This window comes from Ceratotherium simum, chromosome 9 (genome assembly GCF_057802395.1).
Source record: "Ceratotherium simum simum isolate JZ-2026a chromosome 9, ASM5780239v1, whole genome shotgun sequence".
Taxonomy (NCBI): domain Eukaryota; kingdom Metazoa; phylum Chordata; class Mammalia; order Perissodactyla; family Rhinocerotidae; genus Ceratotherium; species Ceratotherium simum.
The window spans coordinates 3,387,392-3,675,749 of record NC_141908.1 but is presented as its reverse complement, the minus strand read 5'-3'; the positions used below and the strand labels follow the sequence as shown (position 1 = coordinate 3,675,749).

At 41.5% G+C, this 288,358-nt stretch overlaps 5 protein-coding genes and 1 long non-coding RNA gene across 10 annotated transcripts; 3 read left to right on the top strand and 3 right to left on the bottom strand.

Annotated features, from left to right (window-relative positions):
- Positions 1 to 11,898: 11,898 nt before the first annotated feature.
- CYP27C1 (cytochrome P450 family 27 subfamily C member 1) lies at positions 11,899 to 32,130 on the bottom strand. 2 transcript variants are annotated; one of them, XM_004423927.3, is made up of 9 exons: positions 31,873 to 32,130; positions 27,446 to 27,636; positions 26,059 to 26,258; positions 24,458 to 24,667; positions 23,018 to 23,181; positions 19,759 to 19,925; positions 18,502 to 18,580; positions 17,868 to 18,071; positions 11,899 to 14,170 (listed from the first exon to the last, which is right to left on the bottom strand). In XM_004423927.3, exons 1-9 carry the CDS (start codon positions 32,128 to 32,130, stop codon positions 14,054 to 14,056), a joined length of 1,590 nt encoding a protein of 529 aa, XP_004423984.2. In that variant the 3' UTR covers positions 11,899 to 14,053. The 2 variants fall into 2 exon arrangements, with proteins under 2 accessions (XP_004423984.2, XP_014637995.1); XM_014782509.2 differs by having other exon boundaries at positions 27,446 to 27,563; positions 31,873 to 31,926.
- A 34,653-nt stretch (positions 32,131 to 66,783) lies between these two features.
- Positions 66,784 to 97,646, bottom strand: ERCC3 (ERCC excision repair 3, TFIIH core complex helicase subunit). 2 transcript variants are annotated; one of them, XM_087435017.1, is made up of 16 exons: positions 97,545 to 97,646; positions 97,017 to 97,222; positions 95,771 to 96,007; positions 94,016 to 94,065; positions 93,454 to 93,589; positions 93,107 to 93,271; positions 92,437 to 92,641; positions 90,842 to 91,156; positions 86,702 to 86,886; positions 83,405 to 83,607; positions 77,744 to 77,840; positions 76,526 to 76,643; positions 71,109 to 71,227; positions 69,052 to 69,204; positions 67,071 to 67,211; positions 66,784 to 66,997 (listed from the first exon to the last, which is right to left on the bottom strand). In XM_087435017.1, the coding sequence occupies exons 1-15, from the start codon at positions 97,570 to 97,572 to the stop codon at positions 67,080 to 67,082; spliced, it is 2,349 nt and encodes a 782-aa protein (XP_087291143.1). In that variant the 5' UTR covers positions 97,573 to 97,646; the 3' UTR covers positions 66,784 to 66,997; positions 67,071 to 67,079. The 2 variants fall into 2 exon arrangements, with proteins under 2 accessions (XP_087291143.1, XP_004423985.1); XM_004423928.3 differs by having other exon boundaries at positions 66,784 to 67,211.
- Positions 97,647 to 97,703: 57 nt separating this feature from the next.
- Positions 97,704 to 104,415, top strand: LOC147916221 (uncharacterized). The gene is made up of 3 exons (XR_015553151.1): positions 97,704 to 98,067; positions 100,680 to 100,831; positions 104,124 to 104,415. It is a non-coding gene; the product is annotated as an uncharacterized LOC147916221 (long non-coding RNA).
- Positions 104,416 to 105,163: 748 nt separating this feature from the next.
- On the bottom strand, positions 105,164 to 212,755 carry MAP3K2 (mitogen-activated protein kinase kinase kinase 2). 3 transcript variants are annotated; one of them, XM_087435018.1, is made up of 17 exons: positions 212,511 to 212,755; positions 146,455 to 146,523; positions 142,671 to 142,789; positions 141,999 to 142,039; positions 140,113 to 140,212; positions 134,724 to 134,837; positions 134,252 to 134,339; positions 130,817 to 130,947; positions 129,841 to 129,920; positions 128,147 to 128,214; positions 127,902 to 127,994; positions 126,374 to 126,580; positions 124,673 to 124,821; positions 124,169 to 124,300; positions 120,412 to 120,541; positions 114,979 to 115,156; positions 105,164 to 114,218 (listed from the first exon to the last, which is right to left on the bottom strand). In XM_087435018.1, the coding sequence occupies exons 2-17, from the start codon at positions 146,456 to 146,458 to the stop codon at positions 113,993 to 113,995; spliced, it is 1,860 nt and encodes a 619-aa protein (XP_087291144.1). In that variant the 5' UTR covers positions 146,459 to 146,523; positions 212,511 to 212,755; the 3' UTR covers positions 105,164 to 113,992. The 3 variants fall into 3 exon arrangements, with proteins under 3 accessions (XP_087291144.1, XP_087291145.1, XP_087291146.1); XM_087435019.1 differs by lacking the exon at positions 212,511 to 212,755 and adding an exon at positions 211,756 to 212,462; XM_087435020.1 differs by lacking the exon at positions 212,511 to 212,755 and adding an exon at positions 212,105 to 212,462.
- LOC147916220 (uncharacterized) lies at positions 212,385 to 223,647 on the top strand. The gene is made up of 3 exons (XM_087434973.1): positions 212,385 to 213,579; positions 213,931 to 214,040; positions 216,483 to 223,647. The coding sequence occupies exon 1, from the start codon at positions 212,385 to 212,387 to the stop codon at positions 213,468 to 213,470; it is 1,086 nt and encodes a 361-aa protein (XP_087291099.1). The 3' UTR covers positions 213,471 to 213,579; positions 213,931 to 214,040; positions 216,483 to 223,647.
- Positions 223,648 to 239,061: 15,414 nt separating this feature from the next.
- PROC (protein C, inactivator of coagulation factors Va and VIIIa) lies at positions 239,062 to 250,756 on the top strand. Its single transcript, XM_087435016.1, has 9 exons — positions 239,062 to 239,295; positions 242,010 to 242,100; positions 243,395 to 243,561; positions 245,080 to 245,104; positions 245,226 to 245,363; positions 245,477 to 245,611; positions 247,617 to 247,756; positions 248,708 to 248,825; positions 250,012 to 250,756. Exons 1-9 carry the CDS (start codon positions 239,251 to 239,253, stop codon positions 250,587 to 250,589), a joined length of 1,437 nt encoding a protein of 478 aa, XP_087291142.1. The 5' UTR covers positions 239,062 to 239,250; the 3' UTR covers positions 250,590 to 250,756.
- Positions 250,757 to 288,358: the final 37,602 nt, after the last annotated feature.

Sequence of the window (288,358 nt, the reverse complement as noted above, 5' to 3'; positions counted from 1 at the left end):
TGCTAGCATGTGTGAGGCTGCCTGGAAGACTCGGAGGAGAGGCGCAAATGCCCACAGGCACGGGGACTCTGAGCAGGGAAGTGTGGGGATCAATGCAGCAGGACCCCATGTCCACCAGAGGCTGGGAGGTCTGCAGCAATCAGCTCCGTACATTCTTGCCAATGACTTGCATGAACATAGGAAATGTGGTTGCCAAAATTGTGACCCACACAATGCTGGCAGAGTCATTCAATATCTGAGTTAACAAAACCAGGATATAAAAATGATCCAATCAGCAGAACAACAAGCTAAAACCAACAAAGACAAATTTAGGCAGGGACGAAATGCAGGGGCAGAGGAGGGCTGGTGAAGCATGGTTCGTGTGGGAGGAAAGATGGGGCTAAATTTTTCTCAGGCTTCAAGAAGGTCAACAGTGATTGGGTGCCAAGAGGTTAACCACATCCCGGCTGGATCAATGGATTCATAATGCCCCTAACAAGGGAGGCATTGGCCAACCTGACCTCGGAGCTGGCCATATCACTGGCTTCCCCATGCCCTGGCCCATCTCTGAGGACCACGCTTGAAGAAGGACATGGAGACGTCAGATGGAACGCATCCAAAGGAAGAAGGAAGGGGCCGTGGTGGCAAGGGGTCTGAACGCCACAGCACATGGGTCAAGGCTGGGAGAACAAGGACGTTTACCTTGGAGAAAAGAAGACTTCATGGAGACACAAGAGACAGCATCTTCAAGTGTTTAGTGAGAGGCCGCCATGTGGAAAGGGAGGAGATCCATTCTAGGACACAGACCTGGCCTGGATTAGGAAGGACTTTCTGTCCAGGGTTGGTCCGCAGCAAAGGAGCCAGCTTTCCTGGCCCATCATGGGTCGTGAGAAGGACGCAGTCAAGCCACGTGCTTAGAGCTCAGGAGGGCCAGAAGGGGCGGAGGCAGGACCAGGCATCCTCTCTGGGTCTTCCAGCAGAAACATGGCATCATCCTATGAATCTTGGATGCTTAATCTAACCTATCTTAAAAGCCCATATTCTTAGGCAATCTTTCCATTCTAGCATAAATTGCTCTTAACTCATGTAATCAAAGCAATAAAGAAGTGAAGTCAAGGTGTGCTCCATGTGATTCTTAAAGAATTAGTATAAACAGTAGGGAGCCTAGAAAGATGTTGCCCATCTCTCTTTGATCTTTTGTAGAAAAAGTTACATGGTCAAATAAATCTGGACACATCCCACTTTTAGAGAATCACAAAGCATACTAATATGCTAACATACTAAGGCTCTGAGAAGCCCTGGAGTAAAGAAACCTGATTGTTCCCCAAATGTATCTGACCGTGGGTGTGATGTATGTGACCGTAATGTGATGCATTAATGGGGCTCCACTGACAGCCCACAGAACTGGTGTTCCACCCGCTCCACATTGGGAAGCCCTAGATACACAACAAAAACCAGGCTTTGTCGGCTGCATGTGCATAACCATGATTTCTTCATTAGAATTCTGCTACAGGCGGGTCAGAAGTCCACTTAATAACTTGTCACTACTTGAAGTCCCCGAGAATAGAGAATAAGCTATTTATTAACCACCTGCTGTGTACTGCGTTCCATACAGTGTCTCATTTAACCCTCCCAACCATCTGTGTCGGTGTTCCTACCCCGTCCCAGAGAGGAGCAGACAGAGGCTCCGGCAGGCCGCTAACTTGCCAGCGGGCAGTGGAGCCAGGATACAGGCACAGGGCCTCCTGAAGATGCTTTTCTCCAACGTCTTTCCTCTAGAGGAGGAAATATATTATATATACACACACACACATTTAATATAAAAATATATAATATATATAATTTTAAAGTATATAAAATATAGTTTTATAATAAATATGTAGCTATGCTGTCCTGTACAGCAGCCACTGGCCACAGGAGGCCATTGGGCACTAGCATTGGGACTCCTCCACATCGAGATGTGCTGTGAGCATAAAATATTCACCAAATTTCTCAAAATGTAAAATATCTCTTTAATAATTTTTATATTGATTAAATGCTGAAATTATAATATTTTGGATATATTGAGTTAAATAAAACATATTATTAAAATTAATTTGGCCTGTTTTATTTTACTTTTTTAGTGTGGCTGCTAGAAATTTAAAATTGCATACATGGTTCACATTCTTTCTATTGGACAGCACTGTTCTGAAGCTTTACACACGTCTCTCTACTCATGGCCTAGCGCATAGCGGGTGCTTCACAAGATTTGTTGTTTTGAGACAAAGATTGACTTCTGAGATACGCTCAATCCGGGCTCCTCACCCTCAGCTTCAGCACAGGCAGTCAGAAGCGGGAGGGAGACCCCCAGGCCAGGCTGTGTGCAGCTGGGACACAAGCCTGAGAACGCTGGTGAAGAAGTTTTAAAAAGAAAGAGAGACAAGACTGGCCTCCCCTGGGGGAAGAATATGATGTCAAGGGGCTTAAAGGGACCAAAATGAAAACCATCCCACCCGATCCCTTATCCAACATTCCTTCCCTAACCCCGCAGATGCACCAACCCAGGTACCGACTGCTCCTGGAGCCCCAGCTGGAGGCCTGAACACAGCTGGAGCTAATGATGGCGATGAGGTGGTCATGCTTCACACTCTCAGACCCCATTCCCCACCCCACCCCACCCTCCTGATTTTGGACCAGTGACACCAACCCATGACATTGGCTGGTGGGAAAGGATGAGTCTGGTCTGTCTGGTGCTTGCTCTCGGAAACAGGAGTGGGAGCCGTGTCAAGGGTGCATGGAGGGGTTTCGGGGGAGAGTGGGCACTCACTTGAGGTTACACAACAGAGAATTTAGGCCTTTGTCCCTAGTTTCTGGGAGGCAGCCTCTAAACCCTTGGAATCTCCTGAGTGTTATTCGTGGTAGATCCCTTAGCCCACACCTGATGGTTTATGCTAACAAGGTGACTCAAGGAGGCTGGTCACACCAAAAAGACCATCCATGTGGTTAGAGGGCTGGGGCGTTGAGTCATGTGATATCAGTCTGACCCTAGGGTAGGGGAGGGGGGCTGGAGATGGAGTCACGTGGGCAATGTTTCAATCAGTTGTGTCTATATAATGAGGCCCCAATAAAAACTCTGACACCAAAGCTCAGGTGAGCCTCCCTGATTGGCAATGCTCTGCAAATGGCCACAGATCTATGTGCCAGGAAGATAATGTGTCCCTGGGGACAAAACCCTAATGCATCTCTCCCTTTGACTGGTTCTGATTTGTATCCATGTGTCATAACAAACCATAAACAATCATAAGTACAGAACTTTCCCGAGTTCTGTGAGTTGTTCTGGCAAATCATCAAACCTGAGTGGGTAGTGAGAACCCCCAAATTTATAGCCATCTGGTCAGAAGTGAGGGTGGCCTGGAGGACCCCCAAACTTGTAGCTGGTGCCTGAAGTGAGGTCCGTCTGGAGGAGGACAGTGCCTTAACCTGTGAAGTTTGGCCCAATTCCAGGTAGTTGGCATCAGAAGCCACTGCGGTCGTGTGGTGATATTCGTCATGCAAATACTCCTGCCACGACTGATTTCCATGGTAGCTGAAAACGTAACCAGCTCCTGGGAGCCGGTGTGGTCCAAGCTGGCTCCAGCACGTGACCGGGGGGCCCAGAGCTGAGCGGCTCCACACAAGCAGGACAGAAGCCCTGAGGAGCATCAGGACATGAGAGGAGAGGTGTGGAAAGCCAAGGTAATGTGTGAGCAGGAGCTGCCATGGACAGAGGCTCTGAGGAAGAGAAAAGATCTGCAGGCAGAGAGAAGCGGGGAGTAGAGCAAACTCGGAGAGAGCTGTGATGACGCAAACATTTATGACCTCCTTCCCACGGGCCAGGCTCCAAGAGGCCGGCGCTGCCACCAGGTGGAGAGCCTGGGGCATGAGTATCCAGTCACCTCACAAGGTCCTGCAGCTAGTCAGCAGGGAGGCCAGGACCCCCGCCCAGGCAGCCTGACGCCCCAGTCCGCACACCACACTGTGCACTCCTCCACTGGGAGTGGTTCCCAGTGCCACGGGGACTTCACGTCAGTTACTTTGCCGTTTTCCTATCTGGACCATGACTTTGTAATGGCTCAGCCCCCAAGACCAACCTTAACGGTGCACATGGTTCCTGTCCTCCATCCTTTATGGCTTATAGTCACCACACTAAACTGGGACTTGGAACTCAGACCGTTTCCCCACCCAGTGTTTATTCAGCTGCAAATAGTACTGAGCAGTTCTTTTGTGCGGCTGCTTCATCAAGCAGTGTGGGGAAAGACACAGAGTCACCCTCTCCTGAGTCCTAGCGATGTGCCAGGTGCTTTGTGTACACTATCTTATTTAATCCTCATCAAGCAAAAGAGCAATTCCTATCCCTTGTAAAGACCTCATGGTCCTAGAGTGTCTGACTCGGTCCGGCACTGGACAGCACTGAGGTCTGGACAGACCCCAGCCCCCGTCTGTCTGCACCAAAGCTCAGAGGCGTCTCACGAGTCTTTGCTCATCTCAGGAGCTTCAGGGCAGGTGCAGATGAGAGAAGTGTTGGGGAAGACCCGCTGGCAGTGATGTTCAGGATGATAGCGAGGGGAGACACAGAACTCTGGGGCCGCGCAGGTGCCCGCCTGCTGCCCGAGATGGACTATGTCCACGGCACTCTCCACCGGCCTCCCTGAGGCAGGTTATCTGGGAGTCGTTTGCTCAGGGAACCTCCTGCTGCCCCTCCAGAATCATCTATTTATGGAAACTGCTTCCACACCCTGGAGGAGGGTGTTACTTATCTCTCTCTATCTCTACCAAAAGCCAAAACACTTTTGTTTTCTTTTTAAAAACTTAGTTTTAAAGGAAATATGTTCGGGCCATATCTTCTCTCACACGCAGGCAACGTCAAACACCCCGGGGGTCCCTGGGTTGTGTGGACATCACGCTCCAGGGGCAGCCCACTTGCCCTCGCCTCTGACCCCACTCAGGCTCCGGGGGAACCAGGAGGGCCCTGCATCCTGGGTTTCACTGAGGCTGTAATTGAAAATCCGTATGTGGTAATATTAACACAGCCAGCTGCCCCAGGTGAACATTTAAAAACCCACACTGGTACCGGGGAGTACTCAGGGCTTTACCACACTTGCAATCACAGACCTGCCCTGAAGGCCAACATTTACTCATGCAATGGCAGGTGCATGAGTCTCTCCAGAGGCTCCTGCCCCCGCTGTCCCCGCCCACCGAGGGCCAAAGCAGAACCAGCTCCTCAGCCGAGAGTCTAAGGATGAACCAAGCCAGCAGTTAGAGAGAAGGCTTTTATTATCCAAGAGCTAAATTAGAGCCTTTATATAAAATGAAGCATTTGGCAGTGACTAAAATCTTCTTCTCCTTCTACATGTCATCCCAAGAGATACACAGCATGGGTTTTTGGCCAGGGCCATCGTGTGTGACACCGACCTCGGGACCCATCACGATCGTACTCATTCAAAGCCTCACTGCCCACATCTGTGTCGTTCCAAAGACGTGCCATGCAGGAACCTGGCGACGCTCTTCTTGTTCCTTGTGCTCCCTTGAGAGGACACACGGGTGGACTGAGAAGGAGGACAACGGAAGAACCCAAACAAAAAAGGCCTGGGAGTAAAAGATAGAACGAATCTTTCTGAAGCGAAGGCAGGGCTTCTGTTTGCAGCAACATGGTAGACTTCAGTGGGAAAACCCCCCACCAGGAACCACTGAGAAATACTGGATGAAGTACAGTAAGTGTCCTTTTAAATGCATGGATGAGTCCACAGAAAAGTTAAAAGATGCGGGCCAAACATTTTGGAGAGTGTGTTAGTTTCCTATCATTGCCGTGACAAATGACCACCAACTTAGTCACTTAAGACAACTCAAAATGTATTATCTTACAATTCTGTGGGTCAGAAGTCCAACACTGCTCTCACTGGGCTGCATTCCCCAGGGGAGAACCCTTTTCTGTGGCTGTTTCAGCTTCCAGAGGCCACCTGCATTCCTTGGCTCACGGCCCCTTCTTCCAGCTTCACAGCCAGCAACGTTGCCTCTCTCCGACCCTCTTCTGCAGTCATACCTCGCTCTGACTCTCTCCTGCCTCCCTCTTCCACTTTTAAGGACCACTGTGATTCCATTGGGCCCACCCAGATAACCCAGGATAATCATCCAACCTTAAAGTCAGCCTTAATTCCCCTTTGCCATGGAATCGAGTGTATTCCCAGGTTCTGGAGATTAGGATGCAGACATCCCTGGGGTGAGGGACACTATTCTACCTACCACAGACAGAAATCTAAAAACCAAAAAAGTAAGTGGGGCTAACACTTTGTGGGGAGGTGAGCAGTTTCCAAAGGGCTTGCGTTTTGACACCACAAAAGCTAGAGACACGGCCTGAGCACAGAAGAGGGAGGTCAGAACTGGGCCCCCCACAAAGCCAGGAGCCTTAAAGTGCTACACTTTCAGAGAATAAACAAAATCCGTTCAGTGGCAAAAAAAAAAAAAAGGCTACAAAGGAGTTTGTCTCAGACTGTTTCAAAATGTTCCCATGAGAATACATAGCCACAGGCCTGCCCTCACGCGTTGCCCAGGACCCCCAATGCTGAGAAATAAGAAAATCGCAGCCCGAGCTGTTACCACCCCTGAGGAGTCTGGCAAAAGCAAATGTAAAGCTCCTGTGGAGGGACCCTCAATCTGCCCGCACACAACCACAGACGAAGCCCGACCCACAGGGGCGCATAATCCCAAACCACCACCAAGTGAAGAAACAGGCCACCAGAGTGACAGTCAAAGGAACCAGTGAGCCATCGAACTAGACTCTGAAGAACTCCAGATGACAGAACAAGCTGACATAGATTATAAATAATTATGTTTAAGATTATGAAAGAATAAAGGAAGCAATCAAAGCTTAATAAAGGAGCAAGATATTATTAAAACATGTTACCAGGCACGCTTAAGAATGAACCCAATAGTGTTTATTGGGTTATAGAACCCAATGGTTACTGAAGTGGAAAATTCAATGGACATGTTTATAGCAGATAAAACACAGCAGAAGAGAGAAACAGTGAACCAGAACATAAGTCTGAAGAAATTCCCAAGAATGCGACTGAGGAGAAATGGAGATGGAAATTTTGAAAGAAAAAATGAGACATGGAAGGCAGAATGAGAAGATCTAACTTATGTTTAATAGAAGGTCCTGAAGGAGTGTAGGGAGAGAATAGGAGAAAGAAAATTTTCAAAAAGATAATGGCTGAGAATTTTTCACAATTGATGAAGGACATGAATCTTCCAATTTGGGGATTATAATGAGCTGTAAGTAAGACAAATAAAAATAATGAAATTGAAGAACTGCAAGGCCAAGAGTGAAGACACCCAGAAAGAAAAGATAAATTGCCTACAAAGTAAGAATAGACTGACCTCAGACTTCTCGACAGCAATAACCAAAGCCTGAAGATAACAGAACAATATCTTCAAAGTGTTGAGAGAAAAGAACCACCAATATAGTTTTATACTCAACTAAAGTATTCAAGAATGAGGGTGACCTCTAGATCCAGCTACAAATATATGGGAAAACAGGGATAGAAGAAGATGTTAAATGATACCATAGGGATGAGATCAGCAACATTCAGATGCCATAAGAGGAATTCCGTAAGACAAACAGCTTGGTTTCTTCAACAAACAAATTGCAAAGAAATTTTAAAAAGAAAGAGAAGAGGAAGAAAGGAAAACCCTAAAAGATACTTAAGAGACAAATCAGTCAATCTCAATGAATGAACTTTATTTGAATTGATTCAAACTATTTTGAAAATTATATTCACGAGACAACTGGAAGTGTGAACACTGGATATTTAACAATAATAATGAATCATTGTTAAATTTTTAGGTGGTATTATAGTACTATGGTTATCTTTTTTAAATAATCCTTATGTTTTAGAGATAGACACTGAACTATTAACACATGTAATGATGTGATATATAGTGTTTGTTTCAAAATAATCTGGGAAGTGGAGATACACACAAAACCAGATTGCCTCTGAGCTGATAATCATCAAGGTTGGACACATGAGTGTTCATTGTTCTCTTCTTGTGGTTGTTTGAAATTTTTCACAATAAAAGTGTAATAATGATAGCTATAATAAAATAAATTGTTAGTTGAAAAGGCTTTCTCCAAGAGAATGGATAAATAAATTGTGCTGTATTAATGAAATTAATGTGCTGTATTATAATGAAATACCATGGACAGTTAAAAGGAAAGAAACAGAGCTACATGTAACAACATGAATAAACCACCCAAAACAATGTTGGGAGAAAAAAAGCAGGCTGCAGAGTAATACAGTGTGACACTATTTATATAAAACTTGAAAATGTGAAAAAAAAATGAGCATGAAATAAAGACATTTCCATGCAAAAACTGAGTTTACCACCAACAGATTTTTATTTCTAGAACTTCTAAATGAGGTACTTCAGGAAGAAAGAAATGAGATGCAAGAAATAAATGGACAGCAAAGACATAAGTAAATATGTGGGTAAACCTAAAGGAGTATTTACCATACAAAACCGTAGTGACAATGAGTAATATGGAGGATAGAAAAAGTGAAACTAAAATCCTGGACAACAAGAACATACAAGTGAGAGGCGGTGGTCAGAATTAGAGCTGGCCAAGTCCTTACGTTTCAAGAAGGAGGTGGAGACGCAGGCTCCAAGCAGACTTTGTTAAGTGTTCGCGTTCGTGTTTGGAGGTGATCATTAACAGAATGGGAACAGAATGCCTACCTTCCCAGCCAGCAGGGAGGGGAGAGGAAAGAAAACTCCAAGTCACAGAGGTCAGGAAAGGAGAATCAAGAAGAGGGAGAGAGGAGAAGAAAATAAATAGAAAGCACAAACCCAACAGTAAAAACACATCCAAATGTCTCAGTGATGAAAATAAACGCTGAGTTAAATGGCAGAGATCACTACATGGGACTGCTAAGAACAAGGCAGCTACATTCTGCTTACTAGAGACACATCTAAAACAGCAGACCACAGTAAGACTGAAAGTAAAAGAATAGAAATGCCAAGCAAATAAAATAAAGCTGGACTAACTAAATCCATGTCAGATCAGAGTGGGCTTTAAGGCAATGGTCCCAGGAGGGATGGAGAGTCAGCACTTCAGGATGAACAGAGCGGGTCACCGGGAGACAGACCAGAACTGCCCCTGGAGGCTCCTAATAAGAGGACCTCAAAATACAGTAAGCAAAAATGGATAAATCCACAACCAGAGTGGGAATTCTTAACACTCCATTCTCAATAACTGACAGGCAAACATTAGTAAGTATATAGACGTTTTCAACAACACAATACCAGGCCTGGAAAATAAGCTGTAGGCGGAGCCCTGCAGCCAACAAGCAGACATGCAACATTTTTTAAAATTAACACTGTAGGGGCCGGCCCTGTGGCTTGGTGGTTAAGTGCGCGCGCGCTGCGATGCTGGTGGCCCGGGTTCGGATCCCGGGTGCGCATTGAGGCACCACTTCTCCGTTCATCCTGAGGCTGAGTCCCGCATACAGCAACTAGAGGGATGTGCAGCTACGACATGCAACTATCCACTGGGGCTTTGGGGGGAAAAAAATAAAATAAATAAAATCTTTAAAAAAAAAAATAAATAAAAAATAAAATAAAATTAACACTGTATGCAGCCACAAAGCAAGTCTCAACAACATCCTACAGATCATAACACAATTAAATTAGCAATTTCAATAAAAAGGTCATAGAATTAGGAGACATGACAACAGGTGGGGCTCTAAGCAGCAGCCAGGAGCTGCCACCTTCCCCCTCCACTCCAGGCAGGGCTCAGGTCACCCACTCGAGCGACGGCTCAGACTCTTGTCTGAAAGACGGAGAGAGCCCCGTGCAGACCTCCACGTCCGCAGCTGCTGCCAGTGCGGGCCTGTGCTGTCCCCGGTGTCAGCTCGGACCAGTTCGGGCGGCTTCCTGGAGAACGACAAAGCTGGGCCCCAGCTCCGTGGGGAGGAGCTGCGACCGAGGCACCAGCACGTCCACACGGGACTCCGTCTCTCCTCAGCCGAGGCTCCGAAGGCTGCAAACACAGCCGCGGGTGGCAAGTACCCCACGTGCCCCCCTCACTCGACACAGCCTGAGGGCTACCCCTCACCCCAAGTGAGTGACGGGCTTTCAGAGCCACTCGGAGGGAGCCTGACCTCCGCGCCTGGAGTCTGCGGGGTACAGAGACCGGTGCCCGGCTCACGCGTGGAAGACCCCCCACGCCAGACCGGACACGCGGGAGGAAACTACACCCACCGCCCGTGGGGACAACAGGGAGTCAGGCGGGGTTAGAGTCTGCCCGAGAGGAGAGCTTGGAGGGGCCATGCTCCCCAGACGGAAGTGGCCCCTGGACGCCCACAGGCTGAGGGGGCAGTCATGAGAAGCCACCTGCAGGCGAGGCGCTGCCTGTCTCTTGGGAAGTACCATTGGAGGTTCTCCATTTAAGGGAACCTCAAAGGAGGGAGAGGCAGCTTTGCGTATCCGCCCAGGGTCTAATGCCAGACCTCATGGTCAGTCAGGAGCACCATTCCCACCACCCCACACCCTCCCGGCCAGGTCCAATCCCAGAGGAGCTGCACAGCCTCTTGGTGGGAGTGGGGCTGGGGAGGGAAGGGGGAGGACCAGGCAGAAGATAGAGAAGAAGCCAACCTGCCCCTCCCCTCCAGAGGATTCCAGCCTGGGCTGTCCAGAACTGGGCGGTGGGAGGGGTGGGGGGGAGGCTGACTTTTTTAATTCAGAGACATTTTATTTACACTGGACTGGGTATCTTCATTATTAAATGAGAATGTTATGGTGGCTAACAGTAATTGGAGATTTTTTCTTTTCTAGGAGTGACCTAAAATCGAAAATTGTGCAAGATTTCATCTGAAGGGGGGAAAGAGGGGCAATGTAGGCTAGAAATGACCACAGAACAGGTTCAAAGGGACAGCAGTGACAGAGGGTATGTTGTTCTGTCTCACCCTACGCACTGCCCAGCACGAGTTACTGGTGATGCTGTCCTGGTGGCAGCTCTGGTTTACCCACTCAGCATCGCTCTCTCCTTTGGTCAGGGCACCTGTCAATCACAGGCGTAGCCAGTTGAATGCCTCAAGGAACGTGAACCTTGAGCTGGAGAAGTGGTTGCTCCAGATCCTGCAGCCAAGGCTCGGCTCAGATAGTCCTTCCTGGTACTTGGCTGCCCAGCTTTTCCTTCATTTTAGTGAATGGCCCACGGGCACAGCCACCTTGGCCGAGAGGGGGATTATGGAGCAGCATCGTGCTGGGCACTTCCCCATGCTGGGTCCAGATTCTCACTGGTGTACCCTGTGCCTCGGCCATCTCTCAGACCTGGCCAGTTGCTGATGCTTTCTATTTAACCAGCCCATTTTTAGAAATGGAGTTTGAAAACCGGCAGGTAGGGAGCACACTCCACAGACCCCACCACTCTCTATTGTCTTCCACCCAGTGGTTTGCCCACATAAGTCCCCTCCTTGGTTACAGTGCCTGGCCTCACTCCTCCTTTCCTTACTGACATCTCTGGATTTGTCCTCAGCTATGAAGGCCGGCTGACCCCTGTCTGACAGGCCACCCAAATCCTAGCACAACGGTTGAACTACAGTTAGTTAAACCAATAATTTCTAACAACAATTATTGAAAGAGAAGGGATAGCTCCAGAAAGAATTTATGGTCAGTTTTGTCGGTTTGTGAATAGCAATGAAAAAGAAATGAACTATGAGATTATTAATCCATCAAGTCTTTGGTTTTTGAAGACATTTTATTATGGAAATGTTCACACAAAGTAGAGAGAACAGTGTCGTGTGTCCTCCACGTAGCGTCACTCAGCCTCAACAATCATCAACGTTGGGCGGCTCTTGGTTCGCCTCTTCCTCCCCTACACCCCACCCACCTCACACACGACCACCCTCCACAGCTGGGTTATTTTAACGTAAATCCAAGATGCCATAACATTCCATCCACAAACATTACATATTCATATCTTTCAGAGATATCTCCAAGAGATAAGATCTCTCTCTTTTTAACATAACTACCATTATCACACACACAAAATTAACAATTATTCCTTAATATTATCAAATACACAGTGTTCAAATTTCCCTAATTATCTTTTAAGTGTCTCTTTATAAGTGGCTTATTTGAATCTAGGTTCAAACCAAGTCCAGCACTGCATGTGGTTAATATGTCTCTTAAATCTCTTTCAATCTAGAATAGCTCCCCTTCCTCTTTTTCTTTTTTCTTGTCACTTACTTGTTGAAAAAACCGAGTTATTTGTCCTGTAGACTTTGCTATACTCTGGTGATTGCATCCATACCGAGTTTTAACACGTCCCTCTATACCCTGTATTTCCTATAAACTGGTAGTGGATCTAGAGACTTACCCAATTCAATTTAAAATTCTTTGGTAAGAAGGCTTCATAGTTGGTGCCATGTTCTTCCCATTGATCACATCAGGAGGCTCCTAATATCTGCTCCTCTGTTCTCGGAGACTGAACAGGGGGCTGGTCAAGTGCCCCCGACCTGCACTTGAGCTCGTCACCCCGTGCCCCACTCATTAGAGGGTTGCAGTGTAGAATAAGAGGTCATTTCAAGTTGCTTAGTTAGTCTCAATATATTTTAATTTCAGTCTCAGACAGTATAGTTATAAAAGTATCTAGTTATAAAAGTTAATGTACATACTGCTCCCTCAAAGTAATCCAACATTTTATGTTAATGACACAATTTCATATTTAACTGTACATATTTTTATAGCACTCACACTAGAGTTATTCTGTCATTACACAAACATTTCAACATTGTTATATACTTTAACAAAAATGGTATGTGAAATGGATATTACTTCTATGTTATTTAAGAATTACTTTGCAGAATGACCAAAGAGGAGAAAAAAGATTTACAGTATATGTTAGTAGGAAAGTGGTTTTGGGGTAAGGATTACGTAGAAAGAATTACGGGATTGGGAATAAGAGGTTTCAAGCACGGAGGTGCTGAGATAACATCATAAAATTGTGTTTTTTCTTATCAGCGACCAGCAAGTGGCCTGAAAGGCAACAGGACTTGGCCAGACGGAGCCCTCCTGAGCGCCCCCGGGCCGGGAGCCACGAGCAGCAGCTGTATCGCAGGGCCCATGCGGAAATGTAAAATAACACTATGAAGATAAAAACATTATTTCATCTACAGCATGTCCGTTTACATATTTATTTTTTCTTGAAATAAAAATGTTCTAAAGTTACACTGTTTTACCCGATGCTTATTTAATTCCTTTTTTTCAGCTGAGGCAATGAAATTCCTCAATAGTCCGATTTTCAGTTCTCATGCAATCTGCTTAGTATTTAGATTTGGTTAGAAAATCTGATTATTCTTGATTTCACCAGGAGTTTTATTTTCTATTGATTATGTCTTTCAAACTAAAACTAATATTCAACTTCTTTAGAAGCTATGACTAGAAAAGGAAGCACAAGTTTGGAGAGAAAAATAAGAATCTGGTCCTTTTAACTGGAGCCCCGCTGCAGAATCGACACCTGGTGCTCAGATGGCATCGTCTCTGCGCTTTCTTCCCGCGCTTTCTTCCCGTGCTTACAGCGTTCCAGAGGCTCCCTGAACGCTCCCTCTTCACGTGAGAATAAGAAGTTGAAACTGCCTCCTAGCACGGAGGCTGATGCAGTGTTCGAGAACATATAGTCAAGCACTGAATTTATAAGTAAACCAACACTTCCTTGCACAAATAAATGTACAGACTTTTGGTCACTATATACTATATAATACTATCTAGTATAGACTCTATCAGGTATAGCGCAAGGTAAGACAACATATGAGACACGAGAATTCAGTGTCACTGGGTTTTAAACTGTTGTTTCCCCAAAGAAAAGGCAACTCCGGTATGCAGAAGTAGAATAACAATCTTTTCACGTTACTTGGTGTAAAGATTTACAAGTCTTCCAGAACCTGTGAGGCCAGTTTAGAACCAAGACAGCCTCTGAACGGGATCATCTCCTCCGCGCCGCGATCGGTGACACATGAACACGCAGTGTGTCAGTCCGCTGGCTGGATTTAAAAATCCAGGCTCACTTTCTGTTAACGAAACGCACGTGGATGGGCTCCCCTGGAGTCAGAAGCCCGTGGGTTTTTGCAGAAACAGCTGTAGTCCAAGGAGGTGTTTTGATCTCAAAATGTTGAAGCAACTGAGAAGAGAAAGAGAGCGAAGGGATTTAAATCGGGACAGCAGAAGATTCCCAGGGCTCCTCAGTCCTCTTACCGCGGCCCCGGGCTGCAGGGAGCCGAGAAGAGAAGAGCCGGTGTTGGAGGACAGCGACTCCCTCGGGCAGGGGGATGCTGGGCATGTGAAAGCAGAGCACTAGGGCCTGGACAAGAGCCCAGCATGTCACTGAGCAACTGTGAAGCTGGTGTCACCAAGATATGCAGGCAGCGTATTCAAACGACTTACATTTTATTAGGCATTTCAAACTTCTAACCCTAATGCTTCCACTATAGGTCTAGATAAAGAAGGAATCAAAGGCCAAGGAGAAAAGAAGAACAAAGTGAAATTCCAGGTCTCCTGCTGGTTCAGGATCTGCAGCCCCTTCAGAAGCGATGCAGGCACATCAAGGGTACAGCTGTTGGAAGGAGGTGAATGTCCCCACGGACTTCATCTGTTAACGTCCTTAAACAGTCCTCATTTGTAGTTTTTATTCCATTTCTGATTTCCGAAGTTCAAAAGGAGAACCAGCCCTGCCTGCTGGAAAGTACCTCAACAATGGGTTTAATGAACACCATCAGCCTAAAGTGACAATTTCCCCACCAGCTGGCCATGGCCTGAGGTTCAAAGTCACCCTGGGCTTAAGGAACAAAGGGCAGCCTGCTCTGAAGACCTCTGTCAAAACCTGCATGGGTTCCTGGACGGGAGGGAGTGCTTTGCCCCCAAGCCAGGTGGCACACTGGCTGCTGATCCCTCCCCTGCCCCAACCACCTAACAGAGGGTCAGGTGTGGAGAACACCTGTTGTCACAGGTGATCCAGGCTGCCCAGCCCCTACCCCACCTGACTCTCTCACCAGCCTCATCTCCCAGGCAACGAAGGAGGACCCACTGATGGGTCCTCGGGTGAGCTGGGGCTCTAGGGGGGTCAGCAGGGGGCAGGGCTGCAATGGGGACATAGGCTGAGCTCATCACTTCGTCCTGTTAAAGCGACAAACTGAATGACTTGTATTTAGGCCGCTCCACCATGTCCTGGCATTGAGATGGCTTCATCTACACATCCAACCTCTGACCTTTTGTTCTGACCTCCTAGAACTACTGGCACATTCCCACGTGGCAGAAGGAGAACTCACACATCGGTTTTCCCACTTCAAGGCCAACGTGCCACACAGTCTTTTTTGCTGAGTGGGCAGCACATGCTCATTGAAAAACCAAAATTACACAGGAGACGTAAATACAAAAAACAAAGCCCCCTCTTCCACCTCAAGTCTACAGCTCCCAAGAAGCTGGAGTAACCTTCTAAACGCTCTCAGTGCCATATGAATATCTCATTCGTGATTTTAAGGAAACATGGTTAACGCTGCAGCAATTAAGCCGTCCTGATCCTCCTCAGGTCCCACAGGCAGGTTCGCTGCTCTGCTGGAGAAGACACCATTGATGTGGTTAAGGAAAGCTCCTCCATTACTGTCTGCTAAGAGGGTGTCTTCGTGAGTGGGTGTTGGATTTTATCAATTATTTGGGGGGTGGCCATATTTTCTCCTTTAATTTGTCATTGTGGTGAATTATATCGACAGACTTTCTTGAGGTGGGCCATCCTCGCATTCCTGAATACACCTGATTCAGTGAGGATGCATTTCTGTTTCATACATTGCTGGATCTGGTTTGCCAATTTTTCATTTAGGATATTTTTTACCTTTGTTAATAAATCAGGTTAGCCTGTAGTCTTCCTTTCTCATATTATCCCTGCTAGGTTTTAAATATCAAGGTTATGCAAGTCTCATAAAAATGGGACTTCCTTTTTCTATTCTCTGTTTGTATAAGATGATGACTACTCCTTCACTGAAGGTTTGATAAAACTTGCCAATAAAATTGTCTAGGTCTGGAACACTCCCGAGGTGGATCTTTTTACTGCTGACTCAATGTATTTCATATCTGAGGTCTATTCTCTTGGAGTCAGATGGGGTAATTTACATTTTTCTAGTCAACTGTACATTTTATGTCTTCAAATGTACTGGCAAAAAAGCTATTTGTAGTATTTTCTTGACAAAAAAATCTCCTACTGCATTTGTAGTTCTGTCTCCTTTCTCATTCCTAGTACTGTTTATTTCTGCCTTTTTTTTTTCTCAGCAATTACAAATAATGATGCTCCCTTTCTACACTTGCAGAGGAGAAATTAGGACTCTAAGTAAAAACTCAGGCAGGCACATTCGTGTGTTAACAGCAGCAAACAAATAAACCCCCCACCACCACGCAACACCCCGTTCCTGACGCTCTTCCGACTGCGCCCTCCCGCAGCAGCGCCCGGCTGGCCCTGTCGCTCCGGCTGTCCTCTCCGCCTCTTCGGGCAGTCGGAGCCAGGAAGCAGACGCCTGCACGGCTGTCCGAATGGCTCTCTGTGGGCCGTGGCCGCCGCCTGTGGCGGAGCCGCAGCCCCTGCAGAAGGCGCTCGGGGCACACGGAGCAGGCGCGGACAGCAGCGTCGCTGCGGCACGGCCCCCGCGCGGGGGGGGGGTTGTGCTTATTAGGTATCTGAGTTCAGACCTCGATTCCGCGCACGCCCGCCCGGCGGGGACTCGGCCCGCGGTGCGGGCGAGGACACAGGCGCAGCGCCGCCCGGAGGCCGGCCCGAGGCGTCGGCGCCGGAGAGCGTCAGCGCTGGGCCTGGAGCGGGGTGTCCGCACGCCACCCCGCGCAGTCCGGCCGGGCCACGAGCCGCCCTCCACCAGAGCCGGCCCGACCCCAGCGAGGTGCTCCCCACGCCTCCTTCCGCGCCCTCCTCCCCGGGCAGGAGCCCCTCCCCTTCCCCAGCCCTCAGGGCCTTCCCCCAGTGCCGGCCACCCGGAGCCGTCTCCGCCCCTGCCAGGCCGGCCAGGCTTCCCCGGTCCCTTGCGCCTCTCACGCCATCTTCCATCAGGTCCCACCCATCAGTGCTCGGCTCTAAGCTCTGCGGGCCTGCAGGAAAGCTCCTCCATGACGTGTGGGGGAAATGCAGGAAGGGGTCAAGACACCTTGCCCTGCACCTGCCACTCTGCGACTGTGCCGTGTCCCCAACTTTCTGAGCCTCGGTTTCCTCATCAGTAAAATGGGGAGATTGGGGCACCAGTAATCCCCATGTCCTTCCCACGCTTGGAGCCAACGACAGTAGCTCCCCAACCTTGGGCCGAGGCTTTCCATGGCGAACACGGTTAGTGGTAGTCTTCCCAAACTGCCGAAAGGCTAATGGGTAGTATTTTCTCTACTATAGGGTTTTCTTTTATAAAATTTCCTTCCGACATTATTTAGTTCCTGCTACAGCCTGAACTCAGATACCTAATAAGCACAAAAGTATCTATTTTACTGTGTAGAGATTAGCACATAGGTATTCTCTAACGAAAACCAAGCCTTCCTGGTGTTGTGCAAGCTAAACGAGCCTGAGAAGCAGCTCCCCGAGCGAACGGCCGATTCCCGTAAACAGGGCGTGCAGAGGGGCCGGCGCGGGGGGCACGGCTCTAACTTCTGCCCACGCCATTCGGGTGAGGACAGAGAAGGCGGGCGCCAGGGGCCCAAGACGCGACGGCGCGGTGGCGCTTCTCGGAAAGGATTCCCGGGAAGCTCTCGCCCTCACGTCTTCAGAGTCACGTTCCCTTGTCTGACCCGAGCCTGGCCCCAGGCGAGCCCAGGAAGAGAGGCCGCGGTCCTCGCGCTACCTGGATCACGGCGAGGTGGATCTCCAGTTCGGCGATTCTCCGCCCGATGCAGCTCCGAACCCCGTAGCCGAAGGGGATGGACCCGAAGTTGTCAACTCGGTCCGGGCCTCCTTTCCGCAGCCAGCGCTCTGGCCGGAACTCCTTGGCCCGAGGGAAGTTCGCATCCTCGTAGGATGTGGCGTAGTGGCAGAGGGCCAGCTGGGTCTGAGACCATTTTCAGCAGAAAAAGAACAAAGAAGGGGATCACGCGAAAGCAGGGCTGAGGCAAGAGCCCTAGCTGGACGCCCCTCCAGAGGAGCTTCTGACCACGAGGAGCCACGTGAGGGCCCAAGAGGCCATCAGCGCCCGACACTCCCGGGAGGGGAAGTGCTGCTTCCAGGGGGCCTCTGGGGAGGGGGGGGGGAGGGGGGTTGGCCTGTAAGCTACAGAAATATCTGGCCTTGTTTCTGCTCGAGCCATATCACACAGTTCACCTCCTTGCCCCAAAACCCCATCTTCATCGTTAAATATATGCCGAAGAAAAGGAAACCCATTGATAGTTGCTTAGGTACGAGGATTTCCTAAACACACAAGCAGATTTCCAATTCATCCACCACTGCACAGCCCAACTCCCCACCCATGTCCACAAACTCACGCCTTTGGGGATCAGATACCCGCCGACAACCAGGTCTTCCTGGGTGACGCGGCCATTCCCCGGCAGCACTGGAAACAGCCTGGAAAGGAGCCAACGGGAATGGAGAGGTGACTTTTAAAATATATTACTAAACATTTAAAAGTCTGGGTATATTGCCATCTTCATTTTCTAAAATGTAACACACAGTACGGTTTCAACTAAGAAATCTTGCAAGGACCCTCGTGACTCTTAGCTCTGCCGGGTGAGGACCCTGGGGAAGGTGAGAAAAGTCACCATCAGAAAAGCTCACGGACCGCAAAGCAAAGGCTTTGACACGCTGCGGTGTGCCAGGAGGAGTAATTCCACCTGTCTGAGATCTGTGTGCATGGGACCTTCTATCAAGAAAGAAGTTCATAGGACTCAGCGTTGGAGGAAGCACATTTTGAGAAATGCTTCAACTTTCAGGTTGTCGCAGAGCAGCGACCCTGAGAAAACTGTGAATACAACTAATTGACAAATAACAGTAAACACAACTAGCTTTTTTTTTTTTTTTTGAGATTAAACAGCATGCTGTCAATTGAGGATGCAATACAACTTGAAAATCATTATCAAGTCAAGTTTAAAAGAATTATTTTAGTGTATACTGTGTAAATGGCCTTTGCTCCCTGGCAGGGCATTCCCTCCACAGAGGAACGCTGTGTTCTGGATCCCGGAACCTCAGAGGAATTTCCCCACTCACGTAATCCCACTCCCACCCAAGCCACCCACAGCCACCCATATCCCTCAGGCTCCAGCTTTTCTGAGTGTCAGGAAAGCCCTGACCAGGAGTAAATGAGCCTCACTATTTGGTGTCTCCAACCCAACTAGGATGTCCACACAAGAACCACAGAATTGTGTAAGCAAGTCTGGTAATTAGCCAAACAGCTCAAAATATGTTCCTGACAAATCAGTCTTCTTCCGCTTTATCTTCAGAGGAGCATGTTGGGAAACACTTGATGAGCCAGTTGACTAAAGCAGGTACAAAGAGGATGGCTCCAAAGATCTTTATAAAGAAATGAATGTCTCAAACCATACAACAGAAGAGGCTTCCTGCTATTCTGACAAGGGCAGAGGGGAAATAAAGAGAGTTACGAACATCTCCTTCCTGAACATTTCAGCCTCTGAGGGCAGTGGAGCATTTGTTTAGGATCCAGTTTTTAAGTCAAGGAGCAATTGTTATGATAAAGAATCAGACTTAAAGGACACAGTTTTCGACATGAATTTTGGTGAGCCTTTTACCTCAAGGTTTCCTTAAGCAGAGCTCTGACCAACGGGACTTTGGGGACATCTGCAGCCGTTGGAACATGCCTTTCCCCCAAATTCTTGACTATCTCCCGGTACACAGTCTGCTGCACTTGCGGGTGCCTGGCAAGGAGATACACCGCCCAGGATAACGTGAACGACGTCTAAGGGAGCAACAGGCGGACACGGCACGTGGTGAGGGAAACAAGCAGGAAGCAGCGGACTACGTCAGGCGTGACGTCACATTCACACGTCTATCGGAGCATTTTATGTCTTACCAAAACAGATTATTTTCCTTAATTCATGCCAGAAAAAAACAAATATTTTCGGAAAGTAACATCAACTATGTGATTCAAGTGCTATTTCAGTGAAGAGCCACAGGGAAAATTATTTTGGAACTTTTTTTAACCATTTACAAGCAATCTGCCTCCTCTTCAGTGGAGACTGAGAGGATTCGAGGTTGCTGGTCAAGCCTGGAGGCTGTGCTTGGAACTTTCTGTGACCTTCTTTGCAAGGGTCATCCGGTTTTTGCTAGAAAGGGCCTGAGGCTGTCTGATCTTCTGGCATCCTGCAGGCCATCAGGGCTGGGCTGGGCCTGTGCTGGTTTCCCTCATCTAGAGGGGGTGGGGCTGGTGATGAAAAGATTATCCGTTACCCATCCTCCCTCACACGTATCAAGTACAGCAACACATCAGGAGTGACAGCTCATTTGTGCAAAGCGGCGTCATTTTTCTGCCACTTCTCAGACTGAAGAATTACATTTCTGGTTATTGAGAATAATTCTATTTTATTCTCCTAGGTTCCAAGATTTTTCACTAAAATCAATACTATTACCTATGTGACTATTTTCACTCTCTTATAAACAAGGAAATCCCAGAGAATAAATGCTCTTTCTTTCATCTAAAAACAAAATCTAACATAAGTAGGCCATATTGATATCGTTTCCCTTAATAGATCTTATATGTTTTTAGATGGCAAGCTCTCCTGTAATATGTAATATAATGTGTAAGCTCTTCCTTATAAATGATAAGGAAATAATTTAGATGCTTCCTATTAAGAGAACAGAAAATTTCTATTAAAATCACATTTTTGCAGAAAAACTCAATGTGGTATATCCATACAATGGGATACTACTCAGTAACAAAAAAGAATAAACTACTTTCATATGCAACAAATGGATGAATCTCAAAATCATTTTGCTGAGTGAAGAAAGCCAGATGCAAAATACATGTTGTATGTTTGCATTTATATAAATTTCTAGAAAAATGCAAACTGATGTACAGTGTCAGAAAGCAGATCAGTGGTTGCCTGAGGTGGGGGCATCAGGAGGGATGGGCTGAAATGGGGGTGAGGAAACTCCAGGGGTAGTAGAAATGTTCTGGCTCTTGATCGTGGTGGTGTTTTCATAAATGATTGCATCTGTCAACAATCTGTGTTGAATTGTAGGGTTTAAATGGATGCAGTTTATTGTGCATAAATTATACTGCAAGCAAGTTGATTTTTAAAAATTACACTTAAAAAGTGAATATGGAATTGTAAGACTTTGTCTCCTGATGTTCCTTGCATCGCTTCTCTCTGAGGAACAGGTCCTTTCCGCAGAACTCATGGCGATGCTCTCAGTTTCCACCAGGGGGCAGGAGGAAAGTGTGTCCAAATCAGCTTAGAGACAAGGCCATTCATTCAATCACTCCTTCTCTAGTCAACAAACCCACACCACCCATCACAGCCACATAGCTAATTAGAATCTTCACTGACTGCATCGATTTCATCCATTAGTCTGCATTTAATTTATATACTTTTTGTTTTATTGTTGTAGAAGATCCATAAGGAGTGTATATTAAGTTTTTGTGCTTTTACATGTTTAAGTGACATTGTCATAAAAATAATGTCAGCCCTAGGGTTTTTCCCCCTTTAAAAAGGAGCTCTGTGCCTTATTCAAATTCATGAAGCAGTGGCGTCAAGGAGAAGCTGTGAGGCGACAGGCTGAGCTGTTCAGCTCTGAAGGGCTGGGAACCGTAAGGCAGTGGGCAAGCCTTCCTTATTCCACTGCCCTGACCTCTTCCCCCGTTACTGAGAGCTGGGCCCTGCTTGTGCTGCTTCACACCTCCTCTTAGAAAATTTTACAATTTCTCTGTACTTATACCCACATGTATATCATTTTTCATCCATGAATAAATGTATCATATTGTACATGGGAGGGGACTTGGCTCCCATGGCCCCCGTACCCCCTGACCCCCAGCCAACGTTAACAGTCTAGTATGCACCCTCCATCCTCCCCTCCATGGTCATGCAATCACTTACACACAGGCACGTGCACGGGGACAGGTGGGGTGGGGCCACTGTTTATTTTACTAATGGGAACACAGTATACACATTTTTCCACATCTTCATTTCTCACTTAACTGTCAGGTATGGAATTCCCTTTAAGTCAATCAGCAGTGCTTCATTTCCTCCTGATATTGAGCCCTCCTTGGTCATAGTATATTATTCATCGGCTACAATAATTGAATCTATTCACTAGGATTTTTTTAACTTATTTATTTTTTGGTGAGAAAGATTGGCCTTGAGCTAACATTTGTGCCAGTCTTCCTCTACTTTACATGTGGGTTGCTGCCACAGCATGGCTCACGAGTGGTGTAGGTTTGCACCTGGGATCCGAACCCACGAACCCCGGGTCGCCGAAGCAGAGTGTGCAAACTTAACCACTATGCCACCAGGCCGGCCCCTGAATCTACTCACTAGGATATTATTTAAAGTTGATACACATACTCATAAGTCAAACTGTTTATTAAACTTTTCTTTCTTTAATGCTTTCTTTAGCAGATTTAGGTTTTAAAGTTATGCTTCCTTTATAAAATGAATTGGGGAGTTCTCCATGGCCAGGAATATTTTAAATGATAAATAATAAGGTTTTTAATGTCTGTGCCCTCTTCATTTCTGATATTATTAAACAATGGACGATGTTTGCAAATCAGGAATGATTTTTAAACTTTAAAACATATTGTTACTTTGTGTGTGTGATAATGGAATTGTGGTTACATTTTTTACAGAATTCTTGTGCACCTTAGTTTTACATTTTATACCTGTGGGAAAAAAAAGGGTAGAGTTTTTTCCCAGAGACTTTCAGCAGCAAAGCAGATGTTCAGCTAGTGCAAATGTGTATGTACTGTTAAAGTAACCATCAGGTTACTCGGAAAGGCCACTGGATTTAACTGTGCTTTGCTTACTGAGAAAAGAGAAAAACCAACCCACTCACTGTGTCGACGCCAGCCAGCAGCATCTCAGTCATATTGGCGTAGATCTCCTCCAGCGTCAGCTCCTGACTGAGGAAGAGGTATGTGAGCAGCCCCCCTCTCACTCTCTCCCCTCGGTCCACGCGGCACTGTATGTCTCTCAGCTTGTTGTCAACATGGATTTGGCCTGTTTGAAAACAGTATTTCTTTTGAAAGAAGTTTTCGTTAATAATCTCTTCAGTCTCGATTCCCTCTTCTGTGGCAGGTTCAGAAGCTAAACAAACCCAGACTGACTTATTGTCAACCTCAGAACTTCATCCAGACACTTGTTTGTATAAATGAATGAAAAGTTAAAGACAAGCTAAATATCTCTTCCTTTTAAAAAATAATCTATAAGATATTTGCAAATGTTTGCTTTACTAATCAAGTAGCCAAAAAAGGTCTGGAGTAACAAGACTACAGATTCCTTTTTCTCCCACTTCACTTCCAAAAGGTAGAAGGAACTGAGAGGAAAAGGCCATGCATTATTATCTGAGATGGTACCATAAAAAGATACAAGCATATTATTTTCATCAGAACCCATATATCAAATGAATGCTGACCTTCAAAAGATACCATGGGACACTTCTTTCAATGTTAGCATTGCTCTAAATATTTTGGAAATCTTTTTTTTCCTTTTTGGAAATTCTCTTATAGTAAAATTTTTAGCCACATAAGAAAACTAATCTTGCTTTGTAGGTTCACCTTTGGTTTGAACAAAATGGTTTCTCCTGGCTTGTTTTCACCAGGTAAGAAATAAATGAATTTGTCTCTTTCTAAAAAGCTGCAATTGAGAATGTTCAAATGAATGTGCACAGGCCTGAAATTCCCTCTGCATTTTAAGTAATGACAGAATTATTGGACTAAGGACACCATCTCCCAGAGACAACATTTATTTGCATATATCACTGGCAGCATGTTTGTTAAAATAAAAATAATTTAAAAATGAGAAATCTCAGGGCTGGCCCGGTGGTTTAGTGGTTAAGTTCAAGCACTCTGCTTCAGCGGCCTGGGGTGCAGAGGTTCAGATCCCGGGCACGGACCTATGCACCACTCGTCAGCTATGCTGTGGCAGCATCCCACATATAAAGTAGAGGAAGATTGGCACAGATGTTAGCTCAGGGCCAACCTTCCTCAGCAAAAAGAGGAGAATTGGCAACAGATGTTAGCTCAGGGTCAGTCTTCCTCACCAAAAAAATAAAAAAGAGAGAGAAATAGGTCATGTTACTTACAGTGACAACTCACATGCTTTTTGCTCATTCGAGAAGCCAATCTAAAAGTGCGTGAGTCCAAATAACAACATGTAACTACATCGGGTCATCTTCTCCCTAATACCCACTGTCCTCATGAGGTTAGATAGGCCACAAGTGGTAAAGGCAAGTCAAGCTGGTTCTACAAAAGGTGCCCCTCAAGTCTTCTCTTACTGAATTTGAAGAGTCCATCCCAGGACCTGCAGAATTCCCGCCAGGGTTTTGGGATGAGCGGGCGGAGCCACCTGGGGATGGCGCCTGCGTACATGGAGGTCTTGAACATGCTGAACATGAGCCCCAGGGCCTCAATGTAGTCCACTGTCAGCTGCGGAATGCTGTTCTCCAGGCAGCCCAAACGGCTCTCGTAAAGGATGGTGGCCACTCCTGCACGGGAAAGAGAGTTTAAAAACAGCCTTCTTCTAGATTACTGACAGTATCAATACTCAGTATCTGGCCATATAAGTAATTTTCTAAAGCAATCTAGGTGCCTTTTGTGAGTGGGGCCTGTGCTCTATCCCCCAAGGTTTCCTCCGTGACGCCCTGAGCTACAGGGCAGTGTGATTCAGGGCTGACAGATGGCAGGCCTCTCCAGCCTGGCCCTGCTCTGCCGATCACCCTCCGCTCAACAGTTTCTTTCAAGACCCACGAGGCAAAACCCCAATGTCCCAGCCCCTTGCCCAGCCTTGGGGAATTGAAACGTGACTCCTCTTGGCCACAGAGTGGGGACCCCAGGCCCAGAGAGCTACAGAAGCAGAGGAAACAGCCTCAATGGATCATGGAAGGGCAGGATTTTCCAGTGTGTTTACAACTCACTTCTCTGTTGATTTTGTTACTATTTTTAGAAAGCATTAATATTAGAACTTTAAAAAGTTAACTTAAAAAGTTAAATTTGAAGTAAGGGAAACTCATAAAAAAAAAAGAGAGAATGAGAAAGCTGATAGGTCCTCCGAAAAAAGCAAGGTACAGAACAAAACGTTTGGTATGCTACCATTTCTTTTTTTTTTTTTAAGTAAAAAGAATATTCCCGTGTATTTCCTTGTATGTACATAAAATATCTCTCGATGATACATAAGAAACTGGTGACCTAGCTGGGTCGGGAGAGAGGGAGACTTTTCCATGAATACTTTTTCGGTTTGATTTTTGAACCACAGGAATGGACAACCCATGCAAGGTGAATTTAAAAAGCCAGAATGATGGGGCCGGCCCGCTGGGGCAAGCGATTAAGAGCGTGTGCTCCGCTGCGGCGGCCCGGGGTTCGCCAGTTCGGATCCCGGGCATGCACTGACGCACTGCTTGGCAAGCCATGCTGTGGTGGCATCCCACATAAAGTGGAGGAAGATGACATGGATATTAGCTCAGAGCCAGTCTTCCTCAGCAAAAAGAGGAAGAGTGGCAGATCTTAGCTCAGGGCCAATCTCCTCACAAAAAAAAAAAGCTAAAATGACTTTGTAGTAGATGCCCTCTAAATTTCTGTCGCTTTTTTAAAATTGTGCTAAAACAAAATGTGTAGTAATTAGGAGCATGGTTCTTGAGTTAAAAAGACCTGGATTTAAAACTAAGTTTCTGTCACTAAAAATGGGGGCAGGTCTTCAGTTTCCCATTTGTAAAACAGCAGGGTATGCCTGGTCCAGTAGCACTGAGAGGATTGGATGTATGTGTGTATGCACAGGGTTAGCACAAGGCCTGGGAGACAGGAAATGCTCAAGGAACATGAACTGCTGTTTTCTGACAAAGACCCACGCTTCCATCATTCCCACTTCCTGACTTCACCTCACCTTCCATTGAATATTTGAAGAAAAGGTCATTGACACTGCTCACAGTTTCTCCATCTCCTGCCTGGCTCCTGAGGATGTAGATTCTTTTAATTAAATCAGCAATTACTTGATTGATTTCTCCCGAAAAAATGGCCACATCTTTCGGTTTCAGAATTCTTTGTCTCAGTATACTTCTCATCTTGAGCCACTGTTCACCCTCCCTAGAAGAATAAAGTCGGTTTCAAATCATCTTACTTATATTGACATTCTGGAAAGGAATTCCAGGAACGTCTGAAAAATTTCCCAGCCATCAAGAGTCAAGCAGATCTGCCAATCCAAATGGAATGAAGACAGGAAAGACACTTCAGGGAGAGAGGACTGACTTCGGCCTTGGAGTCTGTTAGAGCTTTAGCTGTTGCCCTTGAAGCAAACTTGAAGGGAAAAAATTGTCAATGGGAATCCTCTTTATTAAAAGTAATACGATTTCCTTTGAAAAACCCTGCAATAATATTATAATAAAGAGACACAAGACTGCTCCGATTAGCAAAAGAGGAAAAAGTTTACATGTATAAACTCCTGAGCTCCAAGGCCGTGGCTGGTGCCCAGATGCCTGTTGATGGCGCGGGGAGCTGTGCCTCACCATGCAGCCACTCCCCTCTAGGGCTGGACAAATGGGAGGAGCTGTTTGATTATTTCTCTCAAGACAGAAATTGAGGGAACTTGGTGACATCCAATTACAATTTTTATTTACCTTATTTGAGAAACTGACAGTTGTATTTCTCCCCAGTTCATGCTTAATAACATATATATCAAAGAGCCACAAATAGAGTTTCTAAACCAAAGGGATTTGGACCAGAGGATCTGCAGCTGCTCCGTGTTCTCCTCCCTGCCTGGGAGTGTGCTGATTAGCTCTTGGAAGGCACAAAGGTGTCAGTGAACCTTGTTTAGAAATAATAATCATAGTCTGTTACGAGACAGGAAAATCATCACATGGCAGTTGATGCTGGAGGTTCTCAGCCCCTCCTGGAGGCCTCCTAAAACAGCTGACCGCCCTCATCCCCTGTCCACAGATGGGCTCTCTGAACTTCAGCTCCCTTGGTTGTCACTGAATGGACACCTAAAGCCACAAAGCATTGCTTGAGAAACAGCTCCTCCCCATCACTCTGCTAGCGCCACTCCCACCTCATCTCTGCCATCAAAGCTCTTCCCAGAGAAGGAGGGAGAGAGCCCCAGACTGGCCCTCTGGCACTTGTGTTTAGGAGATCACATAAAGAGGCTATTTTGATACTATTCCACTGGGAGTTCTGTGCTTTAATAAAAGCTGGTTTTTAGGAGCCCAGCATTCAGGGAGGAGGTCTCCCTGAGCTCCCCACTCCCCTAGTGACACCGTCTGGCCCCACATACTCACGCCGAGATGAGCCCGGTGGATCTCCCTCGTAAGTCTCGGTACTCCTGCCAGGACCCCATGTTGGCTCTCTGGGGCACAGCCCCCTCCGCCCGGAGCACCTGAGCCACCATGTCTCGGTCTGCAATAGATACTACAAACTGAGGACCAAAGTGAGACTTGAAGATTTTTCCATATTCCTGTGTGTGCTTCTGCTGCAATACCATGGAGAAATCAAAAAAGGAAAAAATACATAGATATGATATACTTTTGACATAGACATTCCTGTGTGTTAAGGCAGAAAATTTGGGCAGAGAGAAGCTCTACATTATACAGAGCTGAATCAGAGTAGCAACATAGTTAAGTGGACTTCATCAAAATTTAAAACTTTTTTGCTTCAAAGAACACTATCAAGAAAGTGAAAGACAATCCCCAGAATGGACAAAATATTTGCAAAGCACATATCTGTAAAGGACTTATAGCTAAAATATATAAAGAACTACTACAACACAATAGTAAAAAAACAAATAACCCAATTAAAAACTGGGCAATTATTTGAATGGATATTTCTCCAAAGAAGATATACAAATGGCTAATAAGCACATGAAAAGAAGCTCAACATCATTAGTCATTAGGGAAATGCAAATCAAAACCACAATGAGTTACCACTTCACACCCACTAGGATGGTTATAATCAAAAGGACAGGTAATAACAAGTGTTGTCAAGGATATGGAGAAATCGAAACCCTGGGAACGTAAAATAGTACGGCCACTTTGAAAAACAGTCTGGCAGTTCCTCAAAAGGTTAAATAGAGAGTTACTATTTGACCCAGCAATTCTACTCCTAGATCTATATCCAAAAAAAATGAAAACATAAGCCTACACAAAAACTTATGCTGAATGTTCACAGTAGCATTATTCATAATAGCCAAAAGGTGGCAACAATCCTGATGTCTATCAACTGATGAATGGATAAGCAAAATGTGGTATATCCATACACTGGAACATTATTTGTCCATAAAAAGGAATGAGGTACTGATACATGCTACAACATGGATAAACCTTGAAAACATGGTGCTCAGTGAAAGAAGCCAGACACAAAAGACCACATATTATATGATTCCATTTATATGAAATGTCCAGAGTAGGCCAACCCATAGAGACAGAAAGTAAATTAGTGGTTGCTTAAGGCTGGGGGAATGGGAGAGTTGGGGAGTCATAGCTAAAGGATACAATATGGGGTTTCTTTTTGAAACTATGAAAATGTTCTAAAATTGTGGTGATGGTTGTACACTTTAAATGAGTTAATTGTATGGTATGTGAATTATATCTCAATAAAGCTGTTACCAAAAAAAGAAAAGAAATTGCAATAAATGTAAATGGGTTAAACTATCCAATTAAATAATAAAGGAAGGAAGGAAGGAAGAGAGGGAGGGAGGGAGAGAAGGAGAGGGAGAGAGGAGGAGAAAGGGGGAGAAGAAATAAAGAGAGAAGGGAAGGAAGGGAGGGAGGGGGGGAGGGAGGGAAGGAAGTACCCTTCAGCATGGCTCAGCATTACATAGCCAAGGCTGAGCCTGGGGAAAATGACTAAGTCTCTCTTTGGCATCTGCCAACATTTCTTATTACTCAACCTCAGAAATGGGTGAAGTCTCCCTGCCTGGAGATGAAGACACTCAGACTCAACTGGAATGTGTCAGGTGCCAAGGGATCACTTCTGCCTAACAAACAAGTGACCCCAAAAGAATGTTCCTCCAGGTCTCTGAAGGGGACCACTGATGAGAGGACTGTTAACAGGAACTACTGGAAGATGGGCCACTCCTCAAGCAAATCCAGCTACTGAATGGGCACAATCAGCACAAGGGAGCAAGTGACCAGGCAGTCTAGAGAACAAGAGAGATGATACAGAGCATTGACAGCACTTTTTGGCAGTAGACCATGGAACAATACAGTCAGTTGTAGTACTTAGAGCTTGTGGAGACCTTAAGAGCACAGACTCTGGAGTTTGAATCTTGGCTCACAGTTTACTAGCTGGGTGACCTTGGAAAGTTAGGTCCCACTGTGCCTCAGTTTCCTCACTTGCAAAATGGAGAAATAACAGAATGTCCCTCACATGTAGGACTTACAACTGTGCCTGGCACATGAAAAGAGTTCTACAAATGTTAATTATTATTATTTTTGATATTAATACAGCTTACAAAGCCCTTCCACAACCCTAATCTCATTTAACCTCACAATAGCCCATGAGATGATGAGGACTGTTGGTCTCCGGCATAGATGAGGAAACTGAGATCCAGAGAGAATAAGAGATTAGCGAAGACTCCACAGGTGGTTGTAGAGTGCTAGCATTTGAACACAGGACTCTTGGTACCAGTGATCCTCCTGCTCTGTCACACTGGAAACAGCCTCTGGTGACCCAGATTATGGTGTCTACTCTGCCACTAACTAGCTGTGTGACCTCACTTTGGGCTGTTTCCACCTGTGAAATGAAAGCTTGAACCGTACAGATGAATGCTAAGATGGCTTGTGCACTCACATCCTGGATTATAAATCGAGTGAAAGCAAGCTGGGCATGATGCTAACAGAATAACTCTCTTCCTCTTACCTTAGAAGGGCCTTATGAGCAACCTGGAGAGCTTGGCAAGAGGGTTGTACTAGAACCTTATCCAGTCTAGAGCAGCCTGTGTACACCTGGCAGACCAGGCTTAAGCGTGGGCAACCCAAGGCCATCAAGCACTCCCCAGGGGTCCTCAGAGGGGTTGCAGGAGGATGAGCGCTCTTGCAAATGCAACAAGGCATCTGGAAAGTGAAGGAAAAGGGGTACCCAGAGGAGGATGAAGCTGGGAGCATGGGGGGCCTGTCTGCTGCGTGTGAGAAAGCTCCAGGTGAGTCAGGCCACGCCTGTCCCTTGGCAGGTTTGCACCCCACTCTGCGGAGCCTTCGGCAGGGAGGGCTGGGTTTGGGGCGACAGCTGGAAGCAGGGCCAATGCAAGGAAACACCCATGTGAACAGAGACACTTCCTGGTTGTGCAGAGGTGGCTCCCGCTAGAGATACAGGTCTTAACAGCTTCTCAAAGAAACCTGTCTGCGGAACAAACTTTGGGCTTATGGTGTGAGGATAAAGTAGATGGAAGCAGACATGGAGAAATGTGAAAAACAAAAACAAAAGCTTGGGCTGTATTGAACTTGTCAGCAAAATATTTTTTACCATATTTGAAAACTAACATCCTGATAGCTTATATTCAGATTCCACATGGAGAAGAGAGAAAATCATGTTCGACCCCTACAAGCACGTCAGGGAAAAACTGGGTGGGGTTGGTGTAGGGCATGGAGAGGAGGGGCCAGTTGGAATTTCAGTGGAATTAAAATCGCTCCTCATGCTCCCCTGTTTTTTCTATTAATGAAGTTTCTACTTCAGCTGTAGTCAGGGCCTCTGCGCAGTCATGTATGTTTAATGGTTGAGCAACACTTGAATGAGGGAAACCCAGGTGGGCAGTTACAACAGGCTTCCTCTGAGGAGTGCTTTGAAGGATGGAGGGTAAGCTTTGAACAAAAGGAAGTAGGTGGTGGGGAAGGAAGGTGTTCTTGGAAGAAGTCAAAAGGCCCAGATCCCAGAAATAACAGTGAGTGCTGGGGTGGGAGCCCTGAGAAAGAAGATGGCAGGTGGAGGAAGCAGATGCCACAGCAAGTGCGAGGGCAGGGATGTGATCACTCTTAAAGGTAGAGAGGGTCACCTTGTAATGAAAGACGCAGTTTGACGTGGGCATAGGAAGTGCAGGACTCAGGGTCCAGACGAGGACTGTAACATGAGCCGCCCCGACTCTTCCAGGGGCTGTTGGAGCGCAGGGCTCTCCCTAAGGCACCCCGTGTCCTGGCTGGATGCCGAGGTCCGCTCAGTCTTTGTCGACCCCATCTCTTAGGGGTTGCTTAACCCAGAACCTCCGAACCTCTGTTGTTTTTTGGTTTTTTTTCATTTATAAAACACAAAAGGGACCAGAAACGAACGCAGCCTGCCCTCGGCCACGCAAAGGCACAGTGCCCTGCAGAGCCCGGCGCTCCTCGCCCCCGGCGCGGAGAGGCGCTCGTCTCGGGCGCTCCTCCCGGCGACACGCAGGCCTCCCTCGGGAACCGGGTCCCCACCGCCAGGGCCAAGCGGCTCGGGGAAGCGCCCTGCCCGGAACCCCTGCCCGGCGTCCTCTCCTCGGGCACCCCTGCCCTGTGCTCCTCCCCCCGGGCGCCCCCTTCCCAGCGTCCCCTCCCCAGCCGGACCTGGCGCCTCCTCCCGGGATCCCCTCCCCTGGCCCCCTCCTAGGACCCCTCCACTGCGCCCCCTCCCGGGGTCCCTTCTCCCGACCCCCTCCGCAGCCCCCCTCCCCGGCGCCCCCCGCCCGAGTTCTCTGCGCTAGGAAGGCAGCCCCTGGCCGCTCGCCCTCCAGGCCAGCGCGTGCCGCTACCTGGATCTCGTGGATGCGGCTGAAGCCGTCCTTGCAGAAGAACTCTACCAGGTTGGCGAGGGTCCGGGGCCCCGGCATGGCCGCGAGGCTCCGGGGCCCCTCTGCCCGGCCCCCGGCTGGCGGCGCCCCCGGCCGCCCGGCTCCTTTGTCCTCGGCCTGCGCCCCCGCCGGCAGCCGCGGGGCCCCGCCGCCCGGGAGCACGCCCCGCTCGGGCGCCGCGCTCAGACCGGCCTTCAGGATGCGCGCCAGCAGAGCCATGGCAATCGCTTGGGTTGGTTGGTTGATTGAATCGGGGGCTGCCCTTTGAGGTGGCTCTTTGCTCAGTTTTAACTTGTAGGAGCAGCGCTTGTTGGAACTCATACCGCCTGGGCATCAGTTTACACGGACCATTATTGAAGGCTGCCTCCCCTAAGGCTGGAAAAAAGGGTTGGTCTGTGATTAGGCTGCAAGAGAATGAGGCGATTATTATTGTTTCTTCACATTAGATTAATTCACCCCTTAAGCGTTCTTTGAAACCACAAAGTTTTAAGATCAATCCCACTTCCAACCATAGCTAAAGAAAGTGTACTGAGATTTTAAAAATTATTTCCTTCCTTAAAAATTACTATAGAGAGTACACCAAAGAAACCTAATCCACCTTTTTGTCCTGTAGAAACAGTTCTTCATGATTTCAAGTTATGCAATTATAACTCAACAGGCAAACTGAGAACAAAAATGTTAGACAACTTGGCACATAGTTCAAATACTGTAAAATGACCACATTATTATTTTACCACCAGTTTCCATAATGATAATTATGATGTTTCCATCTATGGCTTTTATGGTTCTCCTTAATTTTATCCCAGCGCACCATTGGAAGTAGTGAGGCAGTGTGGTGTGGCCTGAGCGACTTTGCTGTGAACATCTGGCCGCCTGCTGGTCTCTTACCAGGATTGGTCCTGTTATATAACACTGAGAGAAATGCGCACACCTCCCTGTGAAGGTGAGGAGAGGAGTTGGCCCACATAGTTCAGATCTCAGTGCCTAGCTGCAAAAAGGAAATGGGCCACAAAGGGAGGGACTTGGCATGAGAAGGGCAAGAGGTGTGTCCTCTGGTTTGGGGAAGGGAGTCCAGATTCTGAGTTAGGAGCTCAGCAGCTTACTCTGAAAAATGAGAACATTATTTAAAGATTCCGTACAGTTTGTACTGATGCATCTAAAGGTTAAAAAGAAAAATGTCTACAACACAAAGTATCATTATTAAGCAAAAGTATTTTGTTTTTGATTAGTAGATTACACTTTACAACTCTGTTAAACGTACGTTTCATTAAATAATTAAGTATGTAAGTGAAGCAAAGAAGATTATAGTTATTCAATTTCTAGAATTTGATTAATAAATACTCAGCAACTCTTATTTATAAGGCACTATAGCTGCAAGGGATGCAGAGTAAGACATTAAGCCTGCCTTTAAGGAGCTCATAACACATAAGAAGAATAAAAGAGGTACACAAATACAAGCCAGATTACCATGTGTCATAAAACAGGTTCAGAGTATGACCGGAATTTGTGGGAAGGATAGCTCACACCTAGTTATAGGGTAGGAAGGGGTGGTGCAGAAGAAAGACACCCTGAGGGAAGTAGCCTTATTAGGCAGGCTTTGGAGAAAGGGACCAATTTCAATAGGCAGAAGTGAGGTAGCAAGTCAGCTAGAAGGCAGAGAATGAGGAATGGCACAGGAACTGTTTCTAGAGACTTTTTAAAGAATATCCGAGGGTTACTGGTCCTCAGGAACAAAGAAATCATTAAAGGACCATATATTGTAAAAGGCAAGTCAGTCCAATCTAGACAAGGAACTGTTACAGATAGATTTATATATATAATGACTTAAAACACAGCTAGTTCTCTATTGTGCTAATGAAGACAAAGACTGTGGTAAAGAGAGGAAGGTAGAGGAGAGTCCAAGAAGACAGAGATGGAAGACAACGAAGAAGGAAGAGCTCATCAGTCCTAGGAACAGGTTTTCATGGAGCACCCTTGCTCCCTTGTGTCTTAGGATATCGTCTCTGGTGGCTTTTGAAGCTAGTTTCATAATTGTGGATACAAATAAAGTTATAAGTTCTTGACATGTGCCTCAAGATCTCATGAAATTAAGCCGAAGGCTATATTTTAGAGTCTCGGTACATTGGTCTAAAGTATCAATCTGAAATTCTGCAGTAGAACAGTGTACTGTTTTCTTATTACTGTTTTGTAGCTAATTATTATTAATGGAAACATGTGTGAACCCAGAAAAGAATAAATCATTCTGATTGGGAGAATTTCTTTTACTCTAACTCAAAACAAGTTATAAAAGTAACCGTTACTTCAGTCTCTGCCTAGGTTTTTTCTAATGAATATTGCTTTTAGGATAATAAAAAAAAGATTATTTAGAATAAATGATTCTCATAGTTGTGGGGAAGTTCAATGGGGAGGAAATAAAGAATGGAATGTTATAAGAATCTTAAACATAAGTAAAAAATAACTGAAAAATTTTTTTTCCAAAACAGGAAAATACCATCCATGTGTTTGTTCCTTTCTCCCCAGAGAACAAAAGAAACAGAAATGAGACTGTGATTTCAAGTAGACAGGACAGCACCATCTGTCCCCAGCTGAGCTGAAACCAGAAGATTTTGTACAGATGTTGTCCCTTAAGAAAGTCAGTTTGTTGGCAGTACCTAGGGAAACAATGAGCTGCCCTTACCCTCCAAAAAGAAGGGGGGTAAAGGTGCCCTCTAAAAGTTAGATGAGGGGGCTGTCCTGGTGGCGCAAGCAGTTAAGTGTGCGTGCTCTGCTGCGGCGGCCCAGGGTTCGCTGGTTCGGATCCCGGGCACGCACCGACACACCGCTTGTTAAGCCATGCTGTGGTGGCATCCCATATAAAGTAGAGGAAGATGGGCACGGATGTTAGCTCAGGGCCAGTCTTCTTCAGCAAAAAAAAAAAAAAAGAGGAGGATTGGCATTGGATGTTAGCTCAGGGCTGATCTTCCTCACAAAAAAATAAAATAAAATAAAATATTAGACAAACTCTACATACAATAATGAGCCATCTGTGGAAGTGAAACCAGGAGATAATCTTAACATCTCCCAAAACTCCAGTCAAGGTGACCTCAGATAAGTCTCTAGATGCAGAACTGCAACGTGGGGGCATTAGGAAGCAAAGCTCAGTGAAGTATATTCTTGGAATAGGACAGGGATGATCAAGCTGGATCTCAGAAAAGAGAGCTACTGTGTAAGACACTCTAGGAAGCAGGGCTCGGAATCCCAAACCCAAACTTGTTGGTCGTGGTGGGGCAGGAATAATTCACTCAGCATCCCGTGGTCTGCTGAAACATCTCTCACCCATGCTAGCTTCCACGGCTCGGATTCCATGCCACTGACTGGTCTCATTTTCCATTTGAAGAATTAATGGTGTTTAAAAAAGAAGAAGAAGAATTAATACAGTGATCCTGTTACTTCCCCAGACCCATCAATAAAAAGGCAGAACAGAAAGAAACGAAACAAAGTGATTCCAGAAGACAACTGAAAGATCTCACATCGTCTTCCCTGAGACTAAGCTGGTGCTGTTTGCCCTTGCTGACACTCAGCCACAACAACCCTCAGCTGAGACAGAGAGAAGACTCACCTCTCCCCACAGAGGCGTGGGGTTCCCCAGCGGGGTCAGCCCCCAGCAAAGCCTTGTAAGCAGTTGTTTAGCTGCCAAAAGAGCTTTAACTTCCTCTGATAACAAACTGCCCATTCCACCGAATGGCGTTACAAAATGTTGGTTTGCATTTTAGTAAATGCGTATTGAGCATCAGGCACTATCTGAGGCACCTGTGCACCCTTAATCCATTTAACTCTTACAACCACCCTATGCCAGGGGCACCTTAGCCTCATTTTATATAAGGAAACAGGCTTAAGAGACTTGCTCAAAAGAGTTGAGTTCCTAGGAGCAGAGTTAACACTTGAATCCGAATCGGCTTCCAAGTTTACTTTGACTCCACCTGCTCTGCATATAAGTGAAGAGAATTCAGAGCAGGCCAGTGCTGGTTGCATTAATAAGGGACACTCTTCATAGCATTCACCATTTTTAGGTACTAATGATGTGACGGATAACAAAGAATGAGACTTGGTAGTGAATTCTGAGAGAAAGGCCACATGGGGCAGAGGCCCCTGACGGTCTCTAGAATGCTCAGTGGGAGGTGAGTCTTGTTAGCTCACTCTCCCTTTCTTTGGAGAGCCATCCCTCCCCGTTTCAAAGCTGCCCTGCTTGTTCCAAGTGATTTGGATGGGGCTAGCTGTCCGGGGCCCCTTACCCCAGGGTGACCAGAGTCCCCAAGGGACTTTGCTGCACTCAGTGCAGACGCTTTCTTGTTTGGGGACTGCAGTGTGTCAGCCCCTGTGAGCCATCTGTCCCATCGCACACAGAGAGCACTCGGCTGAGGGTTTCGCAAACAAAGGAGAGCCCTGACACCCTCACTTGAGACACTGGATCCACCACCCCCAACCCCCTGACTTCTCCCGTGGGTGAGTCAGCACATTCTTTTTTTCCTCTACAAAGTGGCCTTGACCTGGTGAAGTCATCACGGCTCAGGAGGGTCCTCAATCTTGCAGATTCAGGTTCAGTCCCGTCAGAGCCTCATTAATGAGAATACCTGACTGATAGGAAGGGGAACTTTCAATATGATTAAACTCTCAACAACTTAAATGCTTAATTTACAATGAAAGAAAACTCTCAAAGTATCAAACATTTTTACCTCAACAGCCTGTTTTCCTCCTGTAGACCCTGGAAATGAACTACCAGCAGGCTGCCTGGTGCGCACGCCCGGTACTCTTGTCTGCTACCATCTGTACCCTTTAACGCTTGACTGGGCTCACCTGTCTACCTAACAGTTCCCTAGCCTGAGTCTAGAACTGTGAACATCGTGAGGGCTGGGATCATGTCTCACTCGAGGTTGGAGTCCCCCAAGCCTAAAACAGAGCGGGCACATAGTGACACTTAAGATGTCTAAACAGATTTCTGTTGCATTCAGTTGCCACTGCTAAGAGATATAAACCACAAACCACCTACTTGCCAAATGGAAATTTTCCTGCAATGGTAAACACGACTTTGATGTTAGTCAAATTACTTCCCAGTAGCTAAACAAATTCGTGACCCCACTGTCCACTGAACAGACTGGTATAGACTGCCAAGACCTAGGTGCTTCCTACTTTCGTCCTCGAGGGCGGTTGTGCCATTGCCTCCGTCCTGGAGCTCTGCTGACCAGTTCCTGTCTGCTCCGTATGGGTCCTGATGCCTCGCACAAACCATGGCGCACGAGCCACAGGTACTTCATATATTAACATATTGTTGTTGAACAGATGAATTCCCTGGAACCAACAGGGAACAGAGACTTCTACGGGTTCAGTCGCTTGCAAGGTTCATGTTATTATGGTGTCTAAATTGCCTAGAATAGCTGGTTCAAGGCTTGCTTTCCATTTTGTTTTAAGAGCAACAACTTTTCTTTTAACTTGAGAAGGGTAGAGGATGGGGTTTCACTTTAGGATTCTTTTCTTGGACATGTCACTTAAATCCTGATACTTATGTTCCCTATTTGAAAATACAGTAACAATAACAATAGTAACACTTGGTTTGTGTACAATACTTTACAGTTTACAATGTACATTATTTTCACTTGATCCACTCAGCAGCCCTTTCACTAGATGGATCAGTGACTGATTATTAGAGATTATGAGAGTGACTCGTCCGAAGTCATACAGCAGGCACATGGCAGGATAATTCTAGTTTTCCCAACTCCTAGTTCAACCCTCTTTGCACCCACTTGCCCTGCCTCTTCCCATATGTGCTCTGATAGCAATCACAGAAGGTTAGGAAGTATCATGTTGATGTATTTCATCAACCCCAGAACTGGATGAGGCTACAATTAATTTGTTGTGATCTGTGACTGTTGAGTTCCTGCTGTGTGGAAATCGCTAGGCTAGGAGATGTGGGAGGCACCAAGAGAAGGTGACTGAAATGTGAATTTGTCTCCCTGAACGCCAATCTCATGTCCTTTGTCCACTGAGGTATAATGTCAAATGGACTCTTTTTGGTGTATGGTTTGATGAGTCTTGATAAACACGTACAGCTGTGTAACTGCCACCACAGAGGAGATATCAAAGAGGTTCATCACCTCAAAAAATTCCCTTGTGGAGCCAACCCTGATGGCCTAGTGGTTAAAGTTTAGCACTCTCACCACTCCTGTGGCCCGGGTTCGGAGTGGCCCGGGTTAGTTTCCTTGTCGCGGAACCACACCACCCGTCTGTCAGTTGCCATGTTCTGGCAGCGGCCCACATAGAAGAACTAGAAGGACTTACAACCAGGATATACAACCATGCACTGGGGCTTTGGAGAGGGGAAAAAAAAAAGAGGAAGATTGGCAACAGATGTTAGCTCAGGGCAAATATTTCCCTGCAAAAAAGGGAAAAAAAACTCCCTTATGCTCCTTTATAGTCAACCCCAGCTAGGCCTCTTATCATTTTGCCTTTTCCAAAATATCATACAAAGGGAGTCACACAGCAGATCGCCTCCTGAACCAGGCTTCTTTCACTCAGCATGTTGCCGCATTGCCACTAGTCTGTTCCTTTTTATTGTTGGGCAGTATTCCAATATGGGTATGTACTCTAGTCTGTTAATCATTCTGATCAATTAAGGATGTTTAGGTTGTTTCCAGCTTTTGGCGATTATGAATAAAGTCACTCTAAACGTTCATGAGCAGGGTTTTGTGTGAATGAGAATGCTGGCTTCACAGTGCATTTTTATGCTCTCAAAGCTCTTCTGCCCTTTTTAGGACTGGTGTGATCTGTGTTAGTCGCATCTCAGTCCATGAGTTGTCAGCCTAGAGCCCTCAGTGGGTACACAGTTTCCAGCAAAGCGAGGCACACCTGGCCAGTCCCAAAGCAGGGTGTGCTGCTCCTGCTAGTGCTGCTCCCACTTCCAAGCCCCCCTGCACTGTTCCTCATCCCAAAAGGAGCGTCTGGCTTCTTCTCTGCCCATTTAATGGCTGCCCACTACAAGGCCAGTTCAAGTTCCACTTCCTCACTGAAGTGCCTTCTGGCCCCCTCACACCACAGAACTTTCCATCTCTTTCCATACCACTTTGCGTTTGTCTTCTACCACAACGTCCTGCCTGTGACATCTTGAGATTGGCCTCTGACTTTTTCTGTATTACACCCTGTGGGGTCTACAGGTACAGGACTATGATCACCATTTGATAGAAGTAGAAATGGAGGCCCAGAGAAGCTAAGTGACTGAGAATGAGGTAACACTTTCTGATCACCCACCACCATATGTCATAAGGTCTCCATCAACATTTTATTGTCCCTTCTTCTTCAGATGAGAAAGCTGAGGCTCAGAGAGGAGAAGTTACTTGTCCAAGTCACACAGCTAGGAACTGGGACCTGGTTCCAGGTCTTCAAACTGCGCTCTGTGTGGTGCAAGTCTGGGCTCAGAGCACCACACAGCACGTGTTACACCGCAGTGGTCTTAGAACTGGAGGGGCCTGGCCCAGCGCTCCAGGCAGTGCAGCCGGTGTCTGGGTAACTCCTGACCTGCGCTCTCCCTGCCTTCCAGGTCAGAGAGCATACAAGGGCTGACTGATGTTCTGGGCCAGGGCACTGGGTGCCCAGTGATGACCATTAAGCTCTGGTGTGGGAGGCAGGACCTTCCCTTGCCCATGTGCCCAGGGACAGGGCTTCCAGAGGAGCAGAGCACTGACCTGGAAACCTCAGGGCCTTCATTGTGTGGGAGCTCCCAGGACAGGTGAGCCTGCTGGAAACAGGAAGACAAGCAGACGTTCTGGTGGACTCTCAACCGTTACTTTCTGAGGTGCGGGCCTTCGGTTGCACCGTCGCATTGTTGTTGTTTTACCCACAACCCTTTTTGAAGACCTGCAGCTCTCCACCTAGAGTGAGAATTGGTATTTCTCCACAAAATCACCCTAACTCCATGGAGGCCTGAGGCCGTGTTAGGCCAATAGGAAGAGCTGTATAGGTTCCCACTATCAGTGAAAAGTCTTCTCAGCATTGAGAGTGGGCCCTAAAGTGAGGAGAATGTAGGCACCGAAATACACACTGAAGAAAGTAAGCCACCAGCAAGGTGTTCAACGTGAGACAGATGTACTAAAAATTAAACTGTTCTTTGAACTGTGGAAGGAAAAGTGTTAAAATAATCACAACTACCATTTATTGAGCATTTACAATATGTCAGGCATTATACAGCGCTCTTTACACAGTTTCTCAATTAATTCTCATAAAAAACACCCATTTTATAGATGAAAAAACTGACACTCAAAGAGGTTCAATAACACGCAGGCAGTAAGCAGTGCAATCAAGATTCAAACCAGGCCTTGGGTGCCAAGCCCGCACGTTTAGCCAAGCACTGCATGCTCACAGCTCAGCTTCTGCACCATGGCACCAGGGCAGAGCATGGGGAGTGATTAGTCTCCGAAAAATGCCCTAGCACTTTGTGAAGCAATACTGTGTGGTTGGAAAGAACAGTACTGTAGACCTCTGCTAACGTCCTAGATCTTAGTTTTGGCCATGCCTGTACCTTCCTGTTTGACCTTGGCAAATTCACCCAAACCTCTTTTTCCTCCATTTCATATTTGTCCATCTCATTTATTAGATGAGAACATAGGACGGCTTGAGGAACATATCTAAATTCTGAAATAGATCCTAACATATCTCTGAGAAAACCTTCTTTAAGATGAGAACTAGAGGAAATCAAGATGGCGGCATAGGCAGACTCTGAACTCACCTCCTCCCGTGGACACAGCCAATTTACAACTACTCATGGAAAAATTACCCCTGAGACAGAACTGAAAGCTGGATAAGAGGAACTCCTGCAACAACGGACAATCCTAACTGAGGTAGAAGAGGCAGAAACTCCCTTCTGGAGAGAAAAAAATGCCACCTTCACAAACCGCAGCACCTCACGGCCGCCCGGGAGCAGCCCAGAGGTACGCAGCACTCCCTGGAGGAGCAGGGCTCTGAGCTGGGGAGCGCCCCCACTGGGGACATGTTGTGGACCCAGCACAATCCAGACAAATGGCATAATATCTGACTTCACTGCTACTAAAACATTGGGGAGTACCCCCAGAAAAGCTGGTTCACAAAGAAACTAAAACCGGCTCTTAAAGGGCCCACGCGCAAACTCAGCCGTTTCAGAAAGCAACCTAAAATCACCAGAAAGAAAGGTGCACAGTGCTTTGGTGAAAAGAGACTCACTCAATAGGCCCTGTGTGCATCTCGGTGAGAGGTGAGACCTCTCCAGGGACTGGGACATTGTGGCGGCCATTGTTGTGGCCTGGTGTGGATGTGCTGACACAGACGCCATTGGAGTTCTCCCTGGAGCCTGCTAGCCCAGGGTCTGCCCTACCCGCTAGAGCACCGATTTAATCCAGCTCAGCCAGGGCAGGCAGCCCACCCTAGAGACAGGCCCCACCCAACAACAAGCCCTCAGGCAACTTGTGGGCCTGCATAGATTGGTGACTGGATTCTCTGCAGCCTGGCAACTGAGCCGACTTGAGCGGGGCAGGGTGTGCACAAGCAGCTGGTGGAAAGTGTGGGGTGGTGGTGGAGTGTGTGGGGCTCCCGCCGTGGAGAGACTGGGTCCGCTTCGGGAGGTCGGGGCACGCACACCGGGCAGGACTGTGTTGACTGTGTGTGTGGACCTGTGGGCGGCAGGGCTTGTCAGCTGCAGAAGACTTGTGCTTCTCAAAGGCCCACATAGGGGGTTTGCCCCACCTTCCAAAGCCTGAAACAATTGGGTGCTCCTGTGCCTGAGGCCAGCCCCACCCAACTGCACTCCTCAGAGAGCTGACAAGAGACCTAAAGACTGGAGGCTTATAGCAATTATAAGCCCCTGAGCCTAACAACCTGCCATGCTGGGGGCCTACTCACTTAAAAGAAATACTGCAACACAAATGTGGTATTAGAACTTGCAGCCAATTGTGCTGGGGCTCCCCACACCTGATAAAGAGACTGAGGGGCCCACAACAACTACAAGCAGCTGAGCATTACAACAGCTGGCCAGGAGCATAGCTCAGCCTCCCTGGGCGCCTACAGGGAGAGCAAACAGGCCACAACAGGACACACGTAGCCCACATAGGGGTCACCCCTGGAACATTGAGAACTGAGGGAAGCACACTGCAGGCCTGCTAAGACATCACTTACATAAGGTCACCTATCCAAGAGCAGGAGACGTAGCTGACCTACCTAATACATAGACACAAGCACAGGGAAAGAGGCATAATGAGGAGACAAAGGAATACATTCCAAGTAAGGGAACAGGACAAAACCCCAGAAAAGGAACTAAGTGAAACAGAAATGAGCAACCTACCAGACAGAGAGTTCAAACTAAGAGTGTTAAGGATGCTCACTGATCTGGGGAGAAGAATAGATGAACTCAGTGAGAATGTCAACAAAGAAATGGAAGATATAAAAAAGAACCAATCAGAAATGAAGAATACAATACTGGATATGAAAAATTCACTAAAGGGACTCAAAAGCAGAGTAGAGGATACAGAAGAACGGATCTGTGAGCTGGACGAAAGACTAGAAGAAATTACCCAAGCTGAACAGGTAAAAGAGAAAAGAATTAAAAAGAGTGAGGACAGTCTAAGGGACCTCTGGGACAACATCAAGCGCACTAACATCCGTATTATAGGTGTCCCGGAAGGAGAAGAGCGAGACAAAGGCGCAGAGAATCTATTTCAAGAAATAATAGATGAAAACTTCCCTAACCTAAGGGAGGAAACAGACATCCAAGTACAGGAAGCACAGAGAGCCCCAAACAAGATAAACCCAAAGAGGCCCACACCAAGACACATCATAATCAAAATGTCCAGAATTAAAGAGAGAATCCTAAAAGCCGCAAGAGAAAGTCAAGTTACATACAAAGGAAACCCCATAAGGCTATCAGCTGACTTCTCAGCAGAAACCTTACAGGCTAGAAGAGAATGGCATGATATATTTAAAGTGCTAAAAGGAAAAAACTTACAGCCAAGAATACTCTACCCTGCAAGGTTATCATTCAAAATGGAAGGAGAGAACAAAAATTTCCCAGACAAGCAAAAATTAAAGGAGTTTGTCACCAAGAAACCAGTGCTACAAGAAATGTTAAAGGGACTGATTTAAGGGGAGAAGAGAAGACCACAAATAGGAAAAATTATCTATTTCCATGATAAGAGGGTAATGGATACAAATGCACAAAAAAGAGGTTAGATATGATATCAAAAACATAAAAGGAGGGAGGAGGGGAGTTAAAGAGTAGAGCTTTCAGACAGAGGTCAAACTAAAGAGACCATCAATTTTGTATAGAAGAAGAAAGGAACAGAGAAGGACTACTAAAACACTGAGAAAATAAAGTTAAAAAATGGCAGTAAGTACATACTTATCAATAGCTACTTTAAATGTCAATGGACTAAATGCTCCAATTAAAAGGCATAGGGTGGCTGATTGGATAAAAAAACAAGACCCATATATGTGCTGCATACAAGAGACACACTTCAGACCTAAAGACACTCACAAACTGAAAGTGAAGGGATGCAAAAAGATACTCCACGCAAATGGCAATGAAAAGAAAGCTGGGGTAGCAGTACTCATATCAGACAAAATAGACTTTAAAACAAAAACTGTAAAAAGAGACAAAGAAGGGCGTTACATAATGATCAAGGGAACAATCCAACAAGAGGATATAACACTTGTAAATATCTACGCACCCAATGTAGGTGCACCTAAATATATAAAGCAATTATTAACAGACATAAAAACAGAAATAGACAGTAACACAATAATAGTAGGGGACTTTAACACTCCACTTACACCAATGGATAGATCATCCAAACAGAAGATCAATAAGGAAACATTGGCCTTAAATGATACACTAGAACAGATGGACCTAGTAGATATATACAGAGCATTCCATCCAAAAACCAAAGAATACACGTTCTTTTCAAATGCACATGGAACATTCTCCAGGATTGATCACATATTAGGCCACAAAACAAGTCTCCATAAATTTAAGAAGACTGAAATAATACCAAGCATCTTTTCTGACCACAACAGTATGAAACTAGAAATCAACTATAGGAAGAAAATCAGAAAAGCCACAAATACGTGGCGATTAAACAAAATGCTACTGAACAACGACTGGGTCAACGAAGAAATCAAAGAAGAAATCAAAAAATACCTGGAGACAAATGAAAATGAAAATACAACATGCCAGAATTTATGGGATACAGCAAAAGCAGTTCTAAGAGGGAAGTTTATAGCAATACAGGCCTATCTCAACAAACAAGAAAAATCTCAAATAAACAATCTAACAATGCACCTAAAGGAACTGGAAAAAGAAGAACAAACAAAGCCCAAAATCAGTAGAAGAAGGGAAATCATAAAAATCAGAGCAGAAATAAATGAAATAGAGACCAAAAACACAATAGAAAAAATTAATAAAACCAAGAGCTGGTTCTTTGAAAAGATAAAAAAATTGACAAACCTTTAGCTAGACTCACCAAGAAAAAAAGAGAGAAGGCACAAATAAGTAAAATCAGAAATGAAAGAGGAGAAATTACAACAGACACCTCAGAAATACAAAAGATTATAAGAGAATACTATGAAAAGCTATATGCCAACCAATTCGACAATCTGGAAGAAATGGATAAATTATTAGAATCATACAACCTTCCAAAACTGGATCAAGAAGAAGTAGAGAATTTGAATAGACCAATCAACAGTAAGCAGATCGAAACAGTAATCACAAACCTCCCCAAAAATAAAAGTCCAGGACCAGACGGCTTCCCTGGTGAATTCTACCAAACATTCAAAGAAGACTTAATACCTATCCTTCTCAAACTCTTCCAAAAAATTGAGGAGGTGGGGAAGCTCCCTAACTCGTTCTACGAAGCGACATTACGCTGATACCAAAATCAGACAAGGACAACACAAAAAAAGAAAACTACAGGCCAATATCACTGATGAACATCGATGCAAAAATCCTCAACAAAATACTAGCAAATTGCATACAACAATACGTTAAAAAGATTATACACCATGGATTTATTCCAGGGATGCAGGGATGGTTTAACATTTGCAAATCAATCAACGTGATACACCACATTAATAAAATGAAGAATAAAAAATCACATGATCACATCAATAGATGCAGAGAAAGCATTTGACAAGATCCAGCATCCATTTATGATAAAAACTCTGAATAAAATGGGTATAGAAGGAAAGTACCTCAACATAATAAAGACCATATATGACAAACCCACAGCTAATATCATCCTCAATGGCGAAAAACTGAAAGCTATCCCTCTAAGAACAGGAACCAGACAGGGATGCCCACTGTCACCACTCCTATTTAACATAGTACTGGAAGTCCTAGCCAGAGCAATCAGGCAAGAGAAAGAAATAAAAGGGATCCAAATTGGAAAGGAAGAAGTGAAACTGTCACTATTTGCAGATGACATGATTTTATATATAGAAAACCCTAAAGAATCCACCAGAAAACTTTTAGAAGTAATAAACAATTATGGTAAAGTTGCAGGATACAAAATCAACATACAAAAATCAGTTGCATTTCTATACACTAACAACGAAGTAGCAGAAAGAGAAATTAAGAATACTATCCCATTTACAATTGCAACAAAAAGAATAAAATACCTAGGAATAAACTTAAACCAAAGAGGTGAAAGAGCTGTACACGGAAAACTATAAAACATTGCTGAAAGAAATTGAAGAAGGGCCGGCCCCGTGGCTTAGCGGTTAAGTGCGTGCGCTCCGCTGCTGGCGGCCCGGGTTCGGATCCCGGGCGCGCACCGACGCACCGCTTCCCCAGCCATGCTGAGGCCGCGTCCCACATACAGCAACAGGAAGGCTGTGCAACTATGACATACAACTATCTACTGGGGCTTTGGGGGGAAAAAAATTAAAAAAAAAAAAAAAAAAGAAATTGAAGAAGACACAAAGAAATGGAAAGACATTCTGTGCTCTTGGATTGGAAGAATTAACATAGTTAAGATGTCCATCCTTCCTAAAGCCATCTATAGATTCAATGCAATCCCTATCAAAGTTCCAACAACACTTTTCACAGAAATAGAACAAAGAATCCTAAAATTTATATGGAACAACAAAAGACCCCCAATAGGTAAAGGAAGCCTGAGAAAAAAGAACAAAGCTGGAGGTATCACACTCCCTGATTTCAAAATATACTACAAAGCTATAGTAACCAAAACAGCATGGTACTGGCACAAAAACAGACACACAGATCAATGGAATAGAATCGAAAGCCCAGAAATAAACCCACACATCTATGGACAGCTAATCTTTGACAAAGGAGCCAGGAACATACAATGGAGAAAAGAAAGTCTCTTCCACAAATGGTGTTGGGAAAACTGGACAGCCACATGCAAAAAAATGAAAGTAGACCCTTACCTTACAGCATACACAAAAATTAACTCCAAATGGATTAAAGACTTGAATGTAAGACCTGAAACTATGAAACTTCTAGAAGAAAACATAGGCAGTACGCTCTTCGACATCAGTCTTAGCAACATATTTTCAAGCACCATGTCTGACCGGGCAAGAGAAACAATAGAAAAAATAAACAAATGGGACTACATCAAACTAAAAAGCTTCTGCACAACAAAGGAAACCATCAAAGGAAAGCAAAACGAAAAGACAACCTAACAATTGGGAGAAGATATTTGCAAACCATACATCTGACAAGGGCTTAATCTCCAAAATATATAAAGAACTCACGCATCTCAACAACAAAAAAACTAACAACCCAATTGAAAAATGGGCAAAAGACTTGAACAGACATTTCTCCAAAGAAGATATACAGATGGCCAACAGACACATGAAAAGATGTTCAAAATCATTAACTATCAGGGAAATGCAAATCAAAACTACAATGAGATATCACCTCACGCCCATCAGAATGGCTATAATTAACAAGACAGGAAACAACATGTGTTGGAGAGGATGTGGAGAGAAGGGAACTCTCATACACTGCTGGTGGGAGTGCAAACTGGTGCAGCCACTATGGAAAACAGTATGGAGATTCCTCAAAAAATCAAGGATAGAACTACCATATGATCCAGCTATTCCACTGCTGGGTATTTATCCAAAGAACTTGAAAACACCAGTGCATAAAGATACATGCACCCCTGTGTTCATTGCAGCGTTATTCACAATAGCCAAGACTTGGAAGCAACCTAAGTGCCCATCAAGGGACGAATGGATAAAGAAGATGTGGTATATACACACAATGGAATACTACTCAGCCACAAGAAACGATGAAATCCAGCCATTTGTGACAACATGGATGGACATTGAGGGCATTATGCAAAGTGAAATAAGTCAGTGGGAGAAGGTCAAATACCATATGATTTCCTTCATTAAGTAGTAGATAATAACAACAATAAACAAACACAGAGAGACAGAGATTGGATTGGTGGTTACCAGAGGAGAAGGGGGGAGGGAGGAGGGCGAAAGGGATAATTCGGCACATGTGTGTGGTGATGGGTTGTAATTAGTATTTTGGTGGTGAACATGATGTAATCTATGCAGAAATAGAAGTATAATGATGTACACCTGAAATTTATACAATGTTATAAACCAATGTTACTGCAATAAACAAAATATTTTAAAAAAAAAGATGAGAACTTTGTGAAGGAGCAGTATTTATTATTAGTGAAAATCTGCTGTGGACATCTTTTAAGAAAAAAACATTCAGATAAGAAACTGGAAAAGACGAACAAAGCAAAATGTAAAAGATCATTTGTTTGCACCCAGCATATTACTTTTCTAGCAAATGCTTTTACCCTGGGACTCCCCAGCCCTCTGGAGAAGAGGCAGGGACAGTGAACAGGACCCACCTCCGATGACAATGCCTGTTGCCAACGTTCAGCAACTGCTACTGACAGTAGAGCAGAGGATGGGCCACACAGTGAATCTGCCACTGTCTCAGTGTAGGAGGGCCCAGTGGGCAGTGGGCTAATTACTGGAATGGATGGTTTCTAAAGTAGCGTGGAGAAAATCTGCTCTTTTACCCACTGAGCCCTCACTGTGTCCCTTCTCCTCCTGGGCTTTCCCCTTGCTGGCCACTCCCAGGCAGAGGGGGAAGGTACCAAGAGCCTTTGGAGACCACCAAACAGGTTCAAATCCGGAGTTTTCCAGTTATGTGATCCGGCACTTAGTCAACCTCTCTGAGCCCCAGTTTCCTCATGTCAAAAAGGGAGATGACAATAATTGGGTGCCTGGTAAAAGGCATTTATAAGAAAACCCACATAATTTCATATTTAATGAAAAAAGATTAAAGCTTTCTCTGTAATATCAAAAAAAAGACAAAGATATCTGCTTTTGCCATTTCTATTCAACATCGTTCTGGAGGTTCTAGCCAGGGCAATCAGACAAGAAAAAGAATTAAAAGGAATTCATATTGGAAAGAAAAAGTAAAACTATCTCTGCTTGCAAATGGCATGATCTTATATATAGAAAATTGTAAGGAATCCACACACACACACACAAACCAACTATTTGAGCTAATAAACAAGTCCAGCAAAGTTGCAGGATACAAGATCAATACAGAAAATTGGTTGTACTTCTATACACTAGCAATGAACAATCCAAAAATGAAATTAAGAAAACAATTCCACTTACAATAGCATCAAAAATAATAAAATATGTATAAATAAGTTTAACAAAAGAAGTACAAGACTTTGGACACTGAAAACTATAAAACATTGTTGAAAGACATTTTAACATACTTAAATAAATGGAAAGACATACCTATATGAACTGGAAGACAATATTGTTAAGATAGCAGTACTTCCCAAGTTAATCTACTAATTCAATGTATCCCCATCAAAATCTCAGCAGCCTTTTTTGTAGAAATTGACAACCTAATCCTAAAATTTGTATGGAAATGCAAGGAAAGCCAAAACAATCTTGAAAAAGAAGAACAAAGTTGGAGGACTCATACCTCCTCATTTCAAAACTTACTACATAATCAAGATTGCTGCATAATCAAGATGATGCGGTACTGGCATAAGGACAGACATCCACATCAGTGGAATAGAATTGAGAGTGCAGAAATAAACCCATACATCTATAGTCAATTTGTTTTCAACCAAAGTGACAATACAGTTAAACGGGAAAGAACAGTCTTTTTAACAAATGGTGCTAGGACAACTGGATATCCACATGCAAAAGAGTGAAGTTGCACTCCAACTTCATGCCATGTACAATAATTAAGTCAAAATAGACCAAAGATCTAAATGTAAGAGCCAAAACTATGAAACTCTAAGAAGAAAACATAGGGGTAAATGCTCATGACCTTGGATTAGGCAATGGTTTCTTAGATAAGACACTTAAAGCACAAACAACAAAAGAAAAAGTAAGTTGTAGTTCATCAAAATTAAAAACTTTTGTGCTTCAAATGTCATTATGAAGAAAGTGAAATAAGAAGCTAGACTTCCAGTTTCCAGTCTGGCATGTAAGGACCTTGGAAGTCATCATTCTCATACTAGCAAGAAAAATGCTTAACAAACTGAAAAACAACAACTTGCTTAGAACCAGCAGAGAACTGAGGTCACAGGGCAAACTGCTGCCCCATAAATGGTGAGACCAACAGGTGGATACAGAAAATCACAACTTCCCAGAGATGAAGCCCAAGAGTAGAACCTCTGCGGGAACCAGTACCAGGGTAGGGAAACTTAAACTGTAATTGATGAATTGCTGGAAACTCAGTGTGGACAAACTTGAGAGTTAAAAATACAAGGGGGTTTAGTCTTGGGGAAGCCCTCACACTTGCCTGAGTTTTACCTCCAGGAGCTCTACCAGGTTCTCACAATGAAGATCAGAGAAAAATCCCCCTATACTTCTAGAAGGGGAGAGGAAAGACATCAGAGCACTCTGTTCTTCTTAACAAGGACTGCTTTCAAGAAAAACTGTTTACCAGAGCCTAACTGACTGAGGTTTTATTAGGGCTTAACTGACCTGGGGGAAGGTAAATACCTCACTACAGCCCACTCTAGCCTTCCTGTCCTACCTAAGTGGGGACAATCTGAGAATCACTTGAGAAGGTCACAGCACAGGGGCACAGGATCACTAAAAGACTGAGACCTAATCATAAGATTAGAGGACGTTTCCCCTTCCCCCATATCTTACTAGCACATCAGTAGGGCTTCTGTGTGATAAGAGGAGATAAAAAAAGAAGAAAATCAGAGGAAATTTAGCCTCTGACATTTACAGCTACAACGAATAGTAAACACAGGCTAACTCCTAGCCAGATAGACATAAAGCCTCACAATAACAGCCTATTTACCTCAGTTCCTTTTACCCAGTACAACATGTCAGGCTTCCAACAAAAAATTACAAGGCATCCTAAAAGATAGAAAACACTTTGAAGAGAGAGCAAACATCAGAACCGGACTCAGATACAGCAGAGATGTGGGTATTATCAGACTACGAACTTAAAATAACTGATTAATATGCTAAGGGTGCTAATGAAAAAGGTAGACAATATGAGAGAATAGTTGGGAAATGGAAATTCTAAGAAAGAATTGAAAGGAAATGCTAGAAATCAAAAGCCCTGTAAAGAAGTGAAGAATGCCTTTGGTCGTCTTATCAATAGACTGGACACAGTCCAGGAAAGAATCAGTGAGCTTGAGGAAATGTCAATAGAAGCTTCTAAAACCGAAATACAAAGAGAAATAAGAATGAAAAAGACAGAACAGAATATCCAAGAACTATAAGACAAATTTTAAAGGTGTAGCGTACACATAATGGGAATACAAGAAAAAGAAATGAACAAAGAAATTTTTGAAGTAATGATGACTGAGAATTTTCCAAAACTAGTGACAGACACCAAACTACTGATTTAGAAACTCAGAAAATGCCAAGCAGGATAAATACCAAAAAAATCTATACCTAGACATAGGTAACAATAACAGAAAAGTAATCAATAACAGAAAAATATCTAGAAAACCCCAAGATACTTGGGGATTAAACAACACACTTCATATTCAAACTGCAGAAAATCAAAGACAAAGAGAAATTGTGCAAGAAGCCTGAGGAAAAAAACACTTTACCTATCAAGGATAAGAGTTCCATCAGACTTCTCTGCAGAAACCATGGAAGAAGAGAGTGGTGTGAAATATTTAAGGTGTTGGGAAAAAAAACCCATTAACCTAGAATTCTGTACCCAGAATATTATCCTTAAAAAGTAAAGGAGAAATACACCTTCTCAGATAAATAAAAATGAGGGAATATGCCACCAGTTGACCAACTTTGCAAGAAATGTTAAACAAAATTCTTCAGAAAGAAAGAAAATTATATCGGTCAGAAACTTGGATCTACATAAATAAAGGAAGAGTATTAGAGAAGGAATAAATGAAGATAAAGTAAAATCTTTTATTTTTCTTATTCTTAAATGGCCTAATAGATAACAATTTGTTCAAAAAAATAGCAACAAAGTATCCAGTGATTATAACTTATGGATTAGTGAAATGAATGACAGCAGTGTTATAAGGGCTGGGAGAGAGGATTTGGGAATACTTGGTTAAAGGTGCATGCACTGCTTGTGAACTGGTATAGTATTTGAAAAAAGACTTGAGTTAGTTGTAAATGTGTATTGCAAATTCAAGGGCAAATACTAAAACAAGCAAAGAAGTATAATTGGTATGCTAAGAAAGCAGAGAAAAAGGAATTTTATAAAATACTCAATTAAAACCAGAAAAGGCAGAAAACAAGTGGAACAAAAGAGAAACAAAGAACAAAGGCAAGGAATAGAAAACAGTAACAATATGATAAGATATTAATCCAACTATATCAATAACCACTTTAAATATCAACAGTCTAAATACATCAATTAAAAAACAGAGACAGAGTAAATAAAAAATAAGACCCAACGATGTGTTGTCTACAAGAAACTCACTTTAAATGTAGATAGACTGAAAGAAAAGGGATGGAGAAAGACACATCATGCTAACACTTAAAAAAAAAAGTTGGAGTATTTATATTAATTTCAGACAAAAGACTTCAAAGCAAGGAAAAATTGAGGCATTACATAATAATAAAGGGATCAATCCTCCAAGAAGACATAATGATCCCTACTGTGTATGTGCCTAACAACAGAGCCTCAAAATACATGAGGCAAAAACTGATAGAACTGCAAGGAGAAACAGATAAATTGACTATTATAGTTGGAGATTTCAACACCCTTCTATCAGTAATTGACAGATCTGGCAGCAGAAAATCAGTAAGGTCTCAGTTGAAGTGAACAGCACCGTCAATTAAACTGGATCTAATTGACATCTATAGATGACTTCATCCAGCAACAGCAGAATACACATTTTTGTCAAGCTCACACAGAACATTCAGCAAAATAGACCATGTTCTGGGCTGTAAAATACACTTTAACAAATTTAAAAGAACAGAAATCATACAAAGTATGCTATCAGACCACAACAGAATTAAATTAGAAATCAATAACAGAAAAATATCTAGAAAACCCCAAGATACTTGGGGATTAAACAACACACTTCTAAATAATTCATGAATCAAAGAAGTCTCAAGACAAACTTTAAAATATTTCAAACTAAATGAAAATAAAAATATAGCATCAAAATTTGTGGGATGCAGTGAAAGTAGTGCTTAGAGGGAAACGTATAGCATTGAATTCATATATTAGAAAAGAAAGACGATTTAGAATCAATAATCTAAGTTTACACCTTAGGCAATCAGAAAAAAGGAGCACATTAAATCCAAAGCAAGCAGAAGAAAAGAAGCAATAAAACATAGAGCAGAAATCAATTCAATTGAAAACAGGATATCAATAGAGAAAATCAACAAAACCAAGAGCTGATTGTTTGAAAAGATCAATAAAATTGATAAACCTCTAACTATGTTGACTAATAAGCAGAAAGAAGACACAAATTACCAATATCAGAAATAAAAGAGGAGCCAGGGACATTAAGAGGATAATACTTTTATGGGAGCTACTGATCCCGTGGACATCAAAAGGATAACAAAGGAGTATTACAAACAATTCTATGCCCATAACTTTGATAATCTGGATGAAATGGACCAAATTCTCGAAAGGCACAATTTACCAATACTCACACAAGGAGAAAGAGAGAATCTAAAGAGGCCTGTATCTATTAAAGAAATTGAATCAATAATAAATAACCTACCAAAAAAGAAAGCACGAGGTCCAGTTGGATTCTCTGGTGAATTCTACCAAACATTATGGAAGAAATTATACCAATTTTCTGCAATCTCTTCCAGAAAATAGAAGCAGAGGGAATACTTCCTAACACAATCTATGAGGCAACCATTACCCAAATATCAAAACCAGAAAAAAATCATTACAAGAAAGGAAAACTACAGACCAATATCTCTCACGAACAGAGATTCAAAAATTCTCAACAAAATATTAGCAAATTGAATCCAACAATGTATAAAAAGAGTTATACACCAGAATCAAACAAGAATGATTCCAGGTATGCAAGGCTGATTCAACATTTGAAAACCAGTTAATGCAATCCATCACATCAACAGGCTCAAGAAGAAAAATCATATGATCATATCAATAGGTGCATAAAAAGCATTTGACAAAATCCAACATCCATTTATGATTAAAAAAAAAAAACTCTCAACAAACTGGAATAGAGGGGAACTTCTCAATTTGATAAAGAACTTCTACAAAAAACCTACTGGTAACGTCATACTTATCAAACTAGATGCTTTCCTGCTATGATTAGGAATAAGGGAAGGATGTCTGCTCTCACCACTCCTATTCAACATCATACTGGAAGTCCTAGCTAATGCAGTAAGGAAATAAAAGGTACACAGATTGGGAAGAAAGAAATAAAACTGTCTTTGTTTGTAGATGACATGATTGTCCATGTAGAAAATCCCAAGGATCAAAAAAAAAAAAACACCTGGAATGAAGAAGCGATTATAGTAAGGTTGCAGGAACTAGATTAATATATAAAAGTCAATTGTTTTCTTATATACTAGAAATGAACAATCAGAATTTGAAATTAAAAACAGAATACAATTTACATTAGCACTCCCAAAAATGAAATATTAGGTATACATCTAGTAAAATATGTACAAGATCTATATGAGGAAAACTACAAAATTCTGAAAGAAATCAAAGAAGATCTAAACAAATGGAGAGATATTCCATTACATGGATAGCAAGACCCAATATTGTCAATATGCCAGTTCTTCCCTAGTTGATCTACAGATTCAACACAGTCCCAATCAATATCCCAGCAAGTTTTGTGGCTATCAACAAACTGATTCTAAAGTTTATAGAGAAAAGCAAAAGACCCAGAATAGCCTATGAAATATTGAAGAAGAACAAAGTTGGAGGACTGACGCTAGCCAACCTCAAGACTTATATAAAGCTACAATAATCAAGACAGTGTAGTATTGGTGGAAGAATACACAAGTATTTTAATGGAGCAGAATGGAGAGCCCAGAAATAGATCCACAAAATAAAGTCAATTGGTCTTTGACAAAGGAGCAAAGGCAATACAATGGAGAAAGTCTTTCAACAAATGGTGCTGGAACATAAGAACCAGAAATTATTAACAATAATTTTTTAAAAAGCCCTTCCACCTGGAAATTAAATAATTTTCTATCAATCTCCTGGAGCAAAAGGAAAAATATAAATCAAAATTACGAAATTTCTAAAAGAAATTGATAATGAAAACTACATAGCATAATCTGTAGAATTCATTTAAAGCAGTGATCAGAGGAAATTTTGTAGCCTTAAACATTTCTATCAATAAAAATTAAAGAATTTACGTTCTCAGCTCAAAAAGCTGAGAAAGGAGAAAGGAAGAGGAAAAGAAATAATAAAAATGAAAGCAGAAATTAAGGTGAAGAATCAAAAAACAATAGATCCAATTAATTAATCAAAATCTTGTTTAGGGGGGAAATTAACAAAATAGACAAACTGCTTACTCAAGAAAAAAGGGAGACAGTACAAAAATACAAAATAAAAAATATTAAATGGGGAAATAACCATTGAAACAGAAGATATTTTTAAAATCCTAAGAAACCATTTCTCAGACCTCTATGAAAATATTGAATAGACAGTTTAAACAGACTAATTTCCCCCAGAAGAAATAGAGGAAATTATAAAGGAACTTCCACATAAAAAAAGAACCAAGTTGGGGGCAGCCCCGTGGCTTAGTGGTTAAGTTCAGCACGCTCTGCTTCAGTAGCTGGAGTTTGCTGGTTCGGATCCCAGGTGCAGACCTACACCACTCATCAGCCATGTTGTGGTGACGACCCACATACAAAATAGAGGAAGACTGGCACAGATGTTAGCTCAGGGACAATCTTCCTAAGCAAAAAAAATAAAAAGAAAAAGAACCAAGTCCACAAGTTTTCACAGCGTTAATTCACAAAATTAGTGCTTCACAAACTTTTTCCAGAACATTGAAAATGAAGGAAAACTTCTTAACTCTTCTTATAAAAGAGGAATAATACTGAAACCTGATAAAGACAGTAAAAAAAGAAAATGACAAATATCACTCATCCATATTCATGAAAACGTCCTAAATAAAATACTGGTGAACAGAATCCGACACCACACTATGAAAATGATACAACATAACCAAGTGGGATTTATTCCAGGAATACAAGCTTGATTAAATATTAATAAATAAACTAACACACCATATTTCTAGATCTAAGGAGAAAAATCATAAGTTTATTTCCACCGATGCTGAAAAAGGCTTTGACAAAATTCATCATGCATTATTGTTAAAAACACTCAAGAAAATAGGAATTTATGGATACTTTCTTAACAGGTAAAAACACACATGTGCATGTGTACACACACACACACACACACCCCTTTGTGCTAAAGCCAGCCTCTCATTTAATGGGGAAACACTAGGAACTTTCCACTAAGATCAGGAACAAGGCAAGTTTGCTCACCATCTCCACTCCTATTCAATATTATACTGCACGTGTTAGCCAATTAGACAAGAAAATCAATTACAGGCATGAGATTTGAAAAAGAAAAGTAAAACTATCTCTATTTTGCAGATGATATGAATGTACATAGAAAACCCTGGGGAATCACGATAAAACTAATATTTCAATAAAGTTACAGGCTGTATATAGAAATCAGTAGTGTTCAACTATACAAACAATAACCAGTAAGAGTGTACAATAGAGAAAATCCCTTTTATATGACAACAAAGAAGATAAATTACCCAAGAATAAATATAATAAATATAAAAATCTACATGAGGAAAACTGTAAAAACATAAAAGTAGACGAGCAAATGCAAAGACATTTCTTGTTCTTGGATAAAATGACTCAATATTATAAATATGTCAGGTCTCACTAAGTTAATTTATAAATTTAATGCAATCCCAATAAAAATACTAAGAAGTTTTTTTAAATACTAAGAAGTTTTTTTAATGTAACTATACTAGTTGATGCTAAATTTCATATGGAAAAATAAACATGTAATTTAAGAATAGCAAGGAAAATACTAAAAGGAAAAGATATGAGGTAAATAGCCCTACAAGACATCAAAACATAAATTAGAACAGTGTGATGCTAACATATGCATAGACAGGCAGGTCTATCTTAGTTTATCAAGTATATCATAGAAAAGCCAAAAATAATTTCAAGTACACTTGGAACTTCAGTATAAGATAAAGGTAGCAACTCAAATCACCAGGGCAAAAATGGACTTTTTAATAAATAGTGCTGGAACAATTGGTTAGCCATTTAGGAAAAAGATAAGATTGAGCTCAACATCATATTCAAGAATAAACTCCAAATGATCAGGATTTAAATGTAAACTGAATCCATATAAGTATTAGGAGAAAACTAGGCGAATATCTCTTTAATCTGCATATAGGGAAAGGTTTTCTAACTATGACTCAAAATCGAGATTCACTAAATTCACTAAAAGAAAAGATGGATAAATTTGATTAAAACAAAAAACTGTGGTTTTGCATGGCAAATATCACCATAAACAAAGTCATAAGATAATCAACACACTGGCAGAAAATATTTGCAACATATGTTACAAATAAAAGACCAATATGCCAGTATGTAAGTAACTTAAAAATTGAGGGAACAAAGAACTGGCAAAAGATAAGAACAGGTAATTCAAAAATTATATATAAAAATGAAGATTTTCAACCTCACTTGTAAGAGAAAGGCAAATTAAAACTACACTAAAATACCATTTCTCATCTATCACATTGGCAAAAATTTAAAATTACAACATAATCTGATGGTGAGGCAGTGGAAAAACAAGCATCTCATACATTGCTGGAGGGAATGTGAATTAGCACAACCCTTGTAAAGGGTAATTTTACAGTATCTAACAAAACTATACGTGCATTTACCTTTTGAATTAGCAATACCATTTCTAGGAATTCACCTTGAAGATATACTTCCAACAAGAAGAAAGTGCATTGTACAGGAGAAGAACAAATCCTATTATGGGGGCTCCACCCTCATCTAAATTTAGTCACCTCCCAAGGGCCCCACCTCTTTTTTGTTTGTGAGGAAGACTGGCCCTGAGCTAACATCCCCGCCCATCTTCCTTGACTTTACGTGGGACGCCGCCACAGCATGGCCTGACAAGTGGTGCGCGCCTGAGATCCAAACCCGGGCCACCAGCAGCGGAGCACGCACACTTAACCGCTATGCCACAGGGCCGACCCCAGGCCCCACCTCTTAATACCATCACAATGGGGGTTAGGGCTTCAACATAAGAATTTTGAGAGGAGACAAACATTCAGTCCATAATAATAGTGGTTAAATGAACTATGATACGTTCACACAATGGACTACTATGACGTTGTAAAAAAAAATGCAAAGGAAGATCTCTATGAATTGATATGATTTCCATAATTTATTAAGTTTTAAAAAAAACCAAAGTGCAAAAAATTATCTGCAGTATACTACCAATTGTGTAAGAAGAAAAATAATAGAGAAGGAAAAAATAAGAAAATATACACGCATCTACTCACTTTTACAGAAAGTAACACAGGCAAGATAAACTATAAGCTGAGATTGGATACCTATAGGGCATGTCAGGAAATGGATGGAAAAGACAGGAAATAAGGGTGGGAGAAAAATTTTTCTGAATATAATTTTTAGTACAGTCTAGTCTTTTGGAACCATGTTAGTATTTCACATACTAACAAAAGGAAAATAAGTAAAATCACCAAGGATGGGGAAAATTTAACACAAGCTAAAACTTAACAACAACAACAATAAACCTCTAAATGAACCAAACTGCATATCAAATGAATAGCATAACCACGCTGAAGGGGGATTGGGGAAAGAACCTAAGCAATGTTTGAACACAGTATTAGGACTATATGCCCCAAACATAAGACTAAAAACCCCAAATATCCCTAAACAAACATTGAACTCTAACTAGTAGGCTTCTTTTTCATAGAAGCAAAAACTAACACCTCTGAAACTACTTCGTGTACATTCTAGGATTGACTATATATATATATATATACATATATATGTATATATATAGTGTAAGTGGGAGCCAGCTTTTTCACCGTCAGAGAAGGGAGTTGTAAATATGAAAAGAAGGATAAAATAAACCCTTTGCATTGAATTGGAATTACTAGTATCAATGTGAACTCATGGGGAGATGATAGATGATTAGATAGATAGATAGATGGATAGATAGACAATAGGCAGATAGATGGATGATAGAAAGAAAGAATGAGAAAAAAAGAACGAACAAAGGAATGAAAGAATGAAAGAAAGAGAGAGAGAAAGGAAGAAAGGAAGGAGGGAGGAAAGGAAGGAAGGAGATGGGAAGAAAGGAAGGAGGCAGGAAAAATGTGTGTATATATATGCTCATATAATGCTACTTTAGTCACAGATCAAGTTCTCAGCAATGAGTCTTTTTCTAGGCTTTCTACTCCATTCCATTGGTGTCTTTTTCGTTCCTGTGCCTACAGTACTCTTCTTGTAAATTATCTTTAATATTTTTGTTTCTTTATTCTCTGATGTTCATTTTGCAATTAGCTTGTAAATTTCTGTGAAAAATCTGGATAAAAATTTGATTTAAAATGGATTTAATTTATAGATTCATACAGGCAGAATTGATATCTCTTGGCAGATTATCCCTAAGCATTTCATATTCTTTATGCTATTGTAAATAGTATTTTTGTTTCAATTTCCAATTGTTTGTTGCTAGTTTATAAAAATATAATTGATTTTTATATGTTGATATTATATCCTGCAACCATGCTAAACTCACTCATTAGTCTTAGCAGCTTTTTCTGTAGAGTCAATGAGATTATACGTAATCATGTCCTCTGCAAATAAAGATAGTTTTATTCCTTTCTTTCCAATCTGTATGACTTTTTTTTTCTTACCTTATTGCACTGGCTAGAGCCTCCAGTACAATGTCAAATAAAAGTAGTGAGAATGGACATACTTACCCTGTCCCTGATCTTAGCAAGAAAGCATTCAGTCTTTCAACATTAAGTATGATGTTAGTAGGTTTTTTGTAGATGCCCTATATCAGTTCGAGAAAGTATTCATCTATTCCTGGTCTCCTGAGAATTTTTATCATGAAAGGATGTTGGATTTTGTCAAATATTTTCTTTGTATCCATTGAGATGATCATATGGTTTTTCAATATGGTGGATGACATTGATTTATTTTCAAATGTTAAACCAACTTTGCAATCTTGGGATAAAATCCACTTAGTCATGATGTATTATCCTTATTACAGATTTCTAGATTTGATTTGTTAAAATTTTGTTAAGAGCTTTTGCATCTATGTTTGCGAGAGATATTGGTCTGTAGTTTTCTCTTTTCTTGGGCTGTCTTTGCTTTTATTATCAAAGTAGTGCTCTCTTCATAGAATGATTTTTTTGGGAAGGGAAGACTGTGTACAGTTCATAATATTCACTTTCTATCCTATGAATATCTGTGGAATTTATAGTAATGTCACCCCTCATTCCTGACATTGGTAATTTGTGTCTTTTCTCTTTTTTTCCTGATCAGTCTGGCTAAAAGTTTATCAATTTTATTGGTTTTTTCAAAGAATCAGTTTTCAGTTTTGTCAGTTTTCTGTATTGTGTTTTGTTTCCTACCTCATTGATTTTTATCTCCTTTCTTTTGCTTGCTTGGTGTTTTATTTGCTCTCCTTTTTCTAATTTCTTAAATTGGAAGTTGAGGTCATTGATCTGAGATTTCTTCATTTCTAACATAGTTTAATGCTATACATTTCCCTCTAAGTACTGCATTGGTTGCATACCCCAAATTTTGTTCTGTGTTCTTTATGTGATGGTCAGTCCAGCACGGCCATAAAAGGAGACACAAGAGAGGCTCAGGAAAACAAAAGTTTATTATGTTTACAGGTCCTAGAAACAGGAGGCACAGCACACCACACCATGCAAGGCCACATGGGGAAGCCTCTGTGTGGTCAGCAGGCAGAAAGCAGGAGCAAGAGGAAAGCTGAGGCTAGAACCTCTATTGGAGTTTCTGTGGGACAGGCAAGACAGGGCAGGATGAACAGTTTAGGACTGGCTACTTTGAATAATTTCAGCAGGCTCTAAACTATAACAGTAGTCCCTAGCTGCCTGGTACCTGGCCCTGGGATGATTAAGGCAGAGGAATATTGCCTCCAGCAGTGTATGGGCCAGCCAGATAGAGGATGCATGGCTCTGGAATGTTTAGTTTGCAGATCAAAGACGTGCTCCTGGCTGAGCCCTTTGCTATCTCGAGAATTGGCTAGCCAAGCAAGGGACAGGCTCTCCCCAGCTAGAAAGGTTTTTAATATGTCGAAACATCATAATATACAGAAAATAAAAAATATAAACAATACAGTTTTCATTTTCACTCAATTTAAAATACTAATTTCCCTTTGACTTTTTTTTTTTCATTTAGAATTGTTACTTAGTTTTCAAATATTTGGGGGTTTCCCAGAGATCTTTCTTTTATTGATTTTTAATTTAATTCCACTGTGGTCACAGAACATAGCTTGTACGGCCTGAATCCTTTCAAATTTATCGGGACTTGTTGTGCGGCCCAGAATTGAAGCTCTCTTAGCAAATGATCTGTATGAACTTGAGAAGAATGTGTGTTATGTTGTTACGGGGTGGGTTTCTACAAATGTCAATTGGGACAAGTTGGCTGATGGTGTTGTTAAGTCCTCTACATCTTTACTGATGTTTGGTTGACTTATTCTACAGTTATTGAGAGAGAGGTATTAAGATCTCTGAATATACATTGAATTTGTCTATGTCTTCTTGCAGGTCTATCAGTTTTTGCTTCATCGTTTTAAAACTGTTATTAGGGACATAAATGTTTAGAATTATTATTTCCTCTTTATGAATTGACTGTTTAGCATTATAAAATGACCCTGGTAATAGTCTTTGCTCTGAAATCTACTTTGCCCAATATTAATATAGCCACTCCAGCTTTTGCTTAGTGTTACCACAGCATATACTTTTCTATTCTTTTACTTTTAACCTATTTGCATCCTAATATTTAATCTTGTAGGCAGTGTATTTTGGTTCTTCTTTTCAAAATTTGACAATCTCTGCCTTTTAATTGAGGGTGTTTAGACCATTTCCTGGTTATTCTCTGTCCCATCTGCTCCTTGTTTCCTTCTTCCTCTTTTTCTGCCTTCTTTAGGGTTGAGTATTTTTCATGATTCCATGTTGTTCACGATTCCATGAGTTCATTCCATGAACTCCTATGTTGGCTTATTAGCCATAAGTCTTTGTTGTGTTATCTTGGCGGTTGCTTTAGTGGTGTTATAACTTATCGCAGGCTACTTTCAGATAACATTACACCACCTCATGTATAACACAAGAACCTTACAATAGTATACTTCCATTTCTACCCTCTTGGATTTTGTGCTATTGTTGTTATACATTTTACTTTTACATGTTATAAACGCCACAATATATTATCTATGCTGTAAAAAGTTATCTTCTTTTATTGTGGTAAAATATACATAACATAAAGTTTACCATTTTAACCTCTTTGAAGTGCACAATTCAGTGTCATTAAGTACATTCACATTGTTGTGCAACCATGACCACTATCCATCTCCAGAACTTAGCACTTAATTCTCCTTCTTAAAAAAAGAGATGTAAATATTAAGAAAATCTTTTACATTTACCACTGTAGTTTGCAGTGCTCTTCATTCCTTTGTGTAGATACAGATTTCTAACTAGTATTACTTCCTTTCCTTGAAGGACTTCCTTTAACATGACTTGTAGTGCAGGTCTGCTATGATCAATTCTTTCAGCATTCCCATATCTTAAAAAGAATTTCACTTTTGGTTTTGAAAGATCTTTTCAGTGGTATGGAATTCTAGGTGGTGGTTTTTTTCTTTCAGTAAAGATGTTGCTCCACTGCGTGGTTTTTGATAAGAAATCTGATGTCATCTTTATCTGTGTTCCCCTGTACACAGTGTTCTCTCTGGCTCCTTTTTAAGATTTTCTTTTTATCACTGGTTTTAAGCAATTTGATTACAATGTACCTTGGTGTAGTTTCTTTTGTATTTCTTGTGCTTAGGGTATATTGAGTTTCTTGGAACTGGAGAGTTCTAGTTTTCATCAAGTTTGGAAAAATTTCAGCCATTATTTCTTCAACGTTCTTTTTCTATCTTCCCTTCTCCCTCTTCTGCTTCAAGGACTAGGAATACACACATATTAGGCCACCTGAAGTTGCCCCATGGCTCACTGATACTGTGCTCATTTTGTTTCAGACTTTTTTCTGTTTCATTTTGGACCTTATGTTGATATGTTTTCAAGTTCACTAATCTTTCCTTTTACAATATCTAATCTCCAACAATCCCACTGTTTTAGTTATCAGTTGCTGTTGGGAGAATCTGAGAATTTTTAAAACTGTCAAGAACTGGCTTGTTTTTAAAAACAGTTCTGCCCTTTTTCTCTCTCCTTGCACATTTTACTATTTAAGCAGCATGAAGAAATCAGGAGGCACCATGAACATTTTACTTGCAAATCTTAGCAAATCTTGCAAATCTAGATCACAAAGTCCATTAGACACACTCTGCTTTCCACATAACTGCAGATGACAGTGCCACTAAGTTTTTGCCACTGTGTAACAAAGATCCCCCTTCCACCAGTTCCCAATAACATGTTCCTCACCTCGTTTTCACTCACTGGCAGTGTCCTCAAAGTCTGGATTTCTATCATCTGTTGGAGGCAATTTAGCCATTCTCTAACACGTTCCTCAAAATCCTTCCTGCCTCTGCTCACTTCCTAGTTCCAAAGCCACTTCCAAATTTTTGGGTATTTGTTATAACAGCATCTCACTCTGGTATCAAAATCTGTATTCGTTACCTATTGCTGTGTAACCATGTGCCACAATGACCACAATTCATCTCCAGACCTTAGCAATCAATTCTTTCTTTAAAAAAGAGATGTAAATAATAAGAATTTTTAAATTTAGTGGTTTAAAATGACATTTATTATCTACAGTTTGTGTGTGTCAGGAATCCAGGTCTTTAGTTGGGTCCTCTGGTTGAGGGTGTCTCTCAGGCTGCAATCACAGGGGCAGGTCAGGGCTATAGTCGTCTCAAGGCTCAATGGGAGAAAATCTGTTCCCAATTGCCTTCCTGTGGTTGTTGGCAGGATTCAATCCATCATGGGCTATTGGACTGAGGCCCCCATCAGATCCTTGCGGTGGGGCCTCTCCACCAGGCAGCTTGCTTTGTCAGAGCAAGCAAATGAGAAGTGTCAGAGAGTATGGAAACAAGATGGAAGTTAAAGCCTTTTGGATACCCCATCACTGTGATGGATTTTGTCCATTAGAAGCAAGTCTGTTCTTCTAGCTCACACTCAAGGGAGGGGAATACACAAGGGCTTGAATACCAGGAGGTGGGATAATTGGTAGCCATTTCAGAAGCTGTCCAAGACATGCACAAAATATATTTTTCATTTTAGACATTGTAGTTTTCATCTCTAGAAATTTTATGTGGGTCTTTTTTATATCTTCCCTGTCGACCTAATGTTGAATCTTTCCTCCAGCTTTGTGAATATATGGAATAAAGTTACGACTTTTAATACCCTGCATACGAATTCTATCATCTGGGTCGTTTCTGGGTCCTTTTGACTTTCCTTTTCATTATGGGTTGTATTTTCCCGACTCTTTGCTTGCCTGGTAAGTTCTGACTGGATGTCAGACATTGTGTTTTACTCTATTGGGTTTTGGATATTTTTGTACTGCAATACTTAGCTTACTCTGGGATGTGGTAAGCTACTTGGAAATAGTTTGATCCTTTTGGGTCTTGCTTTCAAACTTTGCTAGAAACAGGACCGATGCAGCATTAGATTAGGTCTAAATTTCCACACTATTGAGGCAAAACCTTGCTGAATACTCTACCAGATATCCCACTGATTATGAGGTTTTGCACTCTGGCTGGTGGGAACAGGAATAGTCCAGGCCCTGGGTAAGCTCCCCCTAATCCTTGTGTGTGGTTCCTTTCCCAGCCTTGGGTAGCTTCCTTACATGCATGTGCTGCTCAGTGTGCAATGGAAGACTCAAAGGACCCTAAGCAAATCTCTGTAGTTCTTTGTGCAGCTCTATTTGGTACTTAGTCCTGCAAATTCCATCTGCCACGGGGTCTAAGGGCTGCTTCAGTGAAAAGGCAGGAGGAAGGGATAACAGAATACATGGCTACCAGTGAGCAGTTAGTTTACTCACAACTTCCTTCACGGTGTAAGCAGGCAGGTTATTGTGTTCCTTTTAAGTCCATAAAATTTGAAGAGTCCAACTCAATAGTCACTGGGCACCTACTATATGCTAGATATTGGGGTACAGAAAGAACTCAGACTAATAGGATACAAATGAAAAAAAAAAAAACAAAAGGGCAGCATACGTGCAGCAGCCTAGGACGTAGCACAGTGGAGGAACTACTTTTAGGGGCAGAAGCAAGAGTTAGGATTCTTGGAGATGATGTCTCAAGTTACTTTTAGAGAATAAATAGGAATTTGTTACATGGTGTCAAATAACAACCAAATCCAGACTTGTAAGGACTTTATTTGAAAGGATTATTGCAGTGGGCGGGGGGGGGGGGGCGCCATTGCAATAGGGAGAACATGCTGACTGTAGGATCTGCGGGTGTCTCAAGGGTTAGGCAACAAAGTTTTTCTCTTACAGGGAGGAGGAAACAAGCAGAAAGAGGGTGTCGGGAAGTGGGGTGAATGGGAGTGGCATGGTCAGACAGGAGTCCAGCCTGCTCTCAGGAGGGGCTGCAGGCTGAGGGTGGGCCAAAGCTCAGGGGCCTGGGGGAGGGAGAGAATCTTAACCAAGGTTTGGTTAACAAGCATTTTGTTCCAAGTGATCACTGGGGACAAGCAATTCAGCTAATCATTTGAGATAAAGAATGGGAATTTGGAAGGTGTGTGTCTGGCCCTGTCACAGGTAAACCAGGGGGGCATCCACGAGTCTTATCTAAGTCACATATGGAAGGGTGGTTCTTTGCAGTAAGCTGTTTTCCAGAACACAGAAGATGGGGGATTTCTTTAACAGTCCCTGTTTTCCAGGATCACAGGGCTCAGGTAAAATTCAACATTGTCAGTAGACAGGTTAGGGAACAAGAAAACAGTGACCACCAAGGACACAAATGTGAAAATACAAGAAGTGTTTTGTATTGTTTGAGTATTTTAAGCATAAAGGTGTGACAGGAGATGAGAATCCGGAAACAATCATGGTTATAATCAAGTTGGAGACATTTGGGTGCCAGCCCACTGGGTGAGTGACGGGCAGGTCTGCAGGCCTCAACGCGTGCGTGCCTGAGCAAAGGCCTCAGGTCTGCTTGCTCAGGGCCATTTCTGGGGTTTGCACGGACACAGCGGCTAGCTGCCTGTCGGCACCAACTGCTGGCCAGACTATGAGAGTGTGTTTGTCCCCAAAAAGTTAGCTCAGAGAAGCAGAATTCAGGGAAGGTGGCTCTTGCTTCAAAGCACTGCTGACAAGATGGGTACTGCCTTCTCCCCGGGGCTGGTCTGCGGCTGCTCTGGGGGGCAGGACAGGCGTGCGCACTGACAACAACAGGAGATGGCCTGCTGAGCTGAGCTGCAGAGGCGGCCAGGGACTCCAAATGCAGAGGCCTGATTTAGCACAGGCTGTCAACACTCCCCAGGGGCAGCGCTGTTGCCTATTAGAATAAGCCTCCTCAAAAGAACAAGTTTTTCTTCATGACCTATGCCTTGTGTGTGTCTTTCTTTTATGGAGCAATCCTGCCTTATCTGTCTTTTCCTTAACACCTTTTCTTTCATACCAGAAACATGAGAAAAAAGGCCCAAAGACATTTTTCAGATTAAAGGAACTAGCCATCAAAGACCCAAGGGTCCTAAACTGCTATGAGAAGAGGAATCCAGCCTCCCAGCAATATCAGAAATGTTATTTTTGGGGAGAAATAGGAGATCATTCTCTCAGAGATCAAATGTCAGGAGCTGTGTGCCCGTGGCTTCCTAAGGAGGTGATGGCCTTCAGGTGCCCCAGAGGACCTACGCGCTGCGGGCACCTGCAGTGGATCCACCTGAGCTGGACAGTGAACAGGCAGGACTGCAAACTCCGCAGGCTCTTCCCTCTCCGGACCACCCTTCCCAAGCTCCTCGGGGCCTTTCCTGTGCCACCACTTCCACACCCAGTGGCAAGTCTTCTCTTCTTGTCTCGCCAGCAGCTCCCTGGGGATGGGCCCCATGTTACTCCTCTGTGCCTGCTACAAAGTGGGGCCCTGAGGGAGGTCTGTCATCTAGACATAACCCATGCCTATGATGAAGAGTGGTTAAATGTTCCGCTCCTGTTTATTCAGGAGAACATTAAGATAAATACACCTTAAATATTACAAATTTTTATATACAGGAATGACCACTCCAACAAGTTTAAAAAGTGGTCTGAAAAGACCAAAAAATTTATCCCCCCGCTCCCTCGTTTTAAAACCCTGGATGACCCATGAAGACAGAACCAAGCTCTTGATGCATTTTCTTCAACACAGTCAGCAGATATTGACTCCAGATCAGCTGGGCCAAGGCTGGAGGAAAGAACACAGCTGTGGAAAGAAAAATCACATTGGAAATCCCTTTCCAGCGTCGGTGCAGAGCACCAGCCGTCCCCGACATGACCTGTGAGCGTCATTTCCTGAAGCGCTTGAAAAGCGGGTGCACGTGCTTCGTGGAAGCCTTGCTCCGGGACGAGTGGTACTCCATGTACACGGTGTCGTCGGCCCCAGACATGGAGCTCATTGTGCCAAAGCGCCGAGATACCTGTGAGGGGACCGGGCCACCATCAGTTTCCAAGGGGAAAGGCACTCCTTTTATAACGTTTATAATCATAAGTTTTATAAAAATTTTAAAATAACATTTACTGACCACTTACTACGTCTCAGGCATTGTTCTAAGAATTTTACATGTATTTACATGTATTAACTCATCTAATCCTCACAATCATTATAATCCTCATCTTACAGAAGAGGAAACTGAGGCACAGAGACATTAAGTAACTTGTCTAAGATCACACAGCTCTTAAAGACATGGGACTTGAACCCAGCAGTCTGACTTCAGATGCCCTGTACTTAACCATAACGCTACCCTGCCTCTCTTAATGACAATTTCTGAACAAAATTTTTTAACAGTGAGGGAAGAAGTCCCTCAAAATCTCCTGAGACGCCACCACAGGCTTTAAATCAAGTGGAAAGCCAGAAAGCCTTGGGCTTGAATCTTGGCTTTACATCTCATTCGGTGACCTTTGGCAAATACTGAATGTCTGCACCTCAGTGAACTCGTCTGTAAAATGGGGACAACAGCATCTGCTCGACAAATGTGGTGTGAACAGAATGTGCACAAGTCAAGGGTCTGACCCACGGCCTGGCACACCACTTGCAGCAGATTACACGTGAAGTGTGTAGACAGGCACTGAAGCAATGCCTCCGACAGCCTGACCTGGAGTGACCCACTGCGAGATGGGCTTGATCAGACACCACCTTAGGACGCAGTCAGATGCAGGAGTTTCCCTGGGGCTTCCATGGAGAGTGCCAGAGGAAGACCCAGCCCCCAACCCTCAGGTATGGGGAAGGGTCTCAGGCTGCAGGGACGGCAGTCCCCCCGGCGATGCTTCTGCTCTCTTTCCTTGCTCCAGCCACTGCTCGCCTTTTGGCTCCAACACCAATTTAGTTTCACAAGCACCTGACTGAACTGTCCTTCTCTGCTTGGAAGGGCCTGATAAGAATTCCCCATAATGACACTTTCATTAATTACACCATGTTATATTTGCCTGGCACATAGCAGGCATTCAATAAGTATTTGCAATAAATGAAAAGTTGAGTATTTTCAGAGAACTCAGTTTTTCAAAATAAGTATTGAAACTACAATATGAGTTGATCCTCAGACCCGTCTTACAGGCTGGAAGGCTCAGCTCTATTACTGAGGAGGAAGCCAGAGATGAAATGACTTGCCCAAGGCCAAGAGTGGCAGCCCCCAGCCCGTCACACTCCTTCCTGCACCCACCCTAGTGAGAGCCTGGGGTCATGTTTGCCATCCTGGGCTCCAACATCAAAATACTAAAAATACTGGGGCTGGACCAGTGGCACAGTGGTTAAGTTTGCACACTCCACTTCTGCAGCCCAGGGTTCACAGGTTCGGATCCCGGACGCGGACCTACACACCACTCATCAAGCCATGCTGTGGTGGCATCCCATACACAAAATAGAGGAAGATGGGCATGGATGTTAGCCCAGGGACAATGATCCTCAGCAAAAAGAGGAAAACTGGCAACAGATGTTAGCTCAGGGCCAATCCTCCTCACCAAAAAAAAAAAAAAAAAACCCACCCAAAAAACCAAAATACTAACGCCAGACTGTTACGTGAGCAGAGCGGGAGACCAATCACAGCCACTGTGGGCTTGGCCATGTAAAACAACAGGTACAGAAGGAAGGATACATGCCAAAAGGTGAACAGGGGCTGTTTCTACTATTCTCTTCTCTACAGTTTCCTGTGTTTCCCAACCATCACACAGGCACATACACCCACACGACTATACGCATGTGCCTGTGTCTAGAATTCTCTCCTTCTGGAGAACTGACATGGGGAGCCTCACCCACTCACTCACCTGGCTGGATCTGGAGCCAAATTCTCCCGCCACCACCTCTTCCTCAGCATCCAGGTCGGTGGCTGCCAGGACTTTCTGTAAGAGCTGCTGCTGTTCTTCTTTCGTTGAAAACGCCAGCTCTTCCTCTTCCATGCCAGCAAGCTTTGTGATCACCTGCAGAGCCGAAACCACAGGCGACGTGTCCCCTTTTGTCTTCTCTCCCTTGGCCCTATCTCGCCTTGTTCTGGGTTCACTTGCTCTGGTCAATTCCCTCCCACCGGCCCAGATAAGCAGGTGGCTAACAGTGGAGAGCTCCTCTTGGGCAGTCCAGAGACCAGCTTCAGGAGCCACCTTTAACGAAGAGCTTAACTAGTGACTGTGAAGCAGGAGAGGGTAAGGAAATTCCAGAGAAATCTGCTGCCATCACATATCAGCTACGTGAGATCAACAGGGATCGTGGTGAATTTAAAACACCCATGCTGGCAGTTTTCCCATCTTGCACCAAGTAAGCAAAGCAAGGGACCGACAACTGAAAGGCACAGCCTGCTGCCCTTCGAGAAGGGCCTTCAACCTCCTGGGCTTCGCACCCAGGGCTGCCAGCAGGAGGGAGCACTTACAAACGACAGGACGTCGAGAGAGGACTGACAAGATTTTTTCTAAAAGAGCAAGATTCCAGCACAGTGGAGAGTTGGTCTTCATTTCTTTGGGGATAACTTACTACAAGATCTACCTATCCCTGCAGAAAGCTAGGATTTCTGATTATGGAAAGGGAACATTTTCGCCTCTCTCTCTAATTCATTTCATAATTTTAATTAAAAGAAAATTCCCAGAAGTAAGGATCTGGCTGAGCCCTTCAGGGGCCACAGATCTGGGGACAGATAGGGTACACTGCTGGCCTGGCCTGCTCAGCCCTCCTGGGATTCCAGGGTCATGATTCTGGGACGTCTAACCTGCCGCTCTCAGCAGGTGGCGCTGAGGGTGGGGACAGCAAAGGCAGCTCCAACCAGCACACACAGCCATGTGCTCAGGGCCCTCTCGTCGCGGCACCCAGGGCACTTCCCAACTCAGGGCTTCACTCACCCTGACAACTCTCCCAGGAATCAGGAGGTACCAATGCTGTTATCAGCACGTATGCTTTACAGACGGATAAAAAGGTCACAATGCAAATCCTTCAAAAAACTGTCCCAAGTGTCCTGTCCTCTAGCCCAGCATGAGAAGTCTGAAAAGTGTCCCTGCCTCTGGCAAAAGAGGAGGGGTCAGACCACCATGTCCTCTTGTTGGAGGCTGGGTGGGACCTCGCACCCATTTGTAAAAAGACTCAAGCTCGAGTGTCTGTAAAGGCAGTCCAGTCTTTTGCAAATCGAGAACCTGGGAACCTGTATATTCTACTGATGTCCTTTTAGTCCCTTGCTTCCAGCACCCTCTACCCACCCCCACAAATAAAAACCCTTTGGGACACTAAATCCTGACATAAACTTACTATTTGGAAAGAAATCAATAGGAAAGAAAGCAAATGCCTCAGCCAATGAAAGTTAGCGCAAGCTTCAGAACTTTCCAAGTTATTCAAACACCTGATTTGTAGCACATGGATGGCTCTGACGTCTGTGAGGCCCACTGACGCCCAGGCTCACCAAGCGCCTAAAGGAAGTGCTCTCCCAGACACCCAGAGGGGGCCCCCACCGAGAAAGTAATCCCAAGGAGCTCGGACTAACACAGTGACGGCCACAGTTCCTTGGTAACCAAGTCCTGCTAGGCTAGCACACTGTCCCACCACCATCTAACAAGACAAGTGTAAAAGTTACCAAGCAGAGATTCTTGCTTCAGAGGCGCCATTCTTCGACCATTCACCGTAGGAAGTTGGGGCAGGAGGGGATCCTGCACAATATTTTCCCTCAAAGCCCCCCACGATTCATGCAAAGATAAAAGGAGTCTGAGATGGGGCCTCCAGTCCCCTAACGTTCTGTGCCTGCCTGAGCTTTGTCCCACACTGGTGCTGACAATGGCCCCCACTTCTCTTGAGGCCTGGGTACAAAAAAGGCCTCGGTCCTACTCTGACCAGAGACCAAAGGGATACATACCTTAAAGCTGTAACCCTGATCTACCAAGAACCTCTGCCTCTTGGTTGAATAAGCCATTTCCTGTGTGTCCTGGGACACCAACGAGTAGAAGAAGGCATTGTACTCCTCTGCGACCATCCCTGGGGGAGAGGGCAGGAGAAAGGACATTAGCTGTTAGAATGCCAGGAACTAAGGGCCCAGGGCTCAAAAGCAAGTAATGCAGTGCAAGATCTTTGCAGTCAGGGAGGTAATCCCCCTGACTTTGCACAGTGAATTCATCGAGATTAAAAACTTATGGGGCCGGCCTGGTGGCACAGCGCTTGGGTTCGCGCACTCCTCTTCGGTGGCCTGGGGTTCAGAGGTTCAGAACCCAGGTGCGGACAGGCGCACCTCTTGTCAAGCCATGCTGTGGTGGCGTCCCATGTAAAGTAGAGGAGGATGAGCATGGATGTTAGCCCAGGGCCAGTCTTCCTCAGCAAAAACAGGAGAATTGGCATCAGATGTTAGCTCAGGGCTAATCTTCCTCACACAAAAAAAAAAAATTGAAAACTTTTGTGCTTCAAAGGACACCATCAGGAAAGTGAAAAGACAATCCACAGAATGGGAGAAAATATTCACAAAGTGTATATCTGATAAGAGATTTGTATCTAGGTTATATAAAGAACAATTACAACTCACTAATGAAGACAAATAACCCAATTATAAAAAGGACAAAAGATCTGAATAGATATTTATTTCTCCAAAGAAGATATAAAAATGGCCAATAAGTACACAAAAGAGTTCAACATCATTAGTCATCAGGGAAATGAAAGTCAAAAACATAACGAGCTACTATTTGGCATACACTAGGATGGCTAGAATAAAAAGACAGACAATAACAGTCGTTGTCAAGGATGTGGAGAAACTGGAACCCCTCATACACTGCTGGTGAGAATGGAAAATGGTGCAGCCACTTTGGAAACAGTCTGGCAGTTTATTAAATGTTAAATATAGTTACTACTTGACTCAACAATTCCACTCCTAAATATATACCCAAGAGAATTGAAAACATATGTCCACACAAAATTTGCACATCAATTTCACAGTAGCATTATTCTAAGAGCCAAAAAGTGGAAACAACCTAAAAGTTCATCATCAGATGAATGGATAAATAAAATGAGGTATGTCCATACAGTGGAATATTATTCAGCAAAAAAAAAAAAAAAAATGAAGTACTAATACATGCTGCAGCATGGATAACCCTTTTGAAAACATTATGCTAAGTGAAAGAAGCCAGTCACAGAAGGCCCAAATTATCTCATTCCATATATATGAAATGTCTAGAATAGGCACGTTTATAGAGACGAAAGTAGATCAGTGGTTGCCTGGGGTTAGGGGTTGGGAGGCAAGAGGAAATGAGGAGTTACTGCTAATGGGTAAGGATTTCTTTTTTGGGGTGATAAGAATATTCTTAACATAGATTGTGGTGATGGTTACACAACTTTGTGAATATACTAAAAACCAGTGAATTGTACACTTTAAATGGATCAATTGTATGATATGTGAATTATATCTCAAGAAAGTTGCTAAAAAAAAAAACAGCTCAGAGAAAAAAACCGAGAACAGAATTATCACAGAAACTAGGACAGAAAATATTACAGCCTTAAAAGCTGATCCTTCAGGAAAATCTGACCATTTTTGCTTCACCATTCAAATGTCAGTAGGTTAAGTATCTGTGTACTGCCTCTGAATTCAATTGTTTCCTAGTCTTACAAGAGCTCAGAGACGCAAAGGAAAGGGCCAAATATCTTATATCAAATAGTTTTTTCTCTCTTGTTTCCTTTCAGTTTTAGAGATAAAATTGACACACAGCACTGTGTAAGTTTAAGGTGCACAGCATAATGATTTGAGTTACATGACTGTGAAATGATTACCATCATTTAGTTAACATCCATCATTTGCTACTGATACAGAAAAAAAGGAAAGAAGAAAATGTTTTCCTTGCAATGAGTACTTCTAGGATTTACTCTCAGGAACTTTCAAATATACCACACAGCGGGGTTAACTACAGTCATCATGTTGTACATTACATCCCCAGTACTTATTTACCTTATAACTGGACGTTTTTGTACCTTTTGACCACGTTCATCCAATGCCCGCACCTCCCACGTCTGGTAATCCCAGATTTGATCCTTTGCTGGATCATATGGTAGTAGTTTTATTTTTAATTTTTTGAGGAACCTCCATACCGTTTTCCATAGCTGTACCAATTTACAATTGCACCAACAGTGCACAGGGTTCCCTCTTCTCCACATCCTCGACAACACTTGTGATCTCTTGTCTTTTTGAGGATAGTCATTCTAACAGGTGTGAGGTGTTATCTCATTACAGTTTTGATTTGCATTTCCCTCATGATTAGTGACGTCGAGCACCTTTTTATGTACCTGTTGGCACTTGTATATCTTCTTTGGAAAAATGTTCACATCCTTTGTTCATTTTTTAATTGGATTATGTTGTTTTTTTGCTATTGCATTGTATGAATCTTTATATATTTTGGATATTAACCCCTTAACAGATTTTTGATTTGCAAATATTTTCTCCCATTCCATAGGCTGCCTTTCCATTTTGTCGATCACTTCTCTTGCTGTGCAGAAGCTTTTTAGTTTGATGTAGTCCCACTTGTTTATGATTTTGTTGCTTGTGCTTCAGGTGTCAAATCCAAAAAATCATCACCAAGACTGATGTCAAGGAGCTTTTTTCCTGTTTTCCTCTAGAAGTTTTACGGTTTTCTGGGCTTACATTTAAGTCTTTAACCTACTTCGAGTTAATTTTTGTGACTGGTGTAAGATAAAGGACCAGTTTCATTCTTTTGCATGTAAATATCCAATTTTCCTGGCATCATTTATTGAAGAGACTGTCTTTTCTCCATGGAGTATTCCTGGCTCCCTTGTCAAATATTAGTTGATCATCCATGCACAGGTTTATTTCTGGGCTTTCTGTTCCATTGGTCTATGTGTCTGTTTTGATTACTGCAGCTTTGTAATATAGCTTGAAATATTGAATTGTGATGCCTCCCATCTTGTTCTTTTTTCTCAAGATTGCTTTGGCTATTTGGAGTCTTTTGTGGTTCCATAAAAATTTTAAGATTTTTTTTCTACTTCTGCAAAAAATGTCATTGGAGTTTTGACAGGAATCACACTGAATCTATAGATGGCTTTAGGTAGTAAGGATATTTTAACAATATTAATAATTATTCCAATCCATGAACACAGCATACCTTTCTTCTTTGATTTCTTTCATCAATGTCTTGTAGTTTTCAGTGTAGAGATCTTTACCTCCTTGGTTAAATTTATTCCTAAGTATTTTATTGTTTTTGATGCTATTGTAAATGGGATTTTATTTCTTTTTCAGATAATTTGTTGTTAGTGTATAGAAGTGCTACTGGTTTTTTTTTATGTTAGTTTTGTATCCTGCAATTTTACTGAATTTGTTGATCAGATTTTTTTTTTTTTTTTTTAAAGATTTTATTTATTTTATTTTTTCCCCCCAAAGCCCCAGCAGATAGTTGTATGTCATAGCTGCACATCCTTCTAGTTGCGGCATGTGGGACTCGGCCTCAGGATGGACGGAGAAGTGGCGCCTCGATGCGCACCCGGGATCCGAACCCGGGCCGCCAGCATTGCAGCGCGCGCACTTAACCACCAAGCCACAGGGCCGGCCCTGTTGATCAGATTTAACAGTTTTTTGGTGGAGTCTTTAGGGTTTTCTATGTACAAAATCATGCCATCTGCAAATAGGGACAACTTTACTTCTTCCTTTCTAATTCCATTGCGTTTATTTATTTTTCTTGCCTGACAGCTTTGGTTAAGACTTCCAGTACTATGCTGAATGGAAGTGGTGAGAGTGGGCACCCATGTCTTGTTCCTGATCGTAGAGGAAAAGCTTTCAACCTTTCATCATTGAGCATGATGTTAGCTGTGCGCTTGTCATATTTGGCCTTTATTATGTTAAGATACATTCCTTCTATATCTAACTTTTTAAGGGTTTTTATCATGAATGGGTGTTGAATTTTGTCAAATGCTTTTTCTGCGTCTATTGAGATAATCATAAGATTTTTCTCTTTAATTTTATTAATGCCATGTATCACACTTACTGATTTGTGTATGCTGAACCATCCTTGCATCCCAGGGATAAATCCCAACTTGATCATGGTGAATAATCCTTTTAATGTGCTGTTGAATTTGGTTTGCTGGTATTTTATTGAGAATTTTTGCATCTATGTTCATCAGGGATATTGGCCTGTAATATTCTTTTCTGTAGTGTCGTTTTGTGGTAAGGGTATCAGGGTAACGCCAGTCTTGTAAAATGAGTTAAATAGTATTTTAAAAAAACAAAATCCTTATAAAATTCAAAGGGGTTTTCAAATTAGATTTGTTTCTTTTCTTGTGCGGTGAAGAATAAGGAATAAGTAATGAATTACTTTCACATATGCTAGTCAGATTATATTCCTGACAATTTATAAAAGCTATAATTTATCCAGCAGCCTACTATATTCTGTTATGTAAGTCCCATTCCTTACAATAGTCCTGCAAGATAGGATTGTCACTCCCACTTTGGATGGGAAACCAAGGCTCAGAGGGGCAAACTACTTGCCCAAGGTCACACAGTTGGTCTGTGTGACCCAAGTCCATGCTTGCTATTTCTACTAACTTGCCCCGTCTCTATTTTAAACACAATCAATTAGCTGCTTCTTAAATATATTTGAATACAGTACAATTCACATGTGCCCACTAATCTTGTCATTTTCAAACATCCTAGCGGTCCAGACACCTCCTAAGATAAGCGAATTCCTTGAGGACGGGGCCTGTGTCCAGAAGGATACATCAGTCCCTGCCATGCCCAGGATCAAGGTCAGGCCCTTTGACCACAGTTAACAAGCAGAGACTCCAGGCCTCGTTTCCTCAGTCACTGAGTTTCGACACCCCTGCTGTAAGCTGCCACTCAGGGCACCACTCTTCACAGGTTATGAGTGAGGTATCCATCTTGTGGCTGCCCAAGCTGCTCCTAGCAAACCCTCTCCTTATTCCTGACTCAAGGCCCAGGGGACAGCTTCCAGCTCCTACACTTCCACTGGGGGCTCAGCTCAGCTTTTTCCCTTCTGTGTCTACACTATAAAGCACTGCTCCCCCGGCTCCTCTTACAATCTACTAACACAAGTGCTCAGCTTAGAGGACAATCCATGTGAATTCCAGGCCGTGGAAAACACCCACCAATTCACCCCCAAAGCATGAGAAAAAACTAGTCTTTGCTTCGAGACCCCCGCCCTTCAGAGTCTACCTAGCCAAGGAGTGCAAGCTCACTGTCACAAACACACGGGCAGCTTAACCCAACCCTCTTCCCAACCGAAGTGGTTCAAAAGGAGAGACCTCCCGGGTCAGAAGAGGGAAGACTACCTTTACCTTTTTTGGCTCGGAGAACCCGCCCTAGCCTCTGGGCCTCCTGCCGCCTGGAGCCACCGTGAGATGAGATCTGAATGAGAACATTTGCCTCTGGCAGATCAAACGATGTGTCACCCACCTACAGAAATGAAGCAGCTATGAGTTTGGGAAGGTTTTTATATGAGACAAAAAGAGAAAAAAAAATCAACTGGCCTCAAATTTAAATAAGCTCTAGATAATTTAGAAAAATAATCACTACCCTCTTCTCTCTGTACCAGGATCCATTGGATCAGGCAGGCCTCTAGGACCTAGTGTGAATTCTCCTGAGAGCTGCCCTAAAGAAGCCATCAGGACCCAGAGCAGGACCACCTGTCCCAGCAACAGTCCCACGGCAGGCTGCTAGGAGTCCAAGGATGAGAGGGCCCTATCGATGGAAACTCCCTGTGAGTGATTCTTCCTCATTTTTGCTACAGAAGTGGATCTGCACAAAATCATCCACACTCTTAACTGGAGCCCATTGAGACCAGCAGCACGTGTGGCACATGCGACCTGGGAGGAGCCACTGCCTGCAGTGGGCTGGATTCTGACTCAGGGTAGCTGCCTCAGCTTGGGAGCTCCAATCATCAAGGTTCCCAGCCACAGACGGCACAGTTTGGTACTTACTGACCTAGCCATGATCACTTTACAGGTAAATCTCATTTCTTTCAGGCTTTGGTAATCTGAATGACTGTTCTAAACTGCTGGGCCACAGAATCTAACTGCAAATTAAAACCATCACCCAGCTGGGCCTGCGTGAATGTGCGTTGTGCTTACATTTACCACCCACCACCAAGGCACACCAGGAGCCAGGACAAAGGCCGCCCATGACCCACAGGAATCTCCAACTCCACAAAGAGAACCTCATCCAAATGCCTACTTTGCCAGATTAGGTAATGAACTGTTTTCCCTTGTATAAAGAAAATACAACTTAAAATCCCTGTATCTCAAAAAGAGGTGGGAAAAACTTTAGTCAAGCTAAAGGACTTCATAGATTATGCACAGTACATTAAAACTCTAAATCTGCTTCTTGCACTACCCAACAGGCAACATTCCCTGCCCCCAGACACTGGACACAGGGGAATGAAAACTGCATATGATGTTCCTTCAACAAATGCCAATTCACTGCCCAGAAATCACCCAGTGTCCTCCCAGGCCCTGGAGTGGCTTGGGCCTCACCACCACCCTGCATGCCACACAGACCTTGGATATGAAGATGGTGTTGATTTTGGGGTTGTGCTTGAAATTCTGGAGAATCTGCATCCTTTCTCCCTGGGATGTAGGACCATAGATATAGGGTCTAGAAAAGAACACAGCCGTGTTAGGAAGACCACAGAATCACTCCTCAATTATCCTGAAAGCACGTCAGAGGGAAAGGGAGCTCCCGCAAGGTTTCTCTCTCCCAGGAAGCCCTCTGTCATGCAAGAACATCAGGAGGAGACCCAAAAAATAAGTGGCTACAGACCTTCCCCACCCTCCTTCTAAAAAACACACACACACACACACACACACACACCCCATCCCCCAATCCCTGCCAAGCCGAGGTTCAGGTCACCACTCTCTTCAGGATTCCCTCCTTCACTATTTTCTTTGCTTTTGGACTGTGCTCTTTCCTGCTTCAACATTTCTCACTCTAAGCTTAGTGTCTATACAAGCAGAATCCCCTGGATTTCGTGAAGCCCAATGGGAGTGGAGAAGAAAACATTTGCGAACAAAAGTTTGGAAGCAACTGTTTCCTAATGACACAGGCACTCTCCGAGAAAGGAGCAGAAAGGAGCAAAGATTTTTCCTCACTGACCTCCTATAACACTAAGTTCAAAACAATTCTCTTTAATTCCCAGCTCTCTGCCAAACGGCACAACCCTGTCTGACCTCATTACTTGTGACCTCGTGGCACCTGGCAATGCCACTTCTCTGCCTTTCTTGGAAGTTCCTGGTTTTGTAGCTTCCCAAGGGTCAGTAATGACAGTGACGATGACAAGGACAGCAAGGACAAAGAGGACAGCCACCAGGTATGCAGGGCCTACTCATGTCAAACAATGAGCTGGCTACTACAATGAAAAAAATCCATCTGTCTCTGTCCATATTCCTCAGAAGTGTAAAAGGTAGGTTTCATGTTCCCAACTGACACACGAGGAGCTGAGGGGTCAGGAGCCCAGGGAGGCTAAACCCACATGTGGGTGTTCTACCACATGGGCCCATCAGCCATCCCGGGGCAGTGCCCAGCGAAGGCTCAGGAAGCACTACATTTGATACTCCACACAGCACTTCCCAACACTGTGCTACAAACTGGTTACAGTGTACCCAAGACAGCAAACCCCTTGCCTGTGGGGAAGTTGGATGCCCCAACCACTCAAGCCTGTTATATGAGAGTGTTCAGGGCACCACACAAACCTTATTATTTTCTAAGTGTGTCATCCTGTGAAAAAGGTCATGAAACTCCACTCTTCATAACAGCCTCTCTCTCGATACCCAGATTTTCAGGTGCTTCTTTTTTTTCCTCCTCCATCACCAGGAAAAACTATTCACACAATGGTGAGCCCTCAGTTTCTGAAGGTTCCCCCATACAGGAAATGAGAAAGAAGGTAACCATCCTCCAGAAAGAGAAGCTGACATCTGCTGAACACCTACTAGATGCCAGGCACAAGAATCTTGAGAGAGAGGTGGTGGTAACTCCATGTGACAGAAGAGCAAAAGGAGGTTCAGAGAGGTAAACAACTTTCCCTAGGTCACACAGCTAATAAGAGGAGGAGCTGGGAGTCAAATCCAGTGTGTCTGACTCCAAAGGTGATGTTCTGCCCACTACCCCACACTACCAAATACCCCAAAGAGTCTCTCCTGCAAAGCACTTTAGTGACACCTATTCCTTTCTTATTAAGGCCAGGACGAACCAGAAGCTTGGAGACTCCTCGCCACACACCAGTCCCATGCTACAGAATGGAGTAATGCCCAGGATCCACTGGATCATTGTAAAGCCAGAAAACAAGACAAACAAAAACACTTCATACATTTAAAGGTCAGAGACACAAAAAATAATAACAAGTAAAAGCTGATTATCATTCTAGCATCCATGAGAGAGCCACAACCCGCTGCCCTTTACTGTGCCCAATTGGCTCAGATTCAGTAGTGCCACGCAGATGCTCAGGAGGCTACAACCAAGAGACAAGCCTCAGGTGTGTTCGAATGCAGGTGTGGGGAAGGCCACTTGAGGGAGGCTCCAGGAAGAATCTGGATGGTGTACTGGAATGGGAGGGAGAATAAGGAGGGAAGATGCCTGTTAAATATGACACAGTAAATATATGCATTATCTTGTTGCCTCTCTCGAATCGACACCAACGTGACAGTAAAAAATTAAAAAGACACGAACCCACAAGGGCAAAGAGAAAAGGAGAAGAAGCAACAGCAGAATAGAAAAGTGAATAGCATTGTGGAAGTCGAAAAGCAGATGGATGCAGGCAGGGTAACGGAGCTAGTAGACTAGAGGAAGCAGAAGCCCAAGCCAGCAGGAGGGAAAGCCAATACAAAACAAGCCAACTTTCTATGCAGAACACAGAAGGCTTCAGGAACTAGTCACCAGTTGCCTCAGAAGGTGGGTGGTGGGGCAGGATTACAGACAGAAGGGCTGGCAGAGTATCTGTATGAGGAGTGGTGTCAGACCCCAACCCTAGCAGCCAGGCATGCCTCCTCCCACCTGGCAGAAAACTGGAGGCTTACCTTCCAGATTCTGAACAGGAGGGTCTGCATTCTGGGACCTTAGGCAGAGCTGAGGTACAAAAATGAGACTGCAAATGAAGATGAAGGGGACCCTCTTCTCCCTCCCCTAACACATGCTGGTAGCCAGGGTCCAGAAGATTCCTCTCTGGAGAAACTGTCCAGCCTAAGACAAAAGACCTAGAGATAGCGGCTTTTGGCCATCTCTTGACAAAACAGAGTCCCTGCCCAAGCACACTGTGGTGAGGTCCACAGGCCAGCAAACCCGCTAAGCTATACAGAAAGGCCAATCAGTCTTTTAGCGACCAACTCTTAAATAAGAAAATATATGCAGGATTACCAAAAATCAGAAGAGGGGCTCTAAAGACAGAGGTGAAACAATCAAAACCAAAAAAATGAAGAAAAGAGACAGTGTAGGGAACAGAAGAAAGCTTCAAAAGCTTCAATTGCCTCACAGAAAACACTGTACTCAAGAAACAAGAACAGTTAGCAATTAAGAACTCTTGGAAATTAAGAAAAGCTTCAGTAGAAGGATTGGAAGACAAAGGGATACAAAAATAGAAGAAAAAAGAGGAGAAAATTAGAGAAACTGTTCAGAAGATCTAACATCTGACAAGCAGAGATTCAAAAAAGAGAGAACGCGGGCCGGCCCCGTGGCTTAGCGGTTAAGTGCGCGCGCTCCGATGCTGGCGGCCGGGGTTCGGATCCCGGGCGCGCACTGAGGCACTGCTTCTCCGGCCACGCTGAGGCCGCATCCCACATACAGCAACTAGAAGGATGTGCAGCTATGACATACAACTATCTACTGGGGCTTTGAGGGGAAAAAATAAATAAAAATAAAATTAAAAAACAAAAAAGAGAGAACAGAGAAAACAGAGATGAGGAACAAAGGAAAAACAGACAAATTCTCAGAATTGAAGAACATAAGTTTCCAGATTGAAAGGGTGTACTGAGTGCCCATCACAATGAAAGAAAAAAGACCACACTGTTTTGCAATGGTGAAAACAAGAGATACCATTTTGAAATTTCCAAAAAAAAAAATAAAACATTCCCCAAGCTTCCTTAGAGAAGGAAAACACATGACCAGCACCACAACAGATCATGTACAGAGAGGAATCAGAAGGGCATCCGACTTCCAGGCAGCTGCACCAGAAACCCTGAGAAAACTGAGCCCTGCTTTAACATGCTGAGGTCCAGCCCAACTAATTATCAAACATGAGGCTGAATAAAGACCCCTGCAAGCAAAGTCTTATACAATTCTCCTCCTACATACCTTCTCTCAGGAATCTACTGAAGGACGTGCTCCATCAAAACAAGTGACTGAGAAAGAGGAGACCTGAGACACGGAAACAGGGGCTCCAACACAGGGAAGAGGCACAGGGCTCCACAGGATGATGTCAGAGGGAAACCTAAAGATGACAGCTGAGCAGGATCTCCAGTCCTAGAGAGGAAGCAAGCCAGAGCAGAGTAGGAGGAAGAAGTACTGGTGGAGGATGAAGTGCTGGTAGGGATCCCACCAGGGAAAGAAAGAAAAGAGGAACTGAGAGATTACCTGATGGGTCTGTCCCTATTAAGAATTTACGGTTGCATGAAGAGTCTGAAGAGGAGTAATTATTAGTGTATAGAAAACCAAGAAAAAGCAATGACAAGGCAAATATTAACTCCAGGAAAAACAAATGTTTACAAAAAAGAAAATGTAATCATAATACACTATATGCCTTGGCTTGAACAATACTTATACAGTCAAAATAATGTAACATTGAATACTAACTTAACCCCAAACATATTGGGAGGATGGTGGGGCAGGAAGTGGTGTATGTAAGAGAGCTAAATCCTCAACTCCCATGGTAGAAAGTTAACAGGGAATTTCTACAATTAATCAAGAAATTGCTATATAAATTATTACTTAAAAATACAAAGCTAGGGCCAGCCTGGTTGCATAGTGGTTAAGCTCGTGCACTCTGCTTCGGTGGCCCGGGGTTCACAGGTTTGGCTCCCAGGTGTGGACCTACGCACTGCTTATCAAGCCACACTGTGGCAGGCGTCCCACATATAAAAAGTAGAGGAAGATGGGCCTGGATGTCAGCCCAGGGCCAATCTTCCTCAGCAAAAAGAGGAAGATGGGCAAGACATTAGCTCAGGGCTAATCTTCCTCACAAAAAAAAACACAAAAAAACAAAAAAAAACAAAGGTAAATAGGGAAGTTGAAAGTGGCTGCATTTGGGGAACAGGAATTGGTGAGTGAGAAGACAGGTGCAAGGAACTGCTGTTTCTCATAATAATCTGTTACACTTGGATAAAAAATAAAATCTTTTCTAAATTACAAGGTACAATTTTAGAAATGTGAGAAACAATCTTTCTGTGTCTCAGTTTTCTCACCTATAAATGGGAACAACACAATGACCTCATATGGCTGAGGTGAGAATTAAATCATTGCTTGCTAAAGAGAAGCTGGTCTGCTTCCATTCTTTCCTCGGCATCCCTACCCCCACAAAAAGAATTAAGGCCTGTCTCCGCAGAGGACCTTGCCTTCTGCTACACTCAGAACACCTGAAGCCTTGCATCACTGTAGAAGGAAGCACAAGTCTCTTCCTCCTTACTTGGCAGGGAATTTACAATAGCCAGGTTTTTTGTTTTGATAATTTTATTTATTTTTCCCCAAAGCCCCAGTAGATAGTTGTATGTCACAGTTGCAACAACAGCCAGGTTTTAAACACAGGTATGTGGGTGGGGGTGTAGACTGGTGAGGACTCTGATGGGTGTTTCCCCAGAAACTCTTTCTAGATGCCGGGCTATACCTGGGATGCTGGGCCCCCAAGCCCATACAGTCTGACCTCGTCTCCACCCAGAGTGCTCACTAGGGCTGAAAATCCACATGCCAACTCATGCCCACCTTTGGAGCCCAGCTCCAAAGCAGCACGCTACCCCTGCTCCCTGGGCTCAGAGTGACCAGGCTCCCTTTTCTATATGCTCTAACCTCTGACTCAGACCACCAGCTCCTCTCTCTCACCTGGTTCCTAGGACTGGGGCCACAGAACCAGACCTCTAGATCCTAAGAAGTTCCTAAGGCCTTCAAGAAAAAAGAAGGCATCTTCTGCACTCTCACAAGAAGACAAACTGGCTTTGGAGGCAACTCCAACTTCTCATTCTTACTTGTTCAGCCTAATGGCATATTCCTTCAGGGCGAACACATTGTCAGCAAAGACAATAATCTTGTCATTCCTCCTTTCATGAAACTTGATCAGAAACTGGCAAGCTCTGAATTTGTTGGGGTTCATGGTGTACAGCAAGATTCGTTTTTTGGTTTTGATTGCCACATACTCCCGGTAAAACTCAGGAGACATCGGGCACCAAACCTGTGATACAATAAGAATCAGCAGTCAGTTTGCAAGTTTAAATATCACACGATTGGCAACTTTTGAAGACCATTCATTCAGCAGAATTAGCTCTAAAACAAATCAAAACAGAACCAATGGTATGTGAATTATGTCTCAATAAAACTGTAAAAATACACACAGAAAAACAAAACCTAAAAATCTAATGCTGAACTAGGACATTCTTACATGTTAATCACTTAACTAAGATTTTTTAACTATATCAATATCCAGAGAATTATTTTCACACCAGCTCCAGGTGAGGGAAAGCAGATTCTCAGCAGTGGTGCAAGCAACCCCTCCCATTCAGATCACACTTCCACACACAAGTCCACACACAGAACTGATACGGAGAACTGCACACACGCCGCCTAGCTCTGTCTGTTGAGTGAGCCTAGTAATGACATCCTAGTAGTAATTAACACACCTAGCACCTAGATCTTGGTTTTTAAATGACATTCTCTACTCAAAAAGCTCCATGGAGAAATGGCTGATTCCAGGGCCAGGGTAGGGAAAGTACCAGATGAGCCAGAAATATCTTGCTGGGCCAGAAAGCAAGGAAGTACTCAAAGAATGATGGCAACATGTCAAATGGACATAGAAGCCAGCTTGAAGGTAGTCCCTGGTCACACCTGAGACAATTTGAGCATCCAAATAAGAATGACAGTAACACTCCCGAGGGCCTCCTCTTGCTAGGCCCTGTGCCTAGGCTGCTGACAAGCTAAAGGAAGCTTGGGCAGACATACTTAAGTGTCCTGAGTTCTAAAAGTCTCAAGGCTGTGTACAGATAAAAAGGACCCTCTGGTAACTCTGCACTGGAACAGGCCACAAGCCTACACTGACAGACTCTGAGTGTCTGGCTGCGACCAGGGCCACTTCTGTGCGACCATCACAGACCATTTCTTCACACTGCCACCACTGTAGAATTAGCTGCCATCAGTATATGGCATCTGTGCTGAGTTCAAATTCATAGGTTTTGCTGTTGCGTTTTCTAGTTCCCTCTAGGCCATATCCTTTTATAACTCATTTAGAGTTCCTAGCTCTTTATAGGCAAAGCACTTCCTTTTTCACAGTAATATCTTTAAAATCCTGCATTTCACAGAATATGAAACACAAATGGCCAATAAACATGAAAAGATACTCAACGCCATTAGTAACCAGGACAACACAAATTAAGACCATAAAGGAATACAATTTCACACTTACCGGGTCAGCAAAAATCAAAGAAAAAAACTCAATATTAAATGCTGGAAGAGATGTGAAGCAATCTCACTCACCCTTGATGAGTGTTAACTGGTACAACCACTTTAGAAAATAGTTTTCTGTGACATGACTAGTCAAGTGAACATCCACAGAGCCTTCAACCCAGCAATGCTACTTCTAGGTGTATCTGCCAGAGCAATGGCCTTCAAACTTGCATCACTTTATGTCACAATATATTCACATGCACAAACATAGTTTTAGCAAACAATATATACTCTTAATACATATTATGCATTCTGCTAGATTCTATAGTATCCTGGTCAAGACCCACTGAAGTGACATCACCATCTACTATGGGGTCACAGTCCACAATGAGAACAACACCGCTTTAGACAAATTCTGACACAAGGGCCCCAGGAAACAGGTGCAAAAGTATCTACAGCAATATTTTCATAATAGCAAAAAAACTAAGCCCCAAATTTATAGAGACAGATAATAAATCAGTGGCTGCCTAGCGCTAGGAGTAGAAGCAGAACGCAAATGCGCATGAGGGAACTTTTGGGGGTGGTGGAAATGTTCGAAACCTGGATTGTGGGGATAGTTGCACAACCCTTTACATTTACTAAAATCATAGAAGTTATAAATCACAGTATTTACTTAAAACAGATGAATGTTAACGGAATGTAAACTATACCTTGATAAAGCTGTTAAAAAAACTTAGCAACCCAAATATCTGTCAACATTAGAAAAGATTTTATTTTTACTGCTGTATAATATTCCATTATATATCAAGCTGTGGTATATTTGTACAATGGAATTCTACAGAGCAGTTCAAAGGAATGAACCACAGCTACATGCATCGTCAAAAAAATAATGCATTAGGCAAGGAACAGAAATATTGACCAAAACACAGAAGTCATACAAGAAGATATATAACCTGATTCTATTTACATATACACAAAGGAAAAAAAAGGCAAAGCTAAACAATGTCTATTTAAGGAATTATACACAGGAGGTAAAATAATAGAGAAAAGAAGAGAATGATAAACCTAAGCTCCAAGATGGTGGTTAGCCTGGCAGGGGAAGGCAGGTGCAACCAGAGAGGAACAGGGGCCTCAGGTTCTGCAGTGCTCTCTTTCATAAGATGGGTGGTGACTATGAAGATGCAACTAAAGGGTAAGGAAGCTTTTCAACAGAGCAAGTCTACCCACACAGGTTCCCCACACTCATCTTTACCCAAGAGGCCCCTTTCTGCCCTTTCAGGACAAAGGCCACCCTAATCTAGCCACTGAGCGACAGTCAGTTTATGGAGCCAGAAAGGATTTTTGCTGTTGTTCCTTCTGAGAAGACTTACCTTTGAGCATGTATTTTAACAAATACCTGTGCAGGTATCCATTATAGAACAATACTGGGAAAACGTGTTCTTAGAAATAAAATCATCAAGGCCACAGGTGCCTTCTCAGGGCATGAAAACCAACAGGCTTCAGCCCTGGGGGTGGCCTGGATGGTTACCCAAACAGGCCCACTCAAGAATCCCTCAGGGGTGAGTGAGGGTGGGCAGGAGCACCCTGAGGTGCTCACTCCCAGAAAGGAGGAAGAGCATGGGTTTTGGAGCCGAGCGAGCCTGAATTAGCATCCTAACTTTACCACTTACCGACTGTGTGCCCCTGAACAAGACTCCGTTTCACACGTCCGGGAAGTGGTAGAACACTGCCCACCTCACGGGGCTACTGAGGGCGCTGCATGAGGTGGCAGCACTTTTGCTCAGGTCTTGACCTGTGTATCTGCCCATGAGAAATTGACCTGACCCGTTTCCCCTTAACCATGGGAAGAGTCTCTCCCTTAGAGACTGTGCCAGGAAGGGGACAGCTACCTCAGCACACTGGACTTTGGCGATGTAGCCGTTGTTCTGCAGCTCCATCCAGTTGGCTTCATAGAGCTTGGGCCCAATCAGAAAATTTAAGTCAACAATTTTGTCATCTTCCCGGACGAGGGTTGCAGTCAAACCCAGCTTGCAGTGGGCCTGCACGATGGTGAGCACCCGTCGGAACATCTTGGCTGGGGAAACAATCAGCAAGTTCACGTTGTCACTTTTTCAAATGCTCAAGTACCACATATAGCCTCACGACCTAACGCTGGCCCGTGACACTAACATGGGCTAACCGCCAGGGTTTCTAGATCACAGGAATCTGGCTCCAGATAAGAATGACTAGGTGAGAATGCTTAATCACCACTTTAATTTATTTATTTATTTTGGTGAGGAAGATTAACCCTGAGCTAACAGCTGTTGCCAATCCTCCACCTTTTTTGCTGAGGAAAATTGGCCCTGGGCTAATATCCATGCCCATCTTCCTCTACTTTATGTGGGACGCCGCCACAGCATGGCTTGATGAGCAGTGCATAGGTCTGCGCCCGGGATCCAAACCCGTGAACCCCGGGCCACCAGAAGCGGAGCACGTGAACTTAACCACTATGCCACCGGGCCGTCCCCTAATCATCACTTTTAGACCTGTTCAAAAGAAGGATGAAAAGGAGAACAAGAGGGAGAGGTGGCTTGAAGGAAGCTCCAAGCTAGCAAACTCCAGCATTCTCCTCACAACAGCTAAGCTATCAGTGGGAGCACAAATGGTAATTTGAAACATGATCTACAACACTTAAAATGCCACTGAGCTCTAAATTACAGAAGGAACCTGCTCACCCTGAGACTTGTACCAAAGTCACCAGAAAGATGGCTGGGTGTCTGGGGGGATCAGAGGAACAACAGGAGCCAGTTCTTCTCAGCTTCCCACCATCTTCCCAGAAACCAAGGAGAAAACAGAGAGATGAACCCCCAGGCACCCCTACCCGTCTCAGCAAACTCCCTCCCACACTCTCCCAATTAGATTCATTCTCGTCAACCAGCAACTTCCTTTGTCTTCCTTTCTTTTGAATGTTATAATTCTTTCTGATTTACCAAATTAAATAAACATACAAAAGGGTATGAGATATTCATTTTATTGTATTATTTTTTTTAATTTTATTTATTTATTTATTTTTCCCCCAAAGCCCCAGTAGATAGTTGTATGTCATAGCTGCACATCCTTCTAGTTGCTGTATGTGGGATGCGGCCTCAGCATGGCCAGAGAAGCGGTGCGTCGGTGAGCACCCGGGATCTGAACCCAGGCCGCCAGCAGCATAGCGCATGCGCCTAACCGCTAAGCCATGGGGCCAGCCCGAGATATTCATTTTAAAAGACTCAATTTATGAGTTTCCATGGCTCACTTTTTAAAAATTCTAATACTATGAAGGAAGGTTAAAATGTCTGAGTCATGCTTATCTTATAACTCAATTAAAGGTAAGGGTAATGATACTTCAGAGATAGACATAACAATCTGAGGAAAGAGAGATCAGACTGTACCAAAACACAAACCAAAAACAAAAGAACAGTGATATAACAGAAGGCTGTCTAACCCCAAGTAAATGTTCAGGTCTTACAGAGTTTCACATACTGAAGCCTAACATGGTTTGCACACACACTTGGAAAACAAACAAAAAACCAGTATCAGGGTTGTCTCTCAGAACTGTGCCAGCTCCAGAAAGGGGTAGCCAAGGACGCTAGACCAGGTCCCCCACATCAGAAGGACATGGTAGCCAAGGCAATGGAGACATCACCCTAATGTGGGCCCCAGGGATTATATCAACCCAAGGGAAGCATGAGTCACTTTGCAGCCAGAAACAAGCCTCCCACTGTGGCTTCTGCCCTGCAAACCAGTCACATCCCGATATTACATTCTCTAACTGCCATAACGGCTGTCACAGGGGAAGGACTCACACACAATGAAGTGCATGGCTCAATCAATTTTTACACAGGTACACACCTGTGGAACCACCCAGGTCAAGATACGAGTGTTCTTAGCACCCAGAAGTGTCTCTTCTGACCCCTCCTGTCAATACCAGCACTGTCCCTCAAGGGAGCCACAGCTCTGACTTCAGTCATCAGAGAGGAGGTCTGCCTCCTTTTTGAACTTCATATAAATGGAAGCATGGTACAGACTTTTTGTGTCTGGCTTGCATCACTGGATATGATGTCATGGTTGTCATTTGACATTTATTTGTGTGATTCTTTGACTGTCTGTCCTTCCCACTTTGTCTCCAAGGCCAAGTACAGTGCCTGGTACTTAACAGTTTCTCAATAAATACTTGTTAAAATGGCACCATGCCTTGTATGCAGTAAGCACTTAACATATACAAGTACTGTAATAAGAATATCTTATAATATAATGACCTAATAGGGCTCCTTTTGGAAGATCTGTAAAAGAACATAGCAATCTTCAGCATTTTTTTTTTTTTTTAAATTTATTTATTTATTTTTCCCCCAAAGCCGCAGTAGATAGTTGTATATCGTAGTTGCGCATCCTTCTAGTTGCTGTATGTGGGACACAGCCTCAGCATGGCCAGAGAAGCAGTGCGTCGGTGCGTGCCCGGGATCCGAACCCGGGCCGCCAGCAGCGGAGCGCGTGCACTTAACCGCTAAGCCACGGGGCCGGCCCAATCTTCAGCTTTTGAGATAAATCTATCCCAAATCTATTTGGGATTCTACCTAATCTACCTAATCCAACATGGTAAATGTTTAACAGTCAAGAAACTCACTCTGATTTGCTAGAATTCCCTTATTTAACATTTGCTCTCTGGCCAGGTGAGCACAGCCAGGCCACGGGGCTTCCAAGGTCTGAACTCAAAATCCCTTAGAGCTGTTTGGTTTCACTCTTGTACCCAACCAGGATAAAGTGATCCAGTGAACAGAGGAAAGAGACAGACACGCAAGGCGAGTGACAGACACGCACGGCGAGCGTGAATTGTGTAGGGTACACCTCTACATCCACATCACCACATAACCAATCCTAAACCTGGCTGCCACCCTCTGGGACCTGGGTCCCAGGTTAAAGAGGAACATCAACATACATATGATATTTCCAGAAATTCAGTGGTTGCCTGGGGCTAGGGATGAAAACACTGACTGTAAATGAGTATGAGGGAGATGTTTTCAAACTGGATCGTGGTTCCATCTATCCCACTACTGGGAATCTACCCAACGAACCTGAAATCAACAATCCAAAGAGGCTTATGCACCCCTACGTTCATTGCAGCATTATTCACTATAGCTGAGACACGGAAGCAACCCAAGTGTCCCTCAACTGATGAGTGGATACAGCAGATGTGTATATATATACAATGGAATACTACTCAGCCACAAAAAAAAGACAAAATCATCCCATTTGCAACAACATGGAGGCAGCTGGAGGGTATTATGTTAAGCGAAATAAGCCAGAAAGAGAAAGACAAACACCACGTAATTTCACTCATAAGTGGAAGATAAACCAACACATGGACAAAGAGAACTGTCTGGTGGTTACCAGGGGCGAGGGGGTTAAGGGGTGGGCACAAGGGGTGAAGGGACGCATTTATATGGTGACCGACAAACAATGATGTAAAACAAAAATTCCACAATAAAGAAAAAAAAAAAAACTTGATCATGGTGATGGTTGTACAACTCCATAATTTTACTAAAATTCTTGAATTGTATACCTAAAATGGGTGGATTTCATGGCACATAATTTATATCAATATAGCTGTTGAAAAAAAGGATTGCCTGCAACACATGGAGAAGTAGGGCTTCAATAACATATTAGGGATCAATACTTTAGCCTGCAAATAAAACACCACCACTGCGAGGACTTTTCAATGCTCCTAGTTCTAGTTTGCACAGAACCATAAAAAAATGGGTTAAGGGTAAGTTGAGCTGCAACAATAAGATGGAGGAAGGAAGAAAATATCATTTTCTAAAAGACCACTCTGGGCCAGTGATTAGGGAAAGCTGTGAATGTGTGCACCCATCCACCACCTGCCCGCACCCCTCCACATAAGCTTATGACTTATTTAAAAGCTTTATCCAGCAAGTCTTTCTAGAAAGATGGAGGTACCCTCATCTTTTGTCTATACAGTGAGTGGGCAACTCAGCTCTCAGCCTGCTCACCTGGTATGGTGTGTACTTCGTCAAGGATCATGAGGCCCCACTCCTGAGTTTTGAGCCACTCCATGACTCGCTCAGCCTCCCAGGACCTTTTGGTGGTGTGTCCCAGCATGGAGTAGGTGCTAATGGCAACGGAGCAGCCTATAGGCTTGTCCTTGGCGTCGGAGGTGAAGCGGCAGATCTGGCTGTCATCGATGGTGGACCACATCTTGAACTGGGCTTTCCACTGCTCCACAGACACAGCTGAGTTGCCCAGCACCAGACAGCGTTTTCTGACGGTGCACGCAGCTGTCACGCCAACCAGGGACTTCCCGGCACCTATGAGAAACAAGAGGGCAATCCTACCCAAGGCCAGGCTGAAAGGAAGGACAGAGACAGACACAACGACTCATGAGCACACAGATCTTGGCAAATTATCCTCAGCTGACAGTGAGGCACCTAATGCTCCAGAGCCTCTGCTTTCTTCTTTATAAAAAGGAGACACGCCCACTTCACACAAAATGTGAGAAGTAAAACAGACAAGTGCCAGGCCCTACTGTAGCACGTTACATGCATCTTGTTTAAACGCTGAAATCTCAAAACAAACCAGAGCTAAGAGACATTCCTATTATTGCCATTCCACACATGAGAAAACAAAGGCGTAACTGGCCCCAGGCCACGGGAAAGCAGCGCTGCTGGGGGTACAGTGCCCCGAGCACACAGACCGCAGAGAGGAGGGATTCGGCAGCAGACAGCTGCTATGATCACACAACAAACTGGGCTGAGAACTCCGGAACGCCGTGAGGGTGTCCACTACCAGCAAAGACAGAGAAGGCGAAACTCCAGGAGCTCCCCAGTTTACTACCATCCACCATTTGAAGATCAAGATAAACATCGAGCTATTCCTTTAAACAGCAATTCTTCCTTCACCAGGAATGTGCATCAAAATAACCCATGGAGCTTTAAAAAAAAAAACAAAACTCTGAAGGCGCAGGCCCCGCCCCTTGAAATTCTGCCCCTGAAGTCCGGGTAGAGTCCCCAGATGAGTCTGTTGTGACCTCTAGCCGACGACCTAGGCCAGGACCTGACATGGCTTAGGACAAATGATATCTGACACGTGCCAAGGGGGCTGCTACTGCCCTTTTTTGGAAGTGCACACTGTAGGCTGTCCAGGAACAGGCAAAGTTTCTGTGCTACGGAGCCTCCAAGTATACAAAAATCATGAAACCAATCGCAAAGAACAAGAACCTAACCCAGGTATGTAAAATAGCACCCACCCCACATCACTGTCTAATCCTTCACCCTGCTGTTTATTTCACTGCCCAAGATTTTATACATTGCTTAGCTGATTTGTTTACCGTCTCTCTACATCCCACCAGAACGAGTTCCATGAAGTCAGGAATGTCGTTCTATCTACCATTACATCCCAGTGCCAAGGTCAGGGCTGTGCACATAGCAAGCACTCAAATATTTGTCAAGTCATCAATCAGGGAGTCATCTGACCTTGGCTGTTCCCTGGCCAGGTGTGATTTAGAGAAAAGCACAGAGGGAGAGAGGAAGGCAGCTGGCAGATCCAGACACAACAGCCTGGTCATCTTCTTCCTTCAGGCTTCACTTACCACAAGGAAGAACAATGACTCCCGAACGTGCACGCCCATTCCCAAACATCTTCCGCAAGCTCTTCTCCTGATACGGTCTAAGGACAGCTGTGGGTTTCAGGTCAATGTTGATATCAGGGTTAACAGAATCATTCCGGAAGTCGTATTCTGCCAACAGAGGGTACTCCAGGTGGATGCAACGTTTCTGGAGTTCCTCAATCATTTCCTGGGGAGTGAGCACAATGGAGGTTTTATAATCTTGTTAAGGCCAAAGCATGCTCATAAAGAGCACACATTCTGAGGGGTCTAAATGGTCAAAAAAACAAGTTTATCTAGACTTTTGCAATTCAGATCTTGCTTGATAACAGCTGGGTTAAAGCTAGAAAGGCAACTCAAACTAAGGATACACACAAAATTAAATCCAATCAGCCACCAGAAATGCCCCTCAGGCACCATTTCTCACATCACCTCAGGAACTTGTGAAGACTGACCCATCAGCCTAAGGAATAGGACACTCAGATCTAACTCCATTAGGAAGAAAGATGCTAGAGCCCACAAAAGCCAAAAAGGAGAAAGCAATTCAGGAACAGATGGGGATTCCTTCCTCTCACACAGACTAGAGTCCACACAGGGCTGGACCAGCTTCTTCACCAGCTTAGAGAAGAAACCAGGAGCGGGAATGTTCACTAACCTGCTTGACTTCAAAAGACACTGTCTGTGTCTCTTCTTCTTCTTCCTCATCCTTGTCCATTTGCTCATAAAAGTCAAACAGGTCCGTGGGGATGTCAGATTTACCCTGTGGATCTGTCACCCGGGAAGTGGAGGGCCCACCACTGCCTTCAGCAGTCTTAGCAATCTGTAAGAGAAAGGTAGGATCTGGGCTTGTACACAACTCTTAATCCTACTGTTACCAAGCAAGAGCCAAAGCTGCAAGAAAACTACAGGGCCACTAGGCTGCAAATGCTGGACTAAAGCACCTGAGAGAGCTGAAATCCCAAATGTCCCACTCCACCAAGGGTGACCCAGGAGCCCACATACGGCAGATTTGCTTGTGAAAGTCTCTGTGATGAGCTCAGTAGCCTCCCCCTCGGAGTTCCTCAGGCGGCATTCCCGGATCACTGGATCCTGGAGAAGATGCTGGATGACATCGGGGTGGGAGCTTTCAACGAAGTACCTACAAGAGAGGAGGAAGAAGGTGCCTGCTAACCAGTACACCATTTCCAGAAGGTTCTGTTGCTCACTCAATTAGATGGTCTGAAAATAGTGGCCTCATACTTCTTTCCATTTTCTTACTCTCCCACAACTGTTTGCTAAATCTGAGCTATGAGCTACTGACCAGGATATAACATATGAGGGTTATGGGCAAAGCCTCACTTTGAAGTCAAAAAAGCAGGGGTCCGAGCCCCAGCTCCATTGCTAAGGGAAACGCAGTGGCCAGTGAACAGATGTCCAGTTTTGGCTACATCACTTCACTTATTCCTTTTATCCTCTTATTCAGGGGAGTAGGTGTTGGTGCAGACACTCCACAAACGTTAGCTACTTGCCACCTGGTGTGCAGAGGGTAAAGTGCCTTGGACGGGCCTGTCACAGAATCCCTCACCTGTTGTGCTTCAGGACCAGCTTGACTTTTCCATAGCTGACAGTACACAACTGCAAGTGACAACATCAAACAGGCAAAATTAGCAATATGCAGCTCACTCAGAACACATTCATTACTGGGCACATCTTACTACCTACCAACCAATGTGAGATCCTAAAGGGGTTAGATCTGCCTGAATTGAGCTTTTTCTATTAACCTCTTCTTTTCAAGAGCAAAACCTTCCTCTTGCCCAGCTAATTCTGATGCACATCCCTTAATTTATAAAACACTGCTTAAAATCTTTCTTTTATTTTCCCTTTCCCTTTCTTCCCCATTCCCACAGGCCCCATCCTAACCCAGAGGTTCATCCTGCCACAGCAGTATGACTACAGCTTCCAGCACAGAGGGCATAGGGGATGTGTTCAGGAACTGTTTGCTGTGTAAATTAAATGCAAAGCCTCCTGGCCTCCTCACCAATGTTACTATTTCCCCAACTAGAATGGAAGCTTCTTGATGGTAGAGAATACAGATTAAATCTTCCCAGGTTCCCAACAATCTTTAGGATGGAATGCAGCAGAGGCTGTGTGGTGGCTGTGAAAATTAACCACTCAGATCTCGGGCTGCTGCCTGCCTCCACTGCTGCCCTCCTGGATCCATCACAGCACTGCACCAACACCTACATTCCTGTAGGCAGCTCCCAGCCAAGACTGAGCACAACCAGGGTGCTGATGTAGGCTCATTCCAGTGAGGTGCAGGCCCTTCTCCCTGGGCACCCTTCCACACACAAGAAGAGAAAACTCTCTCCAGGGCTCCTGCCAGCTTCTCTGAGATTGGATACATTACTGTGCTGGATGCCTATGGCACTCATCTTCTGCCACTCCAGATTTAGGGGTCTGAATCCAACTCCCTTTAGATCAGCAGAGGGCACCAAAAGCCACCGTCCATCTCTTCTGAATGGCATTCATGTATCTCTCAGAACAAACCCAAGCATGTTCAAGGTGCTCTTCACATGGAACCCTACCCACTTCAACACCTGAAGTTCTTTTTGACTTTCCCTAATGGAAATTGTGACCATTGGTACAGGTATTCAGCCTTAGATGGAGTTTACCACCTGTATTAGTCTGCTTGGGCTACCATACAGAACACCACAGATTGGGTGGTTTAACAACAGAAACTTATTTCTAGAAGTCCACGATCAAGAAGCCAGGGATTCAGTTTCTAGTGAAGGCTCTCTTCCTGGCTTGCAGAGGGCTACCTTCTTGCTGTGTGCTCACATGACCTCTTCTTGTGCATGTGCAAAGAAAGAAAGAGAGCACATGAGTCTTCTGGTGTCTCCTCTGATAAGGACACTAATCCTATCGGATCAGGGCCCTACTCTCATGACTTCACTTAACCATAACTACTTCCTTACTCCAAATACAATCACATTAGGGGTTAGGGCTTCAATATGAATTTTGGAGGGGATACAATTCAGTCCATAACACCATTCACTTTGCACTGCATTCCCAAATAACCCTGGCCAGAATGGGCCTAAATTACTACCCCCACTGTGTTAGTACCCACTGGCTAACAGCAGCTCATGGTAAGTGTGGCCTCAGCAAGAACACAATGCTGGATCCAGAGGAGCAGCAGCTAGGGTAATCAGTTTTTATGCTCCCCACACTAGCTCTGAATGGCATTTTCATGATCGCCACAGGTTAACAAAATGTAGCACCTGTCCCCACTATTACCACATTGACAAATAGGGCAAAAGAGCCAGCCTCAGCCTCCACTTGCCTTAATAAACTGAATAATCCCATCAGGTACTCCCGTCTTGCTGAGCTTCCTGAGGTACTCAGTGATGTCACTGGTCTGCAGCCCAACGCTGACAGCTGCATACAGGGAGTAGGCAGTTAGTTTGTACTCATGCACATGGGTTGGTCGGCACACTGGCTCTGCAATAGCCACCAGGAAGTCTTGAGCATATTTGTAAACTGGAGAGAAGGCTTCTAAGAAGATGTGGCCATCAGGAGCCTGAGAAACACCAAACCGTCACAACAGACAAGGAAACTAATGAGTTGCAGAGATTATTAGACTCTTTCTCTTATCATTATCTAGAAGAGATAAGCTGCCCCAAAAGTGATCTTTAAGCGTTTCAACACCAGGGATATTTTTGTAAGCACTCCTTCAGTCAACTGGGGGGCCTGTTACTTAATCAGATACAAAGAACAGAGAGGAAAAGAAGTAAAGGTTTTCAAAGTCAGTAGCTGCTTCCCACTATTCTTCACAGGGAAAGCCTACCTTACTGGCTCTCCTCAAGTTCCCTTTGGGCTAGACTTCAAATAAAATGTAGAACATTAATTACTTCAAGTTGAGCAAGAAGTTGCCTACCAAATATATATATATATGTCTCCCATTAATTTTTAAAAACGGGGAACTTGGGGCTGGCCCCATGGCTTAGTGGTTAAGCGCACACGCTCCGCTATTGGCAGCCCGGGGTTCAGATCCCAGGCGCGCACCAACGCACCACTTGTTCAGCCATGCTGAGGCCGCGTCCCACATACAGCAACTAAAAGGACGTGCAACTATGACATACAACTATCTACTGGGGCTTTGGGGAAAAAAAAGGAGGAGGATTGGCAATAGATGTTAGCTCAGAGCTGGTCTTCCTCAGCAAAAAGAGAAGGATTAGCATGGATGTTAGCTCAGGGCTGATCTTCCTCACCAAAAAAAATAAAAATAAAAAATAAATAAAAACGAGGAACTAAAATGTTACATAATAAATGCCATTTATTTGGTAGATAAAAGTATTTCCAAATATGCGGTAGAACTATCGAGGGAAGGGGAGTAAAAGGAGGGGTTAGAGATGAAGGAAGCCCACGTCTAGCCGGCCCATGTGTGCATCCCTCCTGCTTATTCCCATCTCAGGCTGTTTAAACTGTGTAGGAAAGCTCTCTTCCAGCCAGTCCTTAAGAGCACTACCCTGCATTTCCACTTTGGCCCCACAGACTCTGGGGCCCTGCCTGGCTGAGAGCATGCTTACCACCCAGAGGGGCCTGGAGCTGTGGTCGTCCTTCAGCGGCATCTGCAGCCTGTAGTCCTTGGCCCCATACTCATCCACTTTGGTGCCGGACTCATCTACCTGCTTCCCGGCCGCCGAGGGCACCGCCTCCTGAGAGTCGTTCCCGGGGGCGTCGTCTTCATCTTCTTCCTCGTCCTCATAGTGCCGCTTCTTGGACTTCTTCTTATCTGCAGATGCGGACACAGAAGTGAGCCGGGCAGGAGAAGCCCAGCTGCATTCCAGGGGAACCTGACCGCAGCCGTCTGCCACCAGCGCCACGCACTCCCAGAGGGGTCCACCTGCAGCCGGGGCGACTCTCCCTCAAACCTTCCCACCCGGCAGGACGCGGGGCTGCCCAAAGACCCAAGCTCGCCCCCGCCCAGCGGCCCGTCGGGACAGGGGTGTGCAGGCCGAGGGGCGGCGGGGTCGAGCAGCGCGGGGCAGCTACGACACAGGACGACGGAGACGGCAAGTGCAGGTAGGCCCAGGCACGCCCCCGCCGCGTCTCACCGCGCTCCGCCCGGTCTCTTTTGCCCATGGCGGCTACAGCCCCAATCCACCAGCGCCGCCGGCCCGCCGCGGCTACCGGTCCCAGGGAGACTTCCGGTTCACACAGGAAGCTCTTTCGGCAACCACACAGGAAGTCCCGCCTCTGGGTGCCGGGTCGCCGGGCAGGCGACGGCGCGTGGCGGCTTAGCGGCGTGTGTGGTGTGACCCTGGCGGAGGCTCCTTTCTCCCCATTCTTTGCTGTAGTCAGTCAATGAAATATTTGTTGAGCACCTGTTGTGATCGTCCAGGCACTGTTTTAGCCGCTGGGGTAGGACAGTGAACAATGTCAAGTCCTTGGCCTCCTGGCGCTTAAGTTCTAGTAGAGAGGTGTGGGCAGTAAACAAATACGGTGCTAAGAGCTCTAAAGAGAAATAAAACGGCCCGCAGTGACAGGTAGTGTCATTCTAAATGGAGTGGTCCCGGAAAACCTCTGAAGTGGTGTTATTTCAGCAAAAGATCTGAAGAAAGTGAGACAGTGTCCTATGTAAGTACCAGGGAGGAGCAGTGCGGGCACAGGTGTGAGGCCGACACAGGGTTGGCGTCGTCGAAGAGGAGGCTGAGAGGGAGCAGTATGGCTGGGAGACGTAGGGGAGAGGACATAGTACAGTACATGTAGTGTAGTGGTTCTTCAAATGGGGTCCCCTGGCTGCATCAACATCATATGGAAACTGGTGATAACTAATTAGAAAGGTGCAAATACAAAGTATCTGGCCCCATCCCAGACCTATTGAATCATGAAATTCTGCAGGTGGGCCCAAGAGTCTGGCCCTTCAGAAGATTCTGATGCTTACGTTTGAGAACCACTGATGTAGAGCTTTGTAGGCCATTGCAAAAACTTTGGATTTTATTTTGAAATGGAAAACCACTGGAGAGTTTTGAGCAGAGAAGTGACAATCTGATTTAGTATTAAAGGATCACTCTACACTGGCTGCTATGTTGAAGATAGACTTTATAAGGTCAAGGGCAGCTAATGCTGCCCTCCAGTTGAGAAATGGTTGGCTTTACCAGGGTGGTAGGGATAAAGGTGATGAAGGGTGATTCCGTTCTGAATATATTTTGAAGTTAGAGCAGCATTTGCTGACTGACTGGATATGGAAAGTGAGGGAGAGGACTAACGGAGAACTCCAAGGTTTTTGGTCTGAGCAACTGCAAAAATGGTGTACCTTAGGGAAGGTTCAGATTGAAAGGTGTTTTGGACATTTTGAATGTGAGTGGCTATATTAGTTGGCTGGAGTGCTGTAACAGACTGTGTGACTTAAACAACAGAAATTTATTTTCTCACAGCTCTCACAGTTCTCACAGCCAGGAGGCTGGAAGTCCAAGATGAAGATCTTTCTCTCTTCCTGGCTTCAGTTGGCCACCCTCTTGCCTTCTCACTATGTCCTCACATGGGAGTTAAAAGAAAGGCAAGCTCTCTGGTGTCTCTTCCTCTTCACATGAGGGCACCAGCTTTGTCAGATTAGGGCTCCACCCTTATGATCTCATTTAACCTTTTTTTTAATTTTTATTTTATTTTAGTTATTTATTTTTTTTGTGAGGAGATCAGCCCTGTGCTAACATCCGCCAATCCTCCTCTTCTTTTGCTGAGGAAGACAGCCCTGGGCTAACATCTGTGCCCATCTTCCTCCACTTTATATGGGACGCCGCCACAGCATGGCTTGCCAAGCAGTGCGTCGGTGCGCGCCCGGGATCCGAACCAGCGAACCCCGGGCCGCCGCAGCAGAGCGCGCGCACTTAACCGCTTGCGCCACCGGGCTGGCCCCTCATTTAACCTTTATCACCTCACAGGCTCTGTCTCCAAATACAGTCACGTCGGGGGTTAGAGCTTTAACATGAATTTTGGGGAGGATGCAATTCAGTCCATAGAAGTGGCCTATTAGACAATTAAATGAAGTGTCAAGAATGCAGTTGGATGTAAGTCTAAAGTTCAGGGACCTAGAAATATAAGTTTGGGAATTGTCAACCTATTGGTGGTACTGAAGCTATAGAACTGATTGAGGTTACCTAGGGAATGAATGTAGTTAAAGCAAAGGTCTGGAACATTTCACAGTGAAGAGGCTGGAAAATGAAGGAGAACTGGGCAACACCAGTTGAGGAGCAGTCAGTGGGAGAGGAAAATCAGGAGTCCTGGAAGTCCTGCTTTTATTTCATTTCATTTTAAGGTGGAGGAAGTGATCGGCTGTATTAGATGCTGCTGATCAGCTGAGTAAATTGAAGACTGAGACCCAGCCACAGGATTGGCAATGTAGAGATCACTTCTCAGCTTAATGGCCTTCAGTAAATTGAAGGTTTGTTGGTCTCTGCCCTAAATGAATTTCACTTACTCAAGAAGTGGAGGAGCCACACCTTTTTTTTTTTTTCTTTTTTTGTGAGGAAGATCAGCCCTGAGCTAACATCCGATGGCAATCCTCCTCTTTACGCTGAGGAAGGCTGGCCCTGGGCTAACATCCGTGCCCATCTTCCTCCGCTTTATGTGGGACGCCACCACAGCATGGCTTGACAAGCGGTGCGTCGGTGTGCACCTGGGATCCGAACCTGCGAACCCCGAGCCACCAAAGCGGAGCGCGTGCACCTAGCAGCTGCGCCACCGGGCTGGCCCCAGAACCACACCTGTAAAACTGGTTTTTGCATTTTTATATTTTCCCTCTGATTTAAGTAATACATGCCATGTAAAAATCTTGGAAAGCAGAGAAAAGCATAGCAAAGGCTATTTAAATCATGGATAACACTACCCCTAGCTATCTACATTTTGGGTTATTTTCTTCCAGGCTTTTTTTCTGTGAGTTGCTCTTTTTACACCATGAAGATGTTATTTGAACATATAATTTTATATCCTTCTAACATAAGCTTTATCCACCCCTCATTAAAATGAATGTTTAATGAGTACTTAATTTTCCATTGTATGGCAGTATTATAATTTATTTAGTCAAACCCTAATTTTGGGGCATTGGGATAGTTCCAGTTTATCCTATTATACATAGCCCTGTGATGAATATCATTGGATATAAGTCTTTAACTGCATCTGGGATTGTTTTTTTAAGGCAAATTCTGAGAAATAGAAATAGTGGATTAAACATATGGCCTTTTTTTTTAAAGCTCTTTCTGCCAAACCTGGTTAATTTTACTGAAGATGATGAGGAAGAATGGCTAATCTAACATTAAGAAAATATTTTGTGTGAGACAGCAAGATGGAAGAAAGGAACAAAAGTACTACAAAACTATCTGAAATCAATTAACAAAAAGCAATAGTAAGTTCTTATTTATCAATAATTACTTTAAATGTAGATGGGTCAAAGGGTAAAAACTTTCTGTTTTAAGAAGAATAAGTTCTGAAGATCTAATGTACAGCATGGTGACTGTAGTTAATAATGTATTGTATACTTGAAATTTGCTGAGAGTAGATCTTAAGAGTTAGCACCACACACACACAGACACACGCACACACAATGAATTAGCTATGTGAGGTGATGGATGTGTTAATTAACTTGATTGTGGTAATTATTTCACAGTGTATGCATATATCAAATCATCACATTGTACACCTAAATATATATAATTTTAGTTGTCAATTATTCCTTAATAAATCTGGAAAAATAAGAAAATAAAAACAAAAAAATGTTTTGTGAACTAATATTTGACAAGAAAATTCAATGGGGAAAGGATAGTCTCTTCAATAAATAGTGTTGGAAAAACTGGATAACCACATGCAGAAAATGAAATTGGACCCCTAAATAACACCACTCACAAAAGTTAACTCAAAATGGGTTAAAGACTTAAATATAAGACCTGAAACTATATAACTCATAGGAAAAAAAAACAGAGAAAGAACTCCTTGACATTGGTTTTGGCAATGATTCTTTAGATATGACACCAAAAGCACAAGCAACAAAGGCAAAAATAAATAAGTGGGACTACAACAAACTAGAAAGCTTCTGTACAGCAAAAGGAACAATCAACAAAATGAAAAGGCAACCTATGGAATGGGAAAAAATATTTGCAAACCATATATCTGATAAGGGGTTCATATCCAAATTATATAAAGACGGTATACAACTCAATACAAAAAAAACAAACAATCCAATATAAAAATGGGCAGAGGGACTGAACAGACATTTTTCCAAAGAAGACATACAAATAGTCAACAGGTACATGAAAGGACACAACATCACAAATCATCAGGGAAATGCAAATCAAAACCACAATGAGATATCACCTCACATTTGTTAGAATGGCTACCATCAAAAAGACAAGAGATAGCAAATGTTGGCAAGGATGTGGAGAAAAGAGGACCCTGGTGCACTGCTGGTGGGAGTGTAAATTGGCACAGCCACTATGGAAAACAGCATGGAGGTTCCTCAAAAAATTAAAAATAGAACTATTGTATGATCCAGCAATACCACTTGTGGATATATATTCAAAGGAAATGAAAACAGGATCTCGAAAAGATATCTGCACTCTCATGTTTATTGCAGCATTATTCACTATAGTCAAGATATGGAAACAACCTAAGTGTCTGTCAAGGAATGAATGGATAAAGATATGGTATATATATATACAATGGAATATTATTCAGCCATGAGAAATAAGGAAATCCTGCCATTTGCGACAATATGGATGGACTTTAAGGGCATTATGCTAAGTGAAATAGGTCAAACAGAGAAAGACAAATACTGTATGATCTCGCTTATATGTAAAATCTAAAAAAATCTGGACTTATAAAAACATAGAATAGAGTGGTAGTTACTAGGGGCTAGGGGGTGGCAGGGAATGGGGAGATGTTGGTCAAAGAGTAAAATGTCCAGTTAGCAGATGATTAACTTCTGGGGATCTAACATACAGGATGGTGATTACAGTTAATATACTGTATTATATACTTGAAAGTTGCTGAGAGTAGATCTTGATGTTCTCACCACAAAAAAAGGAAATGGTAATTATGTGACATGACAGATATTGCGGTGGTGGTAATCATTTTCCAGTACATAAGTGTATCAAATCAACACGTTGTACACCTCAAATTTACACAATGTTATATGTCAATTATATCTCAATAATGCTGGGGAAAAAAGAAAATATGTTGTACTAAGCAAAAACACCCACGTTTATTATAAAAGTTTAAAAATTATAGATAAGCAAAAACAATAACCACTCATAACTCCACCACCACTTGAGTGAAGTATATATTCTCCCAATATTTTTTTCTAACTATTGTTAAACCAAAAGTGGGATCATACTATGCATCTCATGTAAATTGCTTTCTTTCAGTCAATCATATATGGTGAAGAGTTCCATTGTATGGATATACCACAATTTATTTGCTCAGTCCCTGTGATGGTTAATTTTATGTGTCAAATTGGCTAGGCTGTGGTGTCCAGTTGTTTAGTCAAGCACCAGTCTAGATGTTGCTATTAAGGTATTTTTTAGATATAATTAACATTTATAATCAGCCGACTTAGGTAAAGCAGAATACCCTCAATAATGTGGGTGGGCCTCATGCAATCAGTTGAAAGCCTTAAGAGCAAAGACAGGTTTCCCAAGGAAAAAGGAATTCTGCCTCCGGAATGCAACAGAGGAGTTCTGCCTCTCTGGAGACCCTGACTAGTAGAGATTTTAGTAAAGGGAAGTGGGGTGCTGCTGTAACAAACACCTAAAAATGTGGAAATGGCTTTGGGATTGGGTAATGGTTAGAGGCTGAAAGAATTTTGAGATGCATGATAGAAAAAGCCTAGACTGCCTTGAAGAGACTGATGGTAGAAACATGGACATTAAAGGTGATTCTGCTGAGCACTCAGATGGAAATGAGGAATATGTTATTGGAAACTAGAGGAAAGGCAATCTTTGTCATACAGTGGCAGAGAACTTGGCTGAATTGTGTTCTGTTGGGTGGAAGGTAGAACTTGTAAGCAATGAACTTGGATATTTAGCTGAAAAGATTTCTAAGGAAAGGTTAAAGGTGTGGCCTGGTTTCTCCTTACTGCTAAAATTAAAATATGAGAGGCTTTCTTTTTTTCTTAGTAAGTCTGGCTAAGGGTTTGTCAATTTTGTTTATCTTCTCAAAGAACCAGATCTTAGTTTCATTGATCCTTTCTGTTGTTTTTTTAGTCTCTATTTCTGCTCTAATTTTTATTATTTCCCTCCTTTTGCTGACTTTGGGCTTTGTTTGTTCTTCTTTTTCTAGTTCTGTTAGGTGTGGTTTAAATTACTTGAGATTTGTCTTGTTTGTTGAGGTAGGCTTGTATAGCTATAAATTTCCCTCTTAATACCACTTTTGCTGCATCTCATAAGAGTTGGTATGTTGTGTTTTCATTTTCATTTGTTTCCAGGTAATTTTTTATTTCTCTTTTGATTTCTTCATTGATGCGATGGTTTTCCAGTAGTGTGTTGTTTAGTCTCCACATATTTGTGACTTTCCCAGCTTTTTTCTTGTAGTTGATTTCTGGTTTCATAGCATTGTGGTTGGAAAAGATGCTTGATACGATTTCACTCTTAAGAACGTGAAATCAACAATACAAAGAGACTTACGTACCCCTATGTTCACTGCAGCATTACCCACAATAGCCAAGACGTGGAAACACCCCAAGTGCCCATCAGTGGACGAATGGATAAAGATGTGGCATACATATACAATGGAATACTACTCAGCCATAAAAAAAGACTAAATCGTCCCATCTGCGACAACATGGATGGACCTTGAGGGTATTAAGTGAAATAAGCCAGACAGAGAAAGACAAACACCTTATAATTTCACTCATATGTGGAAGATAAACAGACTCATGGATAAAGAGAACAGATTGGTGGTTACCAGAGAGGAAAGGGGTGGAGGGGGGAAGGACAAAAGGGGTAAAGGGGCACACGTATGGTGACAGATAAAAACTCAACTATCGGGGGTGAGCAAGATGGAGTCTATACAGAAACTGATAATGTACACCTGAAATTACACAATGTTATAAACCAATACGACCACAATAAAATAATTTAAAAAAAAAAAGAGGTGAGGAAGCATTCCCCTACAAGTTTCAGAGGGAACAGAGAGTTGACACCATGATTTATGACGCCTTGATTTCAGACTTCTAGCCTCCAGAGCTGAGACAATAAATTTCTGTTATAAGCCACCCCGTTTGTGGTACTTTGTTACAATAGCCCCTATTGTTGGACAAGTAGAGCCTCCACTTTGGGCTTTTATAGATATATCTTAGCACATCTGCAATCATTTCCTCAGGATTAGTTTCTAGATAGAGAAATGCTGGGTCAGAGGACATATAACTTGCATTGCTAAGTTGCCCTATGAAGGTATTAATGTAAATGAGCTCGTCCTGTGGGAGCATCCATTCCTTACACTCTGACAGCAGGCTTTGTTTTTGTTTGTTTTTAATCACTGCTAATTTCTGATTTGGGTAATCAAAGTGTCCAGAAAAAGATATGCCAGAGCATGTTGGGTAGGACGTTATAGACATATCCTGAAAAGATTTAGTTGCAGTGTTTCTAGGTTAGTCTGTTCTTGTTCTCCTAGAAAGTAATCGACTCAGGCAAAGGAGGGACAACTGCGAATACACTGTGTCCAAGAACAGATCTGGACAAAAGGATGACAGTGGAAATAAATATCAGCTTTATTAACACTCAAAGTGCCATTCATTTATATTCATTCCATAGTCCAGAAGGTTACTTAGAGTAAGCCTTTGCACCTCAATCTTTCAAAAAATGAACATGTAAGAAAAAGCAATTTTCATTGTGCTAATTATTGCAGGCCTTCATGCACAATAAATCTAAACAAAGATGTGTGCCAACAATATACAAATTTCCATATAAACAAAGTCATTGATCACTAACAAAATATAAACATGGTTTCTTTCACATTAAAAAAAAAAGCTATTTACCAGCAAGAAAAAGTACATAAAAATCGTAAAACTCAGAAATTTTATACATTTTTACAAGCACAATTTTGAATGAACAACACAAAGTCAAAATGTGTATGAAATGTGGCACATACCACACTATATCTGGCTTCTGGTAGGTTTTTCTAATCATACTGGCTCCTTGTAACATAATAAACTTAGTGACATTCAACTTCAACAGTGGACTTTATTCCTAACACAAGTAATTTTACATGGTACCGCATATTAAAAACAAGGTTTTCCTAAGGTACAATAACATTATCAGATTGGAAATTTAATTTCCAATTCTTTTTCTGCCAGTTACTTAAAATACACAGTACAGTATTAAGACACAATGCCTGTTTGGACATTTCTAAACCAATTTATAGTTAATTACAGAGAATCACAATATGTCAATGTATTGTTTTATAAATTCAGTCTGACCTTGCCCAGTAAGAGAAAAACTAAAAGTTGAAATCTTTGGGGTAGAATAAAGAAAATATTCAAAAACAAGAGGACGATAGGCCAACAGCAACTGGAGATAAAACATCTTGATATCTCTTAAAGATAATTTAGTTCCTCACATTTTTTCATAGCTCTGAGAATTCAAAGGCCGTTTTAGTGGATAGTGGGTTTTTGCTACTGCTTAAAACCTATTTTTTCCTCTTAATTTGCATTTCATAGAATCCTCAAAAGAGAATTCAATGCTCTTTCTTGCAAGAGTATTTTAATTGATATCTAAGTAAATCTGCATCCAAGTCTGGAAATACAAATACATTTTGCATGGTTAAAAACAAAATTAAAAAAATATTTTTGATCAGCCAGCTGAAAATATATTCATATAGTAAATAATCTCTCAGAAAGCTTTTATATATATTTAATTATTCTAACTAAACAGTACCCTTATAAAACAAGTTCATAAAAATGTAGAAATGAAATGAAAATAAGAAATTACTGGGTTATATACATGTGCCTACAGACAGAAAAAGACATCTCCATGCACACATCCCCTGATACGCAGAGTTACAAGCATACTTTCAACTTACTCGTGGATTTTAGAATACATATAAAATCAGAAAGTGATGTTGAACTCCTGAGTTCTTCAACAAAGATAGAACCATAGAGAAGTATACTTTGTAAAAGCAAGAAGGTCCATTTAAGTCAGTAATAGCAGTGCAGTTACTGATGGCTACATCTTGAAAGAAGTTAAAACACAGAGACATAGACAGTAGTTCAATGCACACATTCATGATGCTCATACACCCATCAACAATTATTGGTCAGAGTAGTAAATCAGTGTACAAATTAAACATTTCCAAAAATGTGCAAAAAAGTCAACCTTGATAGGAAAAAAACACATTTGTACATAATTATAAACTGCCCAGCATTCAAATGAGATTAAAAACGTTTACAGAGAGAAACTAATAGATTAAATATAGAGAATTTAATGGCTACATTTAAAAATGTACATTAGGTCAAAGGGTAAATTTACAAATTGATATTCATAGTTTGCAACAATTAAAAGTTTATTCTCAAATTTATCCAAGTTTGCGTTTATTTACAATGATATTTGAATTAAAAAAACCATGTGAAATGTAAGAGATGTCAGACATTAAAAGTATTTTTGGTATTAACTCTTTTATAATATTTCAGAATGCAGGGTAGCAAATTTTAAAACCAATAGCAATAGAAAAAATGTAAACCTTTTACTTACTAATTAAGATTGTATTAAAAACAATTGTTTGTTTTTAAAGAAGTATTCTTATCCTTAGACACTGTCCCTTCACTTGAACAGGGTATATTGCAAGGGTTTGGCCCACTTTCTTTTGCCCATAAGCCATTTCCAGCTCAAATGTTTCCACTAATCTTCCCTTCTTATTCCAGGTGGAAAAAAGTCTCTGGAAAAATGAGAATATGTCAAATCCATTTTGGCATCTAAGTATCTAATAGAGTTTAAGATGTAATTTTGTTACTTATCTCTCCCCTCCAAGTAATGCTAATGCTAAAATCACCACTACTTACATATGCTTTTAAAAAATAAATTCTAAAAAAATATAAATAAGTGAACACAAAAGTGCTTTAAACTTTACTGTTCTCAACTGGCATTAAGGGACTCAGAAATCCTTATTTGGGACAAATTCTGCATGTATACTAGAGAGCAGACTCTTCTTTATGTTCCAAAATTTCTATGGCACAAAGCAGACATCTGTCTATAACCTACTTTTCTTCACAGCTTTCCTGAAATGCCCCTCAAGTCAAACACAAGTTCATAAATGTTAAGACACTGGAAAGAAAGTATGCCACCAACCTGAGGCATCATATGTCAATGTGTATGTATATGCATCTATGGTCAAGTGACGTTAATAAGATTGGCACACGTACGAGCTCAAGTTCATAATGTCCATATGATTCCGTAAGAGTTGAAGTAAATTCTGCACGTCTAAATGCAAACACTGAGCACCTGTCCTTTTACTTGAAGGATAGATTGACATAGAAATTCTACTAGTACCTGCTTTATCATTTTTATACTGTTAGCTTACAGGTGGGCAGAAGCAACAGTGCTAATCATTTTGGCTATGTGTGCAGGGAATATAAAAGCTTTGGTTTTAAAGTGATTCTGATAATACAGACTGTGAATACAAACAAGAAGTCATCAGTCATAGGGAATAATAGTACTCACTGATTTAATGCCTTGGCTGTTATTAATAAAAATATCATTACTGTCGATTAAAATGCACAATTATGAAAAATATGAATTACATGAGATAGGTAATAGATAAAATGTATTCTTCTCTTTACTATAGCTAAGACTTCTCCCTCAATTTTCTGAAACTAAACTATCCACTCTCACTATCACCAAGAGTCTCTGGACTCCCCTGAGAGCCTCTGGACTCCCCTGAGAGCTCAGTACCATCTACAGCTCTGAAAGGTGAGTACGGAAAATAGTTGGCCCTGATACTTCTCACACCTATTTTGGCATCCTGTGCAGACTGTGGCAGAAGTCAAAGCAAAGCCAAAGAAGACTACAAAGAAGAAACAGTGGCTTCACAGCATGCCTTCCCTAGCCAACCAAAAAGAGGTATAAGACAATTTCCTTTCAAACACTTGGTAAGCTAAGGAAGCTTGTTTTGATAACATCTGGCAGAATTTCTATTCCAAAGAGTTCATGAAGAATTATGCAAAATCAATTACTTTCTATTTAAGAATTATATATAAAGCTCACTATTATACACACACACAAATTCAATTTTAATCTACTTTTAGCAACCAAGAGCTTGGCAATTTAAAATAAATACCTCTATTAAACAATCATTTGTACTAGCTACTTCTGGAAAATGTGCTGGCATTCCTACCTGAGGACGATTACACTCATCCATCATCAGTAGGTCATACACATTTGAGTTGTTCTTCCAAGAACAAAGACTAATCTAATTGAACATTCATATCTTTCCTTCCTTCCCACCCCTGCCCCAACTGCAAACACACACACATACACACACACACACTTCACAGAAAAGTAAGCTAGAGTTTTAGTCAAAATGTTAGTTAAAAAGTAAGGATTAGAATTTGCTATCCCTGGATTTCTTGCTCACTGCCCTAAGTCTCATTGCCTTAACATCTGTAAACCATTTAAACGACCTCTTTAGGGCAAATACAACCATTCTAGCTCTGCTATGAAAATCATAACTAACATGATATACAAAGAATTTGGACAGTGCCAATGTGATTGAAAATCAAGTAATCAACCTGAAAAACAATTTACTATGTCTCTTTAGAATTAGAATACCTCTTTCTATCCTTATCTTAGGAATTCATGCCTAGTGGAGACTACAGTGTGTCTATCTCAGACTAATACTAATGTTTCTCTTCTAACATAAAAAAAAAAAAAAAAAGAGGTAGAAAAGGGAAGGAGGAGGAAGCAGGCATGATGAAATGTTTAAGGGGCAATACACAGTCTAAGGCCAAATGAACTCTTGAAGCCTACTGATTTTGGAAAAACCTTCATTTTGGTGGCTAACTTGAATTATTATTGATATAAAATAAAATTAAGGCATACAGAGAAAAAGGCACTACCAAAAATTAACAATTGCTTTTCATTAACATTTAACCAATCTTAAAATTCAAATAAATATGAACATTACCTTTGTAACAAAGGCCCAACTTAATATAAGACAATAAGGTCTCAAGAAATTGTCCTGATCTTAGTATAAATAACACTGTTGACAGAATTCAATTTCTATCAAATATTTTGGGTATTTTAACAATTTAGACCAAAAGAAATTTTTTTTTTCTTTAAAAGAAATAGCAAGAAAAAAACACTATGTTATGTAATAAATGCCCCCCATCACTGGAACTGTTTGAGCAGAGGCTAGGTTTTGTAAGAGGGAGTCCTGAGAGAGAGGCTGCGTGATCTATGGGGGTCCCTCCAACTTGGGGATACTTTTAATCCCTGTTGTTAATGACATTTTAGTTTATAATAGCCAATGAATATACAAAATTGCTTTTCCCTCACTTCATAAAAAATAATAGCATTTTAAAACATCATTGCTAAACTTTCAGAGTTAGGGTATACCATAAAGTAAGTAACTATCTGTTTGCCCATGTTTCCTCCTAGACTGCGACCTCCTTAAGGATAAGTTAATTTAGTACCTGACACAATAAGCCACAATTATTGAATAAGCAAATGAAAAAGATTCACTCTATTTACAAAAAATTGATAGATTCCTATACTTGATTGACACCAGGTGATTTTATATCAAGCTATTGGTCCCTAGACGCCAAATGAAATCATTGGCACAGAACTTTGCCGGGGGCCAAGGAGTTCACATCTGGCGAACATCTTGGCTTTTGCACCCAAGCTTGGTTGTCCCTATAAACTATTCAGATTTGATTTTCTTAGTGATTTCATGTATCTTATATCAACTCCATCTCAGAAATACTACACACTAGACCTGACATATATAAGAGCTAAAGTAGCAGAAGCCTACTCTAAAGAAGTAATTTTACTTTTTTAATGTAGTTTCTATTGGGAATAAGATAAAGACTCTCTCAAGTCAAAGCCAATTCAACTTACTCTGAAATAAGTTTTAATTTTTATTTTATAGTTCACCCTGTGTATTAGCATTTCAATCTCTTATATAAATTATGTAAGGTTGACTGTGCTTTGAAAACTTTCTAAGGGAATAGTCTTTAACCATTTTTCAAGTTAGAAACATGTTCTGTAAATGAGGAAAATTTGAAAATTTTTAAGATAGTCATATTGAAAATTTCAAAGTCTGTATACTTTTAAATACATTTTAAAGAATTACCAACCATCAAAATTTCCACTAGTCATTATGATATTTTTCAATCTTTTTATTCAATACACTTTGTTTGCAATGTAAAAGATCTTATATTTGGTCCAAGCCTAAGTCATGCCATTTTGAGTCTCTCAAGGCCTAAGGAGAAAGATATTTCCTGAAAAGCACATCTAAGACTGCTAGTGAATCTTCTCCAGCACCAAAAAAGTCTGCCACTATCAAAGCAGAATGCATTTTAAAGGCACAAAGTCAGCAGTCTGGCCATTTTCCAGCCTCAGCAAAGAAACATTACAGTATAGAAGAATCAGTTATGCATTTAAAAAACAAAATACATTTAGAGTCATCTTTAAAAGTTCAAATTTCATTTGTTGATCCACACCATTATTAGAAAGAAAAAACTGGAGTGTTATATTTAACTGCCCCTGATAGAGGTGTTTCCTTTCAAAATTTTCTTTTTTAAATGTACTTTTGGTCTTCCATACCTCACCCCACTTCAAGCTTTTTTTGTTTAGTAGTTTTTATATATATTAACTTTTATTGTGGTTTTTGGTACCTTTACAACTTGTTTGAAATAAATTCACATCACATTTTATATAATAATTCTGTAAACTATTAGTCTATTTTTAAGTCTTTACATAAAGAACAATACTTTCCCATAGCTAATAATAGTTTTCTTATAAAACAAAGTCTTCTGCAGCAGTGTTAAAGTAGTAGTTTCTTTTCAGGTGATTTTATTTTCTATAGCATTTAGAAAAGAAAAATAAGAGACTGAAAAAAGCAAATAATTTTGCTTTGGACTTCACAGTCTCCCAAGATTTCTGTCTAAAGAGCACTGTCTCATCTTCTGCACTGCTGCTTACCCTGACAGACCAAAAATGAGCCAAAAGGAAATCACAACCACACAAGACAAAGAAACGAAGGAAAAGCCCACTGGTCCAGATACCATGATCTTGCTCAAGTAGAAGAGATGCCTTCACTCATAAAAGATAAAGAAATTATAATAGATCCACATCCTTGGGGACTATGTTTATAGCACAAGATTTGGCAGTTGATTTTCTAGGAGGAGGGGGCCACTAATTCATATTCTTCCTTACAAGCTGCTTCCTTTGAGTATAAGGGATAGGAGAAGCTTTGACAACTAATTTGTGCTTTGACTTCTTCTCAGACTAGCAAATGGAATTTCAAATATTCCTACAGGGAATGCCAGATAGGACCCTGATACAGTAAAATACCTAACTTCAGAAACAAAGTGTTTCAAAAAAAAAAAAGAGTCCCTAAAAGAGCATAACTTGTAGCAGAAAATAAAACACCTGAGTCCTTTGTGAATCCCATGAAAGGTATCACATTTAGGGCCTCCAGGAAGACTACTATTTTCTAGATCTTTAAAAATAAAGTACTTAGCACTTGCTTTAATCTGCTGAAAAAAAACTGCAAGTGGCCAAATTACTGATATCATTCATGTTTTTCAGTAGCACAAGTCCCTCAGAGATACTGGGACTTTCCCAGCTGTCACCTTCCACTTGCTCTTAATGGATATATTATACTAGAAATACCTGGCAGTTTTTAATCTTCCTATGAAGTTGTTATACTTTGTTTTGATATGCTTTTCTTTTCCCACAATAATGAATTGACTTTTGAGGAAAGAATCTATACAGATGGCTGAGTTCAATAGGCTCCGTGTTTAAACTCATTTCATTTGTAAAATGGAAGATACTGATTTGGGTGCAATACACAGCTGGTAAGGACAGGATTGCTATTTGCTGTTTGTTGAGATCACTGACCCTTGACTTGAAGTAGAGGTATCTGCTCTTGTAAAATCCTCACTATGCATTACATCACTTTCTCTCTGAAATTTACTTTTTGCAAGGAACTTGCTTTGTAAATGGCTGTTTTCAGTTTATAACTGGAGCTGGTCTTTACATAAGGGTTTCTCAACTTCGGCACTATTGACATTTTGGGCAGGATAATTCTTTGTGGGGGAGCGGCAGGGGCGGGCTGCTGTCCTTGTGCATTGTAGTTTGTTTAGCAGTATGCCTAGCCTCTACTCACTTGATGCCACTAGCATCCTCCTAGTTTTGACAACCAAAAATGTTTCCAGGCATTGCCAAATGCCAAGCAAAATTTCCCCCCCACCCCGCCCTTGAGAACCACTGTTTCACATCATAACTGTTTTTTGAGGTGCTTTAGTAGTCTGTGATCCTGAGAACAAGGGTTTTATCTCATGACACTAGCTTTAACACATGGACACTCTGGGTTAAACTCTTAGTTCCTAAAGAATGTTGTCTATGGGGAATCAGGAGCTGGAAACCGAAAGATATGGTATACGTGATTTTGATTATTTCTCCTTTCCCTTAATTTTGGGACTTTCCTCAAGTAATGAACATAGTTTAAAATATATTAAACAACATTTAGTTCTTCGTTATTTCTGTTGTCTGGCAAATGTGGTCTCTTCTACTACTCACACATTTAATTAGAGCAATCTCCTTTTGTCTTTTAATTTAGATTTGCTCACCGACTCCCATATCTGCTTGATCTCTTTTTTTTCAATCAGAAAGCTATCCCTCAAGGTTTATAGATTCCAGTAACATGGATCTGTTATAGTGTATTTGCTTATTATACTGGTTAGGATTAACAAATAAACATACCTCTTAGAGATTCATATTTTCTATCAAGATTCCTACTGAGCAAAAAGCTTGGTAGACAGAGGTTAGGATCTAAAGAATACAGATATAAGAAGGAACCTATATTCTTTAAGTTGAGTACCTACCCTAAACTCAAGTTTAGGGCTCAACCCCACAAATGAGGATCTACTTTAAATATTATCACTAAAAACTACAAATTATACATCATTTTCTTCTCCTTGTTTTTCGTGTCTCCCCATCACCACCATTCTGTCAGTGACACAGGGAAAGACTCTACAATCTTTAGGTATTCCAAATGATTTGTACTAAAAAGAGTGACTATGTACTAAAGTGCTTTATCTCTCTGAACCACATCAGTACATTATAAAAATTAAAAAAAAAAAGTTTCAAGTTCTTGCAAGGGAAAAAAAGATTAAATATAAAAAATTTAGGTTACTATTATTATTAAGCAAATTTAACCAAGAATCAAGAGAAACACTTTCCCTCTTGTCTTCTTTTCTCCCCCATCTCTCTTTTTCATAAAAAAGAAAAGTGCAGTCAGAGAGAAGGTGAATGAATAGATGGGAGCTGGGTAGAGGCACAGGAGAGGTTACTGGCTGCTAGTGATAATGCACAAACATGTGCCTTAAGAGTTCATCAGCTGAAGGTCTCAGTTTGGCCTCTACAAAGATCCGTTTGAGGAAATCTCGAGTATAGTCTGAGACATGAGGTGGCAGCTTTGGGTTTGTTGGCTGAGTGGCAATTTTAAAGATTGCAGCCATCGCTTCAAATTCCGCCCAAGGAGGCTTTTCAGTTAGCATTTCTACCACAGTACAGCCAACACTCCTGAAAAGGAAATAAAAAAATAATAATACATTACACAAACTATATCATCATGAAAGAAAGCAAGTTAACTACAAAATGAGAAACAGGAGCGAAGTCCATGCATATTTAAAATACAACTTGATTTCAAGTTTCAAGTTTCATTAAAAGGTTATAATTATATAAAACTGTAATTTAAACATAAAAATCAATGAAAATAAACCACAATTTAAGGATTGACTCAAATGGTTAGGCAAAGAACATTATTCATTTTATAATTTTTATAATTTTATAATGCTCTAACATTAAATATAGCTTTTTGTCTTTATCTTAAAAAGAATACAAACATTAGAAATTCTTTGTTTGCCTTTAGGTGCCTAAAATGAATATCTATTAAACACTTTTCTGGGTGGAAAGCAGGAAATGGCCATTTTATGTTCTAACTCAAAATTATGAAGCAATTAAAGACTAAGTGAATTATAAAAGACTAACAATAAAGATTAATTACTTTTACAGTTCTTCAGGGAAATAAACTGAAGATAGCTTTCTAATGCTGAAGTTTGCTTAAGACGAAATCCTTCCTAAAGAATGGAAGACAGGTTCAAAGACTCTATTTATTTAGTCAATTATTAAGCTTCAAAGAGGCATATTTCAAATGCTATTAATCATTGTAATCCTGACATCCTATTTCAAAAGTACAAAAGATAATTTAAATCTGGCTCAGTAATTTCCATCCTGTGTGGCAATACATAAGAAAGCAGGCAAATCCGGCATCAAAACCTACCAGATATCTGCTTTTCTGCCATAGCCTTCTCCACTAATTACTTCAGGGCTCATCCAGTATGGTGTGCCTGTGACAGACTTCATTCCTGTCCCTGAAAGACAGATGGTTTGAAGCCGTTTGCTGGCCCCAAAATCTCCTAGTTTGACATTGCCTGTTGAATCTCGCAGGATATTTGCACCTAAAAATAAGAATATCCTCATTTCATTATTTTTATTGGCAGTGTGGAATATAATATAAAGGAACAACAGCAGAGAATTACTTAGTAGACTCTTCAACCTGTCTCCAAAATTAAGCTGCTTTTCATCTTCCAAGCAGTACCTGGCATAATGCCAGTCACACAGTCAGTGCTCATTAAGGCTTTACTACATGAACACTGAATTTTTAGAGTCAGCTGTATGTGCTTCAGAACCTAAGACGGTTCTCCCACTGAAAAGGATTGGTGCAGGTGGGGACTGAGGATGAAAAAGAAAAGAAAGGGAAAAAGGGCTAAGAGCATGAAGCTCCAAGGATGAAGAAAGCAATAGCAGGCTCTTGGCCCCCGTTTCTCTATCATAAAGCAAGAAGCCCAAGCTGACACTTATTTCCCTGAGAAGCTAGCTTCTGAACCTCCGGATCTTCCTGAGGGACCCTCATAATCAAAAACTTCCGGCACTTTTTTCCCCCTGCTATATATAACTTAATTGTTAGTTATCTTCATTTTACAGTTTTTCTTAATATTGTTTTGCTTTATATTAATTTTACTTCTCAGTTTCCTATATATATTTTAAATCTAAGCAAGCTTTGAGCTTTCTGTTTAAAATTTCATTTATAATAAACTTTTAATTTTATTTATTATAAACTGATTTTGATCACCCGGCTTGCAGTAGTGTTTGTTGAGTTCTCCACTGTAAGGTTACTCTTTCCCCCCTTTCTATACTATATCTTTGGAAAAAGTTCACTATGTGCAGCCCACAATTAAGGAGCAAGGAGTTATGCTCCAGGCCGAGTAGCTACATAAATTATTTGGAATTATTCTGCATGAGGGAATTATTCCCTATTTATTCGACCATTCATTTATATCAGTATGAACACATGGATATTTATTTTATACTTTGGTTTATAATCCAATATGACTTTTATTTTTTCGCTCAAGTTGTTCCAGCTTTGGCCATTGGGAGCTCTTTATATTGGCTCCTGTGCCCCTTTGCCATATCCTGATCATTGTGTTCTTATTTGGTTTTGGTTTGGGGTTGTGTTTTAGCATTTTCTAACTTTCTGGCACTAGAAGATACTCCAGGCTCAACTTGTGTATTTCCTGCACCAGTCCTAGCATCAGCCATTTCTCCAAGGAGCCCTGGTTTCTTTTAGTGGGGAATGGTATCAAAAACCAACATCTAGATGCTAGGTTTATTTATTTTTCACTCTCTATTTCCTCATTTACTTATCATTTTTAAACTCAATCTTTTTTCTGGAATTATACGTCTAGTTTCTATCTTATATAAATTATTTCTATTCTCATTTTTAGCTTTTCCTATAAACTGTTGTTAAATAAGTGATTTATTTCATTAATTTATCTAATTTTAATTTTTAAACTTCAATTCTTAAATTTAAGTCTTCCATAACCTTAACCACATTTTATATTAAAAAAAGAAAGACACGGGGCCGGCCCTGTGGCGTAGCAGTTAAGTGTGTGCGCTCTGCTGCTGGCGGCCCGGGTTCGGATCCTGGGTGCGCACCGATGCACCACTTGTCAGGCCATGCTGTGGCAGTGTCCCATATAAAGTGGAGGAAGATGGGCACAGATGTTAGCCCTGGGCCAGTCTTCCTCAGCAAAAAGAGGAGGATTGGCATCGGATGTTAGCTCAGGGCTGATCTTCCTCACCAAAAAAAAAAAGACTTCTTATTTGTCCTTGTACCTAGTTTTTTTTAAATGTCTCTAAGAAGGAGAGTGAATAGGGGAGAAAATCTCTATAAGAGCTCAGAGAGAATGTAGACTGTCCATCCCCACTGTGAGCTTCTGCACTTGTCTTTCTGTTCTCCCCGCAGATTCCCCAGCCTAGTCAATGAAGGCTCTGCAAGCCTCTCTCCAGGGGAGGCTCCAGGACCATTTTGCATGCCATAAGCCTGAGTGTGCCACGGCACCACTGATTCTCTAAAACAGCACTGCCCATTTAACATCTCCACCGTCCAATACTTAAAGGACTCTGTCAAAAAAGCTACTGTCTCTAAAATATTTAACCAGGGGAAGGACAACAAACAAGCCAGTTTTTACTGGCTACGAACTTGGAAGAAAAGTCCTGGGCAGGTCACAGACAGGGAGAGCTATCTTTGGGGAGTAATCTCCAATGCTGAACCAATGCCCATCTATATAAAGGGCTGACGAGAAAATGTGTGGCCAGGTTCCCAATATAGTTTTCTAATTTTTTAAAACTTATTTTGGGGGACAGCCCGGTGGCCTAGCGATTAGGTTTGTGCACTCCACTTTGGCGGCCCGGGGTTTGCAGGTTTGGATCCCGGGCGTGGACCGACGCACCGCTTGTCAGGCCATGCTGTAGCGGCATCCCGTATAAACTAGAGGAAGATGAGCACAGATGTTAGCCCAGGGCCAGTCTTCCTCAGCAAAAAGAGGAGGACTGGCATCGGATGTTAGCTTAGGGCTAATCTTCCTCACAAAAAATAAATAAATAAAAATAAACTTATTTTCGATACGTTAAAAGCAAACTATCAAGAAGACTTTTCAAACATACACAAACCCAGCCCCAACAACCATTTGGACTATCTTCCCCAACCATACTGCCAGCCACTCCCTCTTCCCCTCTCATATTACTGAAGCAAATTGAAGACATCATGATCAATAAATAGGTCAGTACCTATCTTTAAAAGATAAGGACTCTTACCACACTTAAGAGGATGGACAGTAACTCCTTAATATTATTAAATATACACTGTTTTTTACAGTTTTTTTAAAAAAAAAATCAGAATCCAAATAAGGTCCATACATTGAGACTCACTGATACATCTTTTAAGTCTTTCCTACTCTAAAGTTCCTTCTAATCTCTTTTTTATCCTTTGCAATTTATGAAGAATGTAAGTTGTTTGCCTATAGCTTTCTCATGGTCTAGATTTTGCTGACTCCATCTCAAAGGGTCATTTAACATGTTCATCTGTCATATATATATGTTCTATAATTCTATAATTTGATAGCTGTACCTAGAGGCTTGATTAGATTCAGGTTCAATTTTTTTTTGGCAAAACTCCTTCATAGATGATAATGTATTGTAAGAATAGGAAGTATGTAATGCTAGACTGTCTCTGTTTTAGTGATGTCAGCAGCTGTTAATGTTTAGTGCTTAATGAATCTATTAATTCATTAGTGGTTTCAAAATGGTACTATTCTGTCATTCCTTCTTCATTTGTTAGCCAAAATAGTTTTATAAAGATAAGTTTCCGGGCCGGCCCTGTGGCTTAGCAGTTAAATGCACGCGCTCCGCTACTGGCGGCCCGGGTTCGGATCCCGGGCGCGCACCAACGCACTGCTTCTCCGGCCATGCTGAGGCCGTGTCCCACATAACAGCAACTACAAGGATGTGCAACTATGGCATACAACTATCTACTGGGGCTTTGGGGGGAAAAATTAAAAAAAAAAAGATAAGTTTCCTTTCATCCACTATTTGGTCCTCAGTGGTATAGCTCATAAAAGAAAGGCAGAATAAAGGAATCCTATTATGAAATAATGAGTTGGTTCCCTAGAAACAAGGATCAATTTGTTTTTATCCTAAGTTTCACTATGAACTCATGGGTTTAAACTTAAAAGTAATCAACTATCTTTCTTTTTCCTTCACCATCTAAAAACTGCTCATTATAAAAATTTGGGAAATACAGAAAAGTAAAAAGTATGCAGAAGAAAACTATCACTCATCATGCCATTTGGAAACAACCACTGTTAATCATATGGAAATTTTTCTTCTAGGTCATACTTTAACTTTACAAACTTCAGATCATACTGCATATCCAATTTTATATCTTACTTTTCTCTTTCACTATATTTGCCCTATAATGCTTTTAAGTCAGTTTGCTTCCAACCTCCTCATTTTACCAGGACAGTTCATCGCTCTTTCTGGCAAGGTTAGAAGAGGATCCATTTGGGGGTAGCTCCCCTCAGTTCCTTTACCTTGTCTCATTATGAGAGCTAAAGAGAAACTGGCTTGAACAGAGATTATTCCTAATAGAATATTCACATCAAATAATTTCCCTATGTGGTTCTTTAAGCTATCAGCTTTTGTACTTGACAACTGAGGTCTGCCTACACTGGGTAGATCTTGAGATGAAAGACAGGCTCCTATTTCTTTTAGATCATGAGCCATGTCCTTATCCTTTCAGACTCACTAGTAAGCTCCATTCTAGTACATGTGGTCTGGCTCAGGCATTCTGCAGAAGATTCTACTTTATCACCAGAAACTGGTTAGGAATGTTCTCTTTGGCCTGAATATGGCCATATTCAGGATGTGGCACACCACAACAGGAAGGAAGTAAATATCTGGTAACTCATAAGAGCCCCTAGAAAGACCAATGAAAAATATATTTATTATTTATACATGTGTGTATTTATTATTCTTATTGATTGACTGAATAAAGTGATCTTTAAATTTGGGGTCACAACACAGTTTTTATAGAATCTAACCTCCAGGTATGCTTTGCAGTACAGAGTTTTAAGCACTCTCAAATTTTACACATCTCCACCACTCACTTTTGTCTCACTTCATGCATTTACCTTACATACCGGATCCCTGAAAACAGCTGAGTTTTTGAGTTTTAAACAGGGAGCTTAACTGAGTTGGAGTTCATCAAAGCTAAGTCTTAGGCTCTTTTCTTCCCTCTTCTTATTCTCTCCCTAGGTAATAACATCCATTCCCATGGCTTTAAATATGATCTCAACATATCATCATCATAGCCAACTTTTGAGTGATTTCTAAATACAGGCACTGTTTTAAGCATATTATATGCATTAACTAGTTTAATCTTAAAGGAATCCTATGATTAGATACTGTTATCACCCTCCTTAAAAATGAGGAACTAAGGCAGAGAGAGATGAAATATCTTGTCCAAAGTCACACAGGACGGAAAAAGCCTGAATTTGAAACAGGCCATCTGATGTCAGAGCCACTATACTCTAAGGCCTATGCTCTATGAAAACATGGTCTCATTTTTATGATCATTTGAACTTTATTAATTCTGTGAACCCCCACAGGGGAGTTTCTCACTTGTGGAGACCTGAACAGCAGGAGTAGTCCAAATACTGACTGTGTCAGTGAGAATGCAGAATTGTTTTCCTATGGGATTTTAAAGGTAGATGTATTAATTTACATGTTAAATTCCTTAACCATATCACTTGTTTCATTCACATTCACAAAAAAAGAACTGTGTACTTAAAATTAAAAATACCTCATTACTTACCTTTGATATCTCTATGAACAATCATATTACTGTGCAAATAATGGACACCCTCCAGAATCTGACGAGTGTATTTCCTAGTCACATTCTCAGTAAGAGCTCCATATGCTTTTAATTGGTCCTTAATTGAACCCTAAGATTAAAAAAAAAAAAACAGAAAACTATGATATGGTTTGAAATGAAAACTACTATTAAATCTTTATTTTTAAAAGAATCCTAGTGCACGACTGAGAGGCTTTAGTTGGAGAGCACAGGAATTCTGAGTAAGGACATTATATAACATCAAATTTCATATACAACTCTACCATATTCCCTGACTAGGGCTGTGAAAGAGTAGGGGTCATAGCTGAAGGAAGCCTTTGGAACTATTTTTTGACTGATGCCCTTGTTTCTATGACTACGTTGGTTCTATTTCCTATTCCTTTGCAATCATGTTTTTAAAAATTCTCCAGTACTTTTATCTTGCTTTTTTCTCCCTGAATATATTTTTTGTTTTTCCTGCTAGCTCTTCTATATATGTCCTACTTTAATTTTATTTATTTTGTTCTTACTCTGGTTTTAAAACAATGTTTTATTGATATCTTCTAATTTACTTCTCAGAAGAAAGAATGGGTATAATTAGAAAATCAAGAACACATATGAGATTTTAGTTTTTCCTTTATATACTCAATATTCTAGTTCAAAACATAAGAAAATATATTAAAAAGAAATTTCAAATTTTCTTAAGTGTTTTTTAAGGCAGGATGAGGTGCCATCTCAGACTGCTGAATCAGTCTGAGGTGAGATGTAGGTACTTGAATTTTGAAAAAGCTTCCCTACTAATTCCACTGTGCAAATATGATGAATAATCACCACTTTAAAAGATGGAAATAAAATGCTTCCTAAGGGATAAAATCTTTTCTTTTAAATAGGGAATATAGCCAAGTGTTTCTGCCTTTCCTTGAATTTTGGTAAAAAGTGTATTTTGTCATATAAAAGTAGATCCTTGGATTTCACAGGCTTAACCATTTGCTGGTTCCACTATTCATGAGCAATCCCTGAAGGAACAAGCAGGATGCAATTCTGCTGACCCAAACTTGCAAAAACATGTGGGGAAAGTCTTAGGCAGTGAGTGGACCCAGCCAACCACCCACACCTATAATTCAATGTGGCTTGTTTGTTCAGTCTACTTACTGTGTCTCTACTTGAAGTAATACACAAAATAACACAGCTAGAACTGAAGTTTCCAAACAGTAAGCCCCAAAATACTTATAGGCTGTAAATGAGTGATGGACTTATGGATCCTTTGGGCCCTCAGGCAGCTGAGCCAGTGGCCTATGGCTGCTAACAGCTCCATTGGTATGGTCCGTTTACCCCTGTGTACCATAAAAATGTTTTTTTCAGTGTGAACAACTGGAATGGGATGGGAAGCGCTGTGCCAGCTGAAGAGTGTGTGTGTGTGTGTGTGTGTGTGTGTAAGAGAGAAAAACCAACTGCTAGTTCAGGTACTGAAAATAAAGTTATGGTTCTAGTCTGAAAGTAGTTATTGATAAACAAAGGAATGGAATGCTATATTTGGGAGAACTGAAGAATGGAATGACAATTTTGGCAAAGCTTGAATCTAGGGCATAAAAGGGTCCATCATAATAAATTTAATGAGAGAAATTATATAGCATCATTCACAAACTTGGAGATTCAGGAAAGACTAGGAACATATATGTATATGTTCAGCCTATAAATGCCATGGGCTTGCCATAGTATTCATTTAGATTGTTGATGAATTATTATTAATTTAGTAACATGCTTTTCAAATTCAAGGAATGACAACCTATACTTTGAAGAGATAGCTGCTCTTACAAAACCAAGTGTAGCTAATGATAAACATGATCTAACACCTCTTCCTGAATAGTCATGGTTTAGTCTTAAGACTGCTAAATATATAGAGATTACCCATCCCTATTTGTGATGTAAATCACTTCTAACCAATTAACCATTTTAATTAATCTTATCTTCAACAATCTGGGTCTCTATTCACACTTATTCATAATTATTTTCTATTTTTAATTTAAATATTCACTGCACAAACAGTAGTGGAAATCTGAATAAAAGAGAAAAATCAATCACAATTCCAACATAACACATTTTCATGTTTCTAAGTTTCTTTTGTCCCTGTCCAAATATAGATACTTTTAAAATATCATAATCATTATTAAAAAGCATTTTATGTATATTCTTTTTCCCTCTTATTATAAGTCCTTCCTCTAACTTTCCTACATGGCCTTCACAATTTTAATTTTTAATACATATTCTCTTGGACAATACCATCATAATTTACGGATTCCACTGTGGGCACTGATATTTTCATTTTTTTTCCATCACAGATAATACTAAAATAAATGTACACAGTTTTTTCCTTCTTTTGGATTATTTATGTAGAAAAAATTTCTGTGAGATTACCAGGTCAAAAGGCTTCAAGATTTTTATGCCCTTTAATACATCCCACCAATTTGTTTTCCAAAGGGGATTTTTTAAAAAACCAATTTACATTGCCAACATAATCTTTGAAAATAAAAAGTAGCAATGATGTGTAACAATGATGTCACTATAAACAATTATTCATGACGATAAGAAACAAAGTTTACTATTGCTCTTGTGAGACTGAGAATGGTTAAGACCATTACTATCAGATACTGATCCACCGTTTTATTGATCCATAAGCTTAAATTGCAACCTTGTACATTCTACATACCATTCTAATAAGCTACTCCCTCCCTTAAAGACCCACAAATCAAATCTTTTTTCTAACATATACTGCCTATTAAATTATGGGAATGCATGTTATTTTTAAACAAGTGAATACACCACCATCTTGCAAATCATTAGTATTAGAAGGTAAATACTAAAAAAAACATAGAAGGAATGACAAAGTTTGCAAATCACATTTTGCAACTCCTAATGAAATTACTGACTCAGGCAATGATTATCAATCTGTGTTAAAAACATTAGGTGGATGGTTGAAAAGGAAATGGATATTCCTATGTGCTACTGCTGTAGCTCAGATTACTTTCTGGTCTTCAGGAAAAAACAAAATTTACAATGGAAGAAATGGGATGTCGATCACCCTAATCTAGCAGTCAATCTTAGCATCACTAACAGTGGCACAACCAGAAACTGTATGTCTCCTAATGGGAAGCAACATGAAATACACAGCATCATCTATGATGCATTCTAATTAAAAAATGTTGAATTTGAATCTAATTTAGACTTTAGCTCTAACTTGGAGTTTACAGGAAATAAGGGGATAAAGGAACAAATTAAACAACTTCATGAGGATGTAATTAGAGAAATCTGTGAGATGAGACTGTCAACAGAACAACTAGCCTGGTCTCTTTGTCAAATCTATGTCATGTGAAACTGTTATAGAATAAAAGAGGAGTAAGGGATGTAACAGCTAAGTGTAATGTGTGGTCCTAGACAGGATCCCGGTTTGGATAAACCAGCCACTAGGGATATTTTTAGGGCACTTAGGGAAATCTAGATATAGACTGGTATCATGTCTGTAACCTATTTTAGTATACATTTTTAGCAATGTAAAAAATGAGTTAAAAAATACAATGATAGATGAAGAGAGAAAATAAAATTACATTAACTCTAATTTAAAACTCTTCCAAAATGTCCTTAACTAGGTTTAACATTTTATAATCAAAGTTTTGTTGTTTTCCTTTCCTTAATTAAGACTTTAAATAGAATATGTCTATTTTCGAAGGATGTACTAACTTACCCCTGGCATATATTCCATAAATATGGAAAGTGTTTTTTCCTGGGGATCCCTCAAACAGCCATAATACTGAACAATTCGCTCATGCAGCAAGTTTTTCAACAACTGAATTTCACACTCAAGTGCATTTACTTCCTGAAAGACAGAACTCACTGTTAAGTCTTTACAGCATTATTGGTAAAAGCAAAAAAATCGAAATTCATGGATCATTGGGTGATTTTCATTCTGAAATTTTACTTCCCAAGGAATAAACATTTTAAAGTCTCTAAACAATAACTTTTATAGCAGTCCTTGATGGTATGCTAAAGCAACACTAAACCAGATTAGGAATATAACTGAGTACTGAAAGAGAAAAATCCACAGTACAAAGTAGATAAACATAACTAATTATCTATTTGTTTTGCAAATAATTTGTATTAAGGAAAAACAAAAAATTCTATTGTTATATTTATTTTAGTAAAAATGCTTCTAATAATGTGACAAAGTAGCTTGTGCAGTGATTCTTACCTTGCTGGTCTCAGGGCTATCAGGGTCAAACTGAACTTGCTTAACAGCCAATTCTCTTCCTGTATCGACATCATAACAGAGGTAGACCCTGCCAAAGGCTCCCTGGCCAAGCAGTTTGCCCAATCTCCAGTTGGTTGGAGCACGAGGTGCTAAAAAAGAACATATTCTTAAGATGGAATAGCCAGGTGGCACACAAATGGTTAAGGACTAAATGAGTACACTGCATTAGTGATATTCTTAATTGAATATGCTTGGATATAAGGAAAAATCAAGATCATCCAAATTCATAATTAACATCATCTTTGAAAATTTTTCTCTTTAGGCAATTTTCTAAGAATTCTAAACCCAAAAAATGTGCATATCCCCATGACTCATTTTTTTCCAATGAGATTATTTTTTCCCCGATTACAAATGTAATAGCACCTTTCACTCAATCTAAGACGCCACTAATTGTAAGATGCACTATTTCTAATCTTTATTGCAGCAATATTTGTAATTAACTTTTCATTTACCTACGACATAGAAAGCCAGAAAGAGCAACACTCTCATTCTAACAAAAGAAAGTCTTGAAAGCAGCCAGAAGGAAAAAAGTATACTGCAGACAGAGGAATAAAGATAAAAATTACAGCAGACTTCTCCTCAGAAAGTATACAAACCAGAAGACAATGGAGAAATAGATTTAAAGTGCTAAAAGAAAAAAAAACCTGCCCACATTTCTATAGCCAGAAAAAAAAATCCTTCAAAAATAGAGAAATAAAGATCTTTTTCAAACAAACAAAAGCTGAAAGAATTTATTACCAGCAGACTTATATTACAAGAAAGGTTAAAAGCAATTCTTCAGGCAGAAGAAATTTGATACCTGACAGAATCTTGGATCTACATAAATAAAGATCTATAGAAACAGGTAAACTGAAGGTATATGTGTATATATATATATATATATATATATATATATATATATATATATGACATTCTTCTCTCATTTTTAACCACTTTAAAAGACAGCTGTTTAAAGCAAAAATAGCAGCAATGTGGTGTAAGGTCATATACGTAAAAGTAAAATATGACAACACTAGCACAAAAGGGAAGAATTCAGAGTATGGAAATATTGCTGCAATAAATATCTTTGAGCATGAATCTTTTTATGCATTGCTTATGCAATCAAGTCCAAATACTTGGCAATCTGGCCTTAGTTACCACTCTAGTCCTATTCCCACTGTTTCAAGTAAGATATCCTCCACTTCACCCAAAAATGAACTATTCCCCATTTACGGAACATGCCACAGCCTCTTGCACATGTGACCTCCTTAACTGGTGAATTCCCATTCCCGTTCAAGAACTAGATTAAATGCTATACTATAATTATTTCTCCACACATTATTCTCCCCATTAGATCACATCTTAGAGGTCATATTTGAAATCTCAGTTCCAGCGCTCAACAAGAATATGTGGAATAAATGAATGAATGACTAAATGGTAACAATTTTCCTAATAAAAGCCAAGGGCAGAATCATCTAAAGTAATTAGCAGTAATACCATGCTTATACCTGACAATCCAATCACTTTTAGAAATACCATTTTTACCTCTTTTAAGAAGTTGGTCTCACCTTAAGGACTGGCTTGGTATTTATTCTTTTTAATACTATAAAATTCTGCAAAGGTTCTGCTATATATTTCGCTACGCCAATTTCTATGACTTACAGCGGCTGGGTGGGCTGATGTCCATTACAGTCAAAGTAGGATTGTCTATGTCACTTCCCCTTCTTCTTATTCGACTATCATCATACTCTGGGGTAAAGATACTGCTTCCACTACTAGTGCTTAAAGAGTGATCAGTAGGACTGAAACTCACAGGAGACCGGAAGCTAGTCCCCTGGGTTCTTCTAGCTCTCGGAAAAGTTTTACGACCTACAAAATGAAAACAGAATTACCTTACAACTTTTATTAATATGCTGTATTGAAAGTATTTAAAATTTGTAACATAAGGAACAGAAACTTATCCTGTGACTAGGCTAAAAAACTGAAATAGCAATGATTATTTGATGATATATTTTAAACTTAACAGCAGTATTTTTTAAAAGAGTTCAAGGAGGGCCGGCCCCGTGGCTTAGCGGTTAAGGGCGCAAGCTCCGCTACTGGCGGCCCGGGTTCGGATCCCGGGCGCACACCGACACACCGCTTGTCCGGCCATGCTGAGGCCACGTCCCACATACAGCAACTAGAAGGATGTGCAACTATGACATACAACTATCTACTGGGGCTTTGGGGGAACAAAAAAAAAGGAGGAGGATTGGCAATAGACGTTAGCTCAGAGCCGGTCCTCCTCAGCAAAAAGAGGAGGATTAGCACAGATGTTAGCTCAGGGCTGATCTTCCTCAGACACAAAAAAAATAATAATAAAAGAGTTCAAGGAAATATCCTTGTTAACATTGAATCATGAAGTCAAAAATGAAAATACAAGAAAGAGAAAAGGTGAAAGCAGAAATGAAGAGAAAAATGGGGAAAAAAGGAAAGGATTTGAATACAAATTCAAATAATCTCTTATATTAAAATATATACACATTCATAAAATCAGAACTCTCACTTTTGGATAAAAAGGAGAAAACTATACATATTTTATTCTCATTTCCAATAATGATTTAAAATATAATACAAAAACTGCAAAGTTTATAGGTAACAATATTTTTTTTTCCTAATTCAAGTATGAATTTCATCATCAAGGAGTAATTTTCTAACTAATATTTTTTAATTACTCTTTTTCTTCTAAGGGAAAAATAAGTACTATGAGGGATGTTGGCATAAGCTGTTATTATAGTTTTAGTTATCATCCAATTTCTTTAAAAAAGACATTTTTAAGCAGAAAACTAAGTGATTCAAGAACAAATTTATTTATTTATTTATTAAAGATTTTATTTATTTATTTATTTTCCCCCCAAAGCCCCAGTGGATAGTTGTACATCATAGCTGCACATCCTTCTAGTTGCTGTATGTGGGACGCGGCCGCAGCATGGCCGGAGAAGCAGTGTGTCGGTGTGCACCCAGGATCCGAACCCAGGCCGCCAGCAGCGGAGCGCGAGCACTTAACCACTAAGCCACGGAGCCGGCCCAGGAACAAATTTATTTCTAATGGTATTACTTAATTATCAGATTTTTAAAAATTTATTTCTATTTTGATTATCTTTGAGATTTTTAACAAACTGTTCTTGTGGTCTAATTGCCAGAAACTTACCATCATTATAGTCTTGATGGTGATATGAAACATGATACCTTCTTGGATATGTTCCTCCTTTTCCAAATTTCTCAAAGATAGGGTTATCATAGTCTATTAAGACATGTAAGAGAGTTATATATTATAAAAAAGTCAAATATTTCTAATGATGAAAAACACATTTTTTTTTTAATTCCCCTCTCCCTCCCAGCCAAAACATTATTCGATGACATAAACATTTAAACATTCAGCATGTGGAGTCTAACCTGAAAATTCCTGATGATTATCGGGGTAGCTCTGTGCCCTAGGCATTCGTGATTTTGGATAGCTCTCTCTAAAAGAAAATGTCACGTTAAATTAAGACAAAGTATGTAAATAAGACATATAAAAAAATCTTTATGCAATATCAATATCTATATGTATGTATGTGTGGAGATACATATATACATATGTATGTATATGTATATATACATGTATGTATGTATTATATATATATATCAAGGGGCTCACTTGGAAATGTTAACATAAGTGAAAAAAGAGAAACTTCTTTTTAAACACTTATCTGGTACATGCAGGCAGAGAGCCTGGCTTTTAAAATTAACCCAGAGTATAGTGGTGAGAATGGTATGTTTTAGAATTAGAGATGTTTGGAAACATCTGTTTCAATCCCAGCCCTGCCACTTAACTAGCTGTTGCAAGCTTGGCCAATTACCTTTCTGAGACTGTTTCCACGTCTATAAAGAAGAGATAATAATTTCCAACTCATCGACTACATATATACACATATGTATATATATGTAAAGTGCTCAGGACAGTGTTTTTCAAATATTAAGCACTCAATATATAGCTTTCACATTACTATTTTCCTGAATTTCTTAAGTGGTTTTTTTTTTTTTTGGTGAGGAAGATCAGCCCTAAGCTAACATCCATGCTAATCCTCCTCTTTTTTTTGCTGAGGAAGACTGGCTCTGAGCTGACATCCATGCCAATCCTCCTCCTTCCCCACCCCCCCAAAGCCCCAGTAGATAGTTGTATGTCATAGTTGCACATCCTTCTAGTTGCTGTATGTGGGACGTGGCCTCAGCATGGCCGGACAAGCGGTGCGTCGGTGCTCACCCAGGATCCGAACCCGGGCCGCCAGTAGCAGAGAGCGCGCACTTAACCGCTAAGCCACAGGGCCGGCCCCTTAAGTGTTTTAAATGTCTATCTTGAGGTAGACATGGGCACAAAGATTTCATGTATACAGGTAACAGAAAATTAAATGTATATCCCCATACAATATTAGTTATATTTCCAGAATCTGCTCTCATAAAGCAATCACAGAGGAGATTAAATAGGTAAAGATGTTAATAAAGATATTGACTCTGTGTGTTACAGGGTAACTTTGTGTGCTACAGGTGAGCATTATCCTATTGAAACCAGGAGAGAGGGAGCACTTGTAAAGGAAATTCACATTGCAACTTGACCCAGTTTATGTTACTGAACAGCTACTTCACCAAAGTACTTAAATTTTAAATGACAACCAACACACTGGGCCACAATTACCAAGAATGTAAGTTATTTATAATTTAGTGCCAGAATGAACATAATCCTTAATAGGTGAAACAACTCAAGAAATCTCCAAAACCAAACATATTAAAATTTGATAGCAGTTTCACCAATACAGTTTTAAAAGTAAAGGTACATAAATTCTAAGTTTGTATTTAGCTTCAAACACAATTTTGGCAAGCAGGAATACTCAAAATATTATAATCAGGTATCATTTTAACTAATAAAGATATTGGGCCCCATGAGGTTAAGAGATTTGTCCAAACTGTCAAAAAATTCATTTGCTGTAAGTATAGACTAGTATCAATAACATTCCTCTGAACGGAGCACAAAAGAGTTGATAATTCAACATGCTATATATATGCTTATTTACCTACATATATTTAAAAACAAAAATTACAATCAACATTACCCATCCAAAGGACTATCAAGTGACGGACAACTTCCTGAGCCAGAATTTTCAGGGCTGCTTAAAGATAATGGGTCCAACATCTAGAAAAATTAAGAGTTGCACCATGATTCGATGTGATATATCCAGAAGCTACTGTTTTTTAATCTAAAACAGCTTTATTGAGATAACATGTAACATAAAATTCACCCATTTAAGGCGTACAATTCAATGGTTCTTAGTATACTGAGAGTTGTGCAACCCTCACCACAGTCTCAGAACACTTTTTACAGTTCCCAAAAAAGGAACCCCATATCCAGTAGCAGTCGTACTCATTTTTAAATGTTTTAAACATAGTTGTCCCTTGTTAGGTAGGCTACAACTTCAAAATTTCCTAAGAGAAAAATATTCTTTCTCTATATGGTCTATTAGCTAAATAATTAAAAGCTAAAGATTTCATATAATTTTGCTTACTGAAAACTAAACAATAGCCCCGCTCAAATTGAGAGTAATGACACCGTGACTGCTCTATTATTAGAAAATGTAAACTCCTGTAACAGTATAAGCAGCCAAGGTAATGTTAAGGAAACAACAGCAACCCCATGAAAATACCTCAATACTAAAAAAACTTTTAAAAACATTTAAAAATGTTTTAGAAAGCTGACAAACCTCAGTTTCAAAAAGTTAAATATCTGTAGTTTTACTATATCTTTCAAGTGTTAATTGAAAAGTCTGAATGTTAATCCCAGGACTATAAACAAATGCATTCCTTCATTTACGGATGAGCAAGATAAGAAAATCAAGCCTTATTTCAGCTTTATTTATACATGAACGCACAAAAGCACATGTAAATTAGTGGGGATTTTTGTATATTTTTTATTGTTTTGTTCACTTAAGAAGATATGGAGAAGAGGTAAAACACACACACACTTGAGATTCCTGCCAAACCACACAACATCCCTTTAAATGAAATGAAAAAACACATTCAACTTTTGCTTACTTGGTCCATGCTCTCTGGAATGAACTCTCCTTCACTGTTGATACTGGTGAATGACCCATTCCGGGCAACCTGGTGTAATTCATCCGGAATGTATCCCGGGGGAGGGGAGCTTCTATCTCTACTAGTGGGACCTCACAGGAGAAAAATTATATGATTTTATAAATACCAGCAGGGAACCAACTTTTGTTTTGATAAATACATACACAAAATTTCTGGACTATAGTATGAACAATTTTAGCAACTGAAATTCAGTTTTTTTAAAACTTATCAGAACATTCATGTCTGTAAAACTTCAAATGTTTTTACCTTTCTAAACTCCCACCCTACTATAATTATTAACCTCACTGTAATATTCATTTATACTTATTAGGTGGTATAGCAGTTCTTCTGACTGCTGACAACTGTATTATGGGGTTGATAATACAATAAAGATTTTTAGATAAATGCCACTGGTTCTGAACTTCCAGAGGTCACTTGTACCCAAATATATGTTACCTTTTAACATAATTTATGGAAGGCATCATGATGTAGTGGAAAGAATATGGGCTTTAGAGGCAGACCTCAGCTTAAACCCCAGTTCTAGTTATTTACCAGCTGTGTGTCTTTGGGAAAGTTATCCAATCTCCATGAACCTGTTTCCTCATCTGTAAACATGGGACTAAATCCCTCCTTTGCAGGGGTGTTGTGATGGTAAAATTATTCATAATGAACATATGCTATGCACATGTGGCTCTATGATGTTCTTTCCATTCCCTCTCTTTAATCTTTAGAATCTAAATCTAAAGTGAGATTACTTATTAGTCATTTGGTCCATATTAAAGTGTTTTTAATTCAGAATCCTAGATTTTATTCTTGTGTACTTAAAATTAGGCTTTTTTGTGGCAAGCCATATTCCTGGAATTTGAATTTCTTGGCAGTTTAGAAAATCAGAGAATCTAATATAGTTCATATAATTAATCACATCATTTCTTATGAGACAATAATTCACTTCATTTTTACCTGGTTCTATAGATAATGCTGTGTTTATTAACACAGTTTCTCAACTTTCCGCCTAATTTTTTGAAATTAAAAAAGATATGGGGCAGTTATGTGAGCATTTAAGTTCTAGTCAGATTTAAAGCCAAAAAGGCTTTTTGCCTTATGTAAAGGGGTCATTTTAAGTATATGCCAGCACTTGTTACTGATGAGATAGGGAGAAAGAGAACAAAATGATTACCAAGAGATGTGCATAAAAGAGATAATTTTCTACACTTAACTCTAATATGATTAGGGACTCAACTTTGAGCCAGGGGTTGATTTAGGCTTTGTAACAACTATGATCACATGGTCTCTAATATTTTTTATTCCTTCCATGTACCCTTGAAGAAGATCAATATACTCACTACTAAAAGGAAATGGGGGGGGGGGCTATGAAAATTTCTTCATCTCCTTACTTGATAACCCATTTTTCTTAATTTTTGTTAGTAATAGGTAAGCCAATGCACTCTTGGTTGAGACCTCCACACCAGCATACACTTCCAATTCCAAAGGAAGTTTTTCCTGTATCTTCTATGAAAATAATTAAAGGGAATAATTGTCAATAAAAAAGGAAAAAAGATAATGGTCATATCTATCAAAGCCATTCCAAGTTTAAAGAGGTGCCAATAAAAGACCAGTAATTTTATACTTGACAATTTCCAGTTTTTTCTTACTCTGGCACTGAAGTCAAACAACAAGAATATTTATTAGTAGAACAAGAGTGAAGTATTCAGTACAGTTTTAATTCAAAATGAATTTAAAACGTCAATTTAGGGCCTGCCCTGTGGTGTAGTGGTTAAGTTCGGTGCACTCCACTTTGGCAGCCCAGGTTCGTGGGGTTGGATCCCCGGCGCAGACCTGTACCACTCATCAGCCATGCTGTGGTGCGTCCCACATACAAAATAGAGGAAGGTTGGCACAGATGTTAGCTCAGTGCTAATCTTCCTCAAGAAAAAAAAAGACTGGCAACAGATGTTAGCTCAGTGTGAATCTTCCTCGGCAAAAAAAAAAAAAAGTCAATTTAGTGCATTTAGCTTGTTCTGTCTAATGCAACTAAAGTGAACCGGCGACTTTTTACTTTAAATAGGAGAAGGGAATAAAGAAAGAAATGTATGAAGAAATGTATGATTAACAATAGTCATGCTTTCTAGTTTGAAAAGCAAAATGTACTTTTAAAAAGTGTTCTCTCTATTGCTACAACAATCCCATGATTTAAAGATGTGGACAAAGTTACAAATCTCATTAATTAGCTGGAATTTGAATTCAGGTATCTCTAATGTTCTTTCACCAAAATTTTAAATGATATCAAAATATATCCAAAAGAAGACAAGCAATTTTTATATTTGTATATTATCTCTGCTGCTCACATTTCCAGCATTCCTGAAACCAAAAGTAGGACTTATATAAGTGACACACTTAGAAGGAAATAGTCATAAAATAGCCTCTTCTGGGGGAAGAAGCTTTGGTCTTCTGGCAACCAAAACAGAACATGAATAACAGATTTTTTTTTTGGTGGTTCACATACCAATTTACTCTTTTCTTTTGCTATTAACAATCCTCTTCTGTTACTAGTCTTAGATTCCCAACCACACTTCTTATTTTGTCCCACTCTCCTGCTTCCTTCCTATTCATCTGTTTTGCCTCCTCTTTCACTTCTCCCCTTCAAATCCATCCCTCATGTATGTTTTCATGCTATCTTTAATGACCACATTCACTGCCCTGTTAAAAACACTTATACCAGTGGCTTTTGAGCAATGTAATGCCATTACCATATAAAAATGTAGATTATCAATGTTTTATACAAATTGAAGAAGATACACACTATTGGGGAATTTAGAGCCCCTCTGTCCAGCCCATGCCTCTCTAATAGGCCTCCTATAAAAAACAGCACACAGGATCCATTTTTCTTTATACTATAAGCTTCATTATAACAGTGTATTATTAATGACAAATAAAAACTGAATGCTAATAAAGTAATAATAAAGCATAACCTGGAAACTCTTAGCAATCTTTATTTTGATAGCATTCTTGGCAATAACTGAAACTTAAGAGAAAGGCTTATGAACTTAGTCCATCCATTAATTTAATATATTAGAATTACTTCTTTTAATTTTTTCCCTCCAACTTATTTGTACAATTAAAATCTCTTTGAGGTTTTATTTGAATTTGTTAATCATTAAAATACCCTAGATATTTAAAGAAAGAAAATATTTAAGTTGGAGATTTCAAATCCTATATACTTGACATAACTTTTCAAGGGACCTCAGATACTAGAACATAGTTAACTGAGATAAACCACAGCGAGCACAGAGATGGGCAGCTATTTATTAGGGTTATGTTAAGTGTTGCCCTACATTAAAGGATGAAGAAGAAACTGAGAAATCACCCAGTTCATGATTCAAACATTAGCTTTCTTACCTATTATAGAAAGCCGTTTTTTCCTCTCTGCTCCAAATACTGTGTTATCCAAATCTTCTAGTGATGGCAATGGTTCTAAATTAGTAGCCTACAAAGGAAAAAGGGTGATTAATGTTCTTCTTCCCCTTTAGGGCTTTAAACAGAATCCCCTCCCCTACCAAATACAACCTAGATATTCTATATTGTTTGTGGGTCTCATCAAATCTACTCTTGGAAATATAGGTTCTAACATAATTCTTCCCAAGTTCTCAGTTTCTATTAGTTTCATATGTTCAGTGTATTATACTTATTTGTAATTTTGGCTAGAGTTTTGAGGAGCAAGGATATTAAACTAGAGCAATTACAATGTGTAAGTTTACATTTAATCATACTGAAAATATATCAATGATTAAAGAATGTAACTGTGTTTCATATATTGACTTTTACAGGCATAAATCCTATAATCCTTACTGAAAAAAATCCCAATTCATACCTGTGTACTCCCATTTATTACAAGTAATATCTTGAGGCTCTTCATATGAATACTACGATCCAGAAGTTCCACAGCTTTGTCCAAGTCATCTTGGGTAGTTAATGGAATTACCAACTAAACAAAAAGGAACATAAGGAATCATGCAGCAATCTCATACGGTTGAGTCCTTCCAGGAGCATCTCCATTACTATGAAATTATAAATCTCAAAATACCTTGCTTTTTGTCAGTATAATAATTATAAATTCTGAATGAATGTATGTATCTACAATGTTTTGCGCTTCCCACCCTTTGCTATTAGTGCCCTCGAGTGGATTCCAACTCATAGTGACCCTGTGTACACCAGTGCGGAACCCCGCCCAGTCTTTTGCACCATCCTCTCACCTTCCGGCGCTATATCAGACAGTGTTCTGCTGCTATTCATAGGGTTTTCAAAGCCAATTTTTCCAGAAGTGGGTGGCCAGGTCCTTCTTCCTAGTCAGTCTTAGTCTGGAAGCTCCCCTGAAACCTGTCCACCATGGGTGACCCTGCTGGTATTAGAAATACTGGTGGCATAGCTTTCAGCATCACAGCCACATGCAGCCACCACAGTATGACAACCCACAGATGTGTGGTGTGGTTCCCTGACCAGGAAATGATTCTGGCATGAGGCCGTGAGAGCTTCAAATCTTAACCACTAGACCCCATCCTACCACCACTAAAATCATTAAATGAATATGGACAAAATTTTTTTTTGCTTTATTAATCATTAAATTCTTCTAGAAAACAAATTTAAAGATTAATTTTCTAGGATATTTCCATAATATTGCTAAACTTAAGATACAGTATCTTCACTCCAAAACATCATTAAGGAGTACACACAAAAACTATATAAAATAAAGGTACTTATCTTCCATCTGCATTGATGAAACCTTTAGGGTTTTTTTTTCAGTAGTAACCATGGATTTGTATTCTCACCCAGTGTGCTTATCAACACAGCAAATATAATGAGCATCTGTGACAGCTGCCATGGAGGGGTGCCACTAGTAGTGTGCCTGCAATACAGCCCACCTGGGGCTCCTATCTCTGACCATGGTGCTTAACCATTACACTCTAAAACAAAAAAGCTAAAAATCCCATAGTAAATCCTAAACGTGGAAATCTGCTTTCATTAATCCGCTCATGGATCAGATATTATAAAGGACAAAAGCACCTGAGAGGTCTATGAGAAAAAGCATGATTCACACAACTTAAAATCAAAATACTCTTTTCTTAAAAAAAAAAAAAAAAGTAAACTTTAGTAGCTTAAGACAACTCTGTCAATAATCTTCAAAGTATATTCCATTTCATTGAAAGGACAGAATAACAAGTGAACATATTTCCGCACTTGTTAGCCTATAGCGCAGTATATAAGACATTCAAATGTAAAGGCCTAGTTAGTTTTGGGTCCTCCACAGTATAAATTTCTTGAAGACAAGGCCCCCCCTCCCCCACCAGCAATTAACACAGAGCACAGTAAAGAGCAAACACTTGGTAAATACTGTTTAACAAATATCATAGAATGAAAGGTTCATCTGTACCCACTAGCTGACATGATGTGCATTCATTCTCTGCAGACTTCTTTATGAAAAAATTCCTTGTTTTAAAGGGCTATCAGACACAAATACAAAGCAGGACTAATATGAATTCCATCATACAATCTGCTTACATTTACTTACTCTGTACTTGAAATTATATTCCCAATTCCTGTTTGTAGCTAACTGTATACTACTACAGCTTATCTATTAACCAGGCCCTTTTTTTTCTCTATGAGAATTTTTTTCTAATAAAAAAAGAATATTAACTGGTATTATAGAACAAGCCTGATCTACTTAATTAAATTCGTTTCATTTTCATATCAATTATGAACCACATTGGCAGATCATGCTCTTATTTTCAACATTCTTTTACAATATTTTAACCACTAAAAAACACTTAAAAGCAATGACGAGGACTGTTTTGCCAATTTTTCATTTGAGGGGAAAACCTGAATATTTACTTTTACTACACAGTTATTTATAATTGGATTGTTTACTTCTGCAAGATACTGTTGCTTTTGGAGGAAAAGACACTAGTTTCAATCACAGAAACAAAGTAGTAACATAAATGATTCTGCTCTTCTTCAGTTTGCTAACATGAAATCTGTACATTCTGGAGAAGTGCCTGGAGCAGCATCTTGGACTACTACCTCTGGTTCTGATGTGATCCCTCATATATTCTAAGGTCACCTATTACAAATTTTAAAATGAGAACTAACAGTCAAGAACAAGTCCCAGCTTGTCTAAATTATACTAAATAAATCACACAATGTTTTCCTGCTTGGTGAACTGATTTCAGCCTCATTCATGAAATCTATTTCCCTCTGGCTTATTACTGATAAATCAGTTTTATGTTAATATAAATACTTTCTGGAAAGGAAACTAAAAATTGAGTCCAAAAACCATTAAACAGAACCTAAATTTGAAAGAAGTGAATTATCTTCCTGACTTTACACAATGAAACATGAAAATAGTCCATAAGGAGGCTTTCCTTCTCTCTCATCTAAAACGGGCAAGATCTTAGAACACCCACTTACTTTGCCTGCACACTCCCACATCTATCCCCCATGACAACAAACACAGAGACACACACACTCAACATTTTATTAGACAAAGAGGAGCTCAACTAACAAATCCAACCAATCCCAGCATAAATTTTCTGGTGGTTTTGATTCTGGCCAACTACAAGTTTATATAATAATGGTTCTTTTAGAACACAGGAATTTATATTACACTAGAAAAAAAATATTTACAGAACTGGAAATAACAAGCAGTATAAATGAGTTTTTTTTTTCTGCTTGTCCACAGGCCCATAAAACTAACACCCCTTATAAGTTTTTCCCTAGTACCCCCACTGTCCAAGGGCATGCATTGGGTTTGTCATGATGTGAATCAGGACATGGTTAACTCACACAATCACAGACTCGCACAGAATCTCTGAATTGCAAAAAAATTTTAAACAACATAATCTTACCCTAATGCCTCCTCTACCACATTCCTGCCAAGAGGCCACCCAGATATAATGGTAGAACCACTCCCAGAAATCCTTCAGAAAGCATGAGAAAAAGAAATTGAAAATGGAGAAATTTTCCAATTTTTAGAAAATGGGAGTGGGTTCCAAAAACTATAGATCAGTTAGCTTGATGTCAATCCTCAAGAAAACCCTAGAAAAAATTATGTAAACAAATTGGGACAACTCAGAAAAGAAACAGCAATTCTAGGAGCCAGAATAGGTAGAATATGAACAAATCATATCGAACTAACATTTTTCTTGACACATCTACTAGGCTGGTAGATCAAGACAATACTGTAGTCTTTTTTTTTTTTTTAAGATTTTATTTATTTATTTTTCCCCTCAAAGCCCCAACGGATAGCTGTATGTCATAGTTGCACAGCCTCTAGTTGCTGTATGTGGGACGCGGCCTCAGCATGGCTGGAGAAGCAGTGGGTCCGGTGCACGCCCGGGATCCGAACCCGGGCCACCAGCAGCGGAGCGCACTCACCCAACCACTAAGCCACGGGGCCGGCCCGATACTGTAGTCTTAATGTATCTCAGCATTTGAAAGTTTTCCATGATACAATTTTAGAACAAACAGAAACAAATACACATCTGAGTTCCCCTAGAATCATATCATGAGATAAAGATTCAAGTTCAAATCCGTTTATGTGGGAAGAGATACCAGGAAGCACTGGTAGGGGAATGGGGAAGACAGGGAAGAGCAGGTGGCCCATAAAGGGTGTATTATCCAGCAAGTTACCACTGTGGGTAAGTGGAAGCCATCCATCCCCACTTCTCACCCCAACCCCCTCCTTGAGCCTCATCTCCCACCCTCCACCCCTATATGTACTTCAGCCTAAACCATATGGCCTTACCTCTGAAAAGCCCTCAGAGTCTCAGGGGCTAGCAGTTGGAAATCAGGCCAGCACAAACAGAAATAATAAGTGCCGAGATAGGACCAGGTCACTCTTAAGAGGTGTTCACAGCTAATTGAAAACCCAAAAAGTATTTGAAAAATAAAATTTTAAGGTATTACTATAGTATAGTACTCATCATTTTGTTCAGGGATATTATTTGTTTGGACATGGATTTTGACTTTATCAAAATATTTTCCACTTTCAGCTGTAAGTCGTTTCTTTAGACAAGCAACATTAGCATATTCTTTTGCTTTAAATTAACAATAATTTATTTGAAAATCTAATATTTTCAAATATTTTTATTTGCACAATGCATTAACCTTTGCAAAGCACTTCCACGTTTTCTCAAATTAATTTTTACTGAGCTCTCCGCTGTCACTCCATTACCACTGGCACTTTTTCTATTCCTGAAATACACAAGTCTTTTCCATCTTAAGATCTTGGTATGCACTGTTCTCAAGCTGCTCTTCTACCAGGAATGTTCTTCCCCTCAATCTCCTTGCAGGGTTGGCCTTTCACACTTCAAGTCTCAGTAATTAAATACTACCACCACAGTTAGTTCTTCCTGACTACTATCTAAATAGGACACCTACTGCCCTTGCCTTTATTCTTTATCACAATACTTTATGCATTTCCTTCAAAGAACTCCACGTATTTAAACAATTCATTTATTAATTGTCTGCTTCTACCACAAGTCCATGATAGGCTGCAATTCATAAACCACAGCATTATGCCTGGGAAATTCAACAAGTATTTTCTGAGGGAAAAAAACCCAACGACAAATTCACCAATTAAGTAAATTGTCCTTGCAAATTTTAAGATCTCAAGATCTTGAGATCTCATAGGATCTGAAAGAAACCTCAGAGATCATCTAATCCAATCCAAATTTTACAGAAGGTTCAAAAGGGGTTTCCCCAGAACACAGAGCTCCTCAGTGTCAGAGTGAGCCCCAAGATCACATGTACTGACTCCCCAACATAAACATAATGATCTAAGCATGTCTAACAACATGAAAATAATCCTTTAAGTTTTAACTAAACTGTCCAACTACCAAAGCTCTATTGTCTCTGTAGTGAAGTATAGAGCATGAGAAGAAAAGAGAGTTCATCAATAAAGTACATAGAGTAGAAATAAAACATAAATAAGCTGCAAACTTCTACGTAATACGTCTATTTCCTCCTTTAATAGATTCTCATTCAACTATTTGCACAGTAGCACCTTTCACTATTTTCCACAACAGAAAAATCCATTTTAATTAGTTAAAATTTACAAATTTACTTGTGATATCTTATTCCTCTAACATATCATATCCTTATCAATTATTAAATAAAAGCACAACAGTCCTAAAGCAATCTCTTAAATGAACACACTACTTTCCAAAGTAGGAACTACTGAAAGTTAAACTATACATGTTTATTACCTCGTTATTGGTATAATGTAGATCCATAGACTGTCCAAAGGCAATTTTAGCTTTAGACCTCAGATCTTCCAGTTTAACTGGTCTGGGGAACTGAAGGATTCTATGTAGACAGAATTTTAAGATATTTTATTTTTTTAGGCATAAATAACATACTTGCCACACTTATCTCTTGGGTGATACAAATACAAAATTAAGCAAAAATGTAAACACTCACTTTACTTGAACACTACAACAGCTCATTTTTGATCAAGCACGCTAATTCTTAACAAAAAACAAAGTTAAAAAACTCTTAAGTTTGTTCTATCCTAATAAAAATTATAAAAAGAAAATTCTCAAAATGTTCTGCAGTTTATAATCTGCACTCAAACTGTTATATGAATATTAAAGAGCAATGTAAAATGTTCATCGAGAGTGATTAAACTCAACTATGTGACATCCAAAAATGGAATGCAACAAAACTGTTAAGAAGAATAAAGTCGTTCTTCGGGGATTCAAATTTTGATTTCTGTACCCTTATCAACTCAACATTTTTGAGCACATCATGTAAGCATACCCCCAAAATAAATGTTTTTAGAGGATTAAAATTTTAAAATTCTAGCATTTTCTTCCTATATTGCAAAGGATTGGCCTGTGCTGCCCTTGGGGAGCATGCACCTGAGCTTGGAGACTACTGTACTAGACTGTGAACTCTGTAAGGGGAGGGACCATGTCTGTTTCACTCACTTTATTCCTTCATGGCCCAGCATATAGTAAATACTCAATAAATAAATTAAAACAGAAAATATTCATAAAAGAATTGTAATTAGGAAAAAAGTAGATTGGATAACACTTGTATGGTATATCTGGTATATATCATTTTTTTTTAACATCTCTGTATAAGGTTATATGACTTATGAACCTTTTTAAAAGTCCTTAAAAAGGACAGATCTTTCATTAAATTATTTTTTTTTCTTTTTTTCCTTTTTTTTTTTTTTGTGAGGAAGATCAGCCCTGAGCTAACATCCATGCTAATCCTCCTCATTTTGCTGAGGAAGACGGGCTCTGAGCTAACATCTATTGCCAATCCTCCTCCATTTTTTCCCCCCAAAGCCCTAGTAGATAGTTGTGCGTCATAGGTGCACATCCTTCTAGTTGCTGTATGTGGGACGCGGCCTCAGCATGGCCGGAGAAGCAGTGCCTCGGTGCGTGCCCGGGATCCGAACCCAAGCCGCCAGCAGCGGAGAGCGTGCACTTAACCGCTAAGCCATGGAGCCTGCCCTCATTAAGTTAATTTAATGAGACACTAATAACAGAAATGAAATCCTATCTTCTCTAACTGTTAGGCCTTGCTGGCAATTTTGATGTCAACCACCACCACCACCACTTTCACCACTGCACTGAGATACAGATATCCAATGGAAGGCTAGGCTTACACCTCTGCTAAATAATTTAGACCCACCATTCCAACTCACCTTCCTCAATGTTACTAATTAAATACATGTCATATGATTGAGGTGTCTTGAGAATAATCAAAACTGTGAATGTTGTAGTCCATATACATAAATTCTGTATAGTATCTGAAGGGATGGTACAATTATGATAAGGAGAAATATATTTAATCTGCACTGAGTAAAAGTAAAATAAAATGGTAATATTTAAAGGCTGCATTATGCAATGATCTTATTTCCTAATATTGCAAAGTAAAAACATTAATAATTTCTAAAGTTTAGCCTGAATTTTGACACATTCTACCTTAAGTCTAAGTACATGTTACACAATACCAACGATTATTATTCCATTCTCAAAATGAACCTTCATTAAAATCTAGAAAGAACCTCTAATGGCTTTAACTAGGAACACGCATTTGATTAAAACAATAAACTGCCATGTAGTGTTTCTTTCCTTACCTTTTTTCTCCTCTATGTTCAAATTTGACTCGGACATCATTCTGTAATGAAATGATAAATCATTTCAGAGATCAGATAAAATTTCCAGAATTTCTAAATCATTTTTTTCTTAGTCACTCATTTAAAATAGAGCAGAGGGGGAGGGAGGTTTCATTTTCAGTGTCAACTCCAATTGATTGATAGTGTCTGCCAAAGAGCTGAAACGAGAACCAAGTTGCTGAATCTGGCTCAAGAGGAAACAGCACCAAGATCTACCAGTGATGGCATCATGGGTATAGGACATTTGATAATCTTGTTAGAGAGAAATATAGAATACTATATTTCCAGTTTTAATATTGGACATCTCAAACAAATCTTATTTATAAGAATCAAAATGATTCTCATTTATATACAGAATAACAGATTATTTAAATAAAAATAATTTGCTTATCTTAAGTGCTTTAAGAATGGATGAAATACCAGCTTTAGAGAGCAGTTACCATATTAAATAAAACTCTACCATTTTTCAAAAACATATGTCCTTATGGAAAAATGTATGACAAATAACAAAATATTTGATTCAAAAGTGTAAAAGCTAAACACTTGAAACAAACCCTCCGTAAGATCACAATATTCAAGGAAAATAATTCACAAAACAATATATATTTATTAAAATATTACTGAAATAAATACCTGCTTTTTTGGTGATGAAGCTTTTGTTTTTCTGGTTTCCTGTAAGGATAATGCTGGTCGACTGGCCTTATGAAGAACAGCCAAATCTTGCATGATTGAGTTCAAAGCTTGCTGATCATCTACATAGTTTTAAAATCACATATACACAGAAGTGTAATTTCAATATGTATTTATCACACACAAACACAAAATTTATAATGAAATTTAATGCAAAAATACATCTAGAACATTCTCAATATCTACACTTCTATTATTTTGGTGAAATAAAATTTTAAGTATTTAAAAACTGAAGACAAGTAACATTAAAATTGCACTAGACTCCAAGCACTTGCATCATACGAGGTGTCCACACATGAGACATTTATAGGCAAGAAGAAGTCATTCTGACTCCTCTAATGATGTAACATCTTAGGATATGGGTCAAAACAGCCCCACTAATGACAAATTCTTTTCTATGACTCCTAAGCAAAGTATCAACAAGACATATAAAATTTTAATTAAAACAAGTGGGGAAAAAATAAACAACTTTCTATCATACCATCATGATTTACCATTTATGTTCAAAGTACAGAATCCTTTTAGAGTGTTTCTCTTTTATCAGTACTTCCAGTCAAAAACAAAGAAAAGCTTTATCTGTGGATAATGGCCTACTGATATTTGGAAGTGTTTTCTTGAACTTCTTCACCATAAGGTTCAACATGACTACAAACATTTAACAGACTATTTAATGATCTCAGCCAGTAACAATTTAAAAGATAACAATGCAAGAAAAATCCATTCAAAGTACTGAATCCATAAAACTGAGTGAAAGGATCATGAACTATGAACTTTTAATCTCTTCCAAATATATCAAAGATTTCTTTCTAAGATCATAAGCATGAGCCTCCTAGTAATGCCAATTATATGCTCTCTGGAAAACTTCAGGAACAATTTAATTGATTTTCACTAGCAAATCAATTCTACTAATGAAAATCAACAATTGGTATAGAAAAGAATTGAGGGACTTTACAGCTTACATTTTAAAATGTAACCATTTTGGTGAGCAATAATTTATGTTCTAGAATAGTAATAATTAAAACATGCTTTATCCTGCAAGGGGAAATCATTAAAAAGAATGTGATAATTCAATGGCTTTGTCAGTCTTTCAAATACACAGATAGCTGACTTCTCTAATGTGTATTAATTTTTTATATCACTCAATATATTGTTCTATTGTGAAACAATTTGCATGTTAAAATTAAAATTAATGGCTCCAAAGGTTTTATTAATAAATTCCATGTTTAGAGAAATGTTTATAATCCTTCATAAAGTATCCTGTGTAAAGTAAAATTTCATCATTATATCAGCTTAGCCAAAGAGTAACTGAACCAACCAGTCGGGTATAATGTAATTACAACATGTGTACTGTCCATGGGTGCAAGCCAGACTATGTCATTTATTGATAAAAATACATCTTCCCTTAGGAAAAGAATAAGCTGAGAATAATCTCAACTGGAATAAAATTATCTGATGTAACTTTCTTGAGAAAGGTAAGATCCTTAATTCTATACAGGGGAGAGAAGAACTCTAATACTTAAACGTATTTATTTTCTAATTATTTTCTTCATTAGAAAAAACTTAAACACTTGAATTTAGGCATTTTCACATGTTTAATATCACAATACTAAAATAAATAAAATGCCTGGGAATGCTTTGGTTTAAATCTCTTATCACATTTACACATACTAATTTCCTTCTTTAAAAAAATGAGTAGTTTTTTATCATAGATGTGAAAAAGTAAAGAGGGCCATTTGGATAAAAGTAACTTCTTAAGGAGATGACATACAAATGAAGGGCAATTTAACAGAGCTCCTTCTTTTCCCGGCTTGAAGAAGAATCACATGGTAGATAACTACCCAATAGGAAACTTAGAGGAGACTGACAAGATGCAAGCTAACAAATCCATAAAAGTTCAAGCAGAGTAATGAACATACACTATCAGCACTGTTTTAACAATTCTTAGACTGTTTCCTCTATTAAAAATCTCTGTGCGGGCCGGCGCCGTGGCTTAGCGGTTAAGTGCGCGCGCTCCGCTGCTGGCGACCCGGGTTCGGATCCCAGGCACGCACCGACGCACCGCTTCTCCGGCCATGCTGAGGCCGTGTCCCACATACAGCAACTAGAAGGATGTGCAGCTATGACATACGACTATCTACTGGGGCTTTGGGGGGGAAAAAATAAATAAATAAAATCTTTAAAAAAAAAAAAAAAAATCTCTGTGGTGGTCACAGGTACTAGGCAGATTAGACAGGTTAAATGACATAAAGATCATGAGTTGATCCAAAAGGTAGTGAGATGCCCAGAGGATCCCAGAGTCTGACCAACTCACACTGAAGAAGCAGTGGGTTTCTGACATAGCTGAGGACAAAAACAGAAAATACTTGGGAAATAATTTCAAATAAAATCTTTTATCAGAAATGGTTAATTAGATACTTTACATGCTTATTCATTATACTTGAGAACATCCTCAATCAAAAATTCAAACATCTGTGATTCACACTTTTAAATATTCATGGTTTTCTGTGACCACCTTTGTACATGTTTTTAAGCAATTAACTGTTCTTTGCTTTGTTGCTTAGTGAAGTACTATTCGAGAAGTACAGTAGAAATCAATTGGTTTAATACACAGCTCAGACCATAAGTGAAAGCAACCAAAATGAAGTTGATACAAGTTCAGTAAAAGGATACCCAATTTAGAACTGAAAGTGAAGCTGACAAGAGTGGAGAATTTGGACCACATGATGGCACTGCACTCATGGTTACAAAAAGAGAAAGAAGAGGAGAAATTTAAAAAGTAGGAAGGTGGAGCTTTGGCTTACACATTTGCCACAAGTAGACACACGCAAGTGTGCTAGCCCTTCCACTAAAGAACATGGACAAATTTAAGCTCTTTGGCCTATAATGTCATATATACACATATAAGAGTCAACAATACATTTGTTAAGCAAGTGGTTGGAAAAGCGTGCAAAGACAAATAATGGCAATTATGTGCCAGAGTTAAGATATCAGGATGAGTCTAATTTAAACAACTTAGCTTCCAACTACTCAGTCCATTTTTCCCCATGTAGGATAGAGGAGGTCATTTGCTCCATTTCTTTCTAGTGTTTCCCTGTCCAATCCCTGCCACATATTGGAACCCTCAACCCCAAGAAGAAAAGGAAAAAAAAGAAAAGGAAGTAAAGAAGAAAACGAAATGATATGTAAACTGAACACCCACAATGCATTCCCATACTTGAGCCTCCCTTTCCATTAACATGATGATACCACAGGATATTCACAAGCGTTGTACAACATATCCTCCCTTAGCACCAATGATATGTGGCTCTAGTCTGTTATAAAATTTTATGATTTATTATTTTAATGCTGCTATTTTCTTCAGTCTATCTATATTATAACACTGTTGGGTCATTATAACAATCACTCCTCGGCATTTATTCAACCTTTAAAAGTCAGGTTTCTTTATCAAGTATTCTCTTTGGCCAACAGGCTCTAAGAAAATAACAATCCATCTTAACAATTTATTTTGAATATGTCCCTACTATGTCCTGCATAAAATGGTCATTCCAAAACAGTTAACACAAAAAGTGCTTTAATTGAAAATCTATTAAGTAAATATAAAAATTACTTAAATCTACTACATCATAAAATTTCTTTATAAAAAAGTTTATCATACACACAGAGAAAAATTTTTTCTCCCATTTTTTCCTTTAATTATAGACAAAAAATGCTTTTAGTTTGAACTCACCCATTATGGCAACCAACTTGACAACCTGAAAATTAGGGAAACGGTTCTGCCATCAGCATTCTTTACTGCCTTAGGAGGTAAAAAGACGAACATGTTAATAATAATAAGAAGAAGAGGCAGTCACAAAAAGAAAAGTCAGTTTAAATAACACTAATGAGAAATATACAATATTAATACTTTACAAATTTTGCTGGGGAGAGGTGCTTTCTTTTTCCCAGATACTCAATTATTGAGAATGAACTAAAGATCAGTATTATTTTATATCAAATTTAATTTCAGTATTTTTCAGGCTTCTGTCTAAGCTAGAAAAAAAACAGAATTTTTGAGAGTCAAAAATCCTAAAAGTTAATCTAATAAACTTAAATTCCTACAGGGCAATGGCAGATATAAAGATGAGTAGAAAAGGTCATGTTTCAGACAAAAGGGAGGACATCAACAAAAATAGTAAAGACCTACAAAAAAATCTCTCCTCCATAAAAGAAAAAATTGTCAGAATCAACTTTTTCAGGACTCTGGAATTAATCAAAGGCTTACAGCAATCTGGGCAGCATTTAAGAATCTCGGTAAAAAGAGAGCCTTGTGGTAATTCTGACCTTCCCTATTCCTATCCCCCTACCCTCTGCAATGTAAACCAACAGCCCACAGTCACGGTGAAAATGAACAGCCTGGCAGCCACTGGAGAGGCCAGAATAGGATGGGAATACCTTTAAAGTCTGATTCCCCCAAAAAATCATTATTTGACCTGTTTAGTGGTTGGCTGGTAGACTTCTCTTGAAAGACTGGCTTTATTTAACCTGACTCAAAGCTCTTCCAGTGCAAAGAGCTTGGGGCATTTGTTGAAATCAATCAGGGGCAACTATTGCACATCTCAACTGTCTGAGGAAAGGGAGAGCAGTTAGGACAAACAATAGATTAATAAAAAAATTTTTTTTAGAAAAGCTGAGGAATGAGATGAAAAATTCTTTTAGTTTGTCAATAGGCAGCTTTGAAAAGTTCCAACAGATTCCTGAGAATCCAGAAGTCACACAAATGCCCAGAGCTGTTGCATACTCAAGAAAGGCCTAAGAAGGCCCTAGGCTTTCACCTTGAGGTTCTGTGCAGCAGTAAGTGAAGGCTAAGGTGGAGTTGTAAATGCCTGGGAAAATGACAAAGGCCAGCTCCAGCAAGTACAGAGAGAACCTCTCAAAAAAGACTGTGAGACTTACTGGTTCCGGGCATCTAAGGAAATCTCTGTCTAATCATTAGCTGACAACTAAACTAACTGACCAGTCTTCGACGACCACACAGAACAAAGAATACAGACTTTAAAAAATCAGTTCCAGAAAGTCAATAACAAATAAGAATGATAAACAAAAAACACTGGGGAAGGAGAAGAATCTGATTTCCAGAGGTGTTACAATATTTAAAATGTCCATTTTTAAGAAAAAATTATGAGACGTACAAAGACAGTATGGTCCATAGACAGAGAAAAAGCAATCAACAGAAACTGACTCTGAGGAAGCCCAAATGTTGAACTAACTAGATAAAGACATTAAATCAGCTATTTTAGATATGTTCAAAGAACTAAAGAAGCCATGTCTAAAGAACTAAAGAACGTATGAGAATGATGTCTCATCAAACAGTATCAGTAAAGAAACAGAAAATATAAAAAGGAACCAGATAGAAATTTTGGAGTTAGAAAGTACAACAACTGAAACCATCAAGCACACCAACAAATGCATAATGGGAGTCTCAAGAGAAGAGGAGAAAAAGAAAGGGCAGAAAGAATATTTCAAGAAATAATGGCCAGAAACTACCCAAATTTGGTGAAAAACAATCTGCATAACCAAGAAGCTCAAAAAACTCCAAATAGAATAAAATCAAAGTGATCCACACCTAGACACATCATAAGTAAACTGTTGCAAGACAAAATCTTGAGAGCAGCAAGAGAGAAGGAACTCAGAAGGTACAAGGGATGCTAACTGATTTCCCATTGGTAACCTAGGAGGCCAGAAGGCAGAGGGATGACATATTCAAAGTGCTGAAAGAAAAAGACTGTCAACCAAGAAATCAATCCAGCAAAACCATCCTGCAAAACTGAAGACAAAATTAAGACATTCCTAGATAAACCAACACAGAGAATTCGTCACAACCCAACTTAACACTACACGAAATACAGAATAAGTCCTTCAGGCTGAAATGAAAGGACACTGGACAGTAAATCCAATCCACATGCAGAAAAAGCACCAGTAAGGATGATTATGTAAGTAAAGATAAAAGACAACATAAATGTATTTTTTCTTTCTAGCTCTTTATTTCTCCTATCTAACTTGGTAGGTACAAAAATGGTCCATCACAAAGATGTCCACATCCCAATTCCTAGAACTTTTGCATATATATTACCTTACATGGCAAAAGGGACTTTGCAGATATGATAAATCAAGAAATTTAAGATGGGAAGATTATCCTGGATTATTTGGCTAGGCCCAACATAATCACAGGGGTCCTTATAAATGAAAGGAACAAGCAGGAAAGCGAGTGTCAAAGCAATGCTGCATAAGAAAGGCTTGACCAGTCATTGTTGGCTTTGAAGATGGAAAGAGGTGGCCATGAGCCAATGAATGCAGGCAGCTGCTAGAAGGTGGAAAAGGCAAGAAAATGGATTCTCCCCTAGAGCCTAGAGGAACATAGCCATGCTGACACCTTTATTTTAGCCCAATAAAACTCATTTCAGACTTCTGACTTCCAAAACTTTAAGATAACAAGCTTATGTTGTTTAAGCCACCAAATTTGTGGTAATAGCAGTAGGTAGGGAGTATTCAAGATTTGTTTAATAACGTGCTAGAGGACTCACAGGACTCAGCAATATAGTCACTGACAGCTATAATTTATTATGGTGAAAGAATACAAAGCAAAATCAGCAAAGGGAAAAGGCACATGGGACAAAGTCAGGGGAAGCCAGAAGCAAACTCCTAAGGATCTTTAGTAGAGTCACCTAGGACACACTTAATTCCCCCCAGCAATGAGTTACGACAACACATATGAAATGTCACCAACCAGGAAAGATCATTAGAGACTCAGCACTCAGGGTTTTTATTAGGGGCTGAGCAGATAGGCACCCTCTGCCTAGCACATACCAAAATTCCAGACTCCCAGAAAAAACAGTATTCAGCATAAACTATATTCTTTGTGAAAGCAGTTTAGGCACAGTGTACCATTCTTATCAGTCAGGCAGATGAGAATCTTCCTGAAATCCAAGTTCTCAGGTGCCAGCCAAGGGTAGACCTCATAAACAGTTCATTCTAAGGACAAGCAGTGAGCCTGCTATGTTAACTCTTTTCCACACAAGCAGCAACAGGGAACTAATACACAGGTTTAAAGAAATTTCATAAAGCAATAATAAGTGTGTTGCTGGGCATACAATATATTATACTTAGTATAATAATAATAGCACAAAGGAAAGGGGAGGTATGGAGTTATATAAAAGCGTTTGTATACCACTGTAATTAAGTTGGTATTACCCAAACCACACTGTTTTAAGTTGAGAAGTTAATTTTAATCCCCAAGTCAACCACTAAAAAATAAATTTTAAAAAATAGCAAAAGAAATAAGGAAATTAAAATGGCACACTAGAAAATATCTATTTAACACAAAAGACAGCAGGAATGGAGGAATAATGAAACAAAAAAAGGAACAAAAAAGACATAACACAAATTTAAAATGGCAGATGTAATCCTACCTTATGTGTAATTACAGTAAATATAAGTGGAATGAACGAACCAGTAAAAAGGCTGAGATTAGCAGAATAGATTAAAAAAACATGATCCAACTATATGCTGTATACAGACACACTTTACTTTTATTTTTTTTTTGGTGAGGAAGATTGGCCCTGAGCAAACACCTGTTGCCAATCTTCCTCTTTTTGCTTGAGGAAGAGTGGCCCTGAGCTAACATCTGTGCCTGTCTTCCTCTATTTTTGTATGTGGGACACCACCACAGCATGACTTGATGAGTGGTGTAGATCCACAACTGGGATCTGAACCTGTGAACCCCGGGCTGCCAAAGCAGAGTGTGCCTAACTTAACCACTGCACCACCAGGCTGGCCTCAGACACACTTTAGATTCAAAGACAAAATAGGCTGAAAGCAAAAAGACAGAAAAAATATACTATGTAAACCGCAGCCAAAAGAGACACGGAGTGGCTATACTAATAGCAGACAAAATAGAATATAATGTAAAAATTGTTATTTGAGACAAAGAAGGACATTTATAACGAAAAAATGGCCAACTCACCAACAAGATATAGTAATTATAGACATGTATGTGCCTAACAACAGAGTCTTAAAATATCTGAAGAAAAAAATGATAGACTTGAAACAAGAAACAGACAATTCAAAAATAATAGACATTTCAATGTCCCATTTTCAATAATGAATAAAAGAAGTAGATAGAAAACCAATGAGAAAACAGAAGACTTGAATAAGACTATAAAACTACTAAACTTAATAGACATCTATAGAACACTCAACTCCAAAACAGAATACACATTCTTCTCAAATGTACGTAGGACATTTTCTAGAACAGACCATATGTTAGGCAATAAAACTGATCTCAATAAGTGTAAATGGACTGAAGTCATATGAAGTATGTTCCCTGACAACAATGCAATGAAATTATAAATTGATAACAGAAGAAAATTTGGGAAATTCACAAATATGTACAAATTAAACAACACATTCCCAAAGAACCAATGTCAGTCAAAAAAACAGTCATAAGGAAAATTAGAAAATACTTTGAGATGATTGAAAACGAAAAAAAAACATACTGAAACTTACTGGATGCACTTAAGAGAGAAATTTATAACTGCAAATGTTTACATTAAAAATCCAGAAAGATATCAAATCAATAACCTAACCTTCAACTTTAAGACATTAGAAAAAGAAAAGCATTTTAAACCTAAAACAAGCAGAAGGAAAAAAAACCAAAAAAGATTAGAGTGGAAATAAATAAACTAGAAAATAAAAACACAATAGAAATTTTAAAAATCAATGAAACAAAAAATTAGTTCTTTGAAAAGATCAATAAAATTGACATACTTTTAGCTAGACTAAACAAGAAAAAGGGGGAAGACATAACTAAACTCAGGAATTAAAGGAACATTACTATCAACCTTACAGAAATGAAAAGGATAAAGGACTACTATGCACAACTGTAGGTCAACAAAGGAGATCACCTAGATGAAACAGACAAACTACTGGAAAGAAACTATCAAAACCAACTCACTAAGAAATTTAAAAATCTGAATAGAACTATAAAAAGTAAAGAGATTAATTGAATTAGAAATGAAAAACTTTCCACAAACAAAAGTCCTGGACCAGATGGCTTCAAACATTTAAGGAAGAATTACCACTAATCATTACAAAAAGAAAAAAAAAGAAGGGACAGAATACTAAAGCCAGTATTACTCTGATAACAAAACCAGACAAAGGCATTATAAGAACACTACAAATTGATACTCCTGTGAATACAGATATAAAAACCCTCAATAAAATAATAGCAAACTTAATCCAGAACATAAAAAAAGGAATTATACACCATAAACGTGAGATATATCCCACAAAAGCAACATAGGTTCACCATACAAAAATCAATGTAATAAACCACATTGATAGAATAAAGGACAAAAACCAAATGATCATCTCAGTAGACACAGAAAACACATGTGTCAAAATCCAACTGTCAGGCCGGCCCGGTGGCACAAGCAGTTAAGTGCACGCACTCTGCTTCAGCAGCCGGGGGTTCACAGATTCGGATCCCAGGCGTGCACCAACGCACCACTTGCCAAGCCATGCTGTGGCGGCGTCCCATATAAAGTAGAGGAAGATGGGCATGGATGTTAGCTCAAGACCAATCTTCCTCAGCAAAAAAAAAAAAAAAAAAAAAAGAGGAGGATTGGCACCGGATGTTAGCTCAGGGCTGATCTTCCTCACAAAAAAAATAAAATAAAAAAAATAAATGAACAAAAATCCAACTGTCCTTAATACTCAAAAGACTGTGAATTTCCTCAAGCTGATCAAGGGCATCCATGAAAAAGCCCATAGCTAACATCATACTTAATGGTGAAAGACTGGATGCATGCCCCCTAAGATCAGGAACAAGACAAAGATGTCCAGTCTTGTCACTCCTATTTAATATTGTACTTGAGGTTCTAGGCAGAAGATGAGGCAAGAAAATGCAATAAAAGGAATCCAGATTGGATAAGAAGTAAAACTATCCCTATTTGCAAGTGACAATCTTGTATACAGAAAGCCCTAAAAAGTTCACAAAAACACTATTAAAGCTAATGCGAGTTTAGCACAGTTGCAAGATATAAGATCAACAATCAAACATAAGCTGTATTTCTATACACTAGCAGTGAACAATATAGAAATAAAATTAAGAAATAAATTCCATTTATAATATCATCAAAAAGAATAAAGTACTTAGGAATATATTTAACAAAAAAACACAAGTCTTGTACACTGAAAACTACAAAACATCACTGAAAGAAACTGAAACATCTAAATATACAGAAATGGGGCCAGCCCAGTGGCACAAGTGGTTAAGTGCACGCGTTCCACTGCGGCGGCCCAGGGTTTGCTGGTTGGGATCCCGGGTGCGCACCGATGCACCGCTTGTCAAGCCATGCTGTGGCAGCGTCCCATATAAAGTAGAGGAAGGTGGGCATGGATGTTAGCCCAGGGTCAGTCTTCCTCAGCAAAAAAGAGGAGAACTGGCAGATGTGAGCTCAGGGCCGATCTTTCTCACAAAAAAATTAAATAAATAAATAAATAAATAAATAAAATAAATAAATAAATAAACAAACAAACAGAAAGACATCCCATGTTCACAGACTGGAAGATATTATTTTTTTATTTATTTATTTTTGGTGAGGAAGATTGGCCCTGAGCTAACATCTGTTGCCAATGTTCCTCTTTTTGCTTGAGGAAGATTGGCACTGAGCTAACATCTGTGCCAATCTTCCTCTATTTTGTACGTGGGACGCCACCACAGCATGGCTTGATGAGTGGGATGTAGGTCTGCACCCGGGATCCACACTCATGAACCCCAGGCTGCTGAAGCAGAGCGCGCGAACTTAACCACTACACCACAGGGCCGGCCCCTGGAAGATATCATTTTTAAGATGGCAATACTCCCTAAGTGATCTACAGATTCAATGCAATTCTCTATCAAAATTCCAATGGCCTTTTCTGCAGAGATGGAAAAGCTGATCCTTAAATTCATAAGAACTACAAGGGGGCCTGAATAGCCAAAACAATATTGAAAAAGAGAAATAAAGTTGGAAGGCTCACACTCCTGATTTCAAAATTTACTACAAAGCCATAGCAATCAAAATAGTGGGAGTACTGACATAAGGATAAAGACTGGTGGAATACAATTGAGAGTCCAGAAATAAACTCAAACATCTATGGTCAAATGACTTTTGACAAAGGGGCCAAGACAATGGGGAAAGAACAGTCTTCAATAAACGGCAATGGACAACTGGATATCCACATGCGGAACAAAGCATGAAGCTGGACCCCTACCTCACACAATATGCAAAAATTAACTCTAAATAGATCAAAGATCTAAATGTAAAAGCTAAATTTATAAAACTCATAGGAGGGAACAGAGATATAAATCTTCACGACCTTGGATTAGGCAATGGTTTCTTAAATGTGACACCAAAAGCACAAGCAACAAATGAAAAAATAAATTGGACTTCATCAAAATTAAATATTTTTGTGCACAGGATACTATCAAGATAGTGAAAAGACAACCCACAGAATGGGAGAAAATATTTGCAAATCATGTAACTGACGATAAGGGTCTAATATAAACAATTATTACAACTGAACAATAATAAGACAACCAACCCAATTATAAAAAGGGCAAAGGATTTCAATAGATTTCTCCAAAGACGATATAAAAATGGCCAATAAGCACTTGAGAAGATGCTTAACATCATCAGTCATCAGGGAAATGCAAATCAAAACCACGACATACCACTTTACACCCACTAGGATGGCTATAATCAAAATGACATACAATAACAACTGTTGGCACAGATGTGGAGAAACTGGAACCATATGAATCACTATTTCCACTACTCCTGGGTATATACCCAAGAGAACTGAAAACATATAACCACAGAAAAACCTGTACACTAACATTCGATACAGCATTATTTACAAGAGCCAAAAAGTGAAAACTCAATGTCCATCAACTGAAGAATGGATAAACAAATGGTACATATCCATCCAATGGAATATTACTCAGTCATATTCTGTCATTAAAAGGAATGAAGTGCTGCAACATGTATAAACCTTGAAAACATGCTAAGTAAAATAAGCCAGACACAAAAGGCCACATACTGTATGACTGCATTTATATGAAGCGTCCAGAATACTCAAATCTATAGAGACAAAACAGATTAGTGGTTTCCTAGGGCTGGAGTACGGGAAATAGGGAATGACTGCAGACAGGCACAAAGAGGGGTCATGAAATATTGTGGAATTAGACAGTGGTAATGGTTGCACAACTTTGTGAATATACTAAAACCTACTGAATTGTATACTTTGAAAAAGTGAATTTCACGGTATATGAATTATATCTCAGGAGAAAGGAAGGGAGGGAGGAAGGAAGGAAAGAGATAAAAGAAGCGGCAGATTCTCTGAATAACTAGAGATCATTTGCCCATCTAAAGGAGCAACAGCTACTCAGCTTCAGTCAACAGCTGTCTACAAGAATTCAGGCTCAGTTATTATCAGATATGCTGATTTTCAGAAAGCTTCAAACTTAATGTGAGATCTCATTTTCAAATATCAGCAACTAACTCATATTTTTACAAAAACCATTGTGCGTATTTTCCTTTCATGCTGCCACTTTGCAACCACTGACGTATTCTAGTAATTCTCTGCTGGGGGCTGCATACATACAGTTTGAAAAAACAAATTAAACATTACAACTGCTTTAATTTCTTTTTAGTTCTAATATTATTTTGAAATGTCAAATAACATTAAAGGATTATCAAAGAAAAAATTTAATTATATTAATACATGGAATACAACATAAAACATGAAAATGCTCCTTTCATCACCCTATCAGTACCACATCTAAAGGCAACCACTATGCTGTATGAGTTTTTAGGGCTTTTTAATCAAGGCAAGTTTAGGGCTAACTTTTAAATAGTTGAGAAACAGAGATCTAGTCTAAGAACTCTATTTTATAAATGAGAGATCTGAGGGCCAAAAGGATAATATAATTTACTCAAGATCATAAGACTGGGCAAAGTTAGGACCTGAATACCCATTTCTTATTTCTCATTCAAGAAGACTTTCTATAATACTGTATGTCACTCCAGTTCACCTTTTGGGAAAACAGCTAGCATGGGAAGTTCTCCTACTATACAATATACACATAGAGAACACCACCAAGTGGTTGAGGAAGTTTTATTCAGTACATTCTCTTTCTACAAATTTAAATTCTCAACTGAATTTTTCAAAGTTTTTTTGTTTTTGGGGGTTTTTTTGCTGAGGAAGATTTGCCCTGAGCTAACATCTGTGCCAGTCTTCCTCTATTTTGTATGTGGGTTGCTGCCACAGCATGGCTGCCGATGAGTGGTGTAGATCCGCACCTGGGAACCAAACCCAGGCCGCTGAAGCAGAGCCTGCCGAACTTAATCACTAGGCCACAGGGCTGGCTCCTTTAATTCAAAGTTTTTAACTTAAAATGTTTAAGACAAATCTCGGAAATAAAATACTATAAAAACTAAAACTTTTCCAATTAAACAAATCAATAACATCCCTTTCAGGAAAAGCAATAGAAACTGCCCAAACCACAACAGCTAAGGAAGCATAAAACTAATAGCAATCAGCTCAAAGTTACATTCATATATACAACTATGGTACTTTTAACAATATTCTGAGGCTAAAACTGGCAAAAACATGAAAAAAATTACAAAATTAAGTGTACAACAAATTAACAGGAAAAAGCTAAGCAAAGGTGAATCACACCTGTACCTGAAAGGTCTTATCCACAAGTTATTTTAACTTTTCTTCTGTCAATTGTCTGTGGGTAACACAGGCTAATTGCTACAAATGTAGCTATATCAGACTTCTCAATTCAGTGCCAGTATCTACTCAGTTATTCCAGCATTCCACTCTCCTGAGAGCATATATACATTGTCAATGACTTGCTTTATTGATAGTTGGCCCTCTGCTTTTTTCCTTGAAGCTTCAACCTAAACCCCACCACTCACCCAACATACACAAACACACGTGTGAGTGCACACACGTGCAGGGAAACCTTGGGAACTAAAGCACCTATTCCCATCTTTCTCTGGGGAAAGACATGAGAGAGAAGTTCATTTTCTCAGTATTCATAATAATATAACAGCACCTGAGCTCCTGAACTATGAGCTCTATGAAATCTATGAAAAAACCTACAAAAAAATGTTAGGTTTGATGCAGGCTCAAAATATTTACCTTACCCAAGGACCAAACCGGTTGCAACAAAAAGGATGTAATAGCCAGGACAGTCTGAGAAACACTGTGCACCTCTTTTGAACAACTGAATGTTGTTCTGGATTGAATCACATCTCAAGCCTACAATAAGAGCATATTCCAAAGGCAAACAAGTACTTGACTATTACCACGTTTTTTGATAATTCAAATTTGTTTTCTATTAGTGTTGACAGTCAAAAATTCACAGTATAATTTTATTCTTAACTTATTTAATTATAAAACATTTCAAGCATACAGAAAAAGGCAGAATACATTTTTCTACCTACCACTCCAATTTTTTGAATGCAGAACTTATCTATTATAAAGTGCACAAATTTTAGATATATATTTTACATATGCATTTACCCACATAACCACCAAACAGATAAAAATATAGACATTTTCCAGCACCCATGAAGGCTCCCTTGTACCCATTCCCAGTCAGTTCACCCTTTCCCCACAAGAGTAATCATGATCTTGACACTTATTACCATAGATTAGTTTTGCCTCTTTTTAAATGTCATATTAATTGAATCATACAAGACACACTCTTCTGAATTTATTTTCACTCAATATCTATTATGTCTCTAAAATCCTTCCACATTATCTGTATGGGTATTTTGTTCACTTTCATTGCTGTGTAATAATATTCCATTATTTGACTATACCTGAATAATATGTTTACTTTTGGTAAACATAAACATATATTTCCATTGGATATATATACAGGAAGGAATTGCTAGGTCTCTAAGACACATATAAGGGCCGGCCCCATGGCTTAGCGGTTAAGTGCGCACGCTCCGCTACTGGCAGTCCAGGTTCGGATCCCGGGCGCGCACTGACGCACCACTTGTCCAGCCATGCTGAGGCCGCATCCCACATACAGCAACTAGAAGGATGTGCAACTATGACATACGACTATGTACTGGGGCTTTGGGGAGAAAAAGGGGAAAAAAAGGAGGAGGATTGGCAATAGATGTTAGCTCAGGGCCAGTCTTCCTCAGCAAAAAGAGGAGGATTGGCATGGATGTTAGTTCAGGGCCGATCTTCCTTAAAAAAAAAAAAAGCATATTTAAGACACATATATAGTTAGTTTTGGCAAATAAGGCCAAACATTTTTGGAAAGTGGCTGTGTCAATTTATATACTCCCACTAGCAATGTAAGAGAGGTCCAGTTCTTCCACATCCTCACCAACCCTATTAGTCATTCTGGTGGTTGTGTAATATCTCACTACAGTTTTAATTTACATTTATCTGATGTTAATGATGTTCAGTACCATTTCACTACTTCACCAGCTATTTTGATATCCTCTTTTGTAATGTGATTAAGTCTTTTGCACATTTTAAAATTTTGGATACAAAAACTTTGTTGGATAGAGTCATTATGGTCTGCGTCTCATCCCTACACTTTGTTTATGGTACCTTTACTCAAATAAATTTAATGCAGTCAGTAAGTATACAGTGGAGAATTCAGGCAACTCCTTAACAAGGTGATTAAAATTAATATCACGTGTGAAGGACAGATGTACATCCTGTGTTTCCAGGTGTAATACCCTGGGAAGGACACAACATCAACTAAGCAGTTTTCTGAGAATGCACAGCCTAAATATAATTATGAAGAAACTTTAGACAAATACAGAATGAGAAACACTATATTTAAACAAAAAGGGAGATTGCATTCTTCAAAAATGTCAATAAGACAAAAGTCAAAGAAAGGCTATGGAAATGTTGCAGACTCAAGGAGAGTAAGAGACATGATAATGAAATGGATCCTGACACTAGACTGGACCCTGTATCAGAGGGAGACAATGCTATAAAGGCCATTATTAGGTAAACTGACAAAACTGGAACATGAACAGTTATTATTTATTCAGAAAGGCTACATTCCAGTTACTACTGGTTCTTTATTCCCTTTATTCCCAACATCAGAACCTTTGCTATGTGCATAATGAATAATAAAAGTGTGTGTGTTATATGTTTTTATTTGGCATAAAAGATATCAGAAATGAGTTTTCATTCTTGAAATTGGTGGGGTTCAAATATAGGGACTGGCTAAAATAAAATACCATACTGGCTAAAATACCTTGCATGAACAATGTGTAAAAGCCTATATTCTTAAAGATATAGTACCCAAGGCCAGTCATTCATTTTGAGGATTCTGGTTATTTGATGCCACTTATAAGATTAACCAACTCCTGCCTCTAGCATTTTGTTGCATCTATATATTAAGTGAACTTTTCATGCTAGGTATAAGTACCTAAAGGACAGAAAGCTGGGAAGTTATCAAGTTTATAAAATATATGGCACTTACTATTTTTGAATTTGTTGGTGAAATAAGTGTCTGTTATATATGGCAGAATCTGGTCTAAGGTTTTTTTTCATTATAAGCTAATAGATTATAAAGAAGGCAGCCGATCTTCACTTAACTTTATCTAATGGTAGCTACCTTTATCCACCTAAAAGAACACAATTGAGCATGACCAATTTGACTTAGCTCAGGTCATAACACCCACCTTAGGGCCTCTGCACTTGCTTCCTCTACACCTAATGGTCTTCCCTCAAGTCTTTAAATGGCTGCTCAGATCTCCAGGAGAACTTCTGTGACAATCTAATCTAAAACATTCCCCCTACTCACCGTATTATTTTGTTTTATCATTCAATTTTTGCTTCTTGATAGCACTTATGATGATATAAAAATACTTTTAACTTAATTTACTTATTTATTGTGCCTCCACCCCCACTGGCATGTGAGTGCCTTAAAAGCAGACACTTTGTTGATTTGGTTGATCACTGCACCTCCTACGCTAAGAACAGTGCCTGGCTCATAAAAGCTGCTGCATATTTTAGAATGAATGACAGAAGACAAAAAAGTGAGAGGTGGGGGATGGAGGACAGGAGTCAGGAGAGGAAATGGCTTGCCAAGATAGAAAACTGAATCTAAAAGAACAGGAAACAAAAGGTCTGCACAAATTTTCTTACTAAAGAAAATTAGTAAGATATTAAGACAAAGTCTTGCACTCCACACTCAAAAAGCCCATAGACTAGTAAAGAAAAAGACACTGCTGTAATGTCATGGATATTAACAGAGATATGTCATTAAAACATAGGTAAGAAATACCCAATTGTTTGTAGCATTTACCATACTGTACTAAAACTATTTGTTTTATTAAAATAAGTGTATTTCATTATAATTAAGCCCACCATTATCCACAATTAGATCATGAATTCACTGACACCAAGCCAAATCTTATTTATCTCTTTGTCTTCACCTACAAATGACAGTCAAAACTGGTACTCAATCTAAATGTGTTAAACTGTTCTAACAAGATATTGACTTTCACATTTATAAGAAGCTAATAATGATTAGAAGACTCGTTCCATTCTATTGATATAAATAAATTACAAGTTAAAAGACATGTATGAAAGCACTGTGAGAAATCAACAGGAAATTGAGAGCATTCATGACATTTCAGCCCATAAAAATTCAATCGAAAGCAAAGATGACTTACATTCCATGTATCATTTAAAAAAATTTTTTTAATTTTGATTACACGTGGTTTTATTTTCTGAAATGTATCCTTTGTCTAACAATCATTCTCATTCCAGGATCTAATCAAAACACACTTAAAGTAACCTATTTCTGGAACTCAATAATGCAAACAACTTTCTAAAACACTAAACTCACAAAAACATGCTAAAAACAAAAACTGCTTTATAGTGAAATATCATTAACACTCCACAATCTTTTGAAACTTTCAAAAGAGAAAATAATTTATACCGACCACACACTTCATGTCACCCACAACTTATAACATTTATCTAAGATAACTTAGGCTTAGACTAAGAAAAAGCCTTTATATCACAATGTTCCTCACTGTCCATAATCTCCACTATAAGCGTTCATTTGAAAAAAATGGCACACTGAAAACTTATTAGAGGGAGTGGTAGGCAGCTTCTGGAATGGCTCCTAACGATCCCATCTCCTGGTATTCATGCTCTTGTGTAATGTCCTCCTGTTAAGTGCAGCTGGACCTAGTGACACTTCTAAAAAAGAAACATGAAAAAAATGATGAGATGTCATCTCTAAGACTAGGTTACAAGAAGACTGACTTCCATCTTGCTCTCTCTCTCACTGGTATACTCTGAAGAAAGCCAGACAGCATGTTGTAAACTGCCCTATGGAAAGGCTCATATGGCAAAGAACTGATGTCTCAGCCAACATCCAACAAGGATTTAAGCCCTGCCAACAGCCAAATGAATGAACTGGGAGGCAGGTGATCCCCCAGTTGAGCCTTACTATGAGTGCAGCCTGGCCAAAAGCTTCATTGCAGCCTTGTGAGAAATCCTGAGCCAAGGGTACCCAGGTAAGCTTTGCCCAGATTCCTGCTCCACATAAACTGTGAGATAATAAATGTTCGCTGTTTTAAACCCTTGAGTTTTGGGGAAACTAGTTACACAATAATAGATAATGCAGAGGGCAACAAATTAATTTTTATATATCTGTAAACGTCAATTAGTATTTCCAGACAAAATTAAAATACAAACTAAACAGAGACAGATGTGCTAAAAAGTGATGAAATTCTAACAATAATACTAATGCCATTCTGCCAATGTACTGCTAAATATATATATAAATGTTTATTTAAAAATATATTTTAAATATATTATATATTTATATTGACACTTACTAGAATATTACTTAAGCTTCATAAAATGGAGAGGGTATTTTGATGCAGAGTATCTTTTCCTCAAAACTGAATGGATTCTTTGCAGCATTATTTATAAGAGCCAAAAAATGGAACCAATCCAAATGTCCATCAACTGAGGAACTGATAAGAAAAATGTGTGTATATCTATATAATAAACTATTATGAGGCAATATGAAGACATGAGATACTCAGGAGTGACATCAGCAACACGATGGACTGTGAAGCTCCAAGCCCTTATTCCCCCATGGAAACATTTAAAAACAACCAGAGGCTGACAAAAGTAACCTTATAGGAACTCTGGAAAACAGTCAAATGACTACACAACCAAGTGAATATCCAATCAAGTAAAAGCTACATTCAAAATAAAAGAAAATTTTGTGGCATTTTTACTTACCTTGCTCCACCCCTCCCTGTGCAGTCTTGGTCTGGAGGAAGCGGGAGCCCAGTTCCCAATTCTCTCCCTCAAACTACAGGGAACAGAGCAAACCTTCTTTGCAATGTTCTAAGCAGCTGGGGGTTTGAAGGACTGCTCTCTGTTTTACCTAACTCAGAGCTGGGATGGAAAAGATGCCAGGACTACTCAGAAAACTGCAAGGGGCCTACAGACCTGCAGATGCCTGGAACAAGAGATTACGGGTAGAGACACATACAGTAGAACATCTAGGGACCCAAGGAGAAGTTGGGGTAAGATTCTTTGGGAATTTAAGACCTCTAAAAGCAGCTGTATATATGGGGGAATCAAAAAAGCCACAGAGAGATTTGGCAAGAGGCATGCCCAGAAAAGGTCTGAGAAGACCAGAAGACTTCACACTGGGCTAATCCTAAACCCCAGAGCACACTGAGCTAATTAGTGAAGAACTGGTCTGACACAGAACCAGTCTGCAAACATGGGGAGAAGTGATTGTTTTTTCAAATTACCAATTTTCAACAAAAATTACAAAGTATAACAAAAACAAAACAAAAAAAAACACAGGAAAACATGGTCCATTCAAAAGAAGAAAGCAAACTGGCAGAAACCAGCCCTAGAGAAGCATACGCAATGGACTTAATAGATAAAGACTTTCAAACAACTGTGCTAAATATATTTAAAGAGCTAAAAAAAAAAAAAAAAACAGGGGCAAAGAAAAAATGAAATAAGGGAAACAATATATAAAACAAAATGAGATTGTGAACAAAAAGATAGGAATTATAAAAAGAAATCAAATAGAAATTCTGGAGCTGAAAAATACAGTAAAGGGGTTCAACAGCAGATTTAAGCAAAAAGACAAACCAGCAAACTTGAAGACAGGACACTTAAAATTATCAAGACTGAGAAACAGAAAGAAAACACAATGAAGAAAAGTGAACAGAGCATAAGGAATTTATGAAACATCAACATAAGCATTATAGGAGTCCGAGAAGAAGAAAGAATGAAAGGGGCAAAGGGATTATCTGAAGAAAAAATGGCCAAAAACTTCCTAAATTTGATAGAAGACATGAATTTACAAATCCAAGGAGTTCCATAAATTCTAAGTAGGATAAACTGAAACAAATCCACATCAAGACACAATATGATTAAATTGCTGAAAGACAAAGAGAGAATCTTCAAAGCAGCCAGAGAAAAGTGACTCATCACATACAATGGATCCTCAAAAAGATTATCAGCAGAAACCTTGGAGGCCACAAGGCACTGGGATAATATATTAAAAGTGCTAAAGGGAAAAAACTGCCAACCAAGAATTCTATATCCACCAAAAGCTGAGTGAGTTCATTACCATTAGAAGTGCCCTACAAGAAGTGCTAAAGGGAGTTCTTCAAGTTGAAATGAAAGAACTCTAAAACATATGAAGACATAAAGATCTCCAGGAAAGGTAAATACATGGGCAAATATAAAAACCAACATTACTGCAATATTGGTTTGTAACTCCACTTTTTATTTTCTACAGGATACAAAAGACAAATGCACAAAAATAATTATAAATCTACATTAATGGGTACACAATGTGTAAAGATGTAATTTGTGACATTGATAACAAACAGGGTGAATGTACATACAGAGCTGTATAGGGACAGAGTTTTTGTATATGTTTGAAGTTAAACTGGTTTCAATTCAAAACAAACTTATAACTTTAGGATGTAATATAACCCCATGCTAATCACAAAGAAAATATAGAATATACAAAAAGGAAGTGAGAAAGAAATCAAAATGTGTCACAGAGATTGGCAGAATGGATTAAAAAAGCTGTCTACAAGAGACACACTTGAGATCTAAGGACACAATAGGTTTAAAGAGAAAAGAAAAAAAAAAAGATATTCCATGCAAATAGTAACCAGAAAAGAGCTAGTGGCTATACTAATATCAGATAAAATAGACTATAAGTCAAAAACTTTGTCAAGAAACAAAGGAGGACATTAAATACTGAAAAAAGGGTCAATTAATGAAGATATAACAACTATAAACATATAAACATATATGCACCAAACATCAGAGCTCTAAAATGTATGAAGCAAACACTGACAGAATTAAAGAGAGAAATAGACATACCTACACAATACAATAGGAGACTCAATACCCCACTTCAATAATGGACAGAACAACCACACAGATCAATAAGGAAATAGAGGATTTGAGCAACATTATAGACCAACTGAACCTAACAGACATATACAGAACACTCAACCCCAAAACAGCAGAATATATGTTCTTCTCAAGTCCACATGAAACATTCTCCAGGATAAACCATATGTTAGGCTAAAAAAAAAGTCTTAATAAATTTAATAAGAATGAAATCAGAGTATCTTTTCCAGTCACAATGGAATAAAACTAGAAAACAATAGCAGAAGGAAAACTGGAAAATTCACAAATATAGGGAAATTAAACAGCAAATTCTTTTTTTTTTTTTTATAATTTTATTTATTTATTTTTCCCCAAAGTCCCAGTAGATAGTTGTATGTCACAGTTGCACATCCTTCTAGTTGCTGTATGTGGGACGTGGCCTCAGCATGGCCGGAGAAGCGGTGCGTCGGTGCACACCCGGGATCCGAACCTGGGCCACCAGCAGCAGAGCACGCGCACTTAACCGCTAAGCCACGGGGCTGGCCCTAAACAGCAAATTCTTAAACAACCAATGAGTCAAAGAAGAAATCACAAGGGAAATTAGAAAATATCTTGAAACGAATGAAAACGAAAACACAACATACCAAAACTTATGGAATGCTATTAGTACTGAGAGAAATTTATAGCAGTAAATGCTTACATTAAAAAAAGATTTCAAATCAACAACCTAACTCTACATCTTAAGAACGAGAAAAAGAAGAACAAACTAAACCCAAAGCTAGCATAAAGAAAGAAATAATAAAAATTAGAGCAGAGATAAACAAAATATAGAAGACAAAAATAGAGAAAAATCAATAAAACCAAGAGTTGCTTCTTCACAAAGATAAACAAAATTGACAAACCCTTAGCTAGAATAAGAAAAAAGGAAAGATTCAAATAACTAAAATCAGAAATGAAAGAGGGAACATTACAGAAATAAAAAGGATCATATGAGAGTAGTGTGAACATGTATGCAAATAACTGTATAACCTAGACGAAACAGATAAATTTCTAGAAACACAAAATCTATCAAGACTGAATAACGAAGAAATAGAAAATCTGAATAGACCTATACTGAATCAGTAATCAAAAACCTCACAAAAAGAAAAGCCCAGGACAGATAGTTTCACTGATGAATTCTATTAAACATTTAAAGAAACTCTCCCAAAAAATGGAAAAGTAAGGAACACTTCCTAACTCATTAGTGAGGTCAACATTACACTGATACCAAAGCTAGACAAACACATTACAAGGAAACTATAAACCAGTTATCTCTTATGAATATTGATGCAAAAATCTTCAATGAAGTACTAGCAAACCAAATTCAACAGCATATTAAAAGGATTATAGACCACAACCAAGTGGGATTGATTACTGATGCAAGGATACTTCAACATATGAAAAATCAATGTCATATATCACATGAACAGAAGGAAAGGGAAAAAAACACATGATCATCTCAATTGATGCAGAAAAATTCACCATCATCTTTTCATGATAAAAACTCAACAAACTAGCAATAGAAGAAAACTTCCTAAACATAATAAAGACCATATTTTAAAAAGCCTATACTTAACATCATACTCAATGGTAAAACACTGAAAGCTTTCCCCTAAGCTTTTCCCTGCTCCGATTATGAACAAGACATGGATGCTCACTCTGCTACTTCTATTCAACACAGTACCGAAAGTTCTAGTAAGAGGAATTAGGCCAAAAAAGAAATAATACGAATCCAAATTGGAACGAAAGAAGTAAAATTATCTCTGTTTGCAGGTGACACGATCTTATATGTAGAAATGTCTAAAGATTACACACAAACACCAAAAAACGTTGGAGCTAATACACAAATTCAGCAAAGCTGCAGGATACAAAATAAACACATAAAAATGAGTGACATTTCTATACACTAACTATGAAAAACCTGAAAATAAAATTAAGAAAACAATTCCATTTACAGTCCTGCATCACATAACACTATTTTGGTCAACAATGTTTTGTATACACAACAGTGGTCCCATAAGATTACAATGGAGCTGAAAAACTCTAATTGCCTAGTGACACTATAACCATCATAACGTTTTAGCTCAAAGCATTATTCACATGTTTGTGGTGATGCTGGTATAAACAAACCTACTGCACTGCCAGTTGTAAAAAGTATAGCACAGACAATTATGTACAGTACATAATACTTGATAATAAACGACTATGTTACTGGTTTATGTATTTACTATACCATACTTTTTTTGTGTATGTGAGGAAGATCAGCCGTGAGCTAACATCCGATGCCAATCCTCCCCTTTTTCCTGAATAAGACTGGCCCTGGGCTAACATCCGTGCCCATCTTCCTCTAGTTTATGTGGGATGCTGCCACAGCATGACTTGACAAGCGATACGTCGGTCTGCGCCCAGGATCCGAACCTTCAAACCTCGGGCCACCAAAGCAGAGCATGTGAACCCAACCGCTATGCCAGCGGGCCGGCCCCTACCATACTCTACTTTTTATTGTCATTCTAGAGTGTACTCTCTACTTATAAAAAAAAAAAGTTTACTGTCAAACAGTATGCCACAGTACGCCGGCAGCAGTCTCATACATCTCATGTTTGCCTCGCATCGTTTGCTCTTGTGCCTCATTTAATCGGGTGCTCATCGTGGCCCCTAAGGGAATAAAATCCACCACTAATGTTGCCAGTAAGAGGACACATGGAATGACTGACCTGGAAATGAAATTAAAAGTGACTAAGGACTACAAAGGTGGAAAATCAGTGATGGTTATTGCTCACCAGTCAGACATGTCCTATTCCACCATGGCTACGATCCTGAAGAACAAGAACAAAGTGATGGAAGCTGTTAAAGGATCTGTTTCATTGAAGGCAATGAGACTAACAAAAACTCAAGAAGAACCTATATCAGACTTGGAGAAACTTCTAATGACCTGAATTGAAGACCAGACACAGAAGCGTGTCCCTCTCAGCACAAGGACAATCACGGCCAAAGTAAAAAGCTTGTCTGTGACGTTGAAAGAAAAGGCTGGACCCATACGATGTTGAATTTACTGCTAGCTCTGGGTGGTTTAAGTGATTCAAGAATCGTTATTCATTACACAATGTGAAAGGGAGTGGTGAGTCTGTGAGTGCTGATGTGAAGGCAGCTGAAGAATTTTTTAGCCACTCTAGATAAGCTGATTGTGGAGGAAAATTTCTTGCCAGAGCAAATATTCAACATGGATGAAACCCCCTATTCTGGAAATGGATACCTGGAAGGACTTTCACCCATAAAGCGGCCAAGTCAATGCCAGGTTTCAAGGACAGGATAACAGTCTTGCTTGGGGGCAATGCTGTAGGCTACAAATTGAAACCCTTTGGGATCTGGCACAGTGAGAAACCCAGGGCCTTCAAGCATGTCAGTAAGCACACACTGCCAGTGTACCACAGGAACAATAAGAAGTCACAGATGACTCAGCTCCTCTCCCAAGATGCCCTCCTGAATTGCTATCCTAGCGAAATGGAGAAGTACTGTTTGGAGAATAACTACCTTTCAAGATTTTGCTTATTGTTGATAATGCTCCCAGACATCCTCCTTTTATTGGTGATCTTCATCCCAATATCAAAGCAGTGTTTCTCCCTCCAAACACCACCTCTTTGATCCAAGCAATAGATCAAGGAGTTAAAGCAGTTTTTAATGCCTACTACTTGAGGAGGACCTTTGCCCAGGCTATTGTTTCAACTGAGGAAGACACTGATAAAATTCTGGAAGGATTACATCTATGACTGCATCAAGAATCTTGCTTGGGCTTGGGGTGATGTCACCAAGGAGTGTATGAATGGCATTTGGAAAAAGACATTCAAGAGGTTCGTCCATGACTTCAAAGGATTTGCCAAGGATGAGGAGGTTGCAAAAATTAACAAGGCTGCGGTTGAGATGGCAAACAACTTTAACCTGGGTGTGGATGAGGATGAAATTGAGGAGCTCCTAGAGGTGGTTCCTGAGGAACTGACTACTGAGGAATTGTTGGAACTGGAACAGGAATGCAAAGCTGAAGAAGAGGCAAGAGAAGAGGAAACTGCAGGAGAAGAAAAAGAAGAACCCCCAAGAAAATTCAAAGTGATGGATTTAGCAGAAACTTGTGCAATCTCAACAAGCTCCTTAAAAAGTTTGAAATCATGGACTCCAACATCAGAAAGTTTTCATTAATAGAGAGGAATGTTCATAGGCATTATCTGCTTACAAGGAAAACTATGATGGAAAAAAGAAACAAACCAAGCAAACCACCACGAACATCTTTTCGAAAAGAGTGACACCTCCTCAAGAAGAGCATCAGGCGGGTCCTTCAGGAGGTACTGCAGAAGAAGGCATTGTTATCACAGGAGATGACAGCTCCATGCGTGTTATTGCCCCTGAAGACCTTCCAGTGGGACAAGATGTGGAGATGGAAGACAGTGATATCAATGATCCTGACCCTGTGTAGGCCTAGGCTAATGTGCGTGTCTTAGTTTTTAAGAAAAAAGTTTAAAAAGTAAAAAAATAAAATAAAATTTTAAAATGGGAACAAGCTTATAGATAGGGATATAAAGAAAGAAAATATTTTTGTATATTTGTACAGTATGTTTGTGTTTTAAGCTAAGTGTTATTACAAAAGAGTCAAAAAGTTAAAAAAAATTTAAAAGCATATAAAGTAAAAAAGTTACAGTAAGCTAAGGTTAATTTATTATTGGAGAAAGAAAAAAATTTTTTATAAATTTAGTGTACAGTGTTTATAAAGTCTACAATAGTGTACAGTAATGTCCTAGGCCTTCACATTCACTCACCATCCACTCAGTGACTCACCCAGAGTAACTTCCAGTCCTGCAAGCTCCATTCATGGTAAGTGCCCTATACAGGTGTACCATTTTTTATCTTTTATACCATACTTTTACTGTAACTTTTCTATGTTTAGATATATTTAGATACACAAATACTTACCATTGTGTTATAATTGCCTTCAGTATTCAGCACAGTAACATGCTGTATGGGGTTGTAGCCTAGGAGCAATAGGCTAAACCATGTAACCTAGGTGTGTATAGGCTATACCATCTAGGTTTACCTAAGTACACTCTATGATGTTCACACAACAGTGAAATCACCTAATGACACATTCCTCAGAACATATCCCCATCGTTAAGCAATGCATGACTATACAATAGTATCAAAAAAAGTAAAATACTCTAACTTAACCAAGGAGGTAAAAGACTTGTACGATGAAAACTACAAAACATTGGTTAAAGAAATTAAAAAGACATAAATAATGGAAACATATCCCATAGGTTAGAAGACTTTAATATTAAGATGTCATAGATTAGAAGACTTTAATATTAAGATGTCAATACTACCCAAAGTGATCTACAGATTCAGTGCAATCCCTATCACAATTCCAATGATGTTTTTGGCAGAAATAGAAAAACCCATCCAGAAGTTCATACAGAATCTCAAGGGATCCCCAATAGCTAAAGCAATCCTGAAAAAGAACAAAACTGGAGGACTCACATTTCCTGATTTCAAAACTTACTACAAAATTACAGTAATTGAAACCATGTGGTACTGCTGTAAAGGCAGACCAATGGAATAGAGTCCAGAATTAAATCTTTGTGTATATGATCAAATGATTTTTGACAAGATGCCATGACTATTTAATAGGGAAAGGACAGTTTTTTAAACATATGGTGACTGGAAAAGTGGATATCCACAAGCAAAAAAAATGAAGTTAGACTGCACCTCACACCAAATACAAAAATTACCTCAAAAAGAATCATAAACCTAAATGTAAGAGGTAAAAACTACGAAACTCTTAACAGAAAATATCGGGGAAAAGCTTCATGACATGAGAGTTTTGCAACTATGTCTTAGATGTGATACCAAAAACACCATCAACAAAAGAAAAAAATAGATAAATCGGAGGTCATCCAAATTAAAAACTTCTCATGGATGAACCTGAATGATACTATGTTAAGTGAAATAATCCAGTCACAGAAGGACAATTACTGCATGATTCCACTTATATAAGGTATCTAAAACAGTCAAACTCACAGAAGCAGAGAATAAAATAGTGGTTGTCGTGGGTTGGCAGGTGAGGAAAATGGGGAGTTGTTATTCAATGGGTATAAAGTTCCAGTTATGCTATATGATTAAGTTCTGGAGATCTGTTGTACAACATAGTGCCTATAGTTAATAATATGGTATTGGGCACGTAAAATTTTGTTAAGAAGGCAGATCTCATGTTAAGTGTTCTTACCACCACCAAAAAAAGGAGAGGACACAAAGACCTTTGGGAGGTGTTGGATATGTCTATTACCTTGATTGTGGTGATGGAATCAGAGGTGTCTGTATATGTCCAAACTCATAAAACTGTACACATTAAATACATGCAGTTATCTTTATATCAATTATGCCTCAATAGAGCTGTTAAAAAATTTTTAAACTTCTGTGTATCAAAGGACACAATCAACAGAGTGAAAAGGCAATCCATGGAATTGGAGAAAATATTTGCAAATCATTTATCTGATAACAGGTTAATTTCCAGAATATTATAAAGAACTCTTACAATTCAACAACAAAAAAACAAATAACATGATTGAAAAACGGGCAAAGGACTTGAACAGACATTTCTCCAAAGAGGACATACAAATGGCCAATAAGAATATGAAAAGATGCTCAACATCACTAATCATTAGGGAAATAAATGCAAACCAAAAGCACAACAAAATACCATCTCACACCCATTTGGATGGCTACTATCAAGGAAACAGAAAATAATATATGTTGGCAAAGATGTGGAGAAATTGCAACTCTTGTGCACTATTGGTGAGAATGTAAAATGGTGCAGTCACTACTGAAAACAGTATGGTGGTTCCTCAAAAATTTTTACATTAAGTTACCATATCATCCAGCAATTCCACTTCTGGGTATATAGCCAAAAGAATTCAAAGCGAGGACTCAAATAGATATTTGTACATCCATGTTCATAGGAGCATTATTCACAATAGCCAAAAAGTGAAAGCAGACCAAGTGTCCATCAACAGATGAATGGATAAACAAAACATGGTATACACATACAATGGAATATTATTCAGCCTTCAAAAGGAAGGAGATTTTGACAGATGCTATAATATGAATAAACTTTGAGGACATTTTGCTAAGTGAAATAAGCCAGCCAACAAAAATACAAATACTATATAATTCTACTTCTATGAGGTACGTAGAGTAGTCAAATTCATAGAAACAGAAAATAGGTGGTTGCCAGGGGAAAAAGAGGAGTTACTGTTTACTGGGTACAGAGTTTCAGTTTTGCAAGATGAAAAGAGTTTTGGAAATGGATGGTGGTGATGGCTGCACAACAATGTGAATGCACTTAACGCCACTGAACTGTATATTTAAAAATAGTTAAGATGGTAAATTGTGTTATTTGTATTTTACTACAATTTAAAAAATACCAAAAACCCCTTACATTTTGCAAAATCCCAACAAGAATCAAATCTAAAATTTACTCATCCTACACTGTGCTTTCTTTCAAATACAACCATTTACTTCTAAAATGTAGAATTTCATTTTGTATCTTAAGTGATCTACTCACATTATAAATATCTCCATTTCATGCACTTTGAGGACTACTATTCACTAATTTCTAAAAAAAAAAAAAAACCCAAACTTTATTAAGTGTCCGTCTACTATATGCCACATATACAGTAGTAAACAAAACAAAGTCCCTGTTGGGGCTTTGGGGCTTACATTTTAATAAGGAAGACATAACAAGTAACTACAAAGTGCCAATGAAGAAAATAAACTCAGTGAATGAGTAAACAGGTAAGATCTCTAAAAACTGGGAAGGTACCAGTCATAAGAGTCAGCGGAAAAACTTTCAAGGTTAAAGAATAGCACGTATAAATGCCCAAAAAACTTGGCATGCTCCAGGAACTGCAGGAAGGACTGTGTGATTAATACTTTACAAAGCAAAGGGCGAGTGGCAAGAAATAAATTGAGAAGGTAAGCTGGAGCCACAACCAAGAAAGTTCTTAAAGGAGTTTGGATTTCATATGTAGTACAATGGAAAGCCAATAATATAGTCTAAGCAGAAGTAAGATCATTTATGTTTTTAAATATCACTTTGGCTGCTGAATAAACGTAGTAATAGCGGAAAATGTGTATCAATCATAGAATGGATAAATACATTACAAGTTGAGGCACTGAATGTTATTTAGTTGATTTACTTGCATTACTACAGATACATGTAACAAAACATGGATATTTATTTATGTTGAGCAAAGAATGCTTAAAGTTAAAAATATATGTTGAGGGCCGGCCCCGTGGCTTAGAGGTTAAGTGCGCGCACTCCGCTGCTGGCGGTCCCGGTTCGGACCCCAGGCGTGCACCGACACACCGCTTCTCCAGCCATGCTGAGGCCGCGTCCCACATACAGCAACTAGAAGGCTGTGCAACTGTGACATACAACTATCTACTGGGGCTTTGGGGGAAAAATAAATAAATAAATAAAAATTAAAATATATATATAATATGTTGAACAAAAAAGAATGCTTAGTGTGTTTTCATTTGTAAAAGGAGGGAGGAGTAACGTTAAAATGGAGAAATACAACAAACACTACCTCAGCCATGGGACCAAGGCCAACATCAACAGTGATAAGTCATGTTGATACTCAACTCTTGATATGATGTGATGAAATGTGATGAAAATGGCACTTTACCTTTGTGGTCTTCCTCCCCAAACTCATAAAAATACCTGCCAAAATGAAATTTGAGAGACATTCTATGAAATACCTGATCAATATTCCTCAAAACTGTCAAGGTCATCAAAAACAAGGAATGTTTGAGAAACTGCCACAATCCAGAGGAATTAAAGGGATATGAAAACTAAATGCAATGTGGGGCATCCTACATAAAATCCTGGAATGGAGAAAGGACAATGAAATCAGAATAAAGTATGGAGCTTAGTTAATAATGATATATCAATATTGATTCATTTGTTGTGACAAACATATCATAACAATGTAAGATGTTAATAATAGGGAAACTAGGCAGAGTATGAGAACCCTAGGTGCTATCTGAAATACTTCTGTAAATCTAAAACTTTTCTAAACTAAAAAGTTTATTTAGAAAAGAATGAATTGTAAGTGGGCAAAGAAGAAGCACAAACTAGTTATAAGGTTACTTAAGGTTCAGAAGGAGATGATGATGTATTAAAGCATTTGGAATAATATGGCAGCAGGGAAGATGAAAAAAAGATGGATTCAAGGCATACTTTGAAGACAACAAAAATAACTTGCTGGCTGGACTTCCAGCTACTGCAGAATAAAGAGATCAGCAAAACTTCTCCCCCAAAATAAGAGTAAAACTGGACAAACTGCCAAAAATATTCAGGGATTTGGAAATTGCCAAAAGATAAACAAGTATTTACTGAGAAGTATTTATTCATGGAAAACTACCAGAACTTCAGGTAAGGCAGTGGGAGTCTGTGGACTTCTTGCCTGGGGATGCTCTCATCGCTAGCCCAGCTTGGTCTGCATAAGAACTTTCAACAGGGCAGAGCTGGCCTTGAAATGGAGCAACTGTATTGCTAGAGGAGTTGACTTGATTTGGAGTGAAAGATGAAAACACACTGAAGGACACTGTCAATAAAAGGAAAAAACAGGGCAAAAACGAATGGGTAAAACCAGTTGCTTTACTAGGAGGAAGACTGTGTCTCCACTGGGGGAAGAGGAAGACCAACCAGAAATTTAATGGAAAGATCTTGAAAATGAAAGAGCCATAAAAGTGCTAGATGGCCTCTCTACAAATCCCTCGCTGACAGGAAACTATGGGCATGTGTAGAGACCCAAGAGGGCCAGGTACAAAGCAAAAATTGAGGCACACTTGGAAATTACCTTAAATTTCTGCTATCCAATTCACACATATCCACCAGAAGATGGGTGAAGCCTGACAGGCTTGAGGTATTTGAGTGCAACCTCTGCCCCATCACTGACCGACCACTAAGTTATGTGGTCACAGGGTAACTCCCAGGAAGCCCGGCTTAAAAAAATACGAACAGAAAAACAAAAATAACTAAGCAAACACAATAGCAGCCAAATAAGCATTGGGAATAATATTCCACAGAGTAAGTAGAAGCAAGTCGGTTTAAAAAAAAAAGAAAAAATCTGATTCCAGAGTTGCTACAATATATTATCTAATATGTCTAGTTCTCAAAAAAAAAAAAAAAACAATTACAAGACATGCAAAGGAAGAGTAAAGTGTGACCCATACTCAAAAAAGCAGTCAACAGAAACTGGCTCTGGGTAGGCCCAGATGATGCAATTAGCAAAAACTTTAAAGCAGCTATTATAAATATACCTAAAAAAATTAAAGGAAAATCTGAGGAAAATGATTCCACAAATAGGAAACCTCAATAGACAAAGAGAAACTATAACAAAAAAAACCTAAAATGGAAATTCTAGGGTGGAAAAGTGCAATACCCCAATGTAAAATGTATTAGACGGACTGAAATGTAATTCTGAGATGGCAGAAGAAAGAATTAAACTCAACAAAAAGATCAACAGAAATTATCCAATCTGAACAACAAGAGAAAAAAAGACTGAAAGAAAATGAACAAGTCTCAGAGAGACCTGTGAGACATTAAGCAGGCCAACATACTTTAACAGATGTCCCAGAAGCAGAGAAGAAAAAAGGGGGCAGAAAAAATATTTGAAGAAATAACGGTTGAAAACTTCCCAAATTTCATGAAAAACATCAATCTACAAAAATCCAAAAAGCTCAATAAACTCTAAACACAATAAACATCAAAAGATCTACACCTAGATACATCACAGCCAAAGCCAAAGAAAATCTCAAAAGCAGAAAGAGAAAAATGACTCATCTTGTAGAGGAAACAATACAATTAACAACTGACTTCTATCAGAAATAATAGAGGCAGGAGGTGAAATTACATTAAATGACAAAAATAAAACAAAAATGTTGAGCAATCATATATTGAACAAGACTAATCTTCAAAATAGAAGGTGAAATAAAGACATTCCTAGATAAACAAAGGTGGAGAAAATTCATTGCAAGAACTGCCTTATAGAAATACTAAAGGGAGTTCTTTAGACTAAAAAGTGACATCAGAAAGGGTAAGTCAAATCCAGTAGACAAAATGAAGAACATTAGAAATGGTAAATACGAGAGTAAGTTTAAATGATTATTAGAATTTTTTTTCTTCTCTTCAGCATCTTAAAAAAATGATTGTATAAAGCTAATTCACACACACACACACCCCCCATTCCTCCCAATAACAGCAGAATACATATTCTTTTCAAGCACCCAGGGAACATTCACCAAGATAGACCTGGGCCACAAAATAAATCTCAACACATTTAAAAGAATTGAAATCATATAAAGTATGTTCTCTGACCACAATGGAAACAACTAGAAAGTAATAATAGAAAAACAACAGGAAAATCTCCAAACATTTGGAAATAAAACAACATACTTCAAAATAATCCACAGCTAAAAAGGAAAGTCTCAAAAAAAAATTTTTTTAAATATATAGAACTAAACAGAAATACATGTAAAACTACGCAAAACACAGATGAAGGAGTGGTGAGAGGAAAAATTATAGTACCACACGGGCTGCTACTGCACCCTCCCCTCAACAGATATCCCATCTAATATAGTGTCCTTTGGGCTCTTGCAAATATGGAAAGGGGTAAAGCAAGAACAAACCCTATGACGTTAAACTGGGATTGGAGATATCATTATGAAATCATGGTTTTTTACAGATAAAGAAACAGATATGGATATAGATCGAGATGTAAATTTGTGTATGTACACACACACATTTGTATCTATATATACACCTATATATATTTTATAGCTTTGTCCGCTGAGAGCCGGGAACAGTGACACCCTACTCACGATGAGTACATCTGCTAGATGCTGATTTCTAAATACAAATCTCCAATAAAAGGAACCAGGGCTCCTTGAAAACATGGGTTAATTCTAGGTATAAATCAGGTAACTGCAAGATGAGTCTGGAACATCTTACAGGGCCAGAAAGAAAGTATACAAAGAATCATGGGACATGTCAAAAGGACATGACCAAATTGAAGGTGCTTCCACTAGCCAAATATGGGACAATTTGAGCATCAAAATAAATACAGATTACAACACACTGAATAAAAAAGGAATCCGTGAGTCCCTAGAGACATTATAAGTAAATGAATCAATAAACGGGAGAAGAGGAAGCGTTTTCTTTTTTTGACATTCAAAGCATGAGTGCTTGAATGTAAACTAATAAATTATAATAATGTAATGAAATTACAAAATCATCATTTGACAATCATCAATAGTAATAATTCAGCCAAGAAAAATCAATGAATGCTAAAACTAGTAGGTGAAAGTGTGACGAGGAATGAGATACTTAGTCTCAAAATACCTTCCCCCAAAATACTCACTAATTATAAAGGAAAAAAAAACAAAGTACCTTTTTCAGTGTAGAAACCTAGCAGAAAGCTTAGTCAAGTGATCAGTATTGAAATTACCAGTAATGGGCAAATTAAAATCATTTACCACCTGGTAGGATGCATTGAGAAGAATATCACATCACCTCTGTGATGTTCCTGACAAAAACAGATAACCTACATTGAATCATGGGGAAGCATGAGGCAAACCCCAACTGAGGAATATTCTAAAAGTTAACTGCTTCATAAACTTCAAAACTGTCAAGATCATGAAAGTCAAGGAAACATGGAGGAAATGTTCCAGATGAAAAACACTAAAGAAACAGAAATACAAAATATGATTCCAGATTGAATTATTTTGCTAAAAAGGACACTACTAAGACCACTGCCAAAACCTGAATGGGTTCTGTGGATTAGATGATACTATTCTATCAATGTTAACTTCCTGATTTTGATAAATTGTATTCTGGATATGTAAGAAAATGTCCTTATTGGGCCTGCCCCATGGCGCAAGCGGTTAGGTGCGCGCGCTCTGCTTCGGTGACCCGGGGTTCGCAGGTTCGGATCCTGGGCGCGCACCTACGCACTGCTTGGTAAGCCATGCTGTGGCGGGGTCCCATATAAAGTAGAGGAAGATGGGCACGGATATTAGCTCAGGGCCACTCTTCCTCAAGAAAAAAGGGGAGGATTGGCATCGGATGTTAGCTCAGGGCTAGTCCTCCTCACAAAAAAAAAAAAAAAAAAAAAGAAAATGTCCTTATTGATAACAATTACAAACTAAAGTGTTCTGGGGTGATGAGGCCTCATGTTGGCAAATTACTCTCAAATGATCAGAAAAGAAACTTCTTTATAACCATTTTTGCAACATTTGAAGCTTAAAGTTATTTCTAAAGAAAAAAATTTAAGAACGAGAACAAAGTCGAAAAAACACACACATTACCTATTCCTCCCAGTCTTCTCCATCTCATTAAAAAAGCATCTTTATTTTTCCAGTTGCTCAACACAAAAATTTTGGAACATCTTAATTCTTCTCATTCTCTCACTCTACATTCCAACCCATCAGCAAATCCAGTTAGCTTTTCCTTAAAAATACAAATCTCCACCACCACCACTCCATTCCAAGCCATGATCATCTCTTGTATGGATTACTGAAACACCTTCCTGTCTAACTAGCCTGTTTTCACTCCAAGGCCCCATATAATTTATTTTCCATACAGCAATGAGAGTCATCTTTTCTAAAAAGTAAATTACTAGATGAATAAACTGTGATACATTCAGACAATGGAATATTATTCAGTGATAAAAAGAAAGAAGCTATCAAGCCATGAAAAGACACAGAGGCAACTTTTTTAAGATTTTTTTTTTTTTTTTCCCCCCCAAAGCCCCAGTAGATAGTTGTATGTCATAGCTGCACATCCTTCTAGTTGCTGTATGTGGGACTCGGCCTCGACGGAGAAGTGGTGCCTCGATGCGCACCCAGGATCCGAACCCGGGCCACCAGCATCGCAGCGCGCGCACTTAACCACCAAGCCACAGGGCCGGCCCCATGACACAGAGGCAACTTAAATGCACATTACTAAGTGAAAGAAGCCAATCTGAAAAGGCTACATAGTGTATGATTCCAACTATATGACATTCTGAAAAAGGCCGAACTATGAGGACAGTAAAAAGACCAGTAGTCGCCAGAGGATGGGGGAGGAGTGGCAGGGACAGGGAAGTACAGGAGGAGCACAGTGGATTTTTAGAGTAGTAAAAATACTCTGTATGGTATCATAATGATGGATACTTGTCATTATACAGTTGTCCAAACCCACAGAATGTACAACACTAAGAGTGAACCATAATGTAAACTACGGACTTGGGTGATTATGATATATCAATCTAGGTTCAACAAATGTACCACTCTGGTGGGAGATGTTGATAAATGGGGAGACTATGCATGTGTGGGGGCAGGGAGTATGTGGGAAATCTCTGTACCTTCCCCTCAATTTTGCCGTGAATCTGAAAATGCTCTAAGAAAAATAAAGTCTTAATTAAAAAAAGAAAAAAAACAGAGAAAAAAATAAAGCCAGAGCATGTTAATTCTCTCTCTGCTCAGAACCTTTCGGTAGTTTCTCATCACATCTTGAAGAAACTCAAAAGTCCTCGCCAAGGCTTACATGCCCTTATATAATCTTGTCTTCCTGACTTTTTTTCCTCCAGTTTTACTGAGACGTAATGACTTCCCTACTTCTTCGCATTATGGTCTACTACAGTAAAGGTCATACTAAATGACACTGCTACTTCCATCAAGACTGATATCGTGGATGATTCCCCCTCAAAAAAGAAGGCTGTTTAAATGCTAGGAGCTGAAATATCCATGGCAATGCACTCTCATTATTCTCCATTCCCTATCCCACACCCCACACCTCACCTCAGTCTGCTTCAGAATCTCTTCCTCCACTGTCTGGCTGTTAATCTTGGTGTTATTTGAGGTTTCATTCTCACACTACTGCTCTTTTCATTCTATTGGCTCTCTTGGAGCAACATCATCCTTTCCTATGATTACAACCACCACCTATAAACTAGTTGATAACCCTCAAATCTGTATCTCCAATCCATACCTTCACACTTCAAATTATACAAAACAATTTATTTGACATTTCCATCCACGGCCACACGCTAAGAATGGCAAAGCAACAAGCTAAAAAGGGGCCATGCAACTTCCCTCAGTCTCCAGACTGATTCTACAAAAAAATTAATTCCCTTATTTGGTAATCCCTTGTATTTACTACACTCAGCCAAATATATTCCCTGATATAGTGAGACATGGAGAAGATGAGGGTCTGATTTGATTTCTTTTACATATGGGATTCCCTCATAAAATTGTCAGACTTTCAGATTAGAAAATCTCATAATTCACAGAGCATTGGATAAAGCAGGCAGAAGGCTCTGGTCTCAACAGTGGAAAAAATTTTGTGCTAGACTAATTGCTGCTCTAGTTCCACCTAAAAAAGCTTAAAAGCAAGACACAAAAGAATCTGTTTCCAAGTAACTTACCTGAATATTTATAGGAATACAAAAATTCAGTGCCCAAGAAGGTAAAATTCGTAATATGTGGTATCAAATCAAAAAGTACCAAGTATGAAGAGATGCAGGAAAACATGACTCAATCAATCAATACAAAGACCCAGAAATGACACAGATGATATCATTAGTACACAAGATCATTAATACAGTTGTCATAGCTACATTCCATATGTTCAAGGAGGTAGAGGAAAGACGCTAAGTAGAGGCATGGAAGATATTTTTTAATAGAATTTTTACAGATGAAAAATACACTGGATAGGATAACAACAGTAAACCAGAAAATGGAGGAAAAAACACTGTTAAATACATAATAAAAATGAAACAGAGTAGAAAGAGTGGGAAAAAAATTAACAGAGCATCAGTGAGTGCTAAGAAAATCTGAAGCAGCCTAATACACATGTAACTGAAGTCCTCAAACGAGGGCATGGCAAGACAGAAAATATATTTGAAGAAATATCAAAATTATTCCAAATTTGATAGAAACTATAAACACACAGATCCCAACACCTCAACGAACCCCAAGCACAAGAAATAGGAAAAATACTGTACAAAGATACATCACAATCAAATGGCTTAAAAGATATATTATATATATGAAACAATAAGGATGACAGCAGATTTCTCACTGGGAACAATGTAAGCCAGAAGACAAGGGAATGACAACGTGAAAATACTGAAAGAAAAAAAGTGTCAGTCGAGAATGCTAGACCCCAAAAACTCATCTTTTAAAGATAAAGGACAAATAAAGACTTTTGCGGATATTAAAAAAAAAAAAAAAAAAGCTGAAGTAAATCATCACCAGAAGACCTGTTCCAAAAGACCAGAAAAGTTAAAGGGGGTCATTCAGACAGATGAAAAATGACATCAAATGTAAATCAAGCACAACACAAAGAAATGAAGAGCACAAGAAATTGTAAATACATGGATATACATAAAATTTTTTCATATTTTAAAAATCTCTTTAAAAAACAATTGTATTGTGAAGTTATGAAGATATATATAAAAATTCAAAGCATCACAACAGAACAAAGGCCCAAAAAGGAGGGGGGTGGAGAATGGAAGTATACCATTTTAAGTTTCTTATATTCTACATTAAATGATATATATTACTTGAAAGCAGACTGTGATCATTTAAAAATATATACTATAAACTCTAAGCCAAACACTAAAAAAAGTTTTAGAAAGCTAGAGCTTTATTCATCAACAAAAATGATAAAATGCAAAAATAAAAAATATTTAATCCAGAACAACCCAAGAAAAGAAGAAAAAGGAAACAAAGAACCAATTACCAAAAGAAAAGAGCAAAATAATGGATTAAATCCCTACCATAGCGATAATCTCATTAAATACAAATGGTCTAAATACCAGAATTAAAAAGCAGAGATGGTCAAATTGGATTTTATAAAAAGCAAGATTCGACTGCTGATGACAAGACACTGACTTCAAATATAATGATGAGGGCTGGTTAAAAGTAAGATGAAGGAAAACGAATACAAATCAAAATAAAACTAGAATGGCTATACTAATACCAAAGTGAATCTTAAAGCAATAAATATTACCAGGAATAAATAAGGGCATTTCTTTATAATGAAGGAGTCAATTTATCAAGAGGATATAACACTACTACACAATCATGAACTTAAAAGAGCTTTAAAATACATGAATCAAAATCTAATAGAAATAAAAGGGAAAATAGACAATTCCACAATTATAGTGGGATATTTTTAACATCCCTCTCTAAATATTTGGTAGAACAAGCAGACAAAAATTAATAAGGCTATAGAAGACCTGAAGAACACTATTAATCAACTTGACATTTTTAGAACATTCCTTTTCAAGTTCACGTGGGATACTTAGCAAGATAGGCCAATGTCGGGGCCATGAAACAAGCCTCAATATATTCATATATTAATAAAATAACTTTTATTATAATTTACTAAATATCTTGAAATACATTCTTTTAAATCATATCACACAAAGTATGTTCTCTGACCACGAACAAAATTGAAAAACATTAGGAAAATCCCAAGTATTTGGAAACTAAATAACCAATAATTTGAATGTGTATTCAAATAACACATGGGTCAAAGAAGAAATCAAAAGCGAAATCAGAAAGCATTTTTAATTTTCTAAATGAAAATTTCATAAATGAAAACTTGTGGAATGCACCTAAAGCAGTACTCAGAGGGAAATTTACAGCACTGAAAATTCCTATTTAGAGAGAAGAAAGGTCTCAAATCAATGACCTCTGTTTACAGCTAAACATACTGGAAGAAGAAGAGCAAACTGAAGCCAAAATAAGAAGCAAATAAATAATAAATATCAGAGCACAAATAAATGAAACAAAACAGAAAGACATTAGAGAAAACAAAACTAACAGTTGGTTCTTTCAAAATAGCCATGAAATTCTTAAACTACTACCCAGAATCATCAGTTTAAAAAAAAAGGACAGAAGACACAAATGACCAAAATCAGAAGAGAGGTGACAAAACTTTAGATTCTACAAATATTTAAAGGCTAATAATAAAATATTATACAGTTTATATCAATAAATTAAACGACTTGGATGAAATAGATAAATTTCTTAAAAGAAGCAAACAACCAAAGCTCACTCCAGAAGAAACAGACAACCTGAGTGGTACCATATCTATTAAAGAAACTTAATTTGTAGTTAAAAATCTTTCCACAAGGAAAACTAGAAGCCAACGTGGCTTCACTGGTGAATTCTACCAAATAATTAAGGAAGAAGTAATACCAATTTTACATGATCCTTTCCAGAATATTAAAGAGGAGGAAATATTTCCCAATCCATTCTGTGAGGACAGCATCACTCTGATACTAAAACCAAAGACATGATAAGAGAAAGGAAAAAAAACAACATACACCTCATTATCACAGGTGTAAAAATTTGTAACTAAATTTTAACAAATTGGATCCAAGAATATTTGAACAGGATAATACATCGTGACAAGTAGAATTTATTCCAGGAATGCAGAGTTGGCTTATATTGCAAAATAAATCAACGTAATTCACTATATTAGCAAACTAAAAGAAAAACCATACAATCAACTTAACAGACACAGAAAATGCACTTGACAAAATCGAACATCCATTCCTGATGAAAACAACAACAACAACAATACTCTCAGCAAACAAATAGAAGGAACTTTCCTCAACTTGATAAAGGCATCTAGGAAAAACAGCCAACATCTTTTTCACTGGTGAAAGACTGAATGCTTTCCCTAAGATCAAAAACAAGGAAGTGACAAGGGTGCTGAAACAACTCAATGAGAAAAGGACAGTTTTTTCAACAAATGGTGCTGGGACACCTAGATAGCCACATGCAAAAGAATGAAGCTGAACCTTACCTCACACATATACAAAAATTAACTCAAAATGGATCAAAGATGTAAAAAAAGAGCTAAACTTGTAAAACTCCCAGAAGAAACATAGGAAAAACTCTTTATGACCTTGGGTTAAGCAATGGTTTCTTAGATATGACACCAAGAGCACAAGTAACAAAAGAAAAAAAGATAAATTAGACCTCATCAAAATGAAAGACCTTTGTGCTTCAATGGACACCATCAAGAAAGTGAAAAGAGGCACAACAAAGGAAAGCATCAACAAAATGAAGTCACAACCTACCAAATGGGAGAAAATATTTGCAAATCATATACCTGATAAGGGGTTAATATCCAAAATATATAAGGAACTCATACAATTCCATGGCACAAAAAAACATCCGATTAAAAAATTGGCAGAAGACCTGAATAGACATTTTTCCAAAGACATGCAGATGGCCAATAGGTACATGGAAAAGTACGCAACATCACTAATCATCAGGAAAATGCAAATCAAAACTACAATGAGACATCACCTCACACCTGTCAGAATGGCTATCATCAAAAGGCAAGAAATATGGGCCGGCCCCGTGGCTTGGCGGTTGGGTGCGTGCGCTCCGCTGCTGGCGGCCCGGGTTCGATCCCGGGCGCGCACTGACGCGCCGATTCTCCGGCCATGCTGAGGCTGCGTCCCACATACAGCAACTAGAGGGATGTGCAGCTATGACCTACAACTATCTGCTGGGGCTTTGGGGGAAAAAATAAATAAATTATAAAAAAAAAAAAAAGGCAAGAAATAAGAAGTGTTGGCAAGCACATGAAGAAAAGGGAACCCTTGTGCACTACTGGTGAGAATGTAAATTGGCGCAGCCACTATGGATAACACTATGGAAGTTCCTCAAAAAATTAAAAATAGAAGTACCATATGATCCAGCAATGCCACTTCTGGAGATTTATCCAAGGAAAAGAAAACACTAACTCAAAAAGATATATGCAACCCCATGTTCACTGCAGCATTATTTACAATAGCAAGACAGGGAAGCAACCTAAGAGTCCATCAATGGATGAATGGATAAAGAAAATGTCAGATAGATACACACACACACACACAATAGAATATCATTCAACCACAAAAAAAGAAGGAAACCCTGCCATTTGCAACAACATAGATGGACTTTGAAGGCATCAGGCTAAGTGGAAAAAGTCAGACAGAAAAAGACCAATACCATACGATTTCAGTTATATGTGGAATCTTAAAAAAAAAAAAACACACAAAACCCAAAAAAACTGAACTCATAGATACAGAGAACAGACTGGTGGTTGCCAGATGCAGGGGACGGGGGTGGGGGAAATGGATGAAGGTGGTCAAAAGGTATAAACTTCCAGTTATAAAATAAATAAGTCCTGGGGGTGTAATGTACAGCATGGTAACTATAGTTAATAATACTGCATTGGATATTTGAAAGCTAAAAGAGTAGCTCTTAAAATTTCTCATCACAAGAAAAAGAAAATTGTACCTATGTGTTCAATGGATGTTAACTAGACTTACTGTGGTGATCATTCTGCAATATATACAAATACCAAATCATTATGTCATAGACCTGAAACTAATATAATGTTATATGTCAAGTATATCGCAAGAAAAAAGAAAATAGAGATGTATAGAAGTTAAAGTGTGTGCCCAGGGTCCCACAGCTATTAGCAGAGAAGCTGAAATCAAACCCCACTTGTTCTGACTCTACACCCTTACTCTTTACTACAATGCTATACTGTTTCCTACAGAGGTGTTCTGAAAATGCTTTTCTAACCTATTGACAAAATTTAAACTTTTAAGGTGGAGTTAATGTATGTGATTAAAATCAGCATAAAATTTTACATAAACTTCTCTTACTGAAAATGTAGATGATTAGGAAACATGACTCTCCTTCTCCAGAACACCTAAAAATAAACTAATTTTTTTTAAGTGAAAAGAAAATCCACAGAATGGGAAAAAATCTTTGCAAAGCACATACATAATAAGGGACTTGTATTTAGAATATATAAAGAATTCTTACAACTTAATAATAAAAAGACAAATAATCCACTTTTTTTAATGTGCAAAGGATCTGAATAGGCATTTCTCTAAAGAAGCTACAGATATGGTCAATAAGTGCATGAATAGGTGCTCGAACATCATTAGTAATCAGGGAAATGCAAATCAAAAACACAACAAGATACCACTTCACATACACTAGGATGGTTATAATAAAAAGCAGATAATAATGTGTTGACAAGGATGTGAAGAAATTGGAACCTTCTTACACTTCTGGCAGAAATGTAAAATGGTGTAGCCACTTCGAAAACAGTCTGGCAGTTCCTCAAAAGGTTAAACATAGAGTTACTATGCAATCCAGCAATTCCACTACCCAAGAGAATTGAAAATATATGTCCACACAAAAATTTGTACACAAATGTTCATAGCAGCATTTTTCATAACAGCCAAAAAATGGAAACAACCCAAATGTCCATTAACTGATGAATAAACAAATGTGGTATATCCACAAAATGAAATATTATTCTGCTATAAAAAGGAATGGAGTACTGATACATCTGACAACACGGAAGAACCCTGAAAATACTATGCTAAGTGAAAGAAACCAGTCACAAAAGACCACATATTGTACGATATCATTTATATGAAATGTCCAGAATAGGCACATCTATAGATCCAGAAAGTAAACAGTTGCCCAGGGCTGGGAAGATGGGAGGACTGGGGGGAAATGGGAGAATTGGGGGGTGATGGCCAAAGGGTACAAAGTATCTTTTTGGCGTATTGAGAATGTTCTAAAATTGATGCAATGGTGGTTGCACAACTCTGTAAATATTACTAAAAACCACAGAATTGTACACTTCAAATGGGTGAATTGTATGGTATGTGAATTATAGCTCAATAACAATGTGCTAGAGTCATTCAATGAGGAAAGAAAAATCTTTTCTATAAATGATGGCAGAACAATTGGATACCTCAGCCCTTACCTTATAACATAACAAAAATTAACTCAGAATGTATTATAGATCTGAATACTAGAGCTAAAACTATAAAATTACTAGGGAAAAAACTTAGTGACCTTGAGTTTGGCAAAGATTTCATTTTCTTCACAGTGTCTTTTGAAGAGCAATAGTACAAATGAAAAACAAATGCATTGAACTTTATCAAAATTAGAAACTTTTGTTCTTCAAAAGACACTATGAAGAAAATGAAAATGCAGCCCCCAGACTAGGAGAAAATATATACAAAACATATATCCAACAAAGGATTTGTATCTAGAATATGTGAAATACTCTTAGAAACCAATAAAGAAATATAAGCAACGCAATAAAGGGTAGACGATTCGGACATACATTTCACCAAAAAAGATGGCAAATAAACACATGAAAATGCTCAACATCACTAGTCATTATGGAAATGCAAATCAAAAACCACAACGAGATTCCAAAAGAATGGTCATCTGAAGTGTTGGCAAGGACACTGTACAACTAAAATGCTCATATGCTGCTGTTGAGAATGTTAAATGGTACAATCACGTTGGAAAACAGTCTGGCAGTTTCTTACAAAACTAAACATACTCTTACCATACAATCCAGCAATCACGCTCCTTGGTATTTACCCAAAGGAGCTGAAAAGCTGTTTACACAAAAACGTGCACACAGATGTTTACAGAAGTTTTTTTTTTTTTTTGATGAGGAAGATTAGCCCTGAGCTAACATTCTTGCCAATCTTCTTGTTTTTGAGCTAACAACTGTGCCAATCTTCCTCTATCTTGTATGTGGGATGCCATCACAGCATGGCTTGATAAGTGGTGTGTAGGTCTGCGCCCGGGATCTGAACCCACAAACCAAACCCGCAAACCCCAGACTGCCGAAGTGGAGCGTGCAAATTCAACCACTACACCACAGGCCAGCTTGATTTTTTTCCCCCCTCCCCAAAGCCCCAGTGCATGGTTGTATATCCAAGTCGTTCTAGTTCTTCTGTGTGAGCCGCCACCAGTGTGGCAACTGACAGACAGGTGGTGTGGTTCCACGACCAGGTAACGAGCCTGGGCAGCTGAAGTGGTGAGCGCTGAACTTTAACCACTAGGCCATCAGGGCTGGCTCTACAGCAGTTTTTGCCAAAACTTGAAAGCAACCAAGATATCCTCGAATAGATGAATGGATAAACAAACTGTGGGACATCCAGACAATGGAATATTATTCAGTGATAAAAACAAATGAGCTATCAAGCCACAAAAAGACAGGAAGGAACCTTAAATGCATATTACTAAGTGAAAGAAGCCAACCTGAAAAGGCTATATACTATATGATTCCAAGTATATGTCATTCTGGAAAAGGCAAAATTATGGAGACAGTAAAAAGATCAGTGGCTGCCAGGGGTTCAGGAGGAGGGAGGGAAGGATGAAAAGGTAGACCACAGGAAATTTTTAGGGCAGTGAAACTATTCTGTATGATAGTATAACAATAGCTGATATATGCCATTATACATTTGTCAAGACCCATACAATGTACAACACAAACAGTAAACCCTAATATAAACTATGGACTTTAGTTAATAATAATATATCAATATATACTTTAAATGTGCAGTTTATGTCAATTACCTCAATCAAGCTACAAAAATTTTATTCTATAATGCTACTAGCACTACAATTCTAATCACTAGGCCACAGAGCTGGCCCCCTGGTTAATTCTAAATAATAACTTAATAGGCATAACTCATATGTAATTTCAAATTGGTTGAATGATCACACCTCATATAAAGTGGCAATCATTTGTAAACAGACCTGCATATCCTCAGAAAGGCAGAGAAAAATCTAATTTCCATCTAGTGGTCCCTGTTGTCATGATAATCATCATATTTAAGATGTACTTGCTTCCTTTTTCTCTTATCAAGTTCTAAAAGATTTTTTAGTTAATAAAATGTTTTATCATTTCTTAAATTGATATTTCAAAAGAATATGTAGTTTATCTGGCAAATCATATTTGAGTATTCCCATTTCCTTGGGAAGCAGAGTATCGTAGTATAATGTTTTAGAGTCACACAGGGACTCAGATTCAAAACCTGGCCCTAGTTGTGTGTGACTCTGGCCATTGTGGATGCAGAGTATCCATGTCCTTGATTATGAAATAAAGATATCAGAGATTATATCCTACGTTTGCTTTAAGCGCTTAATAAGATAATATGTATAGCACCTAACACAAATACCTGACATAGAGATTCTAACTTAATAAACATCAGTTCCCTTCTCTCCCTCCAAATAGCTCAGAGCTAAAGGCAGATTAACACCTAAATAACAAATTCTGATTTTTCTCCTTTTTTAAGTATTACACTGAAACTGAATTTATCTGTGATCTGTAACAATACTTCATACTCACCCACACTGTACCTCTCAATGGGTCATGATCCCAACAAAAATAACAACAGCAAGGATAGCGGTGAAGAGCTCAGACTGTGGAGCCCAAGTACCTGGGTTTGAAATCTGCATCTGCCACTCACTAGCTGTGTGACCTTAGGCAAATAACTCAATCTCTTTTTGCCTTAGTTTCCTTATCTGTAATATGAAAATTTATACTGGTATAATACCATCACCGAATTGCCATGGGAATTAAACAAGTTAATGTTTGTAAAGTGCTGAGAAGGGGCCTGGCATATAGTAATAATTATGTAAATGTTTGTTAAAATTAAGTTGATATATTTAGTTTTGTTTTTTTCCCTCTTAGTTCTTAAACCATAACTGAGAATGCTGGGGAAAGTTTTTAAATGCCCATAAATCTTAATTCTTTTATTAAATTATCTTAAAGGAGAAGGGAGTAACTCTTAAATCAATACTCTAAAAAGTTTAGGCTTTTTTAAAACTCTCAAATCACTGTAGGTTGATGTAAATAAGGTATCTGTACCCTGATTGTCATTCCCTGATATTTCTATCAGGCACTAAAAAGAAAAAACTCATAATTGGGTTACCAAAAACATCACTCCATATTCATTGATGATAATGATAATAATAGCCCTCAGTGCCATTTCCTCATCTGTAAAATGAGGACAGTAACTGTACCCACTTCATATGCTTATTATAAGATTTAAATTAAATACTACTTGGTAAAGCACTTAGAACAATACCAGAGCACAGCAACACTCAAAGAAATAATAAGAGCTAACATTTATTAAGTTCAGCATTGGAATCTGTCTAGGTTCTTGTTCTTTTTTTTTTTTGTGAGGAGATCAGCCCTGTGCTAACATCTGCCAATCCTCCTCTTTTTTTGCTGAGGAAGACTGGCCCTGGGCTAACATCCGTGCCCACCTTCCTGCACTTTATATGGGACGCCGCCACAGCATGGCTTGCCAAGCAGTGCATCGGTGCGTGCCTGGGATCTGAACCAGTGAACCCTGGGCCGCCGCAGCAGAGCGTGCGCACTTAACCACTTGCGCCACCGGGCCGGCCCGTAGGTTCTTTTCAGAATCCGCTTTCACATGCTGCATTATATTTCCTCTCATTTGTTTATTTATTCAACCAACATTTAACACATGCCTACTGTATACCAATATGCTCCCCTCACTAATCTCCTGGATTTTAAAAATGACAAAATACCAAATTATATTTATACTTTAATACTGATATAATAAAATCAAGACCAGGGTTATAGTCAAAATAGGATTATACTGAGCACACTCATTCTGCTGGTAGGACTGAACACTTTCTGTTGCTTATCATATAAATTGAAAGTCCCAAATATCAAACATAGCACTTCTCAGTCAGAACTCTGAAGTCAATATATATTGCCAGAACCTCAAACTCCAAAATAAAACCCTAAGGCTAGTCAATTCTCATCAAATCAATTTCCATAATCTCTTTCATTTATATGCTTTGTAAAAAGGTTATACGTGTGCCTGGCTGGTGTCTTCATTATACAGGAAGCTCCTTGAAGGCAGGAAACATTACCTACATATGTTTATATCTCCTACAGCACCTAAAAGCACTTTGCACATTGCTAGCCCATTAACAAATACCTTAAAAAAACAAATCTCAAATTTGACTGTCCTTACAACCACAACATAACATAGCACACATTTGTTTCAGTCAATCCAACGTTCTTGCCTTTCCCAAAGGACTTGATAGATCCCGCTTCCTGAGCCTTGGGCTTCTGCCCATCCCCTGAAAGGCCATCTCTCCCTCCTCATTAGGAATTCTTACTCCTAACATCCATCTCAAAACAACTTATTCAGGGGCCTGCCCCACGGCCGAGTGGTTAAAGTTCTGCGCGCTCTGCTTCGGCAGCCCGGATTCACAGGTTCAGATCCCGGGTGCAGACCTACTCCACTCACCGGCCATGCTGTGGCGGTGTCCCACATGCAAAATGGAGGAAGACTGGCACCAATGTTGGCTCAGGGCTGATCCTCCTCAAGCAAAAAAAAAGAGGAGGATTGGCAGTGGATGTTAGCTCAGAGCCAATCTTCCTGAGAAAAAAGTAAAAGAAAAAAAAAACAACTTATTCAACTTATTCAGGAAAACTTCTCTAATTTAACTTAACTGCCACTGTGAGCACTTTCACTTTGCACCCCATTTCCCCCATTTAATACAGGGAAGGCAGTCAAACATTTTAGTAATAATTGTGCATGCGAACAACCAAAACTAGACTACAAATTTCTTTTTTTTAGTTTCTTGTTTGCACATTTTTTTTTTAGGAAGACTGGCCCTGTGGTAACATCTGTTACCAATCTTCCTCTTTTTCTTTTTTCTCCCCAAAGCCCCAGTACATAGTTGTGTATCCTAGTTGTAGAGTTGTAGCTCTTCTATGTGGGATGCCACCTTAGCATGGCTTGATGAGCAGTGAGTAGGTCCACGCCGAGGATCCAAACCATCGAACCCTGGGCCACCGAAATGGAAGGCACCGAGCCAGCCCCGAGACTACAAATTTCTTAAAGCCTTATTTTACTGATTCCCTTTGACAATCCTAAGATTTTTAATAAATATTTAGTGAATTTTAAAAGCGAAATATTAAGAAAAACCAATATGAATATTTCCATTCAAAAGCCAATTATATTCTAACACCACAATAAAAAATATTACTATTAATAAAACATTCATATAACCTTTTATGTCTGATTATATGGCAGAAAACAGAATGGAATAATATCTTCAAGTTGCTGAGGGAAAAATAACCACCAAACTAGATTTTCATGCACAACTAAAATACTATTCAAGAACAAGAGCTAAAGATTTCCGACAAACCAAAATCGTAATTTACCACCAACAGACCCTTAGTTGAGGAACTTCTAAAGCATATGCTTCAAGAAGAAGGGCAGTCATTCCAGGAGAATAAAAAGCTAGCAAGAAATTGGTAAACAGGGGCCGGCCCCGTGGCTTAGCGGTTAAGTGCACGCGCTCCGCTGCTGGCGGCCTGGGTTCCGATCCCGGGCGCGCACCCACACACCGCTTGTCAGGCCATGCTGAGGCCGAGTCCCACATACAGCAACTAGAAGGATGTGCAACTATGACATACAACTATCTACTGGGGCTTTGGGGGGGGAAATAAACAAACAAAGTTTAAAAAAAAAAAAAAGAAATTGGTAAACATAGTAAACCTAAACAAATATTAATTATATAAACAAGAATAAAATGCTTAATTCAGGGAACTGAAGAGAACAAGGTAGAATTATAATACTGAAAAACTGTAACAAAGCTCCAGAGTGATTGAAGTTATTCACCCATAGTGGCCTTCTTCTGGAAACTTGTCCCTTCTACCGCCACCACCTCCAACCACCCACTTGATGACTAAGTGTCACCAAATTAGCACAGTGTGGTCCCTCACCCTTGGCCATAAGTGATGGTCCAGAGGTGGGCAACTGACCCTAGCAGGAGCAAACACAGACAATCTCTAAAAACTACAAATAATTACCAAAAGCAAAGAGTAGGAGTCAATAGGTACTGAGCTGTGCTAATGAAGTGCTGCATGCATTGTTGATGCCTACGTTTTAATTCTCCTGTCTGAAATACTTCCTCCCTTTTCTCTACTTGTTCAAACCATCTTTTAAGGACCCAGCCTAAGCCTTCCCTATTCCCCTCACCTGGTCATCATTCCCTCCATAAATGACAGAAGTGGAAAATAATTATCCTCTATGGACTGCCAGTGTGCTAGGCATTTCACAAACATTACCACTTAACCTTATCTACACTGGGATGACAGCACTTGCTGTCTCTCCACTCATCATGGCAGAGTCATCTTTCTTAAAGGATATTACCTCACTTAATAGCTTCCTAACTGTTCCATATGTTTACATGCGTTCTATGCAGCTAGACTACAACATTCTCAACCACAGGAACTATGTCTTCTACTTTATTCTTATCTCCATCCACCTTCTCTCTTCCCTCCACTTCTCCCCTCCCCTTTCAAAATACACCCTTCCTATTTCTCAATCCCTTCTCATTAATACTACAGTTACTAATAATAAAAGCTACTATTTATAGTAGTTTGCATTGTGCTGACACTCTGCTAAATGCTTTACAAACATTTCATTTAATCTTCACGACAATCTCATAAGGTAGATATTATCTCCCCATTTCACAGAGAAGGAAAAAGGCTTCGAGAATTTAAAGAACTTGCTCTCTCACAGTAGGATAAATCTAGATCTGTAAAATATCCTTGTGGACTCCCACAACCCGCCCTGTGGTTCCCCATCCCCCACCCTCACCTGCTGTGGCAGTCTGTAGTGTGTCCACTTGGTGAGGTTCAAAGTATATTCCCCTAGAATCCTCTTCCCATATGGTTCCAGGTTAGAACTGGCCAAAGGAGGAAAGTGCCCTCCGAATATCATGGTTAGATGGACTGATGCAGAGTTGCCAGCAGATTCCTCCGTGTCTCGGCTCTCCCCTGTTCCACATGCAGCTCTTCTTGCTGACTGCCAATCCTGCTGACCAAACAGCAACCTCATATCCACCACCAAAAGCTTGACGGAAGACCACAGAGCTATGCAGAGACAAAAGCTTTTCATAGACTTTCTATCAGGTCTACTGTGTGGTCCCACTCTAGCAGCTAGGCACACCTGGCTTCTCAGATTCACCTACAAAAACTTGCCCACTGCACCACTGCTTCAGGAAGGCTGGTTAGTGACTTGTCTCTGATCCGCCAATTCCCCTTCTGTTAGTGCCACTGAGTCAATTCCGACTCCTAGTGACCCTGTGAACAGCAGAGCAGAACCCTGTCTGGTCTTTTGGGCCATCCTCTCACCTTCCTGCGCTATATCAGACAATGCTCTGCTGCTATTTAGAGTTTTCATAGCCAATTTTTCCAGAAGTGGGTGGCCAGGTCCTCCTTCCTAGTCTGTCTTAGTCTGGAAGCTCTGCTGAAACCTGTCCACCATGGGTGACCCTGCTGGTATTTGAAATACCGGTGGCACAGCTTTCAGCATCACAGCAACAAGCAGCTGCCACAGTGTGACAACCCACAGACTGGTGGTGTGGTTCCCTAACGAGGAAATAAACCTGGGCCTCGGCAGTAAGAGTGCCAAATCTTAACCACTAGATTAATTCCCCCTTACAGACTCCGATTTCCGAGTTTCTCCCTCAACTGTGTAAGGTCTTACTCATTTCATAAATCCCTTATTCCATAATATCACAGCAGTTCTGCCTCCCTGATTGAACCGTAACTAATGCAACTACTCGCCTCCTCCCAATCTACTGACCAAGAAATCTACGCCAATTTCCCCTTCTGAGATCTTCCTACATAGCCAAATCTAGGCCACTGGGTCTTTCCATAACCTCCAATCAAGCCTTCTTTTATCAGTTCTGCACTGATCACGTTTGCTTCCAAACAGGCCCAAGTGTCCCTCATTCTAACGAAGCCATACCTCCCTACTTGATCCTCCCATTTGCAAAAAGGTAAGATTTAAATGAGAGAAAACACTAGAGTGGGTATCAGATTAACAAATGTCAATACCAATTTGTCAATACCAATTTATTAACTAGGAAGAAAATAAGCTAAGAACACTTAAGGTACTTTTATGCTTTTGTTAGAGATGTGAAGATAGAGAAAGATAGAACAAGGATACAGAAAGATTATGAGAAAAAAAATATTTGTTGATGTGTGCTTTGTCCCAAATGTTTTTTTCCACTGGAAGTAGGGAAGCTTCATTTTTTTTTTTTAATGTAATCATTTTGGGCTTATCCAAGTATATCCCTAAATTATTTTAAAATTTCTAGGGGGCATAGATGACTGTATGTACAGTTTTTCTAATACTTTTTTTTTCTTTTCCAAAAGAGGTCTTCCCTCCCGTTTTGGCTAAAGTATTTCTAAAAATGTATTTCACTAGTCTTGGTTCCCTATTCGTAACACGAGAATGATTCAGTTCTCTGTTATTTTCTAGGGCTCAATGCTTACTATCCTGGATTTCAGCACTAAACTGTCTGACAGGTGATTCTGATTTCAATCACATCAGTCCTGAAGGTATTCATTCACTCTTTCAATAAGTATTTACTGAGAGCCCACTATATGTCAAGCACAGTTCAATGCAAAGTATCTGGCTATAAAATACCTTTAAGAGATCTCACTCTGACAAATTAATCACATTTAAACAGAGCTACTGGGCCGGCCCTGTGGCGTAGTGGTTAAGTGCACGTACTCCACTGCTGGCGGCCCAGGTTCAGATCCCGGGTGCACACCGATGCACCACTTGTCAGGCCATGCTGTGGCGGTGTCCCATATAAAGTAGAGGAAGGCGGGCACGGATGTTAGCCCAGGGCCAGTCTTCCTGAGCAGAAAGAGGAGGATTGGCATGGATGTTAGCTCAGAGCTGATCTTCCTCACAAAAAAAATAAACAAATAAATAGAGCTATTTATCTCCCAAACGCTGTCCTATAACAAATCTTCCCTGGACTGTTGTCATCTTAATCTCTCAAGCAAAAAAAAAACTTAAATCTCTTTTGATTCTTTACTATTTCCAATTAAGTTGTGGGTCTCACAGAATCACAGGCTAGACAGGTCCTTAAGAAATCACCTAGGGCAGGCGCCTGCCCCATGGCATAGTGATTAAGTTCGGCATGCTCTGCTTCGGCAGCCTGGGTTTGCAGATTCAGATCCCGGGCACGGACCTACACCACTCATCAGCCATGCTACGGCGGTAACCCACATATAAAATAGAGGAAGATTAGCACAGATGTTAGCTCAGGGCAAATCTTCCTCAACAAAAAAAAAGAAAAAGAAATCACTTAGGACAACTTTTTCAAAATCAGAAATGTTGAAGTCACTCTGTCACAGTCTATTTCTAACTAATGGCAGATTTAAGACTGAACTCAGGCTTCCTACCTACCATCAGTGTTCCACAAACAGTACGGAATATAATTTGTGGTACTCTCTTCAGGAAAACTCTAGGCAAGAAATCCCTTAGGCACATCCCTGAGTAAACCTTCCAACCCTAAGGCAGTATGCAACAGTCCACGACTATGGGACATAACTTTGTAATGCTGAATAATATACATTACCTGATCTCAGAACATGTAACTAATATACTCTTTCTTAAATCACAGGGCAAGATTATATACGCAGGGACATGGTCGTTTGGGGGTGAAGTCATTAGAATGCAGCCATGTACTGCTCACAGACTGGATGGATCTCTTAAGGTAGATTCTTATCAACACAAAGGTTGAGCTACCTTCCATTTCGTTTGTTTCCTTATAGTGTCTGAGCAACTCAGAAATTCTGTAAACATTGTTTGACATATTGTTCTTATACATTATAATGTCATATTATATAATAAAATATTACTAATTTTAAAAAGAAGTCAACAGCTACTTAAAAATGCCTAAACTGATTTAAAAATACATTAAAGCCATCATACAAATCATATTAATCTCTCCTTAAATTGAACCAGACAACGTTGTTTTCATTTCCTTGTATTAAAACAAAAGAACAAAATATTTTGGATTAAAACTCCACAAATACCATTAAAATGTAGAGAAGTCAGTCAAATTTAGAGTAATCACAAACTTATCAAATAATAATGAAGCATCTTTAAGTCACAAATCTAAAACAAAATATGACCTAGGAGCATTTAACTATTATTAAATAATAGCAGAGAAACAATTAAAACCTGACTTCACTTTAGACTGCAGATCTGTTCCCAAAGGCTTATTAAAAAATAATAAGTATCAACTCACATTTTTCCCACTGGCTCCTATTAATAATTTTTAAAAATAATTTTCAAAACCTTTTCCACAGTATTGCCTCTGCGGTAAGGCTGTTCACAAATACCTGATTTTCTCCTTCTGGGCATATGGAAATACTGCACTTCCCACCCTGTTCAACTCAGGTACAGCCATGAGACTTCTTTTCACCAACACATGTGGGTAAAGAGGTGAATGTTTCTTCCAGGTAAAAGCTTTAAAAGCGAGCTTTGACAAGTACGCTTTGACAAGTTCTATTTTCCTTCTGTTCTGATGTGATATTGTGATTTATGATAAATATATATTTGGTCTTCATCCCCATTTCTGGCAGAGAGCTCCTAAAACCCTTGGAATTTCGTTAAGTGATAAGAACAATGTACGTGTCTTCTGACATTCATAACAAATTCCTTTAAACCACACCTGAGTTTATGTTAATGAGATGACTTTTGAAAAGCACCTAGTGATGGAGGCTGGTTGCCAGGGGGAACCAACCACATGACTAGACGTTGGAACCGTCATCCCCATCCCCTGGCCTCTGAGCAGAAAAGAGGGGTTAGAGATTAAGTTCAACCACCAATGGCCAATAATTTAATCAATCATGCTAAGGTAACGAAGCCTCTATTAGAAGCTCAAAAGAACCGGGTCTGGAGAGCTTCCGGGTTGGTAGACACCCAGAGCGGCTGGGAGAGTGGCACACTTGGAGAGAGCACGGAAGATCTGCATCCCTTTCCCCACACCGTGCCCTATGTATCTCTTCCATCTGGCTGTTCCTAAATTATACCCTTTTATAATAAACTGGTAACCTAGTAACTGTTCCTGAATTCTGTGGGCCGCTCTAGCAAATTAATTGAACCCAAAGAGGGGGTGATGGGAACGTCCAATTTATAGCCCGTCGATCAGAAGCACAGGTTACTACCTAGCCTTGCAACTGGGTCTGAAGGGGAGGTCAGTCTTGTGGGACTGAGCCCTTTACCTGTTGGATCAGACACTATCTCTAAGTAGATAGTGTCACAACTCAGTTAAATTGTAGCACACCCTGCTGGTATCACAGAATTGCTTGGTGTGTGGAAAACCACACGCACACACATTTGGTGACCAGAAGTGTCAGAAGTACTGAATGTAATATAAAGGAAAAAATATAGTGTGTCTTTTTGTTTACAGCTGGCAACCAGTAAGTAATGTTACAGACAGTGGCTGCTCCCAAGTGAGATTCCAAATGGAGGATCCAGAGCTGGACCCAAAGTAAGGATGACAAAAGTGGACAATAATAACAAAATGGAGTCACATATGCCTAGGCTTCTAAAATGGAGCTGGGAGACCATTAAGAACATAGGCTTATGTACACACACCACATCCACCACCCAATGTTAAGTGACCATTTGAGCTTTACCTGACACCAGAGGTCACATCTTGAAGCACTTCCTCATTCCGAGAACAAACAATCTGCCTAGATACAACCCAAGGACCAACTACATCCTGGCGAGTCAGCTCACCCCATGCCAGAACCAATCATTAGCTGTTCAATGTAAACCTTTGTAGGCCTGTGTCCTTTGTCTTTATAAACCTCTGCCTCCTTTGTCTTCCTCAGAGCACATCTGAGATTCTACTCAAATCTGTGTCTCCCAAATTGCAATTCTTAAGACCCACAAATAAACTTTTTGCTTCTTTTGCAGTTTACACCTCTTATTCATTGACATTACATGGTGTCAGAAGTGGGATCCAGAGCGACCGACCTCTGATTCCAGTGCCACTTTGCGGACAGGTGCCCGTAAAGAGTCCTTTTGTGCTCTACTGTCTCCCTTGGCAATCCTGATCCCCAGCAGTAAGTCCTCCTGGGCCTGGACCTCCTATTTTTTGGGAGAAGTCCAGACTTTATTTGGTTATCCTTTGATACTGGTTCTGGCCATCCTTTCATTGTCAGCTTTAAGGAACTTCTGTTTGTTTTCATTCCTTTGCTGAGCCAATGTTTCTTTGCTAAGTACTACAAATGGGAAGTCCATTTTCTAAGGGGACTGCTGAAAGGCAGCCCCATCTAGAACTCCTGCTGGTTTTGTTTAAAGAATACTGACATTCTACATGTAGATTTTTATCACGCTGGATTCACATTTCTCAGAAAGATTTGAGGCTTCACTGGCCTAAATGGAGCTCCTTTGAAATTCCTAACTTGCACACTCAATTGGAAAAAGTTACTGAACTAAACAAACTGAATGAGAAGCATATTTTAATTGGTATCTTGAGGCCTCTAAACGAAACACCAAAAAGGTTGCTTCCCTGAGCACTGTTAATTCTAAATTCACCAAGGCCAATTCAGACCTCTCTCAAAGACTTGTAAAGCTAGAAAAGTTGGCCAACACTTCTTTCATTACTGTCACTGCCTCCGGTCTTCCTTCACCCACATTCAATTTCTAAGACTGAACAAAGTTTCAAATTAAAATTATCCCAAAACTTCTAGGAAGAAGAAAACTTGCACTTTTGTCTCTCTATCCTTTGAAGTTGTAAATTTTACCATGTTTTTAGAATGTAAACACCCCAAGAGATAACAGCCCACAATTGCCTATGACTAAACCTGGCTAACTCAATCAGTAAAGCCTGAAGTAAAAAAAAACAAAAAATAAAACTTTTAAGCAGTTCCATCTGCCAGAAACAAAATTTGAATCCAACTATTCTTTCATAACTAGTGAGCTTTGTATTACTGTATCTGATTCATGGCTGAAATTTTTAAAATAAAAACTATAAGATCTCTGTTTGTGTCTGTCTATATACACGTATATATGTTATATATGTGTGATATTTTTCTACCTCCAGATGGTATTATCAAGTTCATTTCTAAAGAGCTCTATTTAATTAAAGTAAGTCCTTATATAAATTATTTCTAAATATAATAAAAACTAACCCAAATGTTTTTCAAGTTCAAGTGATTTGTGACAATCTCTGATAAAAGATAGTTTAAGTTTGTTTAATAAAAACAGACATGTCTTCAGAGTTATCAATATTGAATGTAACACAAACACAACTTTTTCTACCTGGGTTTACTGGTCAGTAGGCTCCTGCTGTTTCTGTTGCAGAATTTGTCAGCAGAGGGAATGACTTGAGATGATGGTTAACTATTTAATGTCCAATCCAAACATAATTGTTAAAAACAAGTGTTTAAATAAATGTAAATGAGATAAAAGCTTATACAAGTTAAACCAAATAATGGATACTCATTGACTATCTAAACCATTTCCAGATAGGATGGTATACTGAGACACTGATTGCTAAACATAAATTTGTCTGGTTGTTGTTTTGTTTTTTTTTTTCTTTTGGTGAGGAAGATCAGCGCTGAGCTAACATCTGCCAATCCTCCTCCGTTTCTGCTGAGGAAGACCGGCCCTGGGCTAAAATTGGTGCCCATCTTCCTCCACTGTATATGGGACGCTGCCACAGCATGGCTTGACAAGCGGTGCATCAGTGCACGCCCAGGATCCAAACCCCGGGTCGCCACAGCAGAGCGCGAGCACTTAACTGCTACAGCACCGGGCTGGCCCCTGTCTGGGTTTGACTTTTTAATTCTTTTACAGAGAGATAAAAGATATTCGGGTCTATCAACAGACACGTTTCGTGCCACACTGAAAAGTTTGCTATAAAGAAAGATATGCTCCTAGAAATTATAAAACATGTTTATGGGTTTGCTAATCTACTACAGGATGCTAATATATAATAATTCACAATTGCCTGCTTCCTAATTTTTACTGGAGAGCAAAGATTACAAACAGAGGGAAGGAGGGAGGGAGAAAGTTGGAAGAAGAGCTGAAAATACAAAAGGAACCAAAAAGAAAATGTCAGAACACTTAGAGTAATAAACGTAAATTAACTCTATGCAAACTGTATGCACTGATGCTGAGAGAATGCTGGTAAAGCAGCAGGTGCCCCTTTGAAAGATGAGAGGCAATGGAACTCATGAGAGCTTTCTCCTATTATGGAAGGATTTAGTGTAACTTCTTATTTTTCAAACTACGGTCACAGACCATTGAGAAATTATGACTAACATTTATTTAAATAGAAAATGTACATGGTATCTACATTTATCAAAATAGATAATATATATCTTCAATTTTATCTATACTCCATAATAAGTCTATTACAAATTTCTTATATATGTAAATAAACAAAAATAATTTCATAAGATGCGAAACAGAATGCATGTATAGCATATACTAAAAATAGGAAATACCTGTCAGTTTATTAAATTTTTATTTCAGTTACATCCGTTTTTATATATGGAGGTATATACTGTTTACAGTATATATATAGTGTATATAGGATAATATACACTGTATTTCTTGCTATGGAAAGATCTAACACGTTTGAAAGCCACTCTCTTATACCACATTAATCTGAGCAACAGAAGGGTCTATGAGGTCAATACAAGAACCACCACCCTTTCTGTCTTATATACACACACACAATGATAACTCCTCAAGGCCAGGCTGTAATCACTCTCTGATAGGCTCATACTTTGTTGCCTTGTCTTTTCAGATTTACAGCCAGGCAGCAACAATCTTTTAAAAGAACTTCTCTTTTTTTTTTTTTTTTTTTTGCTGAGGAAGATTCGCCCTGAACTAACATCCATTGCCAACCTTCCTCTCTTTCTGCTTGAGGAAGATTAGCCCTAAGCTAAATCTGTGCCAGTCTTCCTCTACTTGTATGTGGGTTGCCGCCACAGCATGGCTGATGAGTGGTGTAGATCCGCGCCCAGGATCCAAACCTGCAAACCCAGGCTGCCAAAGCGGAGCGTGCCAAACCTAATCACCAGCCACAGGCCAGCCCCTCCGTTTCTTACAACTATTTGCACGGCTGAGAATTCTGGTGGTGGCTTCCCAGATGTTTATAGCACTGCCATCAGTTTAGAAGTTGTTGTTCCATCTTTCAAATCTTTATTCTGCCTACTCAACCTAAAGGAACTCTCTTCAGCAATGATGTGGGGATCTTGGCGCCTCTGCCTGTTCTATCATTCCCAGTCTAACAGAGCAATGTCAGGATGAACCTATGGCTACAAGTGAATCTCATACTGTAATTTCAAAAAAGCATATGGTTTAACTATATTATATATAAGGAATTTATATTCATTTAATGTAATGCAAAAGCAGTTATGCTATTCTCTAAGAGTAAAATCTGTAATTATTCTGTAACAACTGCCTTGCATCATTTCTTTCCAGATAAACTTTGCAAGTTTTTGAAATTAAGAAAGCAACTACATATGAAAAGTAGACAAGGAAAATAGGATATGTGTTTTCGGTAAGAGAAGGTATGAAGAATGACGATGCATCTTTGTTAAAGGAAAACAAAATAAGTTTGTCCTAAAACAAAATTATTTTTCCAAAGTAAGAAAGAAAAAGATAGGACAAAACCTAAAGAGACATAGAAAGTTGTAGGTTTGTGAAAAAGGAATCTTTAAAAAGAAATTTTAGTGTGTGGTCAAGCTGGCTAAGATTAAAATGAATTTATTTAAAAATGAATTTTAATATCAAAAGTATACTGGTGCAAAATTAGAATTTGGCTTTTCTCTCTATTGAAGGACAAAATCTCAAATTATTGATCTTCTCTTAATAAGAAATTATAAACAAAGTTTCTTTACCTTCAATGTAATCTGCCTATGAAACAAAGATCCTGTACTTTGTCTTTATCAAGTCTTTGATTACTTAGAAAAGCTCAGTTTTGCTCAGAACTACATAACTCTCTATATTTACCTTCAAAATCTCTTCGTCACTTTGGTTAAATAGATAATTAAATATTAAGTTTTATAATGCTCTGTGATCCTATTTAGGTAATCATTTTAGAAACCTCTTGGATATTTTTGACAAACTTTCCAAAATCAAATTCTAAATGAAGTCTTTTTTGACCTCTAGCTAACTTTAGAATTGTTCAGAGGATCCCTGAAACATCTCAAAAGATTTGTTCTCTCTCCTTATGAAAAGAGGGATATTAAACTAATTAGGTTTATTTGATATGTTAAGTTACATGGGAAGCATTATCAATTAAGAAATAACTATTAAGCCTTCTTTATGTCTTTGTATAAGAGTTCTAGAAATTATGTGAAATGCCTGCAAGTCTAATACGTCCTGGTATAAAATGTTGTCTGTCATCAAAATAGAGGCTCACAGTGAAAATCAGGAAAGCGCCTTAGCTGACTTTCATGCAAAGGAAGCAACAACAGAATCTATAAAGGTTATGACACACATGGATGAATTCCATTCTGGTTCTGCCAGAAAAAAAAAAATTGACCCCTTATTGCCAAACTTTTGCCATCCTGATGTCCTTGTAACATGACAAGTCTGCTCCTGAATCAGAGAAATTAAGATGGGTAAACAATGGCTATAAACTAAACAAATAGTCAGAGCTATGGGAAACCCAAGATGGCCGCTTGGTTCTTCCTAGCTCCCTGGCAAACCCCATTTTTTCATTTTTAAATTCCATCACCCACTGCAGCGCATTAAGAAAAACTATTTCTGTCCCCCAGAGGCCACAGAACTCCTCCCTCTGGGTCTTTTGTGCTCCTGCAGCTGGATTTCATTCAATTGATACTTAGCATGAGTTATCATTATGTTCTTGTTATTTTATGTATGTTTTCTGAATGGTTTAAAGTTTTTCCCTTGCCACAAAGGTGATGCCCTCACAATGGCAAAGAAACTGTTAGAAAATGTATTTCCCACTTGGGATATACCTTCCACGGTCTCCAGTGATCGAGGCACCCACTTCATTGGGCAAATCATAGGAACATTAACAAAAATCTTTCAAATTTCTTGGAATTATCACAGTTCCTATCACCCTCCATTATCAGGCAAAGTTGAGAAAACTAATGAAAAACTGGATTTAAGTAGAAGAAATATTAAATTACGTGGGACTACATGAGGTGAGAAAGATGCTCTAATGTTTTGTTTTTCCAGATTTAAAGAAATCTTTTCCCTTAAGCTATCAACAATTTGGTAAGACATACCTTTGTGAACAAAGATGAAACATTTACTTTTTCTCCCTACCTAATCCCTCTAGAATTCAGAAACTCTGAGTATTCTTATTTTGTAAAATAAATATATATTTGTACATTGTATAATGTAATGCATAAATAATATTTTATATATATATAAAAATATCAGGCCAAGTTTTTAATGTAAAATTAGTTTTACTGTGATTATTTTTGCTAAAAAAGAGGGTAATTGTGGAGAGAAAAATGTTTACACCTTTGTAGATATTAGATTCTAGTCCTGTGAACTGTCTTTGAGGTTTCATTATATACCTATGGATTGGACTCCCCTGGGCTAAGGTATTGCTTTTGGTCTTGCCAACTGTTCGCAGTACCCTCTTTGGAAAACATAAACTACACATGAGACAGTCATCAGCAGATCAACGTCTATTAGTACACAACCTTCTGCTGATCCTCTGTTGTCTATTAGTATGCCAGCTACTGTTAAGTCTCTAATGTCTTATGTTCAAGCCCATCATCAACAGATAAAAGAAAACTTTCCTGGATTCCAACTTAAAGGATCCTGGTGGTCATAATCTAGAGCCTGGTGACTGGGTATTCCGGAAGCATCATCAGAGGAAGACAGCCCTCAAGCCCCATTGGAAAAGACCTTACCAAGTGCTCCTCACCGCTGACACTGCTACAGAACTCAAAGGCATCGCATACTATGTGTTCCCCTTTCGGAATAATGATTGCTCAGCAACTTGAGATGATCAACCAATCCTGCAACTCCAAACTAAGAACTCAATACTTTGTCCAGATAAAAACTATGCCTAAGACTCATTTTCTGACTGCCTCCGTATTGCTCAGGGGTGGCCAAAGCCTCTGACTGCGTTACTCCTACTGATGATTGAGCATCTCACTTTCCCCACTAAGTGGGACATGACTCCAGAGAATGAGCCTTCCTGGTGACAAGGGATATATATATATATTTATACATATCAAATGATTTGATCTGCAGTGCTTTCTGTTGAAAGATCTTGATCAAAAGGGGAAAATGTGGATGGCAATAATAAAATGGAGTTAACATAAAATGGAGCTGGGAGGCCATTAAGAAAGTGGGGCTTATGCATGCACACCACGTCCACCACCAGATGTTAACTGAACTTCTGAGCTTTACCTGACACCAGAGGTCACATCTTGAAGCACTTCCTCATTCCGAGAACAAACAATCTGCCTAGATACAACCCAAGGACCAACTACATCCTGGCGAGTCAGCTCACCCCATGCCAGAACCAATCACTAGCTGTTCAGTGTAAATCTTTGTAGGCTTGTGTCCTTTGTCTTTATAAACCCCTTCCTCCTTTGTCTTCCTCAGAGCACATCCGAGACTCTACTCAAATCTGTGTCTCAAACTTTTTGCCTGTTTTGCAGTTTACCCAGCTTATTCACTGACACAATGTTGAGTGGAAGTCCCCCAATTGAACCTCAATGAACACATAGCATGAGCAAAAAATAAACCTTTGTTATTTTAAGCCACTGAGATTTGGGGGTTATTGTTCATAGCCTATTCAAAATAATACAGTCTAAAACTTAATTTTAAAAAAATCACACTGAAAATTCCTAATGTTCATTATACTCATTTCAAAAAATTTCGTCAATTCTCTGACCAAGTACATTAAACTCTCCCATATTACTTCTCCTAGATACCAGAAAAATAAACACACTTCCCATACCATTTATTTAAAATAGACCAGTTTATTTTCATCCCATTGAAAAACGTACATAATACAGTACTAGTCTCTCCTTATCCAAAGGAGCTACATTTCAAGACCCCCAATGGATGACGGAAACCGCAAATAGTATCAAACCCTATATATATTATGTTTTTTCCTATACACACATATTTGAGATGCAACAGCAAACTAGCACGAATTTATTTTTCCTTCTTCACAATTTCAGACAGAAGATTCATTCTTACCACAAATCTTAGCAACCTCAGCACACGATATTTTGTCTTCTCTTATTAAGTCAAGATCTTTCACTTTTTCACTTAAAGGAAGCACTTTATGGCTTCTCTTTGGCTTATCCAAATTGCCAGCATCACTATTCTTGTGCTTTGTGGCCATTAAGTAAAATAAGGATTACTTGAACAGAAGCACTGCAATACCACAATAGTTGATCTGATAACCGAGACAGCAACTAACTAACCAGCCGGTAGCATATACCGTGTGCATACACTGGACAAAGGGATGAGTCACATCTGGGAGTGGATGGCACGAGATTGCACCATGCTTCTCAGAACAGCTCCCAATTTAAAACTTATGAATTGTTTATTTCTACAATTTTCCATTTAATATTTTTGGTCTGCAGTTAACTGCAGGCAACAGAAACCACAGATAAGGGAGACTACTGTACACATAAAGAAATCATACAAGTTTACCCAAGTGTTTTTCAGAACTCTTTCACTCAGTGATTATAAAGGATGAGAGATGAGAATAATATCTGAATTTGAGTATATGTTTTCTTTAATCATGTTGGCCCTACCCCCAGAAGATTCTACTACACATAGCCCATAGAGAGTGCTGCATGTAATCAGAGTATGTAAGCAACGCGGAGGCAGAGAGAAGGCTAGGGAACTCTTGCTTTAATTAGAAGAGCCATACAAAATCCCCAACTCTACTGTGTGACTTTGAGCAAGATTCTTAACACCTCTGAGCCTGTTTCCTCATCTGTAAAATCAGGATAATATAACTACCATAGTTACTGTGATATTAATTTGTCTAAAGTTTCTGGCACTTAATAGACGCTCAAATACTACTACTTCTTTCCTTCCAAGATACAGTCTGAAGTTTATAGAAAATTGTGTGATATCCTCAAGGCCAGAAGACATGCCTTTATAAAGCACAAATGTAAAGCTAAAGGATAGACCAGACTGAGATGCAAAACAAGGATGAGAGGAAAAAGGAAATCAGCAAGATAAAGGATTGCCAAGATAATAGAGATTCAACTGCAGAAATAAAATCTCATGAGACGAAAAACATTTTTTAATGTATATTGGAGGGCATAAAGAACAGAACTGTCAATGTGGCTATGGAGGTCAAACCCAAGAAACTCTCCCAGAGTGCAAAGTAAAATAACAAAAAGATGAAAATATTGAGAGACGATGACAAATAAGGAGAATGGAGATCTAATCTAAAAACTATACACATTGCCAAGGAAGAAGAATATTTTAAAAAAGGGGCACAAATGAAAAAAAACCTGAATGAGCTGAAATAAAATTGAGATATTATGACTATGTAGCTTTGAATCCTTTGTTTAAATATCTGTATAATACATAAATCCATATACTCAGAGATAGAAGGTAAGGAAACAACATTTTCTTATCGAACCTCCTTAACAAACCAATTTGGCAAATTAACCAACACTCTCCATTCTCTCTAGAAAGCCTTCTGATAACCTGCTGAACGTTCACTACTAGTTAAGCTTATTTTTTACCAAAAACACATTTCTACTCTCATCAACTTACCAAGAATTAGATGTTTATGTACTTGTTAAAATAATTACATAGTTAAATATTACATAAACCAATGAAATTATGAATGTGAAAAGAGAGTTGTTATTTCTATGAAAAAGAAGTTGAATGTTCAGACTCAAAGAACAGTTACATAAAAATTGTTATTAAAGTAGGTATAGGAGAATAAACTGTAAAAGACTAGGCAGAAAAATCATACAACTCTAGATGGATCATGTACTCAGCTTTATACTTCTACATTTTTTTAAACAAAATAAAGTATTTAAGATAAAAATGTGTCATTTTTATTCCCCTGATATTATTTTTTTTTAATTAAACTGAACACCACCAGTCCTAATCACTTTAAATAAGACGGCTTCCATGTACATCAAGATAGACATGACCTTGGACTACGGGAGATTTTACAATAACTGATAATGCTTTTTGAATACTTTATTATATGCTAGGCACTAAACATATTATCTCATTTAAACCTCATACCAAACCTATGAGTTAGGTATGATTATCTCTATCTTATAGACAAGGAAAGCAAGGGTTAGAGAGGTTAAGCAGGAGAGCTGGGACTCACATTCAGGTCTGACTCCCAAGTTCATACTTTTAACTGCTTACTACTTTTACTTTCTTCTTTATCTTTTTTATATTTAAATTTTTTTCCAATAAATATTATAATCACAATCAGTTAATGTATAGGGTTTGCTAATTTAGTTCAACTGTTGCCTCCTCTTCAAGGCCTTCTGGAATTGCCCTCCCCACCCTGAGACATAGCAGGTACTCCATGAATGGTAATGATATCACTTTGGTAAAGCAAATCCAAGTTTCTCGTTGCCCTGATAAAGCAGAGAGGTGGCATGCTGCAGTTGCTAGAAGCACAGATTCTGGAGCCAGACTGCCTGCATTCTGTCCCAGCTCCACCACACACAAGTGTGAACATAGGCAAGTTGCTTATTGTCTCTGTGCTTCAGTTCCCCCCTGTAACATGGGCATAACAACAGTAACTAATTCATTGGGCTGTTAATAGGCATTAAATGGATATCTTCAAAGTAGTACTCAAGCAGTGCCTAGAACGCAGAAGTTGCTTAAGTTTGCAAAATAAAAATAAATAATACCACAAGAGAGAATAAAGAAAACTCAACCAGTAAATTCAGAAGAAAAATTTTGTAAATCATCAGCGGTTAGTAGGCATCACTTTTTTTTTGCGAGGAAGATTAGCCCTGAGCTAACACCCGTTGCCAATCCTCCTTTTTTTTGCTAAGGGAGATTGGCCCTGGGCTAACATCTGTGCCCATCTTCTTCTACTTTATATGGGACACCGCCACAGCATGGCTTGATAGGCAGTGCTTAGGTCCGTGCCCAGGATCCAAACCCACGAACCCCAGGCCACCGAAGTGGAGCACACAAACTTCACTACCACACCACCGGGCCGGCCCCGGCATCACCTTTTAAGAATCTTAGAACACTGGAAAAGGAGGTCCCTTCTGTCAATTCTCCATTCATTTAATAAATATTTGGCTCCAGGCATTGTGCTAGGTGTTGGGGCACCAAAATCAACAAAACACTGCCCTGTCCTTGAAGAGCTAACTTCCTAATGGAGGACACAGAGATGATTATAGTGCAACGTGGTGAGTACGATGGTAGAGGAAGGTACACAGTGCTAGTGGAGCATCCTGCCTGAGGTGGTGGCAATGAGGAGACCTAATCTGGGAATTATCAAAATAATAATGATAAAATCATATCTTAAACTATTCTTTTAATTTGTCAATATTAATTGTTAAAGTCAACACAGAGTGCTTTTTAAATTTACGGTACTAAACAAAGCACTCTTGAGCACTTATAAGGAACGCAGTGTGCTAGTTACAGGAGGGACTCCACAGATTTTCTCTCTATCCTATCAGCTGGGAAGACAAAGTATAACAAAAAAATTAAGCACAATCTAAGTGTTAAACAACCATAAAGGCAACAATAGAAGAGATGTTACAAAGCAAATATGTGATTAACCACCACGAGAAACACAGTCAACCAATGTTTCCAATAAATCCCAGGGATAGTCAAGACAAAAGACAAAATTACACTGACAAGTTTCTTATAAACGTATACGTGCATGTGTAAATAGATATAGAGCTATACCCCACACAACACTTGAGAATAAGGGAAAGTTTTTTTATGACTTACAAAAGAGATGTGTGGGAAAACTTCATGTAAACTGTCTCATGAATTAAATCGTATTTTTAATGAGAGAATGTGTTACTTCAGTAAATCCTTTTATGAACTCTTCTTTAAAACAATCACCTACTAAATGTCAGTTAATTAGTTGGGAAATAAATTCAACTTTATATTACATATATTTGATTTATTTCTATATGGCTTAACTAAAATGAGGTTCACCTCTAAATGTAACCAACATGCCTCACTATCAGAAATTCACAAATGTTTACTAACTTAATCATTATGAAATGAGAAGAAGCAGTGAAGTTAAAGAAGTTATAATTCTTGAACTTCACACAGTGGTAGAATTAGGACTAGAATTTAGATCTTCTGACTTTTAATCCAGTGCTCTTTGCATTACACCAGAAAATAGTTTTCTCAAAATGTTTTTTAGTAAATCCACCCTTCCTTTATTATATTTCTAGCTATTCTTGTGTAACAAATATGGGTTAAGAAAAACTTAAAAGAAACACACTCCTTGGGGCTGGCCACATGGCCAAGTGGTTAAAAGTTCCAAGTGCTCCGCTTTGGCGGCCCAGGTTCACGGTTCCGATCCCAGGCACGGACATACTCCACTCATGAGCTATACTGCGGAGGCATCCCACATACAAAAGAGAGGAAGATTGGCACAGATGTTAGTTAGCTCAGGGCTAATCTTCCTCAAGCGAAAATAAAAAAGAAACACACTCCTTGAGTGAGAATACAGGAAAAGACAGGCATTGAGTTTTTCCTATTTTTCTCAAGTCAGGTTTATTTACATTCATAAAATACCTTGAATTCATAACTAAAAATCTTAAAAATCCACAAAATCAGAATCTGATTAACTTAGCTGCATAGGATTTTTTACATTCCTGTGATTTTGTTTCTATCTATAGACAACAAAAGATTAACACTAAAATTCAAAAGTTAGCCTGACAAGGATCAGCAACAGATGCTGATTACTGGTGAAAGATTACTGGAGAACAGGCTAGCACTACAGTGCTAATTTATCATGCCATAGATTACCTGCTAATTGCAGTGGGGAAAACATATCTTACCTTAACCCCCATAACCAAGTGATCAAACTCAGCATCACAAATAATGGAACTTGACATTACATGTTTCCTGATGGGAAGGAATATGAAGTACCAGCATCACTTAGTAGTTATTATTGCCCAAAATATTTAATTTGAAACGAATCAACCCTTTAAACCTAGCTCACTGTTAGCTAATATAGGGGGAACGGAGGAACACGCTAAATGACACCATAAGGGAAAAACTCAGACAAATCAAGAATGAGACTTATTTTATAAGACAACTGGCCTGATCTTTTAAAAAATATGAACGTCATTTTAAAAGGGGGAGGTGAGGCTGTTCTAGATTAGAAGAGATCAGAGACTTAACCAAACGCAGTGAATAAACCTTGATGGGATCCTGGTTTGGTGGGACTGGGTGTAAAAAGCCATAAAGGCTCTTTGAGTACAAATGGGGAGATTTAAATATGGATGGATATTGTATTACATTAAGGAATTATCAATATGAAACTATTAACCTAATTATCAATAGCAAAATATTAACTAATAATATTAACAATAATGGTATTTTGGCTATGTAAGAAAATGTCCTTTGGAGATGCATGCTGACCTATTTAGGGGTGAAATGTCATAATGTCTACAGTTCAGTTTCAACTGGTTTAGCCAAAAATAATATACACATATTTACAGATAAAGCAAATAAGGCAAGATGTCAACAAATGTTGAATCTAGAGGGTCATCATATGTATGCTCACTATTACCAATTTCCTGTATGCTTGAAATTGTTTCATAATAAAAAGTCAGGGGTGAAGGGGAGCCTAGAGAGTTCCAATTCTACAAGGGGAAAAAAAAACCTGAAACCAAAGCTGTGCCAACCAGGGAGAACCAAACATGACTTCATTTTAATACAGCATCTATTAAATACAGTTTATCCCTTTGGTAGCAATAAGATACACTAGGAATGAAAGCTCCACCTAAAACACTGCTTAAAAGATTGAGTCTATAATGTAATGCAATTATTTAAGATAAGCCTTTAACAGCTAGTTCTCTCAAAAGACACACATGGAGAGCATGACTAGATAACCATTCTATCATGATATCATATTCAACATAATTCAACAAGACTGAACACACGTTTATATTTTAACCAAACAACAAATCAATCTGTGCACCATCCACCTGTTAACTCTATAATTTGACCTTTTCTCTACAATTACAAAGACATTCAACTACAAATTTCCTTAAACCTGATAATACACTAAAGAAAATTACAGAGTACTATAATTGGTCATCAATAGATTTCTTAAACATTTGCGACTACACATAAAGCTTCAATTATTCAAAGGAATTTATCAACATTTTCTTTTGTAAAGAGAAAAGGAAAGGCTCTTTTTCACTAACCATAATCAAAGAAACAGTACAGGTTAATGCTAAAATGAGAATTTTCAGTTAGTTTATAAATACTGATAGTTGCTAAACACAAATGAAAGAAAAAAATTACACCATTAAAAGGTAACTTTCTACAATATTCTACACATTAAATTTTGACACTCAACTCAGAAATATTGCATAAGACAATGCATAAATTACTGTGTTGCCATTGCCACATAATCCAGCAACAAATTTTGCAATAAGGAAATCTCAAGCAAATAACCCAACTGCGAGTTCCCTGTATGCATTAAGAATAAACTGTACAAGTAAAATTGAAACTTTTCAAGAAATATGCAGTTTTACCAAATATATGTCTTCTTTTTGATAAGAGGAGAAATTTCTCTGTTCAGTCCTACTGCAAAAAAGGTAAAGGTGCCAGGAGCCATCTTTTAAAAGTAACTAAAAAAAAAAAAGAGGCAAGTAAACTATATCTACCTATGAATTTAGAATTTACTCCCAGGAAGAAACTCTCCAGCTATCTCATTTTCCTCAAATATTTATTTTTGCAAGACGCAGAAATACAGTCCTACAGAAAAGACATCATATTCAAATCAAGGCTTCCCAGATTACCAGCTGCATGACCTTGGGCAAGTTCCTTAATCTATCTGAGCCTCATTTTTTTCATCCGTAAAATGGGGAGAGACGTACCCACCTCACGGGGCTGAGAAGACGCAGTGAGACAATGCACGACAACTGCGGGGCGCACAGCAAGTGCTAAGAGGAGAGGAGGGAATCAACCCTAATCAATAGATGACCACACTGTGGCAGTGCAAAGACAAGCACTTTCTCGCTTGTAACATGTAACATGCACGTAACATTTCTGCTTCTCCCAAGGACCAGCTGCAATCTCCCTTCTAAAATCCCTGCAGGGTACGTGTCTGACAGCTACGGCCCAGCAGTCCACTCCGCTCAGACCCGGCCTTCAGAACAGGATGCAGGGGCCGGTGGTCCGCCCACCGGGAGCGGGGCAACCCCCTAGCAAAACCCCCGCCCGGGAGCTGCTCACAGGCGGCGATGGCGCCCCCCCCCCCCCCACACACACACACACAGGCACGTACCGGCCGCTCCGCGGGAACGTCGGGAGCCGCAGGCCCGAGGAGGGGCCGCCGCTTCGAGCCCGCCCCTCCGCCCCCGCGCGGCCTGTCACCGCGCCCCCCGGTGGGGGGAGGCCGCGGGCCCCCGCGGGCCGGAGGGGCGCGCGAGGACTCAGGCGCGGGCCGGGTCAGGCCCGTCCCTCCTTCACATGGAGCCCGGGCCGGGCGGGGCGGCGGGCGCGAGGACCGTCGCGGCCGGCCGGTGCTTCTTGCCGCCGCGGCCCCGAGGCCCGCGGGAAGCTGGGCAGGAAAGGAGGAAGCCGCGGGCCGGGCGCCGCCGGAGGCCGGAGAAGGGGCTGGAGCGGCGACTCCGCGGCTGGGGGTGCCGGGCCTCCCGGTCGTCGTCCTCGTCGTCGTCGCCGCCACGAGCCGCACGACCCCCGAACGCCGCACCCAGCAGCCGCACCACCCTCGTCAGACGCCGCCGTTGAGAGCAGCCCGGCCGCCACTACACACCGACCCGTGACGTCGGGCGTAGAGCGGCGCACGTCACGGCCGGCCCGCTCGGGCGCGCGCAGCCCTCCGCCCGCCGGGAGCGGAACCCGCCGCGGGCGCGCGCCTGTCCTGGAGCACCGCGCGGAGGCCGAGAGGAGCGTGCCCGCGCCTGCGCAGCGGCCGGCTGCGCCCTTGCACGTCCGGTCGTCCCGCCTGCTCGGCGGTGTGGGGATTCCCAGCGCCGGCCCCGCCCCTGGCTCCGAGCTGCCGGCTCCGGGCCCCTGTTCCGCGCACGCGCACGGGCACGCGCACCTCGGTTCTCCAGCGTCTGAGGGAGTCCTCGGCGGCAAGGCTTCACGGCAGATCCCGAGAAGGGTCTCCCGCGGGGGCTTCGAGCCGCCGAGCGGGGAGTGGCGGGCAAGGAGGGGCTGCGACCCACTCCGAGGCCATAGCAAGGCGTTTGCAGGCGAAAAGCCATCTGCCTCTTAATTTTTGGATCTCGTTTCAGAATTTTTTTCTAAAGGACTTAGAAATCACTGTCGGCTTGTCACCTAAGCGTAAACTTCCTCCCTGGAGATCGGCCTTCTGAGTTTTACAGGTTTGGTTCTCACCATCATTCTAGGTGGGCCCCGCAAGTCTTACTTTTCCACTTTAGCAGATGTGGAAATCTCGGCCCAGAGAGATGAGTTGACACTGCACCCCCAGATCTAGTGCAGAGTCTAAAACGCGAATCTCTTCCACGGAGTCCCTCCTTCACCCCCTATCGCCCACAGGATAAAGTACAAATAGGTCGCGCTAGCGTTGGAGGCCCTCCATGTTGTGACTAACCTGCATTGCGATTGCTTTTAACCCACGCTACTCTGAGCCAGAAAGCATCTTTCCCGCCCCATCTCCTCTTTCCTCCAATACCCCTTGCAACATCTTGTACCATTTTTTTTCCTTCGTCCAGCGTCTACTTGGTTTCTCGGTACATTTTATGGACCCCACCCCCTTCCTGCCTATTGCAGACCACAGCAGTTGAAATGAGCGAGATGGGAACGGCACCCACCGGGCCCGGAGGTAAGCAACTCCCCCAAGTGAGGGGCCCTAGCGGGTCAGGGGAGCTGGCATCCGTGGGGCAGAGACTGAGGGAGAGGGTGTTGTGTAATAACAAAAGGCTTGGGTCCCTTTCCTAGAATTTTTATTACAGACCCATTAGCAGAAGTGTCAGAGGTGCAGGAACGGTTCATTGACAGGTGTTTGTAAAAGTGAAAGCCTGAAAACAGCCTGAGTGACTATCAGACTGATCTGATAAATAACGGTTCATCTCCTCCGCAGAGAATTAGGCAGCCAACACAAAGAAGGGCCGATACCGAAGGACCTCAAAAATAGACAGCTAAATAGAAAATCAGTTTGCTCCCACCTGTTTAAAACGTGGAGGACTTTTAAGCTTATATGCACCTAAAATCAAAGTCTTTAAGATTCCTTTGGGTTCTAAGGTTCTAAGCCTGGTGTGCCACAGAAAGGAGGATCTCAATATCCTTGAGGGAGGGATTTAAATCTTAAACTTCTATATTGTCGTCCACAGTTCCTGGCCTGACCACATAGCAGGCATTCAATAAATACTTGTTTACTAAGTAATATAGAGATGAATTTTTCTTCATAGCTCTGCTCTCTCCTTCCCTCCCTTCCCTCACCTACCATACCTGGGGACTTCATTCACTTCTGGTTCATTAGAAACACCCCACACATATAGTAATAATATTCTCTTTTCTTTCCTCTGTTCCCTTCTTACATTGGTGACTTTTCCTCTTGCTTAGACATTAAATCTCCAGCATCCTTGGTTATTTCAGTATATATGATTACAAATTAGTGATCTTGGGATTTTCTCTTTCTTGGTGAAACCGTCATTCAACAGATATTTTTTGCCTTCCTACTCTGTGTCTGGGATTGCAATAATAAAGTGGTAGTTGCCATCACCTCCCAGAAACTCAGAATCTTGTGAGGAGGGCAGACTGGTAGATGGATCATTATAATACCAAGTGACTTGCCATATAGAAGGGATGTGTATGAGATGCCACAGCAGCAGAGAAGATGTTACAGGTGTGCCCAAGGAATGAGGGAAGACTTCAGGGAGGAGGCATGGTGTGTTAGTTTTTCTAATGCTGCATAACAAACTGCCACACATGTGGTGGCTTAAAATGACACCTATTTATTAGCTCACAGTTCTGTAGGTCAGAAGTTTGCACAGCATCATGGCTGGGTTCTCTATCCAGTATCACAAGGCTGAAATCAAGATGTCAGTTAGGCTGAGTTCTCATCTGAAGACCTGGGAAAGATCTGCTTCCAACCTCATTCTTGTTGGCAGAATTCAGTTCCTTGTGGTTGTAGGGTTGAGGTCCTCATTTCTTTGCAGGCAGTCAGCCAGGGGCTGCTGTCAGTTTCTAGAGCCCACCAACACTCCTTGCCATGTGACCCCCTCCATCCTCAAAGACAGCAACAGAGAATTTCTTTCACGTCAAATCTCCCTCACACATTGAATCTCTGACTTCCTCTTTTGCTACCAGCCAGAAAAAACTCTCTGCTTTTAAAGAGTTCGTATGATTAAATCAGGCCCACCCAGATAATCGTCTATTCTTAAAGTAAACTGTGTTGTACAGTGTAACCTAATCATAGGAGTGCACCTCATTATATTCCCAGTACCCAGGGTTATGCAGGCGGTGTCTAGCAGCAGGCAGGCATCTTCAGGGACATGTGAGAATCCTGCCTACTGCACCCGGTGAGCTGAAACTTCACCCAGGGGTAGTTATTTGCTGAGAGAAAAAAGGATGGAGGAGTGGGCATTCCAGGCAGAGGGATTCAAGTGTGCACAAGCTTGGAAGTGTAAGAGAACATGCCCTGTCCTGGGAATGGCAAGAGTTGCTGACTTCAGGGTGTTGGGGTGTTGGGAGAGATGCCGGCAGGGGGTAAAGCCAGAGAAGGAAGAGAGCAACCAGGAGATTAGGAAGGAAGGGTGTTGGAGCAGGCTAAAATTCTTGAGTAAGGAGATGAAGGTCTAAACCAGAGTAGTGGCTGTGAAAGGGATATGAGGAGTGTCAGTTGGTATGCATTCAGCTGCAAGGAACAAGACACCTGGCCCCAAACAGCTTAAACAGTGAAGTTTATTTTCTCACATCACAAAAATCCAATAGATGGGTCCAGAGTTGGTGAGGGCTGTGAATGGTCATCTCTGCAGTCAGAAGATACCTCAGCTCCAAAATGTGACCTCCCACACAGGAAGGAGGGGAAGCATTCATTCTCTCTCTCTTTAATAAACAGTTTTAGATTTACAGAAAAATTGAGACAATGGTACAGACAGTTCCCCTATACCCCACATCCAGTTTCCCCTATTATTAATATCTTACATCAGGATGGTACATTTGTCACAATTAGGGAACCAATGTTGATACATTACTATTAACTAAAGTCCATACTTTATTCAGATTTCCTTAGTTTTTACCTAATGTCATTTTTCTGTTTCAGAATCCCATCCAGGACACCGCATTACAGTTAGTCATCATGTCTCCTTAGGCTCCTCTTGCTATGACTTCCCTTGTTTTTGATGACCTTGACAGTTCTGAAGATTACGGTCAGGTATTTTGTAGACTCTTCCTCCACTGTGGTTTGTCTGATACTTTTCTCATGATTAGACTAGGGTTATAGGTTTTGGGGATGAAGATCACAGAGGTAAAGTGCCATTCTCACCACAGCCTACCAAAGGTATATACTGTGCACATGAATTATGACTGTTGAGGTTGACCTTGATTGCCTGTTTGAGTTATTGATTATCAGGTTGCTCCACTCTTTTTCCCCCTTTCCATACTCTACTCTTCACAAAGAAGTCACTGTGCTCACACCAAAGGAGTGGGGAGTATGCTCCACTTCCCTAAGTGCAGACTATCTACAGAAATTCCCTGGAATTCTTGTGTGTGTGAGATTTGTCTCTTCTCCTTCAGTTACTTATGCAATCACTTATTTAAATTAATATGGACTCACAGATATTTGTTTTACACTTTGGATTGTAATCCAGTACTACATTATTTATTCTGTTGCTCAAATTGTTCCAGGTTTGGCCATTAGGAGCTCTTTCCACTGGCTCCTCTGACCCTTTGACATGCCCCCATCATTGTGGAGTTTTTGTTTTTTTTTTTTTTTTTTGGGTGCTTCCTTACTTTCTGGCATTACCAGATATGCCAGATTCATCTTGCATATTCCCTGCCCCAATCCTGAAATCAGCCATTTCTCTAGAGGGCCTTATTTCCTTTTATTGGAGAATGACATTAGAAACCAAGGTCTGAGGCTAGGTGTGCTTGGGATTCTCTTTTCATTAAGGACAATCTCACATCAGCCCCCCAGCAGACTGCCCCTTTTGTTTTTGCAGCAAAATCTGCTAACAGTGCCCCCAAGTTCATGCTCCTCTTTCCATAGTAATCAAATTTTAGCTGAGCATATAGGCCCCCCATAATAGAGTTCATTTCCCAGCCTCCCTTGCAGCTAAATATGGCTATGTGACCAAGTACTGGCAAAAGGGAGATAGTGGAAGTATTGGTCCAAGAACCATCCTTGAGAGACCCTTCCTCAAGGGAACACTGCTTTTGCCCCTCTGTCTCCCTCCTTTCCTCCATCCTGAAATACTTACAGGCCATCTTGAAGAGTGAGGACAAGGGGCCACACAGGAATGAAGCAGAACCCCCTTCCCAGTCTGGAGCACTTTCCTCTGTACTTCCACATGACAGAGGAGTAAATGTCTGTCACCAGTAGCTAAACCTACTCCTAATAGCATCACGTTGGCTGGGCCACATGCCTGTGCCTGCAAAGGAGTCAGCATTACCATGATAGGTTCAGCCCACAGGAGGTTTGCCGCGGGGCTGGGCACACTGCCAGTCCAGGTCTGGACAGAAACCCAGGTCAGGTTACGAGGGAGCTGAGGGATGGACAGCTGAAGCATAGCTGCCAACAGTGTCTGCTGTGAGAAGTGCGTGGAGTCAGGACTTGGGGAGCCAGAGTGGCCCCTTAGGCATACCATGTACTGTATAAATGACCTGTGGCAAGTCTGTTATTATTATCCCCAAGGCGGTTGGTGTGGAATCTCACTTTGCTGTTTCAAAAAGCAAAACATTAGTAAGGTAAATTCTCTGATAAAAAGTCCACAGTGCTTCCACAACCAAAGAAAAGGCATTTCTGGGATCTCTGCTGTTTGGAATTGCCCAAGAAGTTTTCTGAGTGTGGAAAGAGGCCATATGACAAGATTTCTAACAGAGGATTGTCTTGAATTTTCTATGATCTTGATCATCTCTAATTCTTTCGTTTATCAGTTGCTAGTACATATATTTTTTTAATTATGTTTGTTACATATTTTCATTATAGTACACATATTAATAATAGAAAATGTGGATAACACGAGAAAAATATCCCTCATTCCTTCTGTAGCTCTATTTCCATCCAATCTTTTCTCTATGTGTAGATTTTTGTTGTGCCGGTGTTGTTTTTAGATAGTTTTTAGATAGTGTTCAGTAGTTGTGATCATCCTCTACATGCAATTGTGTATCCTGCTTTTTTTCACTTACACAGCATAAGTCGTTTCTCTTTATCTTCCCTCATACTTATAAACATAAATTTGAGTAGCTGTTATCTATACTTAAAGTTTTAACTTTATTCTAATTTCTTTTTAATGAAAGATGTTCATAAAAGGGATATAGACTAATGACAGCTTCTTGGCTGCTGAGGAACATAATAGAGAGAGAGATTTCTTTTTGCCCTTGGTGTTTGAGGCAGAAGGAGAGGGACCACGTGGGCTAGCAATGCTAACTTAAATCTGAGAAGTGAAACTCATACAGGGAATCACTGGCCCCTTCTCATTCCCTTAGCCTTTGTCCCAGCATTAGCTGATTTTGCTCGCTTTCATGATACAATGCAAAAGGAATATTATAGATTGCCATTGGGGGAGAACTTCCTGTTTCTGGAAAGGACCCAGAGGTGCTTAAATCATATGGGTTATCTGAATTAGAGCCTTCTAAGACTTTATAGTAAAAGATGTGCTTTTAAAACATCAAATTGTTAACAATAATGATGTGTTTTTTTAAAGTTGGCTGTTTGCTTGGGACCTCCTGGTGGTCTGCACCACTGCAGCATCCCCGTAATGGTCCGCTCCTAGCTTCTGACTTCTGTGACTTGACAGCAAAATGAGAATTATCTTTTCTTCCTTTTCTCCTGTTTATATTGTCTTCTTATTCTCTTCCTGTTCCTCTTTTTGCTTCTCTCTCTGCCTCTTCCCCACTCTTTTTAATTTACCATGTTTTATTAGTTATTTTTCACAAACATCCTGAGAAGTAGGTCAGCAGAATTATTTTTATTTGCATATGAGGAAAAAGTGGCAGAGAAAGATTGGGTTGCTGTCACTAGGCCCCTGGGACACCTCATGGAGCAGCCCTGCACAGGGGTCCATCTGTCAGGCCCTCCCTAGTGCCTGATGTCTCATGGTCCCTCCCTACTGCCAGGTCCCAGAGCCCCTCCCTGGTTGCCAAATGCCTAGGCCACCACTCCCTGTCTTGTGCCTTCTGCTGCCTCTCCCAGCACCTGGGGCTCTACCATTCAGGTTCAGCCCTGCCATTCTTAAAACCACTGGCTTCCTTCACTCCAAGCCCTCTGAGCTTCCTCTCAGAGCTGGTTTGCAGGATCCTAAGCCCCCTCAGTACACCATCAAGGGGCCTGACACCAGCAGAGACAAGTTAGTCATCTTCATCCTTAAGTAGAGTTAGTCATCTTCATCCTTAAGGCTCATCATACCCCTCTACCCAGTGTCATGTAGCTCCTTCCACAGCTGGTTCCTACAAGTCAAGTCACAAGGGTTGGCGTCCTTTCTTCATCTGAAGGCCTGGTTCTTCATCATAGGCCTGCCTGGCTGAAGCTGAGCAGGGCTGGGTTCAGTGTCCTGAGAGGCAGCAGTGCTACTGACCCCACGGCCCCTCCAGACTGCTGAGGCTGCTCAGACCAATCTCAGAGAGTGAAGCTCCCTGTGCCCTCAAACAGCGGCCACGCTGCCATGGCCAGGCCCAACCACGAAGAACACCAGAGTTGGCAGAGACTGGTGCCTCTCTACTTGGCTGGGCTCACTCAGCATTCTCATCTGGAAGACAGAAAAGAAAGGCATTCTGCCCCAGGATTGCAGTGGGCACCAGCAGGGTAAGGCGTGTGAAAGCCATTAGAAACAGAGAGCACTTGTCCCCACCTGTGCCCACAAGAGGCCCAGCACTGCCCCTGCCCTAGTCGACTGCAAAGCTAGTGGGCCCTTCAGAATGGAGGGCACCCAGACACCACCAGGAGGCACAGTTATTTTCAGGGAGACCAACTCTGAGATTGTGGCCCCACATGAGTCACCACTCTAATCCCTGGAGTTCACTCTGATGACCAGGCTCTTATGAGCCAGTCGACCAGTGAGCCTTGATCACAGCACAGGGTCTGTGCAGGAGAAATCCGTGCAGTTTTCTGTTGCAGTGGGAGACACAATCTACCATCTGGAGCCCCTGAGACCGATCTTCCCTTGCCACACCTGCCCCAACTCTCCCTGACCCCCGACCACCATCCTTGCAAACCAGCCTCTCCTGTCCTCTGCCCTGGAAGTAATTCACACCAAAGCAAGAAGAGCAGAAAGATGTTACCCACCCCAGGAGGTTTATAAATTTATGAAGTTTGTAGAGATATTTCTGAGCTACGAAATTGCACTGCCTGGTTGGCCTGGCCTGGGTTCCCCCACCCAGTGCACCCAGCACTTACTATAGATTCCGTTACAGTCTGATGCCTGGTTTTGCTGAGTCCTCACTTACAAGTCCAGTCTCATGGCCCTGCCTTTCACCTAATCCGCTGCCTTAAAACCCTGTAGCCTGAGGGGCCTCGAAGTCAGACAGCCCAGTAACCACAAGCCCCAGTATTGGTTTCTGAATGCCGTTCTCCACTGAAAGGGACCAGGGCTAGTGCAGAAGTACAAGAGCCTGGAACATCTTACACCATAGAGTAAGGAAGTGCTCAGAAAGTCATGGGGACGTGTTAAAAGGACACAGGAGTCAGCTTAAAGGGACTGCTTCTGGCCAAATCGGGGACATGTTGAACATTAAAACAATGGTAGTAATGGATTAAATCCCATATAATAAAATAACTCAGGAGGTATAATGATATAAACATAAGTGAGGAAGAAGAGAAAGCTCTCCCTGACCGAAGAATGCCAACCAACAAATGTAAAAGGAATGGTGGAGTTAGGAAATTCACAATGGATATTCAAACCAGTGGGTGAAGCTTGATGAGGAAAAGGATACAGTAGTCCCCCTTATCCACGGTTTCGCTTTCTGCAGTTTCAGTTACATGGCTAACCCTGATCCGAAAATATTAAATGGAAAATTCCAGAAATAAACAACTGGTAAGTTTTAAATTGCGAGCCATTCTGAGTAGTGTTATGAAATCTCACACCATCTCGCCCCATCCTACCCGGGACGTGATTCATCCCTTTGTCCAGCGGATCTGCGCTGTATACACTACCTGCCTGGTAGTCACTCAGTATCCATCTTGGTTATCACATCAGCTGTCTCGGTATCATGGTGCTTGTGTTCAAGTCACCCTTATTTTACTTAATAATGGCCCCAAAGCACAAGAGTAGCTGGCAATTCGGATATGCCAGAGAGAGGTTGTAAAGTGCTCCCTTTAAGTGAAAAAGTGCAAGTTCTCGACTTAATAAGGAAAGAAAAAGAAAACGTATGCTGGAGTTGCTAAGAATTGTGGTAAATTTTATTATGAAATATTGTTATAATTGTTCTATTATTAGTTATTGTTGTTAATCTCTTACTTGCCGAATTTATAAATTAGACTTTATCATAGGTACGTCTGTATAGGAAAAAATGTAGTACATATAGGGTTCAGTACTCTCCACAGTTTCAGGCATCCTCTGGGGGTCCTGGAATGTATCCCCCGCAGATAAGGGGGGACGACTGTACTTACTCTCAAAGTCTCTCCTCTCAAATTATTAATTACAAAGGGAAAATAGTAACTTTACGGTGGGAACACCTGGCAAACACCACCTTTACAAAATGAAACCAACAAAAACCCTGCAGCCCTGCCCCTTAAGCTTCCTAAAGTCACCTGCTGAAATGCCCTCAAAGAGTGACCTATGTCGCTGTGCACATGCTGGGCTCAGCAGCTTGTGCTCAGTGTCAGTCTATTTATGCAAGCTGTGAACCTGAACACAGCTGAATTCAGCCGATGTACACATCACTACAGTAATTACTGACCAAAGAAGTACTTTCAACTCAAAAAAATACCTATTTCCTATGGGTGACCACCATAGAGATCAGACTTGCCTTTGAATTTCTGCCAAGCTGTGTGAGCTCAGGCAAGCTGCTTAACCTCTCTGAGCTTCAATCTTTCATCTATAAAATGGAGATAATAATACCTATTGAATGAACCAACAATTCCACTCCTAGGTATTTCCTCAAGAGAAATGAAAACATGTCCACACAAAGACTTGTATATCATAACTACTTGTTTCATAACAGCCCCCAACTGGAAACAACCCAAATATTCATCAACTGGCTAGCAAAGAAAGGAACAAACCAATGATAATATGAATTTCAAAAGCATTATGCTAAGTGAAAGAAGGCAGACAAAAGACTACATATTATATGATTCCATTTATATGAAAGTCTAGAAAAGGTAAAACTATAGTGGTTAGTGGTTGCCAGGGGCCAAGGGGGTGTACTGTCTGTAGAGGGGTGATGGGAATTTTCTATGTCTTGAACATTGCGATAGTGGTTACAAGATTGTATACTTTTGTCAAAACTCATCAAATTGTACATGTAAAATTGGTGAATTTTATTCTATGTAAATTAAGCCTAACAAAGCTGATTAAAAATAATACCTACGTTACAATGTCATTGCGAGGGTTAACGGGATGATGTACATGCAGCCCCAAGTTCAGTGCCTGACCAGGAGAGGAGTCCTAAAATAACAGCTGTTCCCATGTAGGCAGTCTTGGGCATGAGCCGGGCAAGTGTGCAGGCAGAGGCCCACCCCGGGGGAGCCACCCTCTCAAGAGGTCTTCAGCTGAACTGGTAACCAGGTAATGCGAGGTGGAATTTAAAAAGTGCAGGCTCAAGGAGAGGTGCCACTGAGACCCACACAGGATGCTGTCACCGCCCCGAGGCTCCCAGAGCAGCAGAAGCCCCTCCTGCCCCCGGGCAGTGGGCATGCGCTCCGTCGCAGGAGCCTTCCTCCGGTCCTGCCGATGCCTTCTCAGGAAGTCTTGCCCGGCACCAGCGCCCTCACCCAGCCGGGATGGTCAAGTCCATCCCGTCTGCAGCCCACACCTCCTTCCCACCTCCCTGCCTCCCAGCCCTGCGCAGCCTTGTCCCATTCATCGCCCGGGCAGACTCCACGTCCACCCGAGGAGTCCACCCTCTGTAGTCCGCATTCACTCTGGTCTGGAAACTCAGCCCGAGGATCAAACCTACTGCCCCAGGAGAAGCTGGAGGGAGGGCCGAGGGGAGGATCCAGGAAAAGACAGCAGCGCAAGAACGCTCGCCGTTACAGCGAGAGACTGCTTTGTATTTACATATTGTGTCCTATTGCTTGGCAACCAGGCCTCAGCCTGTGTGCGGCCGGGGAGGAGGGGTCTCCCAGCTGGAGCGGGCTGGGGTGACGCATCGCTGCGCACTCCGGCCCCAGGACTAGGTCAGCAGGCACCCGTCATTTCAGGCTGGGTGTAGGCGGCCGGCTCTCCTTGCTGTGGGATCGCTGCGTGTTCCCCGAAGGAACATGGGCTACAGAGAGTCAGACCACCACTGGGCTCCTGGTTCTGCCAGCTATGTAGCCTTGGGCGAGTCACTTAACCTCTCTGACCCCAGCCGCCTCATGTGTAAAAGAAGAATATGAGATCACATTAAGAGGGACTCCTCATTGGGGGCTCACAGCAGACTTTAAAGATTAACTCATTCACACTCACCCCCTCCCCCCGTTTGACAATGAGGAAACTAGTCCAGGGCAAAGTTAACTAGCTTTCCCAGACACCTAATTTGTAAGTGGAAGAGGCAGGATTCGAACTGGGGTCTGTGTGGTACAGACCCCTGTACGTCTTCACGATGACACCCCACCTTATATGCTCAAATGCCTAGCCTGTCCAAAGGGGTCGGGGACTGATGTGATTCTCTAGGGCAGCCCCTCGGAGGACAGGACTGGAGAATTCTCTCTGCTCTCAGGGTCATGTCTTGCAGTTAGAAAAGTGCTGAAGGTCTCTTCCCCGGGTGGGGTGCAGGGTGCAGCTGCCTTCATGCCTCAGCCTGCCTGCTCTCGCTGTCAGGGCTCACTGGAAACTCCAGCTTCCCTTTTCTCTACCTGAGTCATCGCACAGGGTGTCTTCCAGGCACTGCACAGTGTCAGATTTTGACCACCGTTTTCCTTATGGCTACAGGAATCTCTTGTTTGAATCAGTGTAAAGGATACAAATCTGGTGATGTCACTCCCCTTCTCAGAGCATTTCAGTGGCTCCCACTGCCCATGGCGTGAAGTTTGAACTCTGTTGTGTGGCAGGCAGACAAGGCTGCATCGTGGGGCCTCTGTGCCTCCTAGCCCCTCCGTCTCATTCTCATCACTCCCTGCTCTCCAGGCCCAGGTCCTTAACCAGCCCCACCTCGGGAGCCCCTTGAGTCCCCTCAGGCCTGCAGGTCCCCTGCAGAATGCCTTCTCTCCTACTCATGCTGCTGGCCTCCAGGCCATGCTCTCCTGAGGCCCTCCCCAGCCTCATCACAACTCAGGGAGACAGGTCTTATCTTCTTCATTTTACAGGGGAGGAAACTGAGGTTCAAGAAGATCACTTTCCTAGGGTCACACTCCCATCCTGCCAGACTGAGAGCCCCCATGCTTCCCTCAGTACCCTGACTCCTACCCTGTACGTCTCTGGAACTGCAGGGTCCTCTGTGGCAGCTTGTACATCTGCCCCCCAGTAGACGGAAAGCACCCTGAGGGCAAGGCCCTCACACCTCCATCTTGCATGCCTGCTTCTGCCTAGGACCATCTGTGAGTATTTGCTGAGTCAGTAGATAAATGGACAAATGAAGGACAAATCATTTATTTTAAAGAGCCTAAGCCCTCCAACATTAGGAATTTGGGGCTACTGAATAAGGGCAGAAATCTCTGGTTCAAGACCTTTAGCCTAATTTCATCCAGCTCTTGACACTTTTTAAAAATCTACTCATGGGGCCAGCCTGGTGGCATAGTGGTTAAGTTCGCATGCTCTGCTTCGGGAGCCTGGGGTTTGCAGGTTCAGATCCCTGGTGCGGACCTACCCACCGCTCATCAGGCCATGCTGTCGAGGCATCCGACATACAAAGTAGAGGAAGGTTGGCACAAATGTTACCTCAGGGACCATCTTCCTCAAAGAAAAAAGAACGAGGAAGATTGGTGACAGACGTTAGCTCAGGGCCAGTGTTCCTCACCAAAAAAAAAAAATCTACTCATTATTCAGACCTATTTCTCCCCAATAGCTATAAAATTGTAGCATTGTTTTAAAGGTCGTAAGTAAATGTATCCTGAAAAGCCACAGCATTTTGGGCACTCACTCCCCTTCTTAGGGCCTCAGTTTCCCTGTTCACACAACAAGAGGTTGGCCCAGAGAGGTGTTTTTCAAACTACAGGTCCTGATCCATTCATTAGTATGCTGTGAAATCAAAATAGTGGGAATAACCTGCATGGAATAGAAAATAGAATGTGTCACACGTAAGAAGAGTGAATACTGTGTTGTGAAATTTTGTTCCAGTTGAGTATAAGTCTGTATGGAGGACACGTCATAAGATACATTTTTTTACTGTGGTGACAATCAGGAGAGTTTGAAAGCGCCTCTCCCTCTGAGCCCCAAGGATTTCGTCGTTCAGCACTGGAGTGCAGATGGACCCCCAGGCAAAGACCCATTTGTGGTGGGTGAACTCCACTGCAACAGTCCATCCACAGTGTTCTTCAATTTGAGAGAAGGAAACACTAAAAAAATAAATAAAAATAAAAAATTGAAAAGTAGACATTTTCTGTACTATCGTTAAAATAATAGATGCTTATGGTTTAAAAAAAAAAATTCATACAGTACTGATACAAGGGAGAAAATAAAAGTATCCTCTCCCTCCCAACTCCAGGTCCCAGGCGCACACCCCAGAGACAAGCTCTGCCCAGTGGACCAGGGGCGCTGCTGCTCTGAATCCATCCTTTACTTGCATGGAGGCCACGCTCCCCACAGGTGCTCCCAGCCAACAACTGAGCAGCCAAGCTGCCCTCCCTGCCTTGACTGGCTCTGCGCTGTCACCCTGCTTCTCCTCGCACCATGCAGATTGCCCCGCTCCTTCCCGAGCTGCCCCAAGGCCAGCCCAGTTCTGCATTTTCACTTAACCAAGTTAAATCTGACTGTGCCTAGATCCTACTTTCTAAATACCATTCTCTAATAAAGCAAACCAGGGCTTCTAGAGAAACTGTTGATTCCAGGGCTGGGGCAGGGAAAGTACCAGATGAGCCTGGACCATCTTGTGGTAGACAGTAAGGAAGTGCTCAAAGGATGATGGGGGCACACCAAAGGACACAGGGGCCCCCAGCAGCCAAATCTGGGACAATTTGAGCAAAAATAAATAGATAATAGTAATGGATTATAATCCATAGAATGAAATAAATATCCAAGAGTCCATACACATATAAAGATTATGGAATAAATAAATGGGGGATAGAGACAGCTCTTTTTTACAGTAGAATTCCAATTAATAATGGAAATAGAAAAATCACCATTTGATAAAAAACCACAGTAATAATTGTTACAAGCAAGAATCATTGATGGATGCTAAAATTAGTGGGAAAAAGTATGATGAGAAACAGAATATTTACATAGTCATAAAGCATCTCTCCACAGGATGTTTATTAACTACAAAGGAAAATAGTAACTACAGTGGAGAAACCTCAGGGAGACACCACTTTAACTGAGAGATCCAAGTTACCATGACCAGTAATTAGACACATCAACAACACCTGATACGGTGTCCCCGGGAGGGCACGACATCTCTTCTGCGGTACTCTTGCCAAAAATGCATAACCTGAATCTGGTAATGAAAACACATCAGACAAACCCAAAGTGAGGAATATCCTACAAAACAACTGGCCAAAGCATCACAGTGACAAGGAAACACTGAGGAACTGTCCCAGATTGGACACGAACGAGACATGACAACTAAATGCCACATGGGATTCTGAATGGGATCCGGGAGTAGAAACAGGACGTTAGTGGGACATTGGGCAAAATTGAAATAGGTCTGTAGATGAGCTAATAGTATTATATCATTGTTAATTTCCTGACTGATCCTTATACTGTGGTTATATGAGAACTTAATATTGGGGGAGTATGAGTGAAGGTTGCTCTATTGGTAACTTTTTTCTAAGTGTAAATTTTCAAAACAAAAAGACTGGGTGCTGGTAGACAGTGTCAGGAGGAGACAGTCCACAGGATGACAAATAACTTTCAGCTCAAGTTTTGACATGACCAGTTGTCAGGCCTGCCAGGAATGTTAAGAATTCTGAGGCTTAGAGGAAGACTAGCACAGATGTTAGCCCAGGGCCAGTCTTCCTCAGCAAAAAGGGGAGGATTGGCATGGATGTTAGCTCAGAGCCGATCTTCCTCACAAAAAAAAAAAAAAAAAGAATTCTGAGGCTTCATCCAACCCCCCCCCAAGTGCTGAGGCTGGTTGGAGATGTCTGTGGGGAGGAGAAGGGAGGGTGGAATGGGAGGAAAGCAGAGTGCGTGAACTTCATGGTAGGTACAGGACTGTTACATTTGTTTCTGACACCCTTTTGTAGGTTTGAAATGTCTTTAAATAAAAATTTTAAAGTAATATATATGCAACAAAATTCTCACAGCACCAAAGTACAGTGAAAAGTCAGGCCTCTTTGTACTCCCGGTTCCGCCCCTCCCCACCCCAGGTAATCACAGTTACCAGGATTCATGCGAATTAGGTATAAACACGCAGGTCTGTGTATTTATTGCTCATTAAGGTTGAGGGCTCTGTGTTAGGTCAGAGGAAGTCAAGGGGAGTGGTGGAGACTGAAAGCCAGGAGGCCTCTGCCAACAGGTGAAGGAGGCCCTTTCCTGCTGCTGTGCTTTGTATTGAAAAAATAGACAAGACAGGTATGTCTGTCTGGATACCCTGAAACACATTTTTCATCGTATAGGTTGCAACCTATTAGTAGACCACAAAATCAGTTTAGTATTTTATGATCATCATTTTAAAAAAATAGAAACGGCGGGCCAGTTGGGTGGCGAAGCAGATAAGTGCACGCACTCCACTTTGGCGGCCGGGGCTCACGGGTTCGGATCCCAGGCGTGCAGGGACGCACTGCTTGTCAGGCCGTGCTGTGACGGCGTCCCATATAAAGTAGAGGAGATGGGCACAGATGTTAGCCCAGGGCCAGTCTTCCTCAGCAAAAAAGAGGAGTATTGGCATGGATGTTAGCTCAGGGCTGATCTTCCTCACAAAAAAATAAATATATAAAATTAAAAAATAAAAAAATAGAAACAGAATAGACAATACCAAGAGTCCATCAGGTGAAATAGGGGTAGATAGTTTTGTGAAACTTTGTTGTGATGTAAAATGTATTTCTTATTGAGGGTTGAGGTTTAAAAAAAGGTTTGAAACACTGCCTTAAGCCACAACTTTCCTAAGGCTGGAACCTGGATCACGGAGACACTTTACCCCAGGCTGCAGGTGACCAGGCATGTCACCTTCCTGGGTGCCACCAGGCAATATCCGAGGCCAGACTTCCCTGAAACTCTGTGTGAGGACTGGCTGGTTAATGGGTAACCAGGAGCAACAACCACTCAGCAGGGAGCGCTTGCCCCATGGGGACCCTGCCACACCACACTGTAGGGTTCCCAGAGACAGCAGGTGCGGGACAAACCTGGGTCCTCAGGCTGCAGCGGGGATAGCCCTGCCCGAGAGCAGAGCGAGGTCAGCCCTCATGGAGGGCGCTGGTGAGGAGGGCTCTCCTGCCAGGTGACAAACCCTGGGGTAACTGAGCAGGGCTGGATGGCTCCCCAGGGGGGAGTCCCGCAGGCCCGAGTCCCCACTCACCCCAGCACATGCTCTCCCAGACAGACTGCCTCCCTAACAGCGAAGCCTGAGCACCCTCTGGAATGCGGCAGCAGACCTGCTGTAAGGGGACAGATGGGAAACGTTTTAGGCTTCGCGGGCCATACAGCCTCTCACCACGGCTCCACTCCGTCGTCCTGCAAAGCAGCAGTGAACATAGGCAACGAACGAGCTTGCTGCTCCAATGAGACTTTTCACGGACACTGAACTTTGAATTTTATATAATTTCCATTTATTACAAAATATTCATCTTTTGGTATTCTTCAACCATCAAAAAATGTAAAAACCATTGTTAGTTCCTGGGGTGAACAAAATCAAGACGTGCCAGATTTGGCCTGCAGGCCGCGAACCCTGCTTTGGAAGTTGCCCGCCCTCTTCTTCTCCCCTCCTCTCCCCCTCCCCTCCCCCACTTCCCCTCCCCACTCCCCCTCCTCCCCCTTCCCCTCCTCCCCACTCCCCTCCCCACTCCCACTCCCCCTCCTCCCCACTCCCCTCCTCCCCCACTCCCCCTCCCCACTCCCCACTCCCCCTCCTCTCCCCCTCCCTCCCCTCCCCCTCCCCTCCCTCCTCCCCCCCCACTTCCCCTCCCCACTCCCCTCCTCCCCCTTCCCCCTCCTCCCCACTCCCCCTCCCCACTCCCCACTCCCCCTCCTCCCCCACTCCCCTCCCCACTCCCCACTCCCCCCCTCCCTCGCTCCGGCCCAGATGCGGCGGCCGGCGCGGTGGCGCTGACTCACCGGCTGACTCAGCGGGCGGCGCGCGGCCAGCAGGCGCCGGGGCGGGGCGCCGGGCGTGGGACGGGCCGGGCGCACACCCGCCACAGGAGCAGCCCTGCCGGCCCGGACCTCCGCGGAGCTGCGGGAGTGGCGCAGTGGCCTCGCCGGAGGCTGGGCCCCGGAGGACGGCGGCCCCGGGCGCAGGGCGGGCCCGGAAAGACGGGGGGCGCCCAGGGGCGGGCCCTTGGGGGCCCGGAGAGGCCCAAGGGCCGGCTCCACCCGCCTCCTCACTCGCGCGTCCTCGGGCGCCAGCCACCTCTACCTCCCGCCCCCTTTCTCCTCCGCCCCCGCAATCCAGCCGGGCTTGCCTCCTCTGGGAAGCATTCCCAGAGGGCCTCCACGGGGCTGGGTTAGGGCTGCCCCAGAGGGACCTGGGGGAACTTCCGACCTGGCACCTTCGACATTGCTTTGTGCCTGCCTGTTTTGTGCCTGGCTTCATCAGCAGACTGTGACCCTTTGAGGGCGGCGACCGGGTCTTAGTGGGCCTTCCTTCCCGGGGGGTTAAACAAACCAGGGCAGAGAAGCAAGTAGAACTTGCTTTCAGGGGACTGGCTTTAGAGATCCAGCCTGGGACACAGCCATGCTAGACCCCAAAACCCATCATAACATAATATGTCAAAAATAAGTTATAGGGCCAGCCCGTGGCTTAGCGGTTAAGTGCTCGTGCTCCGCTGCTGGCGGCCTTGGGTTCGGATCCCCAGCACACATGACGCACCGCTTCTCCGGCGATGCTGAGGCCACGTCCCACATACAGCAACTAGAAGGATGTGCAGTTATGACATACAACTATCTACTGGGGCTTTGGGGGAAATAAATAAATAAATAATTTAAAAAAATAAGTTACACACTTGTTATGTAAAAAATAATTATACACATATGTGTATATGTGTTACTTTAACACACAAATATGAAAAAATAGTTTATTTGAAATCACATATATTAGAATTACATCATATTAAAATATAGAAAAAGGTGTTTATTGGTAATTATATATTCTGTGTTATTTACTTTTCTGTTGCATAAGTGCTATTATTTGAACACAATAAGATTAGTAACAATGGTATTAATAATAGTAGGACTAAAACAAATATGTGTGAAAAATATAAAAATAGCTTTGTAATGTTTCTGTTCTCTGATACAGCAATTTATTTTAACTCATTATTGGATACTTAAATTTTGTATTAAGATACATACATGTGAAAGGCTGTATGATACTGTATGATTCCAACTATATGATGTTCTGGAAAAGGCAGAACTATGGAGACAGTAAAAAGATCAGTAGCTGCCAGAGGTTGGGGGTGGGGAGGTAGAGATGAAGAGGTGAAGCACAGATGATTTTAGGGCAGTGAAAATACTCTGTATGGTACCATAATGATGGATACATGTCATTATACAGTTGTCCAAACCCACAGGATGCACAACATCTAGAGTGAAACCATAATGTAAACTATGGACTTTGGTGATTATGCTGTATCAATCTAGTTCATCAGATGTAACAAATGTACCACTCTGGTGGGAGATGTTGATGATGGGAGAGACCATGCATGTGTAGGGGCAGGGAGTATGTGGGAAATCTCTGTACCTTCCCCTCAATTTTGCTGTGAACCTGAAACTGCTCTACAAAAATAAAGCTTTTTTTTTTTTTTTTTCTAAAGCGCCTAGTTTTTTGGGTTTTTTTTTTTTTGAGGAAGATTAGCCCTGCGCTAATATCTGTTGCCAATCTTCCTCTTTTTCTTTTTTTCTCCCCAAAGCTCCCGTAAATAGTTGTATATCATAGTTGTAGAGTTGTAGCTCTTCTGTGTGGGACGCCTCAGCATGGCTTGATGAGCTGTGAGTAGGTCCCAGCCCAGGATGTGAACTGGTGAATCCCGAGCCACCGAAGTGGAAGATGTGAACTTAACTGCTATGCCACCAGGCCGGCACTGAAAGCTGTTTTTAAAGAAGATACATACATGTAAGACTTTTTAAAAGGAGAATGTAAATACAATAGGACTAATTAAACATATTACCAACATTTAATGAAAAACAACGACGACATTTCTGTCCTATGATACAGAGGATATTTTTCCTCTTTGTTTCCTTGGCTGCAGCTTTAGGAGACTTTTTTTTTTTTTTTGGTGAGGAAGATCAGCCCTGAGCTAACATCTATTGCCAATCCTCCTCCTTTGTTTCCCCAAAGCCCCAGTAGACAGTTATATGTCATAGTTGCACATCCTTCTAGTTGCTGTATGTGGGATGCCGCCTCAGCATGGCCAGAGAAGCGGTGCGTCGGTGCGCACCAGGATCCCAACCCGGGCCGCCAGTAGCGGAGCGCCCGCACTTACCCGCTAAGCCACCAGGCCGGCCCCAAGGAGACACTTTTAATGTAGTGATGAAACTGAATATGGTCTAACGTAACCATCTTTGACTTGCAGCCCTGCTCTTATTAAGCCCACGTTACACGGATTCCTGCATCAGTCTGGTGTGATGGCATCAAGCTGACAACCCTCTCAACAGAATCATGTGAGCGTGGACTATTTAGGATCTTACTAACAACAGCAGGCTTTTAGACCAGTAGGGATTAGTTTCCAGCTCGACAAAAATGTCCATTTACTTTGCATCTACAGTCTGGTTTTGGTAGGCCAGCTGTTTGTCAGACAACTCCTTTGCATCTCTAAATTTATCATGTAGGATATCCATGTCTAAAATGTCCATCCTTTTAAAACATGTCAAAGCACAGTGGATGTCCTAAGTTAAACCTGTCTCTCTCAGAGAAAATTGTTTTAACGCACAGAGATATTTAAACTTGTGAAATTAAAGTTGGATTACATATAACTTCCAGTTTTAGTAAAGAAATGAGAAAATCTTGTTTAAACTGGTTGTCCTTTTCTGGTGATATTTTATTTCCCAAAAATGGAGACATTTTTCATTATATGAGTTTTTGTCACTACTACACGTAACACTGAACTACTCAGGTGCAGTCAGTTCATCATTTTTTAGGATCTTTATGGCCTCTTCCAAGATCATCAAACAGTTTTGGAGGAACAGTTTATAAATTTCTGTTTGATTGCAATCCTTTCTCCACTCTCCTTCTCAATAGATTTCCAAAGCAGAGAGGGACATTCTTCTCATCCCACACTTGGAAAATATGATTTTATGGCAGGCTAACTTTTTAACATCTCTTCTACAAGTGGCAGCAATGGCAGTCATCTTGTAGGCATATGTCTAAAGGAGACCCTCTCCTTTCATTTCCAGAAGGTCAAATGTCTCATTAAGTGCTTTTGCATATTTGAAGGAAACTGAGAGGTAACCAAACCTTTCACAATGGAAGCCTCAATATCACAGGAAGCGAACCACACTCTGTGAGCCAACGTTGTGCACAAGGTGTGCAGGACATTAGCAGGCAAGATCTTTTCATTTTCTTTGGTAAGAGTTCATAGACGGAACAGAATTTGCAAAAATTTACACTTGCACCGTCTGCCAACTGTGTGGTCAGATGAGCCAAGTCTCCTTTGTATTCAGATAAGATATCACCAACATTCTTTGTTTTATTTTTTCTGAAGTTTCATTAAAATCTTCAGAGAAATCAAAAAGATAATTTGAAACTCCATTTTTCAAATCAAAATACTCAGGTGGTAGGCCAACATCGTTGTATTGCCATGAGTTGGCTCAGCACTTGGTATACTGTGGAAAGTGTGATTGTTGGCAGGATCTGACAGAATCAGCTCCACACTGTAAAGGGCCAACACATCTGTGATCAAAATGTCGCCTTTTGTTCCCCTCCAGGTTATTTCAAGTACAGTCTCTGCACGAGGAAACATAACTTCACTCCGTTTCATTGAATAATCAAAGGAGCAATGTGTTCATTCGTGTGGTATGCCCAAGCCCATTCAGCAGCCACTATGTTCAACTGAGAAATGGTGTCTTTTGGGGAGACCAAAAAACCCTTTCTGATTAATTTAGAAGTACTTGCCTGTCTCATTGGGGATTTGTGGGAATCAGTTTCTACATGTGCTTTCACATTCCCTTCTCCACCAGGCCCAATCCCAGATTCTTTTCTGCATATCGTGCAGTACGCTCTTTTTGATTATCTACCTTCCTGACCCAGTGTACGTGTTTTTCCAGCTGTCATTAAAGTAACACAGTCGTTTAGTCTAAATGACCACGATGTCTGGTTCATACTGGCATTGGTATTGTAGTCATTCTCATTTTCGTTATCTGAACTCTTAAAAAACATGGTCACAATATTCACCGTGTTAAAAATTAAACCAGCACTGTCTCAACACAAAACACAACAGTTAATCCACAGGCAAAGCGAATGTTCCTGCTCCAGATGAGAGTGCACTTAAGTTGCGTCATAGGAGTGGTGTAATAATAGATGACCCATTACTGTATCGTGAACTGTAAGTCATGGTCGTCGTCCTCAGCAACAGAGACTAGGGACAGTGCTGTGTCCATTTGGCACTAAAACCAGTATTGCTTTCAGCCCCTATTTTGGGGGTCACATTTGTGTTTTGTACATTTCCCCTAACCTTCTGTATCCATCACTGAAAACTGGGAGTTTTCTCATCTCGGAAGATTTTACCAGACGTAGGACTTTTAGTGCTAAAATCAGGTCAGTCCCAGACAAGCTAGGATTGTCGATCTTCCTAGCACATGCTTGTAGAATCATGAAATAATAAGTCTCAAGATAAATACTGCATGATCTCACATATATGTCAAATCTAAAAAAACTGAATTCATAGATTAAGAGAGCAGATTGGTGGTTGCCAGAGGTAGGGGATGGGGAGTAGGGACAATGGGTGAACGTGGTCAACAGGTACAAACTTCCAGTTATAAGATAAATAAGTCCTGGGGATGTAATGTACAGCATGATAATTATAGTTAACAATATTGTATTATATAAATGAAAGTTGTGAAGAGAGTAGATCTTAAAAGTTCTCATCACAAGAAAAAAAAATTGTAACCATGTGAGGTGATGGATATCAACGAAACATTGTGATAATCATTTTGCAGTATATACACATATCAAATCAATATACACATATATCAATATATATGTATATCAAATTATGTTATGCACCTTAAACTAATACAATGTTATATGTCAATTGTATCTCAATAAAACTGAAAAAAGTCTTAATATAAAAAAATCAATGGTATTTCTATATACTAGCAACAATGGTAAAGTGAAATCTTTAAACTGTCATTTACAGTAGCATTTTAAAAACATGAAATAAGTAGTGATCAATTTAACAAAATAGGTTCAAGACCTGTACACTGAAAACTACCAAACATTAGTGAGAGAAACGAACAAAGACTTAAATAAGTGGAGAGAAATATCACACTAACAGACTGGAAGACTCAATTTTTTTTTTTTTTGGTGAGGAAGATCAGCCCTGAGCTAACATCCATGCCAATCCTCCTCTTTTTGCTGAGGAAGACCGGCCCTCAGCTAACATCTATTGCCAATCCTCCTCCTTTTTTTCCCCTTTTTCTCTCCAAAGCCCCAGTAGGTAGTTGTATGTCATAGTTGCACATCCTTCTAGTTGCTGTATGTGGGATGCTGCCTCAGCATGGCCGGAGAAGCGGTGCGTTGGTGCGCACCCGGGATCCGCACCCGGGCCGCCAGTTGCAGAGCATGGGCACTTAACCACTAAGTCATGGGGCCGGCCCCTGGAAGACTCAATATTAATGTCTCTTCTCCCCAGATTGTTCTATAGAGTCAACTCAATCCCAGTAAAAGATCTCAGCAAGCATTTTTTTGTAGAAATTGATAAGCTGATTCTAAAATGTGTATAGAAATGCAAAGGACCTAGAATAGCCAAAACAATTTTGAAAAAGAACAAAGCTGGAGGGCTTACACTACCTGATTTCATGACTTACTGGAGTCTTATAGTAGCAATTAAGCAATTAAGACAGATGATGTAGGCATAAAGATGACCTCTATGTAGGTCAATAGAACAGAATAGAGTGCAGAAGTAGACACATGCATATACGGTCAATTGATTTTTGACAAAGTACCAAGGCAATTCAATGGGGGAAAGGTTAGTGTTTGCAACAAGTGGCGCTGGAACCACCATCCATATAGAAAAAAATGAATCAACCGCTGCTTCATGTGGTATGTAAAAATTAATAAATTTAAAATGTTGGAGATCTAAATGTAAAAGCTAAAACCATAAAGCTTCTAGAAGAAAACATAAGAGAAAACCTTTGTGACCTTGGGTAAGGCAAAAATTTCTTAGGTAGAACACAAAAACATGAACCATAAAAAAATATTGATAATTGGACTTCATCAAAATTAAAAACATTTGCTCATCAAAAGACACTGTTAAGTAATTAAGACAAACCATAGGCTGGAAGAAAAGTTTTGCAAAATACTTATATGACCAAGGACTTGTTGCCAGAATATGTAAAAATTCTCAAAACTCAATAAAAATATAGGCCAAAGATTTAAACAGATACATCACCAAAGAAGATATATGAATGGCAAATAAGCACGTGAAAAGATGCTTAACCTCATTAGGGATTAGGGAAATGAAAATTAAAGCTGCAATGAGATGCGCAACATACCTATTAGGATAGTTAAAAATTAAAAAAAAAAAAACAAAAAACTGACCACACCAAGTGCTGGGGAGAATGCAGAGTAATTGGAACACTCATTTGTTGCTGGTAGGAACACAAAATGGTACAGCCACTTTTGATAACAGTTTGGCTTTTTTTTCTTTTTAACAGAAGTATATATGTACTTCCCACGTGACTTAGCAATCCCATTCCTAGATATTTGCCCAAGAGAAATGAAAACATAAGGCCACGCAAAGATCTGTACACCACTGTTCTAGCATCTTTATTTAATAATAGCCAAGAACTGGTGACTAGATAACAAGTTGTGGTGCATCCATATCATGGAAACGACTCAGCAATGCAAGGAAAGAAACTACTGATACATCATCGCGAAGGAACTCAAAAGCTTTGTGTTAAGTGAAAGAAGCCAGTCTTAAAAGGCTATTCCATTTATATGCCATTCTAGAAAAAGCAACCGAAATCAGCTCAGTGGTTGCCAGGGCCTGGGAGTGGGGCACAGAGGCTCTTTTGAGTGTGATTGAAATGTCCCATATCATGACTGTGGTGGTGGTTACACATATTTGTCAAAACAAACAGAACTGTACATTTAAAAAGAACGAATTTTTGCATGTAAATTATACCTCAAACCTGATTTTTTAAAAAATGAATCAGTGTCATTGTGCTGTTGACATGGACAATGTCTTCTTAAGGGGGAGCTGCCCAGGGCCTCTCTGGTTTCTCTCCTCCCCTCCCCACCCGGGTGAGCCGTGAGCAGCGTGGCTTCCATGCCAGGGTGAATGGACAGCACAGGGGAGCGGGCGTGGGCTACCAGAATGGCAGTCCTGTTAGCCCTCAGCCCCAGCCACAACCCAAGCAGCTCGGGTGGGGTCCTGGCACGATTACCAGCGCCGGGGCCAACGCCGGGTGACAACACACCCCAGAGCCGGGGAGGAGGGATGACTCGGGCTGCTCAGAGCCGGTGGCTGCTAAGCTGCGCCAAGGTGGCAGCTGTCCCTTCCTCTCTGCCCCTCCCTGGTCGACCTCCTCCCGCCCTTCACGGGCAGTCATGAAAGGGGACACCCATTTCCCCCCGGAGTTTGATCGTCGAAGAGCTTCGCGTGGTCCTCACCTCTCCAGGATATGTGGGGAGCCAAGAGAGGAAATCGTTGTCGACTGATCTGTGAAGTCTCAGGACCTGCCCAGCTTGTAGAAACTATTTCATTTAATCCTCATACCCACCACCTGAGGAGAGTGCGATTCTTGGCCCCGCTTTTCAGATGTGGACACGAGGCCCCGGGAAGTCAAATAACCCTGCCAGGAAGGGCCGAGTTGAGGTGTAAACTCACGTGAGCCAGACCAAGGCGAGGGTTCTGAACACCCCACCGCTCGATGCCATCTGATAGCTTTGGCTGTCTGTTTTTCCCCCCACGCCCTTGGTTCTTATTCCTTTGCCTGCGTCCTCACAAGTGCAGCAAGTTTCCTGCTCACAAATGCCCTTCCTCTCTCTAAATCACAGCTGGCTGCGATGCCCACGTCCTACTCTGGCCTCTGGAGTCGGCCAGACTGAATTCGTGCCTGCGTGGGGTGACAGAGATGGAAAGGGAAACCCCAGCAGAGGAGGCCAATCAGCAGCGTCCACCAAGGGGTGAGGCGCCCTTTAGAACGGCGCCTGGACTCTTCCGCGGACAGAGCAGCGCCCTCTGCTGGAAACCTGCGGCAGGTGAGCAGAGACGCGTGGATTCCTGGCGGCACTCTCCAGGTGCTGCCAGCCTTTCAGAGCCAGCAGAACGCGGGAATAGCTGGTAGTGGGGACCTTCCCTGCTTCAGGGAGGTGACCCGGGTCTCCCGCCCTCCAGCCAATGAGGAGGCCATGATGCAGGCACCCCTCACTGCAGCGCCCCAGCAGGCTGACAGGCAGGAAGAGCTCTGAAAGAGGGGCCCTGCCGACCTGGTCTGGGCTGCCTTGGAGGCCTTGGCAGCGCTGGTCACTTCTCCCACTGCAGCTGCCCTGGCTCTTCTGGGTACCAGTGGTCTGGGCATCTGGGCTGGTTTGGATGTGGGTGCCTCAGGCAAAGCCCCTTATTCAGGTTCAGGATCAGCGTGTGGACACCACATAAACTTCACTTGATCAGCTGTGCTAGGCTGGGGAGCAAGTGGAAGGTGAGGAGTTCGGTGGGGAAGGGAAGGAGGGAAGGAGTCCCAGGGAACACCCACAACGCCCTGCACTTGGTAGGCAAGGTGGAGGTGGGGAGAGCCCGGAGCGATGACTCTGCAGACTTACGGGGGAGGACCCCTGAGGCAAGCCCATGGGCACAGGAGGCATTTTTACAAGTTCCTCAGCTGTGTGGTTGTGCACATGGTCTCCGTGCTTCCTGTCTGAGTTGTCAGGACCACGCCTCCCCTTCTCTAGGCGGCTGCCACAGACCCTCACAAACAGCCACTGGCTCCCCACTTCCCATAGGCTCCATTCCGAATTCTATTACCTCCCACCCTCCCTCCACTCCTCCCCCCACTCCTCCCCACCTCCAACACCTCCCCCACTGCGTGTCTCCTGTGCCTCCTGCTCCCTCCCTCCCTGAGGGCCCTGCCTCTATTACGTGGGTCCTGCCTGCCCTCAGGAGTCCAGCTGAAGCTCCACCTCCTCCAGGCAGCCTTCCCAGGCCACCCCAGCTTGTGCTGATTTCCCTTCTCTGAATTCCATAAACATCACCATCTGTACCTGCACCTGCCCTCTGCCCTGTGGGCCTGCCTTGTTAGACTTGCACCGTGTTCCTCGTTGCCTGCTGAATGGGCTGTGTGGGCCGCACAGGGCCTTGTATGTCCGAAGCTCAGGTATGTGCTGTTCCTCAGTAGGAGGGGTTGGGTTGCAAGGAACACAAGCTGCTTCAGTCAATTTAAGGAAATTAAGGAAAGAAGGGGTTTCCTAGGAGGGCAGGGGGACCCTCACGAACCCAAAGCCAGGATGTGCCCCAATCACCAAGAAGTAGGGGCCCATCCCTGCTGTTCCCTGGGACTCTCCAGGTCTCCATGGTCTCATGTCTCAGCTTCTCTCTGCATGTCTGCATCTTCCTCCTCATCAGCTTCCTCTACTGGCTTCAAAATCTCCTGAGTCTAGTGCTCACAGTGGAATGAGGGCTCTGAGGCTTTGCTCCTGCAGACTGGGGGAGAGAACCTGATTGACCCCTGGGTCAGGTGACTTCCCGGTGCAGTCACCAGAGGCCAGCGGGGCAGGGTCATGTGACCTGTACAGGGGCTGGGACTTTGAGGAGTGTGGTCCAGACCTCCAAGGAGGGGGTTGGGTATGGAAGAAGTGGGGGTGTCTCCGGTACAGTGAGTGCGGGAGGAAGATGCCTAATAAATGCCGACGGACTGCAGGACAGGACCTGGGCAAAGGCTCCAGGGCGACCCTTTACTTCCGCACTTCTCCTTTCTGGCATCCCAGCCATGAGCTGACTGCAGCCTTCCCAGAATCCTGTTTGTTTTTCTCACTTGTTCACAAAGGTGGCTAAAAGGTGCCAGGAAGACCTGAGTTCTAGTCCAGGCCTGCCACTTACCAGCTCGGTGAATTTGGGCAAGTAAATGATTTCTGAATGTCCTCATCTGCTAATAGCGGTGACAGGAACTGCGGGGGGAGGGAGGGCTGGGAGCTGCAAGTCTAGCTGAGGGCCCGCACCCATATGGTAGGGACCCCGAGAGGCATATCTTTTCATGTTTTACATCATGAAAATCAGAAATCGGGATGGCGTGTCATTGTGTGATTGACCACGTTTCTTTCCTTTCATCCTGGCACATAAAATAGGTGCATCTTATAATTAATGGCATCCTGAGTTTGGTGAAATATGGAATCATTACCAGTTGTGCTGATCTGGGGCAAACTGCATTATCTCCGGGTAAAAATGTCCCCATCTGCAAAATGGGGACAATGTCCCTCCTTCAGCCAGCCACTATGAGGCTAAAATGAGACCACATCTGTAGACAGTCTTGACAGCGCCCGTCCCTCACCTCCCTCCCTCCTGGATGGCACCACTGGTGGGCGGAGGGGGGCTCTGGGCAAACTGAGCCATCCTGAGCTGGGAACTTGTTTGTTTATCTGTGGAGAGGGAGGCCTCAGCTCTGAGGGCCAAGCAAATATTTGCGGTTATGGATTAACTCAAGTTCCAGGCTGTCATGGCGGCAGGAGGGCGACCTTGCAGTTTCTCCGTGGCCCACCCCAGTAAGTCCCCTTCGAGGCAGGTCTGTGAGGGGGCTGGAGGAGAACTGAGCGGGGGTGAAGGTTGAATCCTTGAGCCAGGGTTCGAGAGGTTGGCTGGAGCTTGGGGTAAAGGGACATCAAGGCTCTGCCTCCCGCCAGGCCAAGGCACTGGTTGGCATTCCTCAGGCCTGGGTGCCACAGTCACAAGGGACCCCCTCATCACACGCCTCCTTCTTTCCAGACTGCGAGGCAAGTGGAAGCTGGCAAGGGCCTCCAGGGCCCAGGCATCACCAGAGGCAGCTTGGAGCCCGGGGCCCTCCATTCTCCTCACCCCACCCCCACCTCCACACCTGGGGCGTCTGATTTAAACAAATGTCAGAACCAGCCTCAGAGGGCGTCAGCGAAGGTGGAAAGTGAGGTCAGCAGGAGGTGCCGACGGGAGCGGGCCTACCCGCCCGGCCTGCTCTTGGAGGCCATGGGGGCCCCTCAGCTTCCACCCGGCCGGCAGGGCCACCTCTGCAGCCATGCCTGCACCCCGTGGTTTGGGGCAGGTTAAGTTTCCAGGCCCCGAGCCATACAGGCCTGGGCTTGAGTCCTAGCTCTGCTAGCTCCTGGTTATGGGTTTTTAATAAGCTACTTCACTCCTCTGAGCCTCAATTTCCCCTGCTATGAAGTGAGGTGACAACATTACCTGCCTCTTGGGCAGCTGTGAGCCTTCACTGAGACAATAATAGCTAATGTTTACTGAGGGTTTGCTATGTGCTAATCGTATTTTAAGAGCTTTATGTGGATAATTCATTTAATTCCCACAATAACCCTATAAGGCAGAACTACAGTTTTTCTATCCATTTTACAAATGAGGAAACTGAGGCCCGAAGCAGTTAGGCCTCTTGCCCAACATTGCTGTCCTGGAGCTGGGATTTGCACCGGTGGTCTGACTTGGTGGCCTGCCCTCTAAACCACATACAAATCGCTGGAAAGACACCACGAGTGTCTGATAAATGTTAGCATTACTCTTAGCCTGGCCATTACCCAACCCTCACCGGAAAATGGGGCAAGGGAGGACGCCTGCCCTGGCCCTTCTGTGCTCCGTCCCCTTTGGTCTGCACCAGGACTCTGTGGCCTTTCCCCTCTCTCTCTTCACCCTTCAGACTCGGGTGGTGTGACTTAGCCCTGTATAGAGAAAGAGACTGAGGCACCAGGTGGCTGTCTGTCTAGGGAACAGGGACCCCGGCCCCACTCTTGCCCTGGCAATCAGCACACGCTGGAGGCCCTTTCATTCAGCTCCCACCTTGGGGACGGAAGGCAGAGCAGGGACTGGTGGGGCTGCCGGAAGCTCAGACGTCCTCCTCAGACAGGTATCAGCAACTCCGGAATGTGGCAGCTCGCAAGCCTCTTACTGTCCGTGACCATCTGGGGAATTTCCAGCACACCAGCACCTCCTGGTAAGGCCACTCTCCTCCCCCAGGACCCTCCCCAGGACCCTCGGGACCTTCACGCAGCATGCTCTGGCACCTGCCCAGCCCTGCACACCTTCCACCATCTCCTCTGAGCCTCCGGGTGAGACAAGAGGCGGGTGGAACAGGGATGAATTAACTGATGAGTCCCAGTCAGGTCAGCTGTTAGAACACAGCAGCAGGCCTCCGGGCAAAGTACTGTGGTGATGGCAGGGCCGGTCTGTCCTGAAGCTCCTTCCTCCTCCCTGGGGAGTGGGGCACAGAGTCCCCTGGGCCTTCCACTTCACCCACTCGCTCCCTCAACTCTGAGAGCCCCAGGCCCAGGCCACCACCCACACTGCCCCAGGGCGGCCTCTTCTCCTAAAAAGCACATGTGTGGTGCCACTGCCCCAACCCAGCCCTGGTCCCCACAGCCAACCTGAGGAGGCCAGGATGCTCGGGGAGGCCTGCAGGAGGAGTGAGCTGTCCAGTTTGTTCTGCAGTCCCCACCTTCCCCTGAGCCACACCAGGCTGTTTCTTACATTTGTGCCTCATCTCAAGCTGCTTGTCCGCCTGGGGGGCCCTTCCTCCCCCACCTTCCACCACTTGGCCACTTGGTTCATCTGTCCAGACTCAGCTCAGGTGTACCTTCCTTTCCTGGCCTTTGCATCCCCCCTTGAGCCTCTCTTGCTCACCCCCTGGCTTGATCCCTCCATCCTAGCTGTCCCCCTGTACCCAAAACAGATAATTCTCGGAGCCCAGGAGACATCTGGTGATGCTCACTGGGTGACAGGTCTGCTGCTCTCCAGGTGTGCCTGCCCAAGGGGAGGGGCATGGGCAATGCTCCGTGAGGGGAGGGGAGGGGAGGGTGGATGGAGGGACAGTGTCAAGTTGGGGCTGCACAGGTATATTTGGAGGACACTGAGGCTGATTTCACTTTGTAGTCTCAACAACAGCACACTCACTTCTGGACCAGGCACTGTACTAAGTGTTTTACATGATTATTTCATCCTCACTTTTTTGATGAATAAACTGAAGTTTAGAGAAGTAACGACACTGGCTCAAGGTCACGTGGAGGTCAGGCTGGGGTTCAAAGGGAGGTCTCAATGGTCACGTCCCCTGTCCTCCAATGGTTGCCCATCTGCTTCGTGTGGAGGAAGAGAGCAGAGGAGCAGGGGAGAGCACCGTTACCTGGAGTTATAAGTCCTGAGGGGCCCAAGACAGAAACGTCCCCAGGCTGTCCCCAGATGGGCCCCCCACCTCAGGCCCCTCCACCAAAGTGCTCTCCCCCCCACCCCCCCAGACTCAGTGTTCTCCAGCAGTGAGCAGGCCCACCAGGTGCTGCGGATCCGCAAACGCGCCAACTCCTTCCTGGAGGAGCTGCGGGCTGGCAGCCTGGAGCGGGAGTGCAGGGAAGAGATCTGTGACTTTGAGGAGGCCCGGGAGATTTTCCAAGACGTGGACGACACAGTAAGGCCACCCGATTGGGTTCAGAGGAGAAGGCGCGGGGTGGGCTGATAGCCAGTGGGAGCTGGAGGAGCAGGCTGGGGCCCGACCACTGAGGCCCTCTTTGGAGTCCCTGGAAGCAATGGGTACCAGCCCCTTCTCCTCCCAGCTTCTCGGGGCTGGTGAGTGGAATGACTAGGACGTTGGCCCTACGGTCTTGGTCAGGGCACAGGTGCCTGCAAGAAACAGAACTCTGCAATTAGCTCCAGTAAAAGAGAGTTTGGGGGACCCTTAGGCTGAGATTCCCACCCAACTCCTCTGTAGGTGGTTCAGTCCACCCTCCACCCACAAGTGGCCACCACTGCCTCCCCGTTCTCTCTCTCTGTGAGCAAAAGGCCACCATCTCTGCCTCCACACATGCACTTGCTGATCAGGGTGCATGGGACCCAAGACGCCCTGAGGTCTGTTCACAAACACTCACTCTGTGCCTCAGTTCACATTCTCAGGGGACGGGATCTGAGGAAACGGTCTGTGTCCTCTGTGGACCCCAGGGCCCTGTGGTGGTGGCCCTGAGGTGGTAGGAGGCACTTGGTCAGGGAGGTGGCTTCCTCATATGAGGCTCAGGCCCCCTCCATCCCCAAGGGCTCACTTCAGCTGCTAGGACCTGGGAGTTGTGCCACCCCCTGGGGTCCTCTTCCAAGCGGAGTATAGGGACCCCCTTCCCCTTCAGGGCTTTCAAGTCTGAAGGGGGAACTCTAGTCTACTTCCTCTCCTGCCCTCAGCCGCCTCCTCCCTGACCAGATCCCCACTGCCTCTGTTCCCAAATGGCCTCTTCAGCAGATGCCAAAAAGACTTTCTGCAGGAGCAATCTGAACACATCACGTCCCTCTCATGGCTCCCCCACCTTACCCCAAGGTCTCCCTGGTCAGCGGGGCAGGGCCACTGCCATGGGGTGACTTGATGGCACATGCATCAAGCAGTTGATCTCAGGGTGGGGTGGTCCCCGACCAGCAGCAGAAGCACCACCAGGGACCTGGTTAGGAAAGCAGACTCTGCTGCCCAAGATCTTCTGAACTGACAATTTGGGTCTCACCAGCGAGATCCTGGTGCTCACTCAAGTTTGAGAACACTGGCTTAGGGAGACTAGATGCCTGAGAGATGGGAAAAGCCCAGAGGAGCGATGGGGGCTGGTGGCAGAGCAGCCTGGTGGGGGATTTGAGTCCTTCCACTGCAGAGGCTGCTGAGGTAGCAGGCACAGTCCAGAGAGCAGGCTTCCAGCTGCATAGGGGAGGGAGGTTGTGCCCAGGATGTGGGGTGGAGATGGCCAGGGAGCCGGGGGTGGGCAAGGAGGAGCGTGGCCTTACTCAGGGTGCAGCTGCACCAGTGGCTGGTGACAAGCAAGGGTGGATTCCTCTTTGTCTGGAAGCCCTTCCTTTCCCTGCCCCCTAAGAGGCTCCCCTGCCCCACCTGGGCCAGACCCGGGAGGCTCCCCATATACGCACATGGGCGGACGACCCCTGACGCTACCCCTTCTCTCCACAGCTGGCCTTCTGGTCCAAGCACCACGGTGAGTGCTCTCTAGGCCCCTGGCTGCGGCGCCCGCGCCCCCTCGGGGTCTCTGGGCCGCTGTGGAGACAGGGAAGAGGCTGGCGGCACCAGTGACGCCCCACCCCCACTCCATGTCGCAGACGGGGACCAGTGCGCGGCCCCGCCCCCAGAGCACCCGTGCGACAGCCCGTGCTGCGGGCAGGGCACCTGCATCGACGGCATCGGCGGCTTCCGCTGCGACTGCGCCCGGGGCTGGGAGGGCCGCTTCTGCGTGCACGGTGAGACGGCCGGCCTGGCGGGCGGGGGACGGCCGGGCGGCGGGGGGCGGGGGGTGCCGGGCGCGCCGTGCCACCGTGCCCCGTACCCTCCCGCGCCCCTCCTGTCCGCGCAGAGGCGCGCTTCTCCAACTGCTCCGTGGACAACGGCGGCTGTGCGCACTACTGCCTGGAGGAGGAGGGCAGGCGCCGCTGCGGCTGCGCGCCCGGCTACCGGCTGGGAGACGACCACCGAGTGTGTGAGCCCGAAGGTGAGCCCCCGAGCGGGGCGGGGCACAGGGAGACTCCGGGGAGTCCCAGTCAAGGGAGACGGGCCCGCCCCCCACATGCTCCTGCAGTGCAGTCAGCCCAAGAGGAGAGAGGCTGCCCTCGGCCGGTTTCTTGCCTGCTCTTTTCCTGGCTTGCCCGACTTCCTCCAGGTCCCCCTGCTCACCTTGGGAACAACTCCTGGAGCTTAAGCCCATAGGTAGCTCATCTCCCAAACTCTGAGCGGATGCAGGAGGCCAGGTGTCCAGCATCGTCCTCCCTCTATCCGGGGGGGCTTTATTTCCTTAAGACAGCGGGTCCAGCCCAGCATCCCGTTCCCCCTTCACCTCTGGCTTCCTTGAGAAGAGACGGGACCCATGATTCAGCCTTCTTTTTTAATTTTCCTTTTTATACCTTTTAATTTTTATCAAATTTATATATGTACAAAGCAGTCTGAGTTTTACAACTGTTATAATGAATTTCAGCAAGGTGTTCCCTGGTGTGGGCCCTCTTTCTTGGTTGCACAGTGCCCTTGGTGGACCCTTTTAAGGGGAAATTTGGATTTTCCGCCTCTAGGAACATTTCTTCTGTTGTTTCTTTGATGATCTCCCCTCTGCTTTCCCTCGTTTCTTTCTGGACCTCCTGTTTTTCCGGTCTCTTTCCTCTGGGCGGATCTGCTAGTTTTATTCTCTCTTCTACCTTCCATCTCTGACTTCATGCTCCTCTTTCAGGAAACTCCCACAGCTTATATTCTAGTCCTTTTACTGAAAAAAATTTCTAATTTTTTATTTTGAAATAAGTAGAGATTCTCAGGAAGTTGCAAAGCAATGCCTGGTGCACCTGTCGGCCTGTGGGCTTTCCTGTGAGGCCCTGAAGGCCCAGGTCACTGGCAGACCCCTTGCTGCCCAGCCCCTTAGGTCTGTACTTCAGGCCAAGTTCTGAGAGGAATCCTCCAGGCTCTGGCTTGGGTGGTTCTGGCCTGGCTTCCAGCCCCTTGGAACAGGGTGGGGAAGGGGAGCTGGCGTCTGCAGGTCTGCGTGACTCCCTCTGGTCAGCCTTGCATGCCACTCTTTCCTGTGGCAGTGACTGGAGTCCCCAGGTGACAGTCTCTGGTTCACCCTCTGCAAAGAGTACACCTATGGTCTGCTGCGGGGGTGAGAGAGGGCAGTCAAGCTACTGCTGAGGGTCGGGACAGAGGTCTAGGGCTGTAGCAGCTTCTTCTACAAACTGTCACCATTCCTGTCTGTGGTCCCCTCTGCGCTGCGTCCTGCAGAAGCGCTGGCTTCCTGGGGGTCTGTGGTCAGAGCTCTGCTTCTGGCATCCCCTGTCACTGGCTGAGGTTTTTGCTTTCTCAGTCCATCTGCTGTCCAGCTTCTGGAATTTTGTTGCTGTTGTCGCGTGGCCCTTCTCTGCCGTGATGCAGTTCCCTGGCTGGTGGTTTCCTGCTGCTCCTACAACAGGTCTCCATCTCTCAGCCTAGCGTGAAGGGCCCCTCACGAGCAGCCTCTGGCAGACCTCCCAGCCCTCAGTTCTCTGTTATGCGCTCTCTCCTCTGCCCAGAGGACCTCACAGCTGCGCTCAGAGCTACTTTGAGGCTCTCCAGGAATGCCCACCTCCTCCTCCCCATAATTTCTTACCTCTGTTAGGAGCTTGGCAGCATCCCAGCATGAGACCTTACTTATGTATCTCATGATTACTCCCAACGGCCCTGGGGTATACTAAGCTCCGTGAAGTTTAACAACCTGCGCAAGCGCACACAGCTAGGTAGTGATGCTATGACCAAGGTAGTGTCTGACCTTTACCATTAGGTGGCACTGCTTGTTGACTGACTGACTGACCCAAGGGGTTTGCAGGTTAATATAATTGAGTGACTAAGCATCATTTATCCCTTTAACTCCACAATGCAGCAAACTAGCCTGCAGGCAGGAGGTGGACAAAGACGGGAGGGTGGAGGAGGGCAGTCTCCGGAGCAGTGCCCGGCAGGTGCTCACCAGCTTCCCCTACCTTCAGTGACGTTCCCTTGTGGGAGGCCAGGGAAGCGAATGGAGAAGAAGCGCAAGAACCTGAAACGTGACACAGACCAAGGAGACCAGTTAGATCCGAGGCTCGTCAACGGGCAGCTGACCGGATGGGGAGACAGCCCCTGGCAGGTGAGAGGAGGGGCAGCAGCCACCCTCTTCAGCTGGGTCTGGAGTCACTGAGTCCCTGCTGGGAGTCCCTGCTCAGGATGCACAAACGGGGAGGGGACATGCTGCCTCTGTGGCGGGGGGTGGGGTGGGGGGGGTGGGAAGGGTGGTGAGTGCTAAGGGGGGTTCAGGGAAAGTTGGAGGGAACCCAATGGGAGAGGAGCAGCCAGGGCAGGGTCGGCTAGGGCCCGGGGCTTGGGGGAATGTGCAGGAAGGAGAGTTATAGTTTTAAAAAAGAGCTGGAAAGACAATGCTTTGCTGGTGGGGTTTTAGGCAGAGGCTTGGCTGATGGGAGAAGTGTTTCAGTGGGAGAGGGCGAAGAAGGAGGGTCGACCCCTGGGTACTTCTCCAGCCTCACCGTGGGAACTAACGCTTATTTGGCCCCCTCTCTGCCGGGCACATGGAGAGGGGGTACAGAAATCAATAAGCTGGGGATTGGCAGGCCTTGGGGAGCTCACAGACTCCAGGATGGTCAGGCCCCTGAACACACGGCAATCCAGAGGGACCAGAGTCAGGATGGCCAGCAGGACAGAGTCTGAGGGAACCCTGATGGGGATACCCAAGGCAGCCTGGGGGCCTCAAAGGCTTCCCAGAGGACTTGAGGCCCAGCCTGAACCCCCAAGGGAGAGAAGGACTCTCTGGGTGCTGCTGAGGATGACTATAAGAACAGCGTGGGCAAAGGCAGGGAGACACCTTGCAACAGGCCAACTCCATAAAACATGCAGGAATAGAAAATGCCAGAAAAGGGCCATAAGTCCATGCTCGCATTTCCCATGCCCATGTCCAGGGAACCCAGGAAAGATCTACTCCTGCAGCTGGTGCCTTAGGTTTGAGAACTGTGCCAGGTGCCGTGCTGAGACCCAGGGGCCCGGACCTGGAGTTGTGCTGTGACGTCACGACCCACCCCCATTCCAGGTGATCCTGCTGGACTCCAAGAAGAAGCTGGCCTGTGGGGCGGTGCTCATCCACACCTCCTGGGTGCTGACCGCGGCCCACTGCATGGAGGACTCCAAGAAGCTCTTCGTCAGGCTCGGTGCGGGCTGCAGCCGGGCGGGAGGGGGCCACCGGTTCAGGCTGGCTGGGTTTGGGGACCCTGGTCTCTGGGCTGCTTGAGCTCCACGGAAGGTGTTTAGAGGAAGAGGCTCTGTGCTCCCACCCCACCTCTCCTGTGGTGGAATTTTAGACACAGTGACACCTGGTATTTTGCAAGTAGGGGATTCTCTGGTGCCCTCTTCAAATCTGGGCCCGGGTGCTTGCACACATGTGTCTGCAAGTGAGGGGGTTACACACACGCTTGCTTCTTCACTCTCACGTGGAGCAGACTGTGTGTGTGGACCCCCAGCACCCTCAGGCACAGAGACCCCCAAGGCAGCCACCTGGCCCAGCCTCGGGGCCATGCTTCACACGGACTGACGGGGGTGGAGCTGTGCAGCAGGGGCCCTGGCATCTGCCACAACAGCCTGCTGCTTCCCTGCAGTAGTCCGGGGCCCCCAAGCCAAGCCCCACTTTATGCCAACTTCTGGAGGGGGCTCTCCCTCCACTCTATATGCAAAAAAGAAGGAAAAGGTGTATTGAGAATGACCAAATTCACACTCCCTACAGTTACCTGCAGCACAACCAGTGGCCTGTGGCCTCCCATGGGGCTCCACTTGGAATTCCCAGTGCCCCTCCCCTCCACTTCTAGGAACCATCAGCCTTGCCTGAGAGGACCTTGTCTCTCGTGTGTGGTCCAGATCTCTCCTCCCTGGCAGAGCTGTGTCCCGTTGGTCCTCCTCTCTGGGTCTTGCTGCTCCTGCCCTGCCCCCCATCATGGCGTGTCCCTGCCCTGTGCTCAGGCCAGGCACTGCTGGCAGGAGAGTCTTGGCTCTCCAGCTGCAGTCACATATCCCTTTGTGGCTCTGGTCTGTGTCGCGGGTTTCCAGGGAGTCTCGGGCTTCCCTGCTGACTGTCCACTGCTGTTACTTCCCAGGCCCCCCTGCTCCCTCTGTGAGTGAGTCCTGAATTCAGACCAGCATATTGCCCCCTTAGGATTGACACCCATGGGCCATTACCCTTGATAGGGATCCGAGGTGCAGACATGTGGCCCATGGTGGTGCCTGGGACGTGCAGTGACCACTCCAGCTGTGGACCCACTTCCTGCCCTCCCCCAAGGCCTTCATGAGCTCAACAGTTGTGTCGGCCTCCCCTAAGCCCACTCTGACAGCCCCTCTGCCCTGCAGGGGAGTATGACCTGCGGCGCCGGGAGAAGTGGGAGGTGGACCTGGACATCAAGGAGGTCCTCGTCCACCCTAACTACAGCAAGAGCACCAGCGACAACGACATCGCACTGCTCCGCCTGGCCCAGCCCGCCACCCTCTCGCAGACCATTGTGCCCATCTGCCTCCCGGACAGCGGCCTTTCGGAGCGCCAGCTCACCCAGGTCGGCCAGGAGACAGTGGTGACGGGCTGGGGCTACCGCAGTGAGATCAAGAGAAACCGCACCTTTGTCCTCAACTTCATCAAGGTTCCTGTGGTCCCGCACAGCGAGTGCGTCCGGACCATGCACAACGTCGTCTCTGAGAACATGCTGTGCGCGGGCATCCTTGGGGACCCGAGGGACGCCTGTGAGGGTGATAGTGGGGGGCCTATGGTCGCCTTCTTCCGTGGCACCTGGTTCCTGGTGGGCCTGGTGAGCTGGGGTGAGGGCTGTGGGCGCCTCCACAACTACGGCGTTTACACTAAAGTCAGCCGCTACCTCGACTGGATCCACGGCCACATCAGAGCTGCGGACGCCTCCCTTGAGAGCCAGGTGCCGTAGCCTCCCTCTCTCTTGTGTCTGGGCCCCAGAGGCCACTCTTGAATGGGAGCTGGGTTGTTGAATGGCAATATGTGGGACATTAAATGGGGCCTGCAGCAAGCACACCAGCTTCTGTCTTTCCATCCTTTTTCTGGGCTGTTCTGGAGGGAAGTTTATTGAACATCTACTGCATGTCCCACACTTTATGGACAGAATCTTATGGAATGCCCACAGCAACTCGGTGGGGTAGGGAGGAGCAGATCTAAGTTTGGGGGGGCCTGAAGCTGATAACATTTGGTGGGGGCTCTCTTTATGGAAAAGAATAAAAAATGTGACTACAAACTGTGAGAGCCCCTGCCAGGGCCTTGGAAGGAGCCTGTGCAAGTCAGGGGTCCTGAAGCTGAGGCGTGACAGTAAACCCAACTGTGAAGGTGAGACTTGAGCTCGTGGTACAGAGGAGGAGACAGGTTCAGGAAGGTTTACTGGGTGGGGCCACGATTCAAATCTCGGTCTGACTCCCCAACCCAGGTACTCCTGTCTGTTCTCCAGGCAGCTGTTTTGAGCACCTGCTGGTGTGGAGCCATCATCAGCCCTGTAGCGGAAGTAGCCAGAGACCTAGAAGGTCTAGTTGGACCCAGAAGGTTGGTTCAGCCCAGAATGAGCTCACAGTGTCGTTGGGGAAGCTGTTCAAGAACAATGTTCCATAATCACGAATAGCAGTAATCAAGAGGCGCTGTCTTGACCTAGCCTTACAGGTGTTACTGGATGAGACACAGAAATAAGTTAGGATGTACCTGATACAAAGGGATAGTGGCGAGACAAAGCCAGGACACTTAGTCTAAAGTTGTAAACTTAGTCTAACTCTCTATGTGGCCTTGGGCAAGTCACTTCTCTGGGCATCAGCAAAATGAAGGGATTAGATGAGAGCACTGGTTCTCAATCCTGGCTGTACAGTTGAATCTCCTGGGGAGCTTTCAAAAACATCTATGTCCAATTTCACCCTCAGTGATTATGGTTTAATTGATTTAGGGTAGGGGACCCAGACATTGATATTTTTAAAGCTCCCCAGGTTATTTTAATGTGTGATGGTGTTGAAGACCACTGGACGAAATGATCTTTAAGGGCCTTTTCTGCTGGGGTAGGTGCTAGTTCTAAGACTCTCAGGGCCAATGAGAATGAAGCCCAGCAATCTCAGAAAGTATAGCACAAGTCCGTCCATAGTAAAGGAGGCCCTGACTCGTGATTACACCTGGCTCGTCAGGACCATGGCTGCTGCTTACAGACCAGAGGAGACACCAGGACCTGCTGAGTTATCCACGTGCTGCCACAGGAAAAGAGGCCTGCCTGAGACAGGGCCTGCAGGATCCACCTCCTTACAAACCCAGCAAAGGGACAGGTGGGGCTGCTCGGAACTGGCAGGAAGCCAGGCCCAGAGCTGGGACCATTTGCTGATTAGTATATTGGGCCAGTGTCCTCCACACTTGCAGTGGGACATGAGGGACTGAGAGAGTCTTTGCCCCTGTTAAAGATTCCCCAGGTGAGTTTTTGTCAAGATAGCTAACTAGCTTGGGCGAGATAACTTCTGGCATCACAGCATGAGGAGACCTACTGACCTTTTCCCCAGCAAAACTAGTGAAAATTATAAAAACAAGCAAACATTTAAAGTCTCTGGAAATGCTCCTATGGGCAAATGAAACAAGAACAAAAATACAACTTTTTTCTTTTTTTTGCTGAGGAAGATTTGCCCTGAGCTAACATGTGTCGCCAATCTTCCTCTTTTTTTTTTTTTTGTGCGCCACTGCCACAGCACTGACAGACAAGTGGTGTAGTTCCATGTCCAGGAACCAAACCTGGGCCACCCAAGCGGAGTGCGCTGAAATTTAACCACTAGGCCATTGGGGCTGGCCCGAAAATACAACTTTTAATCCAATGCAAAAAAGGTTGATCTAACAGAAAGCAAAGAAAGAGAATCAAAATACATAAGCAGCACATAAAATTCAATTGCATTTCCATATGTCAACAATGAACATGTGGAAACCAATATGAAAAACACAACACCACTTCCAATCACTCCAAAGAAAATGAAGTACTTAGATGTAAATTTAACAAAACATGTAATCTGTGTGGTGCAATTTACAAAATGCTGATGGAGGAAATTAAAGAAGAACTAAATACATGGAGAGACATTGGAAGACGCAACACAGTAAAACTGTCAATTTTCCCAAAATTAATCTATAGGTTTAACACAATTCCTATCAAAATTCCAGCATGTTTTTTTTTTGTAGACATAGACAAGCTTATTATAAAATATATATGGAAAGGCAAGGGACCTTAAATAGCTAAAACACTTTAGAAAAAGAAGAATAAATTAGGAGGAATCACTCTGCCCAGTGTCATGACGTATAATCTACAGTAATCAAGACTGTGTCACGGTATTGGTGGAGGGAGAGACACATAGGTGAATGGAACAACGTAGAGAACCCAGAAATAGACCCACACAATGGCCGTCTGATTTTTGACAAAAGTGCAAAAGCAATTCAATGGAGGAAGGAGAGCCTTTTCAACACACTGTGCTGGTACAATGGGGCATCCATAGGCCGAAAAATGAACCTCAACCTAAGTTTCACACCTTATACAGATCTTCCTCCACTTACAATGAGGTTACGTCCTGATAAACCCACCGTAAGTTGAAAATATCATAAATGGAAAAACATTTAATACACCTAATCTACCGAACAGCATAGGTTGGTCTAGCCTACCTTAAACGTGCTCAGAACACTTACATTAGCCTCCATTTGGGCAAAATCATCTAACATAAAGCCTATTTTATAAAAAAGTGTTAATAGCTCATGTAATTTATTGAATACTGTACTAAAAGTGAAAGAATGGTTGTCTGGGTACGGAATGGTTGTGAGTGTATCAGTTGTTTACCCTCGTGATCGCCAGGCTGATGGGAGCTGCAGCTCGCTGGTGCTGCCCAGCATCACAAGAGAGGATTGTACCACATATTGCTAGCCCGGGAAAAGATAAAAAGTCAAAATTTGAAGTACGTTTCTATTGAATGCATATCACTTTTGAGCTATCATAAAATTGAAAAAATCATAAGTCAAACCATCATAAATTGGGAACTGTCTGTAAAAAAATTAACTCAAAATGGACTTAAATGTAAAACTATAAATTAAACAAGAAGAAAGGACAGTTAATGGAAACTATGGAATAAGATAGAAATAATAATAATAAATGTACTTCAGTTAAACTTACCAATTAAAAGAGAGAATTCTCAGAATAAAAAAAATAAACCTGACAATATATTATTTACAGACAACTTAAAAATTAAAAACACTGAAAGACTGAAAATAAAGAATGCTAGAAATTCCATACAAATTTGAATGAAAAGAAAGCTGATAGTGATTTTAATAACTGATAAAATGGAAATCAAGGAAAAAATGTAAACAACAATGATGAACATTAAATACTGATAAAAGAATCAATCATGTATAAAGACATAATCATCATAACATAATATGTGCCTCTGACAATGTAACCGCAAAATATGTGAACCAACAATTAACAGAGGTACTGGGAGAAATAAATAATTATAGTTGGAGATTTTTAAAAACTCAGAAACCAACAGATTTAAAAATAAGTGGATATATAGAAGATGAAGACAATAAAATTAATAAGCTTGAACAATTCTTTTTTAATACACTGGGAGAATTTACAAAAATATACTGGGCCATGAAGGAAGCCTTAATAAATACAAGGGCCCAACATGATACAGAACATATCCTTCAGCCAAAAGGCAATGAAAATAAAAATTAATAACAAAAAATAGTTTTAAAATATTATATGTTTTCAAACTAGCATATTAGTGAGAAATTAAGAGTAAGAATTAAATGTTAAATAGTGGGACACAGCTGAAGCAATGCATAGAGGAAAATTATATCTTTAAATATACTTATCAAGAAACAAAAGTTAAAAGCAAGTGTGTATTAGCCAGGTTCTCCAGAGAAACAGAACCAACAGGATGGAGATTATATATATATCTCCTATATATATCTGAGAGAGAGAGAGGACATCGATTGATTTTAAGGAATTGGCTCACGTGATTGTGGAGACGTGGCCAGTCCAAAATCTTATGGGATAGACTGGCAGGCTGGAGGCTCAGAGAAGAGTGGAAGTTTTAGTCCAAAGGCCATTTGCTGGCAGAATTACCTTCTTGCTCAGGTGAGGTCAGTCTTTATTCTATTAAGGCCTTCGACTAATTGGATGAGGCCCACCCACATTATGGAAGATAATCTGCTTTACTCAGTCTACTGATTTAAATGTTAATCTCTTCCAAATAATCCCTTCAAAGAAAACATCCGGGATAATGTTTGACTAAATATCTGAGCACCATGGCCAAGATTACACATAAAATTAACCATCACAAAGTGTTATGGGTTGAACTGTGTCCCCCCAAAATTCATATGTTGAAATCCTAAGAAAGTGACTTCAGAAGGTGACATCATTTGGAAATAGGGTCACTGCAGATGTAATTAGTTCAGATGAGGTAATACAGGAGAAGAATGGGCCCCTAATATGACTACCATTTTTATAAAAAGGGAGAAATTTGGATATAGACACACCAAGAAGGAAGAAGATGTGAACATACATGGAGACGCCAAGTGACCATGAAGTCAGAAATCTGGGTGATGCTTCTACAAGCCAAGCAACCCCAAAGATTGCCAGCAAACCACAAGAAACTGGGAGAGATGCATAGAACAGGTTCTCCCTCATAGCCAGCAGAAGGAACCAGCCCTGCTGACACTTTGATCTTGGACTTCTAGCCTCGAGAACTGTGAGACAATACATTTCTGTTGGTTAAGCCCCTAGTCTGTGGTACTTTTTTACAGTAGCCCTAGCAATCTAATACAGCAAGTGACACAAGAATTCTATTTAAGAACCTAGAAAAAGTAACACAAACCCAAAGAAACAAGAGAGAAGGAAATATAAAGAAAAGGGGACAGAAATCAGTGTAACAATGTTACCAAACCAAAGTAGATTCCTTCCTGGTGAGTTAAAATTAGACTCTCCACCAGAAGTAGTTGTCACACAAAGTAGCGTTTATTTTCAGCAAATAGGAGACCACGCAGAATCATCTCCAAAGTCATGGCTCTCTCCAAACACAAATAAAAAGGGGCCTTTTATTTTGGAGGGGGAATGAATATTCAAAAGGGAGAGGTGGGTATTCACTTGCGCAGGCTCAGTTGGAAAACATGCTTCCATATACATTGCAGGTTATGGTAATAAGGCCTAAGCTCCCCTCAAAGAGGAGATCTTAGCATTAAAGATGAGGCAAAGGTCATCTCTTGGGCACTTGTTCGGCACGTCTGCGCAGGTGCTGCTCTGTCTGGTTCAGGATGGTTGGTGATCGCATCTCTTAACATAATAAAAAAAAAACAATTTGGAGAAACAGTTAAATGCTTCCAAAACCTCCCTTGAGTTCCTTGCGGCAATTAATCGGTGACAACAACAGAAGGGTACATGACGAACCGGAGCCAGGAAACAAAATCAAAACCAGTGCTTTGAAAAGAGGAATGAGAGGTAGATCAATAGCAAGGGTAAAAGCGGGAAATGCAGATTAAACAGATAAGAATGAAGAGAGGGAACTGGGGGTTCTGTTTCAAGATGGCAATGAACTCACCTCCTCTCACAGACACACCGAATCTACAGATACATATGGAACTATATGCTCTGAAAAAAAAACACAGCTGAGAGACTCTTACACAATGAGCAAATGAGACAAAACCCAAATTGAAGCGGGTAGGAGAGGCTGAGACACATCCTCACCATAAACCCCACTTCCAGTGCAGCGACCCATAACCAAGAGGGAACTCACGGGCCGGCCCCGTGGTGTAGCGGTTAAGTGCTCGCGCTCTGCTGCTGGCGGCCTGGCTCAGTTGGAAAACATGCTTCCATATACACTGGATCCCGGGTGCGCACTGATGCACCGCTTGTCAGGCCATGCTGTGGCAACATCCCATATAAAGTAGAGGAAGATGGGCACGGATGTTAGCTCAGGGCCAGTCTTCCTCAGCAAAAAGAGGAGGACTGGCACCGATGTTAGCTCAGAGCTGATCTTCCTCACAAAAAAAAAAAAAAAAAGGAACTCACAACTCCAAGCTTTTTCCTGAGGAAAGAAGGGTTTGAACCCCAAATCTGGCACCCCAAATTTTAAGACCTTCACCTGAGAGATGAGCCCCCAAAGCATCTAGCTTTGAAGCCCACAGGGCTTACATCCATGAGACCCATAAGGCTATAGAGAACTGAGAAACAGTTCTTAAAGGGTTCACATGCGCAGACTCACCCACCCCAGAGCCCAACGTAAAGGCAGCTGACTGAGTAGCGCCCAGACTTCCTGTGAAAGCAACTTATTTGCTTCTCATAAAGCATCCGCCTGAGGGGTAGACATTTAAATTAGCACACATCCGGGCCAGCCCGATGGCGCAAGAGGTTAAGTGCATGCACTCCGCTACAGCGGCCCCGGGTTCGCCGGTTCAGATCCCGGGCGTGCACTGATGCACTGCTTGTCAAGCCATGCTGTGGTGGCGTCCCATATAAAGTATAGGAAGATGGGCATGGATGTTAGCCCAGGCCCAGTCTTCCTCAGCGGAAAAAAAAAAAAAAAAAAGGAGGATTGGCAGATGTTAGCTCAGGGCCAATCTTCCTCACAATAAATAAATAAATAAATAAATAAATTAGCACACATCTAGAGGCCTACTGAAATACCCTCCAAAGACAGAGGCAGGTGGGTGCCATCTTTGCACTCTCCCTCTGCCTCCTTCCACGTGGCGGGTATCTCCCAGAAAGCAGCTTGTACCTGTCACTGCACAAAGGGCACGATCTGCTTGCCATGAGATAAAAGCCAGTCATCAGGAGGCAAGATGGTGGAAAAGAAAGGGCAGTTTATTACAGCTTGCTAGCAAGGGGGAAGATGGCTGACTAATGTCTCAAAGAACCATCTTACAGAACAAAGACCACAGGCCAGTTAAAGACCACAGGCCAGTTACATAAAGGGCTGGTCTCTGAGTGGAGGAGGGGGAGGCATCTGGCTCCAGGGTGGGGGCATCCAATCTGATTGCTGGGTGGAGGCCTCTGGTCTCCGGGTGGGGGCATCCATCTGGTCTTAGTTCCTGAGTCTTTTGCTTTACTTGACAAGCACCAGGGACTGGAGCAACGCCCTACACCCTGATCTTTCAGTTGTCATTGATGATGGCTGTCAGCATAGACTCTCTGCCTGGGGGTCATCACATCACATTCCTAAGGAACTCAAAGGAATAAAATTATCAACTTATAGCAGCTGAGAGGGGCCATAAAATCCACAGAGTTAGTCAGAGGTCATTTCAAGTCACAATATGGTTTCCCCTCTACAATATGGCTTCCCTTATGCCAACCCTGTATTGAGCCCGTATCATACCCTCCTCTGGCACCCTGATTTTTGCTGCTGCTGCCCAGAGAACACCTCTAGATTGCCTGGCTCTTGTGGCAGCGGGGCTTATGCTCGCAGGTCCCACAGGACCCTAACAAATGGAAGAAGAGTTCTTAACCAGCTACCACCTCCAGGACACAGCAGAGAGGCAAGAGACTGAGGCTCCCAGACTTTCTGTGAAAGAGGCCTATTTGCTTATCTTCACAGCTGTGGCCTGAGGGGCAGGCTTCTAATTAAACACACATCTAAGGGCTAAGGGTGGTTCCTGGACAGCCACGTTTAAAAAAATGAGACTGGACCCCTATCTTACATCATACACAAATATTAATTCAAAATGGATTAAAGACTTGCACGTAAGACCTGAAACCATAAAACTCCCAGAAGAAAACAGGCAGTAAACTCCTTGATGTCAGTCCTGGTGATGATTTTTTTGGATTTGACACCAATAGCAAAGGCAACAAAGAAAAAATAAACGAATGGGACTAAATCAAACTAAAAAGCATCTGCACAGAAAGGAAACCATCAACAAAATGAAAAGGCAATCTACCGAATGGGAGAAAATATTTTTAAATCATCTATCTGATAAGCAGTTAGTATCCAAAATATATCAAGAGCTCCTACAACTCAATAGCAATAAAACAAACAATCCGATTTAAAAATGGGCAGAGGATCTGAATAGACATTTTTCCAAAGAAGACATACAGATGGCCAACAGGTACATCAAAAGGTGCTCAACATCACTAATCATCAGGGAAATGCAACGATAATGAGATAACACCTCACCTGTTAGAATGGCTGTTACCAAAAAGACAATAAATAACAAGTGTTGGTGAGGATGTGGAAAAAGTGAACCTTCATACACTGCTGGTGGGAAGGTAAACTGGTGCAGCAACTATGGAAAACAGTATGGAGGTTCCTCAAAAAATTAAAAATAGAACTACCATATGATCTAGCAATCCCACTTCTGGGAATTTATCTGAAGGAAACAGAAACACTAACTCAAAAAGATATTTGCACCCCTATGTCCACTGCAGCATTATTTACAATAGTCAGGATACGGAAGCAACCTAAGCGCCCATCCATGGCTGAATGAATAGAGAAAATGCGGTATATATATAATGGAATATTATTCAGCCATAAAAAGGAAGAAAATCTTGCCATTTGTGACAACATGGATGAACACTGAGGGCATTATGCTAATTAAAATGAGCCAAACAGAGAAAGACATATACTATATGATCTCACTTATATGTGGAATCTAAAAAACAAACAAGAAAACCGAACTCAAAGATACAGAGAACAACAGATTGGTGGTTGCAAGAGGCAGGGAGTGGGGGTGGGTGAAATGGGTGAAGGGGGTCAAAAGATATAAACTTCCAGTAATAAAATAAATAAGTCATGGGGAGATAACGGACAGCATGGTAACTATAGTTAATAATACTGTGTTGTATACCTGAAAGGTGCTAAAAGAGTAGATCTTAAATGTTCTCACCACAAGAGTAAAATTTTGTAACTATGTATGGTGATGGGTGTTGACTAGACGTGATCATTTTGAAATATATACAAATATGGAATCATTATTTTGTACACTTGAGACTAATATGTCAATTATATCTCAACAAAAAATAAAATAAAATAAAAAAGAGAAGGAATTAGGAACTATTTTATTATAAGCTAATAAATTTTAAAATGTAGATGAGGGCCAGCCCCGTGGCTTAGCGGTTAAGTGCCTGCACTCCACTACTGGTGGCCGGGGTTCGGATCCCGGGCGCGCAGAGACGCACGGCTTCTCCAGCCACACTGAGGCCGGTCCCACATACAGCAACTAGAAGGACATGCAGCTATGACATACAACCATCTACTGGGGCTTTGGGGGAAAAAAATAAATAAATAAAATTAAAAAAATAAAATGTAGATGAAACAGAGACATTCTTGAAAAAACACAAAATACTAATGCTGGTGCAGGGAGAAAACGGAAGTGGCGGTGGAAGCCCTTCCCGCTCCGCCTGGAAAGACTCGGCCACATGTTTTGGTGTGTGAATTCTATCAAACTTTTAAAGAACAGTCAATTCCCATCTTAAACAAGTTTGCTCCTCAAAATAAACAAAAAGAAGGAAAGAACAACAGCTGTCCAGCTCATTTGCTATTTAGTGCCATAGTCATTTCCCAGTTGGTGGCCTAAGGCTTGGTGCAGGACCTTCCTGAGCCTTCATTTCCTCGTCCAGGAACGTGGGTTCACATCCGCTGTATCCAGAGTGGTTGTGGGGATTAAACAGTGAACACCTGCGCTGCCCTCCGCCTGGAGGTAAGCTCCTCCCCCCCTTCTTCCCTACCCCTCCCTGCAGAGTCCAGGACTGATGGTCGCAGTCACTGAAACCTCTTCCGAGACGGAGAGCGCGGCGCGGGCTGCAGTCGTCTGTGCAAGTGGGCGAGTTCACTTCGCCGGCAGCCGGCCGTGCACGGAGAGCCCTGCGCTCGGGCTGCTGGGGCGAGGGGTTGGGGTTTCTGCCTCCTGGTGAGCCCTCCACACAACTTAACCTGGAAGGACAGACGGGAAACTGCTAACTAAACTGAGGCCAAGAGGACCAGAGGGAGCGTGAGGGGCGGGGCGGGGAGGAGGGGGAGACGGCGGGGCAGCGGAAGGAGCTGGTGGGCAGAGGTCCGGAGAGCGGGCCAAGTCTCAGGGGAGGCCAAGGGAGGCTGAGCAGGGAGATGGGCCCCCGGAAAGAGACAGCTGGCCAGCCCCAGGGCCGTCTCAGGGGCGGCCGCAGGCGAGGGCTGTGGTGGGAGGGGCCCTATGGGGCGCCTTCACTGCGGCTGACCATCTGATGGCAGTCTTCTCACAGCTACCAGAGGGGGGCGCTGCTGACTCGCTCCATTCTGATGAGGAGGAAAGAGGCTCCGAGGGGCTCCCTGAGGAGTCCCGGTAGGGGTGTGGTAGGCTCCAAAGTCCCTGTTCTGTCCTCTGTGACGTGGAACCAGGCTGCAGGTGAGGGAGAGGAGTCACAGACGGCTGGGCAGTGGCAGGACCTGGGCTCTGTCAATATTTGGGTTGCGTCAATCATTAGCCAACCTCAGCCTTGTTCCTTGGCAGGCTCCCCTCGGGCAGGTGCTGGGCCGGGCCTGGCCCTGGCGGCAGCCCTTGGGGACTGGCTCCCGAGCGCCACCCTGCCTGCCTGCGGGCTCCGTGGGGTTTAGCCGGGGTTGGACACGGAAGGGAGGCGAGCAGCGGCACCTGCCCTCTGCGCTCGGGAGATTTCCCCAGGTAGGGGTTCCTCGCCTGCCCCCACCCACAGGGCTTCAGGCTTGTCTCAGCGCTGAACAAGCAAGCGCTTAGGGCACTAAAACAGTTGAAAAAAGAGTTTTAAAAGAACCTGTCAAGACAAAAAAGGCACTGAAAGCAGTCATCATGGGAAAATCAGAATTTTGATGGAATTTATTGCACTTATTTTGTGGTTTAGTATTGTTTTCATTTTAAATTAAGTATGTGGAGGAGGGGAGCGCACCATGATCTTTCCACTGCCCAGAAGCTCTTACATCAGGCTCTCTTCACCTGGATCTTGCTGAGGGCGGGGGCTGTTCAAGCCCCTCTGTATGTAGTTGGCCTTAATCCTCTAAGCCATCCTAAGAGATACACGCTGTTGCGCTCTCATTTTACCCAGATGAGGAAACTGAGGCTCAGAGAGGTTGAACTACTTTCCAAATGCACACAGTGAGTGTGGGGAGAATGAGGATCTGCCCCCAAGTCTGTCAGCTGCAGGCGAGGACCGTTCATTCATGTCAGCCCTGGAGAGACCTCAGCAGGAACTGGGTAGGGGTGAGAGGGGCAGGTGGGGGTGTCCCCCAGGTTCTGGCAGAGGCTGGAGCTGAATGGGGCCGGCCATGGGAACGCAGGGTCCTAATGGCTGACATGTCCCTGTTGTGCAGTCTGCACAGACGGAGTTCTGATTCTATTACAAAGTGGCGTGCAGTAGGGCGGGACAACAGCTTTCCCGAGGTGAGTTATGTGTGCTGGAACTGGGTGGTAGTAACTGGGTAGCAACAAGCCTAACCTGGCTCCAGAGAATCTATGTTGTTTGGAGGACAGTCACCTCACCCCCCTGGGCCCCAGCACTCATCCATTGTCCCTCATTTGGAAGGCAAGAAACCCCAGATGGTATGGGAAGTTGGTGGTAGAGCTAGGCCTGAAACCGAGATCCCCTGGTTTCTAGTCCGTGTTCTTTCCCCTGCACCCTCCCTCCACCCTGTACAATGAGCAGAAGAGCCAGAGTGTGAGAACCGGGGTCCCGGGGGACGCTTCGTCAGGCAGCAGCACATGTTTTTTTTTTAAATCAAAATTGTACATGCACGTGATTAAAGAATAAAATAGTACGGACAACTTAAGTAGTCATGGTCTGCCATCCCGTCCCTCTTGGTTGATTCCTGGTTTTCTCTCTATGCTGATTTGAGTAGTTTCTATTGATCTTTCTTCAAGTTCACTAATTCTGTCTTCTCCTCTGTCCAATCCCTATGGAACTTGTCCAATGAGTTATTAATTTCAGACATTAAAGTTTTCAGTTCTAGAATGTCCATATGACTTTTCTTTGCATATTCCATTTCTCTGTAAAAATTCTCCATTTTTTCACCCATTTTGCCCATTTTTCCTTCATCTTGTTTAACATATTGTTACAGTTAAATCACTGTCACCTTATTCCTAAATCTGGATCATCTGTGGGTCTACATATATTGGCTTTTTTTCCCTCTTAATTATTGGTTACATTTTCCTGTTTCTTTGCCTGTTTTGTAATTTTACAGTATGCTGAAAACTGTTTATAAAGGAACCATAGCAACTAAAGATGATACTTTTTTCCTTTCAGAAAATGTTTTCCCTTTCTGGTTCAATCAAGAACTGAGCTGGGATGAAGCCGAACTGCAACTTCAGTTAGAATCAAACGCCGTCTGGTTTCAAATGCTTGATGGAGAGACACGCTCAGCTTTGGTCTGAGAGCACGATAGATCTGTCTGGTCCACCCCAAAGATGCAGGAAGTTGTTTTTCCCTTTGGCAATTTTAAACTCTGCTCTTCAGTTTCCCACCCCATGCTGCTCCCAAATTTGGCAAATACCTTAAGAAGGAGACTGGCAGTTTGCTTGAGGCAGGCCCTTTTCCTGGATAGGACTTTGTCTCTTGATACCTAAGGCTAAGGCAGATTAGGCTCTGCCATTAAGAAACTCCCAGTCTCCTGTGAAGCCTCCAGATGCAGCAAACCAGCAAATTAACTGGGGAGGTAGGGCACAGAATGGCTGCCACACTTGAAAAAAATTAATAGACTTTTTTAGGAGCAGTTTTAGTTCTATAGAAAGGAATGGGAAGAGATTTCCCATATATACCCCCCTCCTCACAGTTTCCCCTATTATTAACATCTTGCATTCGTGTAGTATATTTGTTACAACTGATGAGTCAATATTGATACATTATCATTAACTAAAGTCCATAGTTTACAATAGGGCTCAATCTTTGTATTGTACATTGTGTGGGTCTTGACAAATGTATAATGACGTTTTCCCAACTTTACAGTATTGTGCCAAATAGTTTTATTGCCCTAAAAATCCCCTGTGGTTCACCTACTCATCCCCCGTGAGCCACTAGCAACCTCCGATCTTTTTACTGTCTCCATAGTTTTGCCTTTTCCAGAATGTCATATACTTGGAATCATACAGTATGTAGACTTTTCAGATTGGCTTCTCTCACTTATGAATATGCATTTAAGTTTCATCCATGTCTTTTTATGGCTTGATAGCTCATTTCTTTTTATTGCTGAATGATATTCTATTGTCCGGATGTCCCATGGTTTGTTTATCCTTTCATCTATTGAAGGACTTCTTGGTTGCTCCCAAGTTTTGGCCACTGTAAATAAAGCTGCTAAAAACATCCCTGTGCAGGTTTTTGTGTGAACATAAGTTTTCAATTTATGGCAACCTAGGTTTAGGTTAACATTTGGGAAAATGCCAAGGAACGTGATTGCTGGATTGTATGGTAAGATTATGGTTAGTTTGTGAGAAATTGCCAAATTGTCTTCCAAAGTGGCTGTATCAGTTTGCATTCCCACTAACAATGAATGAGAGTTCCTGTTGTTCCACATCCTTGCCAGCATTTGATGTTGTCAGTGTTTTAGATTTTCACCATTCTGATAGGTGTACGGTGGTATCTCACTGTTGTTTTAATTTGCAATTCCCTAGTGACATGTAATGTTGAGCATCTTTCATATGCTTATTTGCCATCTGTATATCTTCTTTGTTGAGGTGTCTGTTCAGATCTTTTGCCCATTTTTAAATTTGGATTGCTTGATTTCTTATTGTTGAGTTTTAAGAGTTGGTTTTGTTTGTGTGTGTGTGTGTGTGTGTGTGTGTGTGTATTTTGGATACGTGTTCTTCATTAGATATGCATTTTCAAAGATTTTCTCCCAGTCTGTGGCTTGTCTTTTCATTCTTTTAGCAGTATCTTTTACAGAGCAGTTTTTAATTTTAATGAAGACTAAGTTACCAATTTTTTTTTTTCATGGATTGTGCTTTTGACACATTTAAAAAGTCATCAGGGGGCTGGCCCTGTGGCATAGCGGTTAAGTGCGCGCGCTCCACTGCTGGCAGCCAGGGTTCGGATCCCTGGTGCGCACCGATGCACCACTTGTCAGGCCATCCTGTGGCGGCATCCCATATAAAGTGGGGGAAGATGGGCACAGATGTTAGCCCAGGGCTAGTCTTCCTCAGCAAAAGGAGGAGGATTGGCATGGATGTTAGCTCAGGGCTGATCTTCCTCACACACACAAAAAAAATGAAATGGAGACCCAATTTAAAAATGGGCAAAAGATCTAAGCAGAAAACTCACCAAAGAAGATATACAGGTGGCAAAAAAGCATGTACATATGAAAGATGTATATATGTATTTCAAGTATATATGAAAACTTGTTCAACATCATATGCCATTAGGAAATTGCAAATTAAAACTACAGTGACATACTGCTACACACCTATTAGAGTGGCTAGACTCCAAAGCACCGACCACACCAAATGCTGTCAAGGATGTGGAGCAACAGAAAATTTCACTCACTGCTTGTCGGAATGGAAAATAGTACTTCCAAACTCTTTGGAAGACAGATTGGCAGTTTCTTACAAAGCTAAACATAGCCTTACCATATAATCCAGCAATTGTGCTCCTAGATATTTACCCAACTGATTCGAAAACTTATGTCCAAACAAAACCTACATAGAAATGTTTATAGCAGCTTCATTGTTAATTACCAAAAAGTAGAAACAACCAAGATGCCCTTCAATAGGTGAACAGATAAACAAATTGTGCTATGTCCATTAATGGAATATTATTCAGTGATTTTAAAAATGAGCTATCAAGCCACCCAAAGGCATGGATGAACCTTAAATGCTGTTAATTGAAATAAGCCGGTCTGAAAATGCTACTTACGGTATGAGTCCAACTATATGACATTCTGGAAAAGGCAAAACTATAGAGACAGTAAAAAGATCCATGGTTGCCAAGGGTTTAGGAGGAGAGGAGGAGGTTGAGTGAGTGAAACACAGGGATTTTTTTTTTTTAGGGCTGTGAAACTATTCTGTATAATACTGTATTGATGGAGACATGACATTCATTTGTCAAAACCCATAAAACATTACAGTACAAAAAATGAACCTCTAATGTATGCAAATTTAAAAAAATCACGTAGGAGGTTGGGGAAATCCTATGATAGAACACAGACTGTGACAAAATTCTAATGTATTACAAATACACGAAACAACACTGAAGGGGTCTGGGGTAAAGGTGCTGACCTAAATAACTTTGGAAATGAGTGGAGTCTGTAAGACTAAAAAAGAACTGCATATAAGCTCTATACCCTAGTTGATCAAGTTGTTTCCTATAGGTATATGGGTTAGCAATTCTGATACTGCTCTATACATACACTGGAATTGAACAGTGTATGGCTGGCAGAGAGTGGAAGCCAGTTTTCTCATTGTTGGAGTGGGAGCCTACAGGTAGGGAAGAGGAGGAGGCTAGAGTCATCCATATAGTAATAGATTAGAGTTGAAAACATCTAACTCATGTTTAGCTTAACAAAGATACAGATGGTTACATATAGAGCTATTTACAGATATGTTTATATACACAGGTTAGTATACACACATATATATCCTTGCTCTGTCAGCTGAGAAGGCCTAGACGCAACAAGACCCCAGTAGCAATGAGCATACCTGGTGCCCAGATCTTGGTTTCCAATGCCATTTTCCAATAAAATGAACCAGGGATACCTGGAGAAATGGCTGACTCTAGAACTGGGGCAGGAAATAGACAAGATGAGCCTAGAGCATCTTATAGTGCCAGAAAGGAAGGAATTGCTCAAAGTACACACACACACACACACACACACACACACACACACACACACACACACACGATGATGCGGCTATGTCAAAGGGACACAGGAGTCAATTGAAAGATCTCTCGATGGCCAAATCTAGGTCAATTTGAACAACAAAATAAATAAAGACGTATTGGACTACAACCCAAAATATAAAATAAGTATTCATGAGTCCACACTGATATAAATAAATGATTGAATAAATAAAGAAATGGGGGGATACAAATATCCTATGCAGAGGAATTCCAAATAATTTCTGTAGATACTCTGCCCTCAAGGAAGTGGAGCATAACTCCCCACTCCTTAGGTGTGAGCTGTGTATAGTGACTTCCTTCCAAAGAGTACACTATGGAGAGGGGGAAAAGAGTAGCTTTACAGTGGAGAAAACCGACAAACACCACCTCAGCCAGGTGATCAAGGTGATAATGTGTTGCCTTGATATGATGTGATGAAAATGGTGTTTTACCCCCATGGCCCTCCTCCCCAAAACCAATAACTGCGGTCTAACCATGAAGAAAACATCAGACAAACCCCAGTAGAGGAGCAGTCTACAAACACCTGACTTTTGAGGGCGTCAAAAACAAGGAAAGCCTGAGAAACGATCACGGTCAAGAGGAGCCTAAGGAGACACGATGACTAAACATAGTATGGCCTCCTGGATGGGATCCTGGAACAGAAAAAGGATATTAGATAAAAACTAAGGAACTCTGAATAAAGTATGAACTTTAGTTAATGATAATGTATCAAAATTGGTTCATTAAATGTAACAAATGTACCACACTAATGTAAGGTGTTAATAAACTGAGTGTGGGGTATATAGGAATTGTCTGTACTGTCTTCTCAGTTTTTCTGTAAATCTAAAATGGTTCTAAAAATAAAGTCTATTTGTAAAAAATGAAACAGAAGACAAGAAAGAGATCTTAGAAATAAAAAATAATTACCATGAGTAAAGAGTTGAAAAGTAAAGTTGAAGAAATCTTCATGTACATAAAGAGAAAATAAAGCATGAACACAGATGTCCAGCATCTGACTAATAGGTATACCAGAAAAATAGAATAGAAAAAAAATGAAAGAGTAGAAATTATTGAAGAAATAATAGAAGAAAATGTCCCAGAACTGAGGAGATAAGTCTTCAAATTGCAAAAGCCCATCAAGTGTCAAGCAAATGAATAGAAAAAAAGCCACACCTACACACACTCTTTTGAACTTCCAGGTCAAAGGTAAATAGATAATCCAGGAAACTTCTAAAGAATGAAAAAAAAGGAGGTCACCTTCAAAGGAATAAGTAAATTTCTCTTCAGAACTTTGGATGCCAGAAGAGATAGAGTAAGGTCGTCAAACTTTAGAGGGAAAATAATTTTGTATCTTGAATATGAAAACCTGCCAAATAATGAATCAAACTTGAAGGAAAACTAAAGTCATTTTCAGATGTGCAGGTCTCAAAGTTTTCTTCCCATGACCTTTTCTTAAAGAAGTTACTATACTCTGGCAAAATAACCCAAGAACAAGAAAAGTGTGTGATCCAAGATACGTTAGAGCTTTCCAAAGGAGGAGGAGACTGGGGTATTATATAAAGGTTTAATATAAAGGAAGCAAATAGAACAATAACAAAAAACTTTCATTAATATCAAAAGAGTTGCAATAAAAAGAACAGAAAAATATCTGTCATATCAATAAAGATAAGTGGACTTAATTCATCAATTAAAAGAAAAAAATTCAGATTAGATCACAAAGTAAAACCCATTATTGTGCTGTATATAAAGCAAAATGACACCAAAAGCACAAGCAACAAAAGAACAAATTAACTGGATTCCAGCAAAATTTTTTTTTAAAGATTTTATTTATTTATTTTTTCCCCCCAAAGCCCCAGTAGATAGTTGTATGTCATAGCTGCACACCCTTCTAGTTGCTGTATGTGGGACGCAGCCTCAGCATGGCCGGAGAAGCGGTGCGTCGGTGCGCGCCGGATCCGAACCCCGGCCGCCAGTGGCGGAGCACATGCACTTAACCGCTAAGCCACGGGGCCAGCCCTGAATCCCGCAAAATTTGAAACTTTTTTGTCTTTCAAAGGACACCATCAACAAAGAGAAAAGACAACACACAGAATGGGAGAACATTTTTGGCAAATCATATATCTGATATCTAGAATACATAAAGAACTATTATAACTCAATAAAAAACACAAATACCCAATTTAAAATGAGCAAATTATTTCAAAAGACATTTCTCCAAAGAAGATATACAAATCGCCAATAAGTACATGAGGATGCCCAATATTATTGTCCAGCAGGAAACTGCAAATCAAAAGCATCAAAAAGGCAGATATAACAACTGTTGACAAGGTTGTGGAGACATCGAAGCCCTCGTACATTGTCGGTGGGAAGGTGAAATTGTGCAGCCACTGTAGAAAACAGTCTGGCAGTTCCTCAACAGATAAATTACATGATCCAGCAATTCTACTCCTAGGAATCTATCCGAGAGAAATAAAAACATACGTCCACACAAAAACTTGTACACAAATGTTCATAATAGCATTATTCATAATAACCAAAAAGTGGAAACAACCCAAATGTCCATCGATTGTTGAATAAATAAGTAAAATGTGATATATCCATATAATAGAGTATTTGGCAGTGAAAGAAATGAAGTACTGATACATGCAGGTATAAAAGACTCTTTTTTATTTTTAAATCTCTTTGAACGATAAGTTGTTTAAAGCAATGTAATAAAAGTATGTTGTGTGGTGTTATGGGTTGCAAAATTCATATGTTGAAGTCCTAACCCCCAGTACCTCAGAATGTGACCTTATTTGGAAATAGGTTCATTGCAGATGTAATTAGTTAGGTTAGGATTAGGTCTTACTGGAGCAGGGTAGGTTCCTAATACAATATAACCGGCATCCTTATAAAAAGGGGAAATTTGGACAAAGACATGCACACAGGGAGAACGCCATCTGAAGATTGGAGTTATAGTGCCACAGCCAAGGAACCACCATAAGCTGGGAGAGAGGCCTGAAACAGATCCTTCCCTAGGGTCTTCAGAGAGAGTATGGCCCTCTCCACATCTTGATCTGGGACTTCTAGTCTCCAAAACTGTGAGACAATAAATTTCTGTGATTTAAGCCACTCAGTTTGTGGTACTTGGTTATGGTGGTCCTACCGAACTAATACATGGAGTTGAGAACATGTAAAAGTAAAATGCATGACAACAATAGCACAACGGCTGGGAGAAGGGAAGTAGAAGTATACCATTAGAGTACACAGGAAGGCAGACTGTGGTAAGTTAAAGATATATACTCTAAATCCTAAAGAAACACCTAAAAAATCTTATAGCTAGTAAATCAACAAAGGAGATAAAATGGAATTATAAAAATATATTCAATTAATCCAAAACAAGCCCCTCTTCCAAAAAAAGAGCAAAAAGAACAGATGAGATAAATAACTAGAAAACAAATAGCAACATGGTAGATTTAAATCTAGTCATGTCAATCATCATGTTAAATGTAAAGGTCTAATTATTCAAATTAAAAGGGCAGAGATTGTCAGATTGGATGAAAGCAAGGCTCAAATATATGTTGTCTACAAGAAGCCTACTTTGTTTTTTTTAAAAAGGTCCTTTTTATTTTTTACTTTATTTCATTTTATTTTTTTGAGGAAGATTGGCTATGAGCTAACATCTGTGCCCATCTTCCTCTATTTTGTGTGTGGGACACCTGCCACAGCATGATCTGGTGAGCAGTGCATAGGTCCGGGCCCAGGCCCAGGATCTGAAACTGCGAACCCCAGGCTGCTGAAGTGGAGTGTGTGAACCTAACCAATAGGCCACCGGGCTGGCCCCTACAAGAAGCCTACTTTAAACATAAAGGAACAAATAGGGTAAAAGTAAAAGGATGCAAAAACATATACCACACTAAGATTATCAAAAGAAAATTAAAGTGGCTATATTAATAACAGACAAAGTAGATTTCAAAGCAAAGAATATAACCAGGGATAAAGAGGGCCACTTCACATTGATAAAAGGGTCAATTTATCAAGAGGACATAATAATCCTAAGCATTATGCACCTGATAATAGAGCTTCAAAATACAAGAAACAAAAACTTATAGAACTGAAAGGAGAAATAAACACATCCACAATTATGGTCAGAGATTTCAACACTCCTCTCTCAATATTTGATAGAACAAGTAGAATAAAAATCAGCAGGTATGGAAAACTAGAACAACACTGCCAAACCACTCGACCTGATTGACGTTTGTGGAATCCTCCTCCAATGACAGCAAAATACACATTGTATTCAAGCACACACAGAACATTTACCAAAGTAGACCGTATTCTAGGCCACAAAACAACTCAATAAATGTAAAATGATTCATACCATACAAAATATGTTCTCTGACTACAATAGAATTAAATTATAAATCAATAACAAAAAAGTATGTGGAAAATTCCCAAAGATTGGAAACTAAATAACACACTTCTAAATAACATGTGAGTAAAAAAAAGAATTAGAAGGGAAATTAGAAAGTATTTTGAACTGAATGAAAATGAAAACATAAGATATCAAAATTTGTGGGATGCAGCTGAAGCAGCGTTTAGAGGGAAATTTATAACACTAATCACCTCTATTAGAAAAGAGGAAAGATCTCAAATCTATGATCGTTGTTTCTACCTCAGGAAACTAGATAAAGAGCAAATGAAATACAAATTAATTAGAATAAAGGAAATAATAATGAGCAGAAACCAATGAAATGGAAAACCGAAAAATAATAAAACCAAAAACTTGTTTTGAAAAAGTCGATAAAATTGATAAATGTCTAGGCAGCCTATATTGAGTTTGATGACTATGGGGGCTAATTACAGAAAAGATGGGATCATGAGGTGGCAGGAGCACGCGTGGACAGGCTGGCTTGCTGAGCAAAGTCCCTCCACGCAGAGGGGAGGAGGGAGTCAGAGAGCGGGCTCCTGTCTGGATGATGTCAGTCGGCAGCTTGATGGGCAGTCTCTGGGGCACAGAGCTCTGAAGGGCAGCAGCCGCTTGGAGTCTTTTCTAGCTACTGGGTTTATTTTATTATCTATGGCTAGCAGATGTTAGCTGTAGTTCCCTGGGGTATGCAAAGCAGACAGCCTGTAAATGGTTAAAAAAATCTGCTAATTTGTGCTACACTTGAAACTATCGGACGGATAAAATTTGAGTTTGGCACCAGCAGGCTTTTGAACTAACAGGTCCCAGGCTGCTATGAAGAAGTAAACAACATAGGGCCAATATACAGAGGCTATCTTAGGCTTATAATATAACAATCTATCCTCTGGGCCCATGTTGTTTTATAATTTAAGCTGTATGTTAATTTGTAGTGCCTGAGTTTGGAGTCAGCGATAAAGCATTTTAAGGTCCCAGAATCCTATGAGGGTGAAAACTAGGTTTTCAAAGCCTGTTTGCAGCCAGTCTATAATGAAAATAGATCAGAAAAGAAGATTTTGACTTGCTCTATTTGTTTAGTCTCTAGACTGTTATTAGACTGTTATTAAGATTAAGTCTCTAGACCCCTTTGATGCATGTCTCTGGTGAACTTGAAAACATGTAGCAAGACGTGTTAAGTGTGCAGAGCCCACTCCCTTCAGCAGCCAATAAGTAATCTAGGACTATGTGCTGATACACCAGTGGACGTGTCCTCAACACTGGCAAGGATAGAAATCTCTCAGGTAAGGAAGGGACACTGCAACAGAGCAGGGGTTAAAGTCAGGGGTCATCTGCAGCCAGCAGTAGGGGATCTGTCTTCTGGGTATCGTCCAAATGGTGTTGCCCAGTCTGGGGGGACTAGTTCCAACCCCTGGGTGTCAGTTGCAGATCCAGGTTTGTTTCTCAGTGCTTTTAGTGGAGCGAAGTACGTGGGGGCAGACGATAGCACCTCTCTCTCCACAGAGGGGCGGGTGGTTTGCTTAGCTTACGCTGGATGATGAGCAGACACAGCTGATGATAGTCACAGAGCTGGCTTATGTCAGCTTCTCATCCCACATTTTGCTCAAGCTCTGACCAAGTAGCTAGCCCACTAACCCCCAACCAGGAGTTGGTAAAAATATAAACTTTAAGAAAGTGTTTGCCAAGAGCATACTCTCTTGCTAGGAGTATTGCACTCAGTTCAGCCCACTGGACACTTGGGTCTCTCCCCACCACAGCAACTAGAGCATCTGGGCGAAAGGCTGAGGCTGCCCTCTGCCTGGCTCCGGTATGCCCTGTGCCCGTTCCATCGGCAAAGAGAGGCGGTTGCTTTTCTTGCTTTGTGAGTGCGGCCATCCTTCCTCTAGTCCCCACTGCAAGGGACGGAGGCACTTCCGGGTATTTTGGCGAGTTAACCAAGCGGCAGGGTATGTGGCCATTTCCTCACGGAGTTGTGACACTCCATAGGGCCAGGTGAAACTTGATCCTGTAGATACCATTTCCATTGTAACCAAGAGGCCTCTGTTGCTGATCCAATTTTACAGGGAGCTTTTTCCATTACCCAGAGCATAACAGGAATCTCAGTCCAGAGGGTAACTCATTCTGCCCCAGTCTGGGCTTCAGTTCTGTATGCTGCCAGTGTTGCCTCTCTAGTGGCAAATACCTTTGGGCTGAGTCTGGGAGCTGCTCACACCAAAAGGCCACGGGTAGGCGTTTACCTGTGTATTTGGTCCAGAGATTCCAGGAAGCAAATTTGGGGGTGTCTAAAACTTCTAGTTTTAAGTCTTGCCCTCAGGGCACTTGTGGGAGAGCTGAAACCAGAGCCTCCTTCAGTTTATCTAGTGCTTGTTATTGCTCAGGTCCCCAGTGAAAAGTGGAAGACTTCCAGGTGACTCAGTAGATGGGGCCCAGCAGGTGTTGGAGGTGAGGAACATGTTGGCACCAGAATCTAAACATTTCCACCAAATGTTAGGCCTCCTTTCCTGATGTGGGAGGTTGGAGTGCTAGCAGCTTGTCTTACCGGAGCATCAGTCGGCTAGGGCTGCCCTAACAAAGTACACAAACAGGGGCTTGAACAATAGACATTGATTGTCTCACAGTTCTGGAGGCTAGAAGTCTAAGATCAAGGTGTTAGCGGGGTTGGTTCTGTTCATGCCTCTCTCCTAGTTTCTGATGCTTTGCTGGCAATCCTTGGTGCTCCTCGGCTTGTAGAAGCATCACCCTGATCTCTGTCTTCATCTTCACATGGTCTTCTCCCTGTGTGTGTGTCTGCTTCCAAATTTCCCCTTTTTATAATAACACCAGTCATACTGGATTAGGAACCTACCCTACTCCAGGATAACTTTATTCTAACTTAACTAATTACATCTGCAATGATCCTATTTCCAATAAAGTCACATTCTGAGGTACTGGGGGTTAGAACTTCAACATACAAATTTGTGGGGGGACACAGTTCAACCCCTAACAACCAGATAGGTATGAGGGAAAGGTCCTGGCCTCCCCTCTCCCTTCCCTTCTCCTCTCTTTCTTCCCCCTATCTTTTCCCTTCTCCCTTGTTTCTCCTCTCTCCCCCTCCCTTCCTCCCTCTCTTTCCTCCTTCCTACAAAAGAAGTCCAACTATTAGTGCTGGCTCTAGAAGTGAACAGAAAATGACTTAAAGTGAGAGAGCTGGAAAATAGAAATTTCAGGGTAAGGAGCAGGGGCAATTACATGCTATGGTGGTGTTTAAAAATCTGGGGAGTCCCATGGGCCGGCCCCGGTGGCCTAGTGGTTAAGTTCTGTGTGCTCCGCTTCGGCAGCCCGGGTTTGGTTCCCAGGTGTGGACCTACACCACTTGTCTGTCAGTGGCCATGCTGTGGCGGTGGCTCACATACAAAAAGAGGAAGATTGGCAGCAGATGTTAGCTCAGGGCAAATCTTCCTCAGAAACAAAAAGAGAATCTGGGGAGTCCCAAAGTTCTTCTTTGGGTGTTTCTGGAGTATCCTGGGCGTTCATTGTGGAGGGCAGTCCTTAAAAGTCCTGCCCTCAGGAGAGCTTCATTTGGAAGTGTTGTGAGTGGGAAGAGAAAGGTACAGAACAGTGTGCATGCTGGTATGCATTTGCTTTTTTACAAGGGGCCATATAGAGCTCCATATACTCATGTAGGAGAGTGGAAACGAAGATTGCCTCTGTATGGGAGGGAGACTGTTCGCTCTTATCCTTTAATTTTATTTATTTATTTTTTTCCCCCAAAGCCCCAGTAGATAGTTGTATGTCATAGATGCACATTCCTCTAGTTGCTGTATGTGGGACACGGCCTCAGCATGGCTGGAGAAGTGGTGCGTCGGTGCGCGCCCAGGATCCGAACCTGGGCTGCCAGCAGCGGAGTGTGCACACTTAACCGCTAAGCCACGGGGCCGGCCCAACACTCTTATCCTTTGAACTTTTTTTTTTTTTTCCAACCATGGGCAGGTTTTACTTTCCAATTAAAACATAATAATAATGTAAAAACCACACAGGGGTGAGTGAACATGGAACCAAGCACTTGCTGCCCACACTGCTGAAGGCCTCTTCTGGATGCTCCCTCATGGGGACAATAAACACACTGTTTTTGACTCGAAATGCAATTATTTTGATTCATGAGCTACCTCAATCAGCAGATTTGGCTCCAAATAAATTATCACTTTTCCCCTAAACCTGCTGTTTCCTGGAAGAACAAAGTTTCTTACCATTATTGACATTCAACGGGCTCTGAAGATAATGTCAAGATTTGTTAAATATTTTGAGCAATGGCAAGTGCTCAATTTTCGAATAAGTATATGCCTTCCCATGGTGGCAATATTCACCACGATGGATACCAACATTTGAGTGCTTACCATGTGCCAAGCAGTTCCCAGGCACGATCTTATTTTCTTCCAACAACACCTCTATAGGGTGGGTGCCATCATTATCCCCACAGGGACCAATTAGGAAAGCAACTTATACAAAGTCAAAAAGTGAGTAAGCTGGTGACGCCAGGATCTGAGACCAGGTCTAGTTGAACTCCAGAGCCCAAGCACATGGTCCTTACACTACTGCTACCTGAGGTGAAGGAATCACAGAGTCACACATCACCAAATCCAGTGCTAAATTAAGCAGTTAGATTGAAAACACATAGGAGATTAAAGAATAATCACAATGAGGTAGGCCTACCCATTAAGCACCTACTGTGTGCTAAGCATTCTTTTGAGCACTTTCATTCCCATGACCTCTCTATGCAGTGGACATTGATGTCCTCAAGGAGAAGGAAACTAAGGCTCAGAGAGGTGAAGTGACTTTTGCCCTGGACCACATAGCCTGTGGGTGGCAGAAAAGGGAATAGGACTCAGGGTCACATGACCCCAAAGCACCCTCTCTTGCCACTTCTTGTTCCCATTTCTCCACTGTCAGTGATCTCAACAAGTCTCTGCGTGAGCAGATGAAAAGAAGACCACCACAAAGAGTGTCCATTCCCTTCCTCACTACAGTAATGCTGTAGCCCTGTGCTGCCTGAGCTGGGATGTGGTCTGGGCAAATACCTCCTTCCCCTCTGCCTTCCCAACCAGAACCTGGGTCGCTGCTGACCAAGGAGGGAGAATAAATATGGTGAGTGGCTGGGGCTCTCCATCTTACCTTGGCCCTGTCTCCTGGTTTCTCCTGTGTGTAGATTTGCCCTTTGTGGACATGGAACACTTGGCAAAGGTCAACAACCAAGATCCTCACCACCAGCATGCTTCAAGATAGCTGCCATTCAGAAGTGAAGGGCTCCTGCAGGGCAACAGTTAGCAGGCCCTGGCTGGGTTCACCTGGATACTTAGTACCTAGTAAGTATTGTGAGCTGGGGAGAATGCTGGGTGAAATGGGTCTACAATCAAGTTTCTAATTCCATTTCATGGATAAGGAGATCTTTGAGGTTGTGACTCCAGACAGGGTTGTGGAAGCCACTAGGGAAAAACAACTGGGTCAAAGTTTACAGAGAACCCTACCTTTCTGAAGGGGCTTCTAACCTGCCATTTTGCCCAGACATCTATAAAAGAAAATTCTGCAAAGAGACCTCATGTTCCCAGATACTTCTTTTGAACCAAGAAAATTTCAAAAAATTCCCTGAATGGCTTAGATATAATATTTGTCTGATAATGATTTCACAACAAATGATCTGACAACAATATAATAACTGTCCAAAAACGTCAGTACTGAGAAGATTCCTAGCATTTGAACAATGGCAATTTCAGCTGGTGTTCTCAAGGGTTAAACTCCAAGTCCATTGCTTACCTTTCTTGGCAATAACTTAAAGAAACACCTGGTAGCTGATGTTGGTCAGCTCTGCAACCCCACCTGGAGCTCCAGCCTTATGCATCCGAATCAGTCCCGGGCATCTCCCTCCCTCAGTGAGCCACCAGGCCCTTCACGGCGACCTCACTCGCAGCCTTCACCACTCCCATCGGGCTTTCTCCCATACGCTCTGTCCTCGCTAATTGTACCCCATCCTCCCTTTCACCCAGGCTCAGCCTCTTCCCTCTCCAACTCTAACTGTCAAATGGGGACTGAGTTCTAGCAGTTCTATCTCTAAAGATCGTTCCTATCTGTTTTCTCTCTTTTATTCTCACAGTTACTATCTGACTCAAGGACTCCATCTACCATCTGGGCTACTGCAACCACGTGGCCGATCCCCATGGAGTTCTTTCTTCAGATCCAAGCATATTCAGAAGCCTAATAGAGTAACAAAAGCAATCTACTTTGGAAGGAGGACAGAGGAAGGCATCAGGAGGCACAGGTGTGGAAACTTGTGGCCTATAAGGCCACCTTCTACGTGAGGTCCACTCCTACCCCATCTCTTCCCACATTTCCTGGAATTTCTGCAGTTTCCTCAAGACACACTATGCAGTCTCAATCCTTGGGATATGATGTTTCTTCTGCTCACAATGTCTTTCTTCTTTGTCTGCCCAGCACACGGTTAAAGCTTGAGATTTGGAACCAGAAAGAACCCAGTTTGAACCTCAGTTCCACCAAGTACTAGCTCTATGACCTTGGTCCTTTCTGAGCCTGCTCCCTCATCGTTAAGATAAAGGTAATATCAGCACTTATGTCATGAAACTGTTAACAGCATTAAATGATGCTATGTTTAAGTTGCTTAGCAGAGGGAGAGCACACAGTAAGAACTCGATAAACGTTAACAGTCATAGCCATCCTCACCCTTCATGAGTCAACTAACAGCACCTCCTACTTGAAGCTTTTCCTGATCTCCTCCAGTTGTGCCCCCAATGAAACCCAGCACAATGCATTTATAGTTAGGTTTGCTTATCTGTGTCCCTCATCACATTGTGACCTAATTAAGGGCAGAGGCTATCTTGTTCACCTTTGTTCTCTGCTATTCAGCAATATCTGGCACCTAGTAGGGCTCAGTGTTTGTTGAGTGAATTAATAAATGAATGAAAAAAGGAGGAAGTAGGGGCCATTTATTAAGCAAATTTATTGAGTGCACTACGTGATGACACTATTCTGGCTGCTGGGGATACATCAGTGAATAAAATAGAGTTCCTGCCCTCATGGAGCTCCCATTCTAAGGAGGAAGACACACTCTGTAAACAAACAAGTAACTACATAGTAAGTTAGATGGTATAATTTTTCTTTGGGGAAAAATAAAGCAGAGTAAGGGGTATAAAGTAAGGAACAGGTGTTGCTTTCTCATACGAGAAGGTCAGGAAAGGCCTCATCAATAAGGTGACATTTGAACAGAGACCTGAAGGAAGTGAAGGAGCAAGGTGCATGGAGAACTGGGGAGACAGGGCAGGGAAGCGCGATCCAGATTGAGAGAACAGCCCAGCACAAAGGCCTGGCAGAGACAATGTGCTGGGTGCGCATGGAGGACAGGCAGCTGGCCAGCGGGTGCTGCAGTGGAGTGAGCGAGAAGCGTGGTGTGACCTGAGATCAGAGAGGCCAGGGGGTGGGGTGGGGGCTGTGGGGCACAGATCATGGGCCATGCGGGGCTCAACTATTCCTTAATGAAGATGCAGTCACGCGTCGCTTAACATCGGGGATACGTTCTGAGAAATGTGTCATTGGCGATTTTGTTTACTTACACAAACCTAGATGGTATAGCGTATACATATCTAGGCTATATGTATATATGGCAGTAGTCTTACGGGACAACCATCCTATATGTGATCCCTCATTGACCAATATGTCATGCAGCGCATGACGGTACAAGCTATTACTAATTGATTACTTTCTTGTGCATCTTGAAAATCCAGTCCATTTACCTATTTAATATGCAGCAGAAAGGAAAACTTCCCCAGCCTTAATCAGCCATGGGTACAAATGAAGTTGTTTCATATTAATATCTGCATGTCAGTGGCTTTGAATTCTCACCTATGCAAAAGTAGGAAGTCCTACTTCAAGGAAAATCCTTCCTCCCCAAGTACCTCTAGGAATCCAAGGGTGTGCACCTAAACAACCCTAAATGGGTTGCTATGGCTGGTCAGGTCAAGCTTTTGCAGCTTCAGGATCTGATGGTTCCACAAACATGCCCCAAGGCGGGAGATCCACTCCTGTCACCATCCCCTAGGTTGGTTGGCCAGGGGAGCTGCGATTCTAGGATTCCACAGCTGGATTCTGGGGGATCCAGGCTACCACTGTGCCTCGGTGCTGGAGACCTACTCTTGTGAGGTGAGAATATTCCTTCTGGGTGCAGATGACTGGGACTGTTCCACAGCAAAACTTTTGAACTCCAGTGTTACAATATCTACCGACACAGCTTTCAGTTCACACCTACAGCCCTTATCTCTGAAGGGAGCAAACCTACCTCCAAGTTGGCTGGGTCAGGACATACCTGGAACTAGTTTGTCTGCAACATTCTATCTTGGGAAGACAGGCTTGCTCTGTGAGACTGGTCCTTCTCTTACAGTGAATTTTCTCTCAGGGCTCCCATAATCTCTGCAAGTGGGCCTCTGCCTGAGCCACTCCAGCCCATTAGTCCTATCAATACTCAAACCCAATAATAGACAAAGTTCAAGACTTTTCCCCAGGATCCTCAGCCCTAACAAAAATCAGTGAATGTGACGTCTGAGGAAGGTTATCACCAAACTATTTACCACTACAGCTGAATTGCAGCTTCCACCCAGCTGTGACCCACGGAGTCTCTCCATTAGGATATTAGCTTTATCAATGTCCCGAAGTCTCCCACTTATTATTCAAGGTGTGAGTGCATTGAGCAGTAACAGCAAAACCTGGAAAAGAATGGACACAGGTGTTCATTTCAGATGGTACAAGTTTAACAAAGTCCAAGAGCAACTACAGGCTCAACACAAAAACTCTAAGCATCTCTTTATTTATTTATTTATTTATTTTTTCCCCCAAAGCCCCAGTAGATAGTTGTATGTCATAGCTGCACATCCTTCTAGTTGCTGTATGTGGGACGTGGCCTCAGCATGGCCGGAGAAGTGCTGCATCGGTGCGCGCCCGGGATCCGAACCCGGGCCGCCAGCAGTGGAGCACGCGCACTTAACTGCTAAGCCACGGGGGGCAGCCCTCTAAGCATATCTTTAAATCCTATTCCATCCAGAAAATGCCACAGCATAACTGAAAGCTTTGGAGGCAGAAAGAATAGACTTCAGATCGGGTATGACTTGCTATTTACTGTTTGACTTTGGGCAGTCATTTCACTTTGAACACATTTTTCTCACTTATTAAAAGGCAATGATGACTTCTTGTAAATAGGGTAATTAACCTAACATCTAGTAGGCACAAGACCAGTTCTAGTTTCTCTCCCTTTCAGTAGAGAAATGTATAGGATAGTTCTTATAATGCCATCTATGCTATGGGATTGACTTATATGGCTTTGCTTTTTTGCTTTAATAAGTTTTAAAAAATAAAATTGGTTGATATGAGATCAAACTGCATTCTGAATTCTGCCCTAAGGTTAACATGATTATGCTGAAACTCTATTGTATTTGATTCCTATTTTTATTTCATATTGAACAACATTATTTCTCAAGAAACCCTTAAATGACTTCATCCACCTCATGGTTTTCTCTCTGACTTCCTTAATGAAAACAGAATAGCAATTATTAGGAACGATCAGAAAATAAAAGCCAAGAAATGAAAAGTCCAAACCATAAAAGCTGTTACATACTCCATGTGGAAAAGATCCAGCTGGTGAGGTGGCCAGGAGAGCACACAGTATCTGGAATCAGGAGACCTGAGCTTGAATTCTGGCTTGGCCCACTTACCAGGTGGGTGGCACCTAGTTCTCTTTGCGCCATTTTCCTCATTTGTAAAACAAGGATAATATCATCTCATAGATTCAAGTATGCTGGATGTCAAAATGTAAAGTACCAAATATTAGTTAAGCTCAACAAACTGAACAAAACAACCAGATGGACCTGGTCCCTGACCCCTGGGAGCTCACGGCCTCTTTGACTTGGTCCTACCTCTGCTGACATGGATTTCAGAAGAGGCCAGCTTGGAATGGCTACACATAACTACACTTGTCAGCTGCCATGTAAGCTCCTCAAAAGACCAAAGCTTATCAACCTCTGCTTGTCTAACACAGAACTGGTCTGGGGAACGCGCTCTATTTCTATACCATCTCTAGCCAAAAAACATAACTTCTTGTTCAAAAAGCATACAACAAAGAAAAGAATTACAAAGAAATTACTCCTCCAAACTCAAAGGGCAGGGAAGCATAACCTCTCTCCTCTCCTGACTCTCAAACCATGAGCACTGATTTCCCTCGCCCACAAGAGATCCTCTCATGTTGGAGACCAAACTCCAGGTCTCTTTACTCCCAATCCACTGCCTTTTTAACATATCATCATAAAATATTTACAAAGTGTTTTACTTAGAGCCTCACTTGTTGCTCTCTAGTTAAACACACCCAAATAATAACTAGCTGCCTTAGGGCCTGATACACCTTGAACTTTCCTTGTTGCATTCTTTTTTCTTTTCTTTCTTTCTTCTTTTTTTGTGAAGAAGATCAGCCCTGAGCTAACACCTGTTGCCAATCCTCCTGTTTTTGCTGAGGAAGTTTGGCCCTGAGCTAATACCTGTGCCCATCCTCCTCTACTTTATGTGGGAGCGTGGCTTGACAGCAGTGTGTCAGTCCACACCTGGGATCTGGGCCTGCAAATCCCAGGCTGCCAAAGCAGAGAGCATGACCTTAACCACTGTGCCACTGGGCCGGCCCCCTTGTTGCATTCTTTCTTTCTTTCTTTCTTTCTTTCTCTTTCTTTCTTTCTCTCTTTCTCTCTCTCTTTCTTTCTCTCTCTCTCTCTCCCTCTCCCTCTCCCTCTCCCTCTCCCTCCCTCTCTCTCTCTCTTTCTTTCTTTCTTTCTTTCCTTTCTTTCATTAGTTAGTGAGGAAGATCAGCCCTGAGCTAACATCCATGCCAATCCTCCTTTTTGCTGAGGAAGATGGGCTCTGCACTAACATCTATTGCCAATCCTCCTCCTTTTTTTTTCCCCTAAAGCCCCAGTAGATAGTTGTATGTCATAGTTGCACATCCTTCTAGTTGCTGTATGTGGGACACGGCCTCAGCATGGCCGGAGAAGCGGTGCGTTGTTGCGCGCCTGGGATCCGAACCCGTGCCACCAGTAGCGGAGCGCACGCACTTAACCGCTAAGCCACAGGGCCGGCCCCCTTGTTGCATTCTTAACTGCAATTACACCACGTAAAGAACCTTCAGGCCCAAGGCCCCAGGTTTGTAAACACTGAGCTAGTCCTTGGGAGCACCGACTCAAACCCTCTTCTCCTAGAATGAATGGTGTTTTAACTAGTTGCTCTTTCAAACTTGGTAATTCAAATCCTGCTTTAAAGCAGCAAGAATGTTTAAAAAAGAAAATCTTATGGTAAATCCTTTTATAAACTATCACCTCCAAGTTTTGGTCAAACTTTTATATTTATGTATTGAGGTTGCTTAAAACAAGGCATACAGGTAATCATGTGACATAGTCCACCACTTTCTTTAAAAACTGATGAACATATGAAGTGCATGTCTGTAGCTTAATGGTACCAAAGTCAGCCAACTTGAGAAACTCTCTACAGAAACACATGTATTTTTGTAAATTTCTAGCCCATGACTACACCGGGCAATCCCACCTCTTAGGACGTCTCCAACATCTCAGCAATCCTTTTATATACAGGTAACATACATTCACACCACTCCACACTACACTCTACCAATTCCACAGTGAATCTGACGTTGGAAGACTTCTGCTACCACAATAGGGGAAGATCACAAGAACAGAGGCAGTATTGAGCTTGGCTTGACAATTTCAGCCTCTCTGAGAGGAAGAGTGGTATGCAGGTGGGTGGGGAGAAGTCAATTTGGAAACAATGGTTAATCCAAAGCCCTCCAAAAAATTGTAGAGAACTTTAGTAGTAATGGAGCCCCCCTCTGCCTCCCAGGCCACAATCTCAGCAGAAACCTTGCAGGCCAGAAGGCAGTGGGATGATAATTTAAAGTGATGTGAGAAAAAAACCTGTCAACCAAATTCTATATCTGGCAAAACTGTCCTTCAAAAATGAGGGACATTTCTAGATAAACAAAAGCTGAAAAAATTCATTACCATTAGACATGCTCTACAAGAAATGCTAAAGGTAGTTCTTCAGGTTGGAAGGAAAGGACACTAGAGAGTAACTTGAAGCCATAAAAAAATATAAATCTTTCCAGTAAAGATAAATACATGGACAAATATAAAAACCCAGTATTATCGTAATTTTGATTCATAACTCCACTTTTTACAGGATTTAAAATAGAAAGGCATAAAAAGTAACTAGAAATCTATGTTAGTGGGTACACAATATATAAAGATGTAATTTGTAACATCAATAATATAAAGGAGGGTGAAACCATAAAGGAGTAGTTTTTGTATGTGATTGAAGTTACCATTTAAAAATATTTTATAACTTGAGAATATTATACGTAATCCCCATGAAAACTACAAAAAAAATATCTATAGAATATATACAAAAGGAAATGAGAAAGGAATCAAACATGTCACTACAAAAAACTAACTAAACACATTGAGCCAGCCCTGATGGCCTAGTGGTTAGGGTTCAGTTCTCTGACCACTTTGGAGGCCTGGGTTTGCTTCCTAGTCTCAGAACCACACCACCCCTCTGTCAGTTGCTATGCTGTGGTGGCAGCTCACATAGAACTAGAGGGATTTACAACTGGGATACACTACCATGTGCTGGGGCTTTGGGGAGAGAGGGAAAAAAAAGAGGAAGATTGGCAACAGATGTTAGCTCAGGGCTAATCTTTCCCTGCAAAAAAAAAAAAAAAAAAGAGGAAAAAAATTAAACACAAAGGAAGGCAGTAAGGGAGGAAATGAGAGACAAAAAGTTATAAGACAGGCTGAGGCCTGCCTGGTGGTGTAGTGGTTAAGTGCACACGCTCCACTGTGGTGGCCCGGGGTTCAGATCCCGGGCACGCACCGATGCACTGCTTGTCAAGCCATGCTGTGGTGGCATCCCATATAAAGTAGAGGAAGATGGGCACAGATGTTAGTCCAGGGCCAATCTTCCTCAGCAAAAAGAGGAGGATTGGCATCGGATGTTAGCACAGGGCTAGTCTTCCTCACACACACACACACAAACAAGTTATAAAATAGGGCAATGAAAATACTCTGTATAATTATGGATATTTGCCATTATACATTTGTCCAAACCCATAGAATGTACACTACCAAGAGTGAACCCTAAGGTAAACTATGGACTTTGTGATGTAGGGGTCAATGTGGGTTCATCCTTGGTAAAAAAAAAAAAGTTCCATTCTGGTGAGTGATATTGATAACTATTCATATGGAAAATCTCTGTACCTCTCTCAATTTTGTTATAAACCTAAAACTGCTCTAAAAAAATAAAGTCTTCAAAAAAAGCTGTAAGACATACAGAGAACAAAAAACAAAATGGCAATATTAAGTCCTTCCCTATCAGTAATTATTTTAAATGTTAATAGATTAAACACCCCAATCAAAAGACATAGATTGGCATAACAGATAAAAAAACAGAATCCTACTATATGCCGTCTACAAGAGACTCACTCTAGATTTTTTTTTTTGTGAGGAAGATCGGCCCTGAGCTAACATCTGCCACTCCTCCTCTTTTTTTGCTGAGGAAGACTGGTCCTGGGCTAACATCCACACCCGTGTTCCTTCACTTTATATGGGACGCCGCCATAGCATGGCGTGCGGTGCATCGGTGTGCGCCTGGGATCCGAACCAGCGAACCCCGTGCTGCCGCAGCAGAGTGCGCGCACTTAACCGCTTGCGCCACCGGGCCAGCCCCTCACTCTAGATTTAACAACATGCATAGGTTGAAAGTGAAAAAACAGAAAAAGATATCCCATGAAAACAGTAACTAAAAGAGCAGGGGTGGCTATACTAGTATCAGACAAAGTAGACTTTAAATCATAAACTGTTACAAGAGACAAATAAGGACATCATATAATGATAAAAGGGTCAACTGACCAAGAAGATAAAACAATTATAAACATATATGTACCAAATATCAGAGCTCCTAAATATATGAAGCAAACATTGACAGAATTGAAGAGAGAAATAGACAGATTTACAATAATACTAGGACAATTCAGTATCCCACTTTAAATAATGGATAGAACAGCAAGACAGATGATCAATAAGGAAATAGAAGACTTGAATAACACTATAGACCTGTTGGACCTAACAGACATATACAGAATGTGCCATCCAACAAGAGCAGAATATGCATTTTTCTCAACTGCACATGGAACATTCTCTGGGATAGACCATATGTAAGGCCACAAAACAAGTCTTAATAAACTTACTAAGACTGAAATCATACAAAGTATCTTCCAATCACAAAGGGAATGAAACTAGAGAAATCAATAGCAGAAGGGAAACTGGAAAATACACAAATATGCAGAATTTACACCACACATTCTTAAACAACCAATGGATCAAAGAAGAAATCAAAAAGGAAATTAGAAAATATCTTGAGACAAATGAAAATGAAAAGACAACATACCAAAACTTATAGGATGCAGCAAAAGCAGTGTTAAGAGAGAAATTTATAGCTGTAAATGCTTACATTAAAAGATCTCAAACCAACAACCTAACTTTACACCTTAAGGAACTAGAAAAAAAACAATGAACTAACCCCAGCACCAGCAGAAGAAAGAAAAATAAAGATTAGAGCAGAGTAAAAAAAAAAAAAAGAGAGAGAGAATAGAAAAAAGAGAAAACAATGAAACAAAGAGTTGGTTCCTCAAGAAGATCAACAAAATTGAACTTTAGCTACATTGACTAAGCAAAAGAGAAGACTCCAATAGCTAAAATCAGACATGAAAGAAGGGACATTACCACCAATTTTACAGAAATAAAAAGGACTATAAGGGTACTGTGAACTGTATGCCAACAAATTGGATAACCTAGATAAAATGGACAAATTCCTAGAAACACAATCTATCAAGTCATAGTCATGAAGAAATAGAAATATGAATATATCTATAACCACTAAAGAGATTGAATCAGTAATAAAAAACTTCCAAATAAAGCCCAGGACCAGATGGCTTTACTGGTGAATTGTACCAAACAAGAAAAGAATTAACATCAATCCTCCTCAAACTATTCCAAAATATTGAAGAGGAGGAAACACTTCTAAACTCCAAACTCTGAGGCCAGCGTTACCTTGATGCCAAAACCAGATAAAGACAGTGCAAGAAAACTACAGACCAATATCCATGATGAGTACTGATTCAAAATCCTTAAGAAGCAGGAGGAATGGGGTGGGTGGGTGAAATGGGTGAAGGGGGTCAAAAGGTACAAACTCCCAGTTATAAAATAAATAAGTCATGGGGATGTAATGCACAGCATAGCGACTACAGTTAATAATACTGTACTGCATATTTGAAAGTTGCTGAGTAAATGTTAAAAGTTCTCATCACAAGAAAAAAATTCTGTAACTATGTATGGTGATGGATGCTAATTAGACTTATTGTGGTGGTTATTTAGCAATATATACAAACATCAAATGATTATGTTATACACTTGAAACTAATATAATGGTGTATGTCAATTATACCTCAATAAGAAACCAAACCAAACCAAAAAAAACACACTGCCCTAGGTTAAAATAATCTAGAAGTTATTTAAAAACAACTTTAAATTCACCCCCGACCCCCTGAAAAAAAAAAAAAAACCCTAAGAAAGTTAAGCATATTGGCTTTCAAAATTGTCACTATTTGGTATAAGAAAGTATATCAATTCTTTAACAGATCCATATGTTTAAAAGAATTGTTACAAGGGACATTAAAGCGGGATAATGAACAAGATAGGTGGAAACACTCTCAACAGAGGGGAAAAAGATTTTCCTGTGTCCATGTCTATAATAAAGTAAATAAAATCTGTAAACCTATACTAGTCACATGTAACTCAGTGAAGGCTCTTTTCAGAGTGACTTTCTGAATATTGGCCATGACATAGATGATTATGTATCAGGTGATTGTGAGGTTGTTCAACCAACAATCTCTGATGCTCATTACCATTAGAGTGAGCCATTTCTAATTATTTCCAAGATTATAAACTCCTTGAAATTAGGATCATACTTTTACACCTTGAGATTCCCTACATCAGTAAGTATCATGATCATAAATGTTTATTAAATTGAATTGACTGCATAAGCTGAAGGTCCACTGGCATAGATATGATTTTATTTTCAAATTCTAAGAAAATAAAACTTATTAAACTAAAAAGAAAATCTATTTCTCATGTTATAGTGGACTCACATGAAACTCTAAAAGCTTGCAAAATTATTTGCAAAAATGTATTATGAATCAGAAAAAAAGCTCTTAGCAAGAAAAACAAATTCATAGATACCAAACCATTACCCCTTAACTGTTGCTTTAGTTGATCAACTTTGTATGTGAATAAACTGTATATATTACCACATTTTCAAAAATAAAGAACTAGTATGAATTAAATTTCAGAACAGAGTAATTAAAAATAGCCTTTAAAATTTTGAATTTTCTTCATTACAGATATTTGGTTAATTATTAACTCTTTATTCCTATCAGTAGAGGAAGGAAAGAGTCAATAAGCTATTAATTCTCTGGCTACATACAATAACTGCATATTATATCAAATTATGAAGTTGAATTAGGCCACACTGCCAGAATAGCCAGAAAAACAATTTTGCCTAATTAAAGTTAAAATACAAGTTGCCATTAGAGTGATTTTTAAGCCGTTTGTTAAGTAAGAAATATCAGTGAGCAGTAAGGTCAGTGCCAGAGTCTAGGAATCATATGACCATAGCATATAATATAAACAAGAATGTGCATTCATTAGGTATCACAGATATTCAGTGTTGACAGTAACAGCAAGAGAATATTCAAGTAACACTAATAAAGAGTAGGGATGAACAGTTTTAATCACTGTGATTAATGACGATGCCAACAACAAAATCATGGCTTTATTCTAGGAAATATTTTTTTAAAATCCTCAACAAAATACTAACCAACAAAATTCAACAGCACATTAAAAGGATTATACACCATGACAGAGAGGGATTTATTCCTGGAATGCAAGGATGATTCAACACACACAAAAACCAATCAATGTAATACACCACATAAACAGAATGAAGGACAAAAACCACACGACCATCTCAAATGATGTGGAAAAAGCATTTGACAAAATTCAACACACTTTCATGATAAAAACACTCAACAAACTGTGAATAAAAGGAAATTGTATCAGCATGATAAAGGCCATATGTGACAAGCCCACAGTTAATGTCACACTCAATGGTGAAAGACAAAGCTTTTCCTCTAAGATCAGGAACAAGACAAGGATGCCCACTTTTGAGACTTCTGATCAACATAGTACTGGAAGTCTTAGCCAGAGTAATTAGGGGAGAAAAGAAATAAAAATCATCCGAATTGGAAAGGAAGAAGCAAAATAATCTGTTTGTAGACATGATCTTATATGTAGAAATCCCAAAAATT

Bases quoted from the DNA above. Each gene is read 5' to 3' on its own strand.
- CYP27C1 (XM_004423927.3), bottom strand. From the start codon at position 32,130: ATGGCTCTGCTGGCGCGCATCCTGAAGGCCGGTCTGAGCGCGGCGCCC. The intron at 26,259-27,445 runs GTGAGTATGTGG...TTATTCTTCTAG, and splicing joins TCCACCGGGCTCATCTCGGC to GGAGGGTGAACAGTGGCTCA. The intron at 24,668-26,058 runs GTGAGGTGAAGT...TTTCCCGTGCAG, and splicing joins CTTCAAATATTCAATGGAAG to GAGTGGCCACCATCCTTTAC.
- LOC147916220 (XM_087434973.1), top strand. From the start codon at position 212,385: ATGCAGGGGCCGGTGGTCCGCCCACCGGGAGCGGGGCAACCCCCTAGC.
- MAP3K2 (XM_087435018.1), bottom strand. The intron at 127,995-128,146 runs GTTAGACTCCAC...ATGTCTTAATAG, and splicing joins TAATCATCAGGAATTTTCAG to ACTATGATAACCCTATCTTT. The intron at 124,301-124,672 runs GTAAGAATCACT...TCTGTCTTTCAG, and splicing joins ATAGCCCTGAGACCAGCAAG to GAAGTAAATGCACTTGAGTG.
- PROC (XM_087435016.1), top strand. From the start codon at position 239,251: ATGGGCTGTGTGGGCCGCACAGGGCCTTGTATGTCCGAAGCTCAG. The intron at 242,101-243,394 runs GTAAGGCCACTC...CCACCCCCCCAG, and splicing joins CAGCACACCAGCACCTCCTG to ACTCAGTGTTCTCCAGCAGT. The intron at 245,105-245,225 runs GTGAGTGCTCTC...TCCATGTCGCAG, and splicing joins CTTCTGGTCCAAGCACCACG to ACGGGGACCAGTGCGCGGCC.
- ERCC3 (XM_004423928.3), bottom strand. From the start codon at position 97,572: ATGGGCAAAAGAGACCGGGCGGAGCGCG. The intron at 92,642-93,106 runs GTTAGTGAACAT...CTCACTCCCCAG, and splicing joins TGTCTTTTGAAGTCAAGCAG to GAAATGATTGAGGAACTCCA. The intron at 76,644-77,743 runs GTCTGTGTGGCA...TCATTTCTGTAG, and splicing joins ACACCATCTTCATATCCAAG to GTGGGTGACACATCGTTTGA.